Source organism: Maylandia zebra, linkage group LG14 (assembly GCF_041146795.1).
Source record: "Maylandia zebra isolate NMK-2024a linkage group LG14, Mzebra_GT3a, whole genome shotgun sequence".
Lineage (NCBI taxonomy): Eukaryota > Metazoa > Chordata > Actinopteri > Cichliformes > Cichlidae > Maylandia > Maylandia zebra.
Genome location: NC_135180.1, coordinates 36,596,627 through 36,871,556, shown reverse-complemented (window position 1 = coordinate 36,871,556; position 274,930 = coordinate 36,596,627). Strand labels below are relative to the sequence as shown.

The 274,930-nt window shown below is 41.5% G+C and overlaps 2 protein-coding genes and 3 non-coding genes across 8 annotated transcripts; all 5 read left to right on the top strand.

The window, feature by feature from the left end:
- Positions 1-1,750: 1,750 nt before the first annotated feature.
- LOC101471467 (SPARC-related modular calcium-binding protein 1) lies at positions 1,751-24,528 on the top strand. The gene is made up of 11 exons (XM_012915676.4): positions 1,751-2,115; positions 12,759-12,933; positions 13,394-13,618; positions 14,307-14,360; positions 15,271-15,318; positions 16,966-17,046; positions 17,239-17,431; positions 18,450-18,508; positions 18,743-18,836; positions 20,287-20,633; positions 23,828-24,528. Exons 1-10 carry the CDS (start codon positions 2,035-2,037, stop codon positions 20,615-20,617), a joined length of 1,341 nt encoding a protein of 446 aa, XP_012771130.1. The 5' UTR covers positions 1,751-2,034; the 3' UTR covers positions 20,618-20,633; positions 23,828-24,528.
- Positions 24,529-53,237: 28,709 nt separating this feature from the next.
- slc8a2b (solute carrier family 8 member 2b) lies at positions 53,238-261,673 on the top strand. 4 transcript variants are annotated; one of them, XM_076873474.1, is made up of 19 exons: positions 53,238-53,467; positions 103,178-103,268; positions 120,413-120,452; positions 168,819-168,844; positions 208,578-209,088; positions 218,197-218,334; positions 218,435-218,662; positions 219,174-219,569; positions 225,504-225,629; positions 225,823-226,018; positions 228,081-228,211; positions 235,064-235,437; positions 240,597-240,700; positions 242,661-242,678; positions 244,570-244,650; positions 248,559-248,683; positions 252,269-252,368; positions 255,955-256,233; positions 257,185-261,673. In XM_076873474.1, exons 5-19 carry the CDS (start codon positions 208,702-208,704, stop codon positions 257,559-257,561), a joined length of 3,060 nt encoding a protein of 1,019 aa, XP_076729589.1. In that variant the 5' UTR covers positions 53,238-53,467; positions 103,178-103,268; positions 120,413-120,452; positions 168,819-168,844; positions 208,578-208,701; the 3' UTR covers positions 257,562-261,673. The 4 variants fall into 4 exon arrangements, with proteins under 4 accessions (XP_076729589.1, XP_076729588.1, XP_076729590.1 ...); XM_076873473.1 differs by lacking the exon at positions 103,178-103,268; XM_076873475.1 differs by lacking the exons at positions 103,178-103,268; positions 120,413-120,452.
- Positions 261,674-265,247: 3,574 nt separating this feature from the next.
- Positions 265,248-265,438, top strand: LOC111501435 (U2 spliceosomal RNA). The gene has a single exon (XR_002721493.2). It is a non-coding gene; the product is annotated as a U2 spliceosomal RNA (small nuclear RNA).
- A 3,120-nt stretch (positions 265,439-268,558) lies between these two features.
- LOC112435983 (U1 spliceosomal RNA) lies at positions 268,559-268,722 on the top strand. Its single transcript, XR_003024850.2, has one exon. It is a non-coding gene; the product is annotated as a U1 spliceosomal RNA (small nuclear RNA).
- Positions 268,723-269,983: 1,261 nt separating this feature from the next.
- On the top strand, positions 269,984-270,147 carry LOC112435982 (U1 spliceosomal RNA). The gene has a single exon (XR_003024848.2). It is a non-coding gene; the product is annotated as a U1 spliceosomal RNA (small nuclear RNA).
- The last annotated feature ends 4,783 nt before the right edge of the window (positions 270,148-274,930 follow it).

Sequence of the window (274,930 nt, the reverse complement as noted above, 5' to 3'; positions counted from 1 at the left end):
GCATGCTGTGGTTACTGCAGCAGTTTTTGTTTGCTGACCAATCTGAAGGAAACATCATCATTCAGCACAATTGGGCTTATCCAGGTGACTTTCTTTAAGTCCACAGGAAATGTCCACTTAACCCTCAAAATGACCGTGATAAGTTAGCCAGTGGGATTGAGCGTTCATGAATTACTGAGAACCTGGAGTCAATGCAAAAGACTGCAGAGGTGGAACATTTAAATCACATTAAAGCTTGTAATTACAAAATAAACCCCGAATTTCACATGTACATTAACTTCCCATTATCCTCACCAAGAGGCCAATAAAAATACAAAGCTCTGAAAGTTGAAGACTAAAACATTCATGATAGTATACACGTCATAAAGCTCTCATAAATGCATTACTCTGCATGTGCTGACTCTGCAGAGAGAATATTTAACGAGAGATGATATGAAAGTAACAGAACGCCAGAGAGCCACACTGCTAGGTGGTGAGAATTACAATAAAATACAAATTATAGTCATGCGTGCAGTTTAGGACACGTGAAGTGCTATTACATGATTCCCAGCCAAGCAGCCAGTGAGGCTTTCTAATATAAATACGGAGTTGATACCATTTGAGTCATGCTCAGCCTGCACAGAGATTTTTGTGGGCTAAAGGAAATATTGGTACACTTCATCCTCTGTGCCAGTAGCACTCACTGAAGGGAGACAAATGAAAAGAAAAAGAAACCCACAGCACACAGGCATGGAGCTGCATTCTTCCAAAACACCAGTAACTTGGTGTTTTGGGTGCTGAGAGCACAATTTAACATGTCTGTGCGCAATCTATCGTAGGTGTTCAGACAGGTAAGAGAACAGATCATGGGATAAAGGAGATCACGCAGAAACTGATTTTATATAGTTGTTTCATGAAACAATCTTTGTTCTTCTTAAAGTTCAATGATCCATGATTGTGTTACTATTTTTAACATTTTCACTTAGGAAGTTTTTTTTTTTTCCCCTGCTTGTGATGTTTTTCCATTTAGTGAATTCCTCCAATTTCAAATTCATAACTATCTTTATACTTGATGTTAGAAGTGCAAATTTTTTTACTGCCTCCAAAAGATGAAAATCTGATCAAGTAAAAAAAAAAAGTAATAAAATCACTTAATTTAAAGTAGTACCGATCACAAGCTACTTGTTTATTTTAAATAAACGCATTCACGCAGCATCTCCATATTTGTCCCAATCAGTGCACTGAAACACGGGCGTGTGCGGAGGGGAAACGGGGCGACACCTTTCAATACTTTAAGCATATATATTGATGCTAAATCTTTTGTACCAGGAGGATATACAGGATTGTAAGTTAACTTGGGAAGAAATCTTTCTTTCACCGCTTTGTAGACCACTCTACCATTTCAATAATACATCTGTATGAGGGCACAGGGCTACACGGGAGCTTGAGAATCATACATAGCGCAAAAGTTTCTAATAAAATCTTTTAATCTAATTTAATTTTAATTTATTCATTTTAAATGCTGAAAATACCCCAGACCCCTTAACTTTAGAGGGGGCTTTGGGTTTTTCCTTTACTTTGTCTCTCCTTCGTGCACACAGATGTTCATGCAGTTGTAAAAATAAACACATTTTTCTTTTGTTTATTTGAGTCTAAATTGCTTTCTTGAGCTTTCAGAAGTGGCTCCAGGTGTTGTGAGAGAGACTGGACTGGATTTACAAGCGTGTAAGTTTGAGAGCTTTGTGCTTCACCCTTTGGATTGCGTTAGCGTTTTTGGCACGAGGAGAGCGGAAATGGGCAGTACACTTTGGGAAGCAGAGGGTCTCATGTGCGCGTGCTGAGCCACACTCCTCGGAGGAGCTCGCGACCACTTCGCAGCAGCATGAGGACGTGAGCAGGTCGGAAGGAGCGGCTCCTGAGTCCCGACGTGCCTCTTCTCTTCCTCCTCGATCACGCCAGCGCGCTCAAACTGTGGCCGGCCTCAGCTCTGAAACCTCTGCACACCAGAGAGCCAGCGGCGCGCGGCCGCTCCGCGTGTGCTCCTCCGTGGCAGCAATGATGCTCGCGCTCACCTTCACCTGCCGCGCGCTGCTCCTCTTCTTGCTCTCGGAGTCGGTTCAGACCGACAAGACGGCGGTAAGACCCGAACTCTCATTTCTCTGGCAGTTCTGTAACAGCAGCGGTGCAGGCGCAAACATGTCTGGAAAAATAAGGTTTCGCTTTATCGAAGCGCGTTCACGGGTCACTCTAACGTTCCTGATTGGACACAGCGGTTAATGCGTTACTGGACTAATGGACCTGACCACAGTTATAATAATGTGTTGTTCTGTTCTGCTTAGACTTTCCTGTACATTCGTGTCTGTCTTGTCTTCGATCCTCAAACTAGTAACTGTAACCTAGTTTAGAATAAGTGGGTTAGTTTACTTAACTTTGTTAAACTTTTACACATTTGGACAAAAACAGTTTCCCGTAAACAGAAACAAAATCTAAAGGTGTATTTTTTGAGAGTATTTTTTATTTTGAGTATTTTTGAGAAAAATTAACCAAAACTGCAGTAACGTTATGTCTGTCTAAGAGCTACCAAAGTGAGTTGTATCACATAAACAACACACGTTAAAGATGAAAAGTGAACAAAACTAGCCGCACGGCAGGATTTCATGTGATGTTATGATACAGTCAGATCCCGCAGATTTTAAATAGGATCTAAAGAGGAAAATGTATAAATTTATAATTGATGCACATTTAAGCAGATCACTTCCACCTTACAAGACTCACAAAGTAACCTTATATTAGACAGAATTATCTGCTCTTCACAGGTGAATGCAAAGGACAGAAAACAGATCAAGTGCAGTCATATAAATATCTTTCAATCATAATCAATGACATACTCAATTTTCATTAGAATTGCAAATCGGTCTGCAAAAAGGTCGCCGCGCCTTTACAGCCTCAGGAAACTCGATCATTTTCACACTGACTGAACAATTTGAATTTTCTTTTATCGTTCTTATATTCAGTCTGCTTTATCTTTTTGCTTGGTGGCATGGTTCGGTCAGACCTGAATCGGATAGTGAGATGCTCCAGTCGTCTGATAGGCGAGTCACAGCCCTGTTTAGCCTCCCTGTACTCTAAACGGGTACGACAGATGGCTTTATCAATTCTGAATAATGGTTCCCATCTTCTACGGGGTGAATTTTTCTTTTTAAATTAAAGAAAAAGTTTCTTTTATCTTTTATACTTACCAAATATGTGTCTATCAGGTTTAAATAGGTGTGTGTGTTAGTGAAGGGCTGCCAAATGCTATCATATATCAAGAAAATTTGCCTACGGGTATAAATAAAGTAACCTTGAAGGAGGGCAGGACAGCAGATCATGTCCATGATGCACACTTTATTAGCTACACCAGGCTAGTACTGGGTTTGGTCCATATTGACATGGCACAGTGAGCTTGTTGTCATGTTCAAGAAACCTGTGTTTTATGGCATGGTGTGTTATCCTTAAGTAGCTGTCAGAAGATTTTATCTGGTCGTAAATGGATGGAAATGGTCAGCAGCAACACTCAGGTAGCACTAAGGACCCTGAAGTGTGCCGTGAAAACATCCCCCACACCATTACACCTTTGCCACCAGCCTGAACTATTGATATGAAGCAGCTTTCCTTTTGTTTATTGTTGACCCTACCATCTGAATGTTGCAGTAGAAATTGAGACCCAACAGATCAGATGACATTTTCCAGTCTTCTGTTCTTCTGGAGAGTTTTCTGTTCTTAGCTGGCAGGAGTGACGTCTGCTGCTTTAAGGTCCGATGTACTGAGTCTTCAGAGCTGCTCTTCTGCACACCTTGATTGTAACGACTGGGTGACTTTGAGTTACTGTTGATCTGAGCTTCCTATCAGCTCAGATCGCTCTGATCATTCTCCTCAAACGTCTGTCTTCAAAAAAGTGCATCACTGGATGTTTTCTCTTTTTTGGATGATTCTTGTTCATGTTTGTTCCTTTTGTGAAAGGTCTGTGAAATTAATTCATCATCAGGTGGAAAAACAGTCATTATTTCAGATATGTTTGTAAGGTACCGGTAGTTACTCAGTATCTAACCCGGACTCTGGCCTAAAAACCTTTAAAGTCAAAAGTTTATCAAGGTAATAGGTACAAGCCATTTTTAAAAACGTGCATTTATGAGGCATTTAATAGGCCATTACATTTGATATGAAAGAGGATTGACTATATTCCATAAAAGTTGTTGGCGAGCTTCTTGGAAAATTGCAGGTCTTGGGTGGAACAATAGTATTAAAGACTTTAGTTTTATTGCTTTTGAACTACTAGCCTTGAGTTTTATTCACATTTGTATGTTTCATGCAGATACCAACAACCGTAAGATTTAGTTTGATTTGTTGGACTTTAACAGAAAATATCTGCATGTATACTCACAAATTAGCTGCTTTTGTGAAAGAGTATCATTCCTCTAAAGTGTAAAGGTTAGTTTTCTCAAAGAAAAGTAAACCAAAGTCGACCCCTTTACACCAAAATTCTACCCAAGCTTAAATCTTCCAGGAGGACCAAGTTAAAAAAACACAAACGGAGCTGCAGCGGCAACAGCGCTTTTAGTGTGGGTAAGAAAAAAAATCTTGCAGCTGCTAAATGTTAAAAAGTGTTTTATCTGTGTAATTGAGTATTACTGTTCAGGGACTGGCCACTAACAGTAATGCCACAGTGGGTCTAAACTGTCTGGTTTTATCATCTTCATAATCACTTTAGTCAAAGCGAGCAGTCGTGACACGGCCTCAGAGGAGCGTTTGTATTATTCTCTTTATTCTGGCCCACACGATGTTTATATTCAGCACAAAGACATTCATTAATCGGGTTGATTTAGTAGTTGTCCAGGGTTTGTGAGAGCTCCCTGGAGAGCAGGAGGGTAGGACCAGCCAGCAGGACCACAACACACACACACACACACACACACACACACACACACACACACACACACACACACACACACACACACACACACACACACACACACACACACACACACACATACACACACTGCACTGCGCTGCCAGGCAAATATTTAAGCTGCTACTCATGGGAGATAGACAGGTGTGTGTGTGAGAGAGAGAGAATGAAAGACAGCCCCAGTAATCCTGCCATATATTTTACAGTGTGCTAGACAAATATCAGCTATACACTGTGAGTGCGTGTATAAATATTATAGAACATGAAATATGGCACGCTGACTAAAGTCACTGCACACTGCCAGAGGCACTCTGAATAGAAATACTTCAGTGCTAACATGGGGGGGGGGTAAAAAAACAGAGCAACAGTGTTACGTTCTTAAAAACTACTATTTGGAATAAAGAAATAATGCAAGAGGCCAGCTGGAAGTTTACCTGAAAATACCATTTCAATGTTTCTGACTACTGGTATTCCTTTTCAGCTCAGTACAATTCAGTTTTACTTATATAGACTCACACACCAGTCATTTAATACACCAGTGTTGGAGAGAGAACCTCAGGAGATCTCCAGTGAGAAGCACTTTTCTATTTCAACTGGTTGAAAGTGGAGATAGAGAAGAAGTGCAGAGAGAGATTAAAAACAACAAACGGCTTCGTTTTCAGGAGTGAAATAAAAAACAGATTGGCACTGATGGCCTCTTTCCAGATGTGCAAACTGCCAATTCCATGCACGCCTTTTAAACCGAGCACTGATAACGAGCCACATGATCCCTCTTCTCTTTGGGCCAGAGGACACGGTGTCCATGTTTCAAAAGAAAACAAAAACCTGTTTGATTATTCTGAACAGTTTTCCACTTTGCCTGAGTCCATTTGAAATGAGCTTTGGTCCAGCAGTGTTTCTGGATCATGTGCACGTACGGCTTCTTTGCACGGCAGAGCGCTACCCTGCATGTGTGGATGGAGAGGTGCACTGCAGATGATAAACATTCAAGCCTTCATAGTTTTACATTGGGAAGCAATGTTTTGAAATTGTTCCTCAATTTTTAGATGTGTTTTTTGTCGACTGGTCAATCTCTGTCCATGTTTACGTCTGAGAAACCCTGCCTCTCTGTGATGCTCTTTTTATAACCACTAATTTTACTGATGGGGTCATAATTAACCTAATTAGTTATAAAATGTCTCAGTTTAAACATTTGATATGCTTTTTATTTTTAGTCATGTTTATGAGATTTGCAGATCATTACATTTACATTTTACAAAGCGTCCAAACTTTTTTTGGAATTGGGGGGCTTGGGTCCTGGTTGGTGTGTTGCCGGGGTTGTGGGCGGGTGGGTGTATGGGGCCCCAGCCCTGGCACAGGGTGCTGCCAGTGCATCGAGCCACATGGGGGGCTCTTCAACTGGTGGGGGAGGCTGTTACATCTTGCAGAAGCTTTCCTCTCTTCAGGAACTCTCTCTGCAGGAGGGGGGAGATACAGGAGAGGTGGAGGAAGATCTCAGCCTGGGCGTCTATTGTCTTGTGTAGTCTGGAAGATGAGTGAATGACGGGGTGGGTGCAGTTTTCTATGTGGTGGGGTCGGGTGGGCTGTCCCGGGCTCTGGGGCCGGGCAGCGCTGCTGAACTGGGCCCCGGTCCGGATGGGCCTGGGCCCCCTTTCCCTGGTGGGTTGCGGAGTATGGGGGTGTCACTTGCCCCTCCCTTCCTTCCCTCCCTCCCCATCTCCAGCTGCCTCCCTCTTCCTGCTGCACCACAATCACCCACACATGCAGGGCCTTGGGGTAAAGGTGTGTCACCAGGGTGCAGGGGAGGCATCCCCCCCTCTGTCCCCTTCTGGCTTCTTGTGCCTCAATTTTATCCCACAACTTAGACATTCACATTACTCACACTCTCATTACACATACATATAGGATCTTGGGGGTGGGCACGCTACACGGAATCCAAAAGACCATCAGGGTGTACACCCCACCCCTGGCGTGGTTGCCCACCTCTCAATTTTAAATACACGTAGACATTGAGGGCTAGCAGGAGGGACCATGCGCTTACCTGCTGCTCTCTGGCAGGTAGCTCCATGCCCTCCTGGGGTTTAAATGCACCTTAGAACACACATGCATCAACACTACATATGAGCAGGCGGAGGGAGGTTTGGAGTCTTCACACACCCCCGTTCTCTGCAGCCTGTTGGAGCGGGGGGGCTAGGAGGAGGAGTTGGCCGTCCGATTGGGGTCTGGAATGTGGGGCCTCCCTGCTGCTGCGGAGTCGGGGCGGTCTGCTTCTCTCCACACCAGGGAAAAGGGTAACACCACCTGGGTCTGGGTGCAGTTTGCCCCTTCAGGGGCAAGGGTACCTAGACCCGGTTTGTAGAGTACGCTTGGGGAGTGTGATTGTGTGTACAGCGTCTCTTTATGTCTGTCTCCACGTTGGTTGAGTGTGGAGTAAGTGCATATGAGAGCATGAGGGTGGGAATGGATGTTTGTATCTGTGTGTGTCTGTATGTCTGTGTCTATATGTCAGGTTGGGTATCAGACGCCACCTCTCTGGGGACACCTCAGGCCCTCCAAGGTTTGGAGTCCTATCTCCCCCCACCACTCCCCCTTCCAGTGGCGGACGCCCTCAGACATCGGTGCGTTGGTGGTTCTTTGTGTCCAGGGGTGGGCGTCCAGGTGCACACCGGCTCACTCCTGGTGGCTGCTTGTCGGGGCCTGGAGCCTGGGGCTCGCTTGGGCCCCTTCGGGGGTGGGGTGCCCTCGACGTCTCGGCCTGGGGCTCACGAGCACGTCACTGCAACCCCCCCCCTGGCTTCTGCTCCGCGGCTGCTGAGTGAGCCCTCATCTGGGACTCTCCTCAGCTCTTTCTGGGACAGTGGCGCGGCTGCCCCTCTGTTGGTCTTCCATGGTCTCTTGTGTTCTGGGGGCCTCTGGATGTCTGGAGTTTTGATCTCCTCCACACCTGCTTCATGTCCTGGAGGACGGGGCTGTGGCCCCCCCACACCCTCTAGTAGATCATTACATGAAGGAACCTTTTAAAAACAAGCGCGTTCATGCTCACAGGTGTACACACGGGTGATCACACCCACAAACTACACCCTTTTTGGCTCCTACCTCAAAGCACACTGTGTTCTGTTGATCTTATGTGCTGCACAATAATGTTTAATATTTAGATCATCGTGATGATGTTTATTATGTTTCTCTTTTTTTTCTTCTGCTTGTTTTCTCTTTTTTCTTTCTCAACAGGTGATCCAGGTGATTGATATATTTATTTTTTGTCTGCTTATTTTGTTGTTTTGTTTTTTGCCCTTTATCCCCGTTCCTCTTCTCTGCTGTTTTTCTTTCCCTCTTTCTTTTCCCCAGTCAAGTCTGTCCCGTATTTAGCAAGTGAAAATAAAATAAACAATAAAAGGTGAATCAAATAGACCATTATGGCAAGGCTGGGATGGTCCATGTGGTAAAGTAAATCCGTTGGGCATCTTTCTTCGCCTTTAGACAATAATTCTGATGCAAAAGAGCCAAACGGGACAGGCAAAAGAAGAAAAAAAAAAGGAATTGGGGTTGTGATGTCTCAAGAAATCAAAAATGTCTCTTCCAGTTATAAAGAATTAAAACTACATTGTTAATAATAGCATCAATAAAATAACTTTTAACATTGTATATTGTTTTAGGTTTCCCACTGTTGCCTGAATGCATCGTCATAATAGAGTTTTAAAAAATATCTCTGCATTTGTAAAGCTTCTGTCTTCTTTCTGCTCGCTGTTTCCTGCTGGACTGGATAGAAGACTGTACCATAAAAACCCTGACAGTGTTTGACAGCAGCCTGGCCTCTGAGTGAGCCCCTGGCATGCTGTAAAATCCTGACAGAGGCTGTAGTTGTAGTTGGTGAATGATGAATGATGACAAGAAGTAATGTCCCTGCAGCTCAGGCTGGAAGATGCTGAACTTGACCCACAACATCTCCTGTGGGAGTCCAGCTGTCCCGTACCTCCTTCTGTTTTTTGTTTTTTTTTTTTGTATTAGTGCTTTTTACGAGGGACATAATATCTTTATAAATAAGATCTCTATGTTGAGATAATGTGTTTGGATTTTACAGTATTAGGGCCATAACCAGATCCAAAAATTCACAAAGACATCAAAGGAAATTCGTACATAAACTAAACGGTCAAAGGTCTTTTACTTCTTAACGAGATGTCCTACACGATCACTGAACGAGAGTATGTGCAAGAAGAAAATTCTCCATTTTGGAATCAGTTTTATTAAAGTCTGCAGGGCGTCCTACTTGCAGAACTGTAATGAAAATGTAGTATGTTGCTTGACTAAACATAATAAAAGCTAAACCAGTTTATGTTAACTTTTCGTGGACCAGATTGTATGAGAAAGCTGTGTAGGGCATTTAAAGCCAATAAATGATACGAAGCTGGACGGTGATGTTAGTCTCATCTCCCCGTGCAGCTGTGAGTCTGGAAACTGTAAAATAGCGAATGAGAATTTGGCTGGTGCTACAAATTCAGAGGCGTGTGGATATTCCGGTGTCTGATTGCTTTAATTCCCCCACCAGAGTCAGTCATTCATGTCCTCTGCTCTCACTGGTAGTTGCTTTAGGCAACTATTCCTCCTCACTGAAAGCAGCCAGTTGAGGTGGTTTGGGCGTGCCTCCTGGATGCCTGGGGAGATTTTTCAGGCAACTCTAGTTGGGAGGAAATCCCAGGATGGACCCACGACACGCTGGAGGGATTACATCTCTAAACTGGCTCAGTGTCCAGCGAGAAGAGCTAGAGGAGGTGACAGGGGAGAAGGTGTCTCACCTGATAAACAGCAGAAACTGGATGTATGGTTTGAAATATACAAAAGAGCTGGTCTCCTCCAGTCGCACCATATGTATGTGTAGCAGTGTGATGGTATGCGTCTTCTCAGGGAATGCATGAAGAAAACAAGGTGATGTTTGTGCACACACATCTGCACCTGAGATGTAAACATGTCATCATCATTCATCTGTGTGTGTTTGCCCTTTAATGACCTGCTGCATAAATGAAATTCAGACTTTTAAAAAAAAATGCTAAGCGAGTGATTCCCCACGACACAGGCAGTTTGTTCTGACGCTAAATCCCAGCTCGGGGTGTTAACAGGCCTTTCGTCAGCATCAGCTGCTCTCTCACGCCAAACATCACACGGCAAAGCTCAGGAGATGAGTTTTTCTGTTTTCCTACAGCCGCCACTCTGAGGAATCTGGAAGGTGCGAGGCAGGAGGAGACAGTGGCAGCTTGTTCTCACTTTCTCTGCTGCTCGCACACACTCAGGCTCGAGTTTACAAGGCCAGATACATTGATGCGAATCATTTTAACACTGAGGAGTCGTTGGTGTAGTTGTGCCTGACAGACAGGAAAGCCAGTCTACCAGCTAGACTCCTGCTCCACCCTTCAATCCTCTTGCACCTCCTCTAGGCTGCTTTTCACTAATAAGTTTTTATTTTTTCTCTGTCCTCAAATTAATTTTTTTATTCCTTTCATAACTAAAAACATATTTTTTATTCATCATTTATTCCCTTGGCAGTGTTTTATTCATTTATTATTTTTTCTTAATTGCCTCTTTCTCTTCCAGGATGCATTCCTCTCATTCTTCCTTTTGTCCTCCGTGTAAAATCCACGACTCACTCTGACCTCTTCTGAATCAGCTGATTGAGTTCGTAGCGTTCAATTTTTCAATTTTTTACCTTCATTTCTGAGTCACCGGCTGTTGAATTACTCAGGGACAATGCAAACATCACAAAGTACATTGTGGGTAAATGTCCAAGGATCATATCAACATGTGGAATTGGTGGCTGGCCTAAACACGTCACAGCATAACGTGCGTGAACAAATACCCCACAAATCTCAATGAACTGAAGCAACACCAACGAAGTGTGGACCCCTAATACCTAAATTATTACATTTGCAAAGCCACGTCATAACAGTCTGCATAAAACCAGCAAATGATTGACATGTTTGCTCACTAAAATAACTTAATTGGTCGTGTTTGCTCTTGTGTCTGAGGAGAGAGCAGCAGCAAAGCTTTATTTGTTCGCTCTGTTTGTGTATCTTGATTTGTTCACATTAATCTCTACAGTCAATACATTAATTAATGTCCTGGCATTAAGGCACAGAGGCCTCATTCACCACTAAATTATGTCAGCAATGTTTGACACACCATAGCAAATTTACCCGTGTGTCTCAGAGTGTGTGTGAGGAGAGAGGGGAGGCCAGCTGACAAAGAGGCTCTGATGAAGAGCGAGAGGGTGGAGTTAGCAGCCAACTCTGTATGTATTGTATAGGCGTGAGCTGAGTGTGCACCACCTTGTATGTTTGGGGAGTTTTCGGTGAGTCTGCGAGGCGGTGTGAGGAATCTGTGTGTATTTAAATAGAGATGTGTGTGATTGTGACTTGAGAGTGGGCTTTCAGGCTCATGTGGGAGTAATTTAGGTCATCGCACTCACCAGATTCTCCATGAATCAATGCCTCTTCTCCTCCCTTTTCCTCTCTCTTTGTCACAAGTTTACATGTTGTGAATTCTCAGTATCTTTGGAAGAATTTGCTCTGAAGGTTTGTCTGTTATATCTGATCATGCACAACAAAATTCACAAGAATTTTTCTTCTGCGGCCTTTCTGATCCCCAGTGTCTCAAATGTACCTCTTCTGGTATGTTTGAGTGGTGCCCAGTAAAATGCAGTAGCAGTATTAGTCCTGTAAATTGTATTTTCATGGCAGTGTAAAAACGTCAGAATTATTTTGGAAGCAGTTTGGTGAATTGTGAAAGATTAGCATAAATTGTACGGCTCAGAAAAGAGGAAACTGTGGTGTGCAGTCTAAATAGCTTTTGGCCATGTTTCCACTGCCTTCTTAGAGCTTTTAATGAGAGTTCTTCCAAAATATTATGCTGCTTGTCACAGACTCATTTTTCATTCATTATATTTACCTTGAAAATTAAAAAAAAAAAAATCACTTAATGCACCTTAAAGTCTCCCCGTGAGGCACAGAGCCAATCACAGCTCCTAGAAGAAATGGAGACTGTGCAGGAAGAATCAGAAAGACTTTATTTATCCCCAAGGCGCAATTAACATACAACAGAGCAGTTAAAGATAAGAACAATAAGAACAGGCAATAAGACTGAGATAATAAATACACAGAATATACAGTTTTAAAATTACACAGTTTAAAATGAAAGTGACTGAAAGGTGAATAAATAACTATAAAAGTTGCCATTCTCCCTCAATTAATAAAGTTTATCCACTCAGTTTGCAAAGCTGGAGCCAGTTTACAGGTAAAACTGCAGGTGTGAGAAAGACACGCTCCGTAACGGCCTTTCCCGACACATTTGTGAGGCCGTTTATTCTCTTTTCTCTCACTCGTTTTCTTTTAAGCACTCTTTCAAGTCAGACAAAGTTCTGGTCATTTTATCCTTCACAGCTGTAGCGTGACGATCTGCCAAAAGGAGACAGCGACTATAAATACACAGAGAGAGGTGACACACTTGGAGGACACAGCTGAACTAAATCAGGATAAGATGACACAGAGAAGTAAAGCTAAAACATGCACCAGACACAGTCTATCAATAGAAAGTAGGATGTAACAAGACAGAAAAACACCAAGCACAGAGACTTTTAAATGAGATACAAGGACACGGGAGAGAGAAACTGAAAACTCATAGACGGATATGAACAAACTATAACCGTGAGCAGGATTCCACCACCACCTCTTCACAGACGGCTGACATGTTGAAGCTTTAAAACCTCTTTTTACTGTCTTTTCCCTTCATAGTGTGTTTATAACTGACATGACAATCAACGTACACTCTAAATGTTTCCTGTTTGCAGCCCTTCCTGATCACAGAGAACATGTGGCCTCGTGGTTGTGTGCTGGACTGCCAGAGGGGGCGCCACAGACCTGTGTGTGGCAGCAATGGCAGGCTGTATAAATCGCTGTGTGCCTTTCAGAGGGCACAGTGCATCAACACACAGCTCCGCCACGTCCCACGGGGACACTGTGCAGGTACAGGGCTTTACAGCGACATCATCACAAGCTGTTCTTAATGTTTCCCATGATGCTCTGGTGGTGAGTTTACTGGCTTAAAAAATCTGAACTGAAATAAACTTTTCTCATGTTTCTATCTGAATTTGAGCTGCTTTATATCACGAGTACAAAAAGACGCCTGTTATTAATCAGCTGTAGTTTCCTGCCACCTCTGCCTGCTCTTAATGACTGTTTTAATCTTAAACCGGGAGCATAAATAAACGGACACCACTGTGCTCCTGTCCTTCATTCAATCAGCTTAAAATGTTCTTCCCAAGTGAATCAACTCAGTCAATAGAAACATTCTTCTTAAATTAACAATGACTACTTTTTATTGGTCGGCAGAGCAACGGTATGCACATCTGTGTCATCAGGATTCATGATTTCCACTCTTCCCATCTATAGCAGCACACATGGATACTAATTTCCTCTGTTTTAGATCCGTTGCAGACTAAATGCCAGCTGGCCCGAGCTCAGGGCCTTGAGGCCAGAGCCCGCAGCCGTGGTAGTCCTGCAGCTGCAGTTTTTGTGCCTGCGTGCGGTCCCGAAGGTCACTTCATGCCCATACAGTGCCACAACCAGACCGGATATTGCTGGTGCTCCACGCCTGATGGCAAACCTGTCAGTGGTACCACGGCCCTCCATGTGATCCCCAACTGCACCGGTCAGTTATGTTTTATTCAAAGTATTACAGATTGTTGGCAAAAACCCCAAAACAAAACAACTTAACTGTGAAGGACTTTAAAATAGCATTTTTATGTATGTTAAAAAAATGCTATTCTAATGCATGTATTTGATGTATTTTGGTGAGCTCACATGTCACATATGGAAGCACTGATTTAATTTGCCTTATTTACTGTATTCAGGGTTTTCTTTGATGTCTTTTATTAAAACTGCTTTACTTTGTAATGAAACTCGAGTATTTTTGTTTGCATGGACTACTTTACCAGCATACATGTTGCTACCTGCAGCAGAGAATGAAGGAGTAATTTTCTTAAGCTCTTTTCATACATAAGTGACAGTTTCTCACATGTATCAGACAGCAGGAAATAGTCTACACTAATAGAGCACTAACAGTCTGTGCGTGGACTTGGTTGTGAAGTCTTCTGGTTTCATGCATTTCAGTAAAAGTAGCGATTGTTCGGTATTTATCAGCTCCAAGTGTAACAACAATGGCTCAGTTTCACTGTTGATGTCAGAGAAATACAGATACACCAGCACTCGAGGATACATGCAAACAACAGCCAAGGCTGTGTGTAGGCCTGAAAAGGTGGAAGTCCTCTAATTCTTCAGAACGAATGTTGAACTTTAGTCTGTTGTCCACTCTGAGCTGTGCCTGTTATTCTGAACAGATCACCTCACCAAGCTCGTTCAGATCACCGATACAGATGCAACTCCAGTCAAAGGTAAGAAGACGCTTTATTTAAATTGCACAAAGGCAGTTTTGTCCTTGCTTTAAAATAACTGTGGAGCACAGTGTGCACACACTCATATGTTTCATTCACTACAGGTTAGATGTGTGTCTGTATGTTTCTCATTTGTCCTTCGTTCTGCCTTTTCCTGGCATCACACGCTGCTTGTTTCTCTGCCAGACACATCTGCAGGGACTTAATAATTCACAGAGCACTTCACATGCCAAGACTCTAAAAATGCCTCTTTGTCTGATTTTTCCCTCTACTCTCATTCTTTTTTGGGTCCTTTTTTACTTCTTTACATTATAAAACATAAAAATAGTACCAAAAAACTCACCCAAGAGGAAAACAAACCTAATGCTCCATAACGTCTCCGAGATATTCCACTCCAAGTCAGAAAAGGTTGCCAGGTTTGGTCTGCTCTAATTTAAAGGTCATTTACTCTGACATTCAGATTTTCTAAAGCAGCAGTCCCCATCAGGTTTATGCTCTTGTCCAGTCTGGCATACATAACTCTACTACGTGCTGCTGCAAAATCTTATACTGGCAGCATAAGTGTAGTTTTCGTGAGCCTTTATGGGTTTATAAAAGTTTTGTCCCCTTACAGATGCAACTGAGGATTTTTGGTAAAGGTTTGTTGAGCTGCTCTGCAGTGTCATGTAGAAATGTAGCACCTCCTCTAAGTTTCTTGTTAAATTTAAAGTATTTATTGTATTGTGTTTGTGTTTTAAGTTTTTAGATTGTAACTAATATTTATGGACATCTTCGCTGTATAAATCTCAAGGTGGAACATACCCGATTTCATAATTTCCTTTCTCTGCTTTTTCACATGCTTTCCTCCACCTGTCCAAACTATCCCCCCATCTTCTTCTTCTTCCATTCACTCTGTTTTCTTTTATTTCAGATGGAGACGTTGGACCTGGACCTACGCTGGACCCTAGAAAACCTGCAGGTGAGAAAATAAAAACCTCTTCTACTAAAGATAGTTTAATGCATACGTGGGCAGAACATAGCTGCTATGATTAACCACTGTGAAGCTCACTACATGTCATTTATATACCAGCACGTCAGTTTCAATTAAAGATTAGCTGTAAGTGAGGAACAGAAAGCTAATTTTCATGTTTTGTAAAGTGGAAAAACTTGAAACATACATCACATACAGGACTCAGAAAATTACTTTTTTTAGGAACTGGGGTATATATTGAATCTTCTAACAAATGTAAAAAAATTAATTGATTATCATTTTACATGTATGGGTTTTAATTTGTTTCAAACAAAACCATATAACACACTGACGATACAGCAGAGGATCCCGGGTCAAGTCTTTTCTGTTTCAACCCTCCTTAACATTTTTAACTTTCCAAACTTTCCCTTTTTTAATAACAACTACAATGTGACAGTGCTGCTCATTGCTTTTTCACAGCATCAGATTTAACATAATATAATATATAATATGTAACATGGCACTGGTTCTTGAGAAAAAGGTCTTTAACCCTTTAAAGCCATCAGCGCGAACTGTCACATGTCCGCCATGTCCTGCCCGAAACCGGAAGTGACGTCATTTTGCGGAAATGTAGTTTTTTTACCATCAGGGCCTCATGAGCCTGTACTGGTGTTTTTAAAAGTTATGTTTGACTTTATGACTTTCTGTGTCATTTCTGGGATGCTTAGGACTCATATTGCACTGCTGGAAATAGTTTATTTTGATGCATATGCTGTTATTTTGCAAATCTTCATTATAATATTTATTTTCGTTTTTCCTGCAGTGTATAAAAATTGGTGTATTTCAAAAATAAAACTATGAAGATACTTAAAATAAATTTCCTGTGGTGGGAAACTATTTTGTGCAACTGTTTTGTATTTACAGTTTTGAGAGATAAGCCTCTTAAATTTCTCTAACTAGAAATATGTTAAAAAAACAAAAATGATTTTAAATTTTTTTGTAGTTTATTGCACTTTTTTGCAATTTATGTAATTACTATGCACTTAATGCATACATATTATTTACATTTGGGCTATAATGGTTGTATTGATGTATATCAACTTGAAATGCTCCCAAAAATGGCTCCACAGCATGTAAAAATATAATATAAGCTCTGGCAGACTTGGTTCTATGGTAGGTCTTAAAGAATTAAACAAACCCCACATAATATCACTCAGAAGCAAACAACATGGTGAAGATAAAAAGCACTGAGCAGCTACAGAGATAAGTCCTCATGAGTTTAGAGTAACACAGTGGATGTGTGTGTTTGTGGGATACAGAAAGCAAATGTCGACTTGTACACCGATGACCTGTCAGTGGCTGTTTGCAGCTTGTTCCCTTTTGTGGCCCAAAAATTCGCTTTCGGTTTACGTTAAGATATATTTGGGTCAGTCCTGGGTGTTAAACAGTGGGGATGTTTTGATAAAGGGAAAAGCTCTGTGTTCCTCCTAGTGTACTTGAAATATAATATAATATAAATATAACACATACGTATACTGGATGCAGTTTTTTTTCATGTCACGTTGTGTTATTGTAGCAGATATTCAGCTGAACGACCTCTAAGAAAAAGGGAAATACTCTGAAATCTTATTTGAAAGCTGTTTTATTCTCATTCAGAGCTGACGGCGCCTCCTTTCTGGGTGACCATCCTGATGAACTCTGAGTCACGAGGAAACCGCTCACTCAGACGACCTCCTGGTAAGAGTCGTATATGTTTATATATGTATATGTATTCTCATATATGTACTCTTCTTTTAACGCTTAAAGTTTCATTCCACATATTTTAAACAGCCTTTGTGTGTATTTTATGTAACTTTACAGAATTGTTTTGATATAGAATAAGTGTGTGTGTGTGTGTGTGTGTGTGTGTGTGTGTGTGTGTGTGCGCAGACAATCCTCAGACTTGTCAGCGTGAGCGAGCGTCTCTGCTCTCTCAGACTCGTCAAGCCCGGGAGGATGAGCGTTTCATCCCAGAATGCACTGCAGATGGGCGTTACAGCCCCGTGCAGTGCCACACTGCTACAGGTTACTGCTGGTGTGTCAGAGTGGACACTGGGAGGCCACGACCAGGCACCTCAGCACGGTAAGAAATCTGTTTGTTCGTTATTTAGCTCATTAGTGTGTTGGAAACTTGACTGTTATTCCTTTTAAAAACTTTCTCTTTTACTGTCTTTTCTTTTTTTTTCGCTCCTCTTATCCCCTGTCCTCCCTTCCAGTCGTCAGATTTGACTGGTTTTGCAGTCACAGAAGCATTTCATGTTAATCATATAATTTTACACCAATTACTGTCACTGCTCCCTAGGTGGATTTGCCTTAAAGGAAAGACACAGAGCAAATCAGAATAAATTATGGTCGGACTTTCCTGTTCTCGAGGGGCTTTATCAGCGTTGTTGCTGCACAGCTGCTTTCAAACTCCTGGGAGCGAACTGGTGGATGTTTTCTTGTGATGGTTTTGGTTCACTGATGTGAGAATAAACTCCCTTAGGCCTAATGCGTTTTTTAAAATTTTTCTATCTAATGTCTAAGCACTTTATGTGGTTGGACTTGTAATTCTGTAAATAGAAATCACTGTCAGCCAATTAAATCAAACAGCTGTTTCCCCCTTTAGCACACAAAACAAATCAAAGCATCAGATTTGTGTACATGAAAAGAAGTGCCAGTCATATTTTGCATTTATTAATTCAAATTCTACTGCTCAGTCCCTCTGTGACCTCAGTAAACCAGGAGTTTACAGTCTCAGCTGCTGGTTTCAGTCTGGTTTCAAAGGACCGAGATGACAGCGCTCACAATACTCAGCTGGGGCTTCGTCGCATTAATAAACAATAAAAAGCTAAAAATAAATCATGAAGTGAGATGAGCCATATAGAGTTTTTATTTTAATGTGTAGTTCCATGAAAATGTGATCAGTGATTCCACCCAAACCCTGTTTTTTACATTAAGTCCTTTTTGATGTTATTTTTTTCACATTTTCCAATTTGGTTGACTTTGTGTGTGTGTGTGTGTGTGTGTGTGTGTGTGTGTGTGTGTGTGTGTGTGTGTGTGTGTGTGTGTGTGTGTGTGTGTGTGTGTGTGTGTGTGTGTGTGTGTGTGTGTGTTCACAGGAATCAAATCCCGGACTGCACTAGGGCAGAGGCTGCCTCACTGGAGAAACCTCTGCCTGGTAAATATGAAAGTTTCTGATTGGTGGAAAAACAAAAATATACAGATTTAAAGCATCCTGTAAACATCTCACACATTTTCCATTTTCAGCCAAAATAACTGAAAAGCAGTTTGCCCAGATGTGAATTTCTCATCCTGTTTACTATATATAGGCCATTTGTTACGTGTCTGATGTCATGTGGAGGCCGATGATGTTCATATCATTCAGGTTACAGTCTTTACTCTGATCTCACAGGGTGTCCTGGAGCTCGTAAGAAGAAGTTCCTTCAGAGTCTGGTCAGAGCGCTGCAGGTGGAAGCACAGCATGCTGGGAGTCAGAGTCCCTACCAGTAAGTCTGGATACTGTAGACAGCAGGGGGGTGACGAGTGCAGCAGTGATTAATGATCTTCTGTGAAACTCACAGTAACATCTCAGGCTGTGTCTGAAATTGTTATTTACTCACTTTTTCATCATCTGCACGTACTCTCATGTCAGAATCTCTAAATAGAAATGAACAACATGTCTGTAGCAGGTCGAGTTTCTGAGAGTCCCAAAGTGTCTACATGTGGAAGTTTGTCTTAGTGCCTGAAATTTCAATATACCTCTCTGTAGAGAGAAAACTGACTAATGTGCAAGTATATTTGAGTAAGCAGGCACTGATTTAGGAAATATACGGTGGAAACAGTAGATGGCACAGTTATCTCAGATAAAAATCATTTCTCAATAAGCAGACATCCGTTTAGAAGACCCCTACGAACTAAGCAGGCTGTGTTTGTATTATTTAAATATGTTTTGATTTTGTGAAATGGAACAGGCTTCAGACTCGCACCATAAATTTGCATTACGTCCGCTCTGTGCCTGCGTGCTCGTACAACGTGAAACCTGTAGATCTGCTTTAAATCAAGAGAAATTCTTCCGTCTCAGGTGTGTAATGTGCCACCTGTTGCACAGCAGGAGCTGATAGTGATTCCTCCGGTGTGTTGCAGTGCTGAGATGGTACGCAGAATTGAAAATGAAAACCAGTTTCACACATCGGTGAACAGTGCAGATTTGATCAAGCACCTGATAACCTGCAGGAAGAACAGAACGGAATATTCCCATCTGTTTTCCTGCGTTTGCCAATCAGCACTTACCTCATTCTTTCCATCTGCTCCTCAGTCTCAGTTTACAAACATGTTGTTGGCTCACTTCTTCAGGTTCATGCTTTTCATGCATCTGTGTCCCATCCTTCACCCACTTTATTATTCTCCACCAAACATGCACAGATTTTCAGCTCCAGCATATTTCTTCACGATAACTTTGGCTTTGCCGTTTCATTCATTCCAGACTTGTTTGCGGTTTGTGTCTGACATAAATTTGAAGCTTCAGTTGCTCAGCTTGCTTTATAACTGATAAGAGGGAACTGAGAAATCCATCTGGTGATTCTGTTTGTCAGCAGGCTCCCTTGTCCTTGTGAAATGGGATGTTTATTGAGTTCTGCTGGAGCGTTGTGAATAGTGCTGCTGGGTTCTATACGATCAGTGTGTAAACATTGAGACACACTGTCAAATCTGAGTACAGATGTGTGAAGATGTCGGCTGCTCCTTCTCTTATTCCGTGCTCTCTGTGATGCTAACAGTGATTTTAAGGTTTGAGTGACTTTCAAATTTAAGTTTTTCACTATTTTGTCACACAGAACTGTTTCTTTAAATGTGTTTTCTGTGAAAAGTGATTTGAAAAAAGAACCTGAATGAGGTGGCGTCCTTTACACCAGCAAAGTGTCTCATCTCTTGGGTTTTTGTGCCGCTTCTTTCCATCAGAGACTCAAACACAGATACTTCCAGTGCTCCTTCGCCCACTTCAAACCCTCCACCCTCTGTGGCTCCTTCATCATCTTCCTCCTCTCTGGATAATGCCTCCGCTGATGCTGCAGAGTCTTCTAGGCCAGAGGTGGTGCTGCAGTGGCACTTTAGTCAGCTGGACGTGGACTCCGACGGGTGGCTCAGTGAGCGTGAGGCTCGACCCCTCCGTCAGTTCCTGCGGCGCAGACTGAAGCCACGACGCTGTGCTAAGAAGTTCGCCCAGTACTGCGACAGCGATCGAGACCGAAGCCTAACGTTAGAGGAGCTGAGGGTGTGCCTGGCTCTCTGAGGAGGCTTACCGTCAGGTATGCGACTGCAGTATAAACCCAGTGGTTAAGCTAATCATTTCTAATTTTTTCTAACTTGTACCTCTTGTTGGGAATGATTTGCATCACCCTTGCTTAACTTTCTGTGCTCTGTGAAAAAATAAGATAAATCTGAATATATCTAATACAGCTGGCCTTTTTACTCATTACATGTTTCTTGTTTGCCACAGATTTGAACTTGAACAGATTTTCCCTTTAAGATAATGACAGTGGGAAGAGAAGAAATTCAGGGAAAGGCTGGTAGACTATAGGAACGGCAGCTCTACGCGCCCTAACAACGTACTGCACATGCTTAACCTCCATCGAGCTGACGCTAACCTTCACACTGCTGCCCGTAAAAACAGAATATAATCAAAGTTCACTTAGACCATGACACAGTTCAATAAAACAGCAGCTCAGCTTGTTTCAAAATAACACGTTGAGCTCGCCGGTGCAGTCTAGCAGAGAGTAGAGCACACGCTGTGAATGCACCAATTCTTCGGAGCCGTTGAACCGATCGGCCTGATTAAGGACAGGTGCAACGACAGGGAGCAGAGTCTCTGTTCTCACTCCAGCTGCTGCTCAGTGCGAACCCGCTCATGCTGCATGAAGCTCATTTGATACGTTTCTCCAGCCAGGTTGATGAAGTGATCGTTTTCGGCTCATGCTCGTCATGTGCCATAGTTTAGAAACACAGTCACAGAGTGGGAATGTCTCCATGTTTCCTTTTGTCTTCAGGTTAGCACAATGTTTTGGAAGTGTTTTTTAAGTTGTATGGTTTGGATGGCAGCTAGTTTACAGCTCTGATCGTTGCTTTATAATTTAATATTTCCTCTTTTTTCTTATTTCCAGTCTCTTTTGTCTACTTCAGTCACCCCAACTGAAACTAAGCAGCTCGTGTTGGTCTGAGAGTTGATGAATGTCGAGCTAATACACAGATTATCAGAGCTATGAAAATAAGAAAACATGTCTGCGTGGGCAGAATATGAGCTGCGCATTAGAAAAGGAACAAACAGGATACAATTACATCTTATTAAATTCAGTTTCATTGTTTCCTCTGCTGATTGTTTCCTCTTGCAGCTTCTTATTACTGCTAAGAAGCTGCAACTTGTAGTTATTTTGGGAAAGCAAATCCATCCATGAAACAACCTACGCCTCTGCTGTGGCATAATCACAGTAGTATAACTCCAGTTTCAGTGGTACTGAGCAGTTAGTGGTAGCAGGATTTAGATAAGTAAAAGTAGAAGCAGCAGAATATACCTACCTAATATACCTGGTGATATTTCAGCAGCAGTGGGATAACGCAGAGTTGTTCTCGTCTCAGTTTTCACAGCTGTCTCTCTCTCTCACACGGCTGTTAACCAGCCTCCTCATTGGTCTGCTGGCTGAGGTAAAAGCGTCTTTTCTCTCCTTTTCAGGCTGTTGATCTAAGGGGAGCCGAGCAGTTTGGGCTGGCAGCGAGACAAATTACACCCACGATGTCTGAGTGTTTATGTACCTTCGTAAAACGAAAACAAACGGTGGTCGAGGTGAAAAGGCCCATTTGTCAGGGGGCTATCAGTCACAGCTCGGTGGTGACAGCGATTCACTAATCAGCCCACCGCAGACGGCAGTGACAGCTCGACCAGTGTGTGTGTTTTTCTTAGTTATAGCAACACGAGTCTGGGATTTATTATAAGTTTGTAAGGGTCATAAGCTCGATATTCCGTCTTTCTCTGCCTGGATTTTTCTGTCATTTCTGTTGATGTAAACAAAACATCTGGTTCATATGGAGATCTTAAATCATGTTGCTGATTCCACCGACAAGCATGAAAAACACGATTATACAGTGAAGGACGGATGACAGAGAACAGCAGCATTTTCTCACTGTATCTGCAAACATCCTGTAGATCATTTTATATATTTTGTGTAAACTGAAAACTTCAGTTTATTTTTCCAAGATTTCACTGGCAGAGTTATCAAAGTACCATATTATTTAGAAATAATGTTGAAAATACAAGATTAGAGCAGCTACAAGGATCCCATTTAAAGTCTAGACTGACATCGTCAGTGACACGTCAGCTGACCTGACCTGAGAGTTGGCAGTTCGTCTTGTGATCGCAAGGTTGCCGGTTCGAGCCCCGGCTCGGACAGTCTTGGTCGTTGTGTCCTTGGGCAAGACACTTCACCTACCGCCCACTGGTGAGGGGCCGATGGCGCGATATGGCAGCCTCGCTTCTGTCAGTCTGCAGCTGTGGCTACAACTGTAGCTGCCTCCACCAGCGTGTGAATGAATAGTGGAATTGTAAAGCGCTATATAAATGCAATCCATTGTTATCATTTGCAAACCTTCACCGATCTGTATGAAAGTGACGGCAGTCAGTCAGTCAGATTGGGCTTGTTTGGAGAAACGTTGCCTCACACCAGCTGATCTGTGCAGTCTCCTTGGAATTGAAAGTAGTTCCCCAGAGGCGGAGGTCGGTAACAACTGATTATCAATCAAAAATTGATAATTCTTAGTTGAGGTTGTTGTTGTATATTTACTCGAGCATGACTCAGCCATAATAGTTAGACTGAATGACACAAGTGTAATCTCATTTGAGGAACAGCAGTGAGAAAGACCTGTGGGCAGCCAATGAAGTGTGACTGTAGAGATTGTATAGCATTAGAAAGCAGCAGTGCCTGAAGAGATGCAAGAGCAGGAATATAGAGTGGATACGAGGAAACAGGCCTCGAGTCTGGATGACCTAAAAGTCTTGCTTTATGAACAGGAGGACACACTGGTGAAATTAGGTTCTGCACAAAGGCAACAACAGGGACGGGAAGGGCAGTAAGAATCACTGCAGAAACTATGAAAAGTGGAAGTCAGCAAGAGGACAAGCAGAGCAGCAAGGTGAAGTGCAAAGATAAGAACTGGCAGGTGGCAGACAGAGGCAAGTGGACTGAGGAGCAGCTGCTAATTCAGAGATGAAGAGAAAGACAGGATAAAGAGAGGCACATGGGGCATTGAACTAACATGTGTCTGGGAGAGATAGCAGTGACCTCCAGTAGTGATGGAGGAGCCGACTCCCCAGACACGCTGCCAGTGGACCCGTCACTCTGCTGAGCTCGGTAAAACAGGCTAGAGTTGAAAAATAGTTTCCATTGATGTGATTCTATTGTCTTTATTTTCCTACCCTTCATTTCTCTTTCCCATTTTTTTGGTTCTCTTTCAGAGTCAAAGCGACCGAGAGCAACGAGACAAATCAGCTGACATCAAAAGGCAGCTCGTTTTAGTGATTAAGTCATAGAAGCGCCATCGTTGGGGTTGGAAGATCTGTTCTGTCGCCCACTTGTTCCTACATGGTCGCAAATTCCTGACACTATCGCTGTGGGGTGGAGCAGGGGGAGGTTTTAATGTGCAACCTCCAGCTCGGATACAATTGGCACTCCAGACAACCACTACAGTAATCTGATCCATTCTCAGCCACTTGCAGCTCAGTGTCCTCTGCTGTTTCACACCCTGCAGAGCCATCCAGGGGTTCAGCTTTGATTCTTTTTGGCTGACTTTTGCTCGTGATTCCAGACCAATAACACCAAGAAACCTTAATTTATTCAGTTACTGCTTTCCTTTTTCTCTTTTCATTAATCTTATGTGTCTTTTACTTCCCGAGCCTGCATCTCTTCTTCTTTGTACATACTTTGTTACAACACATACTGACAGTATATATTAACACATGTATACATAAGTATATGTACTTTTGTAATTTGTTCATTAAGTTGTATTTTCAGACCACATCATCGACTCACAGCATTTTCTACTAAGTAATTGTGAGTTAAAAAAGGGAAAAACAGGTGTGATGGATGGATGTAACTTCAACCTTCATGTTTTTGCTGTTTGTAAATTTCAATAAATTTGTCATCTCATTTTTATTCATCTCAGCAGTCATACGTGTGAACGCTGTCTCGGCATCTCAGACTCGGTGGTTATCAATGGAGCCGCCGTGTCCTTCATTAGGTCTAACAGGAGGCCCGTTGGTTTCCACAGCAACAGCTGCCCGAGTTGTTGTCCCCTAATAAACTAATCAACAGATAAACAGGAAACAACAGAGGAATAGCATCTTTCATAACAGTCAAGTAAAACTTATTTCCCATCCTGCATTAGTGCCCGTCTCAGGTCATCACTGAGGCTAAATGTATTTCGACGGGAGATTAACAAGGTCCCGCGGCTTCCTAGCAGCCGGAGGAGATGATGTGCTTTCCTGTGCGACTTTGTGCCAGTTTCACAAACATACCTTAGACTGGAAATGCTGGAAATATGCAGCAGTGAGGACACCGTCCACCATTTTTGTTTAAGGATCTTATCCTGAAAGAAGTGCTGAGCCGTGCCACATCAAGACGACACAGCATGAAAGCTCTGTGCGATTGTTCTGCTCGAGGTCAAGGCATCGAGATGTCAATCTGAATTTATGTATCTGAGCCACATTCAAAGGTGACCTGACCTGACAAATAGTAATATCAGAGTTTGTGTGACTTTTTAATAATAAAGCTCACTTCAGTAGAGAAACTATTCACTGCAAGTTTTCAGTGCAGAGAAACCTTTTTTTAAATACACAAAATCTTATTCAGAGTAATCTAAAAGAACGACGGAGTGATGCTTTCTGCTTGAGAAATTGCTTGGTACATTGTAACTTTTCCTCTGAGGAACTAAAGGTACAGATAAAGTGAAGGTTTCACTGATTCAAATTAGACATCCTATAATATGAAGTACAATCCTTAAAGTAACAGCTTTGAATCCTTTCATAACACTGACAAAGCCTGAGGATGTGAACTATAATGTGTTTCACAAAAGGAATTATGTGATAAAAGTGGCTATATAAATAAAATTGAATTGAATAAAAGTCAGGATAATGTCATTTTGTAGTGCGGATTACAGCCTCGATTTTCTCTCTCATCCTTCATAAGATTAATCTGATGGTCCTCTGGCCCATCAGATTAATCTTATGATCTCTTGGAGGTGATCTGGCTTCCGTAATGGGAACCACAGCCTGGGGACACCTGGACAACTCTCAAAAGCTCTTATTAATCTTTCACTTCACATTTCGAATCCAGCTTCTGCAGACCACACCTCGGCCTCTTTCGCTTTGTTTATTTGACCAGCAGATGGCGCTCTGGCTCTAGGGCAGCTTTACGAGCAGCACCTCCGGCAGGAGAGGAAACCTCCTGCAGTCTTGCTCCAAAGACACACCCTGATAATCCCAGCCTCAGCAGAGCAGACAGGGAAACACTGCACGATTCCATAAAGACACAGGCATAGATTTTATCATAATACAAACTGCTCACGAGATGGAAACGAGCAGTGCCCCGGGCATCAGAGGCAGGACCTTGATATAGATTGTTTACATGACATGGTATTGATATGAATTATAGATGAGCTGCTGCATTTAAATGTATAGGGCTTTATTTGGTAGAGTGGGAGCTTGAAAAGGGTGTGTATGCTCCTCCCAAGGTTACACACTGAGAGCGGAGTGCTCCACCGAGCCCATGACTAACAACGAGAGCCTGCAGGTCACACACAGGCATCAATCTGCCAAGAAATTCAGCACACACAACACACACACACACAGCAGTGCCCTACATGTTTACATGCTGAGATCAATCTATAATTCATCCGACTAAAATCCATATCTACCACCTCATCAAAATTCAGTTCCTAATAATAAAAGACATGCTGACTCGAGCACTAACTGTTAAGACAAACACACTCATGCAATCAACTGCACATATATATTATTAGCTGAGGGAATCAAGTTGCATGGCTCTGATTTTTATGGAAGCTCAGTCGACTCATGATTGCAACTCTGACATGTGAAAAAAAATCCACACACAAATTTGCAGAAGGCAGACATTTGCACAGCAGTTAGGATGCAAAGAGTGACTGCTCATCTTAAAATGATTCAAAATGAGGAACTACAGAAGTCCAGCAACATCCCAGCAAATATTCAAATCATCCTTTTCTGTTGTAACCCTGGCGCCTGGTCTTTTGTGGACCCCCGTCTGCATCGTGTTCGCTGTATGGAGAGTTTGTTCTTTGTTTGTTTCCCATTTAATTTTCCAGTTTAGTTCCTCATGTGGAGTTTTTACTTTCGTCCTTTGTTCCCTCTGTTCTCGTCTAAATTGAGTTCACCTGTCTTTTGTTAGCCCTCTGCGTCGTGCGTATTGTCCTTAGTCTTTATCTGGTTCTCTAATAAAAAATTTACATAATCCACAAACAGGGATCCACCAGGCAAAAACAAGCAGGGAGACACAGGAACCAGAGTTGATCTCATTATGTCTTTGTACTGGGTGCACTTGTAAACATTTCGAGACAAGCAGGAGAATGTAAGCTCCCTCTGGATGTTCATTAACCATTTGTTGGAGTGCTGTGTCTCTGACTCATCCCTGATGAAAGCGTTCTTGCTCTCCTTGGACTGGTGTAAATGATTATCAGCAAAACTGCAGTGCAGCACGCCGCCCCGCCTCTGTGGTCAGACGGCTTGCCTCAGTTTGTAGCTGCAGTAATATATTTACAATCTTTTAATGCTGACCAAAAGTAATGGTAGTAAACTAATCAGCAAGTATTGGTATTCAGCATTTATGAGAAAATCAATAGCAGGAGAGTCACAAAGTACAAGAGCATCCTGAGAAAATATTGTGGGAATAATTGGCTACTTCAGTGCGCTGCTGTTTTCTCTGACCTCGGAAAGTTCCTGTGGGAATTGCTGTGGCTTCAGTATGAAGCACAGTCTTATTATGAATTGACTGAATCATGTTGTGACATGCCTGTGATTGATAGTGATTTGATGAGGAGATGAGGTTGACATCATTGTACGGAGGTCAGTAGACGAAACTAACAGACAGGAAGAAGCCGTCATCCCTAATTAGAGCTAGATCACGTTTTTATGGATCTGAAATGCTGCCTCCTTTCCATCCTCATACGCATATGCATTACTGCACTGGTGCCCAACTCCAGTGATGTCAGGCAAATCCAGGTGTGCTGTGGAATTTTGTGACAACCATACAGTATTATTGCAGTAATAATGATAACTGCGTTGCATAACTGCATGAGTGTTTACTATATCTGAAGTTGTATTTATTCCTCATAATAAAACTTCATCATATGTGCATTTGTTGACATCAGAGGCTGTGCCTGATGGTGACAAGGTTAGTCTGCCCGAGTGTCATCTTCATAAGAAGTTGGCTAGCACAGATCCAGACAAGCTAACCCAGAGGTACTTTGAGACCAAACATGTCTTCTGAGAAAAATGAGGCGTGCTTAAAATGAACACTGGATCAGAACCACAGGAAGCCAGAGCGCTGTGTGTTAAATGTCAAATGTTTTAAATGTGTTAAATGTTAAATGCGCTTAAATGTCTGATAAGGTGTCGGAGATGATTCTCTACACTGCTGTAAAAATGTGGGGATTTTTATGCTAGTTCCAGATGTTACAACTGGGCAGAGAAACAGAAGCTATAGACAAGCTGTCCGTAGCTCTTCATTCTGCTTTTGAGCCAATTTTTTTGAAAACAACTGCCTTCATGTAGATTTGGTGCTGGTGGGGTGATTCTCTGTAAGGTACTGCACTTGGGTATTCGTATGTTATTAATCTAGCTATATTGATCACACAGGTGTGACATCTCATTTTGATACCTACTGTCATGTTCAGCTGTGTAAACAGTAGATTGTGGATCCAAACTGCTGTTTTGTATAGAGAATCCAAACTTTCAGGCTCAACTAAGGAACAGATTCACAGAAACGGCACAGGCCACTAGGAGGAGAAACTCACAGCGAACATAAGACAAGAGCAGCGCGACAACAGCTGGGACGCACAGCTGGATCAGATCGACACAAAAGACGAGACAAGAACCGAAAGGAACACAAAAGAGAACTACTTAAATACTACATGAAAGTCACCTTTCAGTAACTAAAAGTAACTAAAACTAAGAACACAACACTGCAATAACATTTCATTTAGGCATGTCATGTTATTGACAATAAACCGGACTGGGTTAAAAGCACAGCTGCACTGCTCAGGAAGTGCCAGAGTCGTCTCTATTTTCTGAAGCGGCTGAGATTCTTTTACCATCTGTCAGACAAAGCTCAGGTTTTTTGACGAGTCTGTTGTGGCCAGTGCCATCCTCCATGCTGTTGCATGCTGGGGCAGCAGGCTGATGGTTCAGGATGCCAACAGACTCAACTCTGGAGCCGGACTCTCTGAAGTTGGTGTCGGAGAGGCAGATATTGTCTAAGATAAGGACAATACCTCCCAGTCATCACTAACGTGCTGGCCAGTCACAGGAGCACGCTCAGTGATGACTGAGATTACTCAAATGCACCATTGAATTACACAGAAACTCAATCTTGCCTTGATCTAAAGCACAGCTACTCACTGCAATAGTTCGTCACCTTCATCACCTTCACCTGGGTGTTTTGCTGCTTTTCTGTTATTTACATCACTACCACCTTCCCACGCTGTCAATCTCAATACTGACATCATTACTTTAGTCCAAACATCTCCTCGCTTGCTTTTTCTTTAAGCCACTCAGCCTCCACTTTGCACGGTTTAAATCTGTGCTCTCCATCATTCTCCTTTCAGACTAATCCCATCTCCACCTCAGACACCATCCAAGCCTCAGTCTTCATCTACACTACCTCATTCACATGGGATCTTGTTTTTTTCTAAGCTTATTACAACAACTCTCACAACCTCTCTGCACTGACTTCCACCATTTGGATGCAAATAAAGACTTGGGTCCACCTTTGCTATTTGCTCGCACAGCCGCAACATAACACGAGTAGAAAATAAACCATGAATAACCTATACAAAATATTAAAGATAAACAAACCTTGTAAACAAAAGGGAATAACAACAACTTAGTAAATAGAATATTAAATACTGACTAAGCAAGATACACAGAAACCCAATCCAGGGTTGGACTTTAAGGACTTTAGGATCGAAAATACAAACACTGGCCAATGAAAAGATCTAATAAATGACACCAAGAAAAATAAAACACTAAATTTGAACATAAATCGCTTCACAAACTCAGGGACTGTGACACCTTCGAACAAACCAGAGGACCTGGGAAAAGCAATGAGACCAAAAAAGCTTTTATTACATTAAAATCTGGAGAATTTATACAAATGCCAACTTCTTACTGCTCGGTAAAGCAGTTTATGTAGTTACCTTCAGGTACAATACAAAGATCTGAGGGTAACTTTATTGGCATATTATTCTCAGAATGTTTTAGTTCTTTATGATGACAGGAAGTCTTCCTGTTTCCTTTGAGCTCTGGACTGAAACAAATAGCTGGACGTGACCAAATGTACCAGGTGTGGGATGAAGCCTCTGTACAGACAGCAGTAATACAGAGTCCTCATGTGGAGCCAGTACCTTCATCTATCACTGGAGAGCTTTTATTATTTAATCCAACAGTATAATGATGTAACCAAACTTTGATGCCAATTAAGCAGTCTAGCAAACAAAGTCAATGTAATCTTTGGAGTCACGGAGGAGTGGAGTCTTTAATATTGTCTCAGTAAAACTGATTCATAAGGAGATCAGTGTTGTCTTACATTCAAATCAAAGAACAGGAAACAAAGAAGGAAACGGCGATGAGAGCATGAAATAAGCTTTGTAATGTACAGAAGGAACTAACGAATCCTGACTGACTACATTTGATTTCACCAGTGACATCACTGTTACCAAAACGTTTTTGACAGGCATGGAAATGCTGAGTCAGCATTTTTTACACACCAGCACAGAAATATCTGCCGGATTCAGGTTTCCTCCGGCAATTAAAAAAAACAGAGCTCCAGTTTAGTGACAGCATAAGTGAATATAAAGTCAATAAAAGGTGAGAATTACCTCCAGGCAGAGAAAATAAGAAATGAGTTAAAAATAAAAATCTGGGAAAATCCTGATGCTGTATTGCTCCAATTCACCGAGGTTAGTGAAAATGGGAGAGACTGAAGGAAAGCACGGGGAAAGAAAGCTTTAATATTGTATTCACACACACGATGCATTGCAGCTCAATCGAATCATTTATTAAAACTGCTGATCCAAATAAACGGATGCAAAACTTTCAAACTGCTTTAATGAGGATAACAGAGGTAAACACAAGCTAACTGTGCATGCTAATGTTTCACCCCCATGTTATTTATCAGCTCACTAACCCTGCCATGGGGAGGCCAAAAGCCCTGATCCTGGATAAATGGGCAAACCTGCATCAGGAAGGGGATCTGGTGTTAAGTCTGTGCCAAGTCAAACGTGGTTCACCAAAAATAAGATTTATGCATAGGTTCAGGCCGGTGTTAACACGGACCACCTCCAGTATTATTGGCCAACACGGTGCAGGTGGAATCTGCTACTGCTGGCTGAAGACAGGAAGAGGAGAAGGAGAAAGAAGCAAAGGCAGGAGTGTTTGGTGTATCTGGGATGGCAGCAAGAGTGGAAGAGAAGGAACGAGCGGGCGAGATGGTAGTGAGACCTCCTTATGATGGATGATTTGGAGATGGTGGCACGTGCAAAAAGACAGGTCAAGTTTAAGGTAGCAGAGCTGAAGACTGTCATTTGGAGTGAGCCGAATGGACAGGATTAGAAATGAGAACATCAGAGAGACGGCAGTTTGGAGACAGAGTTAGAAATGTGAGGCTGAGATGGTTTAGACATGTGCAGAGGAGAGATAGTAGGACAAAGGATGTTGAAGGTGGAGCTGGCAGGCAGGAGAAAAAGAGGACGGAGATGTGGTGTGGGGAAAGAAGGCAGTCAGAGGGTTGGTGTGAGAGAAGAGGATGCAAAGGAAAAGGGTGGTAGAAGAACGAGATAAAGAAAAAGAAGAATCCTGAATTTTCCTGCTTCAGCTTAATGGAAGCTAGAGTCTATTTTAATGGTTTCATATGAGATCTTTATATTTGTACATGTATGTATTCTGTTTTCATACCACAATAACTGCTGAAACTTTCCCCTGCTGTTCGGTCTCCCGGTCATATTTGGGTTTCAGGAGGGATGCATACAACTTAGGAAACTCACATGTAAGGCTAATTGGCAGTCCCAACCATTGCACTGTCATCTGAGCAAAGCAAAAACACCTGGACTCAATTACCTGCTTCAGGTGGGAAAAGGCATTACCTGGAAAATGACATGAGAGAGAAGCAGCACAAGCTTTCTTAACAGCGATAGAAATGCCATACAGTCCCTTTATAGGATGACAGAGTGTCCCACCTCACTGTTTTAAGTTTCACTTGATCTAGAAAATGCAGATTTTTCTTTTATAAAAATCAGTTTATGCGGGAAAACGAGTATCCATGGTTTAGACAACCTGTGTCTAAGCTTCGATACACATATTAAAGAAAAGGTTGCCTAATTTAAGTTCACTTAACACTCTTTCGTTGGTATTTAATCTTGCACATCTGGATCAGATGTTGGAACAGAACATCATTTGTATGAGATATACTTAAAGTATCCACAAAATGACATTGCACTGGCTGATTGGCTTCAGCTGTTTGTGAAACACTTGACAGTGACAGGTGCATCCACAGCTGTGACAGATGACATCCTGACACTTCGAGCAGGTGTGCAGATATTATAACCTGCCATGGTTACTTCCCTCTTTACACTCATGCTGACAGTTTATTGGTGCGTCTGACCTGACTCTGTCTCACTGAGCTTGTCTTTTGTGCTGATTTGATTGAGGAGTAAATAATGTGCACACAGTCTGTCAGCTGGATGTCAAACAGGCAGAGGTTCAAAAGCAAGGAGAGCAGAGGTCTATTCATTAAATTCAGAATGATGAAGTGTGAGGTTTGCTGTCGGACGCTGTTGGATGTGTGCTTGTTTTGGGTGGGTACAGGTTGTGTTAACGAGGCTGTGCTGTTACTGGATGTCACTTCACTCACTTTTTTTATTGTCACATCACATGTGCAGGCACACTGGCACAGCACATGCGAGTGAAATTCTTGTGTGCGAGCCCCACAAGCAACAGAGATGTGCAAACACAACAACACAAACGAGCAAAATACAAGAATGGCCAACCTGAAACTAATAAATATATGTACAATATATAATAGTGTATGCATTTCTGGATGTGTATACTAAATATTTTCCTACGTGTGTGTGTGTGTGTGTGTGTGTGTGTGTGTGTGTGTGTGTGTATACACATTTTTACAAATTAAATAGTAAAAAAAAAAAATAATAATAATAATAATAATAAAATATATAAAATATACAGAGTTGAATATGTGCAAAACAAGTGGCATTTATATACAGTATGGAGTGCATAATGTTGAAGTTCCAGTAGTGAAGCTGAGGTGTCTATGACGTGTTCAGCAGTCTGATGGCCTGATGGAAGAAGCTGTCTCTCAGTCTGCTGGTACGGGACCGGATGCTGCAGAACCTCCTTCCTGATGGAAGCAGTCTGAACAGTTTATGGCTGGGGTGACTGGAGTCCTTGATGATCCTCCCCGCTTTCCTCAGGCAGCGCTTCCTGTAGATGTCTTGGAGGGAGGGAAGCTCACCTCCAATTATCCGTTCAGAGCACCGCACTACTCGCTGGAGAGCTTTGCAGTTGTAGGCGGTGCTGTTGCCATACCAGGTGGTGATGCATCCAGTGAGGATGCTCTCAATGGCACAGTGATAGAAGGTCCTGAGGATGCGGGGGCTCATGCCGAATCTTTTCAGTCTCCTGAGAAAGAAGAGGCGCTGCTGCGCCTTCTTCACTGTTTTGTTTGTGTGTACTGACCACGTAAGATCCTCAGCCAGGTGTACGCCAAGGAACCGGAAGCTGCTCACTCTCTCCACAGCAGCGCCGTTGATGGTGATGGGGGTGTGTACTTCTCTGCACCTCCGGAAGTCCACTATCAACTCCTTTGTCTTTGCGACGTTGAGGGTGAGATGGTTGTCTTGACACCAGTGGGTCAGGGCGCTGACCTCCTCCCTGTAAGCCGTCTCATCACCGTTGGTGATAAGACCCACCACTGTAGTGTCGTCCGCAAACTTCACAATGATGTTGGAGCTGTTAGTGGCTGTGCAGTCGTAGGTGTAGAGTGAGTACAGGAGAGGGCTCAGTACACACCCCTGTGGAGCACCAGTGTTCAGTGTGATGGGGGATGAGGTGATGCTGCCCAGTCTGACCACCTGGCGTCTGTCAGACAGGAAGCTAAGGATCCAGCTGCAGAAGGAGCTGCTCAGTCCTAGATCCTGCAGTTTCCTGTCCAGCTTCGAGGGAACGATGGTATTGAAATGTTGATCTTCACTGCTGTGATTCTGCGGGTAGACTTGTTGGCACTGCACACTTTAAGATGATGATGTTGTCCCTGCTTCTGGCTGCTCGTTTTTGATGTCTGCTGGCAATTCTCTTTGCATTCATGAAAAACTTTATTTGTAGTGTGTGTGTGTGTGTGTATGCATCCATGAGGTGGCTTTGCTTTATCACTACCACAAAAGTCTTTGGTTGTCTAAAAACAGTGTATTTTACTCAAACTTGGTCTATTGTTCACATTGTAATTGAATCGATATCTGAGCTCCTGCGAGTCGCTAACTACAGGCCATCTGTTCATATTTGTTACACAAAAGCATGTGTGGTGTTGTTAAAGCTGATTTTAGCAGAATCCTCATCACTTCTTCCATTCTTTAAGCGCTCTCTCAGTGAGCAGAACTCATTCTACTAAATCTAAATGCCAGCTCACTTTCTTAAAGTGGTCTCTTCATTGAGGTGAGTGTCTCTAATGTGCAGGTCAAGAAGGTAAATCTGGGCTGTGAAAGTGTTGCAAAAGGACGCTGGAGCAGGGTCAATGACAGCTGATGAACCTGAGAGTCCGTCGAACACGAGAATAGAAGAACATCCTCCTTTTAATCCAAAGTGTGCTGAGATTGACACGTTATACCTGGAGACTCAAAACAAAGCCAGTGACAAGAACTAAGATGACCAATATGTGCAATCTTGTTCATGTTTACACTTTGTTTTTCTGTTTTACCTGCAGTGTAACTAAAAGAGAAACAGCAAAGCTTCATGAGAGTGAGCGCCACAAACCCCATCACTTTAGTTCATTTATGATGGAGCGTGGTGAGGCATTAACTGTTCTGCCGTCTGATCAGCTCTTTTTGGAAATCTCCAGGTGAGCAGGTAAAGGTCAAGAGGGAGGATCTGTTATCAGTATACAGTGGGTGGATTAGAGAACGTGGGCTGAGTAACTTGCACATGTGGTGAGTGATATCAGCAGGTTAGGAACACAAAACCTGCTGATATTACTCGCACAATAGTTTTCTACCTGAATGTGTTTGTTCTTTACAAACAAAGGCCTAATTGTTTTACAAAATTTTAAATGAATAGTATTCATGATGATATTATTACCATATGATCTTATCTTTCATTAAAAAGGAATTGTCATTGCTTTATATCATCACTTGGAGGTTTTTTTTGTTTTTTTTTTTTTTTTTTTTGCACTACCACACAGATGCTGCAAAAATCTTTTGTCTCCTGCTGAGCTGACAGATCAAATTTTCCTCTCCCTGTTTGTTCTTTTTCTTGTTGCCTGTTACTCTTGTTCATATGAGCTTTGGTGTTTAAACTGTAGAAGCAATTCCTGTAGAAAGCTGTGCTTCCTTTGTTTCAGTCAGACTTTCTCCTGCTGTCCTGCTTCAGCGGTGCAGGCTTCTCTCCTGCAACATCGTCCCCACCTGGAGGAAAACGTGTTTCCTTATACAGAGAAATGGGGGCGTGGCAGGATGCAGATTGCACAAGCCTGTTTGTGCCAAATGATACAGAGTTATTAACATATACACATTGGTTAGATCAACACAGCCTTGTGAGCTTCATGTTTCATAAATCCAACAGTAACTTAGATTTATTTATTTATTTATTTATTTTTGGAGCAAACTAACAAGGTTTCCACGCACATGCTAGTAAGCTGCTCCTCCATAAACGGCAGTAAATTAGCCTATTTTACTGTACACACCTGCTTCTAGACAAAATGAGACAAGAACAAAATCAGTATGTCGATATAAAATAAAGTAACACCTGTGTGCTTGGTTTGTTCTTAAAGGTAGATGCGTTTGTCTATGAAACGCATGCATCAGCTGATTGTCTGCACAGCTACATGCTGCTTCATTGCTGTGTAGCTAAGGAGACTCCCTAACTGATACAAATGTAGCAGGAGTCCAGATCACTTCGCACTCACACTGTGCCTTTAGCTTGGCATCATGTAAGCAACTAAAAGTTTGTGCATATTTGTGACACATTCACGATGTCGTTGTGCTGTCTTTGGTTATATTTAGTGTGGCTAATCAATGCCTTGACCTCACCTATCAGCTCTTCTTCATTTCTATTTGAAACCTGCTGCTGCTGGAGCTGCAGTGTGAATTATACTCGTATCCTCTCCCTCATCCTTCATCTTCTCCTTACTCGCAAACAGCCCTGATGTTTATTTCAGGTCGCCTCTCGGCATTTCTCATTCGCCTGCTGGCATTTCTCCTCTTCCTCCTCCGGCCCTCATTTCCATCTGTGTTGCTCTCTTCTTTGTTCTCGTCCTTCCTTATTTCCATTTTTAGCCTGCTGGAGCTCAGCTGCAAACTTTACGTGTTGGTGTGACAATACGGCGCTGTGAAATCTCTCTCTCACACACACACACACACACTCACATTCACTCTTTTCTCGTTACAGTAGAAAACTTTCAGTCTGTGCTGTGTCAGTGCAGAGGGTGATGATGTGCCGTACGGCTTTGAAGATGGACCAATGCCTTCATTGTCGCACTGATGCAGTCATTGCCCCCCTGTATTTCCAGCATCACCACCCAATTTCAGATCCATTTCCCTTTGCTCTGGACTTCCTGTAACACATTCTTCCTATTACAGCTGTGTTATTGTAATGATCTCTCTCTGCAGTTTCTCCAAACCCATTTTCTTCACTCTCACTACCTTTTCAATTTTCACACTTACTCACATTTTTGCCTTTTTCCGAGGTCTTCCTCAGATTCCATCATCTCAAGCTTTTGCCCTGTCCATCTCATTTTCATAATGCTTCACACCTGTCATGACTGCTCACTTTCTCTGCTGATCCTCAGAAATTTCGATTAATCCACCCAAACTGGAACTTGCTGTATCTGCCATAACTGAACCGACTGGAGTCACGGCAACTTTTAAGTCCAAAGAAGACTGAAGCAATCAATAAACCACTCTCCTGTTGTAAATTGGCAGTACCAGTATTCATCACACACACACACTTCCACACTCATCCCTAAATATAACAGACACCATTGTCTTAAAGCTGTAAGGTTTCAATTCAATAAAAGCAGCAAACTAGGTGGACAAATCAATAAGCACACCCTTAAAAGCAGAGAGATAAGCAGAGCATACCTCCCTGAGCCTATTTATAAGCTGCTCTGGGTTAATGGGGAATTTGTGTCACCTTCATCACTGATTTCAGGATGTTTTAGCACTAAAGTGAAGACTTATCATAACGTGCATATATCTGAGTTGACAGCAGCTCAGCTAGAATATTTTTGCCTTTCATTTTATTGGAAGGAGTTAAAAGCAAGTATGCAAAAGGTTTTTATTATATTATTTTTGCCTGTTTATTTTCAGAATGACACCACGACAATCACCTAACAGAGACAGCTTAACCTGTTTTATCAAGTTTACCCACATATACAACTGACAGCTGAGTCTAAATGATTTTATCTGGATAAAAATGTCAGATTTTATTCTATAAAAGGATTTTTAGGGGTTTGTTTTTAGCTAGCATTTTGAAAGTTTTCTCTGTTTGCAAATTATTATAATGGGTCTACTGCATCTACAACAGTTTTCTGTATATTTCACCCGTCAGAAGGAATGGTGCTGGTCACAGTACTGATGAGGTGTTAGAATAGCTTTTGCCCCAGTGTTTTGAATTTTATTTTATTAAACTTTAGATTCTCACCTAGCTTTGGTCTGAGTTTTGCTCATGTTGTATCCCTGCCTGTCCCTCCGGTCGTTCCCTCATGTCTTCTGTCCTAGTCTCACCTTTGTGTCCTCTGTAAGAATCAGTCTTGTCTCCATGCTTCTTTATTTTTCTGTTCCCGTGTGGTCCAGTCTCTGTGTTCAGTCTGTCCGGTCTCAGTGTTCGTTTTCCTCTTCCCTGGTTTAAGTTGGTATGTCTTCGTCTGGGCCTATTGTCTGTGAGCTAGTCCTGTTTTATTTTCACAGTCCTGCGTCTTGTGTATATGCTCTGCTTTGCTTCCTTTCTCTCATCAGTTAGATTCCTTCAGCTGTGTTCCCCAGGTGTGTCCTCTCTGCCCTGATTCCCTTCTGTTCTTATTTACTCTGCGTGTTTGTCTGGTCTTTGTCACGTTGTTGTCATTCTCTCTTCATGTATGCTCTCTGTTCGTTTTGCAACCACTAAGTCTGCGACTCCTGTTTGTTTTGTCCCCTGAACTTGAGTAATAAAGCTGTTCTGAGCTCAGTCCTGTCTCCGCGTCTGCTCTATCAGCCAGTCATTCATACGTTGGAGTATTAGGGTCACAGTGTTCAAAACATATCAATCACTTCGAGAATAAAAACAAATTGTTGGAAAATTGTTGCTTCAAGACAAACTGTCATGATACTCTCTACAAAGCCCCTTACGGAGATGACTTGGTGAAATCATAATTCAGAATCAGTTTTAGTCGCAATCAAGGAAATGATTTCTCTTTTAGCTCATAAACACAGCGCGGTGATGAGTACAAGAACGTTGAAAAGATGGTGTAAGAAGCTGCATCTGGTCAACCTCATGCAAGAAAGTGAAAACCTGTTTTACCACAAGGCTACACACGACTCACCAACTCATCTACACAAAGCAGATGAGTTGGTGCTATACAGAGGGCGGTTTGTCTTGAAACAGCTGTAATCTCCACATTTTAATTTTTTTTTCAAAATAGAATTTTGACTTTAAACAAATGATTGAAGTCAGAAATAAGCTGAGCGCATTCAACTGTTATGCTAGTAGACAGAATTAACAAGGAGGCACCATAACAGTTCGACTCTTCCAGTGAATGATTTATATATTTGTCTGCACAGCTGCCAAACTGTAAAAGGTCTTGCATGGGATTGAATCTGTTAGCTCCCCTCAGGTTGTTGAAAAAGGGGCATGAATGTGGATTTCCTCCAGGAGGAATTCCACATCCACTTGGACCTGACTATATCATTTCATTTTTGAGTTGTCAAACTATAATAGCAGTAAAATAATAACAGGATTGTAATAATGCAGTATTTAGCTCCTTTTTCTTTTTTCTTTCTTAAATATCAGAGCATGAGTCTTCAGACTAGTCTTTACCATTTATAGGCCTTTACTGCAGATCTGAGGTCCAGCAGCCCTGTAGCTAAATATAAGGCTGAGATTTCCTGCTGATAAAGCCCAGAAGGACGAACCACCTCCACCCAGCCACAGCAGGAGGATCAATCAGCTGATTTCCTTTAAGACTTAGTAATAATTTCTCTGCCATTAACTTCCACTTAGTTTTTACCACATTTTACAATTAGCATTTTAAACAAAGCCCTTTGTTTTTCTCTGTTCGCCTTTATTTCATCTCTTCCTCTCTTGTCCTACTTGTCCTCCACTCAATTTTCTGATTTGTAGACAGAACTCCAGCCAGTTTCATCTTCCCCGTATTCACAGGCGCCGGCTGTCAAGGCCATTTTTACTTTATTATTTTTCCCAAAGAAGTGTATGTTTTTGTGCGTGACACAGAAAGAAAGGAAAATGTGATTTTCTAAAGCCCAAGGTCACTGTACAAAGCATAAGAGACAATAAACAGTACAGTACAAGGATAAAAGCAGCATTTGTTTAAAGAGTGAGTCAGTTTGAACAGATGGATTTGACTTGAATAGGGGAAGGGAGCCAGCATCCCTGATATCAGGAGGAAGTGAATTCCGGTGAGCAGAGCAGCTAAAAGCTCTGTTCCCATAGTGGTGAGACGGGCAGAGGGAACAAGAGGTGACTGCCGAATGAAGACCTAAGGGAGCAGCAGTGTGGAGTAAATCAGACATGTAGGCAGGGGCCAGGTTATTATAAAGGTGAGAAACAATGATTCTAGTGAGTCTACGGGCAGCCAGTGAAGCTGCTGGAGAACATTGGTGATGTGCGAGTTATGATCCAGGCTGCAGGATTCTGGAGGACTTGGAGTTTATGAAGAGACTTATTAGTGAGACAGAAGAGAATTACAATAATCAGTCAGAGAAGTGACAAGGCTATGGATCACAGCACCATGGAGGGTGGGAAAAGGGAAAAGATGGTTGATGTTGCGTAAGTGGAAGTAAGCGGACGGGATGAAGTGATAATATGAGACTGAAATGGTAAAGTGCTGGTGAAGACGTTACCCAGACTATTAACCTGAGGGGAGACAACTAGAAAGAAAATCAAAAGCCTATACTGGGAGGCTAAACATGAAACCTGAAACATACTAGAAAACCTGAGACCTGGAGAAACGTGGGGTACACCAGCAGAGGAAACGCTGGGAATGACAAACAGAGGGATCCAACAAGGAACAGAGGGATGCACACACTATATATACACGGGATAACGAGGAAATGGCACACAGGCAGTGAACATAGCTGAGCGGATCATGACACCTTTAGTGTTTGTCATGCTGTTTTTTTGTTATTGTTTATTTTTATTTGCCAATAAATGTGTGTATTGGTGGGAGGTTTGTGCGTATTTGGGTCTCTATGACTGAAAACGAGCGGGACACGTGGCAACCTCGTTAAGACTGACGGCACTACAACGCTGCACGACACCTTTTATTCTCATTATTCTTATAATTTCATCTTGAAGCAAGTCAGGAACATGACTTAATGCTGTGTTCCACTTCAAACACATCTCTGCTCATCCACCTGTGAACGGCAGTCTCTGCAGACCTGTCTCTGCAACAATACATATGTGTGAATGCACGTCAGGTCTACTCATAAGGTGCTGAATTTGTGAATCTTTGCAGGTGCATGTGAGGGCGCACGCTATCTCACATCAGTGTCTTTCTTATTGTGTGTCACTGTGCTAGCGTGTGTGTGTGTGTGTGGTGGTGGTGGTGGGGGGGGAGGTCTGAGCATGTGTGTGCTGACATTTCAGTCACTCTGCTGTATTTAATTGTGTGTTTATGTTCCCAGAAGTTTGGATGTGTCAGGTGTGCTGCTGATATGTGCATATTTTTGTGTTTGTGTGAGTGTTTGCACTCAGTTTTAGTGCTTTCCCCACTCAGACCTCCTCCCTGTTCAGTCAGCTGAAAGACAAACAAGTGAAGAAAGGAGGAAAGAAAATGTTAAAAGACAATTTGAATGATTCATGCAAACCATTTAATATAAATCATGCTGGCAGAATAACAAAACAAGTTTATTATCCAGCACAAAGCAAGAGTTGAATCCGTTTGTCTCTGTGACTTTTAGGGAACGGTTAATGCGGTTCATCTGACTTTTGGTAATGTGTGTTCATATTACAGAGCTACAGTATATTTCTTGAGTTGATTTTATATTTTTAAGTGACACAGAAATTGTGCAACATAAACGATCATTCGTTGATGGAATCTTCAACCGCTGAAGGATTATTAAGCTCCCCATAGTTAGCACAGAAACCTGCATACAGCAGCCTCAGGGTAAAGCTACCTGTTGCTCCCCTGCCACAAAGCATCTCCAGTTTTTATACTGGATGCTTTTCCTGAAGTAATTTCTGTTTCTGGCTGGAATCAAACCATCGACATTTCTGGTGTTGTGTACAAGAGGACAAAAAGTTTTAGCAGCATATGGTTATCCAACAGTCCTAACAAGGTTACAGTATATGTGATTACAGTCAGTACTAGCAACCTGAGAAATATCGCAGCAGACACAGATCATAACCACAAGCCTTAAAGAGGGACTCAGGCCTGAGTGCTGGTAATAAGTAAACATAAGGGTCCTGTTCTTGTCTAATTCCTGCAAGTTTTGGTTGTCTTTGGACTCTCTTGCCTGGCCCCTGTTCTCATTAGTTTGCTACATGAACCGTCTTCCTGTGTTTGAACAATCCTCTATTGTATAAATCAACACAATTGCCCCACAATCATTTATTGTATTGTTTTTGTTGTTGGCATTTGACCGATCCTCATTAGTCTCTGTTAATGAGGTTCAGTGCATTAATGCTGGTCCCAACGTTTTGATTCGTATTGCTACATGATATGTGGATACCATCATAATGCTGCTTTCAGGTAACTGAACACTGCTCTGCTCTGGACTTTCACTTGCAGGGAGCAATGTGTGGATGAATGCACAGAGGAGATGGGGAAGCAAGGAAGACACAGGAATGGCACAGAGCAACTGATTAATTTTCAAAATAAAATACTGTGTATAATAACAAATGTACTGCTTCTATAAAGCTCTGTGTGCTGGATAAACCACACTTGTTGTATTCTCATCCTGAACATATGGAGGTGTCAAATGAGGTAACATAAGGTGAGGACCATATTACCAGGTGTACGACTACTCTACAGGCAGCAGGCAGAGATGACAGATCTTCACCTGAATGACGATTTCATACAGATGGGTTCCTCCCATCATTACCATCTGCAAGGAGAATAAAAACACCTATTAATCTCAACCATTTATGCTGAAACAACAAAAAGTGGTATTTCTGCTCCAAAGAACAGAAACAAGAAATGCTTTTTTCACAGAGGACAATTTGACACGTCCCAGTTGGGAAGCACAGGAGCAAACAGTGAGATTAATCATTTAGATTTGGTTTGCTGAGAGTGTGCACGCAGGCCCCCGGTGACAGCTCGCTGACACATTTGAATAGAAATGAGCCACTGTCTCTTTTTTTGTGGCGTTTTGCTCCTTCCTGCCACAAAAATCTAAATGTTTGCTGTGGAAAGGGGATGTAGAACAAGTACACAGTCCTCATATTTCTCTGGAAATGGAGGAACTATACTGTACAGCAACTGTACAGTAAATTTGTGTTAGAGACATAATGTGAAAGCACGTCTGTATGTTGAGTCATATACGTGCATGTTGTTCTACTCTATAAAAACTTCCAGCATAGCATCCAACAGTGTTATTACCTTAAACATCAGCTAAAGTCAGTTCACATCAAATCCAGTCATCATTTGCATCTGATGCTTTAAGTAAACGAGCACTGAGTAGACGTGACTTCTTCTCTGTGTCTGTGCTCGTAGTCGCTCATCCACCGCCTTGATATCATTTAATGATAAACGTGTTATTTATAGAGAAATCTTCAGCGTGCGCTCATTTACATATTCACCACAATAGCTTGATTTCCCAGCACGCACATGCTAGAACTCATTTATCAGCATGGAGGCAGAGTAACTGCTGCTGCGGGCAAACCCTGTCCTGACCATTTGTGTATGTATAATTTAGCTCACCTTGTTGTGCGTGTGTGTGTGTGTGTGCGTGTGTGTGTGTGTATTAAGAGCCAGTTCTTGTAGTAAGATTAATAATGGAGCACAGATGTCAATCTGGGGTCATCTAACCAATACCTTCTCTCTTCTTCTACGTGTTTTATGGTCGTTTCTAACAGCTCCGGGTCAGCCTTCATTGACATAATTAATGTGAAACATGCTGCATTTGTCCTCTTATGCTTTAAGCTGACTCTACATGCTATCAGCCCGGTTATGAATAGATGTGGATGATAGGACCTCAGTTGGTGTCAGGAAAGGAAACAGAGATGAAAACCAATGTGGTCACTTCCTGACAGAGAGATTAGTGTGGCAGAATTTTTATGGGGTCTTCCATAATTGTTCCTCACATTCAGAGTTTAACAACATTGGGGTTCACTCACCGTGAACAGCTGTAAGCATATCAAAGCAAAGGAGAAATGATGCTGGAGTAGCTCAGTAGACATGCTCTTTATTTTAGCCAAGGATTGTTACGCAGACGTATGAGCTGCTAACGTAAAGAAGTTTGAAGTGCTAAAGTAAAATGACTTTACAGATTTAGATTTTATCATTCAATATAAAAGTAAGATTTGTAAGACAGCTTTTTAAAAAAAATAATGTATGTAATAATGCTTTGATGACACAGACGTCCTCGTCTGCTGATCTGCCCTGTTGCCCAGCCTTACTAACAGGAAATGAAGGCACATTGTAAAACATGACCTGTGAAACTGAAATGCAAATTTAATGGAACAAACACAGAGCAGCCCACTATGACAGCGTGCTAACCCTCACAAGGTTAAAGTGAACTTCCTTGTCACATCCATTCATAAATACTGGTAACTGCAGACAAACACGTGTTTCTGTTGTGTATTTCTGCAGGGCATTTTCCTTATTTCCTGTATTTGGAAACTATATGTAAAGTAGGGGGAAATTTTCTCACCTGTGGCTCCCCCCACTTAATAGATAGAAAAGCATGCTGCAAACGCAGGCTGGTTTGTTTGCGTTATCTCCCTCCGTCATCTGTGTTGTGTCCCTGCGGCATCCTGCATCATTTTCTGTTGTCTCTTCCTGCATCTCTGTTTCATGTTTCAAGGTTTCAGTTACAGCCAAACCTGGAAACAGGCTAACAGGCTAGCGTTAGCTTTCCAACAGAGGAGCCTTGACCTGCTACAGTAAGACTCCACCTCCTCGCACCCAAGAGTACAGCAGGGTAACATGTGGCAAGAAAACTAACAGGGAAAAAAAGGATCTCATCTCACACGATTACTTTGGGGAGCCACTAGGCCCAGGATCCTCCAGCATCCACCAGGCCCAGGATCCTCCAGCAGCCTCTAGGCCCAGGATCCACCATCAGGCACCAGGCCCAGGATCCACCAGAGCTTTCTACTATTTCCAAACAACAGAAATTGATTTTGGATATGATGGGACAGATTAAAGAACTGCAAAAACTAAATGAAGAAAAGGACAAAAAATAGCCCTACTTGAGTCCCAAGTGGCAGATCTAGAGTTCACCCGCATGAATGACTTATTGTAAGTGGATTGGAGACCAAACACAGAACGTATGTAGTGGCAGAGGAAGGCAGGGAGCCCACTGAAGCTGACATCGACTCTTTGGAGCAACAAATTCTCAATTTCTTTAGTGGCAAGGGAATTACCATTAATAGTAAAGATATTGAAGCTTGCCATCCTCTGCCTCGAAAAAATAATAGTGGAAAACCATCTATAATAATACGATTTGTGAACAGAAAATCAAAAAAGGAGCTACTAAGACAAGCTAAGAAGCTGAGAGGAACCAATGTCTACATAAATGAGCATCTGACAAAGAAAAATAATGACATAGCACGACAAGCACGAATACTAAGAAGACAAAACAAGATTCATTCAACATGGACTGCAAACTGCAAGGTCTACATCAAACTCAAAGCAACACCAGAAGAACCAAAAATTGTGGTCATTAAAGAACTTTCAGAACTGGATAAATACTAGAAATGTTAAAAACCGAGACACTAACTATAGAAATAAATCATATATCATGACAAAACTGTGCTAAATAATCACTTTTCTTAGTAAGGTGAAAATGAACCTTACCCATATATGAACATTGTATATAAGGACTTGGGACTAAAACCCTTTGAGTATACTGATAACAGACTATGGGACTTGGAAAATGATATAGACCCTGAAAACAATTTCTATACCCATAAGCATGATCAAAAATGTGAGTATTATACAAATGAGCAGTTCAATCAAAATATAATAATGGATAATGTAATATCAGTCATGCATGTTAATAGTAGAAGGCTCAATTCAAACCATTCAAAAATCCTGGACTGTCTGGCACAGTTTTCTAAGAAATTCACTGTCATTGCAGTTTCAGAGACTTGGTTAGATGGGGATCAAAACTTAGTGAAGATTGATGGCTATGACATGTATTACATTAATAGAAATAAAAAAGGGGAGAGGCTGTTGCCTTGTATACTGATAATAATTACAAATGTAGAATCCTCAGTGAACTGTCTCTAGCACTGGATAACATAATGGAGTCCATAATTATTGAAATAGAAGGTGAAAAGTCAAAGAATCTGCAAATCAGCTGTATCCACAGGACGCCTGGATCATGTATAAAAATGTTCACAGAGGAAATGTTGAAGATGTACAATCCGATTAACAACTAGAAAATGACATTTATATGTGGTGATTTCAATATAGATTTGTTGAATCCAACTGTGAACAGTGCCATCACTGATTTTGTCCATACATAAAAAAAACAGCATTAGTCTTTATCCCTTAATCTGCCGTCCAACTAGAATAACCTCACATAGTGCTACACTTATCGATAGGGATGGGTATTGAAAACCGGTTCTTGTTGAGAACCGGTTCCCACTGTTTCAATTCCTTGGAATTGTTTGCCATTTTTGCAAAAGATTCCCTTATCGATTCCAGTCGCCCCGAATGATGTCACCGCGTTGCGGAGCGTCATTTACCTGGCAGGAAACACGGCGCCTAAGCGGCTCAAACGCTCAAAAGTTTGGTTATACTTTACGAGAACGGATGACAACAGGGCAACTTGCAATACTTGCAAAGTGGATATTTCATTTAAGGGAGGAAACACTGCGAATATGCAAAAGCATTTGCTCACAAAACACGTGATAACTTTAAATGAATGTCGTGTTTTTAATTCCGCTCGACTCGTGACTCTCAACCCAGCAGCAGCGGTAACGTTTGCACGTCCTCTCCCGTTAATGCGGCAGGTAAATAATCAACTAACAGTGCATATTATGTTAGCGCGATCTGCCTTATTACAAACCTGCCATTACTGTGCATTTAGGTGACCATGATGAGACAGACAGAGTCTGGCTCAGATGCTGGCAGTTCTCGCTGCAGTCTACCGGTAGCGTCTCCTTTCAGGCCAGGATAGACGAATGTCACCGAGCAGTGACTCAGTTTGTGGTCAAAGGCTTGCACCCATTTGCCACAGCAGATGCCCCCGATTTTCGGTAAGTGAATGTGTTTAATTGTAGGCAGGGACATTACTGGATATTCTTGTGTAATTGCTACAGAATTATTTATGTTATACTTTGTTATTGCTACAGAAGAATATTTATTTTATTATTTTACATTTACAATTTTTTTCCTGGGGATCCTGTGACACCCATTGAAGAGCCGTAGGCTGGATCTCTTAAGATCTCACTGTTGGGTTTGTAAGGCCATGTTACTCTTAAATTTCTATCTTGTTCAAAGAGAAGATATAAAACAAAGTTCTAAGCTAATCGACCTTAGTGTTCTCCTCTTTTAAAAAGAATCGATAAGAGAATCGATAAAGAATCGAATAGTTAAACAGAATCGAAAATGGAATCGGAATCGTGAAAATCTTATCAATACCCATCCCTACTTATTGATAATATTTTCACTAATGTTGTTGACAGGAATGTTGAAAGTGGATTAATAATAAATGACTTAAGTGACCATCTACCAGGTTTTGCAACAGTACAGAGCTACGCCAGGATTAACAGACGTGAACCTAATAAGAAATTAATTAGACATAAAACACAATTAGCACAATGAGATGAGATGAGATAACCTTTATTTGTCAGTTGCAGGTCTTTTGCCCACAACTGAGATGACAGACCTTGCCGACCGTACATACAATACACAAACATCACATTGGGGAGACAGGTCAGGCCAGGTAGCGAGGAAAAAAAAACATCGAAATGTGTAACGCAAAAAAGATAATACAGGAATGCACAGATATCAACACACCATAGCACAATAAACACAGACAGTGACATGGGAAAGAGTTCCAGTGTGTACATCTGATCTGGGACCGCTGCAATCTTCGATTGCGCCTCCAGCTGATCCGGTGTCCACATTAGAGGGGAGGTATGAAATGAAAATTGCAAAGGTAGTTCCAATATATAAAGCTGGAGATAAACATCTTCTCACAAACTATCGGCCCATCTCTCTACTACTGCAGTTCTCTAAGATACTGGAAAAAATATTTTACAATAGACTAAATGACTTTATCATAAAAAACAATGTACTATATGAACAGCAGTATGGATTTAGACCCAAAAGGACCACAACGCATGCCTTAATGGAGTTTATAGATACAGTAACAACTGCTATTGAAAACAAAAAATATGCTGTCAGAGTTTTTTTAGATTTAAAGAAAGCATTCGATACAGACAAACCATGTACATATGGGGTCAGAGGGGTGGCCTTATCGTGGGTTAACAGTTACCTTAAAAACCATAAACAATTTACCCAAATAAATGCCATGAAGTCAGAACTGAAACCTGTTGTGTGTGGGGTTCCCCAAGGATCAGTTTTGGGGCCGCTGCTTTTCATATTGTATATTAATGAGATTTCAAAGTCTTCGAAAATAATATTATTTGCGGATGATACAAACTTACTGTGCTGTGGAAGTAACTTGGAACAACTTCTGAAAGAACTAGAAAATGAATGAAATAATCTGAAGACCTGGTTTGACCTCAATAAATTAACATTGAACCTGAGCAAAACAAAATTCATAATATTTGGGAATCGCACATATTCTACTAACAGTAAACTGACATTAATAACACTGAATTAGAGTATCTGAAATAAAATTCCTTGGTGTGATAATACATCACAAACTATCCTGGATTCCCCACATTACTCATATCAAAGGCAAAATATCGAAGTCTCTGGCAATTCTCTATAAGGTTTTAATGCCTTCGGTATAAGACATAATAAAATACCAAAGAATCTAAAACATATGTCATGTGGAGCCAAGGAATAAGTTGCAAGAAATCACTAGAATAACCTCAGAGCCACAGAACAAGGTTACACACAGCCATGAAGAACAACTCAACAAAGGACAAGGAGAGCCTGAGATAATATGTGTATAGAAAGTTGATTTTGGCAGAATGAAGACACCTGGGAGAGAAAGCTGAAGTAAATAAGACACAGGGAAGTAACACCTAACACCAGGCACACAAGACAAGGCACTACCAAAATAAAATAGGAAGTGACATAGCATGATACCAAATATAGACGGAGACTTGATAACCTGACCTGAGGAACACCGTGGAACACATTAGAAACTGAACTAAAAACACAAAGGCTGAAAACACAAAGCTGAAAAATGAAGTAATAAAAAAAACACCCTGAGGATTATTAGGGAACCGAAGAGACCGAAAAACACCAAACACTGGGTCAGCGTCTCAGGACTGTAGCTGAAAATAAGATGTGGGACATCTTGAATCCACGATAATAATTTATCTTCAGTGGAGCGAGTATCACGTTTACACCCCTCATGCTGTAAAGACATTATAGATCAGAAAGACTGATCAGGAAGTGACATTTAATGACTCTAAGCATATTATGTGCATCTAAGGAGAGTGTTTTTACTGACAGAGTATTATGTATGGTGCACAAACAAAGACTGCACAGTTGTGACGCTGCACAGGAGAGTCAAGCTGAATGGAGCATCATGTAGGAACAGAGAGAGCTGCAGATTCCCTCCAACCAGCGTCGCGGTCAGGGCAGGTTTGGGTGGTGTTTTTTTTCTCTCTTTTGTTGAGCCACAGGTGGAGTGCTGCAGCTGGAGTGCTGCTCTTGGGTCGTCCTTCTCACACCTGCTACTCGTAAACTCATCTACCTGTAAGATGACTTAACGAGGGCTGGATGGTGCAGCAGATCCTTGCTAGATCATTAGCTACCATGGTGATCATTAGGTTTTCTCCCTGTGTGAATGTTTCCTGTCCACTAGTTCAGAGTTCTCTTGCCGAAGAAGCCTGTTTGCCGCTGTATGGCCTCCTCTGGCATGACTTATGCTCACCAACAGCCATCACGCGGAAAACCTGCCTGTTCTCCTCGGATTCGTCCAAAGCTTTTGTTCTGGAATCTCTCTGGTAAGGTATCAAGATCTATCCTCACAACACAGATAACTCGCAGACTTCCTGGTTCAGTTCTCAGAGACAATGTTGCCACACTAATCTGCTGTTTGTTCTCTGTAAAATAATCTTAGTTCGTAAATCCTTTAAACTTGCTCCTGGTGTGCTGAATCTGAATTTAGAGTCCAATTTGTGCCAAAATGTGACAGCAGCAGGTCAGAACCAGCGAGTTCAGCAGTGCTGACCACTGCACCATCGGGCCATGACTGAAATTACTGTTATCAAACTAGTGGCAACACTCTGGGGGAAGCTATGAAAATAAGATGCACAATGATGACGGGAGAGAGCAGGTCGGATTGAAACACACACACATTAACCAGAACTCACAGCCACAGTGAAACAAGCTAAAGCAGCAATGAACAGGTCGCATATGCAGTACAAGATGCTATGATGAGCCTCTGACTGGCTCACAGCTCTCTTGTGTGAGCTCTACTTTGATCTCTTGTTGATGTAAGCATGAAAATAAATCAATAACTTTGTCATCTCTTACACTGTTGAGTGGCTCAACAGGTACAATGGATGTAGCCGTAAAAATACAGAGACCGTAACAAAATGTTTTTAACCCTTCTCCCTCCAGTGGTCCCTGAACCAGGACAGAAAATTAGTTAACTACTGTTGTGCCTAATTTCTGTCACATAAAACCTGAGAGTCATAAGTTTAGTAGCAAGTCACTGACTTTTTGTTATAGATTTTTGACTCTGGCTGAACGGTGAAGGGTAGGATACAAAGTATTTTAAAAATTCTCCCAATTAACTCAAGGATGTTCCTTTTAACCTGTGGAGCTGTTACTGAATTTGGGGATGCTTTAAAGATGGAGATGCATATTCAGTTAATGAGAAGTCCTGAGTTAAATAAAGGTTGTTAAGTTCCTGCTGTGGAAAAGAGATTTAAATTTGCTTACAGCGGACTGATTATGCCTTTCATTAATCTCTGAGAGAGAGATACAGATACTGTGGTGGCTGCTTGTAGACAAATCTGTGTAATGTGGACAAAGGCTTAAGACGGCACTGAACACTGTATGATGTCAGTGAGCGTGGGAGGGGCAGCTAATCAGAAGAAAGTTAAATAATAATAATAATGATGGATTGCATTTATATAGCGCTTTTCGGGGCCCTCAGAGCGCTTTACAATTCCACTATTCATTGACATTCACACACTGGTGGAGGCAGCTACAGTTGTAGCCACAGCTGCCCTGGGGCAGACTGACAGAAGCAAGGCTGCCATATCGCGCCATCGGCCCCTCTGGCCAACACCAGCAGGTGGCAGGTGAAGTGTCTTGCCCAAGGACACAACGACCGAGACGCTTAAAGAGGTGAGGAGCTAACGGAGCTGTTTCAGACAGTGGATGCACCGAGGCCCAGTATGAGATAAACGGGTCATTTTGATTTATTCATGCAATGACACTCGAATAGATAAAATATGATGCTGGAAATGGTGGTGACCTTGTAACCACGCACAGAGATGGGACGATGTCACGGCAACGTTCTCGTAATGATGGCGAGTTTTGTTTCCTCTTATATTTTTCTTCATCCTAATTTTACACCACTTTTTGTTTGTATACTGGAGTTTGTGTTTCTGTTTTTATTGTGTGAAACTCCCGATTCTTGAGCTCTTTATTCTTCTAAAATTAAGCTTGTTATGATATTCTCTGATTTTTGTTTTCCCACATGATTTTCTTAATAAGAAGCTTTTGTTTGATGATCCTGTGTTTTGGGTCATCATTTTATTATCATAGTATGTTGACTTCTAGTCTTAGCTCTGATCCTGTTTAGTTTTCATGGAGCTCTTTATGAGAAGCTGTGGACTCTCGGTGTATATTAAGCTCCAGTTTTTAGTTTTGTTATTTCTCAGGTGGTTTAGTTCCCACAGTGTTTTTCTAATTGTTTCTTCCTCTTGTCTCATCTTTCTGTGTTCTCCCATGAGTTGATCCATTCATGTTTTAGTGTCTGCTTGTCTCTGTAAAGGTTGTTGACTGTTGCTGACCCTGAAAATGAGTGAGCAGTCATTAAAAAAACCACTGGGCCAGCTGACGGGGGCTGTTAGTTTGGATGGTACAACCTCAAAGTGTGGTTGCCTGTGCATTTAAAATAAGAAGGACAGTTAAGATGATTGGAGAGGCCGACTGTTCCTGCTATATACACAGGAACCTGGCAATGTAGGTTTTCATATGTTTTTAAAATTGATTTTGAATTTCACTGGAAGCTGATAAAGGACAGCAAGCATACGGGTGATGTGTGTAAGCAGCCTGGTGGGCTGAATTAACGACAGGTTGAGGACGACTGAGGGATGTGTGTGTGTGTGTGTGTGTGTGTGGGGGGGGAAGACTTACAATAATCTAGGTGGGAGGAAATTAAAGCTCTAAATCACTGGGCTTTTTTTTTTTTTTAGGGTTTTCTTAGATGAAGAAACACGACTGGACAAGCTTTGAATGTGTGAGATTCAAACTTCAAATTCAGGTCAGAATAACACCAAGTTTCTTAACAGATTTGATATTAATGCTGAGCAGGCCGAGGCAATGACCGACCTCCTTAGAGAATCTGTCGAGGCCAAACACAACGTCGGTTTTGCCAAGCTAGAGGTGAAGGACATCAAATCCTTAAAAGCAGTGAAGCATTCACGGAGGCTGAGGTTGTTTGGCTCAACAGAAAAGTACATCTGTGTATCATCAACACAAGCTGACAAGTAGATGTTCCAGGGGCAACGTATATAATGAAAACTGAGCACTGGCCATTTCACTCTGTTTATTAAGACTTCTGCACAGGTTTGTGAATGCCTGCAGGTGTGTGAAAGGGAACTTAAATGGTAAACCAAGACGTAGATATTGGTAATATTAGAAATGACTATGAAGATAATAATAAATTATACAATTAAAAGAAAGAAAAGCAAGAAGAAAAGCAGGCTTGTACAGTGCGTCTCTGTCATCGACTCAGTCTGGCAGGATTTAGTACAGCATGTTGTTATACAGACTCACTGATTGACTGCGTTTCCTGCCTGCTTGGTCAGCAGGCCTGTGCCGTCAGAGCGGAGCCTGAAACATCACACACTGGCTAAGTAATTGTCCCTGCTCGATACCTTGAGAAATGCCCCTGCAGCTCATCTCTCCCCTGCAGGCTCTCCAAAAACACCCCACGTCACCCCCCTCTAGGTCGACTGAGGAAACGTCAAGCTGTGGGCGCCTGATAGTATCCAGATTTAGCAAATACATTCTGATTCCTGACAATGTATAAAATTAGTATATTTATATTAGAAACCAGTGTGAAGGCTGTGAGGATATGAGCCAAGTGGGCTGCAGAACATCCTGTTATATTCCTGGTTAATCAATTTTCAATTTGCTCTGTTTTGTCTCTTCTGCTCGCTGTTCTTTCTCCTCTGTATTTCTTCTTTTCCTTTCACTGAAATCCTCCGATTTGTTTCCTTGCATTCCTTTCTTCTCCTCCTTTAGTTCAAGCACTCTTACCCCTCCCTCATCATTTCCATTACTTACTTTGCCCTCCCCCGCGTAATCCGTTTCTTTAATTTCCAAAATGAACCTGTTAATTTAGTCTCCATCTCCTTTATTTCCTTTTCACTCTTTTTCTTTTATCCTCCAACTCTCAATATCAAAACTCACAAGTGTCTCCCTTAATCAATCCCTCCTTTCTCCTCCATCATTTTTGTTAATTCTTTCTTTCTTCTTTTCTTTTTCTGTTTCTAATTTTTTGTTTGTTTTTTCATCTTCGCGTCCTTCATCTCTTTTAATCCCCCTCTCTCCTGTCAGGCACTCTCTCCACAGCTATCCGCGCCCCCGAGGAGAAAACGCGCACCTCGGCACCCCGCCCCGCCGCGCGCCTTCTGTGTGCGTGAGTGAGAGTGAGGGACCGCGGGGAGGGGGAGTGCCAGCTTGTTTGTGCAGTTTGAGTGTGCCGGGGTGAGAGAGGAAGGCAGAGAGCCGACAGTAGGGACGGAGCGCAGAAGCGAGCGCAGTTTTCTCTCCCAGGCTTTCGCACAAACCTCACATAGTATGCGTAAAGATTCGAGTGCGGACCAGCACTAGACCAGAAGGTAAGAGAAATGCTTCACACTTGTGCTCTGTCTGCGCGCAGTGTGTGTTTGCTGCGGTCGTTTGCCGTGTGCACTTGCTCATGTGCCCCATGTGGGCATCACTGGCTGCCGATTCCGACCATGTGGAGCTGCCTGGCGGTGCCAAAAACTAGTCTCGCAGTGACAGAGGACGTCTACGTGGAAGTGCTGTTAGTGCGTCAAAGCCTGTAAATTGGTTAGGAACCTCCGTCTTTTGTTATAAGTCAATAATCCTGATTTGAGAGAGCTGATTCTCGTTGTGAAGATATTTAAAATAAATTAATCATTGCAAGCTTTCCTCGCTGCTGAAGCATCTCAGCATTGACTTTAAGTTTTTAGGAACGTGAGTGAAATGCTGAGCACTTCGCAGGGATTTCAGTGTGTGAGACGAACACGAGCATGCTGACTCGCTCCTCTGAAGTGTCTCCTAGTTTAACGAGCGCTGCTGCCCAGTGTGGCCCCGGAGGGAACCTGGGAGCGCGTGTTGTGCTCGGGCGCAAGACTCACATGAGACACTGACATTTTGGCTGAAACTGCTTTCATTACAGAGAAAACGAGTAGCAAACGCTCCCGTGATTAAATAATGTGCGACACGAATGTGCGCAGTTTGGCGCTGCTGTGTGATTGCACACGCCGCATGAAGCTGGTGTAGTAATTCTGACATTGCGCCTCTCGGCTGCAGAGACTGGTGTCAAACGAGCTCAAAGAAAAATGCAACTTCTGGTTGAGGTTTCAAAATAAAAGACGCTGCAGAGCAGACTGTGGGGAATTGCATCCCTACAGCCCGACTCCAGATAAACTCTTCAGGGTTGCGCGATAAGCTTGTTGTCATGTGTGAACATCTCCACCAGATAACCAGAATTTACGAGCTCTAATGAACGACGAGTCCAGTTTATCTTGAGAACTGAAGCATCGGTGTTCCGGTTTATTCCGCTCTCTCTCTGTCCATCCACCCTGTCCGAGCAGCGGTTGGGGGTGGTTGTAGCCTGATAGTAATTCATCAAAAGCATTCCCCATTGTGCTCCAGACGCTGTAATATTTCAGCGTTTTGAACGATCAGGTCTGAAATGCTGCTTTTTTTTTTTTTAGCGTCTTGGAATGCAGGTGCCGTTCACTGATGTTGCGTAACGGGCGCCCAGATGAGTTAAAACCGTCAATCTTATTTTGGAAACATGTATAACATGCGGAAATATAAAAGGAGAAATTAGATTTTCCTATACAGTTCAATGTGTTAATATTGGATGTGTATACGTATGAAATATTTTTAAATTAATGAAAATCTCATCCAGGAGTTGTTTCTAAAATTACAGGTTACAATCGCACTGGAACAAACTGGTGTTTGTTTCCACACACTGGGCTTTGTGTGTGTCTTCATCACCATTTCGTTTTCTGCTCAAGTGGTTTCTGCTCTGGAAGGTGGAGGCACAGAGAGCAGTGATGATGAATGTAGGATAGTTTTGCATTCACTTTGAAGCCCGGCTGTAGTTTTAATGAGGGACTCCTTTGTAGCAGCCCGACTGCAGCATGCAGGCTGTGGAGACGGGGATCCTCCTCCTGTTCAGCTGCAGCGGGGCTTCCCTGGGCTTTTCCTCTCTCTCTGTCTCTGCAGTTTTCCTGGGGCTTCCCTTTTTTCCCCTGCACCAGGCTTCAGCTGATCCCTCCCTCAAATCCATCTCTCTGTCTGTGGGGCTGTATAATTTCCCCGCTTCTCCCTCCCTCTGCCTTCCCTGGAGGAAAAAAGGCTGCAGCAAGCAACGTGCTGTAGATCCTACATGATAAGAAACACTAAACGGACGTAATGGAAGTGCAATACGACCATATCAGATACATGAGCTATTTAAACGTGATTGGATGTTTTTAATTATAATTAAAGTCATATTTCATGATTTACCTAACCCAGGGTGAAGATTTTCTGCGATCTTCTCGCCTTTCTGCCCTCTGTAGTCGGATATTTGCTTGCACAGCCCGCTGCGTGACTCCACCAACATATTTAGCTGCTTCTAAAAAAACATATCCAAGTGCTGTTTTAGTTTTTATAATAGCTAATGGATTATTAATCACCCCTTCTTCCCCTCTGTCTTCATCTTTCTCCCTCCCATCCATTATCTCCCCCCTCTGTTCTTTACTTTCACTTCTTCCCATCTTCCCTTCCTCCTCTCCAGCGTGCTTCCTCCCGTTCTCTCATCGTTTGCATCTTTTCTTTGAATTACATCTCACAACTATCGGGCGTTTGGCAGTTTCTCTTATCCAGAGGCGCTTACACACAAAGAGACTTTTGTTCCCCTGTTTTCTGCATCTTTTAACCTTTATTTACCCTGGGGGTGTTGTGCTTCTTTCATCACCGCCCCACTTCACTCTTGTTCATTTACAAATCACACTTGGGAAAAGCTGAGGCGTAACCACAGCCCTATACTGCTGTCTGCTGAGCACGGGGCTGTTACACAACTTTGTGCTTTCCAGCTCGCCTGTTAAAGTGATAATCTGAAACATAGGGTTGAATAAAATATTTGTTTTTAGCAGACAGCCGCATCAGGGAAGCTTTCCCAGTTGATGCCCCCACCTGACATGATAAACTGATGTATTTGTTTTTTGCTTTTGTTTTATACACACAACCAGAAATGTAAGGTTTCCATGGACACAGTCATGAACAGCACAGACAGGAAAGATAAAACAAACAAACAAGAGCTTTATTAAAATGTTTATGAGTAACACTTTGTAAAGTTGGCATGAAAATAAACTGAAAAACTTTAAAGTCTAACAAGAACCTGACTGGCTGTTTGGTTGATGACTTATAAAAAGTCAGAAATATGATGTTAAACACTTCAGAGCTGCAATGAATAATCAATTTATCGATTCCACCATGGATTAACTAATTGTATTTTCAGACGCAAATACCAACATTCGAGAACTTTGTTCTTTAATGTGAGAATTTGCTACGAGTCTTGGTCTTATTTTATAAGAAACTGAACTTGAGTATCTGAAAAGGTTTTTTGTTCACTTAATTTAGAGAAAGGATCTTCCTTTTGAAACATTATTTGGCTTTAATTTCAAGAGCTTAATGTGAGGTTCAGTCTGATATGGGCCAAATGTGGAGAATGGAAGAGACTGGCTGAGGTCTGGAATGACGGAGGTTGTGAATGATAGCTATTAACAGACAAAATAAGAACAATGGCACATCTGGGACATCTTATGACGCTCCGACAGAAACACTAGCAGGTCAGATTGTTTTTGTTTTATTCTTCCATAATGATTCCCTTATCTCTGCAAGGGTTGACAAATGTCAGTGTTATAGACTCATTTGAATTTCTTTCCTGGAAATCACTGCTTAGCACCTCATTTTCGAGGGCATCATGAACCTAAAGACAACAGGCATCTCTGATTGGTTCGTTCTCTGTCTCGGGTGTGGAAAATGCTCTTTTATGACTCAATAATCTCCCAGTCTTATACAATGACCTTTGTAACGGACACAAATATCAACATTACAAAGATAAAACCTGATTCTGCACCAGAAAACTCCTAAAGCGAGCGGAAAAAAACCACCGCCTCTGTGGTGGCTGCAAACAGAATCTGCTTATTCCTCCAAGCGGAACATTGCCCTCGAGGGATTTGTAATCAACACACTAAACAGAATAAATCACACAGAGCCATGAACCAACCAGTCCAGGAACATTTATGTCACAGGCTGGGTCTCTGACCCAGCGCTCTGAGTTCATGTTTGTATTTGTCTCATTTTGTTATGTGATTTAGTTTGTGTTATTTCCTATCTGCCTTTAGTTTAGGCAGTTATTGTTCCTGGGTTTTCTATGTTTTGGGGTTTTGTATTTATTCATCACATATTAGGTCTGTTAAGTTGTGTTGTCATGTTTTAGTTTTAGTATTTCCTGTTTTATTCTGACAATGTCATGTGTTCTTTGTTTATTGTATTTAGCTTTCCTCTCCTGGTCCTGTCATTAGGTTTATGTCTGTCAGCTGTTTCCCCCATGTGTCTCCACTTCCCCTGATCACCTCATGTATGTATTTAAGCCCTTTGTTTTCTGCATGCCATTGTGAGGTCGTCTGCTCATCCATGTCTCATCTCCAGGTACCCATGTCAGTTCACTATGGTTAAGGTTTTTCATGTTTTGTTATTAGTTCACCCAGTTTAGGTTATTGTTTAGTTTTCACCGATGCCCTATTATTTTGTACCCTCGTTGCTAACCTCAATAAACGGCTTGTTTTGTTAATCCACACCACGTTTTGGTCTGCGTTTGAGTCCTCCTCTGCAACACATACGGTCTGCCCCAGCCAGACCGTGACAATTTATCTCCTATATCGACGCTATCTTTCTATCGCCTAATTATCCATCTTCCTCCTGACTCTCGGATCCTCCTCCTCCTCAGTCTGATTGCTCTCATGGGAAATGTACAGGGCTGTTTTTGTGCTTTCCCCGCTCGCTCTTTCCACAGCTTGTAATCACACAAATGATTTTAGTCGATTGCTTAAAGTTACCATTAAAAGGGGTAGGACAGAAAACCTGAAAGTTATGAATACCATCAACGGTTATTAACAATATGTTCATGCCTGTTCCTTCAAACCCCAAGAGTCCAGAAGAGGTTCTGGTTGATTTGGTAACATGCTGGTTGCTGGTTCCTCAAATATATTTCTCTCCTACGGCTCCCAGAGATGACGGGGTCCATTTGTGGTGCAGTTAATTAAAGTGCAGCTTGAGAGAATTCATCAACTCCTGATGTTTTAATAAACCAAAGGATTCATCAATTCCATCATGCAAATGCAATCTTGAGGACTTGTTTATCAAAATAAGAGCGCCTTCTGAAATAAGCTCTTAATTAGCACTTCCTCATACTTTGGAATACATTTTTAATTTTCTTATATCAAGTCTGACCCGTAGAGAATGGCAGACATGCACACTGGCCAGTTCATTAGGTATACCTGCTAATACAAATATCTAATTGGGCACTGACTGAAGTTTGGTGTATTTTTTTTATTTTTTGTCAGAGATGATCAAGACGACCTGCTGCAGTTCAAACTGAGCATCAGAATGGGGAAAGAAATTAGTGTCTTTGAACATGGCGTGGTTGTTGGTGTGGTTGGTCTGATTATTTAAGAAACATAATCATCTCCAGCTTTTACAGAAGAGTATCCAAAAACAGAAAATATCCAGTGAGCGTCAGTTCTCAAGGAGAAAATGCCTTGTTGATGTGAGAGAGAGGGGACCAGAGTGCCTGGGCTTCAGTCTTGGATGATGTGATGAAGGGATGGTGGGGTCAGAATCTGACTAACAGCATGCTTTGAGGATGCCCTGTTTCAGCCCTTCAGATTGGTGACTGTGTGATGGTGTGCGGGATGTTTTCTTTCACACTTCGATTCCCAACTAAACATCATTTAAACACCACATTGTATTGAGTATTGTTGTAGATCTTGTGCATCCCTTTATGACCAGAATGTAACCATTGTTTGCTTGTGTTGTCCTTTCACAGTATGCTGTGAAATATGAGGCAATATCTCATTTTTGGATCTTTTCTTCATGTCTATGATTTTTATGAATGCCATAATGAAGCTTTAACTTTTCATTGGTTAAAAGTTAATTACAAGAAGGTGTTTGGCATGGATGTGTTGACTGAATATTACTTTGTAGTGAATGAACTTATTTTCTTATTATAAGAGAGGAGGAAAAAGCAGACCCTGTTTTATCCACTGAGCAGAAACAACCAATCTATACCACATGCACACGCAGCCACAGCAGATTCAGCTGCAGTCATAGAGGCTCAAGTATAATCTTTGTTCTTCATTCATTGCTGAGCAGTGCCTCAATTTAGCAGTGTGTCATAGCACCAACATAATACGCATTTCCTCTGGGATGAACAACATATCCTGATACTGTCTGTATGCAGCCGTGCAACGTGAAATTAACTCAAATGTTTAAAAAATGCAAAAGTCTAAACTTATCAGCTCACAGAAAAGACTGTTGTTTTGCAGATGCACTTTAGAGTGTGTGTGTGTGTGTGTGTGTGTGTGTGTGTGTGTGTCTCTTGGGACGTGAGTGCTGCTGCAGAGACTGCCTGCTGAGAGGCAGCTCCTCAGTTCCTCTGCACTCTCTTATTATCAAATGTGTGTGTGTGGAGGCAGTGAACATACACACTCTTTGTGTGTTGTATTCTTGTCAGTTTTTACATCACTGATGCATTACGGGCCTGAGCTGAGCTGCACTGTGAGCCTGCGTGTTGGGTGTCTTGGAGAATTTCGCTTTTAGTGCTGCTCGGTTACATAACCACCACCGTAACTTTGGCACGTCTTCGCTGATATTCGATTCCTCTGTCTGTCTGTCTTTAATCTGATTTGAATTAATTCCATCACCCTCTCGTTTACCCTTTCCTCCACTTTATCACTTATATATGCAGCCTCACTCTTCCACTCTGTTCCTCCTATCTGCTTTTAAAGCCCGAGTTGCATTAATATGAATGAGGATTATGGTGTCAGCTGCATGGATGCAGCTGTTTCATTCTGTCATAGATGTAGCCGCAACCTGTTTGACACAGAATGTTCCAAGTTCTCTGATGCTAACCACCATTAGCATCAATGCCTGTGTTTTCACACATTTCAATTAAAATGTGTAATTTGTTTCATAAATCGACATATTGTTAATGTATGAGGAGAGCTGAATACAGAGCAATGTGCCATGGATCTTTTCTTTGGCTTAACCCCGTATTTAATTATGGATCACCATATGTGGAGCCTTCAGAGGATTACAATGATCTTTGTGATGGTGCTGTGTGTTTTGGCTCTATGGTGGATCACAAGGACGGCCCAGCCGCATGTAGACGTGTCGTCTGTCCTTATCTGCAGAGCTGATGTGGAACTTTGGAGCTGAGCTTGCCTGCATTAAAGTTCCACGACACCACTCTGCTGTATATTTGTCCTGATGGCTTTAATTAAACAGTTTATGATGATATGAAATATTTTTAAGCTTTGATGATTTAAATCTTTTTCTCTCTTCTGATTTTTTTTTTTAATCATAAAGTGTTCACCTGTACTGTTGGGCTATCGTATGGATGTAATAAAATTATTAGCGCTGCAGCATGATCTCTGGGTACCACTTTACAATAAGGCTCCCCTTATAGATGCTAATAAATAGTTTATAGCTATATTATTAATTAATTTGTAAATGCTTTATAAACCATTATTAATGGTTTATTATGCATTAGTTAAGGGTGAGAAAGAGGAAAAAAACTGACCGGTTTCTTGCCAAATAGTGAGCCAAATGTGTTCACCTATATATTTCATCTAGAGTTGCTATATTAAACATTTCAGACTAAGTTACTATCCTGTAAGCACAATCAGCATTTGTAAACATATTTTTTATCATATAAAATTGTACTTCAGAAATGCATTATAAATATCCACAACTATCAATCGGAGCTTTGTTGTAAAGTGTAAAGCATAAAACCATTTATTAATGAATAATAAATATTTATAAATGGCAAATGGGAGCCTTATTGTAAAGTGTAAAGCATGACACCATTTATTTATGACTAATAAACATTTATAAATGCCAAATGGGAGCCTTATTGTAAAGTGTAAAGCATAACACCATTTATTAATCACTAATAAACATTTATAAATGACAAAAGATAGCTTTGTCATAAAGTTTAAAACATGTCAACATTTATTAATCACTAATAAACATTTATAATTGCCAAAAGTGAGTCTTAAATGTATAATGTCACCATTTATAACACTTAGACCTAAATTACAATCAGTGCTTGAAATAACATTTAACTACTGTCAAAAATGGCAATGTATTGTAAGAGTAACACATGTAACATTAAATGTGTTTTTTTAAAACACCAAACAGTCACCCACTCCAAAAAAAGTTCATGCCAGACTGGTTCAAACTGGAAATATTTTTTGTATGTCCTTAAATAAGCGTCCCAGTGGTCCATCAGGGTGTCGCGGTCCAGTTCCTCCTTAAGAAAAGTCAGTTTCTCTCGCTCCTTGTTAAGAAGGGCAGTTGCAGTAGGGGCAGGATTAGAAGAAGAATCTAAAGAACAAACAATTATTAAATTACAATACTAAAATAATTTATAATCTAAACTTGGGAAACTCAAATAAAATATTGATTAAAAACGGTTACAACTTGAATTTATAAAAAGCCACTTTGTAAAAATTATGTTATATACACATGTGGTGGTTCAGACATTTCTAAAACAAGGCAAATAATTCTTATGTGTACTGCCTTACCAGGGTGTTTAATATAAATTTAATGATGCACATAAACAAAACTAAAAATATACAACTAAGTGATATCAATCGTTTGGAATAACCAATAGTAATAGAGCTATTCACATGTTATGTGATGTTAGTTAGCCACTGTAGCTAGCAGCCAAATGGCTCGGTAGCTAGCTAGCTAGCATTATACTCACCTTCATGTCTAACTGCTGACGTCGTTGGCTTAGTGCAATCTAGATCATCCAGTCTCTGCTTTTTGTATCTCTTCGAACGTGTGCTAACTGTGTAAGTCGCAGACGCACACAAATTTTTATCTTCTGCTCCATCCATGGCGCAGCAACTTGAACGAGCGCCTTCAGTGTGTCTGTTCGTGCCCCTTTGGCTTGACCTTCCAGAGCGCTCCACTGCCTGTCGCGCTCTGAGAGGAGGGGCTTTCCTTAATAAAGTTAACTGTGATTGGATGGTTGTATAAGCTCCTCTGCGTTTAAATTAAATTTGTTTTCCCTCCCTTTGGCAGCAGAATATATTTTTTTAGCATGAATCCAGCGGGTTAGATCTACATAACAAAGTCGGAGATACATTATAACAGGTGAGACAATCCTCTTTTTTGCGTGGGACTATTTTTGATTATAGGGCTTGTTTTATATAGCATGTGAAGTTCTTTAACTCTGAACCGATTTGCACTAGACTCCCATAGAGTATTTTACGGTGTTTCGAGGTGATAATAAAATAAATTACTCATTTTTTTTCCACCACAATGTCTTTGGGAATGAGATTGCGCGCCAGAATAGAAGGAAAACAAACTAAATATAAGGCACTAAGGCTCATTAAATGGCTGCAGAAGAAACACCTGCTAAAAAAGAAGCTTAGATGTCCTGTTTGTCACCATAAGATGAAAATGATTTCCGTGGTGAAGAAAGACCAATATATGTGGTATGTATAATGCATGATAATGTAGTGCATGTAGTAAATATAACAAAATATTTCGGTTATCAATGCAAGAGGGAGCATTAACCTCTTTTCATTATTATTTTCTTCATACTTAATTTTGTGATTATCTTTTCAATTAATGCTCTTGTTTAAGGGTCCATTTCTTTACTTAACTCATTGATATGTTCTCAGGTGTTGCAAAAGAGCAAGTCATAGAGTTTCCAGAACAATTAGAACTGGCTCCCTCTTTGAGAAATCAAAAACATCTCTTTTCAGTTGGATGAAGTTCATTTACAGGTATATGTAGATGTAGACATTAATAGCAATGCACCTTTCATAATTGAACACCAATACGAGACTTGTGAAATAAAATTAGGGCCTCAGTAAGTAATAATTGCCTCAATTTCTATCACAGATTTTCACAAGGGCTCAGGCTCAGACAAGTAGATATGATCGATGATCAGAATCAGAATCAGAATACTTTATTGATCCCTGGAGGAAATTATTTTTTGTTACAGTGCTCAGATGAAGTGGCTGGCAGCTCCAGAACACTAAGTAGCATGGCAAGACACATTCGACATGTTTGTATACGTGCAATTAAAAGATACAGAATAAACAATGGACACCGTCTTGGTGGTGACAGAGAATTTGTGGTTATAGATGAAAGCTGTCTCCGTCATCAGCGAAAGGTTGGTAAACTCTCAGACAGGTTTGTTAGAATCAATGCAGATCTGACTGTGTCCTCTAAACATGGAAACCTTTACCATAAGTAAAAAAAAATTAGTAGAAGCAACCATCTTTTTGAATGTTTCTTTGTAGATATTTAATTTTATTCTTTTTCATTTTAATTCTGTTTAATTTTATTCTTTTTGTTTTCAGTATGCACGTAGACGCTTTGGAAATGCATGGAAAAGGAAGAAATGGGTATTTGGAATGATGGGAATTAAAGACAAAAGGCGAAGGCTCGTGTTAAAACTTGTTGAAAAACGATCAAGGCGCCACCTTGTTCCTCTGATCAGACAGCATGTTAAGTTGGGTAGTGCCATTATCAGTGATGAGTGGAGAGCCTAGAAAAATGTTTTGACAAACATAGGGTACAGACATTACACTGTAAATCACAGCAGGTGGTTTGTAGATCCTCAATCTGGCAGTCATACACAGCATATCGAAAGGGCTTGGATGACCATCAAAGGACATGTCCATAGACTAAGAGGAAATCGCACTGAGAAGTTGCTGGAGGAACACCTGATGGTTCTTGAGTGGTCATCTTGGCTTGGTTCGCGACACCCTGATGGACCACTGGGACGCTTATTTAAGGACATACAAAAAATATTTCCAGTTTGAACCAGTCTGGCATGAACTTTTTTTGGAGTGGGTGACTGTTTGGTGTTTTAAAAAACACATTTAATGTTACATGTGTTACTCTTACAATACATTGCCATTTTTTTTTTTCTTTTTTTTTTTTTCTAAATGACATCAGAAACAGCAGTATGCGACATTACGTGATGGCAGAGCTTCAGTTCATCCTTTGTCATTTTTTTTTTTTTTTTTTTTTTTAATAAATAGGACGGGGGAATGAATGAGAGAGAGAGGGGGAGAGAAAGAAAGAAAACCAAAGGGGAGAAGAGACGGTGAGAAGGGGGGGGAAGAGAGACAAAAAAAAAAAAAAAAAAAAAAAAAAAAAAAACTCCTGGGTCACCTGTATGGAGAAAAAAAAACAAACAAACAAACAAAAACAAACAGAGGAGACAGCAAACAACAAAGAGCAACATAATAATAGAGAAAACAAAGCACCATACCATCACAATAAACTAGCTAGTCATAGATATCAGTATTTACTAAGTAATAAACGATATTGTGCAGCACGCAAGATAGACAGCGCACAGTGTGCTTTGAGGCAGCAGCCAAGAAAGCTTTAGTCCGCATCTGTGAATACCCATGTGTGCATACCTGTGTGGATCAGCATGCTTGCATTCCAAAGGTTTCTCCATGTAATGATCTGCTAGGGAGTGTGGGGGGGCCACAGCCCCGTCCTCCAGGGTGTGAAGCGGGTATGGAGGAGATCAAAACTCCAGACATCCAGAGGCCCCCAGAACACAAGAGACCATGGAAGACCAACAGAGGGGCAGCCGCGCCACTGTCCCAGTAAGAGCTGAGGAGAGTCCCAGATGAGGGCTCGCCCAGCAGCCGCGGAGCAGAAGTCAGGGGGAGTTGCAGTGACGCGCCCGTGAGCTCCGCCGGCCCCCAGCTGCGCCTGAGTGACCGAGCCCTAGGCCGAGAGGCCGGGGGCACCCCACCTCCAAAGGGGCCCGAGCGAGCCCCAGGCCCCAGGCCCCGACAAGCGGCCGCCAAGGAGTGAGCCGGTGTGTACCCGGACGCCCACCCCCAGACACAAAGAACCACCAACACACCGACACCTGAGGGAGTCCGCCACCGGCAGGGGAAGTGGTGGTGGGTGGAGATAGGCCTCCAAACCTTGGAGGGCCTGAGGTGTCCCCAGAGAGGTGGCGTCTGATACCCAACCTGACATATAGACACAGACATACAGGCACACACAGACACAAACATCCATTCCCACCCTCATGCTCTCATATGCACTCACTCCACACTCAACCAACGTGGAGACAGACATAAAGAGACGCTGTACACACAATCACACTCCCCAAGCGTACTCTACAAACCGGGTCTAGGTACCCTTGCCCCTGGAGGGGGGAATTGCACCCAGACCCAGGTGGTGTTACCCTTTTCCCTGCGGTGGGGAGAGGCAGACCACCCCGACTCCGCAGCAGCAGGGAGGCCCCACACCCCAGACCGCAGTCGGACGGCCAACTCCTCCTACTAGCCCTCCCGCTCCAGCAGGCCGCAGAGAATGGGGGTGGGAGAAGACTCCAAACCTCCCTCCACCCGCTCATTGTAGTGTTGATGCATATGTGTTCTAAGGTGCAATTAAAACCCAGGAGGGCATGGAGCTACCTGCCAAGGAGCAGCAGGTAAGCGCATAGTTCCTCCTGCTAACCCTCAATGACTAAGTGTATTTAAAATTGAGAGGTGGGCAACGACGTCAGGGGTGAGGTATACACCCTGATGGTGATTTGGACTCCGTGATTGTGCCCACCCCCAAGATCCTATATGTATGTGTAATGAGAGTGTGAATAATGTGAATGTCTAAGTTGTGGGATAAAATTGAGGCAGAGGCAGCCAGAAGGGGACAGGGGGGGGGGGGTAGCCTCCTCTGCACCCTGGTGACATACCCCCACTCCAAGGCCCTGCATGTGTGGGTGGTTGTGGAGGAGCGGGAAGAGGGAGGCAGCTGGAGATGGGGAGGGAAGGAAGGGAGGGGCAGGTAACCCCTCCCTGGGGCCAGCTCCCCCGCTGACCCCAGTAGGCACTCCCACCCTCCGCGACCCGCCAGGGAAGGGGGGCCCAGGCCCATCAGACCGGGGCCCAGTGCAGTAGCGCCCTCCGGCTCCACAGAGCCCTGGACAGTCCACCCAACCCCACCACAGAGAAAACTGCACCCACCCCACCAACCACACATCTTCCAGACTACATAAGACGGTAAACGCCCAGGCTGAGATCTTCCTCCACCTCTCCTGTATCTCCCCCTCCTGCAGAGAGTTCCTGAGAGAAGAAAGCTCCTGCAAGATGTGACCATCCCCCCCACCAGTTGAAGAGCCCCCCAGGCGGCTCGATGCACCGGCGGCACCCTGCTCCAGGGCCGGGCCCCCATGCACCCACCCGCCCACAACCCCGGCAACACACCAACCAGGACCCGAGCCCCCGAGGCCCGGCCCGGGCCCCAGCCCAGAGACGGAGCGCCCCCAGAACCTCACGCCCATCCCGGACCCACCCAGGGGCAGCCAGGTTGCCAGGTCAGTAACCCGCGTCCGTCAGCACAGACCCTCCCCTAGCCCCGCTGCACGCAGCCGCGAGGAAACAGTCACCTGAGAGCCAACAGAGCCCTCAACCGGACGTGACCGCTACCCCGGGTTGAGCCCCCACATTGCCATTTTTGACAGTAGTTAAATGTTATTTCAAGCACTGATTGTAATTTAGGTCTAAGTGTTATAAATGGTGACATTATACATTTAAGACTCACTTTTGGCAATTATAAATGTTTATTAGTGATTAATAAATGTTGACATGTTTTAAACTTTACAACAAAACTCTCTTTTGTCATTTATGTTTAGTAGTCATTAATAAATGGTGTTATGCTTTACACTTTACAATAAGGCTCCCATTTGGCATTTATAAATGTTTATTAGTCATAAATAAATTGTGTCATGCTTTACACTTTACAATAAGGCTCCCATTTGGCATTTATAAATATTTATTATTCATTAATAAATGGTTTTACGCTTTACACTTTACAACAAAGCTCCGATTGATAGTTGTGGATATTTATAATGCATTTCTGAAGTACAATTTTATATGATAAAAAATATGTTTACAAATGCTGATTGTGCTTACAGGATAGTAACTTAGTCTGAAATGTTTAATATAGCAACTCTAGATGAAATATATAGGTGAACACATTTGGCTCACTATTTGGCAAGAAACCGGTCAGTTTTTTTCCTCTTTCTCACCCTTAACTAATGCATAATAAACCATTAATAATGGTTTATAAAGCATTTACAAATTAATTAATAATATAGCTATAAACTATTTATTAGCATCTATAAGGGGAGCCTTATTGTAAAGTGGTACCGATCTCTGTGTTCAAATCAAGCTCTTTAGGCCCAGTTTTATTGCACTTCAAACAACATGTAAATAACAAAGAAATCGTGCAGTGGCACTGACAGCATCTGCTTCGTCTAAACAGTCGTTCCTGCTCAAAGGTCTTGCATTTACCTTTTTTTAAGGGTCTTTGAGGGTTTAAAAGGTTGCTAAATCTTCTTTATGTCATCCATTTCTTTCCCTCTCATCTCCTTCAATGACACCTTATGCATTTATCTTTTTTTTTTTTTTCATTCTCTGTTGGCTCTCGTGAAGTTTCACTTTTGTCCCATTTGCCAAATTTTTCTCCTCATCGTTGTCTTTTAATCTTGCATTCTCACCCACGTTCATCTTTTATCCGGCCCACTCTCCTGTGTGTTCTCATTTTTGTCATTCCTCTTCTTTTTCTCTTGACTGATTTCTTGACTTTCATTCATTTCTCATAATATTATTTTGTTCTTTTACTGTTTTGCATGGCTGTGGTAATTTTTTTACCTTTTCCTTCAGCTTTCAGAGATTTCCTCTCTTCTTCATGCTGCATTCTTCACCTCTGTCTCTTTTGCCCTGCCGCCTTTTATACTTATTTTTTCCCAATATGCTGTGATTTATTTTATTACTTTCATTTCTTTAATTTGTTTAATCTCTTTGCCCCTTAAACGCTGTTCTTGGCTCATGTGCCTATTGCTGCTTTCAGTCATCTGTAATCAGGTGTTGGTGCAGTGTAGAGGATGCTGTGCAGGGCTCTCGTGTGGGCAGGTGTAAGTTGGATCATCCCTGAGCCTGTTGTAGATTTGAACATCAGCAATTTTTGGGACTCTGTGCCTCTTAGTAGTTTTATGGTGTTAATTTAATGGCACACCAGAGATAAAAGCTGCCCGCTCAGTGACTCTATCCTTTCTTACTCCCTCTGGTCTTCTTTCTCCAACTTCTGAGCCAGAGGTTTAACAAACTTCCAAAGTCTGAAATCCCATCAGTGCAATAAACTAATAGTGGAGTGAGCTGGTGCACCTTCTAACATGCTCATGTTAAGAATAACTTTAGAGGTAATTGAGACAAACAAGAAAGCTGAAGCCAAAATGTCACAGCTCAGAAAGTAGACCTGAATCCACAGCACGGACATGAAAAGGTAAAAACGTCCATTTGTAATGTGCTTGAATCAAGTGCAGTTACAAGTAGGGCTGTTCGATATAACGATATATATCGGATAACGATATAAAAACGTCTGTTTCATTTTATGCTGTTTGTTTCGTGGTGTCGCAAAATAAACTGTTTACGGCAATATTTTTTTCATGGTTTTGGTGGTCACTGTAGTGGCTATATTAATTTCTTAAAGTTCTCTCTTTCTCTTATATTTAATATAACCACACTACAGACGGACAAGTGCCTGTTTTTATGGGTTGTCATTAGCAACAACGACGGTAAAACCATCACATGTCCGCTTAAACCTTTCACAATAAAGCTTACCACCTACTCCAGATTCACAGAATTTACAGAAAATATTAAATTTTTTGTGATTTATATCGTTATCGGACGATAGATGTTTTATATCGGGATATGAGATTTTGGTCATATCGCACAGCCCTAGTTACAAGGCAGGTGAACAAGTCTGAAGAGATCAAGATGAAATTAAGCTCCAGGTTAGCAGGTAAGAACAAAACAAGAAGGTAAGAGGAAGAAAAGCTCAAGCACAGAACACAAAGACACATTAGCAAAGAATGAAGGATCGCTTATAGACTGTTGTATACTGAGGGAAATGATAAATGAAGTGGACTAGCAAGATGGACTGGCAGGTAGGGGTGGCTGATCAGAAACAATGAGAGTTAGCCTCGTAAAAAACAGCAACAGGAACATTTCTTTGTTGAGATACGACTGCTCTTCGACAGGAAATGAACAAACTGTCCAAAAAAAGGGATGGAATTTCCCACGTGTTCTCATCCTGGGGATAAATAAAATGCCTTTTTGTCGCATGTCACCTGCATCTGATCTAGATGTCGAAAGCACAGTTTCCAAATGTTTTCGAGAGCGTTTTCAAAACGCTGCGTTTTCCTTCGGGGAAAACAGCGTCTCAGTGTGAACAGGAGGCCAAAACGGAGAGAAAACGATGCTTTTTCAAACGAAAACGCATTAGTGTGGACGTAGCCTCAGGTTAGCTATGTGTTGTCACTGCTCTTTTTTTTTTCAGACTTCCTGTTTGTTTGTTCTTTTTCCTTTTTGCTTTCACTCACTGGGTCGACTCAGGCAGTAAAAACTACTTAAGTTTTGAAGAGCTCTGCTGCCAAAGATCAGCGTGTAGGTAAATAAGCTGCACCATTACCTTTGAAAAAACTGGATTATTTGATTTCCTTGGTAATGAGAAAGGGCTGAAACGGCCCTGCCAAAGACTGGTAACCTGTGTGCACACTGCTTCTCGCCTTGTGGATGGAGAGCTGGATGGATGGTAGGTAATGAGAAAGGGCTGAAATAATCTGGTGGTGTGAAGTAGAAAACCTATTATACCCCAGTCCTATTCTACCTCCCCAACTAGTGAAATAGAATTTAGCTAGGTAAACAAATAAATACACCCTCTCCAGAGATGAAGGCATGATGTCCAGCAACAGTTCTCACCAAGCTGATTTATTAATCATGAAGTGAAAGGAAGGAGAACAAAGGAAAAGTGCTAACCTATATCCAACGTGTGACTTAAATTAGGGATGAATACAACACAATCAAACCAAAATAAGAAGGAAAAATAATCTCTAAATGTCCTTTTATCAGACTGGACTTTAATAAATGAGACTGCTGAGTGCTCGTTACATGAAACTGCTTGATCGTCGGTGTCACTGTTTCTCTATTTTAATAAACCTGAATGAAGGATTATTTTTGCATAAACCAAACAGGTGAAAACAAACTCCACTCTGATAACTCTGTTGCACAAACAAACATTTCTAATGTGCAGATTACAGCACACCAGACAGGATCTTATAGATGTATTAAAATATTTTCTTTAAATCTCTGAATAGGAAAAGACTTATCAACAAAAATCCTGATCCTTTTTTTTTAAGACTTGGTGTGTTTCATCCTCCCTTTTAAATATTCATCAGACTATTTTCAGCCTCTGCTGAAGGCAGTCATCCAAAATGTAAATGTCATCTTGGGATAAAAACCATTACTTATCATGCTCTGATGAAAGACCCTCCCACTCTTTTGCTCTCTCCTCTTTGTGATTGATAGATTCTGTGCAGTTATTTTTTGGGCCTCCTCTTCCTCCACTGCCCTTCTTTTCCCTCGCCCCTTCCTTCTCACATCATCCACCCTCAAGTTACTCTGGTCTGAACTCCCTCACACCCTCACTTTGCCTCTTTATGCGATCGACAGGGAATAAAAGTGTCCGCTTGTGCATTTCTTTCTCCCGAGGGATCGGCAGAACAAGAAAGAGAGTCATTAGTGGTTAGTGATGTCACACGTTAGCATGCAGCCCTCATCCCTGCTTTCAGCAGGCTGATGTTCGCTCTGCAGCTGCAGACATCTGAGTATCATTTAATGTGGATGTTAAAGGGTTTCTGTTTCCACCATTTCAGTCAAGTAGATTTTAGCCCGTATGCCATTTGTGTGCGCCGAATGACTCGATACACAAACACTAACTTTGCACGAACATCTGGTGCGATACACGGTCCTGTCAGTGGTATCACATCACATGGTAGTAACACACCAAGACAGCCAAGGATGCTGCAGGTTAGGCAGTAAAGAAAAAAACACGACTTCCTGTAAACAACCTAACAAATCGCAGTGATTGGAATATGAGGAAACACACAATGGTCTTCAAAATGAACACTGCTACAACTATTATTGCCTTTTTAATATTACGTACAGACTTCCAAAACACCACAAATCCCAAAACGCTCAGGATTCAAATGAAAACTAAAGATGAAAGGTGTCGGCTTTATCCTTCTATCACTTCTACCATTGCATTGACACTGGACACCATGACTTACAGTCTCATTTCTTGGCCTATTTCACAGACCTTGGAGAATCTGGATGTTGTTGTTGTATTGCTTCTAGCTTGTGCTGGACTGACTGATCATGTGCTCCGTGTCCTCCATCTGCTTTCTGCTTTTTCCTGTAGTTTTTCTGCCTGAGTGACAAACACGATCTTAGGGTTAGACTTTCCTCTCCTGCTTTAGCAGTGCAGGCTTCTCACATGTTTCCTTACATAGAGAAATGCCAGTGTGCGCTAGTATGCAAGTTGTGTGCAGATTACGCATCTTTTGGTTCAGAATGATTCTGTGAGAACAGAATCATCCGACAAATAGATATAGTAACATGAGATGTCATTCATATTGAATGATTTTTATTTTTACCATCCTGACTGAATATCTGAGATCTCTTCAAACTCTAAAGAATCTTGACGAGTGTTTAAACTAGAACAGGAATTATATGGTTTGTTTAAGCAGGATTTAAGATGCTAATGTTTTATGATACTTGGTTTATTTTCCCTGTTTTAATAAACTGGAGTATATCTCATGCTGTCGTATTCTGATACTTCAAAGCTCTTCAACAAGTAGATGATTTAATTAAATGATGAAGTGTCAGTGACTGTTTTAAAAGTATTAAACATATAGCTCAACAGTGAAGTGCCATAAAGATTACGGGTGATTCGCAGCGTGTCCCTGGATGTACTGATGCATTTTTACACTCTTTGCTGTAACTGTGGGATACAAACAACAAACTTTTTAAAACTTTAAAGCCCGCAGATATTATTTGATCTTTTCTAAAGGATCTCTGTGGGTGTTCTTTTGGAGAAGACTCCGACTTTGTTCTTTTTGTTTGCGCTCTGCCAGCATGAGAGTGAACATGCATTAACTCTGCTGCTAGAGTTGAGTACTTATGAGACAGTTCTGCAAAATAAGGTTTTTGTTTTTACCTCTACTGGCAACATTTTCACGGCTCTCTTTCTATAAATATACACTCACCAGCCACTTCATTAGGTACACCTGTCGAGCTGCTTGTTATAGGAAACATCTATCGGCCAGTCGGCAGCTCAGTGCATTTGGGTATGGAGACATGGTGAAGATGACCTGCTGAATTGAAAATATCAGTGAGCAGGGGGAAAATGCCTTCCTGATGTCACAGGAGAATGGCGAGGGGGCCTTGAACTGGTTACAAATAATCACTCGTTACAACCAAGCCTCGTTCTTTTGGGATTTTCTTCCTGTTAAAAGTGAATTCTTCCTCCCAGTTGTTGCCAGGTAGGAGATTGTCTGTCTGATCTTTGGAGTTTTCACTTCAATGCTGTGAGATCTTTACCTGTGGGATAACTGTTGATACAAACCGGTGCTTTATAAATAAAAAGGAACTGAATTAACCTCACAGTGAGCGAGCTGTTGCTATTTGAAGCTACAAGCTATGAATGTTTGATGATTCAAAGAGTTTTTCTGCAACTTTTTTGTTTCATTTGTTATGAATGAAGCTCAACTGATTCATTTGATCTGACCTGTCATTGTTTTTATTAATAGATGTGCAAAATGAATATATTTGATAAAACATACAGACACATCGTTCCTATTCAACAGATTGCTGTGTTCGCTTTTAACATATGGGAGAAACTGAGCCTGCTGAGATGAGCAGTGTACCCTGCAACAGCGCCAAGCAAGCACATGCACATGCACACATGCACACACACCTCTCTACCTTACTGGTCCACCCACCTAAACTCATTGGTCCAAGCCCAGGAACTGTTGCACCAGCTGGCGTCATGTTGGCTGCTGTCCTTATGTAACAGGGGTGTGCTCACGTAATCTTTTTCGATTGTTTTCCGTTTCGTCACAAATCCACATCCTGACTTGAGTTGAGACTCTGAGAACTGAGCCTTTGATGACGTAGACACACAAAGGCTTTCAAGAAGAAGGAACAAAACAAACAGCATAGTAAATCAGAACACTTTTCAAGAAAATTCACTCAATTTCTGTTAAAAAACGATGTCCATCTTCTTTGTCTTTCATTAAGTTGTATTTCATTAATTATTCATCACGTAGTCCCTCCTGGCTATGTAACGTGTAGTTGTACATATATACAGTTTTTCTTGTGAGAAATTGAACTGAAACTGGTCATCCAAAAGCTTTTTGTTGCTTCTTTCATGAATCTCTCAGGGTCTCAGTATTGAGCTGTTACGCTGTCTGAAGTACAAGCAGCTTTTTTTATCTTTCTTGTGAATTAAGCTTTGATGTTAATGTTTTTTTAAGATAAAATATGCAAATATGCAATTCTTGGCATATGTGCAAGACTGGGCAATAGGTGGGGGAAACATGCTTATGCTGCTGTCTCACTGGAGTTTGACGATGCTGCTGTGGTGGTGGAGACGTTTGTAAGTGTGCTGGTGGGAGAGGCGATGGGGGGATGCAGTATCGGGATGCAATAGGCCCTTTTATTTATGGAATTCATGCATTATGTTCTGTGTGGTGTCTGAAGTACATATTTGTATCAAGTGTTCAGAGAGCTGCTTGTGGTACTATGGCTGTAATGGAACTGTACATGCATGAAGCTACATTTTCCCAAGGGCGGCAATAACGGCTAATCTCATCTGGGTCAAAACGTATTTCATGAATTTGTTCTCCTGCTTTTCCCCTTACATTTCCCTTTTAGATGTCTTCTTCCAGTAACTCTGTGTTATATCTAGGGGCGGGAGTCACCAGTCATGCCATGATATTATCACAATACTTCATACTGTTTGATCACCTTTTTTCAAAGTCACATTTTCACACTAAGGAAAAATTAGCTTGCTTCAGTTTTTTTCTTTTAGCTATAAAATGTAATCGTCAAGGACACCAACGCTCGCACACACAACCTACCATAAAGTGGCCAGATGGAGTCAGACTGCTATCAGTCTGATATCAGTGTGTGATTGAAAGGGGTCAAACTGCCAATTAGATGCAATCTGTTTCTCATAATGTAACAATTAACTGTGATAAATTGTTGAAAATCATATATCTGTTTCTGCCTGCAAATTCACAACGTAACAAATTAACTGTTACGTTTGCACTCAGTAACCTTCCTGCTCGATAGCGATATAACCAAAATACAAACAACCAGTCAGGTCGAGTCTCCTCGAGTTGTGCTCATTGACAAAGACTCCGACATTCATGAATCAGACAGCATTATTTGCGAGCCAGATCCTTTGTGTAAAATATGGACCAGTTCAAAAAGGAAAGTGATGTTTGTTCTGTGACAGTTTGAGGTGACATGGCACAGAGCAGGTGGATGGAGTAGACTGGGAAGTAACAGTGGAAGCTGCCTGGACATGTTGGGAAGACGAGAACAAATAGAGAATGTTTGATCATACTTTGTAGAACTGCAACTCAATAGAAAGCAACATTTGAGCACTGGCTCATGATTTTTATGCAAGAATAACAAGAGTGCACGTTCAGGCTTGAATGGGAGACCAAGAGTAATGGAAAGTATTCATAATTGAAAGGACCTTTTCACAGATTGATTGGTGGCTTGTATCTGATTTGTTTAAACGACTTGCAAATATAGCTTTTCTTGAGCAGAAATCTTTATTCATCAAGTATGATCAACGATGTCTGCCATTAAAAACAAAAAAGAATTAGCTCACGTAGTTGCATTAAACCCAACAATCGGCTCCTTAGTGCTGGAATATTCTGTTTCCTCATCTTCCTCCTACTCTGCACTGATCATTATAATTAGATTGAAGTCCTTTTCAACCACAATCTCATCGAATCTTCACACAAACACACGCACGCTGCAGCTGGTTATTGCTTTTTAAAGTCCGTCCTCCTCCGCACATCCACACACTGTGACTCATCGTGGATACACTGTGACCACATCAAATCCTGTCAATGACCTCTTTAAACCCGTAAACCAGCTGAGTGTATGTGTGTGTGTTTATATGTGCGTCATTTGCGTTGTCAGTATATTCATACTCCACAGTCGGAAGCTTTCTTCATTCTGCCCTCTCTGCCTCCAGCAGTTATATTTTTAATTAACTGAAAAATCACATATTGGCTCCGGCAGATGCTGCAAATTGAGTTTTCGAAATCAGAATCTGGCTAAAACAATTTTTTCCACCAGACTTTGTTTTAGCATCACTTTTCTGTTACACAACAACAGCAGCGTGTCCTCTCTCGCTGTAGAGAGGACACGCTGCACATTTTTCCAGACTCTAATTAAAACCCTGCTTACATTAGATAATTATACTTTCTTAAAATAAAACGATGCATCTCTGCAATTACAGATAATCAGACTTTGTGAAGAATATAACACAGAGTGATAATCGGCTGCCTTTCCAGAGAGCCTTTCTGCCTATTCCACCATCTTGGACTGCAGCTAGTGCTCGGTAATCTCATTGTAATGGTACATGAACCAAGTCTCCACCTTCTCCTGGTTCTGTTGCATGCGGCCCTCCAGCTCAGTGCAGAGCTCCAGCTACGGTCCAAGATGGTGGAGGGTGAATCAGCCACAGGACAAGCAAGTCTCTGCAGAGCCACAGCAGTGACTGGTCAGCCTGCCAGTAAAAGGCAGCGCAACTGAACTTTCAGAGTATGAGTGAGGGAATGTCTGGTAGTTAACTGATTCGGGATGGCAACGTCCTCCCTCACTGATACCAGTACCCGCCCAGGAAAAGACTAAATGTTGGGAAAAACCGTGGTTATCGTCTAATGCTTGTACTGGTTTGGCACAACTGAGGTCAAATGCGACCCCCCGGGTCTAACTGTGTTATGAGAAACAAGCTTACCTCTGTGAGCAGCTTCTATTGAACGCTGTAAAGCTTTCATGTGTGCTGATTGTGTTTCTGTGTGTTTTGTGCTGCTGTTTCATGTCAGCTGTGTGCATTCGGTAATCCCATGTAATCCTCCATCATCTGATGCGTGTGTGCTTGCTTCAGTTTGTAGCCATATGGCCATAAGTACAGTCCTTTTGTAATCATGACTATAAGTGTGTTACATAAGATATAAACATTCACACTGTCATGCAGAGTACAGTCATGTGACACATCAGGCTCTTTAATTTGCCAGCTGTGATGGTGATGATGCATTCATGCTTGTTTTAGCACTTTTTATCCAAGGAAGGCTTTGCGCAGCACTTTCTTCCTGTTAGAGTAATTTCTCATTCTGCAGTAATAGTAGATGTGAGTGAATGACATCATTTCTGATCTGATGACGACTGCACAAATCTGCAAGCCTCGGCAACAATAATATCTGTGAGTCACTCTGCTTGTCGTATGTCAGATTAATATCAAGTGCAAAGCAGCATCCCAGAGTTTCCTGCTCCAGCAAACATTTTGTTATGGAACACCTCAAACTGGCTGTGGATGCATCCTTCAGAGGCCTCTGGCTCGAATTATGCAACTCCGAGCTCACTGTTGATCCTGTTAAAATGTGGTACAGTTAGTTTGGCTTGTTAGGAAAAAACCCAGCTCCTTTAACAACACTCGGATCTTGAAGAAGACAGACTGCGTTCTGTTCGTACAGATGTTCATATCAATGATAAAATATTAGGGAAGTGGAGCTGTAGATGTATGTCCAAACATGTTATAAGTATCTGTTTGCAGACACAAACACATGTAAATTTTAAAATGCTTGCATGGATTCTTTTTCTTTGTAAACTGATGATTAAATAAAGTCAGTCATTCAGGCCAAATCTCCTACTAATGTGTTGAAACAGATGGAAATGCTCCAGTAAGAGAAACTGAAGACACTCATAGGTTTTGTCCAAGTTCTGAAAGCAAGAAAATGAAATTGAAAACCTATCCTGAGGGAGTCCAAGTGTCTTGGTGTGAAAAGTTGATCTGTGTTTGTTTGCAGTGAATATTTCCACGGGGTGTGTTTAACTCATTTTCTGCTGCTTCATTTCTGTTTATCTGAAAAGCTTTAGAAAATTATTTCTCTGGAGAAGTTGTGCTTTTGCGTTCTGTGTCGTTAGAAATTAATCAAGAATTATCCAAATCCTAAATAAGCTGGTTGAGAGAGAGAGAGCGAGAATGACGTGACAGACTAATTTTATTAGCTCTTGGACGTTTTTCCTCTTCCGTGTTTCGCCCTTTTTATTTTACACTGAGTCAGAGCCGGGGTGAGTCGTGGTGGCCGTCAGGGCCGCTGCTATTGTTACAGCAGGATAACTGGAACGTGGCTTTGGATACTGCTGTTTTAGCACACAGCTCAACTCGCAGCATCCAAACACACTCGCACAAATTACACACATTTCTGAGTTGGTATGAAACTGTTCTTCGTGACTCTCTTTCTCCATCATCCCGGCAGGGTGATGTGGTTAATAACGTAAACATGGCACCCACATAAGTTCATCAGATGCTTCTCTTACGCCGGCGCACGCTGGCTCTGTGGGTTTCTCCCCCTGTGTGTCAGCAGGAGCGATTGTTTTTGTTCTGCTGGTAGCATTGTGTTCAGGGTTTGCCCCTCTTGTCTGGCTGCCTGCATGCACCAGTGTCTGGCTGCTCGGCCTGATAACTCTTTTTTTGTTCTGCTCTTTTAGCATCACAGTCACATCTACAGCAGAGTCAACTTTCAGCGAACACTGCTGCGAGTCTGTTTCTTTGTAGATCAGTTCTGAACAGAAGGTGGGAAGATGATCAGGAATGCTGAACATTTGCTGGTTACAGCGTCTCAGGAGTATTTTCTCTGTGTAAGTCCAGCGTGATTGACATTATTATTTAAAGGCATGCTTTTATGCTTTAATATAATTTACATTGGAGTAAGCACATATTGACACATGTACAACCTACCCCCCTGAGTCAGCGGATATGCCAGGACCCTTAGAATTGAAGTAAAATGAGTTGTTTCAAACAGAGGAAGAGCTGAGGGCTGTACCAAAGCCCAGTATAAGATTCACAAGGATTACTTTGAACTTTCAGGCAAAGCTACTCTAGTAGAAACAAAGCATGAAATCACAGAGCTGGAAACGAGCATGGCTCCAAGGTAGAGTGTGTAGAGGTCATGGAAGAGTCATTACTTTGATAAGTAATTACAATTTCTATTAAATTGAGAGATGTTGTCTTAAATAATATGATGTCTTTTGAACATCTTGGTTTTCTCCTTGAGGAGCTGGATGAAGTCGTCACATCATTCATTCATTCATTCATTCATTCATTTATTCATTCATTTTCAGGCACAACAAATACCTATATTGAACATAAAATACACAAAACAAAAAACAAAACTTGCCTGAAAAAGGAGTGGGACGAAGAAAACTTATTAAATCCCACCCCTATACTCACTCATCAACAAAAAAAAACAATAAACTTCCCGCAGCTACGCCCATCATTGCATACAGACCCATCAACAGCCCCGGGCAGATACAAGCATCTAAGCGGCAGCTCGCAACCAACAATTAGAGCCTTCATAACTGAATACAGAATATATAAATTATAAATTGCATTACCACAGGTAACAGGCAGTAATAACTACAAGTAACAGACACACATACATATACATACATATATATCTACACACACAAGTACATATATGTACATACATACGCACACTTTATTTTTTATTTTTTATTTTGGAATCCATACCAGCAATGGTAAGAGGACAGACATTACAGAGCACACTAAAACCCATCATTGAGTATACTGTGACCAGACCAACTGTTTGTAGAGAAATTTAAATCTATGAATATTTTTGCATTGTTTCAATTGTAAACTCAGACTGTTCCAGATTTTCACACCACATACAGACACACAAAAGCCTTTACGGGTTGTTCGAGTTCTGGGTAATTTGAATTCTCCAAAGCCTCTCACATTATAAACCTTTTCTCGAATTTCAAATCTAGTTTGTAAATTTGCCGGTAAAAGTTTAGTAAAAGCTTTATACAAAATTATGGATGTATTGTAATTAACCAGATCCTGGAATTTAAGTAACTTTGCCTTTGCCTTTGCCTGCTTAGACTGTTTGACTGAAAATGGATGGCTGGTTTTATTCACTATAGTCATAGTAGTGAAAGTTTTAATTACACCTCCACAGCAGGATTATACTAAACATCACCAGATTGTTATTGTGTTTATATCTAGTCTTACAGTTGCTACAAGTTTGATCTTTTGCCTCTGGCTGAAAGCATTTATCTCCAAAACATTAGCTGTTCTTGGATTATAAAGAGAATCTCTTTTTTGAAGCTGGCCTTCAAGGATGTTTTGCCAAGTTTAAATGGGCTTCATGGTTGCCACAACATATAAAGAGTAGGTGGACCGTTCAAGGACAATAAATGAAGATGCAGGCAGGTGAGAGCAGCTTTACGTCAGTCCCTGAAATGAAAATGGTCTGGGTGGTTCGGTGGTGGGAGGAAAGGGAGAAAATGAAAAAACATGGGAGAGTAAAACGAGTGCATGAGAAGGCGAGCAGCATAGGACCACTGATTACAGGAGACTCAAAGTGCTGTTGTGTCCTTGCAGTCCTGAAGCCACGGTGAGGAGCTGGAGACTGACAGCTCTGTTTCACAGGGTCAGCTGGTGTGTGAGGACACAGGGAGAGACATTATCACTTAACAACGGAGGAACTTCCACAAGGAAGCATTAAAAGCCGTACTGGAACATGTCCATGTCTTCCACTAGAGGAGTTCCCAAGCACACTGTGGCTCATTCATATACATCTTCTCAGTTTCAGTTCATTTTTACAAAAATCTGTTCGTATGAAATATGAGATCTGAGATATGACATCTCATGATAGGTATGGGTGGGGTTCTTATGCATCTACTGTCTTTGTTTTCAGCAAAACAGAACCAACAGAGTCTTTCTGACAGTCTTAAGTTCTTTTTCTCCAGTTCTGCCCCAGTCTTTGCACCCTAAGTGCTTTTTAACAGGCATCCATTCACACTGGGGGCAGTCTGTGGTTCAAGCATACTTGTAGTTTGATGCCCATCACCTTTCAGTTCATGAGTCAAACTGTCCAATTAATAGACAGCCTGCTCTCTCTGAACCACAGCTGTAGTCGTTTATAATACTTTCAGTAATACACTCCTGTGGAGTGGAGCTGACATGGGACAATTTAAGCGAAATAATATTAATCATGTTGATGACAGCACTTTATGTCTCTGTAATAACACAATAAAAGCTTCCCAACAGCTGTTACACTGAACATAATGAGAGTGAGAGAGAGTGAGGGGGAGTGAAGCCAGCAGAGACCGGAGCGTTGTCGAGCTCGAGGCGTGTCACCTTATTGACCACAGTTTAGCAGTTAAGTCAAAAACTGTCAAACGGATATAAAAACTGTGTTTTTGTGTGAAATCTGATCAACTTTTTGTGTTAGCTTCCTCTGTGGTATGTTAGCGCCCTCACTAGCTGCTGCGATGGCGTAGCAGGGAACTCGGGTTACAGATCTGCTAAATTTCCAAAGATCCAGCTTTTTTTGAGTCGGAGTATGTGATCCAAATGTCCAGTGCATTCTTCTTCATTATAATGAAGGCCACAGATTATTGCTCTCTCCACGTCCCCTCCTGACTGATGTTTCTCTGGTTTGCTTCATGTCCCTTGTGGCATGAGGCTTGTTCAAGGTTCACAGGTAATCCAGCTCTTCTAGCAGGTTCATGTTCATATCCATATGTGCTGGTGCAAGGCTTGCTGTGCTTCCCAGCAGTCTCAAAAGTGTGGAGGAGATGCCACACAAGGAGAGCCGGACAGGGCTGTAGAAGATCATCAACCCAGCCACAAAACCAGAGCTTCTCCTTTATGTGAGGAAGAAATGAAAGCGCACGCTGCAGCAGACTCCTCATGTAAGTGTTTCTGACTCCCTTTAGTGAGACCTGTGCTGACAGCAGAGTGCAGCTTATTTGACATTCCCCATACCCACTGCCACACCAGTCACTCTGGATGGTGTGTCAGGCAGCATAACGCATAAACTCTGTCATGTGCTCAGTGTCAACCTGCTCACATCTTTAATGAGAAAGGAGCACCAGTGCTGGAGTTCTCTGGTGAATGTCAATCTAGCTGTTAGCCATGGTTCACTGCAGAACATGATTAGTGATTAAAAGTGGAACGTTACAATAAAAACGATGACTATGATGTTTTATTAAAAAACACAAATTTTATAGAAGAGCTCCCAAAAATTTCCCATCACTCTTATCATTAAAAAAGCCAATTCCTGTGAACGCAGCCAAATCGATGGTAGGAAACACTTTCACATTACAAAAATCACATTTTAATATAGCGCAACCAACTTTAGCTGTGGAAATGGTGTCATGCTTACTGGGATGTTTTAAACAGCTACGTTTTACTAAAAGATTTATTGTACTGAATGAATTTTTAACACACAAGCTGCATGATAATATTACAGCAGCCTGCTGTGCAAAGAGGTGTTGCAGATCACACCATCCATCCTACTTAAAACTAACATGGTTTAAACGCGAGCTTCCTTTGAAATGCCATGAATATGATTTATGATGAAGCTACACACTGAAATATCATTCAGACGACAGTTTTAACATCACATTATCAATCTGCAGAAATCTAATAACCAAAAATCACAACTGTTCAGAAAGTAAAAGGGCAGCAGCAAATTTCCAAAGCACCTAAAGCAAAACCAAGCAGCAGCAGCAGTAAATGAATCAGATCATCACCCACCTTTCAAAGGTCAGTACCGGGGACACAGAGCACATGTAGGTCAAAACTGCTGGGGTTTTTTTTAGTAGCAGGTAATCTGATAGATACTGTGACGAAAGTGGAATAACCAGATGTTTCTCTTTTGATTCTGTGTTGAAATCTTTGATTAATAAAATCTTTAAGTTTAGTATTTTTGGGTTTAAGTGAAATGCTAAGCAGTACAGGATGTCTCGTAGCCGGATGTGCAGTGATTAAAATCCATTTTTTTGTTCAGCGGGAACAGATGTGATGGACAGGTGTGCAGAGCCTGACAGACAGAACATGGTCCAATGGCCTTCAGCTAGACCTCATCAGTCAGAGCTGGAGAGAAAAAAGGCGAGCGATGTGTGAGGAGACTGACAAGACTGACGGAGAGGGATGAGAAGGAAGTCAAGCGGTGCATGCAAAGAAGGAGAAGAAATTCCTTTTTGAATCTCAGATAACCTCTGTAGATTTGGGTATCGCTCTTACAAGATCGGGTCATAAGTCATTCGTTTTTGTTGATACAGAGATGCAAAGGATGGACAGAAAAGGTGAAGCACTGCTTGACAAACCAGCAGTAACAGCTCTCCATCTCTTTCATCAAAACCACTGAGTGAAAAATGTTGCTTCTTTATGCACATTGTCAGCATCGCTCTTTCAAGCAGGAGTGATTTCACTTGACATCCAATATCCCTGCATCACAGCACCGATGCCAAAGGACACCTTAGGCTCAGAGGGAACAGCAGCTTCTGACAAACGGACTACGGCAGTATTTAATCCCCCGACTATGAGCAGGCGTTTTTTTTTATTTCAAGATGGTTTGGTAAAACGCTCCTTTTAAGCTTATCAAATGCTTCTTGTTGATTAATTTATGTGATTGTGAGATTAAGGGAGTCGGGAATACTGAAGGGCACGATCTCCGATAAAAGACGGGGTGATTAAATTCAGTCATAGAGGACATTTAGTCTGAAATTAGCGCTAGTGCCCTAATGGAAAAGCGGTGAGCTGAGGTCGCGTCCTTCTTAAGAAAGCTGGTTTGAGTACTGTGGGAACACTCGGGGCATTTTATATTTTAAGATTTCAAAACCCAAGCACATAATCAGTGACAAGAATGACTTGTGAAACAGATGGTATGATCCTCAAAGATCCCTGATCTCAACTTTGTGAAATCAGTCAGCAATTACATGAGGAGCCGGGAGGCAGCGAGACTTAATTAATCCACAAAACAACTGTGAGATGGTCCCGAATGAATGGACCTACTTTACTGTGATGAACTCTTTTTATTTGGAAATGTTCATGTTTTTTATAGAGGGGGGGTCAGGTTTTAGCACAATTCTGATTGTAGTAAAATCCTTTTGTGTAAGTGGGACATCGCAGCACAATAAGACACTTTGCAGAATCCACCATATTGATTTCAAGCATGAAGCAGAGAGTTTAGAGAATCAGAATCAGAAAGGGGTTTATTGCCAAATGTTGAGCAGGTTTACAACATTAGGAAATTGCTGCGGTGCTTCAGTGCAAACATAGTGTCATAAATAGCACTTAAATAGACATGAAAAAAAATAAAAGTAGGGATAAGAATTAAAAGTGCTACGTAGAAAGATATGTGCATGAGATATACATGGGATATATACATGAGAATAAGAATTAAGAGTGCTACGTTGAAAGATATATACATGAGTGCAGGTGGTGATCAGTGCCAAACATGGAATGATGCAGTGAACACAGCGTAGGGTCATGTGTTAGTGGCGGGGACAGTCATATGGTTATTGTTCATGTGTCCAACAGCAGAGGGGAAGAAACTGTTCTTATGGCGAGAGGTTCTGGTGCGAATGGACCGGAGCCTCCTGCCTGAGGGGAGCAGGTCAAACAGACTGTGTCCAGGGTGAGAAGGGTCAGCTGAGATCCAAGCTGCACGCCGCAATGTCCTGGAGGTGTACAGGTCCTGCAAAGATGGGAGTCTGCAGCCAATCACCTTCTCAGCAGAGCGCACAACACGCTGCAGTCTCTGTTTGTCCCTGATAGTGGCTCCAGCGTACCACACGGTGATGGAGGAGGTGAGGATGGACTCGATGATTGCAGTGTAGAACTGCATCATCGTCCGTGTTGGCAGGTTGAATTTCTTCAGCTGCCTCAGGAAGTACATCCTCTGCTGGGCTTTCTTAATGACGGAGGTGATGGTGGGCTCCCACTTCAGGTCCTGGGTGATGGTGGTACCCAGGAAGCGGAATGAGTCCACAGAGGTGATGGGGGTGTCAGTCAGGATGATGGGGGGGAGTGGGGCTGTGTGCTTCCTGAAGTCCACAATAATCTCCACTGTCTTCTGGGCATTCAGCACCAGGTTGTTGTGGCTGCACCAGGACACCAGACGTTCAACCTCCCTCCTGTAGGCAGACTCATCCCCGTCCGAGATGAGCCCAATAACGGTGGTGTCATCTGCAAACTTGATTAGCTTGACAGACTGGTGGGTGGAGGTGCAGCAGTTGGTGTACAGGGAGAAGAGCAGAGGAGAAAGAACACAGCCCTGAGGGGAGCCGGTGCTGATGGTCCGGGAGTCCGAGACATTCTTTCCCAGCCTCACATGCTGCTTCCTGTCCGTCAGGAAGTCAGTGATCCACCGGCAGATGGGATCAGGCACATTCATCTGGGAAAGCTTGTCTCGGAGATGGTCTGGAAGGATGGTGTTGAAGGCAGAGCTGAAGTCCACAAACAGGATCCTGGCGTAGGTTCCTGGGGAGTCCAGATGCTGCAGGATGAAGTGTAGGGCCATGTTGATGGCGTCGTCTACAGACCTGTTGGCTCTATATGCAAACTGCAGGGGGTCCAGGAGGGGAGCCGTGAGGGTCCTGAGATGGGAGAGAACTAGGTGCTCAAAAGACTTCATGACCACAGATGTCAGAGCCACGGGTCTGTAGTCATTTAGTCCAGTGATCCTAGGTTTCTTGGGGACAGGGATTATGGTAGAGGACTTGAAGCAGGCAGGCACATGACATGCCTGCAGTGAGGAGTTGAAAATGCCAGAAAACACTTTTATAGCTTTATAGCTGCTTGTTGTTGTGGTTCAACTTTGCTTCTGATGTCTAGTTATTGTTTGTAAACTGGTGCCAGTGAGGGGAAATCCCAAATAACGCCTAGTTTTATGGGCGAATTCCAAAAGTTGAGCTGTTTTCTAAACACAGCCAGTTCATTTCAATATCAAGCCAAAAGTATAATTTATTCCCATTTTGTGTGTGTGTGTTAAATATCGGCCTTGCAAATGCCAGTAAATCAGTTTGTGTGCTTGATTGTAATTTTCTCCATCCTACATTTTATACCCTGAGAAAGAAGCTCCCAGAAATAGACATGCTATAGGGTAAGGTGCAAAAATCCAGAGCTCCCAGTCTTGTTACTGTGCTCCTTTTCTAAACACTGCCTGTATTTGTTTTTACGCCAAAATTCAGCTTGCATATGCACAGCGCCTTAGTAAATGTGAGGGTTTGTCTTGTTGAGAAGCTGCTAGAATTATTTTAGCTCCATTCACACACCGAGGACTATCCTGTGAGTGTTTCATGCTGCACCCCGAGCTGAATTGCAAACAAATTCTGCACAGTTGAATTAACAGGATCTGAAACTGCTCTGAATATGCTAAGATCTCGGAAAAGTCCTCCCTGGAAAAGCTCCAAAAGACTTGGTGCTGTTTAAAGGAAAAAGGTGTACACATCCAATAAATATTGATGTAATTTAGGTTAAAGTGCCTGAAGCAGTATGTCTTCTGCTTCAGTACTCTGGAAAGTGCCAGCACTCTACTCTGAGGAGGCTACTTTTTGACTGTGTACTGACAGAAACAAAGAAAAATAGAGAAAAACCAGCAAAAAAAAAAAGTTTGTTAGGGGGAAAAAAAGACTCGTCATTGTTTTTCTTTTGTTTAGTTTCTTACGCAGTTGTTCACAAATGCCACACAGACCAGCAGTTCTTGTGTATATGTGCGATAGCGCTGCCTGTGTGTGTGTGTGTTCCCCTCTCGTTACGCAGCAGCTCTCTTTCACATCCCTGTCTGCCCCCTCCGGCCCTCTCAGTCTCTCACTTGTTTTCTCTGTCACTTGGTCATCCCATCATCCCTCGCTTCCTTTCAGCCCATCACACACAGCTCTAAAGGCTTTGTTTTAGAGCGCTGCAGCCTGACACTGAATGGCACTCTCTCTCTATCTCCCTCTCTCAGCATGTGCGTTTCATCTTGGAAGCTTGCTTCCACAGAGCCACGAAAACTCCCACACTGGTACATTTAAAAAATGTATTTTGATTAGATAATATCCCCAGCTGTTTAAATGTTAAAAATACCCAACAAACGAGTGCCTCTGTAAAAGGTCATGACCTCACCCCAACCTTCACCTCAGCCTAGACACAGTTCCTGCCTGAAAATGAGAGTCGGAAAGTAAAAAAATGTTCTCACTCTCAAGCTTTGAGCCTCATGACAGTCCCCAGACTTTATTTTTATTTTCAGGAGCAAGAAACAGGAAAACATGACTCCATGATATCTCAGAATTGAGTCCAAAAAATAAGAACCTCAAAAGAAGGTTTTATTGTGTGTGTATTTGACACTATGGCTCACTCTGACATCTTCCATTTAACACAAAGACATTTCCAAAAAATTGACATTGTGTGTAAAAGAAAAATTGAGATAAGAAAGAAACTCCAAGGCTGTCAAAGGGAACCTGGGAAACTTCATTTAAGAGCCTGTAGCAGCAGCTACCTCCATCAAGTAGACAGAAATATGCCGAAGGAAATTAAATTTTTTTCACTTTAATAGTGCGCAAAAACAAAAACTATTCGGCTCAATTTTCTGGTCCCTCTGTGGCTTTATGACTGTCAGTAATTATCATATTACAGACAGTTATCATTCATGAGGTGTTAATTAATGCTCCAGGATTAAAGCTGGCCACATTTATGCACAAGGTGTCCTTTGGTGCTGCAGAAGTTAAACTACGGCGAGTGAAAGTAAGAAGCACATAAAAGGTGCTGGCAGGTGAAAAAAGTCAGGTAAAGTTCAAAACACAAAGTTCTCTGAAATGAGACTATTTTCCATTTCTGTTGATAACAAATGCAGCTGAAGCTGGTGCACTGAAGATCGCTGCCTGCAGGTACATGTGCATAACAGGATAGGATTAAATGACACATTGGGAGATCGAGTTCCACATGATTTAGGACTGCAGAGTAATCAGTTTGTAGTTGTAGTTTTGATGAAGTTGGCCAGCAGTGCTCAGTGTGACAGCAAGTTTGAATTTATTTTTAGTCATGATTTACAAATCCATGTTCGTGGTTATAGTTTTAGTTGACTAAATATCATAACATTATGTAGACCATAACTAGCTGTAGTATAGTAGTCTCTTCAGAATATATTCATCTTATTTTTTATTCGTTAACAAAAGTATTGATACATTTCATCGCAGTTTTTGACCTTGTGCATTAGTTTTTATTTCGTTATAATCTTGTTTTAGTCTGTAATTAACACTGTTGGCCAGTTAACCTTTATTAAACCTGACTCAGTGAGACAGCAGTGTATGCCTAAAATAAACTTGTCTGCAAGCTCACAAGAAAAAATAATATTTGTGATGGAGAAAGTTGTTCTTCAAAGTTGCAAGACAACAGATTTCAGTTTTACTTTTTCTAAATTGATACAATAAATATTAAGCATGATGTTAGAAAAAAGCTCTTCTATCATTTGAAAAGTAGTTGTCTTGTTGGTATAAACAGTTATAATTAAGCGATATCTCTTTTGACCTTGGAAGGTTTAAAGCTGCATTAAGTTATTCTGGGACAGAGCTGAAGCTCCACATTCACCAGTGAAAGTAGCACACACAAACTTGCACACAAATTTTGCAGACACTTTGCCAAAAACCGAGCTGGGGTTTGATATAACTGTAAGCTTTAAAAGAAAAGGACAAAAAGTCAGTTTGATAAAGTGACACGCAGAGAGCAAAGGAGTAAAGTGACTTCTTGTCCTTTTGTTTCAGAGCTTTCAGTTCTTCTAAATCCCAGCTGTGCCCTCTGCAAAAACTGTAAGTGTATGAAGTGAGATTTGTGTGCTCGTTGTACAAGGAATATCAAGTGAAGCAAAGTGTAAAAAGTTAGGCAAAGTGAGAGAGGAACTTTAACAAGATGTGGATGAGGTGAGACGAAGTGTGATGGAGGAACTCGCCAGAGTGCTTCAGCTCCTCTCACCGCAGTTTCAGCTTCACCTCTGTGATTGACAGCCGGGGGAGCAGGGACTGAAGCAGAGCTCATTGAAGCCGTTATTTTTAACTTTATTTACTTTTTTTATTCACCCAGGAAGCAGCATGGTGGGCACAATGCTCTGTTCTTTTCTTAGTGCTGTCACTCTGAATTCTCAGTTGGAAGCTGTCCTGTAGAACTGCACAATTTAAGCTACTCGGTTAAGAAAAATCCTCAAGTGAGAATTTTTAATATTTTAAACCTTCCTAAGATCATTACTTTTTCTTTTGTTTGTTTAAATTAATAATCGATTTTCTTTCCTGCAGTAAGTTTGTTTATGTACAAGCTCCACATGTTGGGTTTGGTAGATGTTATACACCAGATGCCCCTTCTGACAGCAAGTACCTACTTATTTAGTCACACAGTGCCACAGTGGGTCTAGTTGCCAGTTAAAACCTTTGGTTGCAGAATTTAATGAAACTGTTGTGAATTTTTGGCACATCATCCAGCGGACCAGGACCAGCCTGCTTGTAGTTGTGTTTCTTGCTGTTTTCAAGCTCACAAACCCACTTTAGTGCCACTTCTATTCCAGGTTGTGGCAACAGTGAGACAAATAGATGCTTGTCTGGGAGCTCTTGGTATCCCACTGAAACACTCATTTTTCAACATGTGCAAAGACGTAAGGGTTCAACTGCTGGTGTGACCTGCATCTAACTGAATTTTGCTTGTTATTTCCTACATAGCAAACAGGTCTGGCCCGGATCTGGTACCAAGCCGGCACTGCTGGTTCACTTCTGGCATGATAAGAAATATGTCATCCAGATATCGGCCAGGTCTGGTAATGACGCCACTGTTTATGCCATGGTATGCCGCATCTGGCCCGATTGTGGTTTGGTGTATGTGGCCCAGGCCCATAGAAAACAGGTCTTCCCTGGATCCGGCATCAAACTGGCAATTCTGACTGACTGGTGTCATTGGCAGGCTGTATGCCAACTAGATGTAGGCCAGGTCTGGTAATGATGGCACTATTTATCTTCCTATTTTCCTGTTTCAGTCAGAAGACCCAAATGCCATGTTGCAATACTGCAATACTACAGCCAACGTTTCAAATGCAAAAACCTAGTGACGGTTTACTCATCTTTGCCAGTAGGTGGTTGTAGCTCAGGAGGTAGAGCAGGTTACCAACTGATCGGAAGGTTCGTGGTTCGATCCCTGGCTCCTCCAGTCTGCAGGTCTGTGTATGAAAATAGTCAGGAAACACTCAGTCTAGAGAAAGTGTTTTGACCAATCAGGGTTGACTGTCTGGCTAAAAAAATGCCAGGGGCGATTTAAATTTTTTTAATTTAATGTCATTTATTCTTTTTGTCCCAGTCCAGATCTGTCTCAGGGTGTGACACCAGAGTACATCCACTGGGTATCTCTGTTCAATCTAATAGACCAGCAAGATTTGAAGATCTGGGATGAGAATGGGTTTTTTAGGAAGAACCCCAAGAAACAGAAAAAATAAACCAAAATTCTTAATTTTCCTTCTTGGTGTTAACAAGAATTTCCACATCACTGTGATGCATCCACATTGCTCTGGTATCATCCCTCTGTCAGGCTCGTGTTCAGTTAGATCTGCAGTACTGCCTTGTGATAGCAGTTAGGATGCTGATTTTAATGATGTGATTCAAGCCACTCTGGGGCAGTGACTTGTAACAACTAAAATATGATTAAAAATAATGCCAGCCTTAAATAGCTCTGGCATTTAAAGCAGTGACAGTTTGTAAATTAGGTCAAACATGATGAAACAGCATCACGCATGCAGTGAATGCCGAGGCTTGTGTTTTTACATAAGACAGGAATTAATTAAGTTCTTTTCAGATTAAGTGCGTTTCTTTGACACAGACAATGTTCTCATTAATATGCTCAATAACCACTGCAGTGGGCCAACAGTGAAACCCACTTCTCTTTGGGAGTAGCTCTAGTAATGCAGCTACCCTTTATTAAAACTAAGTGAGCACAGGGATTAAAGGGTGCAGGCGCCGGAAGGTTTGGTCTGTATTTGTATAGCGCTTTACTTGGTCCTAAGGACTCCAAACCTTCCGATTATAAGACGAACGCCCAACTCTTGAGCCACGATCTCCCCGTTTAATGCATCGTTTAATGCTGAAGCAGAAGCTGAGATGTAATGGAGAACAAGTAAACTACCTGATGGACACCAAACAGTTTAAAGTAATAGTTTGAGTATGACACCACTGTGCAGCTCATCAGTTCATCTTCTGTATGGAACAAGCCAGTTTAGTGTTCAGTCCCCCTTTAATCCAACTCCTCCTGCCCCTCTTACACTGAAGGTTTGACCAACTGTGTCACGGTGCCGTGTACCTGAGATACGGAGCATTCAGAGCATCCTCAAGTCTCCAGTCTGAGCTTTTGCCTGAGCAAATTCTGAGAAATACGTTTGTGTAATACGTTTTGTCATAAATAAAACAAATTGTAATGAAAAAAAGTAAGGGGCATTTTATCCAGGAGCTTGGAATTGTTTGAAATCAGTAAAACCATATTCAAAGCCTGTCTGCTCACCCTGCCGATGTCGTTTCTGCTTCTGTGCTCATCAGGGTCCCTCTTAACTCGAAACTGCCAGCCCGTGCAGGTTTCTACTGAGACATCCATAATTTATAGACAGAGGGTTCAAACAAGCGTGTGTGTGTGTGTGTGTGTGTGTGTGTGTGTGTGTGTGTGTGTGTGTGTGTGTGTGTGTGTGTGTGTGTGTGTGTGTGTGTGTGTGTGTGTGTGTGTGTGTGTGTGAGAAGCTTTGTTTTTTTATGTGGCACTAGAATGCTTCTGATTTGCGTGACCTCACAGATTCTGCATACGTGGGTTTAGAGGCATAAAGCACTATACCTCTGAAAGCATATATTTTTTATTTTACAATAAATTTTTCTTACGTTGAGAAAAAAAAATGTTTGTGATGATTTGCTACCATAATATAACTAAGTCTATCTACATGTATAAACCAAAACTGCTTCCTTATGTTGGCGGGGTTATTGTCTCCCAGGGGAAAGTCACCCATTTAAAACTACGAGCAGGAAAACTGGGAACACTCTCCTCCAGTTACTTCACACAGGACTGGGACTCAGGTCGGTGTGGTCCTGTTTTGGAGCCAAACCTTGGACAGAGGATTGATCCATAAAATGAAAAACGACATGACCACCCACCAACTGTCAGAGAGGCCCATCAGCACGATGTGGATCACAGGTGAAGACCTTACAGTAGCTGTCCAATCAGCGGCTGCCAAAAAAGGCTTTATAGTGAACTGTCGAGTGAGCTTGTGAGTGCAATACTTCGGGTGCTTGTTTAAAATTGACAAGCAGAGTTGTGCAGAATCTGAAGTGATACAGACTTTGTACCAGTCTATTTTAGTGACGCGAGTGCTGAGCCTGTTGGAAAATATGGATTTAGATTTCTACCTTCATCTTTGGCCACAAACTAGTGTGATAACAGATTAAGGAACTGACCTCCCAGCCCATTGTTCCTTCAGTGGGCTGGTTTCAGTCATTATGCAAATGTACTGTTTATAGGATTGGGGAAACCTGCAGTCAGCTGAGACTGAAGAAGTCACCTGGACGAGTGACCAAACGTTTGTCCTACTGAAAACGCTACGTCCAGATGAACGGAATCAACTTTTGGAGATTTACTTAGCTGGATGATTGAGCATCCATCAAGACGTGATAATGGATACGAGCGGCAGGATGAGTTTCCTCTAAAGGGTGTTTGGGCTCAGCCTTAGAGGGTGAATCACTCAGTCATTCGGGAGAAGCAGAGCTGCTGCTACCCTGCAGTGATGTGAGTCCGTCTGAGCATCTTTCTGCGTTGCCTCCAGCTTTCCTCCCGGGTGAGATGTTTCAGGCATGTCTAATCAGGAGGAGACGGCAGGGCAAACCCGGGACACTGGAGAGATTATGTCTTTCAGTAACTCTTCCCCTAGGAAGAGTTGAATATCCGTGGCTGGGGAGAGAGAGCTCTGGGCATTTCTGTGTAGACTGCTGCTGAATGTTTTTCTTTTGTGACAAATACAAATGGAAGAAATCGTATCACAGTGTTGGTTTATTCAATGCCATATTGATGTGCAGTTACTCCAGCTTTTTTAAAATCTGTTTCAAAGAAAAATGTGCGTTATTTTGGTAATGACCTTGTTGTATTTAGCAATTAAATTTCATTCAGCCACCTCATCAGTGGCCTCAAAAGAGCTCCGCTTGTTCAATTCAGACACCCAAAGTCCTTGTTGGCATTGTGCTAAAGGAGTTTTCTAAGCAGGAGATCAAAAGAGACTCTCCTCGTCTCCTATGCAGTGTTATTGGCTCTTCTGTCACTTGTTCCTAGCAGCGCTTTAAATATTTTCTGCATTTGCAATCCTGAAGTTTTGGTCTAAAAGCCAAAAAGCAGATGCCTCGTACAGCCAAGAGCTTATTGTTAAATCTGTTGGTGTTAATCCCGTCATTAGCCTGATTTACTAACGGTTCATCACTTGTTCCTTCTTTCCTAGAATGGAGGAAACCTCTGGCTCGTGTTATAGCGTCTCATTAAATTAATAACGGCTGTGTTTGTGTCTGTGTGAGCTAGATTCTCCCTGTGAGACTGTGCTGAGCTCGAGCGAATCATTGTGCTGTTCTAAAAGGTCTCATCGGTGTGTGTGTGTGTGTGTGTGTGTGTGTGTGTGTGTGTGTGCGCGTGCGATTTTTGCCCATCAATTTTGGCTGTTTTCACTACGTAGCGCCTGTAGGCCTTCTTCTGCCTCTCTCTATGCATTTGCTCAGTGGGTGTTTTTGCATTATGTAACAGCTGGAATTACATTAATAATAACTCTCATTTGCATGTCAGACCCTACAATGTAGAAAAGCAAACACCCATTTTAAAGCATAGCTTCTGCACAGAAATTGTAAATAAATCTATTTTTAATGAATCCCTAATCCACTTTAAATATGTGGCAATCTTTGTGTGAAAATGTTGATTTTCATATTTACCAGTTAATGAAACTGTTTATATAACTGAACACAGGGGAGCTACTCACACTCTGTTAGAAGTGCAGAGGGAAGGTTTCGCCTATCACAGCTGTCCCAGGGTGAGAGGTGGGTAAAACCTTGATACCCAGTGCATCACAGGGCCAACATAGGGAATCAACTTTTCGCTACTATGATAGTCAGTCTGTGTCAGTGTTGCTGTCATATGTGCAACTTATTCAGTGATTATCTACTGTACACATCAGTGTACATCAGTGTCTCTGCCTGATTTCTAGGGTGATATGACCAAAATCTCGCCCGATATCAGGCATTTCTCATCCTGATAACGATGTATATCACAAAACGGTGCATTTTCAGGGAATTCTGTGAATCTTGGGCAGCTCGACTTGTGTGAAGTGTTTTCAGCTGGGCGTCGTGTGGAGCCGATGCATGAAACTATATATTTTTAGATATAAGTTTGTAATGGCCGCTATTTTCTTTGTGAGTGTTTATTACACGGCGTGCTGCGGGGAAAAGCCTGTTCTAACGTTTGAGTCTAAGGTTTATTTTGAGCACCTGATGGCTCTTTGTTGCTTCTCATCCTTGAACTCTCTCCATACTCTTTCACGTGATTCTTGCGTAGGTGGTAGAAGATGTTTGCGGTGTTTGATTCTGAGATGGGGACCAGTTTGCACCATAATTTGCATTTTCCATAACCAAACCATTTCCATGCTGCAGAGGTTGCCCCTTATTTAGGGATAAGGTTCTCGATTTGTTTTGACTGGTCCTTCTGTTTGGAGCTACCTGGTTCTGCCTCATCTTGACTGGCCATGCTGGTAATCTCTGTGTCCCGATGAAATAACAGTTTTGCGACACCACGAAACAAACAAAAGCGTATAATTTGAAACAATAGATGTTTTCATTCTGTTATCCAATATATTGCGTCATATCGCACAGCCCTACTGACTTCTGTGTTATCCTGCTACGTATTGTAATTCTAACTTGCTATTATGAAATTACATCTATTTGCATTTAAAAATGGGTAAAATAGTTCTTGTAGTTTGTTTCATACACATGGTTATAATCTAACCTACTAAGACACCTTTTTTCATAGTGATAGTGAAAGCATGGCCTCAGATATCTTGCAGACTCACGGGGCTTTTATTTACCGGTAGTCTCAATCCAAGTGCTGGTCTTTCTATCACCACGTCGCCTCAGCCCATACAGGTGTGATATTTGAAGGCTTAGTATTTATAGATGTGACGGGATTTTGAGTAGAATTGATATTTAAATAAAGCTTTTTACATTTTAAAATGTTGTGCTTGAGTAGACGCAGTTGCAGTGATTAAGCGAAGCAGAAAACAGACTCAGTCATGATTTTGTAGTTGCTCTAAATTAGTTGGCAGAGACCTTTAAACGTCTTTGCTGTCCTTCACAAACGCCAGATTAAGTTGAATATTTGTGCTGTTTATGTATTCATTTCACAGGAATCACAGAGTTTTTCAAATGTTAGATAAAACCATTTGTAGCCTGCAGCTGTTCTGGACTGATTGCTGAAACGGTTAATTCTCCCTCTGATTGAAAGTGTTCTTAATGAAATTCAAAGACCATCACAAACCCTTTTTTCATTGACTTGTCTACTTACCACCAGGATCTTCCAATCCAGGTTAATTGATTCTTCCCAACCTAGCTGTCACTCTGTCTTCATCCATTCATCACTTACTTGCCGGTCTGCACTGCACTCTCTTATTCAGCTCTAAGTGCAGATTTGGATCATGTTCTCGGGGCCCGGCTGAAAAGAAACTGTACTGTCAACTATATTTGCTCTGCATCAGAGCCAGCAGGCTGCTGTGGAGCACGAGGAGGGTTCATGGCTTAATTTTGCTGTCTCTGAGATAAGGGAGGTTTATTTAGTGAAGGGGAATACAATGAAAATGAGATCGCTTAAACTTAAGGATTTAACTGCAGCTGTCAACAGGAGGAGAGGTGCAGAGATGGTAGGTTATTTTAGAACCAGAGGTGTGGCGACGTGAGATAAGACTACCTGCTGACTCAGACCTGTATGGTCTGATGGTTACAGATTCTTTTTCTTCTTCTTCTTCGCTTATTCTGCAGTGACTGTCCATCCACACATCCATCGCTTCATTCACTCTGCGGTAAAAGCCTATCTGGTAATTTTATCACCCCATTTATTCTGATTCTCTACTCACTGACTGCAGCCAAGTTGGTTGGCTTGCACAGCTGTGCTTCATCAGCAGCAGACCATCTGTAACACCTTTGCTCTGGAGAAAGAATTCTGCATCTTTTCTCTGAAACAGATACGAGTGATGTCATTTCAAGTCTGATTACAGCTTTTTTTTTTTAAATTTCAGTCCAGCTTTGAAAAGTAAATAATTTCATTTGTCTGATACATATTCTTCAGCTCGAGGATGCTCTCGAAAATCAAGTCTTGTTCTCAGCTGCGTTTCATGTAGCAGAGAGTATTGAAGTGCTTTATGCAGCAGCGGTAATTCTTCTTTGCTTCAAATGTCATGTTTATTTCTGCTGATCTGGCACCTGCAGTCGCCTTTGTGATTACGGGCTCGTCAACTGTGGAACATGCTTTATTTTTTATCACCCCACCGTTAAACCTTTGTATTAGTACCTGGCAAATATAGCATTTATGCTAAACCCTGTGCTGTTTTAATTGCTTCTCACCATAAAGGATTTTGTAATGTTTAATTATGTGAAATTCACCAACACCAGTGTTCTGAATATGAGTCATTGCAAACTTTTCTGTTTTATATTTAGATGATGCAGAATGAGTTCATTGTATCCATTCAAAACAAATGAGAGGAGCAGAAAGCCGTTGAGTCATCTAAGCAAAGAATGGCCAAAATAAAGTGTGAGGAGCTGTGAAACATTTGAAATGTTCTTTTCTTTAAAAAGAACACGTTTATATGTAGTGTGGGTGTCAGTGTTCAGGTACATGTGCATATGTCTGATTGCATGCATGGGTGTGTGTGTGATATCGATCTCATGCTGCGAGCGCCTGCAGGTGTTGCTGGGAGTGTCTCATTAGCTGCTGGGAGACTGTTGTGAAAGACCGGGACAAGCAGCTGGCTGCTTGTTAGAGAACAACAGGAACACAGACAGACATTTTCCCATTATTTCACATGACATTTAAGTGACTTGAATGTAATTTCTAAAGACACAGCCACATCGTCACCATTAACCATAGACTAACCTTAAACATTTAAAGATTGTCTTTAAAGATGATGCTGGCTAAACAGTTTTGTGGTCCCGCAATATAATTATTACAACCCATGAACATGCACGGAGATACAAATATGGAAAACATCTGCAACAAAGACGTTCACTGGGCACGCACGCACACACACACACACACGCACACACACACACACACACACACACACACACACACACACACACACACACACACACACACACACAGCACTAGATAATCAGAGTCCGAATAATTAACATGGATCACTTATTGAGCTTTTAAATTCACTCTTTAATCCCGCTGCCTGATGGCAAAGACAGTAGCTGACATCCGTGTGTGTGTGTGTGTGTGTGTGTGTGTGTGTGTGTGTAATTGGGAAATTGAATTCGACTCATACATCAAAGCGGCGACCATCTGTCTGGCAGGGACTGTTTGTTTTTAAATGGAGTTTATTAGAGTTTTATTGTTTTAATTTGGAAGCTGTTAAAGAGGCACTCCCAGATGTTTTCAGGTCCACATTATGTGAATGTTTGGAAATGTGTTAGCCTGCTTCCTTATACTCGTTTCTCAAAGATGGAGCAGAGTGTTAGTCACATTCAGTCACCATCCCAGCAGATCAGCTGATCTTAATCCCAACTCACATCAGCTGATCCCTCAAAGCACAGACACCCTTCTATGGCCAGTCTAAAGTATGGCATGCTTTTAAAGCCACTTTAGTCCGCCTACAGTTGCACATCTGCACGTTGCTTTACAAACCACCTCCACCTCAGACCGTCCTTTTCATGCTGCGTCTGTCTGTTCTGTGCTGCTCTCCATCAGCCAAATATAAGTTACTGCAGACGATTATTGCACAGCTCTTTTCACCACGGTGGTCCTGAATGAATAACAGTAGAGGTACAGCGGCCACCTGTCAATGAGAAGCTGTCGAAATTAATTTTCAAATGTTAAACTCAAATGTGGCTGGGCAGCTCCACCACCCACACCAAAGTGCAGAGTACTCACGACTCTAAAGCTCTGCTCCTCATCAGCTGCTCACAGTATTAAATTAAGCTCTGTTCCAGTTTTCAATTTTGTCCAGTTTTTGTGGTGTGAAACATTTGTTAATTTTGTAAATATTCAGACTGAATCAGCATGAAACTGGAACACAGAGTTACTGTGAACGTCCTCACAACGGAGCAACAAGTGCCAGGCGGAGCTTCTTCACTGTCCACAGCTTCTGTATGAACTCCACACGTCCTTCCAGGCGGCTCTCCTTCTGCACCGTCTCTGCCTGTGCTCGCTGCAGGAGGCAGTAAGGAAACACTTTTTTTAAGTTTGCAGAGACACTTTCAAAGAAGCTCTTCTCAGGGTTGTTACTGAGTCACTGCTCTCTGGTCTTTGATGAAGTCCGGTGTGGGCTGCAGTGCGTAGGTTGCTTGCCCTAATTATGTTTCAATCACAGGTTTAAGAGCCTTGGTAACACACTTTTCAAATACTTATGATTTTTTTTTTAAAGGTTTTCTGTAGGAAAGCATGAGAGCATTTTAAAGTGGAGGCTGCTCTCCTTTCTGAATGCTGTTTGTTTTTAGTATCTCAGTGCACAGCAGCATCTCTTTTATCTATTCAAGCTCTTCTGAAGTGCTCGCAGAATTGCCACCCATGCATGTTTTTAAATGAAATACCACAAACTGGGTAGACTTGAACCTCTTTCTGTAACAACGTAGCAGGCATGCTTATCAGAATCAGTGCAATCAGTTCAGCTGTGCCTTAAACAGTCAACATGTTTTTCTTTTACGGCTCTGCTGTAGAGGATCTTTCACTCTTTCAAAAAAGTGTTTGGGCTGCATCTGGATAATATCGTAAGATCACCATGCTGTGTGTGCTGGCTCAGGCTGTGTAACACTGGAAACATGAGTTGCATCATGCAACATCCTTGCCGGTGTTGTTGCTGAGACGACACTGAGAAGTGTCTCACTAATGCCACTCAGGCTGAGGACACTGAGAGAACTCTGCATGTTAATAGCAGAGACAACAAACAGATGCAGTCTCTGTTGTTCACTGCTACAACACAGCCTGCTGATGCTTTGTCTCCCTTCATTGGCACCACATTAGGGAGCATGAATCACTGATATGAATCACTGAGCTCTAATCAGGCCAGTCAGTGTGACAGTTAATCCCAGCTGAGTCAGCGTAGCCTGAGGTAAAAGGATGGACGTTTGATTTCCAACTGATTTATTTGTGGCAGTGATTCGCAGAACCCCCGGGTTGCTCACTCTGCTGGTCTTATGAGCAGTCCTGACAAGCAACAAAATCTTTGAACTGCTGGTTAAGATTTAAAATGACTTTCTTAAGTTTAAAGTTGCATGCAGGGCTGCTACCTCAGTGTTTGATTTGATTACCAGTTGGAGGAAACTAGAGCTGACTGTAAGTGCCATTATACAGCGAATGCACTGCGAGAAATCAACAAGAAGTTCTGAATTTTTCGTACCCCCCCCAACTTGACATAAAGCCCTGATGAGCTGGCCCCAATGTGTCTAAACAAGGAAAGGAAGAAACTGAATTCTGGATCGGTCCAGTTCTCAAGACAAGGCAGCAGCAGGGAAAATTTCATGGTTTGAACCTGGAGCTGAAGTTGCATCATGAACACTTTCGTACATATTTCTGGAAATGTGTGGCAGCTCTCACTGGGACCACATCTGAGGAGGCAGAAAAATCATTTCAGAGAGCCGATGGTCACAGAGCAGTGCAGCTGTGTGTCTGAGGTAAAATAACAATATTTGACTGTTTCCTTATAATTATTCATTACTAGTGCGCATTTTGAGCTTCGAATGCACTTGTTGCCAAATGCAGTAATCCCATTGGTCAGATCTGTTTATTCATCTAAAAAACTGACGTTGGTTTGAAAACAAAATGCTGACAACAGCTATACTGAGAACAGATGAGTCCAAAAAATATTTTTAATGCACGAAATAATTATACAATTTTTACGTGTCTGGTGGATAAAGGCCTTAATGCTTGTGTCAGTTTATACTTTAATAAAATCTGCTTTTCTAACTCGATATGGTGAGGCAGCTTTACGAATGGTTGCAGACCTATCTCACTCTACCGTCGAGCTCACTGAAACCTCATATTGTCATCTTTCAGTACAGCTCCTTGTCAGCAACAAACTAGCAACAACTTAGCAGCTTTGCAACAATGTTGCCAGATTGTTGCGTCAGTATTTCGGCTCTCTGACGTGGCTACCATTGTTCAAGCCACCTGAGCGTGTCCCCCATGAACAGCTATCAGCAGTGCTTTGCGTTGAGTCTCGTGGCTTAATGCTTTGGCTTCATGTGAAGTTGGATAAAATCAATAAAACAATATCTGTTTGCTGTTTCTGTGCCGCCAGTGGGACATCAAACAGCCGCCCACATACTAATAAAAATGGTCTTTAGGCAAAAAATGTCAACCTTCTGTGGATGCAGCTGGTGACCAAATTTCATTGTAATGACTGAGGCATCATCTGGGATCGCTGCAGTCAGGTGCCTGAGCTAGGCTGTCGCTATTTGTACTCTCATATCTCACAGACAAAAGTGTTTGGACCTTTATTGTTTTTAAAAGTTAGTCATTACACTTTTAAAATCTATGTAAAATATTAAACATCTGCTCTCATTGTACTCATATTAAAACCTGCATTAGCATATCTGTTCATTCTGACTTGCAACAACCTCATATGTTCAGTGCTGCTCCTGCACCTGAGCAGATGCAGGTCTTCATGCATGCACGCATTTCCATTTTCCATTCCCATTATTAGCTTTATCTTTTTCTCCTTCCTCATCTTCATTGGCTATTGTAGTGCTGTAGCTTCTTCTACAATAGCATGTTTTAGCTCAGGGGCACTCCAGCAGTGTTCATGATTACACTACTGCAACTGAAGCATAACATTGAATGCAAGAATGATAACCACCTATTGCTGCTACTGTTGCACAAACAGTGGCGACAGAGACACATCCACATGAGCAGCCCAGGGCCAGTGTGATCGTCATACAACCTAAAAACCTCTAGTGCATGCACATATACAGAGAAATCACAAACAAGGAGAAAAGGAGAGTAAATAGATGTATTGTTCATACTGCAATTACTTTATCTTCAAAATAATGCAGAGTCATTTAGTAACCAGTGAGAAATGAAAATAATAAACAGGGATGCTCCAGCTCTGAGGAGGAAGAATGTTTTGTTCCTATTGGTTGTTATATTTTACTGTTTTTTCTTCATTAAACATACTAAAAAATTTTAATTCAGCCGCTACACTAATTATATACAGAAGCCTCTCGCATAATATTAAAGGCTTTGAGGCAAAAATTAAAATGCTGATTATGTGAGGGAAGTTTGAATACATGAAAAATCAGCTGAGGAAGGATGTTTCGTGTGTGTTTGTGTGTGTGGTGGTGGCGGGGTGTTCTTCCTGCCAGAGTTGTGTGGGTGTGTTTTTCTGTCTGGATGTGTGTGTGTGTGTGGTGACCCGTAAGTGTGAGGGTGAGCGGTGCATGGAGCTACAACATCCTGATGAACACAGCACCAGCTGAGAGACCACCTGGATTATACAAACCTACCTGACCCCTTGCGTGCACACACACACACACACACACACACACACACACACACACACACACACACACACACACACACACACACACACAGAGAGTGTTTCTCTCAGGTGAATGGAGGAAGTAAGGAAGGATTAAAAAACAGGTCCTGGACAGGTGGTGAAGGGTGTTGGTTTGAGAGGAAAAAGGATAATAAGAAAACTTTCTGAATTTGTGCTCACATTCAGCTCTTAATGTTTCAGAATGATCTCTTATATCCTTCAGAACTTTCAGTTTTATTTTTATCAGTGTAGTTTTAAAGCATTTTTCATTACCTGTTATTAGAAGTTCTGGTAATATGAATTGTAGCTGACACCAAACTGATGGTCAGATTGTCTAAGATGACTGAGAGGCTGTTTTATGTCATTGCAAATTGTCGTTTTTTTTTGTTTTGTTTGTTTTTTGTAGAAATGAGCCAGTTGACACAGCTTCTCAATGTGACTTTTGGAAAGTGATGGCGGCATTTTTCACTAATTGAAAAACAAATTAATGAGAACTTAAACTTCCACATTAGGATTAGGGTTTCCAAACTACATGAGAACAGAAGCCTACATGACTAGACAGAGTCAGTGTGTTTATTTTTATTTTATTATTCATGGGTCTGTGGATGTTGCAGACTGCGTGCTGTTAAAGGTGGACTGAGAGCAAGCCATGTATTGATTGATGGCGAATGATCCAAAAAAGACAAAACATAAGGTTCAAAAAGGGAAACTAAACTCTATAAACTACTGAAAACCAAAACTTGGAACCACAGAGACTAAAAACAACAAAAACACCTACATATATACTGCACACACCTGTACATGGGTATATGTATACATAAAGACCCATTTACAAATAGCTGAACACAATCCATATACCCTGTGCACACCGCAGCACAGTCATAGTTATTTGCGCACAATTTGATACTTTGTGTTTTAATCTCTTATCACCAAACATTATAGTAAGAAAACAGCTTTAATGACTAGTTAACAGAGATCCACTTTACCTTAAATGCTAAACTGTTTGTTTCTGTCGACTATGCAAGTTATAGAAAACAGTGTAGGATTCATCTTCTTTTTACCTAATTTACATAAAGCTTTACAGACTCAGATTGGTTGTGAGGAAATCAGGGTAGCCTGGTTTTGTATTTGATGATTAAAGTTATTTGCAGTGTTTTGTTTGTTTGTTTTTACTTTACTGATTTATTTAATTTTTAAGATGTAGTTAACTGGTAATTGTTAGAGGCTAGTTTTCTAGCCTCTACAATTTCTTGTAATGCAGGAAATTGTATCCTTGTTAGCGGAATAAGAAATGACATGCATGGTGCTGGAGCATGAGCAGACAGCACATCTGTACTGCATTGTGAAAGGCCAACTCTGCAGTGTTTTCTCCCCGCTCCTCAGAATGAATCTCTTCCTCTCACAGTTTATTGTGTTGTTTTCTCTTTTTCACACCAGTGCTCAACAAATTTCATTTAATTTATTTCCACAGCCGTGGTGTTTTCTCATCCTCTTCCTCTAATATTACATGCCATTTCCCTAGAGCACCTTTTTTATTTTTCTGCCTGCACTTGGAAAATGCATTTCACTTGTTCTTCTGTTTTACCACTCCTCATCAGTGTCTCGCACAGGCCTTTAAAATCATTTATCCTGACATATACCCGTCGGTTTTTCTTTGACACATGCATATAGTTGTTCCTGCATTATTATTTTGGTATGCATCATGATAGTTGACAGCATACTTTCCCATTTCTCACTTTGAGTCTTGAACCTTTTGATCTCTTGCCTACCATCTGTTTAAGCATGAAGGCCTAAATAATGCATTCATTAAAAAAAGGAAAAGGCTGCTGCCATTGGTCAGTGGAGGTGGTCAGAGCTGAGAGGATGTAACAAGAACAGGTCCATCAATTCTCTTATTATTGGTGGTTTTCCTGCAATTTTCAGCCTCTACTGGGAAAGCAGTAATAGCCAGATTAAATAGGTAATTCCATTGTTTTGCTTCCCTGCTTTACAATAACAATAAAGCGAACCAATCAATCAAGCCTGGAGGGGCCCAGAGATGACGCAGCATTGTCATTCAGGTTCAGGTTAACAGCTGCAATTCAAAATGAGAACACCTATCATTGTCATAAATGGCTGCTTTGCCTTGGGTAGTGATTGCATATATGAAACTGAATTTGTGGGCTCCACTTGAGGCAGATTTTCTGAGCTTTTTTTTCCATCTTTTTCCAACATGCTGCAACAATCACTTTCAACTGAAATCAATTCCTTCACTCTGGAGCTACCTCCATCTTGCCTGCAGTGTGGTGCAGTTTTCCATGACAATCCTGGGAGGGCGATAAAAGAGAACACACTGAAAAACCACGCCAGAGGTATTTTTTCAGTCACTGCTTCACGCTTTATAACCTTCACCTTAACCTGTTACCTCACTGTCAGACTCTGCTGTGTGTGTGTGTGTGTGTGTGTGTGTGTGTGTGTGTGTGTGTGTGTGTGTGTGAGCACTTTTTAACAGACAGTATACCACTCTGAACGGTAATATTACCTTTAAATAAACAAGCTTTTTCTTTGCCCTTTCAATTGAAATTGAATTTAAACATGGTGGTTAGAAAGCAGACACATTACTTGGTAAATGCTAAATCACCCATGACTCATTAAATCACTTAGGCTACGTTCACACTGCAGGCGAAAGCGCATCAAATCCGATTTTTTTTTTTAAATTTTTTTTTACCCTATGCGACCCATATCCGATCATGGTCTGACAGTGTGAACGGCACAAATCCGATATTTTCAAACCCGATCTGGGTCACTTTTGTATGTGGTCCTGAATCCGATACATATCTGATGTTTTAGAAAGCGACTGCTATTTGAACGGTCGTGTCGCATTAAATCCGTCTTTTACGTCACTGACACAAGACAGACGCTAATTATCAGCGCCCAAGAAGACATCGTGAACGCTTCCTGGCCATCCAGTGTAGATGTTAATGAAGCTGTTGGGAAGACAACGTGAACATTTTATTTGTACTGTATAATCTGCAGATTCTGACAGAAATCTGCAGCTATCCTTTGAAGCACCGCTCCTCTAAAACAGCAATAAGGATCATTATTAGGTTATTTACATTATTATGTCAATAACAAAATAACTTAAAGCAAAAATTGGGAAACGTAAAGTCCAAAGTCTTTATATTAACGGCCATCTGTCAAACAATACTGTTTGGTCTAGGTCTAAACAGAGCCCGTTGTGTGTGGCGTCTTCTTTTGCGCATGCGGGCCGCTTTGAGCGTTCACACTGAACGCTTTTGCTGTCGCATTTTATTTGTAGTGTGAACAAGCAGACAAAAAATCGGATTTGATCAAAAAATCAGAATTGAGCATTAAGACCTGCAGTGTGAACATAGCCATAATGGCACCAGCAGGCACACACACACCTTGCTTGGAGCCAGAATATTGTAAAATCAATGTTAATTCTCAGCTAAAGTCAGTCCATGAGCTGCATGTGTCAGCACTCATTGTGGAGATATTCAGTCATTAAACACACATCCTTGCGAAGGTCCGTAAAAAACCTATTAAACTCATTTTCTTGTTGTGCCATGAGGCAACAACAGCAGGGAAGATAACAATGAACCTTTGCCAGTGTGTAAGTTTTCAGATAAAAGGCTTATCCAGGTCTTACACTACCAGCATCAACACCTTGTGTTTCTCATTTTGGAAAGTGTCCTCTACAAACAGGACTTTGTCACATTAGGTTTTCATAGTTACACACTAGATGTCCTTTGGCCAAAACCAGGCATGGCAGGCTCTATTGATCTCTGAGCAATAATGGACCCAGTGTATCATCCAGGAGACTGTGGTATTGTGTTTTTCAAACAGCTTCAATATTTTTCCCCTTTCTTCTATTTCGGCTTTCACTTGCTTTAGAATTAAGCACCTGGTTAGGAAAAGATCAGAGTTTATTTGCCCCTTTATGGATCTCACCCAATTCCCTAATCAACCCAGTATCACAGCAAAACATGTATTAAACACATTTGATGCTTTGCCTCTGCAAAACGTGGAAGCGACGCACAAAAGGACATGTAATGCATAACTGAGACACAATGCATTGTGACTGCAAGAGCAATTAAAAAATTCAGAGACTCTGTAAAAGTGGCTGATTTCCTCTTGAAGATGATCTTCTCCCAACTCGTCGTGAACACAACAGCTGGCTCCACGGCTACAGCCCTACATTTGGGATGAAGCTCTAAAAGTGGACTGTCAGGTCAGGAGTATAATAACTAGGAGCATGCACAACATTCCTGTAGAGGTTAAACTGGCAGTATGGAGTTCCACTGTGATGTGTCTGAGGGAGAAAATTTTGAGAAACCAACATTAATTTGTGCCAATTTGCCAAAAGAGAAAGTGAGAGAGATTTTCCTTCCAGGAACTTTGTCAAGCCATCCAGTGTGCTTCACAGGTGGGAGAGTACATAAGAACAGACACGCATTTCAATGATGCATTCTCAAAATGGTGTTCTGTAAACTGACCAGAGGTGCACAAGAAAATTATCTTGAGGGGGCGATCTGCTAAAGTTCAACAGTTTCTTTTAAATAATCACACCTCATAAGATAAGATAACCTTTATTAGTCCCAAATTTGGGACTAATAAAGGGAAATTTGTTGGGTTAAGGCTGCCGACCTTTGCCTGCGCCATCTTACCCTTCCGACCATACACACATTACAGCATCACATGGGGAAGACAGGTCAGAGAGGTATAACAATGGAAAATGCACAAATTGAGGAAAGACGAGGAGAAAAAAGAACTCCCCCCAGACTGAGCTCCAACAGGGAGATCAGTTTGAGAACAGACAAAAAAACACCTCAGCACATGAATCAGCACATCTCACTACATAGAAGACATAAGCTTCGAAGGCATTTGGAGGGTGTGTGTGTGTGTGTGTGTGTGTGTGTGTGTGTGTGTGTGTGTGTGAGGGTGTGTGTGTGTGTGTGTTCCGTGTTCAGCCGAGAGAAAGTGTCCCTTCGCCCAGTTAGGCAAAAGTCAACAATCTTCGGTCGACGCGACCTTGACTGATGAGGGAGAGAGTCACAACACAGTCTTATAATCTAAAGAATAAAGAATTGTTGTTCTGTCATCTTTGATTTGATGAAGTAATTTCAGGGTTGATTAATTGGTTCCCTCTAGAAAGAGACAAAGAATGTCAAGTAAGAAGAACATGGAATCAGGATCAAAGAGAAGGAAGAGACAAATGAGAAAATAATGAGTTAAGAAGTGTCTTATTGTGAACGCACCTCAAGTTTCTGCTTGTGTAAGCACATTAGAGTCAAGATGTTCCTCAGTGAGGTGTTAAATGTACCTAGCTGAGTGGTGAAGTGCCTGCTATCAGCATGATAAATGTGCTTCTGACATGATAGAGCTATCTGTTCCTTCTCCCAGGACATTTACCTGCAATGTTCCAGTGACTCACTCACACACAACCTGGGGATATTTCTGTGCACATTTGATATTGAAATTAAATCTACGTGCCCTGAGTGGTCCATCAGAGAGTATTAAGCATGTAAATTAAAACAAAATGACTTTCAGACTCATCTAATGTTATAACCAAGTTGGAAAATGATCATGAAATAGCTATTACTGACCTCTGTAGATGTGGACTATGTGTGTGACTTCGCCCTGCACCGTCTGCTTTAAGTTGCCTTTTTATAAATGTATGAACAAATATGACGATGTTGCACTATCAGTGTGAATCTGCCCCCTTTCATCCCCTTAAATGCTACTCAAATCTGCCGTGTGACTGTATGAAGACAAATCGGGAATATTTCCGTTTCTGTGCTCACTTGCATTTTATTCATCTCTAAGTACCCCTTGTCTCCAGAGTTTTTTGGGACACCAAACATCAGAGAGAATCCATGACAGCACTGTTGAAGCTAATTGGATTTATCCAAATGTAATTCAGTCATCGTGCCAAAATGTGTCTATAGGCTTTTAGCCGATGATGGGATGAAGCAGATGGTCATATTTCACTTGCCTCTAAACTTCTTTGTTTTTTTCTTTGTGTTTTAAAATTAGATTTTACCTCTAATCTTTTGATTACAAATACGGGGAGCAGAAAAGGTCCTTTTGTATTTTTTAGATTCTGTTAAACCTTTTCTGTATATCAGATATACAACTAAGAAGTTGGGAAGAAGTCAGTCTGGTAAAGCAGCCTGTTTCTGACGTCAGAGCAGCGTCTGACGGACCTGTAACTGTGACAAAATTAATGAAGGCCTGTCAATATTATCTCATTCATTAGACCTTTTAGTGGCCCTGATAAGCTCATTTCCAGCTCCATTTTCTTTAGTCTTACACTCCAATAGCTTTGCATACGTCACAGTTCAAAAATATCCCTTATTCACCTCATTCTGAACCTTGTACTATAGCGCTTCTCCCTTTAAAACATACTTTTTCTAATTAGCGACCACTCGCAAAGGGATAAGCTGGTGGTGGGTGTGGCTTCATTCTCAGAGCCTCAAATTTGCTTTCTTTCTAATAGACAGCAGGGGGCAGTTTTTTAAGTAGGTAACCAATGGATGACATCACAGTGGGTCCATGTTTTACATACAACATTTCAGTGAAATCCTGACCAACAGTTGAGATGACAAAGAGTAGAAGAAAATATCAGAACCAGAGAATTTAGAGCCTTTGGAAGTCAAAACTCTTATGTCAGAAATTACTTTCACATCTGCTGATCTCATTGTTTGGCCATGTGTAATATGACCATCCACCTATGTAAGGGGCTAAACTTGACAGGAATAAAGAAAAAGCATGACCGCTCTGCAGTGTAAAGGTGAAAGAAAACGCAGTGAGGAGGTCGGGAGGTTCCTCTGCTGTTAGAATCAGCATAACTAACCTTCACAGAGTCAGTCGTCATTCTTCAGTTTGAATCTTTTTCAGAGATTTCACTCTGTATGCAGGGAATAAAAATTTCTGGTGCCATAAGACGGTACACTCAACAAAAATATAAACGCAACACCTTTGTTACTGCTCCCTTTCCCCATGGGATGGACGTAGAGACCTAAAATTCATTCCAGATACACAATATAACCATCCCTCCCAAACAGTGGTCACAAATCAGTCCAAATGTGTGGTAGTGGGCACATCTGCTATATTGAGATAATCCATCCCACCTCACAGGTGTCCCACATCAGGATGCTGATCTGACATCATGAGTAGTGCACAGGTGTACCTCAGACTGCCCACAACAAAAGGCCACCCTGGAATGTGCAGTTTTTTGCGCTATTGGGGGTCTGGGGTCCCAGAACCGGTCAGTATCTGGTGTGACCACCATTTGCCTCATGCAGTGCAACACATCGTCGCATGGAGTCTATCAGATTGTCAATTGTGGCCTGTGGAATGTTGGTCCACTCCACCTCAATGGCTGTGCGAGGTTGTTGGATATTCGTGGGAACTGGTACACGCTGTCGTATACGCCGGTCAAGCACATCCCGAACATGCTCAATGGGTGACATGTCCGGTGAGTATGCTGGCCATGCAAGAACTGGGACATTCTCAGCTGCCGTCTGCCCTGAACAATGTGAACCATGATTCATCCGTGAAGCGCACACCTCTCCAACGTGCCAGACGCCATCGAATGTGAGCATTTGCCCACACAAGTCTGTTACGGCGACGAGCTGGAGTCAGGTCAAGACCCCGATGAGGACGACGGGCATGCAGTTGAGCGTTCCTGAGACGGTTTCTGACAGTTTGTGCAGAAACTGTTTGGTTGTGCAAACCAATTGTTCCAGCAGCTGTCTGGGTGGCTGGTCTCAGACGATCTTGGAGGTGAACCTGCTGGATGTGGAGGTCCTGGGCTGGTGTGGTTACACGAGGTCTGCGGTTGTGAGGCCGGTTGGATGTGCTGCCATATTCTCTGAAACGCCTGTGGAGACGGCTTATGGTTGAGAAATGAACATTCAATGCACGGGCGACAGATCTGGTTGACATTCCTGCTGTCAGCATGCCAGTTGCACGCTCCCTCATTGCTTGTGGCATCTGTGGCATTTTGCTGTGAGACAAAACTGCACATTCCAGGGTGGCCTTTTGTTGTGGGCAGTCTGAGGTACACCTGTGCACTACTCATGATGTCAGATCAGCATCCTGATGTGGCACACCTGTGAGGTGGGATGGATTATCTCAATATAGCAGATGTGCCCACTACCACACATTTGGACTGATTTGTGACCACTGTTTGGGAGGGATGGTTATATTGTGTATCTGGAATGAATTTTAGGTCTCTACGTCCATCCCATGGGGAATGGGAGCAGTAACAAAGGTGTTGCGTTTATATTTTTGTTGAGTGTAGTTGGTTGTGAAAATGGCCTCATAACCACTAAATGAATATGTTCTCTTCAAATGGGAAAATGTTGTTGCATGCTGCAGCGAGCTGGTATTTGACTGCTCTGGTTTGGTTGTATAATTGACATCAGCGGGACGCTGTCAGCTGTTTGGAACCGGCATAAAGGCAAAACAATGCGATACGATACGACCCTGCTTCTCATTAAGACTCACATTAAACTTGTGTTTCTGTAATTATTAACCTCAGCATTGAATGGGCAGCATCAGCAATGAAAATAAAACATTATTTCCACTAATGTAAATGAAATAAAAGTCTCAATTTATATTAACAATTTGATCTTTTTCATCCTTCCATCACTCCTGACCTTCCTTGTTGAGCGAGCTCTGCTGTGAGCAGCTCTGTGCACCGTTTCAGCCTGTTGAGATTTCAGGTCTGGCCCTTAATCTGGAAAGCTCTTCGTTAGGGAACTGCAGCAGCACAGGTAACAGATCATTTGCGAAAACCAAAGATTTGCTCTTCACACTGAGTAATGAGGCGAACATGCACACAAATAGATCAAGTACCCAGAGTATCGTCTGGCTGCCAGCGACCTAACCCTGACAACAAGCCAGATTTATAAGAATAATGATGTTTATGTGAAGACATGGGAGCCCATTAGCTATGAAGCTGTCATCGCAAGCTAATATCCTCCTGTTTACCATGTGTGAGGATGTAGTAACTAGTTTATAGACTAATTTTTATACATTGCGTTTTCTGGGTTCACTGACCGTTCAAAGTGATTTTTTTTTAATTACTTTTTATCTACATACTGTGGATTATCTCTCCATTGTCACCCCTTAAGTAGCTTTTTCATTTAATTATATTTGTGGTGATTAGCCCAAAATCACAATTAATAACGCACGGCACTCCATTTCGATCTAATGTGAGATTCTTACCAATTTCTGACAGCGAGGATTTGATTTGCCTAAACCAATCAGTAAAGATCAAAGCACCAGCCCTAGTGTAACATAACTTTATGTCCGCAGTGATGCAAAGTTATTCCAACATTCATTTAACCAGGAAGTGAAACCCTCGACATTAAGGATATATTTTGCGAGTGGTGAGTGCATCAAGCAGCCAACAGTGCTTTGTACACATTGCTGTAATCTGACTGGCTTGGTGCTCGTGAGCTGGGAGGTTACAAACAAGCTAATGCTGAACACTTGTGTTCTCACTTGCACCTATCAGGTGATGTCTGGAGAAGCTTTGTTTTCACATAATAGCAGCTTTTCTATTTGCAAGATCATATATCTGCCATATGTACTTTGCAACATGAAAGGAGTGTAAAATTAAAAAAAAAAAAAAGCAGGAAGTGTGTGCACATGTGAGAAGACTCCAATTAAACAAAGCAAAATAACCTATTAAAAGTAATCAGAATTAGCACTTCCATAGTGTAGTGGCTTACCTAAACAACTCTGGTTCAATCTCTGGTGTTAAAAAACATGTGGCGCTATCTGCTGTGATGACCTTTGTAAATAAGGGAGCTGCTGAAAGTAGCTTCACCTTTCACTTGTAATTATCACTTTGCCTGCTTTACTTTGAATCCGTTAACATTTAAATTGCAATCTGGGCTCTGACTGTCCACAGATGTTCTCACATCCTTACAAACTGGGAATGATTCTCTGTCCTTCAGCCTCTTTCATCACAGTATTTCTTGTCTGGTGCCTGCTGCGACTTTCCAGACCTCCCCACCACCCACTGATCAACACATGCTGTTAAAGGGATTACTTGTCATCTTGAATTCTGGTCTTTTCTTTTTGCCTTAAGATTGTTATTGAATCAGAAATGTCTCTGTAGTTATTCTTAATTTGGTATATCCCTTAAAAGTCCAACAACCCCTTTAATTAGGAACTTCTAAGAAGACAGTGATGGAGAAAACATCAGTCTCCCTTAGACTAAAATCTGCTGTCTCTCTCCATCACATCAGGTATACAGCCATCCAACCAGCTCTACTTCAGTTTACTCATTACTGTTTGTTTAACAGCAGTGTGAGTCTGGACCTGTAGGTTTGGTGCTAATAGGTTTCTGAATGACAAGAGTAGCAATATGTTCTAATGAGCCAAAATCCCAGAGTGATAATATTCACCAACCATTAGCGTTCCGAGTTGAACCTGTTATCTGCTCTTTACCTCTTCTTCTTTTGTCTTCTGCAAAGAATAACCCAGTGACAGAAGGTGAAGCAGACACAAATGTGGGCATCATGCTGAAATAATTCGTCTGACATTTTAATATCCGGTCTGCTGTAATGTGACATGTGTGCTGTGACTGGTTCAGTAGAGAGAAAAATGTTTGTAGAATGAGACGCTGTTGAATTGTTGAACTGAAGTTTCCTGCTGGTAGAAAAACAACATTTTTCACTTTAGAAAAGAAAGGAAGGCACAAACTGTAATTACAAATTAGCTCGTTTAGGTTGTAAACAACAAGGCCGATCTGCCTGCGAGTGACTCCAGAGACGTTTCATAGTAATAATTTCAGCAGCAGGGTGAATTTAGTCCCTGACTGGATTAGTTTGTGTCATTTTTGTGATGAGTTTGAGATGAATTTGTGAAGATGTAAAAATCTGAAGCATAAGGTCCAGTTTTCTCTGATCTCACTACAGTAAAGAATCCATCCAACATTCATGAATCCAGATCTGATTAAATTCCCTTTCTTGGTGGACTGACCTCTGGTCCCATTTTTTTTTTCAACCAAATCCATCCATGACTGTTGAATTAATTCTACCAAAAAATAATTTAATTGCTGTCTTTTCCATACAGTATACAGCACCTTGAGGTGACTGTTGGCAGTAAAAAACTGGAGATAAATTATCTGGATTTCAGGAGTGTGACCACACTTCCAAACACGCACCTTCTGGGTATTATGTATAGCCCCCCCTGCAAACTTCTTCACTTTTTATTAGTACATGAGGATCTGCCAGGCCCGGGAGCTGCCACCAGTCCCCATTGAGGCCTTCCCCAAACCGCAGCTCATGTCTTGATTAACTGAGAGCCATACTAGGCTCAGGGAGACTCTACTGACCGTCTGTCCCGTGGTCATGCAGGGACTTCATCAAGCTTGGTTGTCTGTTCTTTGTGTGTTTTGATTAAAGAATGTTAGCTACCGCTCGTCTGCAGGCTTTATTTAAATGGAAAACTTCCACAACAAAATGGCGATGAGGATGGGATGGTCCTACCAGCTTTTGAAGCGAAGGAATTGGAGGAGTCACAGAACCGTGTGTTTCAGTCACCACCGAGACCATCAACTTTGAGGGAACTCCTGCAGATGGGTGAGTTGTAGCTAACTTTGTATACAGTCATGAGGAGTTTTTTGTCTTGCCGAGTCGTGAAGTGCTTGCTGAGTTCGAGTCTCTGGGAGGAGAATCCTGGGGTTCGAGTCCCCAGGCTTGTGTTCGGTTCTGGTGTTGTGCAAAGAAAAGCAATCGTCTGCTAGAAAGTAATTGCAAAAACACCGGTCCATCACAGGGAACGGTGGTTCAAGTCCACTGTTGATAATCACGTCTGCACAATACAGTGTGCGGAGTGACGGTATATTAGCACTTTATAAAACTCAATATTTGACTGTATGGTAAGAAATGCGAGTACAAGTATGTTATGAGATGAAAGAGAATGGTTGTGTGGAAAAAGTTGATGTGTGTGTAAAAACAGTGAAAAATGGGGTTAAAAATGTTGAAAATTGGGAACAAAAACAAGAAAAGAAAAAAAAAGAGAGGAGTGTAGAAATGTGTGTAAAAGTTGCTTCCAACTAGCGGGAGAAGGTGGTACACCAGCTCCCCTAGGGTGGACACACACACACACAAAATTAGCAGAATTGTTGATGAAAATAAGCAATAAAATAGGAAGAGGGTTTGGTGTTCTTCAATGTAGGGCAACTATAATCTCTCTGGGTTTTTAAGAAAGGCGAGTTCAGAACCAGAGAGGGGAGATGTATTGTTTTAAGCGATTCGCCTTTATCTCCTAAAAATATTAGCAAATCTAAAATGAGGACGTGGGCCCAGCTAATGAAATAAAACTGAATTGAAAGGCTTAACTTTTTGGAAGTCTTTTTGTAAAACATCGGTGCTGCAAAGATCAAACAAAGTTCCAGGACACAGGAAATGGATAAAAAATGTGTTTCCAAAAAAGATTAACATGGCTCATGGGCTAACCAGAACAAATATGGCAAAGTGAAAGTTATGGAATGTGTAGAAAATCTAACATACATCTAGTTTTCAGCACCAATCAGTTTACCTTCTCTGGAATAGGGCTGTAAATCCTGGAGCCATTGCTTCTGCAGCTAAATTCCTGCATTTTTGGTTCTTAGTGTGTTACATTGGGATTGTTGCACAAACATGATGGTGGTTTCTTTAGAGAGCAGCAGAAAGAATCTGTGTTAGCTGCTTGAAGTGGCCTGTGAACCAGCATCTCATATTCGTGAAGGTGTCAGCCATGCTTCTCTTTATCGATTGCTGAAACGCGGCTCTGTTATTGCCCGGGATGCTACAATGTTTGTTTACTGCGGCGCTCCAGCTATTTTATCTGCCCTGTGACAGGAAGTGTGTGTTTTGTGTGTGTAGTTTGTGTCCTTATATAGGTTTATACCTGCCTCTTTTGTTTACTTTTGCACTCCATGGCATTATTATTTGTCCTAGAAGTGTGTGTGTGTGTGTGTGTGTGTGTGTGTGTGTGTGTGTGTGTGTGTGTGTGTGTGTGTGTGTGTGTGTGTGTGTGTGTGTGTGTGTGCGTGGGTGTGGGTGTGTTTGTGTATGTGTGTTTGGCACACTTATGCTGGCAGCATAATAACAAGACAGCGAAGACAAAATATGGCTGACAGATAAAGAAAGAAACAAGACCACAACACATCAGATGCACTAACTGCATCACCTTCCTGCTAGTTGACTTTTCTTTTTCATTTGCCTGACTTACCACACACACACACACACACACACACACACACACACGCACACGCTCACGCTCACTCTCTCTCTTGACCTTTGTAGAGCTGCCTTTCTAAATCAGCACACAATCAGAGTAGATTACTTCGAACAGTGAGGGCCATTAAGAAGTTTTTTTGTTTTGGTTAATTTGACTTGAACCAAAAGTGATGAATTCCAACAAAGAATAAACTCAGGAGTGTTGTAACATTGAAAAATTAGGAATCCTAAAAATCTTTTAGTATAATTTGACCTGAATCACTTAAAAATATAATAGTGCATTCTCTGTTTGTCAGCTGGGTGGCATTGTGCTACATGGTAGCGCTGTGATAAGTTTACTGCTGTTAGTGAATAGCAGAAGTTGCTGGAACATTGGCAATGAAACAGAAGCATTTAGTGAGTTTAAGAGGAGCATATTTTGTTTTCTAAAAGCAGGAGTGGACTCACACTGTTCATATTTCATATTTAAGTAAAAGCTTCATTACAGTGGCTTTTAAACCAGAGCGTCACATCAAAATCAATAATTACTGCTTCTGCATTTGGGCATCAGGTGGTAAGAAGCCTAAAAAACACTGAAATGTTGTAAAGATCTTTAGCACTTGACCCACTTGAGATGGTCAGAGGAGAGCGAGGAGGCTCTTAAGGACTGTTTTGAGTCGACTGTGTGGGAGGTGATCTGTGACGACCATGGAGAGGACATCGACAGCCTTACTACATGCATTACTGACTATATTAATTTCTGTGTGGATAACACCGTACCTACCAAGACTGTACGGTGTTTCTCCAACAACAAACCTTGGATTACCCCAGAAATTAAAGCTGTCCTCAAGCAGAAGAGGAGGGCCTTCAAATCCAAAGACAAAGAGGAGTTGAAAAGGGTGCAGAGAGAGTTGAGGGGACTGATAAGGAATGGGAAGGACAGCTACAGGCAGAAGATGGAGAACCAGCTTCAGCAAAACAACGTTGGTGAAGTCTGGAGAGGCCTCAGAACCATCTCAGGCCACAAACAGCAGAACTCTCTGCCTGGGAGGGATGTGAGATGGGCAAATGAACTGAATCATTTCTTCAACAGATTTGATTCAGCCATGAGACAGTCTACAACATCGGCTGCAGACTCACCCACCCCCACTGCTGCTGTTCCACCTCAGACACTTCACACCTCCTCTATTCACCCTGCTCACTCCCCCCCACCCCCAACAACAGCATCCAATACACACTCAACACAAGGCTCCAGCCTGTCTCTCTCAACCACCCAGGTTAGGAGGGAACTGAGGAGGATTAATGGCAAGAAGGCAGCGGGCCCAGATGGCATCAGCTCGAGGGTCGTCAGGTCCTGCGCGGACCAACTGTGTGGGGTGATGGAGCACCTCTTCAACCTGAGCCTGAGGTTGGGAAGAGTCCCACAGCTCTGGAAAACCTCCTGTGTTGTACCAGTGCCAAAGACTTCACGCCCCAAGGACCTCAACAGCTACAGGCCGGTGGCTCTGACATCCCACCTGATGAAGACCCTGGAGCGGTTGGTCCTGGCTCAGCTTCGGCGCCTAACAAGCTCATCACTGGACCCACTTCAGTTTGCCTACCAGCCTGGCATTGGAGCGGATGATGCCGTCATTCACCTCCTACATCGTTCCCTCGCTCACCTGGAGACCGCTGGAAGCACTGTGAGAATCATGTTCTTTGATTTCTCCAGTGCCTTCAACACTATTCTTCCCTCGGTTCTGAAGGACAAGCTGGTGAACTCTGGAGTGGACCATCACCTCACTACCTGGATCCTGGACTACCTCACCGACCGACCACAGTATGTGAGGACTCAGGGCTGTGTGTCGGACAGGGTCGTCTGCAGTACGGGGGCCCCACAGGGAACGGTTCTGGCTCCGTTCCTCTTCACCATCTACACTGCAGACTTCTCCCACAATTCCACCCAGTGCTTCCTGCAGAAGTTCTCTGATGACTCTGCAATAGTCGGCCTCATCACTGATGGGGACGACAAGGAGTACAGAGGACTGACTCAAGACTTTGTGGACTGGTGCCAGCTGAACTACCTCCAGATCAACGCCAGTAAAACCAAGGAACTGGTGGTAGACTTCCGCAGGCACAAGCATTCTCCACTGCAACCACTGAACATCCAGGGTATGGACATTGAGGCTGTGGACAGCTACAGGTACCTTGGTGTTCATCTGAACAACAGACTGGACTGGACTCATAACTCAGACGCCCTCTACAGGAAAGGGCAGAGCAGGCTGTACCTGCTGCGGAGACTCAGGTCGTTTGGAGTGGAGGGCCCACTCCTGAAGAAATTCTATGACTCTGTTGTGGCTTCTGCTATCTTTTATGGTGTGGTCTGCTGGGGCGGCAGCATCTCTGCTGGGGACAGGAAGAGACTGAACAGGGTGATCCGAAGGGCCAGCTCTGTTCTAGGATGCCCTCTGGACCCAGTGGAGGTGGTGAGTGACAGGAGAATGGCGGCTAAGCTGTCATCCCTGATGGACAACATCTCCCACCCCATGCAGCAGACTGTGACAGCACTGAGCAGCTCCTTCAGTGGGAGACTGCGGCACCCACGGTGTGGGACGGAGAGATTTCGCAGGTCTTTCCTCCCCACTGCTGTCAGACTCCACAACAAAGACTTTAACTGAACAAACACACACATCCACACATGTGCAATAACACTAAGTGCAATAATCTTTTCTGGCATCGTTGTATTTTTACTCAGTTGTATATAGCATTCGTATTCTATTTTTATCTTATTGTATATTTTTATTCTATTTTATTCTACTGTATATAGTATATTATTTTATTCTATTCTGTACAGCTGTGTACTGTATTTATTCTTACTGTATTCTAATTTTTGCGTCATAACTTTTGCACTGTCCACTTCCTGCTGTGACAAAACAAATTTCCCACGTGTGGGACTAATAAAGGTTATCTTATCTTATCTTATCTTATCTTATCTTACTGAATGAATCATTATTAAAATAACTTTAAAAAATCGGTAACAATCATCTGTGTAGGTTTTCAGTCATCCGGGTCATGGTCATCTAAGAAATCTAAGAGGTCCAGAAACTTACGCTGGATCCAGATAAGAGAAGACAGATGGTTTGAAAGAGGAGTGAAAGAAGCATCTATGTCTACTGTGAACGTCTATCTTTGAACAGAGGCGTTGATTTACGACACCAACTGTCTGCCATCTATAATCCAGTTTTGAGATCCTTCCCAGCCTCCTTAATGCCCACTCACACTTTGCGTCAGTTGATCTCATGATAGGGTGGGGGCAAGCTCTCACAGTGGCTTCACTCGAAACCTCTATTGATAATCACCCACAGCCTTTTTCACACCCCGACTCGTGTGATGAGGCACATCACCAGTAGTGGGTCAATGATTCTCTTAAGGGACACCCCCACTAGAGAGTACCTGGGACTCTCCATCATTTGGTCTTAGAACCTCGCTGATGAGAGGTGAAAAAACTTAAAGAAGTCCAGTCGCTTCTCTTTCCAAGCTCCTTAGAGTTTTTAACAATCATGTCACTTTTTAATTGTTTTGGTGCATTTTTGGCTCCAGGCAACAGGTGAGCTGCTGTATTGAGTATTAAGTAATTGAGCAATTTTAAGCAGCAGGTGCTTTTGTCTAGCTTTGGGATCCTTTGCATGCCAGCAATCTTCCTTTGGGGAAACACCAATTGAGTGTTGAAAGTCTGGCAGCCATCCACGGTCGGACATCGAAGCAGGGAAGGTTTCCCTGGCGTGGCAAGCAGCCAGATACAGTAGCTGTTTTCAATTTACTATCCAACCAGAGAACACAATTATATCCTCAAATATTTAAAGGAGATTTGATTTTTTTTAAAGATGGGTACACACAAAATTGTTACAGTCAAACAGACAGGACAGCAAATTTGTTGGCAAAAACAAGCAGCAGATTTGTCTTTGACTGTTGAACCGGCTCACAGGAGATGGACAACTTTGCTTTCATTTCATCTGTCACCTTCGGATCATCATCAGCAGCCTTTAGGTAGTTTATTTCTGGTCATGTTGGCTCCACTCAGGGACTCGCACATTTTTCAGTTTGTTACACCTTGATGTTGCAGCAAGTCTGTCGGCACTGATCACTCCTACCAACTTTCATTGACTACCAGCTCATCACACTCTGATGCTTGGCCCTTAAGTGTCACATAATAACACACTGAGTAAGCACTTTCCCTTTTTTCCCTTGGTGCACAAATGGACTGCAAAAGAGCTCGCTCTCTGCTGACATAATCACCATTGGAGCAAAAATGAACTCTGCAGGTGTTTCCAGTTAGGGTGGAAGACATTTGGCTTGTAGGTGTGATGAAATGTATCAATACAAAACTCTTTTCTAGGGTTTAATCACATAATTGCCTAAAATTAACAAAACTGCAACAGAAAAGTAAAAAAAGAAAAAAAAAGAAAAGCTAAATGAAAGTGGAAATCCAATTTGCTAGTATGTAATCTGTCATTAATGCAGCACTGCTCTTTGAAAGAATAGTATTGGAATCTCACAAACTCACATCACGAGGGAGAAATGAGTGATGTGAAAATGCAAAAAGTTATTTTGGAATTGCTGAGTGATGAATCGAGACGCAATGGACAGAAAATTATGTCATTAAATAATGAAATTAAATTAAGAAAGTCAGGCCAAAATGACACTAGTCTGTTGTCGTCCACAGGGCACAATGGCATAGATACATGTATGTATCAAACAGTGACGTCAGTGTAATCTCTTTGAAAGTTCAGATAGTTTTTTTTCTGACTTATTATTATAATGATGTCAATGAAAAGCACATTATTTGTGATTACTGAATCAGCTTGTTTATGACAAGGGATGAAGCTGGAAATGAGCATCTTAGTCATCTTTAACCAGACATCCTTACTCCTTGCCTGTAACTGACTTCTGATCAAATCTGTGAGCAAAGATTGTTCCCATCGAATAAAACCTATGTTCTCAGTTACGCTATACTCCTACATAACAGTAAAGTACTGTAAGGTAAAAAACATTGAAACAGTAAAAAAAACCAAAAAACATCCTAATCATCCGATAATCCTTTATGAGCAATAGTTGGTGACAGTGAGGAGGAAGAACTCTCCTTTGTAAAGGAAGAGACGCTAGACTCAGGGATGGGACAGCCATCTAACACGACTGCTTGGGGGGATTGAGGGCAAAAGGCAAACTGCAGAGAGAGACGACACTGAGTTGGGAGTGACAAACACGTCTGCCTAACCTGCCGTAACCAGGAGCATCAGGGCGCAGACACTGAAGGGCACCTTGTGTGTAAATGCCAGCAGCTTTGACAGAACGAGAACAGCCTGATGCATCTTTAAAAAAAACACTGTGTGGCATAACACTCACCTCTCTCCGTCATTATGGAGCTTGCTTTCATCTACCAGCTGGCTGCTTTGGCTTTCTGAACCGTTCTCTCTTCCCTCCTTCCTGTTTCTCTCTCTCTCCCTCTCTCTCACATACACTTCCTTTTCTCTTCCTTTTGTGCACACCGATCAATAATCCAATCTATACACCCTTTACCTTGGAGAGAGGAATCCTCATCACTACCTCAGGAAAGACACGCAGGCTGCTGAAGTCTTGGCAAGCCGTCGCTTCATCAGCCCACGCAGCCACTGAGACGTTTAAATTCCCATACTTTTAAAAGCTGTATGTTCTCCGTCTTAACATTTAATTTACCCTGGCAGCTCCTTTAAACTCTTTGTTATTTACCAAGACACTTGGAAGAGTAAAGAACGCACAATTACAGGGGCTGGAATACCACATATGAGGTACTAAAATCTGAAAGGATTAAAGTAGCCAGTGATAAAACCTATCAGAGCACAAAATGATATTCTGTGCTTGTGTGCTGAAGGAACAAGCACTAAAGGCACATCAGTAGAAACCTGTAGAGTGTGCCAGGTTCTCAATAGAAATATTAGCCGCTGATTCTCTCAGTGGTTTTCTATAGGTGCAGTGGAGACAAATCCTTTACAGCCAAACAGTGAAACAAAGCAATTTCTTTTCATTGATCTGTTTACTTTGGTTAAGTGTCTCAGGACATTAAGGTAGAAGAGAAGCTGGCTCAGTAAAGGAGGATGCCGCACTGTGAGAAACCACTTTCTGAGCTTATGATTGAAAGGTGCATTTTAGAGAGTCTGTCCCAAGGATGTGTTCAAGATGCTAATATTGTTTTAATGTGTGTAATTTTCTGTTCAGGCCGTCTCCTCATCACATTTTCTTGATTGTTGCAGGGCAGCTGAACTCCTCCACGACCCCATGAGTTTGGTTTGGGTAAGTAAAATGGCTTTGTGCGTTTGTGCGTGAGTAAGCTGTGTTGTCACGCATATGCTCGTAGAAGCGCCGTCTACAGTACGCAAAGTTTTAATGTGCAGTCGCTTTATGCATGAACAAATGCTTTATGAGGAGAGATCCTGCCACACACACACACACACACACACACACACACACACACACACACACACACACGAGTCCCAGTGAGCGAGTCACAAAGAGGCTGCTTTGTTACTGAAGCCAGCTCGCCCTGTTCACTGGTTTTATTCCTTCACTCTGAATACTGAACATCTCACTGCCGTCATCCAAGCCAGGAAACCCAGGACTGCTGTGTGTGTGTGTGTGTGTGTGTGTGTGTGACAGTTGGTTTTTTTGAACAAATAGAAAATGTGTGCGAGTCATCCCTCCAGGCTGTGTGTGATGTAGCAGCATGCATCAGGAGAACAGGGACTTGTTGCCAACAATCAACAGGCTGTTTCCTCCATGTTTGTGCCATTTTTCTCTTTTTTAAATGCTTCATTCAGTAAACCTTACCACATGACTTCATGTTTGCAGTACTGACCCAGTGGAAATAAGTAAAAGTGTTTGGAGAAAGTGACAGCTGTATGTTCTTTTGCCTTTAAGTTTTCCTTATAAAACTGCCAACAGCCAAATGTCACCTGAACAAAGAAGGTGACACCATGATGCTCTTCTCTAATTCAGTCCCTTTTAATGCAGGCAGATGTTGGATGATGCTAGATTGCAACGTAAAAACAAAAAGATCAAAGCAAATCTAGAAAACACAGTGAAAATACGAAACAGCAAAAAGGAGGGATTTGTTGTTACTGGTTTCTGCATCTAGTTGTGTTGTATCTGCAGTGTTGTTGAATTGAAGAAGTTTTTTCAATTTGCTTTCGATCACTGTAGTGATCAAATTTGAGTTCTGAATAAGATTCCTTTAATGTGGCAACAGTTATGAATGGTCACAAATCAACCATTTCCAGCCACGACTGTCAACTACAAGTAGTGAAGTGTCATCACAAACCCAGGACACTCTTGCTGTGAGGTAGCAGTGCTAACCACGGCACTGCTGTGCTGTAATAGCTGTAATCTGCATTGATCCCTAAACTTTCAAACACAGCAAACTGGTGTTTGAGTTAGAGATGCGCTGATTAGAGCTATCAGACGGTACTGTGGTGCAGTGGCTGGCACTGTTGCCCTGCAGCCAGAAGGTTTCTCGTTTCAGCATCCTGATTGGTTCAGGCCTTTCTGGGTGGAGTCTGCAGGTTCTTCCTGCGCTTGTGTGGATTTCTTCTGGATACTCTGCTTCCTCCAACAGTCCAAAAACAAGCCTGTTAGATTAAATGTGGAGACAGTTAGGTAAAGTGTTTAAAGTTCATAGAATGTGTTAAGCGTACTGTATTAATCTAAATAATAATTGTAAAATGTTTGAGCTGTCAGTAACAGAGAAGTGATATAAATGCTTGTCCATTTTCATTTTTTCTCCCATTTCTGATTATCTTCCTAAAAAATGAGATTTCATGATATACATGATTCATCTTCTTTAAATCTACGAGACATTGGCCATTCAGTTAAAATGTATACAGTATTCTCCCAAATTATTTTGTAAATGTTTGCATCATACTATCATACTAAGCTGTGTTTAGCTTCTTTTAGTATTTCATCTAAACCAGCTGCAACAGCAGAGCTGAGCTGATTGTGTTGAAGATGAATCCATTTAATGCTGAACAATAATTACTTTTATGGGAATCACTGCAGCACAAAAAAAGACTTCCTAATGCAAAGCTATTGGATCGATGAAACGGCAGATGGCTGCAGTGCAATCAGAATTATAATTAAAACAGAAACAGTCACAGCCCAGCGCATGTTCCATTTTGTTTCAGAGAAAAGAAGATACACTGGGTTTACATTAATCAAGGTGTTTACCCAGCGAGTGAATCAGCTGACAGCGCATCAGTGCATCTCTAAATTTAATCAATCTCTAACCTCTTATTAAAAAAGCAACATCAAGGAAGCCTTTTCTCACAGAATTCGTGTTTTCTTTCTTTATCATTTTACATCATCCTTTCGTTCATTTTTTTCATCATCCTTGTCTTCTTGGTCTCTCTGGCCTATACCGCCTCTGTTTTTCACCGTTTCTCTTTCTGGTTCCAGAACACTTGCTGTTATTTCAAAAAAGTAGTCAACCTCGTGCACTTTACATCCGTGATTATACTTCTCTGTCCTTCCTCCTTCTTTTCCGCCATCCCTGAAATGTAATGGAGACAGTGATTAGGGACAGCTCAAAGTATGAGATATATTTTTGACTGGGGAATCACCTCTAACGATGTGGGCAGCGGTCCAGTAGGATGAGATGCCAGTGAAAGTGGCCATTTCCTCTCCATTGTCGCACACATTGATTATTTTTATGCCCGGTTGAATTATCTCATCCTCATTAATACTTTATTACTTTCATTTGATCACATTTTATTACACCTCTGAGCAACATTTCTTCCTTCAGTCGATATGTCTGTTCTGGGTGTTTGCGTCCAAGCTTGTGCCCTGTGTGAGAGGTCTGTTTGAAATATAAATTAAATTTATCTGTGACTATCACTTCATTAACCCCATAAAGGTAAAATAGATGAAGTCTCTTTGAGTTAAAAGTGTGGTTTCTGTCCTTCTCCCTGTTTTGCAGTAGGTTGTAGAATGTTTGGATACTTTATACCACTTTGTACTTGATACCATAGGGGAAATTACTCTTGCAGCAGTAGCAGAACAATACAAACGGTATAATTTACAACAAAAATAAATTTTTTATAAGTAGAAGTACTATATGGCCTAAGTGAAGGCCTAATAATTTTTATATATGAGAGTGAGCATGTGCTGATGAGGGATAATGGATATATTGAACCATGGATGTCAAAGACGGTGCTGGCAGAAGGAAAAGACCTCCGAGAAGATTCATGGATGTAGTGAAGGAGGACATGCAGATGGTTGGTGTGATGCCAGTGATTGGGTGAGATGGAAAGAATAAGAACAAGACCAAATTAAATAACAAAAAATAATAAGGTCCAACTGTGTAATATGGAATTCTAACAAGTAGTAGTGCAAATGACATTAAGAAATCTGTATATTATAAAGCAACATCAGCAAAAGGTTTAACACAGACAATTTTTACTTTTTAAAAATTTAAAGTGTTTTTAAAAAAATATGATCTGATTACTGATTCAATACATCCCAGTGAGCGCGGAGCGTGACTTTGAGACTGGCTCTAGAGCAACAGCATCAGCACACTAATATGTGTCCCACCTACACCAATATCTTTGGACTACAACAATATTCATTTCACAGCACAAAGCACCACTGCATGAGCATGTGGATATGTAACTTCATGCATTTACTCAACTGAAGCTCGCTTTAATGTTATTATACTCCAGGTATTTTTATTTCTTCTACTCTACCACCTTCCTGCATGTAAGGCCACATAGTTTAAAGCTTGGTTTCTTCTTCTGTTGCAGATTTTAACATTTGGATTTACTCATGCAAGCTGCACTATTATTAAAGATAAAACTACCCAGTACTATACAAGTACTTAAAATCATCTCCAGCTGCAACATTAAAGAGAGATACACATAAATAAATAATTATGACCCGGTTGTATAATATTAATTTACGTGTTCCTGCATAATACTGAAGTACTATAGGGGTAAAGACACTGAATACTGCTTGCATTTCTTTGTAAAACATTTGTTGAACACGAAACCATGCTAGACTCTTGTTTATGCAGGTTACAGTAATACATCTGTATCGAGGCTTCGCCTGAAAATCGTACTTTTCGTTCCTACACTGGATTTCTATCTAAGCAGTTGTTCTGTTTTGCCGAGTGCCCCCTACTTTAAGTTTGAATGTGCCGCTCACTGACAAAATCCTGGGAATGGCTGAGACTATCACAAAATGTTTGTTTTAATCAAACACACGCCCACATTAACAAGGTTTTTATTAACTATGCAACATGAAACCTGATCCATCATGACTTCTGCTTTTTTTGGGGCCTCCTTGTAAACCCGTACCTCAAAGGCTGCCATTATATTGTGAGCCTTGAATCTCCACTGACTGCTTTCCTCTACAAAATGATTAAGATACATTCTAAGATTGTCCTTCGGTGTCCCTGCATCAGCCACCCCCCACGTGCAGCTTCCTTTAATCACGTACACATTGTTTGCCAGAGGTTTCATATTTCCATTGGCTTCCTGTCTGCCTGTTTGTAGAATGTAGATGGCAGCACCCGCGGGATTTGAACCTGTAACCTTGTTACCTCCAGGGACTAAATCCTGCCTCTGAGCCTGAATGTTATTACCCGACAATCCAATCCATTACTTTCACTGAACAACACAGACTGTTGCACACCAGTAGCTTCGGGATGCTGGGTGAAGATGATTGAAGCATAATCAATATTTTATTAGAAAGGCTGACACCCCCTCTGTGTGAAAAAGACACAAAATCAATAAGGCTAGATTTGTGGCATGTTGGTCACAGGTCTTTGTTTGGATTCAGTCTTGGCAAAATCCTCCAATTCGTCCCATTAAAAATGTGAAAAATAAAATAATGTAACCTGTGAAACCAACTATTTACTATTTTAGTGTTTATTAACAGTACAGCAGTGTGACAAAAGAGTCATTTGCCAAGTCATATAAAAAATTTAATGCAATAGTTGTAATATTTTAAAGACCATTTTGATGATTTGTTGAAGAATAATTTGGTTTTCTAGTGAACCATGTTATGTATACAGCAGCGATTTTTTTTTGAGGCACAGGGTTATTTTAATATTTGTGCCTCATTATTTTATAATAATGAGGTATATTTAATGGTGTTGCATGCATTAGAAAGAGCGTGCATGGAATGAAAAGATAAACGGACAGCAATTTTTCTCCTGCTCCTCGTGTAAACATTGCTCGAAGCAAAGAAGTGAGTATTTTTCTGTAGCAGAGGCACAAAAACATCTCTTTGGTCGTTCCCAAACAAGCACAAATGTTACGAATAGACTTGAACTGGAGCCTCACATGAGCACAGTTGGTTGGCTCTCTGGAAGTTACTGCAGTCGAGACATATTTTCCATTTTATGTCTTTTACCAGGACAGACAATTTTATTTTACTCTAATGCCAAAACCTCTCCTCCTACCAGCATCAATTTGGCCATACTTTAATAGTTTGGGGAATATGTCTCCCAGCGAAGTGATAAGAAGAGACCAAAACAATCTGAATGTGGAGCTTACTGATCCCACAGTGAGAGGAAATCCTTCCCCACCTTTAATCTTGCTATTTTATATTATGAAAGAGAACAGGGAACGGATATTGTATTAAATGTGCTCAGAGTAAAAAAGCTCTATATACTGTACATAGCACTCCAGTCATGTATGCACAAGAATTCTCTTATGCAATTTAGTGCATGTATGTGTTGAGAGAAGATGTCGCTCATACTGCATACCTCTGCATTCTGCACATGTGAGCAGACTACAGAAAAGCGAGTTTAGAGGCTTCACGATGTGATTAGATGATAAATGAAAAGTATGTCTGTAGCTACAGTAGTCGATCGTTTTAAATGCCTTTAAGGAAATTCAACTATAAATGTATTTGCAGTCTCACTCTGACTGAAAGTGACGCATATGTCAGAGCTGTGGGCACTGGTAAAGCGATATTTCTGTAGTAGTGACTGTATCTTGCCTTTCTTCTGTAAACATTGCTTTTTGATTAATGTGTAGGTCAGTTCTGTTTGATTAGTCATTTTTAAAGCCAGGGCCGATTCTTTGTGTGATTTTTAAATCGTTTCAGCTGACACTTTCATTCTGTCACTCAGTCGACTGCAGAGTGACTTTTTTGTGCATCGCTGCAGATTATTTAAACTTTATTAGCGCTCAGTTTGACCAACTTCCTGTCACATTCCAAGCGAATATAACAGTCGAGCAGCAGATACCAGCATGTGTTTCCCACCATGCTGAGCCAACACACAGTGTGTGTGACATGAATAGTCCTGTGTCCATAAATGGTTCAGTGTTCCTGCTGTGTGTGGTCTCTAATGGCTTCTGCCTGGATACAGCGGTGGGTGGATGCTAAGGCAGAGGGGAGGAGTGTGTGGGTGGGTGGAAGGTGGTGAATAATAATTGGCTTTATATAAGTGGACCAAAGGAGAGTTGAAGATCCCGGCGTGTGCGTGTTGGAGAGACGGTGATGCATTACAAGTATATAAATGCTGATGACTTTAAAAGGACTTCGTCTGCACGTGTTTGTTTAGTAATGTCCATGTCACCCTCCAGTCCTGTGTCCCGTCTCACCCATTATGTTCTAAGTTTACCTGAATGAACTCCTTTGGTTCATTTGGTTTACTTGGTCTGAGGCACCAACACACACTGAGTGGTGTGTTGCTTGTAAGCTTACAGTTGAAGGTGGTAATTGGATGAAATTATGATCTTCAAGGTAAAATAATACATTCTGTTTGTTTTTCATTCTGTTATATTTCCCTTCTATCTTTCACTTCATGATAAATTGCTTTCTTTCCTCACCATCATATTTCCAACTGTTCCAGACTTTTCAGCCCACTGAATAGCTCTTATCATTTGATACACAATCACACCCACACCTCAGTCACCTGCTGGTCTGCATTCATGCTGCGTTTAACTTTCCAGCCACCAGAAGCCTTCTGTTTGTAACTGTTTCCCCATGTTTGACTCCAATGCTCTTATTTTTACTTTTCCTGAACATCTCAGGCTCTCTCTTTCTTTCTTGTTTACTCGTGATCACACACGATTTTTAAAAAGCACTCTGTGGAGCACAGTGGGGTTCATGATTTCATGTGTTCTGCAGCCTAATTGGAGTCTTCACACCATCCTTTCACACGGCTTGATTGACAGATTTATTATTTACTTAACAGATTCACAGTGACAGCTGTCATTGAGGAAGCCTTGGAAATCTTTGCTTAGACAAAAATGAACATGTTTAGGGCTCAAGAAAAAACAGTGTTTGGGACTCAGTGCCTTCTTTTACAGCAGTCACCAGATTATAGCATCATTTCATAGATGATAAGGGCACATTTATTCAGAGGTCTTAGTGCATCATCAGGATGGCTGATAATTCCTCCTTGTTGTCCCTTTTATTTTCTCAGTTTTTCTGCCACAAGCCTGATATCAAACTTTTCTCCTCTCCCCCCTCATTTCACATATTCCTCTATTCCTCCTTCCTTCACTCTGTTTGGTGACCATCACTTCCTCCTCCTTCTGTTTTTTTTCTTGTTCTTGCAGCTTATGATTTCACTCTTCTCTCCAAACTACAGCCTCCTCTGCAGAGCAGCTTTATCAGCCCACACCCAAAATCTTTTCCTCATCCTCTTCCATCCCTTCATCACTCCAGCTGCACAGTCCTAATGATGCTGGTGGGTATTAATCAGTCATTGTAAAGATGATGTAAACCAGTGTCAATAAAAAAATCAGGTTGAGCTCCAGACTGATATGCCTTTCTGAGAATGAACCTACTTTGTTATAAATGAAAAACACAGGAAATGAGCATGATTAATGTTTAGCATAAAAAACTGCTCCCATGAAGCTTCGACATGTCAATAAGACAAATGTGATATTTCCCAACAGCAACATTCCCCCTGTGTCAAAACCTCATGTGAGCCCTATGTGCTGGACACTAACACACATATATTTACGTGTGTAATTAAACTGAAAAATATTCTCAAAACTGTATCGTGATTTGTCAAGAAAAATTATGACGCAGCAGCGTTTATAACTGTAAATAAACGAAGGACATTTTTCCATCCTTGTTTTCTGAGCTACTGTCACTGATGACACACTTCTTACTAGGGATGGGTATCGTTTAGGTTTTATCCGATACCGGTGCCAAATCGGTACTTTTGAAACGGTGCCGGTGCTTAAACGGTGCTCGAACCGGTGCTTAAAGAATGGAGAACACAAACTTTGTCCAAAAACCTCTCATGTTCAGCTGTTTTTTTGTTTGTTTTTTTGTAAAAAGATAACAATGTTAGCCTTTTCTGCAGCTATGGGGCATATATGGTATCACTCTTGGCTGGAAGCAGTGCTTAAACAATGGAAAAAACACAAACTTTGTCCTAAACCTCTCATGTTTAACTGTTTTCCACTTTTTCTTTGGTCATTTTAGCCTTTTTGGCCAGGGTGAAGGGAGTATCTGCCATCAAACAAGAGGACAGCCGCATGTAGCTATGATGATGTTTGCTAGTTCACCTTACGTGCATTAATGTAATAACGTGGTTAGCCTACTCAATGTAAATTACACTCGAACAACATTAAGCGACTCACGCAGAGAAGAACGGCTGCTGCTGCATCAATATCCTCATTATTTCTGCTACACTGGCAGGGCTAGGGGCCAGGACTCTATTCTTCGGGTTTTTGGGGGATGTTGCTCCGGGTCCGATAATTGGCAACCCACCCAACGTGCACAGTGTGAGGTCTCGCAGCAAGCTATCAAATACGGCACATTTCTCGGCTTTTAAAAAAAACGCTATGCGTCGCCAGGTGTTTCATCGGATTCTTGGTGTTACCTCCTTTGACAGTATCACAGTATCAGCTTAAAGCACTTGTTGCTGCTGAGTTTGCATATTTTGCTGTGAAGTACAGCCAGACTTTTGACCGCTTCGCCTTGGACATTTTTAATCTGTAGCTCTGCTCTAACTGAACGTACGTACCTGGCCCCGCCTACTATCCTGGGAAACGTAAAATGATTGGCTAGAAGTGTATCACAGCTCAGGAAAAAAAAGCACCGAAATAAAGCACCGAAATGTGCGCTGCTTTTCGGTCTGGTTACTACCGTTTATGTCAGAACCGGTGCCATCATGGCACCGGACACCGGTACCCATCCCTACTTCTTACTATGAATTATAGCTTTATGGTCCAATAGTAGTGTCAAAGCATAAATCAAATGTAAGCACAGAAGTAGCCCAGGTAGTATTTTTCCCTGTAAAAGTACAACATTGAAGACTCGACACCTTCATTCACCTTTTGCTCTTCCTGTCATGAAGTAAAGCCAGTGAGTGCTCAGTGCAAACAAGTCCTTTGTTTGCATATTGGTTTATTTTTGCCTCGAGAGGTGAAACACGTTTCTTGTTTCCACATTTAACGGACTCATCACTGGAGGCTGATACACAGCTCTTTCTCTCAGACATGCCCAGGGCTTCTGCACGCACTAGAAAACATACACACGGCGTTGCTATGGAAATGATATCGTGATTTGACATTTTAATAATTTTGTTATAACAATTTTATTATACTGTCCGGTGTTATTATGAACAATATGATATGGGGCAGTCATAGTCCTATTAAATATATAGTCATGTAAATTTAGGTATCCGTCTATTCTTCTGTTCACATAAAGGTTTACCTGTGCTTACCTGGTGCTTTCATGGGTTCTCTGGCTATTTCAGCTTCCTCCTGCAGTACAAACACGGGCTCATTAGGTTACTTGTTGTTTCTAAATTGGCTGCGGATGTGAAAGTGAGCATAAATGTTAGCTTCTGTTAGCCCTGTGGCAGGCTGGGGACTCTTGGATTTGCATTTAAAAACATAGATGGATGCTCATAAATTGTATGCATTTGAAGTTTGAGCTGCTGAGAAACTGAAACAATCTGTGTTGCTCTTCCTCAGGCTGTAGGAAAATGTGACTGATTCTTCATGTTTTCTTCACTTTGTGTAATTGCTGATTTCATAAACTCATTTAAGGAAAAAACAGGCTGCTCATTCAATGGGGAAAATAATTTTACCACATATGTGGCTTTTGTCATTGCAGTGCTGCCAACCAATGAGCCGCAGCACATTTCACAAGTGTCCTAGAAGTGTCTCTCTGCTGCGTGTCCATCACAGCTGCACAGAGTGTGTGAGGAAGGCAGGAAGGCAGAGAGGAACAGCATAGGGAATGCTGTCAATTCTCAAAATAAAAGACCCTGTGCAGGCTGAAGGCTCTGCTTCTGAAGTGCTCCCAGTGTGATTTGAAGCCATGTGAAGTACGGAACAAACAGACGTCACAGGCACACACCAAGTGTATTTCAAGAATTAGGATGTTAATTCTTAGCTCTTATGTCAGATTACCTTGGTAATCACCAAATGAAGGCTGACTTTGGTGCTCAAGCCAGGCACCCCAGTACAATTCATTCAGTGAAGCAAAAAACCCGTTTAGCCTGATTCATGTGTGTCTCTGTTTGTGTGTGCACATCCCGAGCTTCTTGTTTCAGATCTGAAAAGGTGACAGCTGATGTAGACTGCGATTACCAAGGAGCGGAGGTGGTGGTATTTTGGTATTTGATAAGCACACACACACAAACAAACACATACACAATGTAATGAGGAGAGCATTAGCTGGCATGGAGGGAAGGCAGAGCCACTGTAATTATAGAGCGGCCAGGGACGGGAGATGGATGGCTCTCAGTGAGACACACAAACACACAATGAACTTTGTTAAGAGAAAAAGCGCGAGAGAGGCAGCGTCGCGAGAATAAAAAGGATGAGGAGAGGGGAGAGAGGAGAACTTTGCTCTTTTTTCCCCTGAGTATCCACCATATTCCTTTATTGTATGCATGAGTGAGATTTTCTTATCTTTTTTCAGCGTATCGGTACAATGACAGAGTAAAGAGCATGCTTTATGTTTCTGGTTAGGCACACTGTGCAGTCACGCAGCTCATTTCCTTTCTGTCACTAAGGTCTGATGTGCCAGCTGCTGTTTTGAGGCTGAGCGAATTAAATAAATTACAACAAATATGATTGTCAACGATTCTTTTGGGATTTGATCCCACTTTATAGTTAAGCTGTTAATGTGAGTTAAGCGAACTGATGTAAAATTCAGTCTTTACAAATTGCCCAGTGATCACATGGTGCCCGAATAAGCTCATCTGTCTGAACAAAAGAGAAACAGAAAATGTTTCTTTTTCTCATAGAACAGCAAGAATCTTTAGAAAAGACTAAGACGACTGAAATATAGTGCTTTTATGGTTTTAACAGCTCTGTGCTGTTACAGGGGATCTGTGAAGCTCATTTCTAGCTTTATATTATTCTTGGACTGTAGTCTTGGAGTAGGACAGCTTTGTATATTTTACAGTTAAAAAAAATGACAATCTAATACTGTGAAATCTTCAAGATGCAGTGTTAATCCAGCTTTCCTTTGATTATCTGTCTCTCATCAACAGAAAGTTTGAGCAGGTTGATAGCACTTCTGTGCTCACAGCCAAAGATGACTATATTAGGAACATCCTCTCCTGCTGAAATTAGTGAGAGCCAAGAGTAGAAAATACCACGTGAAACCGAGTGTTTGAAACAGTCTGAAGGCTGAGCCTTTGGCTCATTACATTGGGCCGATTCTCTGAAATTGTGTCCTGCTTTAATATGAACATTTGCCACTGGAAAAGAATAGAACTAAAAATAAGGAAAATACACCAATAACTTTAAAATGTCATCATGAAATGGGCAAATATTGATAAGTAAATGCAGTGGATAAATGCAGCCTCTCTTGTGGTCATTCCACAAACTTTTACCTGTATTTACCCAAAACCCTGTTCAAAGATGACAAGTCTGTCAAACAGAAACCAGAAGCCTTTGTTACCAAAAATCTTTCCCTTCCTCTTAAAGATTACTTTAGTGCATTTATCCAATATTAGAAATTTACATTTTATTAATGCTGTTTTAGATACGTTACCACTTATGATAGTGGCATACCCTTTATCAGTATTTCTATTAGGAACCTTTATAGTTACAGTAACTGCATAAACACACAAAGTGCTCGCGCCTCACTGAGATGGCAAACAGACCAAAACATATTTGTTAGATCTGCTGAATACTTACTGTCTCTTATACGTGGTTGGTACACAAAAATCCAGCCTCATTTGTTAAGTTCAGTGAGTCAATAAATGTGCACACATAGTTCAGACACTACAAAATATGTAACACGCCAGATGTAAGAAGGCATTTGTTATGTGTGTCAGAACAGAAAGTTGCTGAATGTCGACAGCAGGAAGATGATGGAATGGTCTCAGCCTGGTGCACCAACGTTAAAAGTCTTTAAACTTTGACTCATAAGTCATCCACCGCATGGCGGAGGGAGTGACCTGGCAGCAGAGCTGGCGGAGAGGAAGAACATCCCTTTGCATTTTCAGCTGCAGACAAAGGTGTGAAAAAAGTGGTACATCAAAAAATATCTGGAGAAGCAAATATCTGATCTTTTTTATCCTAGTGTAGGTAAAGGCAAAAAATGGTCTTAATCATTTCTGAAGCATGTCTGCAGTAGACGTTAACTCTGCTACTCTCATATTACTCTCATATTTGTGAGATACAACTTACTTACTTGGTTGTCTTCGGCAAAGACGTGCAGAAATGGCCACTCATCTTTAATACAGCATTACAATTGGAGCATCACAGAATGTTTTGTATTTCTGTAGATCTTATGACAAACCAAGTATCAAATTACAGCATGTCCTCTGCACCCATCCTGTCACTGGTAGATATTGTTGCTCTATAGAAAGCTAATAATAATATAATAGAACACAGTGTGATAAACATGAATTACAATATCTTTGTGAAATAATTTTAGAAGCACATTTTTTTAATATATTAAAGCTGTTTGCTTCAAGTTGGAACTCGCTGCATTGATACTATTTTAAGTTCTAGGCCTACAAAATAAAAAATCTCAAGTTATATATTATTAACAGTAAATTCTCCATTTTAACCATGAACAGCTAGGAGTGTGTTTTGGGAGAGCTTTTCTTGTCCCTTGTTATTAATTTATTTGGCATTATTTTGTTCCCAAAGCCCATCTTTAAATTAACCGTGTTTCTTCTGTCTGAATATTTTTCTTCATTTTCTGATTCCTACTATTTCAATTCACGTAATGTGTCTGATGTGTTATATTACTGCTATATGTATAAATATGCCTCAGAGCTAGGCTGTGTGTAGTGTTTATTGGTTCACATATTAAAAAATGAGAATATTCCTTCTCAGCTCTACAAAATAATAGCTGATATGTTAATACCCTTAAAAATGGTCACACCTCAAGCTGAGAGTCAGTTTAATGAGGTTGGGTATGCACAGCTACACAGACGTCACATTCGTAACAGAGTCGCAGAGAAGGGCCCTATAAATAAAAAATGTAAAAAAACATTTTTAATATACAGGCGTCCATTCTAAAATGACCTGAATTGCCTTCATTGTCATTGTTAATACATAAAATGAAATCAAAATGCTTCTCTACAGTGCCACTGAAGACACATGATGTTGATTGGAACATGGATAACTAAAGCATACAATAGAATCTATGATAGATAAAGATGTGAAAACCCTGTATGTATGTTAACAAAGTACAGGAGCATGGCAGGAAGATGGGTGGCAATTTAGTGTTTTTTCTTATTTAGCATGTTTATTGCATGGGGGAAGCAACTGTTACTTAATCTGGATGTGTGTACTCTGGTTGAACTGCAACATCTGCCAGAGGTTTAACAGTTCAAAGAGATGATGGCTAGGGTGGGTGAAGTCCTTAATGATGTTGGCAGCATGAGATGACAGTCAACTCCAGAGGATGTTGTGGGCAGTCAGTGATTTTCTGCAGTCTTCCTTATCCGCAGCCGAGCAGCGTGCATACCACACAGACATGCTAGTAGCCCTGTTAGCATGTTAGCTAATGGCCACCCAGTAGAAGACCACCAGAAGCTTTCCCTCTCTGTGTTGCGTCTCCTGGGCATACTCAGGAACTGAGCGTGCTATTGATAATTCGAGTAGTGCTGGCTGACCACGAGAGGTCCTCAGACACGACAACCCCCGAGACCTTGGATGCCTGCACCCTCTCCACACATCTCCCCATGGAGAAAAGGGCCAGAACAGTGACTTATTTCCTCCTATAATCCAGTACTGACACTGACAGTCTTTTTAATCCCATCCCTCTGGGCTGACTCATCTCCTCCTGTGATCAACCCAATGACAGTTGTATTGTCAGCCAATTTAATTATGATGTTGGACAAGTGGACCGGTATGCAGTCATGAATGTACAAGAAATAGAGGGCTGGACTCAGCACACAGCCTTGGTGTCCACTAGTGCTTAGTATGATGGAGGAGGAGAGGTGGGGTCTTTTTATGACTCTCAATGGGCGGTTAGTGAAGAAGTCTTTGATCCAGGGGCACATGGAGGGGTCTAAGATGTCACTGATCATGATACAGATTATGATTATGATACTAATTCCAGTCCTATACTCACATAGCTTTGTGTTCTAGGTGGTTTAGTTGCCATGGATTACTATAGCAGCAGCATCTTCTGTGGGTCGGTTAGCTCTGTAAGCACACTATGTGGGTCAAATGTGGGACAGTGGTTGGTTTTAATGTGATGCAGGACTATTTCCTCAGAGTACTTCATGATCATTGGCACAAGTACAATGGGTCTATAATCAATTAAGTCCACAGATTGTGGCTTTTGGTGAACAGGGATTACGATGGCTGGTTAGCGCATGTCAGGGGCCTTTGCTAGGATTTGACTGACCTTAGCATACACATCATATCCTGTTCCTGCAGTGTGTCTGTCTGTTTGTGTGTGTTAATGTCTTGAAGGCAGCCAAGTCATGAAATTGGAGCATCTATTAGCCTCAAATCAAGCAGAGAAGTTATTTGGCTCTGCCCTGTATACCACACTTTATACTCCACCCTTTATAGGTGGTTATATCCTGTGCCCCTGCCTAACCCTCATGTGTGAGGTGGTCTTCAATCCTGCTTTTCTAGGCCCTCTTTGCCTCCTTTATGCCTCTCTTTGGGTCAGCTCTCGGTCTGCTGTCGAGGGTTTTATCACCTAACCTGAAGACAATATTGTGGTTTTTGTGCGCTTTGCAACACAAGAACAGCACTTCCCAATCAAAAGCCTTGTATTGCTCATCCTAGCCATCTGCTGTACTGTACAAGGAGTTCCCTTTCCTTAAAAAGAGACACAAGAACACCGCCACTGGTTTATCAGCAGACACTGAATCAATTCAATTCAAATCAACATAAATTATATTCCCACAGAGAACACATAACAATAAAAACTTGAAAAACTTGACTTGAAACTTTAATTAAACTGAAATGCAATGTATATCAAAATATTATTTTACCAATCAAATTAAGAGCAATAAAAGTATAAACTATGAGTCATGAGTGAAAGAATAAAAAGATCAACCTCAAACACTCAATAGTTGAAATGCAGAATGATTGAATGAATTAAAATAAATATAAAATAAATGACCGCTAATATGATTAGAAAGACACAGAAGCTTGATGATAACACTGGTATCAAAAAGAAGGTAAAAAGAGGCCATTTTTCTTAAAATAACCCAGGTGCATTCCTTATGTTTGCATGAAGAACACAAACAAAAAGTGAGCCCAACTGATTGACAGGGTGCAGGATTTTTTGCGTGACGTCTTTAAAGTGCAACATAAACACATAAAACATCTACTCCAGCTGCTGCTTCACCATGGACATGGAAGTTATAAAATAAACTGATTTTACAGCTCATCACCCCACCATCAGGGGTAGAGACACATGGAACCTAAAAAAGAAGAAGTCAAGCTATTTTAAAAGGATGCATTATCTCCCCAGGGGATACAGATGGTTGATCACAGTCAAGCTTCTTGGATTCATATTAGAAACCATTTCACCTTATGATGGTCCCGTGTGTTTTCATGCATGATGCAGTTTGGTCAGCCCACCGGAGGCAGACAGCAGCAAAGATTTTATTATCGGTTTTGGACGACACAGTTATGGTAAAAACAACAAGTGGCATGTCAACAGTAAAACCATTCGGCCCTGCAGGGATTCAAAAGTATGGGGTCAGAGTCATTGGGTAAATTCTGCTTTTCCTTCTCTTTGCTTTCAGTATTCACAGAATGATCTAAAGAGACAGAAAGCTCATCAACCTGCTGAAGATGAATTGAATCTTGTAACTGTGAGGAGACCATGATAACCACAGCATCTCCACTGGTATATGTGTTGTGTTGTTGTTGAGGGAAGGCAATGATGCAGAAACTGTTCAATCCAGGTTCCTGTACTAAGTGTCTCTACAGGGAATGAACACTAGCATTTTATACATATAATTATGTTCCCAACTCATTCTGGAAACATCGCAGTGTGATTAGAACAGCTTCCTGTCCAGGGTCCTGCCTTTTATTCAGTGTCAGCTGGGTTGTTCTGCTGAGTAGCAGTTAAAAGGACGATTAATGTCTCTGAAAATCAGGCTTTCCAAACAGTACTGTCATACCTTTGGATGAAACTCAAGGTTGACTAAATGACAACAACAAAATAATGACACATGATTTCATCTCTGACAACAATTCTTACTTAACTCAACTGTGTCCTTGTGAAATCTAAGGGGAAATCAGTGAAAGTGAAGCATCTGTTTGGGCTGCACAGCTGGAGCGTGTCGATGACGGTTTTTAATATGCTCAAAAAGTCTATTTTTAAACCGCTTCCATGTGTTTGTGTCAGGAATCGCCGTGCGGCAGGCAGGAGTAGGACCCAAAATGCAGGACTCACAGGCACGAGGGGATGAACTCAAAACTCAGCTTTATTTGCCGGCAGAACCAAATATACAAACTTAAACTAAACTGGGAAACCAAACTAAGAACTCACAGAGAGACACAGGGAGATCCACACACGGCATGAGGGACGACGTCACACTGAACAGAGGGAGACGCAGACAGAAATACACAGAGGGTTAACGAGGGAAGTGGGAACACACGGGGAACACAGGTGACACTGATAATCATAACGAGACAGGGCGGGGTGAACTGAACACTGACGGGAGAGGTGAAACAGGAAGTACAGGAGGAGAGAGAGCACGAGTAGAACCCCAACGTAACAGGCAGGGGAGACATGGAATAAACACGAAAGGGGACGAGGGCTCATAAATACATAGAGGGTACACAGGGGGAAGAGAGAGCACGGGGAGAACTTAGACATAATGGGCAGGGGAAGCATGGAATAAAATACAAACATACAAGGAAACTAAGAACGCTGGGCCAACATGGCCCAGGACCATGACAGTACCCCCCCCTCAAGGGCTGGCTCCAGACAGCCCAAACACAGAAAAACAAAACCAAACAGAAAACAACCCAGGGCGGGCGGCGGGGGCCCAGGACGGAGGGCCCGGAACAGAAAACAAAAGAGGAGCACAGCAAACACCGGAGCCCAAGAAAACAACCCAAACACAGAGCAGTTCAGGGGGCCGACCATGCGGAAGGCAACGGCGGAGACGCGGAACCAGTTCAGGGGGCCGACCGTGCGGAAGGCAACGGCGGCGACGCGGAAACAGTTCAGGAGGCCGGCCGTGCGCAAGGCAACGGCGGCGATGCGGAAACAGTACAGGAGGCCGGCCGTGCGCAAGGCAACGGCGGCGACGCGGAAACAGTTCAGGAGGCCGGCCGTGCGCAAGGCAACGGCGGCGGCGAAGGAGACGACGGAGCAGTTCAGGAGGCCGACCGCGCGGAAGGCAGCGGTGGCGGCGAAGGAGACGACGGAGCAGTTCAGGAGGCCGACCGCGCGGAAGGCAGCGGCGGCGGCGAAGGAGACGACGGAGCAGTTCAGGAGGCCGACCGCGCGGAAGGCAGCGGCGGCGGCGAAGGAGACGACGGAGCAGTTCAGGGGGCCGACCGCGCGGAAGGCAGCGGCGGCCCTCCAGTCTCAGGCGTGCTGGCCATGGCCTGGTGGGCACAGGGCCAGACGAGGCGGAAGCTGGACCAGACGAGGCGGAAGCTGGACCAGACGAAGCAGCTGATGAGGAGGCTGGACCAGACGAAGCAGCTGATGAGGAGGCTGGACCAGACGAAGCAGCTGATGAGGAGGCTGGACCAGACGAAGCAGCTGATGAGGAGGCTGGACCAGACGAAGCAGCTGATGAGGATGCTGGACCAGACGAAGCAGCTGATGAGGATGCTGGACCAGACGAAGCAGCTGATGAGGATGCTGGACCAGACGAAGCAGCTGATGAGGATGCTGGACCAGACGAAGGCTCTGAGGAGGCCGCAGCAGACGAAGGCTCTGAGGAGGCCGCAGCAGACGAAGGCTCTGAGGAGGCCGCAGCAGACGAAGGCTCTGAGGAGGCCGCAGCGGACGAGGACGAAGACTCGGAGGCCGGACCAGACGAGGACGAAGACTCGGAGGCCGGACCAGACGAGGACGAAGACTCGGAGGCCGGACCAGGCGAGGACGCAGAGGCTGAGGCCGGGCCAGGCGAGGACGCAGAGGCTGAGGCCGGGCCAGGCGAGGACGCAGAGGCTGAGGCCGGGCCAGGCGGAGCAGAAGCACAGGCGGATGTAACCGGGCCAGGCGATGACGAGGCGGTCGCAGATGGCGGCTGGACAGGCTCCTCGGGCCCTCCAGCTGATGCGGCGTGAGGCTGAACGGGCCCCTCGGACCCTCCAGCGGAGACAGGAGGCTGAACGGGCCCCTCGGACCCTCCAGCGGAGACAGGAGGCTGAACGGGCCCCTCGGACCCTCCAGCGGAGACAGGAGGCTGAACGGGCCCCTCGGACCCTCCAGCTGATGCGGCGTGAGGCTGAACGGGCCCCTCGGACCCTCCAGCGGAGACAGGAGGCTGAACGGGCCCCTCGGACCCTCCAGCGGAGACAGGAGGCTGAACGGGCCCCTCGGACCCTCCAGCGGAGACAGGAGGCTGAACGGGCCCCTCGGACCCTCCAGCGGAGACAGGGAGGTGCTGGCCGGGCTCACTGGAACCCCCAGCGGACGAGGTAGATGGCGGCGTGGGAGCCACGGAGTCCTGGATGAGCTCATCCGAGCTTCCAGCAAGAGCTGATGTAGAGCCAGAGAGAATTGGGACCCCGGGCTCAACGTTAAGCTGGCTAGAAAACCGCACTGCTACGGGGAACAGGGCCAAGGGTTCAGGTGGGACCTGAGCTGCTGGACACACGGAGACCTGAGCTGCTGGACACACGGAGACCTGAGCTGCTGTCTGTAGTAACGGTGGTGGTGAGAGTGGAGTAGGTAGTGGAGTTAATGACTTCACAGGGGAACGAACTAGAGGTAGTGACGGTTGTGGTGCTGGTGGTTGAGTGGGTGACTGTGCTAAAGGAGGCTGCACTGGGGACACTGGAGACTGTACTGGGGACACTGGAGACTGCACTGGGGACACTGGAGACTGCACTGGGGACACTGGAGACTGCACTGGGGACACTGGAGACTGCACTGGGGACACTGGAGACTGCAGTGATGGTTGTAGTGGAGGTGTAACGGGTGAAGGAGTGGCTGAAGTGGCTGTGGGTCGGGCGGCTAGTGGCTCAGCTACAGGGTATGGTAACGGCAGGGCTATGGGTTGAATGACTGACTGAGTGGCTGGGTGTAGCGACGGTTGTGGTGAAAGAGAAACAGGTGGTAGTGTGGATGACGGAACTAAGGGCGACTGAGTGGCAGACCGAACTGATGACTGAAGCGATGGTAGAGGTGAAAATGGAGCGTGTGGTGGAGTTAATGGCTGAGCTAGCGGGGACACAGGAGACTGAACTGAGGGGGACACAGGAGACTGAACTGAGGGTGGCTGCGAGGGAGCTAACTGAGCTGAGGGTCGAGCTATCACAGGAACATTTACAGTCTTGGATTTTACTGTTTTACCATCTAAGGGGGCAGGTAGTAAAGCCCCAGGGGTGAGCTCAACTGCAAAACAATCATCCTCAGCTGACACACAGGTAAAGGGCACAGAGACAGGTGTCTCTAACTCAGGAAATGCTGACTTCGAGTTTTTAGACCTAGGAAACACTAGCGAAGGATGATCTTTCTCGAATATGAGTCCAAACGTAGGAGAAACTGTCTCTGAGTTGACCCTCCGGGCAGTACAATGGTTCATAAGAAGTTCGGGTTCCGATTCAACGTTTACAGACCGTGAGCCTTTAGCGTCTACGGCAAGAGTCACAGAGTTTGCATTCCTGCATTCAGAGTAGTGAGAACCAGCCTCAGAGCGAACAGAGAAAGTGTCTTTGTCACTCACCCCAGCCGGCTGCCCAGTAGTCCCGGAATCCGACTGAGGAGAGGACCGGCGACGGCGTCTCCTCCTTAATGAGGGAACGGAGGCGACGGGGAAAACCGGTGATGATGCGGGGGTGACGGTCTCCTCTTCATCATCCGACCACATCGCTGCTAGGAGAGCAGCGGGAGAGCGACGGTCAGAGCTGAGAGGGGATGGAGAAGGGCTCTGCGGCAGCGGCGCCAAAAAAACACTCTCGTTTTAGCAGCTGCTGTTGCGACACCGAGAGCCCCGTCTGCTGCTGCGGTACCGTCGCGGCGAGCTTAGTTTGCTGCTGCTGCGGCGGCTGATGGGCGGAGACCTCCGTCTGCAGTCGCTGTGGCGTGGAATCCCGGGAACGGACATTGTCTGCCAGCTCACGGGCTTGTAATGCCTCCTTAGCCCGGCTCAATTCGTCGATAAAGCCTTCATAGCAGGTGAGCTGCTGAAGGAAAGGGTTTCCCTCGATTATTGCCTTTATGGCGTTAAGTCCGACGGAAATTGTCCGTGAGTCCGAGGCGTGGGTTATTCGTTGCACCAGACTCTGTACACGGAGAATATCTCCCTCACGGGCGGAGCCTGCTGGGTCCATTTCGTGGTGACGTCGTACTGTCAGGAATCGCCGTGCGGCAGGCAGGAGTAGGACCCAAAATGCAGGACTCACAGGCACGAGGGGATGAACTCAAAACTCAGCTTTATTTGCCGGCAGAACCAAATATACAAACTTAAACTAAACTGGGAAACCAAACTAAGAACTCACAGAGAGACACAGGGAGATCCACACACGGCATGAGGGACGACGTCACACTGAACAGAGGGAGACGCAGACAGAAATACACAGAGGGTTAACGAGGGAAGTGGGAACACACGGGGAACACAGGTGACACTGATAATCATAACGAGACAGGGCGGGGTGAACTGAACACTGACGGGAGAGGTGAAACAGGAAGTACAGGAGGAGAGAGAGCACGAGTAGAACCCCAACGTAACAGGCAGGGGAGACATGGAATAAACACGAAAGGGGACGAGGGCTCATAAATACATAGAGGGTACACAGGGGGAAGAGAGAGCACGGGGAGAACTTAGACATAATGGGCAGGGGAAGCATGGAATAAAATACAAACATACAAGGAAACTAAGAACGCTGGGCCAACATGGCCCAGGACCATGACAGTTTGCTCTGTGCAGTCGCTGTGAACACACTGAAGTTGAAGTCAGATGTTTGTCCTTGAATCTCATTGCCATCAAATCATCCGGCAGCTAATCCGTCGTGTACTGAGGTTTGATGGCCCAGTCACTGTGTTTCAGTCTATCTGCCACACTCAAAGTGTGTTCTCTTAATAAAGTTAATAATACGTGTTAAACAATGGCAGGTCATTAAAAGTCAAACAGTGATAACTGCAGCAAATTACCGAGATGCACATAAACATGAACTTGAGGACGGATCCCTCCAGGTTCCTTCCATTTGTTTTCCAATTAAAATTTTTTTTCAATTTTATTCAACTGTAATGTTTATACATTGTAAAACCCCTCAAGGAACATTTAATTCATCATATTAGCGCCTATAAAACTGGCTGAGCTTAACTGCTGCCCTGATTTTAGTTATAAACCTCAGCACGGTCACCTTCTGTTTCAGCATGAACGCTTCCTCGTGTTTTCCCGCTGGCTTATGTTTGAAGCAAACATTTATCTGTTTACAGTCACTGAGAAAAGCAAATGTGTACTTATTCCGACACTGTAGCTTAACAAACAGCAGTAAACAAACTCGATTATTATTTAATCACAGAGCTTTTTGTGATTTTGTTTTTTTCCTTTGAGTATTTTTCAGTGTAAATGTTAATAAATTCCTTTCACATTGTTAAGCTTTCCATTGTATACAATACAAATGGCCTCCCTTAGAAAATTAAAGTACATGTGGCACGTCATGGCTTCCACTGTTAAAACAAATGTGGTAACAGATAATATGGAAACAAGAATGTAATCACTCCTGCAAAATCCAGATTTTTATTTCCCTTCATAGGTCTTGTGTGCATCAGAGTTTGTTTACCTATCTACGAGATCTTGTACATGCAAGTAGCACAGCAGTCGACCTATATTATTTAATATTTAAATAGTTTTCTGGTCCCAGATTTTCAGTTTTAGCAAATAGTAATATAAGATGTGTAATTTGCATTTTGCAGCCCTCGTCCTGGTTATTACATTATAACATTAATTACACCATTATAATACACCAATTACACTCAACTGATATTTTCCTATTATTATGAAGTTCCTACAATAATTCAGTGTATTATAACTTTGATGCACAGATATTATCATTTTATTGTTAACAGGTTATCATTTTCAACCCAAATATTGCTGTAATGTTCCTAATTATTAATTATTGTTGATACAAAATCATTAAAAAATATTACTTACATTTTACTGTGGTAATCAAGTGGTAATTACATGCTGTTTCTTCATTGTTACCTTCATTACCACATTATTTCTGAGCTATAACAGAAAGTGGTGCCAGAAAATGAAGGTGTTGATAGAAGCTGTGGGGCAAAATGTTTCTTGGTTGTGTTATCAAAGCTGCAGAAGAGATGGAAAGATATGAGCACACAGAGGGAGGGGACGCTCTGGGCGTGTAAGTAAAAGTGTTATTTTTAGTTTTGTCCTATATCTTTCTCTGGAGTTGATTTCATGTTTACAGTTGTAAGAAAATTTTACTGAACACAAGATACAAGAGGAGGAGCTGAAGGGAAAGAAAAGCAAAGCAAAAGAGATTTTAAATTAATTGGATAACATTCCAGGTATAAACGAGCCTTACTGAAAAAAGCCACTGATTCATTGACTAGTAACAGTGATTCAGGTAGATCACTTTGAACCCTGGGCAGGTCTCAGGTCTGTTGCAGGGCCCTCTATACCTTTGGATAATCTCAGTGTGCTCTGAAGCAACTGAGAAGGATGATTGTCACTTTAAATTTGTCTTTTATAACATTTTTAATACAACCTGATGTTCAAGTGTTACATATTCACATATTCCAGCTATGTGAAGCAGGAAACTCGTGTTCCCGTGAATACAGCTGAACAGCTTGCTGTTAACACCACACAGACACACATTAACAGCATGATTGTCAAACTGCAGGAAGTCACAGCAAATGTGACACGAAAGAGCAGGTAGAAAAATATTAAATGAAGCTAATTTTATTTTGGTTAAATGAATCAACTTTGCTCGACTCTGTTAGGTTGACATTAAAATTCTGTCCACATGCACGCAGGTAGTTTGGTAATTGTCATTTCCCCCAACATTTTGGCTTTTCATCCGCACATTGTGGAGTGGCTGTAGTTGTGGTTCGATCCCTGGCTACTCCATGCCACGAGATAACCTTGGGCTAGAAACTCAACCCCAAGTTGCTCTCTTCTTCTACTCAATTAGAGTAGAAAAGCGCCATATAAGAACCAGTCCATAAGAACTCATTACATAAATGGCATTTTAAATCAGGGAGTCAAAGATTCAGTGTTTTAAAGATGTGCCTGTTTTATCTCCCTTTTTTTAATCTCAGATGCCAGTGCGCTATGTCAGTGTTTGTAGGCTCTCAGCAGACGAACGCATAAGAAAGGGAAATTTGATTAGGAAATGCCCAGCAGCTGTGCCGGTCAGCTGCTGCTGCTCGCTGAGCCAGTCGACTCCATGTTTCTCCCTGCAGCTAAGAGCAATCTCACACTGCTTCTGCATCCATGCAGTTCTTTAGCAACTCTACCTTAACGTTACAGGTTGCTCAGATAGGCTTTGTGTTTGCAGCCGTGTAAGCTGCTAATTAAAGCTTAATTAGCTCCAGGGGACTTGTGAGCTGTGCAATAATGAGCATGCAGAGGTTTGTTGGTCTGTATGTCTGTAAATATTTTTGTAGTCCTGTCTATCATGGTTTGCATATGTGCTGCATGCTTGCACAACAGCTTGGATATGAAATTGTGACTTCATTCACTGGTTTTAGAATTTGGATCCAGAATTCTTTTGAGATGTTAGTGCCTTGGCTGCTGCCATGTTTGTGTTTTAAAGCCAGACATGAGCATAATTAGACAAGAGGGTGGAGTGTTGACTAATCAGCTAATGCCCTTTAGCTTCGTTAGTAAGGCACATCCATGACCTGTAATGCAACACAACATAAAACCTAAGGTTTTTAAGTGAAGTCAAAGTCACGTGTTATAACATTTTGCTTTCTCGCTTTCGTAGTTATAAATCTCTTGAGGAAATTAAAGGTTAATGGCTGTTTGCGCAAAACGTGACCTTTATTTGCAGGCCTATAATAGTATTGCATAGAGTAATGAATGACCTATACTACTTGTAAGTGCAACTTCAGTATGGACACTTTTAGAGCATAAATGCTACCCCGTATACCTGCACATGGACTCTCAGTACCATAAATCAAGTCAGTGAGTTAAAGATCACTTTGGGCACGTATGGTGTAAAAAGTAAGTGTCTCGTAATAATTTACCCAGTTTGTGTTGACAAGAGATCCACCCAGTATTTGCAAGCAGCTGCTCACTGCAGTCTCTAGACTGAGTGCAACATATTCAGTTAATAAATCCTATAAGGTAAGGGAGTGTATCCTTTTTGCTAATGAAGCCTGCTTACCACAAGCCTCCTGCTCTGTCTCCTTGTAATCACTTGATTTCTCAAAATACATCTACAGAAGTATAAGTGCAAAGATCAATCCCACAAAACAAGAAAAATCAATATCGAACCCTTAAAAAAAGATTGCAACTGATCAGAAAAAACCTTTCTTCTCAAATCTCCAGTTTCTTACTTGACTTCAGGGTGAAATAAAACGTTCTCCCCAAGAGGGACAATGGACCCCTTATTGATCCTCTACCTAATCACACAAGCCAAGGTGTGTAGGTGTAGGTCAAATTAGGCAAGGTTTCGGGTGAGCTCTTCCCTGTCCAACATGTGAACATTGGCTTCCTCAAAAGACTGACCTTTGTCCTTTAGTTGCAGACGAACAGCCGAGTCTTGTCCTGTGGAGGTGGCTCTTCTGTGTTGTGCCATGCGTTTGTGAAGTGGCTGTTTGGTCTCTCCAATGCAGAGGCCTGAGCATTCCTCGCTACACTGTACAGCAAACACTACGTTGTTCAGTTTGTGTTTTGGAGTTTTGTCCTTCGGATGAACCACTTTTTGTCTGAGTGTGTGGTTGGGTCTGAAGTACACTGGGATGTCGTACTTGGAGAAGACTCTCCTGAGTTTCTCTGATACACAGGCTACATAGGGGATGACAATGTTGTTGTGTTTGTCTTTCTGATCCTCCCTAGTTGGTGTCGGATCTTCTTTTCTGTGCATCTTTGCTGACTTGATGAAAGCCCAATTAGGATAACTGCATGTTTTAAGGGCTTTCTTTACATGTGTGTTCCCTCTTTTTCCCTTCTGGCTTAGAGGGAACATTTTCTGCCCGGTGTTGTAGGGTCCTGATTGCTCCCAGTTAAAGAAGTCCAGACGCTTTTCTTTCCAAGCTCCTTAGAATACGATGACCTGGATGACTGAGAGCCTTCACAGACAAAAGGTTCAGTGCTTCACTTGTATTTTATTTTACATTGGTACATTTAACATTATGGCCAAATACTTAATACTGGCTGTCTGCCACAGTAAACAACATAACATTTCTGACTTTACATTCTGTAGTTTTGTTTAATTTTGTGACCTTAAATGTGAAGGAGCCTTCTTAGAGATGCATGTTGCATGTAAAAACATTGAAGAGCCACAGCAGAAAAATGATCCTTTCACAAAAAATGCAGCAAATATTTTTTTTTCTTTTGGAAATAGAGAAATTTAGTATTAAATGCTCACCCACCTATACCCTGATCAATGGCCTGAATCAGTTCCTGAATTGCCTTTTATTTTTACACCTACTGGAAATTCAAGTCTTGTTCCCTGTAACAGGATGGGGCTTACACGATGATACTTGAACATTCAATAGGAAACACTTCATTTTCTCTGATTATAGCTGTTAGCGAGATATGAAATGAAATCCTTTGGTGGGATGTAGCTCAGTAGTCGAGGGACCAGCCGGGCATTATTACACCTCCCGTTCTCCTGCACCACAGCAGCCTATGTGTTTTTCACCTAATGCAGTGTGTGTTCATATGGAGTTCATGTGAAATGAACTGACATGGTCACAAACCTATATGTTGCTGGGAACACATTTTCTTCCCCACCAGCCTGTTTTCAAAGGGATTTCCAGTAAAGTTGGTCTTACTGTACATCATATTCCCAACAGAATATGCAGTATAAGGTTCCCACTCAGCATTGTCATCCTAATCCATGTTCATAGTACTGGAAATCTTTTCCAGGAAGTGATGAGAGAAAATGGAACAAAGGGGAGGGCGGACGTAAAATCAACCAGGATGCAAGAACACCAAGAATTACCAAATTAGGCACTAAGTGACAGAAGCCCAAACTCCCACAGGTCACGACTTCTCCAACAAAAAGCATTTATTGCTCCTTATGAATGTTTGGCCTCAGGGTTATATTATCTTCTATTCAGCAGCTTTCTGTCATTTATTATACATTATCTGTTTGAGGTGTGATGAAAAGGACTCTACCTTTGAAAATGTACTTGAATTAAATTTGATTAGTATCTCCTCAAAGTAGACTCCCTGTGCAGAAATCGACCTCTCCCACTCCCACACCTTAGGCGTCCTGTTCTTTAAGAACATCAAGGACCATTGACCATTTTAAAATCATTCGAACTCCTCCACTGTGCCAAAAAGGCATCTTTTCATCATCTTTTCGTCATCTTGAATTGAGTTTTCAGAAAGAAAATGAAGTCAAACACAGACATATCTGGCAAATAGGACAGATAAAGGGTACCAATGGTTTTCAACAAGCAGACACGTTGTGATGGAGCACCCATTGTGCCACTGGATTGCTCTTTTCTTCCTTAACCACTCACAACCACTAGCACTTTATATAGCCTCTGTAGAAACTATCTACACCCTCACTTATCTTAACTGCACTACTGTATAGCTCTGTGTAAATAATCATTCTGTACATTCGATAATTTTTAATCCTACAACTGTTTACAACTTGCATAGTTCCCATTTCTGTATAGCTGTATATCCCAGATTCTGTAAAGTTATTTATTTCATATTCTGTATAGTTTTTCATATTTATATTCATATCCTGTACATAGCTTGTACTCACTACAGCCTGTACATACTTATAGTTATAGAATATTCACAACATACTTCATACAGTGTACATTATAACATACCATAATAGACCCATTTCTGTAATATACTCACATATCTATATTATTGCTAATATATATTGTAATATATCTATATCACTAAAGCACTTCTGGATGGATGCAAACTGCATTTCGTTGCCCTGTACCTGTGCATGTGCAATGACAATAAAGTTGAATTCTATTCTATTCTATTCTATTCTTAAATGCTTTGAGGATGTTATGGTGAAATTTACATTGACAGGGAGACTCTGGGAAAGACTCTCAGCCTCTTGAAGGACAAAGAAAAAGACCAGCATGGTCCCAGCCATGGTTCTGACTGCTGAACAATGCTTTTTGGCCAACTCTCTCACCAGCAGTCATTCTCGGCATGAAGGTTGGCTCCTCCCAGATCTGTTGACACAGACTGATGGTCCTTGTTGTATGAACATGCCTTGCATAACAGGGACAGAATCAGCTCATATGTCTTGTAAATGTCAGTTGTTAAGTGCTAATGTTGTTTTATTATTGCATCAGTGTGCACTATCATGAGGTCAAAACATTCCACAAGTAATGTACATGTATGCCTTTCAGATTAAGAATGAACAGCAGAGGAAATTACCCAAAGACCGCACAGATCAATAATGAGAACACAGTTTAAGTCATGCAGATGAATAATGTTAATTATTGCAATTTTCTTTTCTCTTGCTTGGCCGCTTCTTGTTCCTGTTTTATAGTGAAAGTGCCGTGATTAGAGAAATGTGGGACGGTAATTTGAGAAACCTGCTTCGCTGTGTGACGAGTAAATCTTGTCTGAATAAGATATTGGCATGAAATCTGCAGGATGAGATGAGACTCATTCTGATATGGTTCAGTATGCTTTCTAAATGGTTTTGCAATTTCTTTGGTACATCAGGTAAGTCACTGCTGTGGCTTTACGCCTCAGTTCAGCTGGTATTGTTCATGTCAGAAACACATGAGCAAGTGCAGTTACAGTCCCAGCACATTTACCCCAGTGTCAAACTGTGCAGTGCTCAGAGAAAATGCAAGAAACCCCAAGAGCTGCATCTAAGACTCTCCAGGCCCCAGTTTTGTTAAATGTTAAACTTCATAACAGTACAATTAGAAAAAATGTGTCTCATTCGAAAGGATTTCCAGGAGAAAGTCTCTTCTCTCTACAAAGAACATGGCAGCAGGTTTGCAAAGCTGCATTTAAACAAACAACAAGGCTTCTGGACGGACAAGACCCGGGCGGGGATGTTGGGCAGTGCACAACACCGCATTTGGTGAAAATCAAAAACAGCATACACAAACACTTTACACTAACTGTCCAACATGGGAGTGGAAAGGTTAGGATTTGGTATAACTTTCAGGTTATTGGAGCTAAAGTTGGGTCTACAAGCTACTGAATCATGAGGTTTACTTAGTTTTTCACAGGACTGAGCCCAGAGTCCTGTTTGTACGTGTGAGGCTCTGTTCTGAAAATACATCTAGAAATAATTATTTTCATTCTAAAAATACCACCTGGTGTGATTGAAGTGATTGTTAATCAGAGGGGATACATGTAAAGATGACAGAAGAAAAATGTCTGATGTAGATGAGTTGAGTGTACAGTACAACTGTAACTATTCGTATGTGAGTTTAAAATAGATCCGGAAATACGATACAGCAGGGGTATCGAACTCCAGTCCTTTTTCATGCGCCCCTGTTGCAACACACCTTAATACAATTAGTAGGTCATTAGCAAGGTTCTATAGATTTGACTGCATGCTGAGGTGGCAACTCAGCCATTTGATTCATGTTACAGCAGCTCATGAGTGAATGAACATGGTGCAATAAAAGTACTTTTAGAAGTATTTTTCCAAACACTTAGATTTACCTAAAGTTACTTGAGTAGGGTTAGGTGTTGTCATCTCAGCATGCAGTCAAGTTCTGCAGAGCCTTGCTAATGACCTACTAATTTTATTCAGGTGTGTTGCAACAGGGACACATGGAAAAGTTTCAGGACACCGACCCTCGAGGACTGGAGTTCGAGAGCCCTGCAATACAGACTCGTTCAGTTGTACAAGCAGTGACAAAATTTAACAAGGACATTTATGCACAGCACAATATCAGACCTCTTTTATTAAAATAACATTACCGTGCATGTTCTTTTATTTATGCCAGAAGTCATGACCGTGGTTTATTGTATTTGTGACATGTGACATAAATATCAGGCTACCCCCATATATCCAAACTCCATTCCAAAAACACTTTAAGGTGAATGTATTTTCGTCTTGAATCAGTTTGGGTGATTCATCAAGTGGTTTTAAAATCACCTCAGTCTCCTGGATAAAAGTGCAAGATTTGATTTACACCACCACCACACCAGCCTCCTCCCAGTGCAGACTGTGAGCTTTAAACTACGACCCACTGCTGCTAACTGAGAACAGAAATGGGACTTTAATTATAAGAGTAATGGAGAGTATTTGTTGTGCACAAAAACATTTAGGGAACAATAAATCCCTCTGATTAAATCAGGGAAAACTTTATATGGTGATGTAGAAACTAAAGATACAAAACAGTGATGCATTTCTACTGATTCCAGTAGCTTCCATCTCACCTCAGAGGGACTGCAGGAAGTCTGTTATTAGGTCAGCCTGAGATGCTGTTGCTGCATCTGTATACCACTTTGTAAACACAAGAAAATCACATTTTATTAATGTACACTTTACCAACAATGAATCCATGCAGTCACCTGTTAGAGCCAGTCTAACATTCTCCTTGAGGTCTATCCAAAAACAGCACATTCACATTAGCATAAATCAGGAGACTTAACATGTTTCTGTTGAGAAGAAGGGCGAGATGTGATATTTTGTTGAGCGAGCGAGAGAAGCGATGGATTACAGGATCAGAGCTCAAGGAGCTTTTTGTTCTTTCATAATCCAAACTGTTGTCATACTGTGCTGATCTGGCTCAAAGCTGTACTTATTCTGAGCCTTTCCTCGCCTTTTTAACATTTAACCTTTTTGTTTTACATAATCCCTGCGTTCTAATTGCCTAATGTGAGAGCCACCGTTTGGTTTCCTCTGGAAAATTGCTGTCAACAGGAATATATTAAACAAGCGAAACAAGCTACCTCGCATAAATATCCTAATTCCATCATTCAGTATTATTTCAGTAGCCATAAAGTCACTTCATCTTGAACTTTATTGAATTCCATGAGCATTTTGCAAAAGGCAAAAAAATCGAAATCACATTTGTCTTTTGCAAACTGCTGGAATTATAACGTGATAAGGGACAGGTGTGTGGTTTTATTCAGTTTGTCTTTTTTCCATCTCTGTTTCTGCTGCTAGTAGCATTTATAATGATTGTACTACACAACAGCGGTATTTTAGGGATTTTAATCTGAGAATATAAACTGCAGCGAATCATCAGCCCTTTTCATCTTCCACTCTTGTTTCAGCACTCCCAGTTTTACGATGTTTTCCTCTGCTTTTCCTGGTGAGAATGAAAGTGCTGATGTAACAAATCTGCCCAGCAAACCAGCTCCTGCTAAATCCCTTTTCTCTCTTCCATAACAATCCTGATCTTTCCACATCCTCAGCAGCTTTCCTTCAGATTTCCCAAGCTGTCACTTCCTTTTATCACCTCTAGCAAAAAACGAATCCCGTAGTCTCATCGGAGATCATTAATGAACACAAAGTTCATTTACTAATTCGTCTTTTAAATCAAATTGTAGGTTACCCACCATGTTTCTTTTTTCTTTGTACTGCAACAACTTCCTTTAAAACAGTTTTTTTTTCTAAATTTGTGTAATGATTGCTTGTTAACTTAAAGCTTTTTAATTCCATTTAATCACACACAGATGCTCTAATCAGCTGATCATTTTTCCTTCTGCCAGAAGTTTTTCCTTCCACAATACAGCAATGAGATACAATGTATAATACACAGAAAACAACTGAAATAGTGTCATAGTGCTGTCGTATCTTAGAGGTGAACCAAACACGCTGGTACACGGGCCTGAAACACTCTTTTGGAGGAATAAACAGTCTGACAGAGATTTGCAGATTCAATATTTGCCAAAAAATATTGTCTGAAGGCCAAAAAAATGCCAAAAAGATTTATTTTCGTTACTAACATACTGGTCCACTTGATTGTCGTCCACTTGGCCATTTAAAATAAACCCACTTTTGCACTGGCTTCACGTTTCAAACTCAAAAGCGACCTCCATCATTTTAGTATGTACAACTAGAGAATTTGTTGCTGTTGCTTATTCTGGGGTGTGTTTGATTTGTGCACCTAATGACGTCAGTGTCAGAATTGTCAGCTGGAAGTGTTGAAGTTAACATTTTTGACTGTTTTTTTTATGAGGTGTGACTCGAATCTCACGTTCTGCTGTCACAGGAGGAATTACATCTATTAATCTGCCTAAACTGTCACGCCTGTCACTTTCCCGAGCACACCGCACTACTTCCAGTATATTAAATCATTAACATAAAGCAGGAGGAGGAGCAGTGAGTCTTAACAGCTTCTCACTTTAGCCAGCTACTTTCACATCAGTGTGGCACATTATGCAGCTCTGCTGAGTTTTCTGTCATCCTGTCAACCAATCCCACTTCTTTGATTCAAACAAAGACTTTTGCAGCATTTAAAAAACCCACAAAGTTATTTGCACAACTCAGTACATTTTTCTTCCATCTGCCTCTGGGCTGTGTCGCCGTAGGTCATCATTGTACCCACCATTAAGACGCTCAGACAGTCAATAAAAACTCATCCTCCATCTCGTTTGTGTCTAATCCCTTTTAAATGAGACATTTTCTCCTCTCAGTCATGACCACGGGCCCTGACTGAAGCCCTAAAAAGCCCCACGCCCTGCACCCAAATTATAGTTTTCTAAATTATCTTTCAGATATTAAAAAATACTTCTTTGAATAGTTTGTGCTTCACTTTTTAGTGGAGTTGAAGACCTTACTGTTACAGTAATGCCTGACTGTTAATGCATACCTACCAAGGCTAAAGCAGTCAAATGCAAGAGTTCTGCAATGCCTTCCTGTTACGTGTAGGCTGTAAAACTTAAAGCCATGATTGTTTTACAACTTTTGTTTGTGGTGCTTGTCAACATTGCAGAGTCACACAGAGTTGGTTCATCGATTGCAGGTCAAAGGATCCAGACGCTCAGGAGGCAGAGTCCTAGATCATGCATAAGAGATACAGATATCAGCCCGCTGTGATTGGTTCTGGGCCCTTTATAGTCAAGGGTTACCATTTTAGCTAAGACTAGCAAGCTTGTTAGCAAGATACATACATAGACAGTCCATATATGTTATTGGTACAGGCGCAGATACCTGCTAATAAATGCAAGTAAAAGCTGCCACAGACTTTTTCGACAGTTAACTGCACAGTCGGCCATATTAGTTGTTAGATAATTGCATTAAAATGTTACAGAAGGTACCAACTGCACAAACACTGTCAAACGGCACAGATAAGCTGAGGTGAAGCAGGCAGGAACCCAAACTTTGGCCACCTCAGTTATCATTCATGACTTCTAGGTTTACAACACATACACAAAGGGTGGATAAACAGACATTTCTTGGTTTATTAGTTATTATGACTTGAATCTTTAAACAAATGGAGCTGGCAAATGTTTTCCAGTTTTGCAACTGAACTTTAGTGATTAATCAAAGTGGAGATGAATTTTCTGTGGCTCAGATTGGGCACTCATTTATGTGAAAATATTACAGCAGCTCATGCTGCAGTCGCCACTGTAAGAAAAGCCGCTGTGCCCAGCAGGACTCGGGGAGAGTTTTCCTTCACTTTCCTTCACTCCAACAACTCGGTGTTGTTCATCACGCTGCTGTGGTTTGAGTCCTGAGCAGAAGTGGGTGGCTTTCTACAGAGCTGAGCTACTTGTAAGTTAAAACGCTGTTGTCTGTGTGTGTCTGTGTGTGTCTGTGTTTGTGTGCGCCTGCTCGGAGAGCCTGCTGCTGCACAAACCCGTAAACAAAACCACAGACCACACAGACCACACAGACCTACACACCACGCTCACACTGATGCAGTTTAACTCACAAACACATACATCCACAAATCATGTAGACACGGGCCACAGAGACGCAGAGGAGGCGACAGATTAGTGTGGGAGAGGAGGTAGTGGGTGTGAATTATTCAGGAGAGTGTTTGTGTGTTTAGATGGAGAAAGGAAAGACAGACTGAAGGCAGATACACCAGCTACACTACTTCTGCGTTTCCTTTGGAAACATAAGAGGAATAACAAGGGCAGCTCGAGGTGCAGGATCTCAACATTTCAAATAATTTATTTGTTCATTACCTGTGTCGGTTCATACTTTGTTCCGCACACCTCTAATTTGTTTTGATCCTGAAATGTTTGGCTGTTGATGCATTTTCTTAATATTGGCTCTGTGTGCCACCACAAATTATTAAATCTAAAACAGCTGACAAAACCCCAGAGTGTCAGTGGGGTTGAACAAAACTATTGCATGAACTTTTCAGCAATAATAGCTTTTTTTTTATACACGATTTGCCATTTGTGTCCACCTACCTATTGGTGCATCATTTTATGTGTTCATTCATTATTCCATCAATGAGACTGCATCAGATCAGCAAACCTCTGTCCATAACCATTATCACCTAACTTATGCTTCTTTCAGTTTTTCAATAACAATAGCGATTCATCAGATTTAATGCTAATGTGTCACTAATGTGACTAATGTGTGGCATTCATCACACCCAGACTGAACTACTGCAACTCCGTCTACTTGGGCCTCCAACACTCTTCTCTTTACCAGCTTCAGTTAGTTCAGAATGCAGCTGCGCCTCTCTGAACAGGTACTAGAATCTCACTCCAATTTTAGCCAACTTACATTGGCTCCTTGTTAAATATCATATAGATTTTAAAATTCTTTTGTTCACTTTTAAAATTCTGAATAATTTAGCGCCCAGCTATCTTTCCGAACTCCTCCATCTGTACAATCTCAATAGAGCACTTAGATCGTCCAATCAGATGCTCCTAGCACAACCTCGGAGGTGACTGGGCCTTTGCAACCGTAGCACCTAGACTCTGGAATAACCTCCCTGTTCATATTCGTACCGCCGAGTCTATCCAGTCTTTTAAATCACGTCTTAAAATCTTTTTACTTTGGCTTTTAATTCTAACTAGTTGGCTGTTATCTGGCTTGTTGTGTTGTCACGTATTGTTTCCTGCCCTGTTTTCTTATTGTTTTCTTTTAATTGTCTCATGCTTTTACTGACTGTGAAGCACTATGATCAACTTTGTTGTTTTTAATATGTGCTATATAAATAAATTTTGATTTGATTTGACTAACTGACTCTGATTCACAACTTGATCACTTTCTATTTAAACATCATCTCGTTGTTTGTTAATCTCCCATTTCATCCCATCTCTACTTGTTTATCATATCGTGCAGTCACTTTTCAATCTGCAGGGATTAGACTGTTCAACTATGGCTCGTTATCAGTTAAGTCATCAAGTGTTTAATGTTTCGTTTAGTTTCACCTGCTGTGAGTCATCTGAATTAGATTTAACCAAGAAGGTCCTGAAGATGCACAGTGATATACCAAACAGTCCAATTAGAGTCTATACAACTTCGTATTTCACCAACTTGATTAGTTTGTAAAGAAAAAATAAGTAATTTTATTGTTTTTTTTATCATATTTTTCTCTGTTTCTTCCTCCTAATGTCTAACACACCTCCTAATGTTACAATTTACTGCCAGAAGTAAAGTAAAATGTTTCAGAGGGAGGCCAATAAACCTGTGGAAATGACATCAAAAGGAATCCCTGAAGAAATCTGAATGTAAAAGTCTTCCTGGACAGGACTGATCGAATATTTTTCCCAGTTCATTTCGAGGGTTTATTAAAGTTTTGATTAAAGTAGCAGAAATGAAGAATTTGATGCTTCCCAGCTGAACCTTTCATAATCCACTGATCTTTTTACTACAGTAAATTTATCGTGCTTAATGAAGGGATGCAAACTTTTAGAAACAACACAAATTAGAGGAAGAGAACAAACTAAGAAGATCAAGGGACAAGAGTTTGAGTAGTTTCGAGCTGAACAGTGAAAGAAGAAGAAAGCATCAGTACAAAGTCACACCCGCAGCGTGTAATTATGGGCAACAGAGAGGTCAAGCAAAAATAATAAATAACTGGACCATAATCAGGACAGAGGGACAGGAGGTCATTGTGTCTCCAACTATGATGTCAAAACAGAGAGCGTAAAAAGCAAACACATCGTATGAATACATAAACACCAAATAATTAGACGAGAGCATGAAAGAGGCTGATTAAAGCTGAGCACAATAAGGAGGAAATGAGGGAGAGGAAGAGTGTGGGAGTGTTTGGATGCAATAATGTGAAAAGGAAGAAATTAGTCTCCAGAGCAGAAAGGTTCTTGCTCGTTGCTTGGAATCAAAAATGTGGGTTTACGCTCTCATCCCGCCCTGAGTGAATTCATCGTAGCGCGACGTTTGCCTCCAGCTCTTCACTCCTCAACGTCACGACTAACGAGTGATTTAGCACGCAGTAATTCCTGCGTAGTGAAGGAGAAGGACGTGAAGATTAAATTGTATAATTTAAGATTGGGAGGAATTATTGTAGACAGCTGAGGAGTGAGCAGCTTTGCATTGTTATATGATGATGTTGCATAACAAAAAGCAAACAGCTACAATGATATTCAAATGTTTGCAGTAGTTTCAGACGACCTCTTAAAGGCTTAAAAAGTGTGTTTTCCTCTAACTCTAATAATGCTGTTGGCATTTACTCTGCAGATTATGTGACATTAGTCACATTAAGGGGCTGAAAGCTCTTCCATTCTTTATGTTTTGTGTTTGCTAAAGTCAAAGTTTACATCAGGGCTTGTTTTTCCTACTCCTCATGTTTCAGTTACATCAGTTAAAGATGGAGAAGATGTGAGTGTGAGAACATGAAGAGTGAGAGCACATAGTAACTTAAAGTCAGTGAAGTGAGCACGCTGACTCGACTAACACTGGGATGTTTAGAAAAGTGGTTCTCAAAGGGTGGTTTTGGGACCTCCTGGGGTCCAAAAGCTGTAGCTTAAGTGATCTGCAAAATAACATAAAATAAACTCTAAGCTTTAATGTCAAGTGCATGTCTACAGATAGAATATACATAAAATGTACACAAACAAAAACCATGTTGTGTAATTTCTTTCCACTCTCTTAGTCGTTCTCATAGTCGTGGTATTTTTGTCTTTGCAGTTTCCTTAATTTCCCGTGCCTACTCTCTACCCCTGTCTCCATTAGTTTCCATGGTTTTTTGTGTAGTTCTATATTGTGTATTTTGTTGTACAGTTATTTTATTTTCAACTTTAATTTATATATTTTCTTATTCTTTCCCAGTTAAATTTACCCTTCATTCTAATTTGTGTTGTACAGTTATTTCATTTTTAACCTTAATTTATATTTTATTCCTCCCTAGTTAAATTTACCCTTTTTAATTTTTCATATTTATTTCCTATCTTATTCATAGCCTTTTCCTTTTTTTTTCTTTAGGTCACGAGCAGTTGTCCAAGCATTTCACTACATATCGTACTGTGTATGACTGTGTACGTGACAAATAAAATTTGAATTTGAATTTGAATTTTACTTCTTATTTTACTTCAGCGTGTGAAAGAAGTGTTTACGATGCATCAAAACTCGTCCTTGTGTTATTTCTCTTCACTTCTGCTCTTATCCATTTCTGTGTCCCCTGTGTATATACTGTCCCCCTTGTCTTTGTCAGGTTGCCTGTTGTGCAGCTTATGTTCACCGGGCTTTGTTCCCGTGTGTTCATACTATAACACTACCTGTGTCCTACATTTGGATCCTCACTCCTGAAATGCTACAGAAACTCACATGTGTGCCATAAAAGCCGAGTGACTTTTAAGTACAAATCAGTGTCTCCTTTGATAAGGATCAGGATTAAAAGGTCGTACTGTTGATTAATTGCTGAGCTCTTTGTTTTTCCACCTCGAGCTTTCAGAACAGCTTCAGTGCTCGTTTCTATGCATTCTCCAAGTCTGTCACATTACTATAAAATCTCCCATAGGTGTTAAATTTCACAGGGTATGATTTACACCATTCTCAGCTGCACCATAGTTGAGCCAAGCCAGCACCTTGAGCGTGTTGTGGAGTCTGCAGAGAGCTGCCATCACCTCTTCAGTGTGTTGGCTGCTTAAGCTCCTTCAATCAGGCAAGATCTATATGTCAATCTGCTCGCACACAAATAGACTGAAACTGCTTTAAAGTCCACATAGAGGTTCTGTATTATTTGTACCTCTCCACTTACTGATTTTTAAAGCACAGAAAAGCTGTGCTGATATAGTCTGTGCCCTCACCTCTTTCACTCCAACGAACAGTTTTTGTTACAAGTTTGTTCGTTTAGTGTCTACAGAGGCACTGATTTGGAAAATTGGCTTCCTGCTTAACAGGAAATTAGAGCTCTTAGAGATGAAAGAGAGGCTTTTTTGTAGTCCCAAGAAGGATGCAGACAGGAACCAAGTTTTTTGAAACCAAAAATGTAAACATACAAATTTAAATCTTAAGATTGAAGGTTTTAAAAAAATCATTTAATAAACTAACAAGTAAAGGTTTAGTCACAAGTCAATCATGTGGTGACTGTGCTTGAGGAGTTTAGAAAAGACTATAAATAGGAGGCTAAATAAACTTTACTACAATATATTATTAGAAATTGAGAGCATTAGGAGTACACGGAGAGTGGATGCTTCTGGAGTTTAGTTGGAGTATTATTTTTTTTAATCCAAAAACTATTGCCTACCTGATTTTATTTTGAAAGGAAGAACTCTTTCCCTTTTTTAAAGCTCCATTTTCCATGCATTGTTGGAATGCTTCCGGTTTGCACTGTGCATGTTGTATGTTGATGTAAGTGTTTGTGTGGTGCGTAGATAAGACTAATGGGAGTTGAAGTTTGTGTCATTTCTAATCGGCTTCTTACAGACGGCTGTCCTAAAGTGTAGTGCAGTACAACTGCAGAGGTTACAGAGGTTTTTGGACATTGAAGGGCTTTTCTGTTTCACATCCAATAATAATGTTGGATTGCATTTGACAGAAGCACTTATCAGTCATTCTTCACTGGGGAACGTTAGCAGACATGGGGCTTTGAGCCAGTTTGTGAAATGAGGAGAGAGAATTTGGCAGAAGAGAGTTGTTGTTGTTTTTAATGTGAAAATGCGAAATTAGTTTTTACTGATGGTTGGATACAGAAAGTGGCAACATCGAGAGCTGAGTCTCAGATGAAGGTAGGAGATAGTAAGCAAATGCAAGGAGTGCAGATGCTGGCGTTGGTGCAACAGAGGAGGCAGGTGGCTGATGGACATTTTTGAGACTTACTGGAAAATCTGGTGGAGGCTGAGAGGAGGGACGCATGAGAGACTCCTGAAGTGCTGGGCAACATATTCAGCTCAAGGAAGAACAAATAACGTATTATTATCCCATTATGAGAGACCAGAGAGCTTCTTAAATTGTAGAAAGTTGTAAATTAGGTCTGAGGCTTACACACCAGGCTGTTGCACTCTGAAACTTCCAAACTTGATTATTAGGAACAGCAATGCTAAATACGCAGCCTCAGGTCTCGGTGTCATTAACAAAATCTTGGAAACATTCCTGTGAGATTTTGCTCCTGTTGACCTGATTGATGATGATGTCACCGCTGAAGATTTGTCATCTCCACTATCAGTATCACTATCAGATGACAGCTATCAGTCTCGACGTGGTTCAGATCGTTGTTTTTTTTTTACTGCAAAGAGGTTTTTGCTGAAGCCAAATTAGTAAAATGAAAAGTTTAAATCCTCTCCAGATGTGTTTCATAGCAGCTGTACCAAACACCTGTTGCATATCACTATATTAAATACCACAACGTTGGGCATGTTCTACAGCTGTTGGATTCCCTATAGTCCACAAGTGCAGCAGTAAGCACACCCATTAAAAACATCCCAAGTTTCCTCTTTTTTAGTTTAATGAAGTTCAAGTATTCTCTGAATGAATGATGAGCAGTGGGGTTTTAAAAAGAGCTCTGTTGCACTTAAGCTGTGGTAAAGTCAGAGAAGTAAAATTTTCCGACTTAAAACATTCAAATCAAACAATCAAACAATCAAGGCTTTATTCGCCACGTGCAGGTTGCCCTGCAGTGAAATAGGACCCCCCCCCGACCTTACACACACAACACAGACATCACATGGGGATACAGGTCGGAGATCGGTAGCGTTACAGAAAAAAAACCACTGAAATATACACTACAATGGGAAAGTACAAGAGGAAAAAAAAGAGACCTCTACTCATGCTGGGCTCCTGGGAGGACAGCAAACAGTCTTCCAGCCAACCCAGGTGGCCTTGCATGGAGTGGGAAGAACAGTCTAAACACAGTCGTTATCAGGGTGTTGTTGTTCGGCTCCAGCATTGCGACCACAGCTGGCGCCCAAAGGGTATCCGCATGAAGTGATGGTGCTTTTTACTTTAGTGCGAACAGCTCATATGAATTTCAAAGCAGTTCTACAGTCCAACACTGGTCTCTCAATCTCCCGTTGGCGAGCTGTGAGCTTTGCCATACTTGCGTTCTGTGATGTTGTCATTCTTGTGCTCAAAGAGCCGATTCTGAGAACTCACGATAGTGTGCCTCCCCGAGATGTCATCCAATTTGCGCTCAGAGATGTTATTCCGAGCGAGCCCTTCCAAGATGTAATCCAGTCTGCACTCAGAGGTCTTATTCTGAATATTCACCGCAGCCGTAGCCTCTCCAGGATCTTATCCGTGCTGCACTCAATTAGCCCGTTTTGAGAAACTCACGCCTCTTCCCATCGTTTCAATCCCAGCGGGCAGCCTTGTGGGGGTTTGAACAGCCGGTTCCGCTTCCTTAATTCTTCGATAATTCAGGGCCAAGCCAGCTCCGATCAGCCAGAACCCTGTTACCATGGTTTTGAATAGGTAGATATCTTCAGCACTCAGGCTCACCCGAACCCAAACTTCTCGTTGAAAAAGGGGTGTCAATTGCATTTAGAGACCAGTTGATCCAATCCATAATTCCTCTTTTAGGTTTTAGAGAACAGACTGTGAGAGAGTGTTCCAGGGAAAAGTAATACAAAAAACATGAGACTAGACAAGGACATAAGAGGCTAAGCAGGGAAGCTAAGGGAGAGGAGGAGGAGAAAAGTGCGACCGCCTTCGTCAAGAGCAAGAGCAGAGAGGGCAGGGTAACAACAAAGCTCCAGTCTTTTTCAGTAATTTCTTTCATTGTTGAATTTGGGGGAAAATCAAATATTTAAGACACTCTTTTCTTCTCCTGGTGTTTCACTCGTGTTGGCAATTCAAGAATTATAAAGATCCTTCTTCAGAATCTGGTGTCAAGGATTTTAAATGGGTCTTTAAATGGGTGCAGCTTATTTTCAGCACCAGTGGCAGCATTTCTCTGAGGATAGCAATGTCAGGTCACTCTGTCTTTCTAACACTTTGGTCCAGACTTAAATATCTCAGCAGCTATTATAGGAACCCTGGTACAAATTGGAACTTGAAATTCAAGCTTCATGGTCTCATACTTTGGGGTATTACCTTATATCCTTAGTGATCTCCTAACTTTTCACAACTACAAGGACAAGTTTTCTTTTTTTTTCCAGGAAGTATCTCAAAATCTACATGGATGAACGTGGTCCAAATTAATTTAACTCAATTCAGTTTGATTTTATTTATATAGTGCCAAATCAGCTTAATACTGTAAGGTAAAAACCCTACAATAATACAGAGGAAACCCAAACAATCAGATGACCCTCAGTGACCAAGCAGTTTGCTGACAGTGGGAAGGAAAAAAAAACCTTTTACCAGGAAGAAAGAGTGTTTTTTTATTTTATTTTAAGAGACATTTGTGGCCGTCTTGGGAGGAATTCTAATAAAGTTGGTGATTTAAATCATTTTTTGTTTTTACTGAATGCAGTTCTCAGGCTCTCAGTAGCGTTTCCATCATTACAGGAAAATCTGCACTCTTTAGATGTGTTCACTGACCGTGGCGATTCCTTGTGTTGAATGGACTGGTTTTGACAGGATAAATCCTGGTGGATCTGAATGTTTAGTTTCCTGCAGGTTTTTTCTGCACACAATGAGAGAATTTTTCTCCCTCACTGTCGTCCCACCTCATCAGCAAGACAACACTTGTAATTCTGTCCATAATCACAACAGATCCTGATTTTGTTAAAATCAGGATCTGTTGTTTATGCATGACCATCTGGACTGCTTAACTGTGGTAAGTCTTTCAGTATAGAGCAGAAAGCTGCCAGCTTGATTCACCAGACTGGTGGAGAATATCCACGCTGTGAATGTGTAACTCTCACTCAGATGTGCAGTTTGTTCCTCTGTGGGTTTGCCTTTTGAGCTTTGGTAAGTTTGTCTTTATTCGTGGCTGCTCACTGTCCCTGGAGTTTTGTTTTGGCGTTTTTCTGATATGTTTTGCTCTGCTGGTGATTGATGGACCAAAAGTGTGTCTGAACTCATCTCTGAAGGCTTCCACTCACTTTGAACTCACTCTCAGCACTTCGTGTCAACCAGAGTCATTGCTGTTGACATTTAGCACCCACGGGCCAAACCGGGGTCATTGTGACTGATGCAGGGCGAGCAAATTCATAAAGAGACTCAGCCAATGGACTTGTCAGAATAGAAGAAATGAGAAGCCTCAGAGCTGCAGCGCTGCGTCGTCTGTGCAGGACCATAACAGCGAGAGCAGCCTTCATTTCTCTGCAGCACTCCGTGCTTTACCCTGCAGCCTGAAGGTTTTCAAATAAATTGTGTCAAGAGCTCTTTGGTGCTTTCACGGAGATACTTTATCCATTTAACGGTTGCATTATGACAATTTACAGTATGTATGCATACATATCCTGCCATGAGCTGAAATTCTTTAAGCTCTTTAACAGGTGTGCATAACGCTTTTATACATCCATCTACGTCTTTGCTGCAACTATTTGCATTGAAATGAAGGCACCAATTTAAAAGTTGGATTAGGATGCAGGAAATGTTTGATTCGTTCTCATTGACGCGTCACCTGGACATACCATTTTAGAACTGAAAGCAGATATCTGTGCTTCTAAAGCTGTTCTCTATCCTCTTGAATACAGGAAAGAACAAATAAAACAAAGCTTTTGCAGATTTTACATTTGTATTGGATATTTTTCCTCTCTTCAAGTTTTATTTCTCATTAATTTTTTATATCTCCCCCAAGTAAACAACTGTATTTATTCTCTGGGTTTTTTTTTTAATTCACTTATTTAAATTTCATTCAAATTACTTAGAACCAAAAATATCTTTGAAGACTCAGCAGGTCTCTGTACGCTTTCAGTTTTGCACTGTCATTATAGTTTCGGAGGCTTCAGCCATGCCACAGTACTAGTATATTGATGGATTACCCCTCACTGGAAGACTTAATGTTCTTTATTCAGCTGCCAACGTTTCATAAATGTGAAAGCGGATCATCTCTCCTCAAAACTACAGAGACTGCAGCTGTTTCTAATCAGTAAATCAGTGACCTGGCTCCCTGTAAATGTGCTGATGAGAGCTTTGGCTTCCTCCCCCGAGGAAAAAACAGTCTCCTGAATAAAATCTCCAGGAGACTGTTTTTTCCAACTTCTTAGATTGTGGCAATAAAATGTTTAGGTGAAAGGCGGACATTTATATAGAAAGATAAATTGCATATTTAGAGAATAAAGTGAATTCTCATTAAGGTTTGATGGTTTCTTGCTTGCTAATATAGATGAAGGTTAACAATTATGACTGCATGCAAGAGCAGCATGATTTAATTTTTTAAAACAGTTCATGTAATAATTGTGTTTCGGTTATAAAGCTGAATGTTTCCGCTAAGAAAAGTTTTTTGGGATTGATGCACTTTTTGACTCTCTTGTGGAGAGTTGGATTAGAAGATTGATGCTGCTGCTGCCAGCAGTTGGCTAACCAAGCTTGGCATTGGGAATGAAACGAGGAAGCAGCTAGCCTGGCGCTTTTCAAAAGTACAGTCGTGAGTGTAAATTATGACTCTATTAGTGCCTGACAGCTATATCAAACACAGGTCCACACTGCCTCTTGTAAAACGTCAGCATTTATTTTTTACATTTCCATTTATGAAAAAAAAAAAGATATAAGGATTGCTGAGCTTCAGAGCTGCTAGACTGAAATATGCTAAGTGGTTTTCCCAGTTAGCATTGTTGCTAACCCTCACTGAGAGACTCCAGAGTTTAAAATTTGGTTAAAAAATATGCCAAGCTAGGTCTCAATATAACCGACCTGGTTGAGCAATTAATCCAAATGTTGACGACTACTTCAGAGGACTAAGTTTGCATTCATACTGTCCACTCACAGCCTTTCTTAGATGGTGTACTATATAATAAAGACTTAACAAAGTTCATTCTCATCTTGCAATGTTCTTTACTGATGCATAATAAAGTTTGTGCCCAATGGCATCAACTTTGGCACGCTGATGGCAATAAATATGTTAAATATCAAACTGCATTTGAAACAAAGTAAGTCAAAACAGTTCAGAAATGTTGATCTTTACCTTTAAATACATGAAATATGAAACGTACTTTCTTTCCCTTCATTAAATCTGCATTCATAATGCATACATGTCATACATGTTCCTCATGTTTGCACAGCACATTCATGATATCTCTGCTTCGTGTAAAGTCTGTTTGTTAAGCTGATATTACAGATGCAAAGACTGGAGACTGTGAGACACTAAAAAATACTACTGGTTACCAGTGCTACTCCTCAGCCTTCTAGTAGATAAACCTATGGTATCAATTTAGAAATCCTGCATCACCTTGGCTTGATGCATGCTCAATCATCCAGGTAAATAAACCCCAAAAGGTTGATTCTGTTTATCTGGATGTAGTGTTCTCCCACTGAAAACGCTACAACCAGATGAACAGAATCAACCATTTGGGACCTACATCACATTATTCTCACGTTCTAGTATTCACAAGATTGTCAGAAAACTTGACCTCTGATCTTAAAGGTCAATGTCTTGGATTCAAATTCGTCCAAAATCTTTCGTATACCTTTGGTATCAATTTGAACCTCCTGCGTCGCCTGGTTCTTGAGTTATCATATTCACAAACTTGGATTTCCAAGCTGCCTGCCCGCCTCACGGCCTTTTACATCAGAGGGATAAAGAGTGTATCCACTTAGGCAGGTCAAGGCTAAGTGGATATGTTTATATACATGGCCATCAAACTCAAAGTGTTGGTCCGGGGATGTTATATCCCATTTTATAGAGAACAGTCTCTCTGCTGGTTTGGAAAGTCTGAAGCTCCAGTATTTAAAGCAGCCACAATTAAGGAAATGCCTGCACCTTTTATCTCTGAGACAGTGTGAGCAGTGAGTAAACCGCAGTTTTACTGGTTGGACTTTCACCAAAATTAAGGGTCTGACCAAGACATCTGTCCATTTTTAAAACTTTTTTGTGAGGAGATTGCTCACAGTTGAATTGTGGCACAAAATACTTGAGAAAATTACTTTATTTTTTCTGATACTCCTCATCCCCTGTGTCATGCTCTCTGCAGTAACACAAAAACAAAACACTTGAGTCTGTTTGAAGCTGCTTCAGCCTATCGTCACTTTATTAAGGGACACCCTGAAACAAAGGGTTCTCATTGCCATGACAGTCAAATAGGTACGGACTGGCCTTATTATCCCCATTGTGGAAAAACCTGACTGGAGAAAATGAATTGTTCTGTACACTTTAAAGGCTTTTTCATTTTCAACATGTTTGACTCAACCTTTAGAAATGCTGTCAGATGGGTCAGCAGCTAAGAGCGGTGATGTGCTGCATAACTGCACTTTACCTCATGTAACAAGGGAAAAAAGAGAGCCATGCTGGTTTAAAGAGCACTGTGATTAGAGAGACAGCTCCGAAGATCTTTTGGAGTGGTGAACTATGGCATCTTTTCTCCTGATGAAATGCATCAGTAACGAAAGTGTTGGCAGTCAACCTTTAGCTGAGACCTTTACATCAGCTGTTCTCTGAGCAGAGAGCGAGGAGAAAATCAAATTTTTATGAGTGTCACATGCAAGGTTACCGCTCCTTTATTACACCTACAAAACACACCTGAGGACTGTGGAGAGCTTAGCTTTATCAAAGCAACAACTTCAACACCTTTACAGGTTGTACAAACCATTTTATATGCACCATGTAAACATGTCATGGTCCAAGGGTTGTTTTTAAGTTTTGGATTCAGATCTTTTTCTCCTTTTGTCTGCTCCCTTTAGATATCGCCACCACAGATCATCTGCCACTATCTCACCCTATTGTTTGAATCATCGTCATCTGTCACACTAACTCCCTCCATGAATCATCTCTCTGGCTTTTCTTCTTTCCTGTTCCCTGTTAGTTATTGGTTGTTTGTTCCCTTCCGGTTTTGCTTTGGTGGTTGGTTTGCGTGATGTCTTGTTTGTGTCATGTAATATGAAGTTTAAATTAGTTTTCAAGCACAATCAAGTGTTTTGATTGTACATTCAAACCTGGTCAAACTCAGGAAAGAGGTGTGATTTTCAGCGTGTAGTCTGTCCTCTCGGTCTGCTGAGTTACATCACATGTGTTGACTTGCAGAGCAGTTAGTCGTCTCCTTCTTTCCATCTCAGACCGGCCGCCCCTCTCAGCAGATAGACAGCTATTGATAGAGTAAAGAAAAAGCTCCATCTGCCTCTTAATACAGGATAAGACTGTGGGAGGAAGGATGTGGGGCTTAATCTCTCTGTCTTTAATTGTGTCCCAAATCAGACAGATCCTCAGATTTTTAGACCGGCTACAACAAAAAAAAGCCTAAAAAGATCTCTTTTCTCAAATATTAAGATATTTGATCAATAAGACCCTCGGTATGTTATATTTTATCCTCTCATCATCAGTCAGTTATGCAGTGTTAAGTTGATACATCACATAAGTACAGAGAATTTGAATTTAGGTTTAAAAAAACACTATGAGAAGCAAATATTAAAGATTTTTTATTCCCTCTCAGTGGAAAAAGGATGCAGCACATTTTGTTTTAAATATGCACGTCTACAAAAGAAATCAAATTTAATTCAGAAAGCCCACAATCTTGATACAAAAACAAGCTTTACTTAGAGTATAAAGTTACCAGAACCATAGAGGCAAACAAACAGAGCAGGCAGAAAGAGTCTGAGAGAACTAAAAGCACAAAGTCAGCCTGGCAAAGAGGGAGTGGTGAGAGGTTTCAGTGGAATCAGGTGAGCAAAGGGTGATGCAGCAGGTGCAAAGGAGGTACAGGTGGGGGTGACTGCCACGAAGAGACATGACAGTAGATTAGAAGAAGATAAAAACAGACTTAACAGATGTCTGAAAGACAAAAGAAACTAGTGTTTCTGAGTAAACACTGTCAATCCAGTTTTAAAGGGTTTACATGGTATAATTCATTGTGGTTTGAAGCTGTGTTTAATTTTATTCAGAAAGGCAAAATAATTATGTGAATATAATCTATAGCATCAGAATTTTCACCAGCAGAATTGTGGTCAGGCTACTTAATCCATATATCCATTTATTTATCCATTTATATATTTTATACATTTAGCCATGTATTAAATCTGTTATTATGAAATGCGATTCTAGAATTTATCTATTGGAAAATGTGTCAGCCAAACCAGGGTTTATGGTTTTGGACCCTCTGGGGATCCACCGGGAGTGCTACAGGGGTGCAGGGTATCTGGTCTGTTGTCATGAGCCATTCGGTCCCTGCACAGTTATAGTGAGACCTGGTCCTTCATCCCATCAACACGTCGGACACATTCCAGATTTTTGTGGATAGAATTTCTATGCATAGCCAAGTATGCAAGGTCACCCCTCTGCTTTCAGTAGATGATGTGCTTCGGCTGACTTTATCAGCTGGTAACCTTCAGCTCCCACTGAAGTGGTTCACAGCTCAGTGTGAAATGTGGGAATTAGAATTAGTGTGACAGAAATTAGTTTCCTCTAAAAGGTGTCTGGGCTCTCCTGTAGTGATTCAGCCATAAAGGAGGAAGTCACAGTAGAGCCGTGACTCCTCCACATCAAAGGGAGTCAGTTGAGGAGGTTCGGGCATCTGACTAGGATTCCTCCTGAATGTCTCCTGGATGAGGTATGTGTCCTACAGGGAGGCAGACCCAGGACTCGCTGTAAGGATCTGTCTCTCAGCTGGACTAAGAATCACTCAGTGTTCCCGTCGAGGAGGTGGCTGGGGTGAAGGAGATTTGAGCTTCTCTGCTTAGAAGGCTGCCTCTGCAAACAGGAAGTGACAGAAGATGGATGGATAGATAAGGAGAGATTATCTGCATGACATTTTAAGGACTTTTTGTTGTAACCATGGCAACACTTTTATGAGTGACTTGGTGATTTAAAAGGTTAGACTATGTTTTTCCTGGTAAAACTCACACTGTTGAGCATGAGTCCTATCCTATCTTACCAGCATGAGGAAAATCCAACCATAACTTAAGGGTGGAGACACCTGTTTGTTTGCCACTGTGGGACAGTAAAACTCTCTTAAAACCAGAATGTTATCACAAGTTAAAAATGATTTCTTCACCCCAGTCAGCAAGCAATCTCTTTTTTAATCTGCAGTGGAGGACTCAGATTTACCAAAACTGAAAATATATGAAAAATCAACCTAATGTATCAGTTCAGGGATACATCTGTCTCAGCCTGCGTCTCTTCATTGGTCCCTCTGCTCCTGTAACATCTGCTGCTGTGGCAGAAAAACACTGCACACACATACCACACACAGAAGTGTGTGCGTATTAAAGTTTATGCTCATAATCCATGAAGATGATAATGCACCTAATTAACTGACACCTATACACATGAGATGTCATGACTGACCTATATTACTACTTGCCTATTTCTTAAACACTCTCTATGCCCCCTTTATTTTTCCCTCCATCTGTCTCTCGTGGTAAATCCCTCTCCCTCCTCCTGTCCTTGAGCTGATGTGGGATGCTGCACTCCGTATTCATGCTTTTGTGTTTTTGGTGCGCGCCTGTGGGAGTGTGCAGAGTTGTTAAGATGCTTTTAGCCATCGATGTTTAGGTCTTTGCTGCAAAATGTTCACGAAAACATCAAAAGTGAACGCAAACTCATCTGCTTTTCTTTCTCTCTCGTTCTCTGCAGCCTGCCAGGACCACCTGAGACTAGTGGTGAGTTTGCTCTCCTTCCCACCTTTTCTTCCCCTTTCTCCTGGGAATTGCAGTGATGGGGACAGACATTTGATGCTGGTCCACCTCATCTATACCATGTCGCAGAGTTACAGAGTTTTATGGTTGAGAAATACTCGCTGTTTTCAAGACATTGTTGAGACCGTTTGCTTTATTGCCTTGTGAATAATAGTCTGATGCACCACACATAAGGTTAGACCAGATCTACAATAACGATGTTGGTCTTAATTCATTCTTTTTTCTTGCAAGTCGGTGGTGTGTACAGTAATCTGTAGGCAAAGGTCAAGAGTTTTTTCACCAGTTGTTGTTTGTAGTCTGAGTAACTACAAGTCCTTGTTATTGTTTTTTTTAAATCTGCATTCATAGTTAGATTATAAGAGGACAATTATCAGTTATCTATATGCACTAAAGGCTCCAGAACAGTGGCTTTTACCCCCAGAGGCTTAAACGGAGTATACACAGGAAGGCTTTAGCAGGATTGTGCTGATAACTGACCATCTCAATGAAATCTCATAGACTTGCAGTGATTACAAGCAAAACAAGCCTGGATTGACCACTATAGCGATCCACTGTCAGCTACAAAGGGATGGGAGCAGCAGTGGAGCTTTCAGCTTCTAACGGCAGCTTTTCCAGATCAGTTTGCTTGTGCCTAACTTAGAACTAATTTAGCTCTTATATATTTTGCTGTGAGACTGGATCTTATTCTCATCATTTTAATAGTTTATCACAAACTGTATGATGTAGCCTAACAGACACCTCTCTGTTAACTGCACATCTGTTGTGAATGTCCTGTTCAGTACCATTGATTCTGCCTTTGCATTTGCATGTTCCAGTTTAACCGGTTTTCATACTAACTGGTTGTGTTTGTCACCGTTTCAACTCGGTGTAGCAAACTCCAGATATTTCCACTCACAGACTTTAGAAGTGAAAATTGAAGGCTGAAAATATGTGTTTACGTTTTCCCCTCAGTTTTTGAATGGATCGATAAGCAAATAATAAATATCGCCTCAGTGTAAAAAAATAATTATCAAAGCCTCAAAATGAGGACTCGCAGATGTCAACAAATCCCTACAGGAAAATTGAAAAACCTATTGGAATGGGTGCGAAAGAAAGAGCAAGCTTGAGGGACAGAAGTAATCTGCATGTAAAACACCAGGACACAACCATAATGTAAAGCACAGAGATGAACGCTGGCAACGGCTTCGACCACTTAGGCTCAAGCAGAAATCAGCCATGAGACACAAAAGACGCATAAAAATCTGCAGCTCTGTGAGATATTCAGTGACTCCACACTTACATTTTTTTTATTGATTTATACTCTGTTTAAATTTTACCATTCATTGTATAGAAAACGCACACACACCATACACAAACAGCAGTGAGTGACTTGTTGCACTTTTTGCACAAAAGCACTCAGTTCCACGCGTGTCAATGAATGGCCAAATAGCGTGAAGCCTTGAAGGGCTAATGCAATGCATTCTGGGTAACAGCCACTATGATGCCTCATTAGTTGTATCCCGCAGCGACCCAACCAAGTGATGAATGGGTGCTGTGTGGGGGTCATTACTGTGCTTGTATGCATGTGTGTGTCTTTGGATCACGTTGCTCTTGTTGTGTGTGTGTGTGTGTGTGTGTGTGTGTGTGTGTGTGTGTGTGTGTGTGTGTAAGACAATCTTTTACTCTGCTCTTTGTATGTGCGTGGGTGTTGGGTGTAATTGAAATATCTGCCACACACATTTACTGCATGTCTGTATTAATGGAGATCATCTCGTTCAGAATTTGCTGATGGAGCTCTGAGCTCAGGTCAAGGTGACAGGAACCCAGAGGGAAACTGCAGAACACTCAATTAAGGTGTCCAAATGAACCACCACCCTGAGCGCGTGCGCACACACCCACAGACACACACCCACACACCATGGTAACCCTGACTCTGCCAATATACGTATCATTTTTTTCCATTATTGCCATATTAGATAGTGCACTCCTCTCCCTGTCTCACTCTTTAATGTCTCTGCTCTCATCTTTTGTTTCTCTACTTCCCCCTCTCATTTCTTCATCTTTTCTGCCACCCAGACTCGTCATGTCTCTTTATTTACCCCTGTCAAGTTAAAGAGTATCCTTATACATTATTTATTTGTGTGCGTGTGTATATGAGTTGCTCGATTGAATATCTTCATTCCGATGTTGAATTCAGGTTACGCAATGTTCAAATTCAAAGACTTTCACTTTCAGACATGCTTGGACAGCAGAAGTTACAAACACTGGAGCTGTGCACAGATTATCCACTAAAATGTATTGTTACATAATTACACCAGATAACATGCTGCATAAACAGATGCTGGAACATCTGCATCATATTTGTGGCCATAAACAGCAGCGTTGCCATAGCAGCTTATCACCTACAACATACTTTACTGCGACATTAAAAATGAGTAACTGTTTTTTTAAAGCAGTGGTAATTTAATCAGTCCACATTTATCGTGCAGCACTTTTCCTGCAGGTGAGTTTAAAGTGCAGTGCTTATTGTTCAGACTGAACAATAAGACTGAACAATTGTATCCAAAATGAGCGATTAAATATAAATGAAATGAAATAAATGTAAACAAAAACAACATAGATTGTATGAGTGTAACGTGAGGGTTCGTTGTGTGGTTCTGAATCTCACAGAACTATTAGAAACAGCAAGATGGAGATGGATAACTTACTCTCTGCACACCTTCTTGTGTACAGCCCTCGTGATACTTCACTGGCCGCTCAGAAGCCAGGAAATCCTACACTCAGATAAATGCAGGAAAACCAACTAGGTAGATTCAACACATACTTATTACTGCTTTGAAAGTGCATGTGTAAACATTCAGACATTCAGATACATATAAATATCAAAACGGTTAACCACCGAATGGGTACATAACTTGCTTCTACACTTTACATCTGTATGCACAGCTACTGGTTATCCCTAGCACATTTATACTTTAGGCTGAGCAACTACAATCTGAAATATGGCTCCAATATGTGTTTTAATAATAATTTTTATGATCATCTGTGTCAGCTTAACAGTTCTCATCAGAAACCCTAATAAAGTCAGCCATGTGCATGGAAAATGAAACAAAAGCCAAAGCAGTGAAACATATTCCATATTCCTATAGAAGAGAAGACATTACTTCCCTTTCTCTCACGAGAATTATGTCTTATTCCAACCTGAGCTCTTACTGCTTAAGGACACAGAAACACCAGAGTCTAAAGAATTGGTTAAAATTTTGTCTCTTTTGAAAGTTAATCATCTTTGATAATGTTACCATAACAAATGGAAACAAAAGAATTCATAGAGTTCAAGAACTCAGAAATGTGATGGATGGTAGAAAAGAAGGCGTTAGGTGAAACAGACGAGCCTGTCCTGAAACATAACCTCTGCCCTTTGTGAACTTCAGGACAGGAGAGGAAGCAATGGTGCAGAGAAGGAAGAAGAGAGGAGCTGAAAGCATGTAATGTCTTTGTAAGCCAGTTTTTTTTCCTTTTCTTTTGTTTTTTCCAAAGCTAACCGCTAATCAAGGACCTCAACAAAAGAATGTACAGTGAAATAAAATAAAAACGATTTCCTTCCTTCTCCTGTCATCTCTTGTTAGTCGTCAGGAACAACTGCACATTAAAATTCTGGAAACGTCATTATTCCCTTTAGCTGGTATTAACTGTGGAGTCTATCCAGTAGAGTTGTGTATCTAAATTATTCATGCGGCTTTGCTTGTACAGGTGTTAAGACTCAAAACAAAACGTCTCTCTGGATACGATGCAGAATAATTTTTCAGACTGCAAAGCTGTTATATTGTATTGGGATTCCCTCCTTCTACCATTTTGGTTGTAAAATAATTTATGAGGTGAAGCTTCTTCATACAGTCTGAACAATGCAGGGCACCATGGGGAGGGTGTGTGTGGGGTTGTGTCTTTCAGTTGGTATAATTAATCCCTTTCTGATCTCGTGTGATTCTGTTAGTAAAAAGTGAGCAAAGTGGACAGATTCAACATCGCTGAAAGAAATCGACAGTAAGAACTAAATTCCTCTGGCAGATTTTAATGATACACACCACCTATGATCAAAGAAAATAAGTTTTAAATTTCAATTCATTGTTCATAAAACTGTGCAGGGTGTGAAATAATTTTATAACACTTGAATTTGGAAGTGCGTGCGTGTCTCCTGTGAGCTGGGTGGAGTCGTTTTTTGGTGGGTTTTTTTCTGCTAATTAGCAATAATTAGCAGATAATGATATACAGTGGGGCAAAAAAGTATTTAGTCAGCCACCGATTGTGCAAGTTCCCCCACCTAAAATGATGACAGAGGTCAGTAATTTGCACCAGAGGTACACTTCAACTGTGAGAGACAGAATGTGAAAAAAAAAATCCATGAATCCACATGGTAGGATTTGTAAAGAATTTATTCGTAAATCAGGGTGGAAAATAAGTATTTGGTCAATAACAAAAATACAACTCAATACTTTGTAACATAACCTTTGTTGGCAATAACAGAGGTCAAACGTTTACTATAGGTCTTTACCAGGTTTGCACACACAGTAGCTGGTATTTTGGCCCATTCCTCCATGCAGATCTTCTCGAGAGCAGTGATGTTTTGGGGCTGTCGCCGAGCAACACGGACTTTCAACTCCCGCCACAGATTTTCTATGGGGTTGAGGTCTGGAGACTGGCTAGGCCACTCCAGGACTTTCAAATGCTTCTTACGGAGCCACTCCTTTGTTGCCCGGGCGGTGTGTTTTGGATCATTGTCATGTTGGAAGACCCAGCCTCGTTTCATCTTCAAAGTTCTCACTGATGGAAGGAGGTTTTGGCTCAAAATCTCACGATACATGGCCCCATTCATTCTGTCCTTAACACGGATCAGTCGTCCTGTCCCCTTGGCAGAAAAACAGCCCCATAGCATGATGTTTCCACCCCCATGCTTCACAGTAGGTATGGTGTTCTTGGGATGCATCTCAGTATTCTTCGTCCTCCAAACACGACGAGTTGAGTTTATACCAAAAAGTTCTACTTTGGTTTCATCTGACCACATGACATTCTCCCAATCCTCTGCTGTATCATCCATGTGCTCTCTGGCAAACTTCAGACGGGCCTGGACATGCACTGGCTTCAGCAGCGGAACACGTCTGGCACTGCGGGATTTGATTCCCTGCCGTTGTAGTGTGTTACTGATGGTGACCTTTGTTACTTTGGTCCCAGCTCTCTGCAGGTCATTCACCAGGTCCCCCCGTGTGGTTCTGGGATCTTTGCTCACCGTTCTCATGATCATTTTGACCCCACGGGATGAGATCTTGCGTGGAGCCCCAGATCGTGGGAGATTATCAGTGGTCTTGTATGTCTTCCATTTTCTGATGATTGCTCCCACAGTTGATTTTTTCACACCAAGCTGCTTGCCTATTGTAGATTCACTCTTCCCAGTCTGGTGCAGGTCTACAATACTTTTCCTGGTGTCCTTCGAAAGCTCTTTGGTCTTGGCCATGGCGGAGTTTGGAGTCTGACTGTTTGAGGCTGTGGACAGGTGTCTTTTATACAGATGATGAGTTCAAACAGGTGCCATTCATACAGGTAACGAGTGGGGGACAGAAAAGCTTCTTACAGAAGACGTTACAGGTCTGTGAGAGCCAGAGATTTTCCTTGTTTGAGGTGACCAAATACTTATTTTCCACCCTGATTTACGAATAAATTCTTTACAAATCCTACCATGTGGATTCATGGATTTTTTTTTCACATTCTGTCTCTCACAGTTGAAGTGTACCTCTGGTGCAAATTACTGACCTCTGTCATCATTTTAGGTGGGGGAACTTGCACAATCGGTGGCTGACTAAATACTTTTTTGCCCCACTGTAGGTACTGCACTGTTAGAGTCCAGCTTTGCAGCCAGTTTTCTAACTGATGATTTAGCATTCAACCCTCTGGTCTAAATACACCTCTGGTTCCAAAAAACAAGAACAGCAACAACAGCAGACAAGATGCTAACACACAACTGTCAGAACCCAGAGTGAGACTGATATGAAGAAAATGTACTTTATTGGTCCCCGCGGGGAAAATCCCTCTCTGCATTTAACCCATTCACTCAGTGAAGCAGTGGGCAGCCACTGGGCACCCGGGGAGCAGTGTGTAGGAACGGTACCTTGCTCAGGGGTACCTCAGGGTAGCTGTTCAGGGGAATCGAACCCCCGACCTTCCGATCATGGGGCCACCACTCTACCTACTGAGCTATCCCTGCCCTTATCCCTGAGTGCTTATCTGTTAACAAACTTTATTTCAGAACGATACTTTTACTGCGCATTCACACAGTTCTCTGGACATGTTCAGTGAAAAATGGATAGTGCTATAAGCTTTAGATGTCTGAAAATATCTGATGGAGGTAAATCCAAAGCTTGGACTTTGAGCTTCTGGGTCTAGGTCGAGACTGCTGAGACAAATGAAATGGTTCTGATGAAAGCCAAGGTGGAATTGACTCACATAGAGGTTCGCAGGCACAATAAACAGCTGCTGAGGTGAATCCGGGTGTAAATTGAGGTCTGTGATTAATTTGACCTGTGGGCTTTAGTCAGCACGAACAGACACACGTTATATGGACAGGATGCCTCTAGAGACAAGTAAGAGACGAGTTTAAAAGAAGAGAGGATCGATATTTAGATGCTTCTCACGTCTCTATTATTGTGACCAGCAGGCATCTTTTAGAGCTGAGGAGCTGCAGCTGTTTGGCCTCTGCCGCTCTGCTGGTAAGTCTCCATCAGTCATGTTCACAGGTATAATTATAGCTCTTTGGTTTGTGATCGGCAGGCTGGGCAGCAAATCAGTCGCAACCCCAGAATGTTATATTACTTTTAGGGCTTTTTCAAAACTTTTAGTTTTCGTCCAATAAACCCCAATTTTGACATTTTGTGTCACTAAACAGTTTTCAGTGTACTGGTCTTACTATTATCCCTGCAGTGGAACCGGATAGCCTGTCTAAGAGTGGATGAATCACAGGGAAATTATGTGCTGAAATTTTTATCTCATTGATGCCAGTTAGTCTTTTATCACTGTGGACTATGTTCACACAGCATCGGAGGGTCTCAGGAGGTTAAGTGGCCGTTGAAGCAAACAGTTTATCAGACTGCTTCTTCACATTCAAGTGCTCAGCTAGAAAAAGTAAGGTGGCTTTTAATGTAAAGCAAGAGTTTGTAACAGTGCGTGGAGCCAGCTGCAGTCTGTTATTAGAAAAGCAACTAATGCCGAGGATTTTTCAGCACTCTAACATTTTTTCATCTTTTGCAGTTCCTACGAACTTTTAGATAAAGAGCTGCAGGCTGAACACCTCCAGCTCTTCAGGAAGGTCACAAACTTTTTAACTGTGCTTTGCGTTTTTTTAAAAATGCATCAGATCAGATCAGCTGCTCATATTGTGACACCAAACCAGACTGTTAACCTGCTGTTTGCCTCTGCTACCTGCTGTAATCGCTATGCATTTAATTCTTGAAGAGTTCAGCTGTTCATTTTGAATCAGCTTTATTGAGGAGCAGCAGAGATTTCTTAAACCCTTTTAGACTGTGGATTTATTTCTGAAAGGAAATCAGAGGATTAACATTACCTGTGCTGGTCAGTGATTTAAATGCAATCTAGTGAGTGCATGTGGGTCATTATTCACCCTCATCACAAGACTAATTACACTCACAATTAGCCTCCATTTCTCTGTGAACCTCGTGGCCCTATTGTAATTTAAATCTAGAGGGATACCCTTTTTTTCCATCACAGGAGAGCTGCCTCTTCTGTCCCTTCTTTAATCAGCATTGTGTTAAATTACATTTTTGCTTTTTTGCCAGAGGAAAACAGTGATTTGGGCAGCACACCAGAATAAAAAATAAGTCATCTGGAGAGAAATCATCAGCTCACCAACTGCTGTCACGTAAATTGTCTTTTAGTCTTGCAGAATGATTGTCACATTTTATCGAAATCACTATGGTTAAAATGTTGCATATATATGTAAAGAAGCCCCGTGTTTCATATGTCCTGCTCAATAACTGAGAGACCAACATATTTACTGTGGGCCTGAGTTACAACAAAGCTGACTTAGACATGATGAAGCAACAACTTGACTAATACACATTGTCTCATAATTAGTAGTTAACAATATGAACCTTAAGCTACAGTCCCACACACCAACGCAGATCTCTGTCCTAATGGGGACACACATACGATCTTCTGTTTTTGGCTATTAATGAACAAAATAAAGTTGGAAACCAGTTCAAAGACACTTCAAAGTGATCACCTCTGAAACATGAGCAGGTAGATGTAGAGACTTCTGCCTGACTGCTCATCAGTTTGTTACCTGTTGAAGTTCAGGCTCTGCTGAGCTGTGGTCAGCACTGACTCATCGCGCTTCATCATCACTCTGGGTTGTTGGCTAGTTTTGTGTTAGCATGCTGTCCGTGCAGATGCTCACAAAGAGCTGGAGTTGTGTTAGCAGTGTTTCTGTGCTGCATGCAGTTGCACTTTATCATCACGCTCTTGTTTTTTTCAGCAATAAAAATAAAAGTAATGTTTATATCGCCGCTCCTCAAAATCTGTATCGCCCTACTGCTCCACCATTTTCCTCCTCCTTCACATGAACTGAAATCTTTCTGCCTGTGCAGAAAACTGAAGAGCCTCTGAGCGTCCTGTCAGGCAGGATACTTTAATCTGGGGCAGTAGAACAGATGTAGCCTCAAATCCATATTTACTGTCTTTTTGTCATTGTTGTTGTTTTATTGGGGCGTTTTTTGGGGGAAGATTTTTCTCTGTGGACTGAACTCCATTCATACCGAGTTGCTGCAGGCTTTGTGCTCAGTGACCATTTAAGGCAGGATTATAACAGAAACTGCTCTCAGAAACTGTCAGCTGCAGCAGCTCAGTGGAGCTGGAGCACGTTTCACTGCAAATGGCTGCCTGCAGTACATTTTTAAAAAGAACAGCTTTGACATTTAAATGGTCATAAATCTTTTATTCTCTATAGTTTCTAACGTGGCATATATTCTGAACTGGCACATGTGCACAACTACCTGGAAAGCAAATAAGGAGTTGAGCTGGAAACTTGGGAAATGTGAGACATAAAAGGAGCAGAGAAAGAGGAAGGGAAAGCTTTATGCCCTGTAGCCGCCAACTACAGTATAACCCTGCAGATGCACACAGAGAAACAAATGTACTCACAACCAACACACACACACACACACACACACTCACAGTTGTAATCCTCCGACTGTGGAGCTGCTTGTCCACACCCTCAGGACTAAAACTGTCTTTTAAATACAATAAAGTATAATCCTGTGAGCAGACATGCACACCAAGCAGCATTTTTTCTGCTCTTCTTTCACTGTTTTTAATTCTTATTTTATTTTCAGGCCTCAGTTTATCCATTGATCTGCTTTTACACTGTATTCATGCAGCTGCTGCTCTTGTTTTGAATGACCTGCTGTGCACTGAAAATGAGTTTATACATCTCAAGCAGATGGCTTGCTGTCTTAGTTCGAAGCTTTTGAGGAGAACTGAACAAATCATGGGCTGAAGAACTAAATGATCGATTTTATCAGTGTTACAAACGGTGAGCTTAATTTCTGTGATGCTGGAAACAAAGTAAACAGTTAAAACAGCAAATAATTATCTCACAAAGGACATAATGAAGAGCCGGACGTGCATATCCCCCTTTTAAAAAATTCAGTACTTCAGGTTTGACAGACAGATGGACCTCAGATGCTGCTGGAGGTGAAAATCAGTCTGTTGTGTTTTACTGCATTCTGCATGGGAAACCTTCACTTCGTACGACACTTTCACGATGAGATCACAATGTAAACAAAAGGGAAAGTGCAATGATTTGAAACAAATTATGGTGTCCAAGAGTGTTACTGTTTTTTCTTACGTAAACTTACATTTGTTACATGTTTTCTGCGGTGTTCCTGCTTAATACCAGATTTTTGCTGATGAATAATTCTGGCTTTCCTCGACCATATTTTTGTTTTTTAACGTATTTAATGTCAAACTGATGACTGAAGTGCAGCACTTGGATTCTCACTGTGGAGACAAGCTCGTGGGTTATGTACAAAATGTGGTTTGGCATTATCTTGCCAAAATAATAAATGCCTTGTTAGCAGTGTATGTTACTCCAGAACCTTTAAATATTCAGTATTAATAGAGCCTTCAGAGTTAGTTACCCATTCCATACTCACTAATGTATCTCCACATTGTCCTCATCTGTGGCTTTTGAACTGCTCGGGGAAACTGTGGTTTTCCACACTTTTTTTTTTTTTACATCTTAGAACTAAATACAGTGTAAATGCACAACAGAGTGTTTTACACAGTAACAAGACATTAATATAAAAAGAAACAGGAGATAAAAAACTGAACACTGAAGCACTAAAAATAGCAAAGATAAAGAGCGATATAGGATTGGGATGTATCTATTTTTATTATAAGAGCACTGACGCGACACGTGAGCAACAGAAAGACTTTAAAGTAGTCGAAGTAAACATAACAAATTTCGGGCTCCCGTCTTTATAGAGCTGTTTTTTCCTCTGTGTGCTGTCAGTGGATTCTGAAGCTTTGGCCTATCAAACATTTCTTTATTGGGATTTTCAGTCACGCTCTCGCCAAAGTCTTGAAGCTGTTTTAGAGCCACAAACACTTTTTTTTTGTATTTTAAAGTCTGTGTTTTTTTTTAAGGGGGGGGCTTTGGATTTGATGACATTCACCTTTTGTGTATCTCTGTAATGTGAGATGACACTGATTGTCTCCTTCTAGCCAACAAGCCTCAGCAGACATAGAGAAAATGATTGTTGAGAGACCAATTTGCTGTGTTATTCAGCCTCAGTCGCAGCTAATAAGAGTTTCTGTGTGTGAAGAAGAGGGAGAGATTGGAAAAGAGAGCACGTTTGTGAGGCTCTCTTTGTTATTTGTCCCTCACTGTGTGTTGCTCTGTCCCAGAGGACAATGGGTCAGATTTTATAGCGACAGCGAGGTGCTCGTGCTGTAGAATCACTCCCGATTCATGCAAACGGCTGTACAACAATCTGAATCTAAGGTGAGACAATGTTTTTTCCTTCAGTGTAAGTTTGACTGAATTAGCAGCTACAAAACTGAAGCAGAATCAGGGTCAGAATCAGATTTGCATCTCGGAAGCCAATTTCACACCTGAAATGTGTGTGAACCTGCATTTCCAACCTGCCATTATTATTTATTTAGTATTTAGTATTTATTTATTTATTGTCATTGTCAAGAACAATGAAATTGCGTTTGGGGCTTCCATACAACCCAAAAAAAAGAAGAAAATAATAAATAAATACCCCTTAAAACCCAAGTGTACATATTTAACCCAGTGTGACTCCAATGCAATAAGACAATCCTTAGCAATAATGTTCGTAGAAATTCAGACAAAGACCTGAGAAACATGACAAAATACAACAATGCAACCCATTCAATATTATTGTACTGTGAGATATGATATCAGATATGATAGTTATCTATTTAAGAAAGAGGGGGGGGGGCAGGAGGGGGAAGAGAATAAAGATATGATGCACCAATGCAGACCAGTTCATTGCTATTAAGAAGTTGGATATGGTTATTGTCCGTGAGAGGGGGGCAGAGAGTTCAGGAGCCTCACAGCCTGTGGATACAGGCTGTTGGCCAGTCTGGATGTTCTGGCCTGTATAGACCTGTACCTTCTCCCTGAGGGCAGCAGATGGAAAAGGTGGCGCGCAGGGTGATGTTGGTCCCGCAGGATACTGTGCACCCTCCTCAGACAGCGAGTGGGGAAGATATTACTGATCTCTGGCAGACTTGTTCCAATAATTCTGCCAGCTTCTTTCACCACCCGCTGGAGTGCTTGCTGATCGGCCTTGGTGCAGCTGGGGAACCACACTAGAAATCCATACGTCAGAACGCTGCTGATGGCACAGTTGTAGAAGTTCAACATCAGAGATCTGGGAATGTGTGCGCTCCGCAGTCTCCTCAGGTAGTAGAGGCGCTGTTGGGCCTTCCGTACAACTGAGGTGATATGGTTGCCCCAGGACAGGTCCTCGGTCACAGTTACCCCCAAGAATTTAAAACTGCTCACCCTCTCCACCGCCTCACTGCCAATGAAGAGAGGCAGATGGTTGTTATGACCCCTCTTCCGGAAATCTACAATGATCTCCTTGGTCTTTTTGGTGTTTAAGACCAAGTTATTGTCGTGGCACCATGACTCTAGTTGTTGCACCTCTGTCCTATAGTTTGTCTCATCGTTGTTGGATATAAGTCCGAGCACTGTAGTGTCATCTGCAAACTTAACAATGAGATTGGACGCGCAGGAGGAAATACAGTCATGGGTGAAGAGAGTGTATAGCAGAGGGCTCAGAACACACCCCTGAGGGGCACCGGTGTTGACCACAAGGGTGGAAGAGGTATTATGAAGTCTGTGTGATGTTAGCATGTGTCCTTTGGATTCACAGCTAGCGAGTGGGCGTGGTGTTTGGTGCATGCCCCATCCAGGCAGCCCATTCAGCTCAAGGTCACAGAATAGTTCCAGTTGCACAGATGCATTTGAAGTAGAGGATATCCTGCCATGTGCTGCACATGAGGGAGGAAAAATATGAAAACGACTTTTCCTGCATTACACCTGGGGACATTGCAGTGTTTACACTTTTCTGCTGAGTTTTTGTGTTCAGTAACATCACAAATATCGTTTAAACAAAAAACAAGGAGACCAAGAAAACATCTATTTTGTCTTTATGGAAGTTTTATAGGGTTGACTAGACCCTGCTGGTGTGCAGAGACAGATCGCAAATGCAATGAACTCTTCTGAATCCTCGAGGAACGTTTGACTGCAGTGTCCCATTATTTTAATAACTAAAGATAAGGAAAATTAATTTATTATAGTGAGATATTTTAATGATTAATGTCTTCATTATGTCAGCGTGCTTCAAAATGCAACTGAGTGAGACAATGAACAATAACTAACATCTAACAATGGTGAATATTGCTTTCTTCTTCAGTACTGGGCACAGGTCCTTCATAAAAGCTAAAAAATGTCCAGAGTTTATAAAATATATTTTTCCATTCTGGTCACAGATGCCATCTCTGGGCACCACAACACTGCCATCAAAGTAGTCATAGTTATACTATCAAATTTTCTATAAAGAAATCTAATTATTAAAAGTAGAAACACCACCAAGCAGTTGGTCGTGTCTGATCCTAATGAGGCTAAAATCCAGTCATATCAAATGCAAACGCAATGACTATCATCCACATGCACGTCACATTTATCATCTGTAAACGAGCTGCTCGCGATGAACAGAGTAGGACGGAGCTGCGCAGTAATAAGGTGGCAAGAAACGATGTGAAGATAAGGTCATGAAGTGCTGCAGGTCAATACCTCTGTGTGTTTAGACTGAATTTAATTACAAGTAGACATGTGCCGAGATTTAAACAAACTCAAAAGCTTCATGCTTCTGTGACTTTTACCAAACACCTAGACTGAATATGTGTGTTGAATTACAAGCAAATTACCTGAGAAAGATCAGATTGCGGTTCAGTTTTAAACAAACGGCCTCATTTGTTTAAATCGATGCAACCCTCAGCGTTATTACCCAGAAGTGTCACTGGCTCTTTTTTCTGGAGCACTAGATTAATGAACACTTAACCCTATCAAAACGAATAGCTCGCATGCATACTGTCTGGGCCAGCAGCAGGTAAAGAATGAGAGGAAGAGTGTGGATACTGGATTCGATCATTATTTTGGTTTCAACGTTCGCATTTTTAACAGCTCAATGCACAGTGGTACTTTTCACCTGAGCCATATTTCCCCTCTTTGGGGGTTTAAATTATAAATGCAAACAGAAATATCCATTTTTAAGAATGATTGCTACAAACTGTGAAATGGCTGCAGTGGACTCAGCAGTGGCCTGTGTCACAGTTCTTGCTCAGATTGTTGTGTGACTGAGCGTAGAAACAAACGATCTGCCCGGCACACATCATGATTCTCCACTGAGGACACTTGTTGGTAGCTAAACTAATCACTGCTCATGCTGCTTATTTTATAGACGCTGACTTTCAGGAAACTTTGCAGTTGCATGCAGTGGTGAATCACCCAAAGGACTAATATGGAGGGAAAAAAGGCATTTCAGTTTGATGGTCGGGTATATTTATTTGAACTTGGGCACTTTCCAAAAACCAATCCAAATAATAGAGGATGAGTCACAAAGGATGGAGGCAGAGATGAAGAGACAGCTGGTGTTTCTGCACTGATTGCAGACTAAAAAGAAAAAGTTTTGGTCCAAATATTGAATTTCCAGTTTGATGGGCACTGCAGTCCTGCAGATTGTTTTTAACTTCTCTACTCAGCTCTCTACGGGTCGGATTGTGCAAACTGGGTTTTGGCATAAAAGTACTGACCAGATTCTTGTAGTGAACTCGAAGATTTTTGCGGTGATCTGAACCAATTCAGAGAGATATGGAGGGGAGAGGAGATGAACTGCCTTAAATGTATACAAAAGTATTTTAAAATTGATGTGATATTTGACCGGGAGCCAGTGAAGCTGCTGCAGGACAGGGGTCCTGGTGATAATACGTACAGCAGAGTTCTGGACACGTTGAAGCTTATGGATCGATTTCTGAGTAAGACCAAAGAAGCGTGAATTGCAGTAGTCAATCTGAGAAGTAACTAGGCTATGAACAAGAATGGCAGTGGCATGTGGTGTGCCATGTCTATATTTGGCATAATGGACAACGACGTGACAAATGCTCGCAGATTACCAAGCCGCCTAATTCAAAATCTGATCTCACAGATGACCTGGAACCAAAACCAGTGAAACTAATCTGACCTTGGATGGATTTCAGTCTGATCAATGGATTTATGCTAATAAATGTTAAAACATTTTTTCACTTTATAAAGTTTCTTTGTGGTGAAGCAAACTGGAAAATATTAAATTCATTAAACGGATGTTATTTCAGGACCATGGACAGTGCACAAGGTTGCCACGGCGATCTCAGCCGTGTTGTTCTAACTAAACAAATCCAGAACAAAAAAACTGTAGTGAGACTGTTAACAGAAACAAACTTTTGTCATTCATGCATTTCTGGTTTATCCCTAAAGTGATATAAGCTGACTTAGTGTCAAAGTATTTCTGAAGCCTGTTTCCAACATACTCCGACTCTGTCAGGCTGCCACCATACGTCTACATTTAGTTGTGTAAATGTGGGTAAAATGTAGATAAATAAAATTGTATAAATGTATAAGTGTACTTGTATCCTTTTCTGATCACAGTTGACGGGCTGTGCCTGCCCACTCAGTAAATTTCCTGCAGCTGAATGACTTCTCTTTTGCGACCCTGCTCTAAGTTGTGCAGCTGTTGGCAAAATTAAAATGAACTTTTGTAAATCACCCGTGAAACGAACCACAACCTTCAGCACTATTTGCACTCAAATCATTTTCTCCCTTTTATTTAGTTAATCTTGTCCTGTGTGATCAGTAAAACCTGATGGTAGGAATCTTAACAAATACATACTTTATTACTTCCCACCAGTAACTCCAGTATTCCCTGTCCCAGTAATGAAGTATACATATTTTGTAGCTGAATTTTGAAGTATCCAGTACCTACCATACATATATTTTTCTACATTTACTCCCTACAGTTTTACAGATATTCCCACTTTCTACTCCTACATCACTTTGGGTTTAATGATTGACGGGAGTTAATATTTCCTGTTATTCTTGTCTTCCAGATGCCAAACCAATTTGAGACTAAATGGAGAAAACAATAATACTTAAAAAACTGTCCTGCTGGCATATCCATCACTGAGAGATGAAAACGTTTATGCATCAGTTAGAGCATTAGACTCAACCTGGAACTGCATATTTGGTCCAGATGTCCATAAATTGTCCATCGAGCTGAAGTATAAGGGGAGTAACATTTTTCTAAGTGACAGGTAATTTCAAATGCAACATCTCTAACAGATCAACAAATATAATCAAACACATACTGTTTCATTTCTGTTAGTCACACAGTGTGTCTGTCAGCTAAAGGCACTGAAAAGACTAACAGATAACTTCACTCAGAGACAGAGAAAGATGTAAGAAAGAAAGGGTTGTTTTAAAGGTAGGGCTTCATCAATAAAACCTAAAATCTGCAAATTTAAAGCTCACATGGAATGTCCTCATTCCTATTATCTAGAACTACACTAGTTATGTTCACTTCAGTCACTTCAGTAGTTTCTCTGCCATTTTAAATTAATCTATTATTGTTTTAATAACGATATTCAGTTAGCTTTGGAAGAAATGGCCTGTGGGTGGAAACATCCACCAAAGAGCTTCTTTTTACTTTGAGTACATTTCAGAACCTGTACTTTAAAGTGAAAAAGTAGATCCTCATCGGTGAATCTGTGCTGTGTAGCATATTTCTGTGCTTCTGTGACATAATAGCTCAAGTCTGCACTTTTACTTTAACATGGATCAGTGGCCTGAGGGATTATTTGAAGCTGCTTCATGGTTGTTCGTCACCACATTCGCACTCTAGAGAGGGCTGTGATATCAGCAAAAGTCCCCCAGCCAGGGGTCACCTCATAGATATAGTGGTGATGGCTTTGCACCTAAACCAGCGGTCCCCAACCCCCGGGCCTCGGACCGGTACCGGTCCGTGAGTCGTTTGGTACCGGGCCGCGAGAGTTGAGGCTCAGGTCTGAAATGTATGTTTTTCAGGGTTTTTATCGGTTTTCAGCGTTATTTTGTTATCGTTTTTATCGTTAACTCGGTTTTCCTGGGTCTTTTCACGTGTGTTATGAATAAATCTTATTTTTTTCTGTACCGGTACTAGTTTTATTTTGTTGTATTTATTTAAAGGCCGGTCTGTGAAAATATTGTCGGGCATAAACCGGTCCGTGGCGCAAAAAAGGTTGGGGACCGCTGGCCTAAACCATTATATTATTTTTATTATTTGTTACAACATTTAAAGTCCCTTCACACAGAAAAGACGTTCACAGGTACGTCTCTCTCTTACTCTCTGTTTCTGTCTCTCTCCCTCTGCTAATGCATTTCTGTCTTCTGCTTTGCACTGAAAGCCTCACACTGGCAGCAGGATGGCTTTTATTGAGGAGACGCCACAGAAAATGAAATGCATTTGCAGCAAAGGAAGGACTTTCGGTGTGCTTTCGATCCCTAACTATGTGTTTACCAAACAAAATAACAGTAATTTTAGAATCTTCCAGACATCTTTAGAGGAGCGGGATGAGACAGAACCGCTAATATGAGCTGCCAACCGCAGTCACACATCCAGACACAAACAGCAGAAGCTGAGAAAGTTACTAATCTGAGAGCTGTTGTAGTAAAACTGAGGATTATTAGCAGGATTTTTGAAGGAATTTTGAAGCCAAACTTTATCATTTGATTTGATTTGATATACCTTTATTAGTCCCACAAGGGGAAATTTCATTTAAAGCTTTACTGCACAGACAGACATGTTTTCTATAGCTTATTGAATGTAGCACATAATTTAAGCTGAAGGGGAACTATAATGACAAAGTGGCTGAGGTTTTAAGTAATGAGAACAGTGTATCTCTGCAAGTAATCCCTGCCATGGGACTGCCTTAGACTAGTGTAAGTGTTCAGTTTTACACAGACAAGAAAGGAGAGAGAGCTGCCTTCAAGGGGAACAGAGCTAAAACTGTTTGTCTGAGACTGCAGGTGAAATAAGCTTCACCGACGCCCAGTACCAGATAAATTATGAATATACTTCTTTAGTGAAGTCCAAGAAAAAGAAAACATGGAGCTGAAAATGAGAAGAATAGCTTCCTCTAGCTTTATTTATTTTGGGGCAGCTCCCTCTGTACCAGCTTTATTTAGTTGACATGGGAATATTCTGAGCTGTGGAGAATTAGATTTCCCACAGAAATGCTGAATATGTTAGCTCTGTTGACTCATATTACTTTGAAAACTTCAAGCTGTTCTCAAGTCACGGGATTGCAATAGGATTCTTCTCATTTTGTTAAATGGAAGCAGCGAATGAAAACACAAAACAGGAAATATTTAAGAAAAAAGACGCGCTTAGCAGATTCAACAGAAAAATAAAAACTAGAAAGATTGAATTCTGTCAGCTTTTACAAAGAAAGTACTTGACTCTTAAATCCACCGACTACACACTCTCTCTTTACACTAAATAATTCACAGACATTGAAAAGCTTTGTCCAAGTTCAGGAACAGCCTTGTACCTGTTGTTTAATCCTCCTCCAGTTTATTGACTGACTGTAATGGAGGTCATCTGCAATTTTTCGCTGACTGTAGTTGATTGGTGCACTTAGCTGAAATTCTGTGAAAACCTTTTCATGAATGACTGAAACAAATAAAGTTTAATGTAGGCCTTGTATTTAGTTTGAACTTGTAAAAGACTGAAACGCTGTGAAAAAGCATTTCTCTTAGATTTTTATTTAGTTCCCAGTGCTCTTCCCAGCCTAATGGCTGGTTGGTTGCGCTATTCATGCTCCATTCAGTGTGTGTGTGTCTGTGCACACAGCTACTGAGTGTTGCTAAGTCTTGCTTTTCAAAGTGCTGTTTGTCGTCTACTCACTAAAAATTCCCACAAGAGACGGCGAGTTTGGGGACCGTCATTCCACTGTAGAAACAGATGGAGATATATCAGGTTATATGCTTGACTGTGCATATCTGTTTCATTCTTTATTATAAATAAAGCTTTGTCTGTCTTTGAGGCTGTGTTTGCTGCAATAACAATAACTTTCATGTAATGTACATAAGTTACATGGAAACATAAGATTAATTATTTATTATATGGTGATTATTTTTCATCAAACAAATAATTTATAGAAGTAAAACAGATAAGAACTTAATTGTGTGACTTGTAACAGTCTTGGAATAGTTATGTGTTACATTATTAATGTATGCAGAAAGGTAATGTGATTACAGTAAGACTGCAGGCCACAGAGGAAGTTTGACATTGAAGTAGCAGATTTCTGAGTTTGAAAAGGTCCAAGAACATTTTACACATGTGAGGTGAAAAACTGCATTGAAGTAATAAATGAGAACTCTGCAGTATAAAGTGGGGCACAGCAAAGAGTGCAGTAAAATGTTCACGTAGGTCACTTTACTAACAGGAATGCAACACCAGGTCTACAAAAATAAGCCTTTTAGGTTAGAACATAGATATCTGGTGTATTTGGGGAGATATCAACTCACATCTAATTGACTGGACTGAAATGCCAAAAATGAGCAACTCCAAATTTAGTTTAGTAACTTTTCCAAACACCTATGAGGTCTAAAATCTGTTTGGCAGAAGGCGCCCACGGGTGCACTGCTGCATCTATTCTCTCTTCTACTACAGCAATGACTCACAAAGCCACTCTACCGCTGATTGATTGCAGAGTTTTCTCACTGAAAGCAGCCCAGCATTGAAATAAAGCATGAGGCCACATTGGTGGGGAAGTGCTTTTAGGAACCAGGGAGGCAAGGAAACACCATCCAAGAATCCAGTCGGAGTAGCAGATTAATGTTTTTAAAGGCATATCAGGTGCCCAGACGTGAGATGGAAAACTGAGGGTGAACGCAGTGTGAACAGCAACATTTCAGCAGGATGATGTTTCTTTGGGAAGCTGAGAAATCTGTGTATAACATTTTTTATTTTTCCAGAAGACCTTGCAGTGCATTCCTAAAGCCCTTCTGCTTCTTACTTCCTTACTTTTGCTGTGATGGGGGGGTTCACACAAGGCTCCATTAGGGTTTACAATTTTCTGGAGCCTGTTAATATTGCTTATTACTGTAGTTTTCTCTTCAGTGTTAAAATATTCAACAATATGGTGCTGTGTTAAATCTTCACGAAGGTCATGTAGATGTTTTTTCGCAACATATCACCCACCTCGATATTGTTGCAAACCAAGCATCCCCTCAGAGGTCCTCTGTGGAAACACGCAGCATTACACTGGTGGTTCCCTTCATTGTTCCCTACAACACTTGGCTGCCTGAGTATATTTTGCAATTTATTTATATTTTTTACTTGCAGTCTCCCCACTCTTCCGTTCTGCGTGTCACTCGATTAATTCTGCCCTTTCATTCCCCACTTGGTCAAACTCCAAGTCAAACGTCTTGTTCTGCATCTGGCAACAGCGTTCTTGTTTGTTCCACAGCTGGTGGAGAGCTGGCAGCTTTATGCTGAGCTCACGAAGGCTGCAGAGCAAAAAGAGGATCAGTCCAAGACCAGCTGGAGTTCATCCACAGGATGGGGAACTTACTGGGGAGGCAGATATGTTTTGTGTTTCTGTCTTCTTTTTTTTAAAGTGTGGGTGCATCTCCTTTTCTGTGCCCTTCACTAACTCCAGCTCTATGAGAAACATGTATATCAAGCAATCATATAAACCCCCAAATTTTGGAAATTTTTAAATGATTAGACAGAAAAATGATTCTGAAAATCTGCAGGTGAAACACTGAAACACACGCACACATTCATCAGCTGAGGTTTCCCAGCAATCCCATGATCCTCTGAGGGATAGTGTCTAGAGGGAAATGCAGTACATTGTTGTAACTGATAAAACTGAGAGAGCGATGAGATAAGAGGAATGAGACAAGAAGAGAGAGAAAAGTTTGATGTACATGCACGAGTAATGCGTTCATCCCCTTCTTCTCCAGTCAGGTCATTAATCACAGTGCTGATTGTCTCATTCCGGTCATTGTTCAGATACAGGCTAAAAACACTATTTATTGGTGATTGAAGACTGGGACATAAAATGGATTCACAGTGTTGTGTGTGCATATGTGTAATGAAAAAATGGATTTATAGATCACGTGTGACAAATCGGGCACAATATCTGTGTGTAGCTGTGTACGGATTGCCCACTCATGAAACATGCGCATGTTTGGTGGATGAATATCAAAAGAGCTCACAGTTTCCCTGCTTTTAGTGGTTTATTACTTTTGCTGCTTAACACATTAGAAATGCTCTGTTCCTTTTCTCAGACAAGAGAAGGAGAGGGAGGGTGAGAACCTGATGAAAAGTAGAAATGTGTGGGTACACTTGTGTGTGCTCAGGTCCTGCTGGTTCACAGATGTCTCAATTTGTGCTTTTGCCAGTCACTGATGACATCACCTCCCGAAAAGGAGCCACACCCACACACAGGAAAGATAACACTGCCAACAATAGGCAAATTTGTGGTAGAAAGATCAATTCTGAATGTCAGTGTTTTAAAATTCCCATTATCCTTCTTGTCAGTACATACAGCATGGTTAAGGTTATGGAAAGACTTTTACAGCTAGCGTCCCTCCAGATTTCCAGCCTTCACACATTTACTTTCCACTTCATTTCTTAGAGGACACCTTTTATTCTGCAGTGGCAGCAATAAAAATGGCACAGCATGCAAACCATGAACTGCAGAAGTGTTCAATATGTGTGCAGTTCCTTTATATATGGGGCTTCACATACAAATTAAAAAGTGTCTGCATCATTCAGTCAGCCCAGTATAATGCATTGTAATGAAGATCTAGTATTCTTTTTCTTATGTCATAAACTCATATTTCTTTGAGTGAGTGGATGTCTTACTGAGCTTAAATGCACTACCAGACGCTATCAGCTGTTCAGACCTTCTGTTTGTGACGGGCAACCAATCAGAATAAAGTTGTCTTAAAAGCAGAGAAGCTAAAATATGTCTTGTCAAACAGAACGTGGACAAACTCCTCTGTAACATAACGAATACTTATTAACTGTGAATGAAGCAAATCTACTCTTCATTTAATCCAAAAATAAGAAATATGCGTACATGATGTTAACATTTAAAAAAAACTGACAGCTAAGTCTTCGGCTTTCACAGTTGATAGAAGACATTCACTGTGCTTCATATCTTTCTGATGTTCCTCCTTTGATGAGGTAGTGATAGTGCTAACATCACACACGCAGACACACAAAATAATGTTTTTCTCCGTTTGCACATTCAGGCTGAACCATTAGTAAACATGCCTGGCTGCAGGTTTTGCTGCTGATTTTCTTCAGAGGAACACTTTATAATCATTCCTTCCTAAAAATTAGTGTCACCAAAATTTACAGCAGCAAAATGTTTTCTGTGAGCCTCAGCCAGCTGGCTCCGTCTGATATTTCGGAGTAACCTGACAAAGGGAAATCACTCATCAAATTTCCTTTGACTTGGTAAATGGGATGAAAAAGTGGCACAGAAGGAGGACGTGGCATGTGAAAGAAAATAGAGTAAATTGATCTACTTGTGCCCTGGGCAGTTTTTTCATCACTCAGTTTCAGTGACACAAAGAAAGGTAAAAAAATCTTCAACCTGAAACTGAAACAAAACCGAATCTCTTCAGATTTCAGTGACAGTTTGAGGATAATCACTATGCATGACTACGTGGGGACCAGGGGACCCACAGACGCCGTGTTGTTTGTTCTGAAGGTGTGACAGCACTGTGTGCACGAAGCTGGTTGTCTCCCTGTGAGCTGTGCTTTGATTAATTAGCCCTCTGGTGCATGCTGGGAAAGGCTCCAGCTAGTAGCTGGGAAGAAATTAAGAGGAATTTGATTTCTGTCCTGATGGTGTCATACTAACATTTTATAGTAATAGTGTTCAAAACCTATTGATGTTTAGTAAGCAAAGCCCACATCATGCAACAAAGGTTTGGGGTTTTTTGGAGGGGTGGTGGTGGTTAGCACTGTTGGCTCACAGCAAGGTCCTGAGTTCAATTCCACCATCAGGCCGGGGTCTTTCTGTGTGGAGTTTGCGTGTTCTCCCCATGTTTGCGTGGGTTCTCTTTGGGTACTCTGGCGTCCTCCCACAGTCCGAAGACATGCAGTTAGTGGTGATGGGTTCACTGGAAACTCTAAATTGCACATAGCTGTGAATGTGAGTGTAATAATTAATCAATTATTTATGTATGAATGGAATATCTCAGAGGCAAGATTTGGGGAAATCAGTACAGGTATTACCATAGAAATGCACTTTTTCACAGCGGTTGACTCACAGTCTTGTAGACATCCAACATCTCAATATGCACATCTATCAATGCCTCTTAAGATAAATTTTGATTTAAAAAGAATTAATAAACATTAAAAATTAGATAATATTTTCTCTGTATTTTATTTATTTTAGTTAATTTTTCAAGTTTACAAAATATTTTCAGTTGGTTTAAATTGTTTACGTGGGTCTAATTTTATGTTATAAAGTACAAAGGTTATTATAACTGTACAGGTCCAATCCAACAACACACATATCATGCAGGCCATCAATCTCATAATTCAAATGGAAATTGAACCAAAGGAAGATCTAATTCAGGTTCAGTTCAGTGGCTCTGATCCGTGTCTACGAGGGCTAGCAGACAGCTGTTTCACAGCATCTGTCAATGAGATTGGAGTTTTAAATAAATTACCCACTTAGAGTTATGAAGGGAAGTCACAGAGCCTAAAACTGTATTTGTACCCAGTTGTTTGTTTATTTGTGCTATAAAGTTGGGCATTTTAGAGTTTGTGTGGATTCACACACAAATGTTAGTGTTTCACACGTCCATTAGTGCAAGTCATCATGATATGTTAGATATTACCAGGCCATTTATCCAGCTTTAGAATTTAGAGCCAAGTGAGATGACCGAGCACATGAGGGCTGACCCAAATACAAAACAGATACATTTAATGAAAGCTAATCATTAGTTAATTACTATGAAGATTACTTAATTGTCCTTCCCAAGCCAAAAGGTGTAAATTAAGTATCATTTTATCATTTAATCATGCTTTTGAAAGCACAATGTGGAACAGCTGTGCTGACATCAGTACAGATATCATATATTTATACTGACTTGCTCCAGTCTTTGTAGCATGTCACTGTTGAACAGCCTCAAGATTGTGTTTAATGTCTTTGTGTCAAAATGACAAGCCTCTGGATTAAACCTAACATTTGATCAACAAGTTAACAAACTCAAAAGAGACCAAAAATTTTAACTAATGGGTGAGTGGAAAAGATAAAAACTTAAACACAACGGTCCAAGTCTGTAGAGAAAAATTGTCACCTGGCATATAAACTCCAAACTCCTTACCCTTTAGTTTTCTTATTTCCTGCTAACTAATACTGCCACAGCACCATCACCAAAAGATCCCATATATGTAAGGAAACCATCAGGGTTTCTGTCACCTGATGGACTTCAGCTACAAAAGAAATAATGCCTTGTTTTTATTAATTAACTTACAAGTCAGCATATGTGTGCAGAAATCGACACACTCCACAAATGACAGAACAACAAAAGTGAAAACTGAGGGAATACAAAAGCTTTAAATACACAAAAGGTAATTAGGAAAATGGGAAACGCTGGGATACACAGCTGAAACTAATCAGGAAAAACAAGTCAAGGGAAGCAACATTGAATACAGCATACAGACTGACTCCCCGGCACCGCCCCTTTGATCTCACTGCACCACCCCTCCCCTGCAGCTGAGCCAGGGACCACACCTCCGCCACAATGAACTGAATGAAGAATAAATTATGCCAACAACATGCAATAAAAAAACATCAAAGTCAAACACTTGGCAGAAGATTCATCTCAAGATTAAAAGCTGAAAATACAAATAGTTATTTTGTGTAAGCTATGACATGTGATTGGTTACTGTTTAACTATGCTTGTCAAAATTAAAAAGCTTTCTCCCTACAGTTACTAAGAACTAGAAACCAAATCAGAAAATATTTGATCATGACATACCAGACACCAGTGTGCGTGTGTGATACAGAGCAACATTTTGGGGCTGCTGATGAAGGACCAAACATATAAGTCCTTTTTGTAAACTCTTGACCTCATTAGACAAAGTGGTTTCTTCCTCTGAGTTTCAGATTAAAGCTTCAAACACTTCTAAACTAATCTAGATCAGATCACTAGATCTGGCGCTGGCGAAGAGATCGAAATAGTCCTTCAAATAAAGAGGAGTCTTATTAGGAAAAAGGGGCTTTGTTGTGAGGCGAGTGTTTGGGAGAGCATCAGGTGGTTTGTTTATTTGCTGACTGAAAGACACTTTTCTAATTCACGGATTGTATCCTGCTGCGTCTCGCCATCTCCGTCTTTTCGTCATCCACTCACCATTCAAAGTTTGGATGAGGATTTCTGTGGTGACAGTAAAATAACAGCCAGCCATCTAAAGGACAGTTACTCTGAAAAATGATTGTGTTTGTGTACCAGAAAATGAACATTGAGAGAGAAAGACAGAACTGAGAGAGAAAGCGATGGGCTGAGAGGCAGAGAGAGGGTAGAAATAGATGGAGAAAAGCACCAGGGACCATAAAGCCTCTCCCCTCTGGAAGTGTATTGCTGCGACAGCTAATACAGTCTGCTTTAAAAGACCAGAGACAAGTCTGTTAGACTGCTGGCTATTTTCAAAGTACCCAGGAGTGGCATCTGTCCTTGAGTTAGCGCTCTCTAAGCCTTTACCAAATGTCTCACAAATTTTAGCTTTTAGCATGGCTTTAACCCAGCAGACCTGCAGGTGTTCCACATCATCTGGTTTTTGGTGTTAAACACACTGTTGCAAGCTTACATTGTGTTAAGAGAAAATGCACCGTTTGAAGACTCACATTTTGTTGAAAAATAGCTCAAAATAAAATAACTTTGAGTCCTGCTTATTTCCTGCCAGCCATCCAAATATATGGTTGAATTCCTATACGTGGGTTTATTAGCAATCCGTTTTTCTTAGCAGACAGCAGTTTCTGTGTCTTTGTCTTCCTCTGTCTATGTGAGGGTTACATTGTTCCATGTCAGATCGCATACTTCCACACATATCTACATTTCTTCATGTGCATTATGAATACCCACGTGGTGTGCACGGTAACATGCTTCAAACACGCTTCAAACTCAGCTTCACTGTCTATGCTCGCTAGTGTAAGGAAAGCAACCACCAGTCGATTTTATCCAGCAGCATGAAGATAAAACATCTTTTGTCAAAGCTGGGAAGGCGCCAAAAGAAAGCTGCAGCCGATCCAGGAGAGAAGGACAACCGCTGCCCAAGCGAAAACCTGCAGTGATCCCGTACATGTCAGGAGCATCGGAGCAGTTGAGACGCATTTTTTCTAAACACCGGGTCTCTGCGGCTTTTAAACCCCAAGGATCGGGTCCCCCGACACAAACAGAGTAACACAGTGTACGCTGTTAAGTGCAGGAGGATTGCCAGGATTTATACATCGGGGAAACCAAACAACCTCTGGCGAAGCGGATGGCACAACGCAGAAGAGCCACCTCGTCAGGCCAGCACTCTGCAGTCTATTTACACCTACAGGCCAGTGGACACTCTTTCAATGATGAGGATGTAACATCCTGGACAGGGAGGAACGCTGGTTTGAGGGCGGAGTCAAGGAGGACATTTACGTGAAAAGGGAAAGACCATCTCTGAATCGAGGAGGGGGCCTAAGGGTACATCTGTCACCATCTTACAATGCTGTGATTGCAGCCATTCCCCAACTCTCTGTGAATGGTACTCATGGCCATTGATCAGTGGTTGTTGATCAATGTCATGAGAATTTACATAATTAAGATTAAGGAACTGACCTCCCAGCCCATTGTTCCTTCAGTGGGCTGGTTTCAGTCATTATGCAAATTTACTGTTTATAAGATTGAAACCTGCAGTCAGCTGAGTCTGAAGACGTCACCTGGATGAGTGACGAAACGTTTCTCCCACAAAACGCTACGTCCAGATGAACACAATCAACTTTTGGAGATTTTCTTTCCAAGCTCCTCAGACCTTTGTTAGAAGGCTTTTCTTTTCTCTAATGTGTGCTTCATCGTCTGCTCTGTCCCCCTTCCTCCTGTCTGTAAACAGGAAATTAATCTCAGTACGCTGTGCTGAAGGATTCACTTTTAATTGTGGATGCACAGGTGTACCCTTTGCAGAAGTGTTTTTACCTTCGGTGTAAAAAGGAGGTGTACAAACGAGGGTTGATGGATGAATGGATAGGTGGGTGGATGGCAGAAGGACGAGTCCTTAAACAACAATTTCTTTGTTTTCATGAAATGTTTGAGCTATTTAAGATGATTGACTTTGTGAAGAAACTCGTCACTTCTACACTTTACTGTTTATGTTCTGTTGATGATACATTAGCTTGTAAATGTAAGTAAAGTAGCCTTAAATATAAATCTGTGATCATAAAATCTGTCATCATAAAACACAACAGCAGTCGTAATACAAGCTTCATGATGCACTTCTGCCACACCTTATATTTAATTGAAATTGCTTTAAAATGAGGCTTCTTGGAGGATGTCTCACTTTTTTGTTAAATGCCTCTCGGCTTGTGCCGCTTCCTCACCACCTCCTGTCACATTTGGTGGCAGGAACTGAGAAGCACAGAGAGGCTTCAAGGAGAGGAATCGAGTGCTTGAAGCACTCAAGCTTGCATTGATCTGTATGATAGAGAATCTAGAGAGACAGACTCTATTATTTAGTTCATCTGTGCCTTATTATATTTTGTCAGATTGTGCAGTTTTTGTCTGTGTGCGTTTGCACACACTCTATGTGAGGCCTCTCAGTTTGGTGACCATAATAAGGACTGTTATTCTTGTTTCTGTGCTTCACATTAAAAACAATTATAATTAAACTGAGAATATTGTGATAAATTGTTGAATTATTATCTCTATAGAACTACACGATGAAACAGTTCAAAAAGAGACCTGGCTTTGAAGCGTCTCTAAAAAGAGCAATTCAGGATGATCCTGTCTACATTTATTTTGTTCCTGAGGCTCAACTAACAAACACAAAAGCCCCAAAGTGACAATTTGGGAGTGCAAAACTTTGAAGTAGTGGAAGGATGGAGGCATGGTTGAATGCACTGGTGTTATTTCGACTGTAGTTAAAAAATGCCCAGGTTTTGTTCTTTGAGCAGCAGCATGTGGTGTGACAGGCTGCCTCTCACCCTGTTTCACCTGCATGACCCGAAAAAAAAGTCAAAGGACCCTTTTTACATGAACTGTTTGCTTTTCAGAAGCCATATGAAGTTAGAGTCATAGTCATGTTCCTTCACCACACTGGTAGTTCACTGGCTGCTGCCACAGTAAAATCTGTGCAGCTTTTGTCAGTTTAAGTAGTTTCAAGGTTGATTTACTTGGAAAATCTGGCAGCTGCTCCAAAACTAAACGGGAAAAATGGTGTACAAAATACAAAATACGATAAATCAGCTTTTTTGTTTGTTTGTTTGTTTGTTTTGTTTAATGTCCTCGTGTGTGCTTTCTCCTGAAAAGTCACATAGTGTTTGTTGCTGTGAAACCTGTATGGCTGAAATAAAATCCTCATCCTGCCCTGTCATTTTCAGCACAAATTACTTATTGATATGAAACATTGATTTGTCATTTACTGCTGTTATTTGCTCAGGGGAGAATAGAGCAAGAGAGGGAGAGAGGACTGAGTCGCCTTTAAAAGATAGAAAAAGCTTGCCAGCAGGGTTTCATACATCATCCAGGAGATGAAGGTTTTCATTCGTCAGTCTCACATTCGTCTGCTGGAGCAGACGTTCAGGCTGTAATTAATCCAGCCGTCTAAACTCTACAACAGTTTGTGTTTTACTCGTGTTACATGTCTAGAAACACATGAGCTAGATTCCTGATATTTATTAGCCCTCTCAGGCTCAAATTAAGTTTTTGTTGCTAATGCACAAAAGAATACCTGCAGTGGTACTTCTGAGTAAAAAAAAACTCATAGAAGATGTATGTGGGGTAATCAGGTTGTTAGCTTTTAACTGTTGCAAATCTGCAACGCCTGCCTTGAGAGGGTTAATGAACCGAAATGCACACAATGTTTTGGCCTGTGCTGACATTTCTTTATGCAGCATGCAGTTTTTGAGTTGCTGACATATTCTTTTTTTTTTTTCCCGCCTGTCCCGTTTGGTTCTTTTTCATCAGAATTGTTGTCTAAAGGCGAAGAAAGATGCCCAACGGATTTACTTTACCAAATGGACCATCCCAGCCTTGCCGTATTGGTCTATTTGATTCACCTTTGTTTTTATTGTTTATTTTATTTTATTTTCACTTGCTACACACGGGACAGACATGACTGGGGGAAAGAAAACAGCAGGGAAGAGGGACGGTCAAAAACAAAAACCAACAAAACAAACAGACAAAAAATACATACATCAATCACCTGGATCACCTGTTGAGAAAGAAAAAAGAGAAAACAAGCAAAACAAGAGAGCAATATAATAAACAACGTCATCACGATGATCTAGGTGAATATGACAGTAAATACTAAATATTAAACATTATTGTGCAGCACGTGAGATCGACAGCGCACAGTGTGCTTTGAGGTAGGAGCCAAAAAGGGTGTAGTTTGTGTGTGTGAGCACCCGTGTGTACACCTGTGAGCATGGACGCGCTTGTATTTAAAAGGTTCCTTCATGTAACGATCTGCTAGAGGGTGTGGGGGGGCCACAGCCCCGTCCTCCAGGGCATGAAGCAGGTATGGAGGAGATCAAGACTCCAGACATCCAGAGGCCCTCAGAACACAAGAGACCAAGGAAGACCAACAGAGGGGCAGCCGCGCCACTGTCCCAGAAAGAGCTGAGGAGAGTCCCAGATGAGGGCTCACTCAGCAGCAGCCAGGGGGAGTTGCAGTGACGTGCCTGTGAGCTCCGCCGGCAGCCAGCTGTGCCTGAGTGACCGAGCCCCAGGCTCCAGGCCCCGACAAGCAGCCACCAGGAGTGAGCTGGTGTGTACCTGGACGCCCACCCCCAGACACCAAGAACCACCAAGGGAAGGAAGGGACATATTCTTGATTTCCATCAAGCAGCAGCCTGTCAAGCTGAAAAACCAGTGTGGAAACGGTAAAAACTGCAGTTTCTGTAATGGCCACTTGAGTGAGTCAATAGTCCTGAAATAAAATATGAATGAATGATAAAATGATACACAATGAATATAACATGTGGAAATAATCCATGGTTTTGGGAAGATCAAGTATGGTTTTCTTGTCTGTTGTAATATCCAATGTTAGTCTTTAATAGCAGGGTCTAAATGTGATAAATATACTGATGTCTAAGTTATTAGCAACTTTTAAAAACTGAGATATATGAAATTTAAAGTTTATCAGAATCTTCACAAAAACTCTAACTTATTCAGTCCTTTATACTTTCATATCAACTTGAAATTTGGTGTTTCATTTTGAGCCACGTACCCATGGTTCTGTGATTCTTCGATGGAAAGGTAATTTGTGGTGAAGACAGGCAGCGAACAGCTTCAGTGTAGATTACTCTGTCTCCGGATGCTTAATGTGCAACCACAGAAACCGCAGGAGCAGCCACTTCACTCCTGTGTTGATTCTTAGTGGGTAATTAATAGCGCAGTGTCAGACTATCAGTGTAGCTGTGATTAGTTTAAAGAGGAAGCTGCATGTGTCTAATCAGTGCAGACAGAAAACCCATCAATCTTGCTCCTGTTTGATGTTTCATTGACCAGAACTGCAGATGTAAGTCAAGCAGCTCATCAGTAGATGACAGTTGCATCAAGCTGTTCAAAGAAGTGATACAATGATGAGAAGATGCTACTAGATCCAACTGGTGTTACTAAAATTATTTGCATCATAAAGTGCTCTAAAACTTTTCAATTTGAACATGTTATTGTTTAGCCCACTTACATGTCCAATTTTAATTTGTATTTCCTGGTGTGTTTGCACTCCTGTCAGTTTCACTTCCTGTCTTTGACAGTTTTCTCTGTTTTTTATTGTTTGCGCCAACCAGATTCAGATTCACCTACTTTCAGTCTTCATTGTATATTATCCCCTGTTCTCTCTTGTCAGTTACCAGATTGTCTTCCAGGGCGATCGTGGCTCAAGAGTTGGCAGTTCATCTTGTAATTGGAAGGTTGCCGGTTCGAGCCCCGGCTCGGACAGTCTCGGTCGTTGTGTCCTTGGGCAAGACACTTCACCTACCGCCTGCTGGTGATGGCCAGAGGGGCCGATAGCGCAATATGGCAGCCTCGCTTCTGTCAGTCTGCCCCAGGGCAGCTGCCTCCACCAGTGTGTGAATGTGAGAGTGAATGAATAGTGGTATTGTAAAGTGCTTTGAGAGGTCCTGAAAAGTGCTATATAAATGCAATCCATTATTATTATGTGTTGCTTTCAATTGATTTACTTTCCCTTTTCGGGCTGTTTTTTGGCTTTGCCTTTTGCTGCCTGGGTTTGGTTTCGCTCTGTACGACCACTTTACGATGATTAAAGTTGTGAATTTTGGGAAAGATTTTACTTTTCCTCTTCCTCTTCTTATGTGTTGGGTTTCTCACTTCTATTACCAGTGGTTTCATTTAATGATTGGTCACATTTTGGTCACATGACTGTTGTCACTCTAATGAACATATTCAAAGAAATCATTTAGTGGCAACACAACAGAAAGCTAATTAATGGTGAGACCGAGCGCTGAGCTCTTTTTCTGATCATTTAATCTAAAGTAACATATTTAATAATAATAATAAGCAGCCTGTCATTCATGTCTGTGAGATCAGATTCTGGTTGTTTCTGCGGTTTCCACATTGTTTTTCATGTTGCACACATTGGGGTCAAACATGTGGACTGCTGTGCACCCCAGCAATCATGGTTAATCATCATTTGTTGTAAATGGCTATTTCATGAGTAGAAGATTACAGTCGGAGGGTAATGACAGTACTTACCATAACATGCATGATGGGAGACGGCTGTTTAGGTACGCAGAGTGAGCAAAAGGAGAAATGAGAACGCTGGACTGAAACAGTGGAAGCAGAGGCGTGTGTGCATCATCAGATGTCATAATTGTGTGTGTGTGCAAGCATGACTAAAGACAGTGTAATGTAGTGTAATATTGCAGATGCAGATTGCTAATCTAGTGTAGGATGACTCTGCTCTGAACTGCAGCATCTCTTTGGATAATCATAATACTCACAGGGTTTGTGAGCCATTATGCAAGATTATATTTCTTAATAATTTCTAAATGTTATGAAGAATTTTTCTGGAAGCAGCTGTTACATGTTTCCCATCACTGTGGACCTGCAATGTGAACAAAGAACTCAGTGAGAGGAATAACACATGAGGTTTATTTTTAAAAAGACAAAGCTGATACAGTCTTTAGAAAATGTCAAGAAAGTTCAAACTAAAAACAAGCCAAGGAGACAGGAATAGGGGACACAGACATGGTTCTGGGTCATTTTGACCCAGTGCTTTTGAGTTCCTGTGTTTTGGTGTTAATTCCTATGGTGGTTTATGTTTTATGTATCATAGCAGTCTTAAGTTAGTCTGTTTTAAGTTCTTTATATTCCCAGTTTGGTTTCTTTCCCTTTTAGGTTCCCCTTGTGTTTTTGTCCTTTGTGTCCCTCTCAGTGTGTCTGTGTTGATGTGTGTTTGTGTGAGTCCTCCTCCTTGTGTGTCATTCTTTTGTTTAGTTCTTTCCCTGTTTAGGTTTAGCCCTTGGTTTTGTTTCCCTGTTTTTGTATCTTCATGTTTCAGCATGAATAAACGGCTCGTCTTTTGTTTAACCAAGTTCGTTTCTCCTCGTGTTGTCTGCTTCTGGGTCAGTTTAAATAACATCAGATCTGCCTCCGCAGCCCTTTGAGAGATTGGAAAACAAGACAGGGATGAACAGTTAATGCAAGGTAGACAATGGGGAAAGAACGGAAATGCAGCCAGTGAGACGGATAAGAAGACTAACCTTAAAAGTAAAACTGGAAGTAGAAAAATAAGAGAGTTAAATAGAAATAGAAAGAGCAGACAGGGAAATGTAGAAGACATGGCAAACAGCACGGGCTAAATAAAACCAACAGAAATCAGCAGAAAACAGCGGCAGTGACAGGTGGCACACTTCCACCCAGTCGATGGAGCACTGTTTATTTCTGTTTCATCAGATTTGGTGATGTTGTAGTCAAAAGTTTTGGAGCAGGAGGTTGAGGATTGGGAGTGGTTTTGACTCTGGCTCCTTGGGGAAGTCAAATTAGCAAAAAAGTGCATCAGTCAGTGTGTGTGACGGATAAAATCCTGCATGAAGGTGTGTATGAACAGCTGAAGATGACTTTCACGGTTGTCTAGAAAATCTCTGCATAAATATTCTTGTGTCTATTTAGAGTCTACTGACTCATTGCTGCAAGGCTTTTATGTCTCCTGTTACTTGCTGTTTTGATTTAGCAAAAGGAAAACTGTCACCAGTGCACTCCTGGTGTTGAGAACACCGGAACTTTATTTGTCGTAGAATGGATGTTTGTTCACTTTGGCCTCTCATTTGTGTAGCTGTTACTGACCTGATCCTTAGAAACAAAGGCCTGCATGTAAATAGTTGGAAAGACTTTTAGCGCAGGTGTGTTTCTGGCTTTTCTTTGCAGTCTGGGGGAATGGAGCCCCCCAGTTGCATGTCACTGGACGACAGTCAGACTATATCCTGGCTACACATAAAAACAGCAAACATGACGTATGGTTATCACAAAAATAAATAATCATGGAATTTCGATTTGCTGTCAGTTACTTGAGTATAAACTATTTACAGTGACTTACAGCAAAGGCTGTCTCTTGAACGGAATCTTTACAGGGTTTCTCTCGTGTTTAAGTATCAGAATGTTTCAAACTGTGTGTGTGTGTGTGTGTGTGTGTGTGTGTGTGTGTGTGTGTGTGTGTGTGTGTGTGTGTGTGTGTGTGTGTGTGTGTGTGTGCGCTTCTTTGTTTGATGTTGCCTCGGCCTCTCTGCTGAGCCAGCTCAGTCTCATCTCCTGATGAATGAATGCTTTCTCACTTTCTAGCCTCTCGCTCAGTCTCTCTCACCTTAACCAACACACATTCAACTGTACACTGATTACAAACCATATACATGTTGAGGACCTGAACTCACATCAGTCTTGCATCTTTATTTTTCATCCTCTCCTCCCTCTGCCTCCCTTCCTCCTGAGCATTATTTTTATTTGGTGTTTTATTACCTCTCATATCTTTAATCCTCTTTTTCCTACCCTCCACCTGTGGTTTCCTCATCTTTGATCATTCCCCAGCATTCCCTTTGTAGAGGGCTGTCCACGCAGGAAGAGCCTAACAGAGACCATGGTGGTGACCACATGCAAAATAAGTAATCCTGAGAGGAAACGTGTCATTCATGAGGTTGTTCCTGAGGTCCCTACAGGTTCCTATGTAGCTGTTTACTCTCAGCAGAGGGGAGCGTCATAGAGAACCAGTTTGTGAGCTACTCTGTTCATGTCTGTGCTGTGTTCAGCTTTTTAGTTTAACTCCTGCAGAGAAGACAATCGTCAGAGTAGACTTCTTGAAGTTAAATGTGTCTGCTACAGCCAGGTTCTGTGCTTTTCATGCTGCTTTTTTAAAACTCTACCTCTTCACAGCATCATCAACACCAAGCTACATAGTATTGTTGTGTTGCTGTTAGCAACATGTCTGCATTGGCTGCATACCCAAAATCCTTTGTGTCACCAAATAATTGCTCAAATGGACACAAATGGAGTACCGTTGTAGATATACAAAGAGATGCATGATGTGTTTGATTGTTTACCAAAGAGTCCTGGGTATTACTGTGATACCACTACTACTGATTCCTTCCTCTGTTTATTCACTACCCGCTGTCCTTATGCACCTCCCATCACTCATGTTGTACTCTTCCTTCCTCAACTTATTGGCTTTTTATCTCTGATTCGCCCCTCTGTCACTCCTCATCTGTACTTCGCATCAGTCTGTTAATTTTTGCTTCTTCATTCCTCCTTTAAATCCATCCTCCTCACTCTTTCCCTCCCTCTTTGATCTCTCTTCATCTCCTGTCTTTAACTCCTCCTTTCCTGCTGGCCCCATTTTTTTTATCTCTAATTTCCCATTTGGGTTTCACACAACTCTTCTCCTCTTTCTTTTATTCATGGGTACATCCTTCTCTTTTCCCACCCATCTCTCACTTTTTCCAGTTCTCAATAAATGACCTTCATCCATCTTTATATTATCAACTTTTCACTAAACAACCCATCTGTCTGTGCATAAATACTGACTCATAAAGCATGCTCTTTGGTGTTTTGGCTTATTCTGTAGACGTTGCTCATTTGTGTTTTTACAATAAACCATAAAATCTTCTGTAGATCATTTTCTTCTTTAAACTCCTTCAAATTGCATTTTTAAGCAGGGAGTAAATGCTGCAGCAGTCTAGGTGAGTCAGTCAAAAGATACTGAAGCTAATCTAATTCTGCTGAATCACACTGGAGTCTGTTAAGCATTTCAATCTGGAGGTGCTCGCATAAGCTGATTAATGAAATACCTCAGTGTAATTATTATCATTAGTTTACCCACATAAGCACATTTAAAAACACAGAATTGTCTTTAGAAATGCACTGAGTGGTTTTATGGTTGATATGCACAATAAAAAACTAATTTCTGCTCATATTTGTGAAAGGCTCAGTAAAAAAATAACCTCAGCAGTAATATTTATGTTAAAGTGTTCATTATACTGAAAGGCATGCATACATCAGAGCACATTTTAATCCTCAGTCTCTCCTTCCTCTCTCTTACCTGTGTTTTAGTCACCGGGTTACAGGGGCTGGGTTATGGCTCTTTCTGAATCTAAATGTTTCAACCCAACAACAAAATGATTCTCATGAGCCTCAACGTCTAATTTTCTACATTTATTTCTGGTCAGACATCCTGGAAATGTTTGTGTCTTATGAGCAGTTTAGTCAACACCATAATCAAAGTAAGTCAGTCATTTTTATCACTTTTGAAAGTCTCTAGTCAGCAGTGATTTCTGTCCGACAGCAAAAACTGCACCGAGGTTTGGAAGTGTTCAGCCTGATGTTTTCCACATACACGTACACATGTCTTCTAGTCAGATCTTCTATTAACATAAAGTATAACATTATTAACATAAGGTATAATATCAGCTGACTGTTGATTTCTCATGTTTTAAAGTCAGGCAAAATGAGACCGTCCAGATGCATCTGGAATCCAGAAAATTAACCCATTAATGACTGTAAATATTATTCATACAAACTTTGTTATTACCATGATCATTAAATATTAGTCTTTACAGACTTTACATCAAAAGTGCCGTATTCTTTTCTAAAAATCTTCACTAAAATCACTTTTTAGTTTCGGTTATATTTCTTAAGAGCTGGTTCGCAGCAGCCTCTGTTAAGCTTCTCAGCTGATAACTGAAGTCTAATATGAAACAGTCCAACAGGACAGCCTGGAGCTACTCATATAAATTTATTTTGTTTTCTTTTGAGAACAAGCACACTTTCCTAGGCAGACAATGGAAAGCACATTTTATCCTGACAGCCTGATTTTGTGTTCTGCAGTCCTTCAGCCTCGTTTATAAAACAATATGTAGGATCCATACTGTAATCTGGTTTATAAAACCTTACTCGCAGCCGGTGTTTCCTTTATGAACCGCAGTCCTTGTGGAAGTGTGCACACATGAATCAGCTTCAGATTCTGCCCTCTGAATGGCTCGTAAATACAAAGCACCTCATGAGTGCTGGTGCATAGAAACGAACCTACTAATCAACGGCTGCTTCTTTCACACAGCCGTGCCAGTGCATCCATCATGCAGCATTATGGAGCTGTGCTACCAAAGTATTTATATGTTTACAGCAATCAGACTGATGATTCATGGCTTAAAAACTTTGGTGCAGCATGATGCCGCCAAAGGACAACTTGTGTGTACCAGCTACGCGAGCGACTGCAGACAGAACAGCAGTTTTTGACACACTTTTGCTTTTGTCCTGTTGGGCTCAGGCTGCAGTAGATACACAGGAGCAAATATGGAGACTAAACATGTCTTCTTATACAAACACAAGCTGAAACCACACAGAATCTAATCGTCTAACTAATCGTGCATGATGTTTGTAAAGGTGGCATCTAATATTTGAATTGGCTGACCTTTGTGTGTGTGACTGCTGGGAAGTGTGATTCTTTCTTTGCTGTTATGTAAATGTAAAACTGGATCCTGGCCTAAAAAGAGCTCTGGTCGTCTTTTTCAGTGATCTGATGGCTTCAGAAGTCCTGCTTCTGATGGAATAACTAAACCTGTGTTCTCCAAAAAAAAAACAAAAGAAAGATAAACAGCAGGATTATAGAAGTTATCTTTTTTTTTTATATGAGCATAATTTTCATATTTTCATCAACCAAATTAATATGAGAGCAGATTAGGTGTGTAATGTTGTAAAACAGAAGGTGTTAGCAGGTGCTTCCCTCCTCACTAATGGACGGATGGAGAGAGATGAAGCGTGAGAGGGAGAGCGAGGTGGAAGATTAGGCACTGCTGCACAAACTGCAGGAAACACTGTTCGGTCCATCTGTCCATCCTTTGGTTTCACGCTGAGGTCTAAATTTCACCAGTTGGCAGAAGTGACGTTGCATGCTCACGCACACACAAACTTACCTCAGACAAGCGTTAGCATTGTTAGTGTGTTGGTATCTCAAATTAAAAGGAAAAGAGCAGAAAGACATTTGGTGAGCAGTTCTGGGTTTGCATGACTCAAACAAAAACAAGCCTCTTTTTCTGGAGGCCATCATGGCGACTCGTCCTCCCTGCTGTCTCGGCTTCTTTGTACCGTCTTTCTATCTTTTGACTCTCTTCCTCCCATCCCTCTCTTCTTCTGTCTCTCATGTTTTCACTCAGAGTTTTTTGCATTTGTTTGTCCTTTTTCCGTTTGTTCTCACCCTCGCTCCGGGTTTCTGCCTCACTTGTTTTTCTTTCCATCTGAAGTTCAAGGTAAACAATAGAGAAAATGCTGCTTTTAAGACGTTTATGCGACACGAGGTAACACTAAACCGAACTAAAAGTCACACACTACTATATTCATCCATTATTCATTCTTTTCTGTCTGCATTTGTCATCCTTTCTTCCACTTAGCCTTCTGCTCCAGCTTTTTCTATTGAGCCTTGATAATATAGAGATAAAATAATTATTTTTCTGTGTTCTGGTGACTCACCTCAATGTTTCATTCAAGAGTGAATCCACCCTTTTATACCTGCCAGCGTTCACTTACAACTTCCTTTGTCTATATTTACGGGGAAATCTTTACATAATTCACAATCCAGTTATTTTCTGCTTTCATATGAAAAACAAGAGCTACAGTATGAATGCAAGGTCAAAAACATCATACATAAAACGCACTGCAAAATAATATCAAGGGGACAACAAAGTAAGGTTACTTTGAGTGGGAACAAAAGCCAGTGTGAAAAGGTTGATTTTCCTAAATTGCTCTGGAGTTTCTATTCCTTGAATGAGGAGCGGGAGAGAACTCCAAAGCACCGAAGCCCCATCACAAACAGCTCTGTGCCACAGGATCAGCAATGTAGAGAGGGGATAAACAGCTCTCCTGTATCAGAGGGGGAATGAATACTGCAATGAACACTGTGAAGGGACTTTTTAGGAGGAGAATCTTATTTAATACACTAGTGTAGGTGGCTGAGAGTAGGCATTATGTCCTGCCAGCAAAGCCTGGCAGTCGAGTTTTGGAAATCCTGTCGCCTATCCAGGACTTTGCTAGGCATTCTAGATTAAATGCCATTACAGGGAGAAGGCAACGAACGCATGGGTGAGAGATGCAGCACGGTGAAAATGAAAAATGAAAGCTAAAGTCAAGAGGTGTGATTTTGTGACAAATTTGACATTTTCCTCAAAAGATAAGGGTCAGTGAAGTCATCATCTAAAGGGTGATGACTTCATCATCGTATAAATAAGGCAAAACTGTTTCTGGTGAAACTCTTTAAAAAGAGAAAGAAATCGATATTCTGACGTATATCTATCTACAAATATTCAAAAAAGTATTTCTTGGGTGCAGAGCAAGCCAAGTGCAGGGCTGGAATTTTAATTTGATGAAATAAATTTTGGAAAGCAACTGCTATTGCTGCCACTGAGTGTGTAATGAGGAACATGTTGTAAACTTCTTAGTTAAAACATCCATCCATTCATTTTCTTAACTGATAATCCAGTTTAAGGTCGCGGGGAAATAGAGCCTACGTCAGCTGTGATGTGGAGAGTTGAGGTACACCCTGGAAAGGTTGTAAGTCTATCACAGCGCTGCTGGGCTGAAACAGTAAGATTACAGAGCCAGATATAACTGCATCATCATTATTCTCTGAGCTGCATTTTCTTGCTGGAACTAGACAGCAGTGTGGATATTGAGTGGTACCCAGTTTCCACCAATGGAGTGCCAGTTAATGAATATTGTATCTATGCTCATTAATTCCTTTGGGTGGGTGGATGCATGTATAGATCAGTGCTTAGTGGTTCCATACCTTTATAATATCAAAGACGGGTGGTGACTATGGGAGGGGCTGCAGTGAGAATTTCACTATTGCATTGAAGGTGTAGAGATCATACAGATGACGACCTCTGTGTTATTATCCTCTGAAGGGTTTCACACCTTTTCCTACAAAAGCTGTGTAAGAATCGTTTCTGAAACCTGTCGAAATGTTGGCTGGCTCTCAAGGCTCCACCACAGAACTGGCTTCACACCAACACTGACACATTTTGCTGGGAAGGGTGTAAATTTGTGTAACTTTGGTAAAACCACAGATGCAACTGTAAAAAGTTTGTGTGCTTTTTAAAACCTAGCGTAGCCAGAACTCTTCTCTCCTTTCTATTCTTCCCTCAGTGTTTTCATTAAAAAGTGTCTGACAGCATAGAAGACACTTCTTTTAGTGTTTGCTTAATGTTGCATAAGCTTCAAATGCACTCTTTGTTTGGTCTTCGGTACAGCTTTTAAAGCCTTTTCTTCTCTTTATTCATGAACTAATCCTGATTTTCCTTCTCGTTCTCTCTCCCCCCTCTGCAGGTGAGCTAGTCGCAGCACCCTCGGCTGTACCCAGCATCTCCCGTTCCCGTCTTCTTCTTCCTCTGCCTATTCCCATCATCTTCTGCCTCGTCTTTCCTGCTTCTCGTGGGAATCAAACGTCGTGATGTCTCTCTCCGCCTCTCCTGCCCCCTTCCTCCTCTTCTTCCTCTTCCTCCTTCCACTGCCACCCTGCCAGCCAGAGTCCCAGCGCAGTGACCCCAGCATGAACCCTGACCCAAGAACAGCCTTGCCCTCCATATTTCCCTCCTCCTCCGTCCTGCCTTCCTTATCTAATGATAATAGTACATCACCCAGCATTGGGGATAAGTGTGATGAGGTGACCGTGTGCAAGCCGGGCATCCTGTTACCTGTCTGGTACCCCGAAAACCCTGGAGTCGGTTACCAGGTGGCCAGAGCTGTGGTCTACTTCCTGTCACTCATGTACATGTTCCTGGGAGTGTCCATCATTGCTGACCGCTTCATGGCATCCATAGAGGTCATCACATCTCAGGTAGGATGACAAAAGTCATTTAACTATTTATAAAAGCAAAAATTACATCTTACAAGCTTGAACATGACATATACCTTGAGTCAGGCAAATGCACTCAATCCACGGGTGGTATAGTTGATATAAATGGTTTTTGTTTGGATCTCAGTTTGCATGAGGGGGGATGTTTAGCTTCCAAGGCCTGTTGACCTCACCGCTGAAGCTTTCAGACGGGTCGTTTTTGCAAACTTCTCAACTTTGAGAGCTGCTAGTTTTTCATCTTTTATTTCTTCAGGTTACAGATAGACTGCAGTGAGGATAAGTTGTGGTATGCTCCAAAAACAAAACACACGGTGGTCATAAATGTCAGCATACCTGGATTTGCCTCAGCACACCATTTTGGAACCAATGATGTAGGAATTACAAACTCATAGATTGTACAAATCTAGCAGGGTGTCGACCATCTTCCAGGCCAAATTACTCTACGAGTTATTTAAACTTTTGTCAGGTGACCACCACAGAGATCTGGAAAAAGGATGTACTACCCAGAAACATGGAATCAAAACTCAAGCACACCTTTCACATCAGTGCAGTCTCATGGTCAATCAGGAAATAGTGATGAATATGATCTGTTTCTTTACAAACACAGGATTGCCCTCATTTTCTTTGTGTCGCTCAGCGCAGGTTTAAAAGTAATGCTGGCGTCGTGTGTCTTTACACGACAGGCAACCTAATAAATCAGTTTTCAGTTACCAGGTGAACATACTTTAAACAGAACCATGAAATATTCATTAATGTAGTAAGAATGCTTCAGCAGCAAGTGAAGCTGAACATCAACAACAGCTGAACCTACAATTTGTAGTGCACAAAGATATCGATCAATCCAAGTTACAAGCGGCCTTCCCTTTATTTATTTTGAGTCGTAATAACAAAGAAATTAACGAGGCTGTCCCCACAGCGGATAGCTTTGTGTATTTGATTTGGACGATTTTACACCGGATGTCCTTCCTGATGCAACCCCCAAAGGATTTGTGTCTTCTCCTGGGGAACCTCTGGTTGTTAGGCAAATGTGTGAACCACTACACTATGGAGCTGCAAGTAATCTGAAGCAAGGTGTGGGATTCAAATGGTAGTGTATCAGAAAGTTATGATCTTCCACTTCCTAATTTGGCCTTTGTTGCTCTTTTAGCCTGGAGGTACATGACTTATGTCCATGAACATGAACTATTACACCGACCACGATGCTCTACCATCAGACTGTGTGCCGGAATAATTTGGGACCATTTCATGAAACTGCAGTGAAAATTGCTGTTCATACATCTTTGATGGAAAAGTTTTTTTGATTAACCTTCATTTTCACAGAATGTATTTACAATAGGTGTTCCAATGTGCTTTGTAAGGTTAAAAACGCCATTATTAGAGAAAACCAACAGACTATCCCCTGTGAGCAGCACTGTTTCCGAGTGCTGCTCACAGGGGCCAGTATCTGCAGATGGCTGCCCCTCCCTGAGGAAAAAAAGGAGAATAAAAAAGGAAAGAAAGAGAGAACATGAGCAACAAACAGGAAAAATGCAAACTACAGGAGAGAGGAAAGTTAAATGTAATGACATGTGGTGGTGGAAAAGTGAAAAGAGGGGAGTGAAGGAGGAGTGCTCTGTGCATGATGGGAAGTCCCCCAGCAGCCTGAGTCTATAAGGATGGTTCAGCGTCACCTGATCCAGCTCTTACTACAAGCTTTATCCAAAAGGAAAGGAAAGATAAAGCTTCCACCTGTCGAGTGTTTTCACTCAGCTATAGTGCAGACTGTTTGCTGACCGTGCACCAAACACTTCAAAATAGACCTACTTCATGTTAATGCATTAATAAAGTTGTGTTCCCGTCTTCAATGAAGCCATAAATGATTTGCTGGAACCTGTGAAGTGAATTTGTGCGCTTCATCATTCAGTCGTCTCCTTCCTGTAAAGCAGTTCCTTTAATGGCAATTTCATAGATTCCCCTCCTCTCTCCATTTCCACTGCAAACTGTAACAGTGCAAATGACCCTCAGCTGTTTTCAGAGTCAGCAGGCAGAGTTGTTATTTGTCAAAGTTGTCGTGATGTTTTTGCAGGAGTACAGCTCACAGGGTGTGTGTGTTTGTGTCCCAGGTGGCTTTTAATGGATCGGGTCTTGAGGTTATGCAGTGTATGCAGTGTTTTTTAACAAAAGACGATTGCGCCTGAGTTTTGAGGCTTCAGTGGACCCTGAGGTCCAGTTTGAAAGGAGGATGAGGAGACATGAAGGTCAGCTGGAGTGAGAAACGAGGACATTGAGACGCTGTTCCCAGTATCAAAGCTGTTTTCTGGTTTTAAAAAAAAGATGCTAACATCTACAGAGTATAAGATTTTGTCTTACACGATACTCTCCATATGATTCCTTTTCTGTTGTGGGTAGAACAGCAAAAAAACAAAGTATTAAAGTTTGAGTACAGAACATTTCTGAGTTTATTTCAGCTCCCAAGGAGTAATTTTACACATTCAGAGTAAAATGTTGCTCAGTGCTGGAGTTGTCTGACAGGACTTATAACATCAGTGTTAGCTCAACTCCTTGGAGATGCAATTACACTCCACCCACACATTTCATTTCTCCGGTTGCAGCAGCAGGAAAGAGTCAGTCTCCTCACTTCTATCATGTAAGCTGCATATAGACAGATGGCCAATGACTGCTTGTATTCTGCAGAGAGAGGCAAGTAGGGCAAGAATACCTTTATTACCAGAGGCTTAGAGGTCAATAAGAAACAGGAGTTAGCTTCTTTATTTTGAGTGTGCAGCACTTAAAGAGGGTATGTTACATGATTTTGATTAATTTACATTTTATAATGAATCAACCCAGATTTTGTTATTATAGATTGCTTACTTCATTCAGAAAGTTAAGACTTAATGTTAGTTAAAAGATTTTGTCACATTTCTGTGCCCCATACACCGCACTCTTACAGGCTTTATTATTATTTTATTTATATTTTCCAAACATCCCTGAACATGAATAGTGACCACGTGTCATTTTGAGGTTAAAGTTTTGAACTTTTGTTTTGTTTTTTGGGGGGTTTTGGCTGTGATGACTTTACCATTCTGCTAATACTATACTTTAGTTTTATCATTTAAGTTCGATTTCACATGTTCAGTTATCAGTTCCTTGTTTATTATTATTATTTCTTATATTTTGGGTTTGTTATTGATGTCAGTGTTTCTCTTCCTTCATCTGTGTGTTTATAACTTTGTTCTCGGATGTTCTTTCTGGTTCTTCTGGTTCCACCATGTTTTGCTTTGAAGCTTAATTTTCTTTCATGTCATGTGATAATTTTATTTTCTTGTCTTCCCTTGACTGGCTGATTAAGTGTTTCCAAATTCAGGGGCTGCATCCTTTGAAGGTTGCATTTGGAGGTCAGACTGACAGTCTGAGGGAAGCAGTCACTGCATTTAAATGTATATCGCTCTATAACATTGAATTTGGCTTCATACAAGTTACATGGCATTAGGGATTTTGTCCTCCATCTCTCTCCAACACCTCTCTAGCTGCCAGTTTCATGGTTGCTAGGCAACAGAGGCAGCGCTGATAGGCTACACTTCCGGTTTCTGAAGTTTTTGTGGCCTGTGAAGGTGTGCCCTATGTAGGCCACGTCCTTCGAAACATGCAGCCTCCAGATTTGGACACAGTTTCACCTGCGTCTGGTCCCCATCCTGTTTCTCATTCCCCGATCCGTTCCCGGTGTATTTATAGTCTTACCTTCTCTTTGCCTTTTGTGCATTTTCTGCGTGGCAAGCTCAGAGTTATTTCCCAGTGACCTCCTGTGTTCTGCTAGGCCTCTTGTGTCTCTGGATTTATGTTTGTTTCAATTTTTTTTTTGCATGTCTTTACTTTGTAGAGGTTGTTTATTTTGGACTTTAGTTGAGACCTGTTTTTGCATTTTAATGCAGGAGTCTGACTCCTTTTACACCTTTACACTTTTCTCTGCCACACAAGCACTAGAAACCATATCCACAAGTAACCACCACAGCATATCGCATTAAGATGTTGAAAGCATATATTAACAGTCTTTGTGCTTGCCACTGCAGAAGTGTTAAACACTTGGAAACATTTATTAAAAGTTATTCATTGAAACAACCATGGATAGCTATGCTCCTCAGCAGAGATGGGCAATAACGCGTTACAAGTAACGCATTACTGTAATCCGATTACTTTTTTCAAGTAACCAGTAAAGTAAGGGATTACTACTGCAAAAAAGGTAATTAGATTACTGTTACTTCCCCGTAAGCACGCTGTGTTACTGCGTTACTAAAACCGTGATTTTTTGACGAGTGTCTCATGACAGTGACGTAAGCGAGTGCGATGTTCGTGGCAACAGCTGTGTGCAGATCAACAATGAATAATATATCGAGTGCGGGAGAGAGTATGAGCGTGCAGCGTTTAAAGCGTGGAAGTACTGACCTTACTTTGAGTTTGATTCCATAAAAAGTGACAAAAACATTTAGTCCACTGTTCACTGCGTGGGAAGAAAACTTCTTTTTACAGCGAAAAACCCCCTAAACTTCTGAGCAAGCACCGACAGTACGCTGCCACGGGAATGTGAAACTCCCAGATCCTTCCACTGACCGCTACAACACACCTGCACCAGGGTAAACCTCCGCCTGCCCCACTCCTTCTAAACAGGTGAAAATAGAGCAACAGGACCGCTGAGTCTTTGATTTTATTTATTTTCTGCTGTGGTTTACTCACATCTATTAGAAAGAGTGAGTGTAAACACAAACAACTATTTTATTTTATGTGCTGGAATGTGCAGAAAATAGGTTTAAATGTTCAACAAATTTCTTCCAGTCAGAGAATGTTGCATATCATTTAATGTTTGCTTGATGCATAAAGTTAAAAGATTAAAACTAACAAAACAAGTTTTAGAAAGAGACTTTTCCATTTGATTACATTTTATATGATGGATTATGCAAAAAAAGTAGAATTGGGCTAAAAGATCTATCGCTTTATTACCTATTCATGTTGTAAATCGTGTTTTTAAAAAGTAACTAAGTAACTAATTACTTTTGAAAATAAGCAAGTGCATTTATTTACTCTGGAAAATTTAAGCAGGCATCCAGCCTGAAAACAGCTGTGGAGGCAAACAACCACCATCTAGTTTAAAGTACCAGTCACACGGTCAAATGCAGTCCAGGTTAATTTGGTTCCGGTGACAGCTTAGTAAATCATTTTTAGTGGAGCCTCTTGACCGCAACTCATCTTTCCACAGGAGCTGTCCAACTCCATTCAGGTCATTCCCTGAGCCTAACAGATACATATACAGGGATCCAGAGGAATTACACTGAGATTGAATGTAATGAGAAATCTGTCAGATAAGGGGCTCTTAACGGGAAAGACAACAAAGTAATAGGCATGGTGGTAGAAGCCACAGGAAACATTAGCTCATCCATCCCCTTCATGGTCAGTGTACACGGATATCTGAGTGTGTACCCCACAATCCATCACCGTGGCAGGCACAGCACCACCTCTGCACCATCTACCGGTCAGGGCTCCGGTCAGTCTGTGTGCTGGTGTGTCTGTACACTGCAGGAGTATGTGGGAGTGCTGACCCTACATGTTCTACACCAGCGGTCCCCAACCCCCGGACCTCGGACCGGTACCAGTCCGTGAGTCGTTTGGTACTGGGCCGCGAGAGTTGAGGCTCAGCTGTGAAATGTATGGTTTTCAGGGTTTTTATCGGTTTTCAGCGTTATTTTGTTATCGTTTTTATCGTTAACTCGGTTTTCCTGGGTCTTTTCACGTGTGTTATGAATAACTTTTCAGTACTGGTACTAGTTTTATTTAGTTGTATTTATCCGCGACACCTTAAAGGCCGGTCTGTGAAAATATTGTCGGGCATAAACCGGTCCGTGGCGCAAAAAAGGTTGGGGACCGCTGTTCTACACTTCACTTCCTGTGTGAGCTCCTGTTATGAGGATTTATGAATGCAAAGGAAACAGAGTAAATGTAGTAACGACTATGTCAGCGAATAAACTGCTAATGGTGATGAATACAGCAGAAGCAGAGAGATAAATCTGTCTCTTTGTCTCTATGTAGATAAATACGACAAGAGAGCCACGACTCAGAAAAATTACATTCCCACTCACATAAACTGAATTCTGATTTAGAGGGAAATGTGTTTTGTTTTTTTCGTGGATTCTTTTTTCAACAGACACCTTTATTATCAACGTGGCTTTTCTGTTTATTTTCTTTCTTTGTGGTCATAGATTGTACGCGTGATCAAGAAAGAAATGAGGAACGGGAGTAAAAGCAAACTTGCTGGCTGCATATATAAAAATTCCCTTTCAAAGCCAGTAATAAATGTTGACTTTAGATAGGAAGCACATTTTCAACCTTCAGGTTTTTAACTGAGTTTTAAACTTTTTTTTTTGTTAACTTAACCGTTTTGGGAGAAGTTAATGAAAAATAGTGTAAGTCATGTTCACGGATCCAAATGTTTAAACTGTGAAAATATTTGACTTTTAGTTTTTTATTTTATTTTTTTTAGTTCTGTTAATGTTTTCAGGCTTATGCTGCAGAAAATGGAGCTCAAGCCTCTAATGTGGTTAACATTATGAACATTTGTATTTGAATCCAAACCTTTCCCTCAATGAAAACTTGATAGTTTTGGTGCCTACAACACAACAACACGGAGTATGAAAATTACATTTGAAAGAAAATCTAATCTGAAAATAAGTGAGTGAGTAGCTGGAAGTCAAACTCTACTTGGCTGGATGACACTGCCTATCTTGTTAAATGTAAGGTATTAAAACTGCAAAACTGCTTTCCTGAGATGTAATTAAAAATGCTGTTTAGTGGAATGGGAAGGTCGTTTTTAAAACACAGGACTGGATGAGAACATGGAAGATTTGTTCTCACTGCAAATTCTCAGCAGGTAGAGATATTGAACTTCTTCTTGTTAACAAGAAGAAAAATTGTCCCCCTTCATCTAAGTTGGGATGCAAACTGAAAGGACCACTGTCGTTGTGAGGTAACGGTACTACCCAGGCTGTATCCCAATTCAGGGTCTGCAGCCTTAAAGTACGCAGCCTTAACGGTCCACAAGGGCCGCGTACTCAAAGACCGCTAAGGCCGGAAGTGCGAGGCTTGTGAAATGGGACGGTTTAGCCTCCTTCGTGCTGCCCAGGTTGCCTAGCAACCATGATACTAACAGCTGGAAACTTTTCAGCTTTGTTTGACAGAAATGAAGGAGAAAATCTTTTGTTCATTTGTTTGTTTGTTTCTACATGAGCTTTGATCATTCTCTGTAAGATTAAGCTCAGCTATTGAATGGCGTATATTTTAAAGTAAAGGCTTTAAAACCAAGTTAGTACAAACGTCACTAATGTCACATAACTTTGCCGACAGTAATATTTTAATGTTCTTCGTTATTAAACATTTGCACATAAAGAAGTGACATAATATTAAGTACTTACTTTTAAAAGTTTACTCTTCCGCCGTTTTTTTTCGGCAAAATTATCCACACCCACCGCCGCGCTATGCATTCTGGGATATGTTGGGCCACGAAGTCTACGCCGCCACATCCTTAAAATTCAGGGAAATGAAGGACGCATTTGAGGGACGCATTTCGAGCAGCCTGCGAATTGGGACAGCCTTCGTCGCGTCGCTGTGACGTAATCGGCCTTAAAATGCGGCCTTTAAGGCTGCAGAGCCTGAATTGGGATACAGCCCCACTGCATTATCTGCAGCCCCAGCATGTGAGAACAGTGACTTTTTACTGTCCAGAGGCTCATACAGATCACCATGGAAAACGTATTAGCAAAAAAGAAAATCCTTCTTGGTTTTTCATTCTTGAAACAACAGGGAGGTGTGGACTGGCTGCTACTTAGATTCCTATTTTTCTATGCCGAGTGCTCTGTCAACCAATAACACATTTAAACAACTATTATGTTCCTTTAAGGACCTTGCCTAACATACTAACAATCTTATATATCTTGACCAGAAATACTTCAACATGCAAACTGAATTAGTAGACATTATGTCGTTATGTTCATGTGTGTCAGCCATTTCCCCATGTGTTCCCACTTCCCTCATTATCCTCCTGTGTGTATTTAGTCCAAGTGTTTTCAGTCACTCCTTGCCGGATCGGCTGCGTTTTTCCCATGCCATGTCGTGCTTTCAGATTTCCATATCACTTTGCCATGTTTAGAGTTTTTCTTGTTTGTTTTCTGTTCCCCAAGATTTTTCTTGGTTCTTGTTTCTTTTCTAGTTTACCCAGTGTAGGTCATTGTTTAGTTTTATGTTGTTTTCGTCCTTTTATTTTGTACTGTTTTGTCTGCCTAAATAAACCGCTCATCATCAGTTATGTTTGAGTTTTAGTATGTCCAGACCTGGGTCCACTCTTTGCACTCCATGCAGTTTGCCTGAGCAGACTGTGACAAGGAGAGCAAGTTAAAAAAGATTTTTTCTTTCTCTCCATGACTGTTGGAAACTCATGAATGAAAGCACATGATGGCATTCCTCTGAAACAAATGGCTGTAGTTCAAAAAGTATGCATGTGTGGGCTTTGAGGCATGGCTTTTTGAAAAGCAAACAAGCGTAGCTACGTTTTGCAGGTAAAATGATGGCTGTAGGTTAAAAATTGTGGTCACAGCGGCAGATTAAATACCAAAATTTCAGACGAGATTTTCTGCATGTCTCACTCTAACCTCACTTTAGCTTCCCAGTGTACATGAACGGGGAGAGATTTGAGAGATTTCTCTGGACAGTTTTGACCAAAACTGAAAAACTGTAAGAGGTACCGTGAAAATGTGCCTAAAGGAAGAGGAGTGACAGCAGAGAAGAAAACGAGTCTCTCCATTCAGTGTCTAATTTAAAAAATCTGAATAGAAGCGAACAGTGCATGAACGAGCCGCTTCTTTTGAGGTATGAACAGCGTATCTATGACTACTTGGTGGATGAAGAAGAAGAAATAATCTGATAAGGATGTGGAGGTTTACACAGACCGTGGACTGGCATCTTCCTAACTCTCTGTTCAGCCTAGGGTGGGGCAGGTTACATCTTCATCCTTCTACGTAGTCCAGACTTTTTACATCAAGCACGCTAACACAAATTGTGTGTTTGGGCCAACAGGAGAAGGAGGTGACCATCACTATGCCTAACGGGGAAACGTCAGTGATGACGGTTCGAATCTGGAATGAAACAGTGTCCAATCTGACGCTCATGGCTCTGGGCTCCAGCGCTCCAGAGATACTGCTCTCTGTTATAGAGGTACACACACACACACACACAGTAACTCTGTGTATCGTTTATTGAGATGCAGATGGTAAGTAGACTTGTCTTTCCTCTCCCTGTTACAAACTTTTTGCAGGTGTGTGGTCACGAATTCAAGGCTGGCCAGTTGGGTCCAGGAACCATCGTCGGCAGTGCTGCCTTCAACATGTTTGTGATCATCGGGATCTGCGTGTGGGTGATCCCCAACGGCCAGAGCCGGAAGATCAAACATCTGCGGGTGTTCTTCATCACCGCGTTCTGGAGCATCTTCGCCTACATCTGGCTCTACCTTATCCTGTCTATCATATCACCGGGTGTCGTGGAGGTGAGGCAGACTCAGTGTGAGAGGATGAAAGAATCAGTGAGCTCAGAGGTGCAGTGGCAACATACCAGATATTTATTCATCTTTTTGGTAAATTGGTAAGTTCTCAAATGAACCCTCTAACATGAAGACGTGAAGCGAAGTGATCAGGAAATAGTTTTGACACGGAGCAGTTTTTGTCTTTTATTTGTTTTAGAGGTTGGGGAATATGTGGAGGGAGACATGTCAATATCGTCTTCTTCCTGCTTGCTGATGGACAAACTTCTAAGCAAAGATATCTCTTATTCTTTTTTACCACACAAGTAGTGATGTTAACTTGTGAATCCAAATGTGACCACATACTGTTGTTTCCTTATGGGCCAGGTCGCCTCACAGCAAGCAGATCCCGGGTTCAGAGCTCCTCCTTCAGAGTTACTTCAGCTGTTAAGAAGATGGATAGATGAATGGATGGATGGATGACTGATCTTTAACGACTATAATAGTTCTAACTTTATAATCTCCATGTGTGTTTCAGGTGTGGGAGGCCCTGGTCACCCTGCTCTTCTTCCCTGTCTGCGTCATCCTGGCTTGGATCGCTGATCGGCGCCTGCTCTTCTACAAATACATGGGCAAGCGTTACCGAGCCGACAAGCGCCATGGCATCGTTGTCGAGACTGAAGGGGATTTGACACCCAACAAAGGCGGCATGGAGATGATCATAGATGGCAAGTTCCCAGCGCGAGGGGGCGCTGTGGTTCCTGCTGAAAACTGTGGGGGCGGCACTCAGGACGGGACCACAGGCGCCACAGCCAACAACATTGGAGCGGCAGCAGGAGCCGTGGGAACAGGAGGGGGAGCCAATCTGCCCCACTCCACCAGCGCTACAGTCAATGTGGAAAGCAGCAAGGAGCTGGATGAGAGCCGCAAGGAGGTGAGACAGAGACGGGAAGAATCTTCAGAGAGCAGCATAGGAGAGCATCTGATCACAAGCACAACATCAGAATCAAACATTAGACTGTTAGTTTGAGAGATTCAGTTACACGCCAGATGATGTGTTACATAAAACTGTGTGAAAGGTCTTCCTATAAAACAGGTGAACTTCAACCATCAGATCAGCAAACCAGAGAGTCAAAACATAAATAAAAATATTTCTGAAGACAGACAGGAAAACAACAAAAACCTATGGAGCACTTGTTACTGCACATTTTAACACTGTCACTATGCAAACAAAGTTTTTCTTTCTATTCCTCAGATGCATTTCTGGTTTGTGCAGAACATCTTAGTGCTATGTGTGGAAAATCTGTGTTCAAAGTGAGGAAATGAAGAAACAAGTGTTTCATTTTCATGTAATCTTTAGAATGTAAATCCATTTGGACTCTGGGGTCATTGCATATGTGGCTTACCATATATTCATTTCATAATTGGATTTCCCACATTTTTATGTTGGTGAAAAATCTAAACTTGCACTTTCTGCTTTTTTAGGACAGAATTGTAGTTCTCCAGAAGCTGATTGTGTTCATCTGGACGTAGCGTTTTTGTGGGAGAAACGTTTCGTCACTCATCCAGGTGACTTCTTCAGTCTCAGCTGACTGCAGGTTTCCCCAAACCTATAAACAGTACATTTGCATAATGACTGAAACCAGCCCAGTGAAGCTATACCCAGGGGAATCTACACCAAGTCTGTATGGTTTACTGAAAATACATAAACAGGGTGCACCTTTAAGACCGATTGTCTGTATGATCAACTCTGTCACCTATAACATCTCCAAGTTTCTGGCTTCCATCCTGAACCCGCTGGTGGGCAGCTCTGAACACCACATCCAGAACACCCTGGATTTTGTTGAGAAGGTGAGAGATGTCATTATGGAGGCAGATGAAACCATGGTCTCGTACGACGTTACATCTTTCTTCACTTGCATCCCAGTCACAGAAGCGTTGGAGGTAGTTCGTAAGAGATTACAGGATGACACCAACCTCAGCAACAGGACCACTCTCAGCATCGACCAAGTGTATTTGAACTGTGCCTTCATTCCACCTACTTCACATACAAGGGTCAGTTCTACAGGCAGAAACATGGGTGTGCCATGGGCTCCCCAGTTTCACCCATCGTGGCCAATTTGTACATGGAAGAAGTGGAAAAGAGGGCTTTGCTGTCCTACCCTGGAACACCACCAAGCCATTGGTTCAGCTATGTGGATGACACCTGGGTGAAAATCAAATCTCAGGATGTACCACAATTCACGGATCACATAAACTCGGTGGACCAACACATCAAATTCACCAGGGAGGATATGAAAAGTGGCAGGTTAGCCTTCTTAGACTGTGAGATTTCCATCAGGAATGGGGGACATCTAAAAGCTGACGTGTTCCATAAACCTACACATACAGATCAGTATTTAAGGTTTGACTCTCATCATCCACTGGAGCACAAACTGGGTGTCATCAGGACGCTACAACACAGAGCGAACACCATCCCCACAGACACAGCAGCCAGAGAGGCAGAAGAACAGCACATCAAGAAGGCCCTGAGTAAATGTGGTTATCCCAGCTGGACTTTTGTCAAAGCTGGGAAGGCACCTAAAGAAAGCTCCAGCCGATCCAGGAGAGAAGGACAACCGCTGCCCAAGCGAAAACCTGTAGTGATCCCATACGTGTCAGGAGTATCGGAGCAGTTGAGACGCATTTTTTCTAAACACCAGGTCTCTGCGGCTTTTAAACCCCAAAACATGCGCCAAAAATTGGTCCACCCCAAGGATCGGGTCCCCCGACACAAACAGAGTAACATAGTGTACACTGTTAAGTGCAGGAGGATTGCCAGGATTTATACATCGGGAAATCAAACAACCTCTGGCGAAGCAGATGGCACAACACAGAAGAGCCACCTCGTCAGGACTCTGCAGTCTATTTACACCTACAGGCCAGTGGACACTCTTTCAATGATGAGGATGTAACATCCTGGACAGGGAGGAACGCTGGTTTGAGGGCGGAGTCAAGGAGGCCGTTTACGTGAAAAGGGAAAGACCATCTCTGAATCGAGGAGGGGGCCTAAGGGTACATCTGTCACCATCTTACAATGCTGTGATTGCAGCCATTCCCCAACTCTCTGTGAATGGTACTCATGGTTATTGATCAGTGGTTGTTGATCAATGACCATGAGAATTTACATAACTGTGATTAAGGAACTGACCTCCCAGCCCATTGTTCCTTCAGTGGGCTGGTTTCAGTCATTATGCAAATTTACTGTTTATAAGATTGAAACCTGCAGTCAGCTGAGACTGAAGACGTCACCTGGATGAGTGACGAAACGTTTCTCCCACAAAACGCTACGTCCAGATGAACACAATCAACTTTTGGAGATTTACTTACCTGGATGATGGAGCGTGCATCAAGACGACAGAATTGCGAAAAATAATGGATTATTTCTCAGCAGGAGACAGAAAGATAGAGTGCTCAGTACATTTCAAACACCACCCAGTGTAAGGTTTCTGCCACAGGCCCACGCTCCTTAGTCTAAATTATATTTTTCATACTAAAATATAATTATTAAATTTACAAATGTACTGTGTTACAAAAAAGCAGAACAGAAGATTTAATTTAAGTATTTGAATATGTGCTTCATTATTTTCTGGCTCAGAACACATGTAAAAAGTTTGTTATTTTGCCTCATAAATAAAAACATAACTTTTAGTTTTTTGAACAAGTTTTTAACAGATTTCTAAAGTACTTGTGTTTTCTTGTTTTTATGAAATCTCGTCTGATAAATTTGTTAAGCGCCTCAAATGCAGATAAATGTGTCTCCAGTTTAAATTTCCTCGAGTGAAGCATGCATGCTTTGTTCTGCACTTTATAATCTCATTTTGTTAACAATCGCTGCTTTGCACCTGTCTGGAATGCAGATGACAATAAGCCCATTTACATCTGCTGTGAAAAGATTAACGGCTCTTACTTTTGAGGAGTAGAACGAACTTTTTTCTTATCTGAACTGAAAATCTATCAACAGTACAAATCATAAAACCCCCTGAGGAGACCTTGTAATACTTGGCTCTATAAATATAATTTACTTGATTTAGAACTGAGGATGGAAAATGAGAAAAGCAGAGAAATGAGACTCTTGGGAAGAAACTTTATTAAAATAAAAGCTAGACAGACAGTAAGAACTGAGAGACAAACAGGTCCTCATCCACATCATTTTTCTGGCCCAATTAAACCAGGCTTTAAAATATCATTCTGATATTTTAAGCTAAAATATGCTCCAAAGTGGACTTTTTTAAAGTTGCCTTTCACAGGTATTTTCACAGTTTACCTTGGACTTGGGTGACAAGTTTGAAGACGCTGCCCATACTTACATAATTGGAGTTTTAGAAATGTAATTACATTTTGCTTTTTTACTCCTAATTTTGCTGTATGTGCGGTTCATGCTCAGATATCACAAGCTGTACCGAAATGTACAGTACTGTATTTAGTACCAGAGAAAAAGTAGCCTTAAAGTTGAGGGTTAAACGTTATTCTGCTGATAATATTGTGCTAAATGGCCTTTTAGGTAGGTTCGCACCCTGAAAGCCAGCTGAAAGTGTCGAGTGCACTCCACCCCTGCAGTTTTGCTATTTGAGTTCGCTGTGTGGGCAGAAACTTGATGTAAATGTGTGCAGAGGCAGAACGCAGCCTCAGGCTGTGGGCTTCACTTCCTCTCACTGAGGTGACCCCTTCAGGACCACTCACTCCTTTATTGATACTGAGCTATCACTTACTGTGAAACCTGGCTCCATGCATATGCAGCACATACAGGTTACACTGAAAAGGGTTATTTCTTTTTTTGCTAACAGTCGCTCTTAGAGGGAAGATAGACCAAAGCAGACCACATATGGCCCGAGTCCCTGGATCCAGCAGGACTATTTTAATCCACATTACAAAGAATCCTTCACAAAAGTTCTGGATTCAGATCCAAAGAAATTCTAAAAGTTAATCACGCCACACCGAGTCTTGCAAATACATCCATAACTGAAAAAATAACACATTAACAAGGAAACACGCTGTTCACTCTTGTTTGTCTACAAGGTTTTTTGTTATCTGTTTTTTGTGACTCAGTTTCATTACTTCCGTCCAGGTTCTCTCGCTGGTGTTGTGCACAGCATTTTGTTCTCTTTTTTATTTATAAAACAAATAAAGTTCCTCTTTGCATCTCTTTGAGATTCCTGATAGGCATTTGGATCCTCTCTCTACACCCGGTAGCACAGGCCAAAGGTGCTTATCAAAATCTGCAAGACTGACTTAGTCTTGTTTGTCTAATAAACTGCTGTTGGACAGACAGACTTATTTCCCATACTCAGCATCAATGTTTTTGTCTCTTTCAGTCCTTGTAAACAAGACAAGACAAAGAACAGCCCATCAGGGGAGTCAGACCTGCACATTTTTACATATTTTAAGAGCAGGTTCACAGCTCCTGTTAAAATGCCAGAAACAACCTGTGTTTCATGTTGTGTAGAGAAAATGAAAGAAATGGTTTAAGTATTACCATATTTGTGTTTGCTTAATGGTCTATTTGTAAATCTGCAGAGTACCTGGTACAGACTGAGAGTGGGTTATGTTATATCTTTTTCAAAGTGACATGCAAAAATATATCCTAACACCAGATCAGCTTCACCTATTCTAATACAGTATGTGGTTATATTGTGAAGGCGATTAGTAGGAAGCAGGATAATAACTGCTGATTAAAACTGTAAATCATATTGTATCTGGTGGAAGTGAAACATCACCTGACTGGATATCGTTATGGAGAAAAGGCGTTATGTTAGTTTTGTTTAGTTTTGATTTTTTTTGCTGACCATTTCAAGTAGCACAAATGTGGGATGTTTTCTGCACCAACTCATGTGATCAAATGTAATTAGACATCAGGCCTCTTTGTGTGACTGTCTTTGGACAGCAAAGGGGTAATTTATTCCTTTAACTGATGACATTTTCTCTTTTAATGCTTGAAAGTTGTTGGAGGTTATTATTTCAAAATGTCATCCTTTTGATAGCTCGAGCTTTTAGAGAAAAGATGCAGTGATTCTGTTATTATGAAACTGAAAAAGTATATAAGATATTTCTGTGTTAGCCTTTTTTGTATTTTATATCTCTAAGACTTGATGCAATCTTGTAAAAAACTAAATGTACCTGTACTGTATCCAAAGGGGGGGGGGGGAGAGAGAGAGTAAAGAGCAGCCAGACACTGCTAACAAACTGCACTTGATTAGTTGATCTTCAACAAGTGTGATGAGCTCTGTGAAAGCAGAAGTTTTGACAGTTTGCTGGTCTGGAGCATTAGTTGTGTGTTAACACAATTCCTCAGTCTTCCCAGGAATTCTAAAAAAGACAGAACAGCTTAAGTTTGCAAAATTATGTCTGAGCAAAGCCCAAAATTTCTGGAACGATGTCCTTCAAACAGACGAGACCAATGTTTGGTCACGATGCACAGCAGTTCATACCAGTTGCATACCAACTATTACACGGGGTGGAGGAGTGATGATTTGGGCAGCCACAGGACCCGGAGTCGACCAGAAACTCCTCTGCATAGCAAAGTACTCTGGAGTCACAACCATCTGTCACAGCAGCAAACCTGCAACAGAATGGCTGAAAAAGAAAAGTATCAAAGTGTTGCATTGATCCAATCAAAGTCCTAAAAAAGCTGTGCATATATCTGAGACGTGTAATTTAAAAAAAAGCCTGAAAACATATAAAATATTTAGTCTTGGAGGCAGTGAGAAATTCTTTTCTTTTACGTGAGTGGAAACGTGTCTGCAGAAACTGTACGTGATGAGAATGTCTCGCTCTTCTGTCGTGTCGATTCCATCTTAAGCATATTTGTGTCCTCTCATCTTTCCTCCAGGTGATTCGTATCTTGAAGGAGTTGAAGCAGAAATATCCTGATAAAGAGCTGGACCAGCTGGTGGAGCTGGCCAACTACTACGCCTTGCTGCACCAGCAGAAGAGCCGAGCTTTTTACCGCATTCAGGTAACACACACACACACACACACACACACACACACACACACACACACACTGTCTCTCTCTCTTAGGCCCTGAGGTAAACACACAAGGTTGTCCAGAACTGTGGGAACTCATAAAGTAGTTCAAGGGCTTCTAAAAATGATTCTGTACTCTTTGTTTCCTTTAACCCCTCATCCTCCTCTTCCTCTCCCTGAAGGCGACTCGTATGATGATCGGAGCTGGAAACGTCCTGAAGAAGCATGCAGCGGACCACGCGCGGCGCACAGCCGTAGCTGATGAGGAGGCCCCAGAAGACGACGACATGGCTGTGTGCAGCCGCATCTCATTTGAGAGTCCTCACAGTCAGTGCATGGAGAACTGCGGCGTCCTGATGCTGGCTGTGGCGTGTCAAGGTAGCGAAATGAATTACGCATAAGCTTATAATGAGTCCACATAAATAAGACAAGAGGCTGAGAGCTGCTGTGGTAATAAAGCATAAAATCTTTCTGTTCTACAAATCAGTGCAACATTTGATCTAAACTTTTTCTGTCTTTGATCCGACCTGTGGTCAGTTTCCTCCACTGAACCTAAAGGAAGACATTTAATTACTTGTAAAAGTACTTATGGAAGAAGCACTTTAAAGAGAGCCTGCAGTAACCCGTGCTTAAACAGAATTTCTTTTTTTAACACAGCAGTTTGAAAAAAATTCACGTAGCTTGTTTTGAGGAATCCCAAGAAAAGGTTTTTGGGGGTTTTTGGAGTAATTGTCAATGACCAGCTACCACATTTTGACCCATCCATCTGGTCACAGTACGAAAGCAATTTTTTCACACAGCTTTATTAAGTATGTCAGAGTTTCTGATATATATGCCTGATTCTAAGGCACCTAGATGGGAGGCACTGATTGATGGACAGCTATACATAATACAGCTGAATAGGATTCCCCCCTCCCACACACACACACACACACACACACACACACACACACACACACACACACACACACACACACACACATATTCTGGTGTCAAAAATCCAGATGCATACATTTCAGCCTGTAGATTCATGACTATTTCCTTCAAATTCTTAAATTCGTTTGCTCATGTTTCCATCCATCCATCCATTTTCATCCGCTTTATCCGAGGCCGGGTCGCGGGGGCAGCAGCCTAAGCAAAGAAGCCCAGACCTCCCTCTCCCCAGCCACCTCCTCCAGCTTATCCGGGGGAACACCAAGGCGTTCCCAGGCAAGCCGAGAGATATAATCTCTCCAGCGTGTCCTGGGTCTGCCCCGGGGCCTCCTCCCGGTGGGACATGCCTGGAACACCTCACCCAGGAGGCGCCCAGGGGGCATCCTTGTCAGATGCCCGAACCACCTCAGCTGGCTCCTTTCGATGTGGAGCAGCAGCTGCTCTACTCTGAGCCCCTCCCGGATGGCCGAACTTCTCACCCTATCTCTAAGGGAGAGGCCAGCCACCCTTCGGAGGGAGCTCATTTCTGCCGCTTGTATCCGCGATCTCGTTCTTTCGGTCACTACCCACAGCTCGTGGCCATAGGTGAGGGTAGGGACGTAGATCGACCGGTAAATTGAGAGCTTCGCTTTTACACTCAGCTCCCTCTTCACCACGACGGACCGGTGCAGCGTCCGCATTACTGCAGCTGCAGCCCCAATCCGTCTGTCGATCTCCGGCTCCCTTCTCCCATCACTCGCGAACAAGACCCCGAGATACTTGAACTCCTCCACTTGGGGCAGGAACTCATCCCCGACCCGGAGTGGGCACTCCACCCTTTTCCGGCTGAGAACCATGGCCTCAGATTTGGAGGTGCTGATCCTCATTCCCGCTGCTTCACACTCGGCTGCGAACCGCTCCAGTGCGAGCTGGAGCTTGTTGCACTTTTAATTTATCTGCATTTCAATTCCCAGATCTGCTAATATTAAAAAGAACAAAATGTTCCTTCTATCTTTATCGTTTCTTTTCTTGTTGCGAGCTTGTTCATGTTTCCTTTTTAAAAATCTCACTCATTAGACCTTTGTGCACCTTATGTACAAAGGTCTGGTTTCCACCTCCAGTTTTAGTCATGAATAGATTTAGACACTCCAAGACAATCACTAGCATGTAAAAGGAAGTCTAAATTAATCCAAATTTAAAATAGAGTCCCTCTTTAGATATGTTGAATAAATGTATTTCAGTTAAATTCAGTTCAGTTTTATTCATATGTATTTATTTATTTATATCGCTCCAAATCTCAACAACAGTTGGCTCAAAGCGCTTTGGCTTCAGTTCTGAAATCATAAGGAAAACAAAATCTGCTGGTGAAAAACACGAGCAACATAAATGCAAAAGTAACTGAGAGTCAGCTTATCTTCCTATATAGGTTTTGTAAGAGTGTGAACATCACAGTACAGATAGATACAGCTCACAGAAATAATATTGTGTAATATATCCAGTGTAACTGTGTTTTATTTCTGTTGTTTAGGTGGTCTGGGAGAGAATACTTTCTATGTGGACTACAGAACAGAAGATGGTTCAGCCAACGCTGGATCAGATTACGAATACACCGAAGGAACGCTGGTGTTCAAGCCTGGAGAGACTTGCAAAGAGATCAAGGTGAGTTCAGGGAAGACTGCGAAGAGAAGATAACCTGCCATTTAAAAAACATCCTTTTATTAAAAACAAAGAAACACAAGGTTAACCGTATACAAAAAATCACAGGAACACAACAACAGTGACTCAGGTGGGGCTTATACTTTGTTGGGGACATGGACAGCTGCTGACAGTACGGATGAGTAGCTGTTCCTTTTATATAAGCTCAGGCCAGTTTACACAATCACAAAATACTACAGGGAGTCTTGTCCTCACCATCTGATGTTAAAAGTTACATCACTCAGACCCCAGCTGACCCTGGCATGGATCTTATGGATGCAGAAACTGTAGCAGGCCTTTCAGCGGTTATCAGTGTTGCTCGCAGCATTAGTGTCGCTGGGTTTGAAGTCAGGCTGAGCATTTCCATGTGGAGTTTGCATGTTCTCCCTGTACAGGTTTTGGTATGTTAATGTTGGCCATTTGGATCCAAGACGCTCAAGAGTTTTGCTTTCTTAGAGGCAGAAATACAAGTACAGGGAAACAAGACACGGCTGAAGCTTGAACGTGGAAGCAGTCTTATAAATCTTAAACTCTGAAAGGGACAAAGCAAAAACTTCATAATAAAACAGGAAGTAAAAAGAGCGAGTGAACACAGACAGAGGGAGGCTCAGACACTGATGCACAGAAGAAACAGTGAAAAGTGTTAGAAGCACAAAGGAGGAACAAAAAGAGAAGTGAGGACACAGCAGTGACCACGACACAGACACAGTTTAAGAGTACTCTCTTCCTTCATCGTGGCAGATGGAAGATGAGTTTGACAATAAGGGAACTTCAGTGTTAAAGATTTATTGAAGGGTTTTTTGGAGACAAGTTGAATCTTTAATGATCCCTGTGGGAAACTGTATAGCTGATTATATGAATTATGAAATATACCTGTCAGTTCATCCCAAAAGCTTTGAGCTCCAAGTTGGTGAAGAGATTTCTAATTCAGCTGATTTTCTAATTAGGACCTACACACGGTAAGTCACCAGCTTTGGTGCAGGAGGAGCTCTGGACTGAGAGTTTTACTTTATAAAAATGCACAAACACTCTGCGGGCTTCCTCCACAGTGACTGTGAAATCTGGGAAGATTTCCAAGGAGATCAAAGTGAGGAGAAAGAGGTGGGAGAGGGATGAGGAGATACATAATGAGAGTCCCGGGAGGAGAGACAGACAAAGGCTCTGGAAAAACAGAAGCCCGGGTTCGCGGCTGGGAGGGAAAAATACTGTTACTTCCAGTCAGACTACTACTGCTCATTCTGCTGCTTCTACATGTGGGTTATGTTTGTTCCCACTAACATGAATGTAAAGCAGAAAGTCACGGGTTTGCTGAGAATCTATGAGCAGCTGAAATTATAAACATAAAATTAAAGTATTAGAAAAAAGAGAGATGATATTGAAACCTGTGGCAATTCTGTAATCCCAAAGATGGCAGTTATCACTCACCTCTCACGTAAACCAGTCGTGTTGGTTCACTGCTAAGTTATCTATTAACTAAGACTAGCAAGTTTGTTTAACAAGCTGCTTCTGGACATTTTAAAGCTCCGTCACAACGACACAGATGCCTTTTAATTAGTGCTAATCTAAATAAAATACTTTGACTCTCAGAACCCGATACAGAGACTTCTCTGATTGACTCTTTCTCACTGCACGGCATATTATTTGTTAGCACATTTCACCGATGCACAAAGAGCACAAACACGATGGAGACGTCCAATTCAGCCCCTCAAATTAGTGGAAGTGAAGCCAAGCAGGCAGTAATGAGCTGATACTGCCTGTGTCGGTCTGAGCACTCATGTTCCCCTAACCTAAAGCTTTAAAAAATCCAGATGTTTGAGTTATGTGTAAAAAAACGTCACACTTAAGTGAGGAGGAACTGTGGGATTTTGGTGCTTCTACGCTGGATCACCATTTTCAGCCCAACCTTTAAAACTTCTGAAGAAAAGTCGACAAGCAGATGTCAGACACAGTTTCTGTATCTTGGTAACCACTGAAATTAAAATGTCAGTCAGTCTCTTCCTGTTCATTTAATCAAGGGCTCAAAATAACTTACAGAGCTTGCTGCTTCTTGCTTTTACTCACATTTAGAGATGAAACCCTTTTTCAAGCTTGGTTTTTGTGTTTTTCTAACTCATTACTTTTTCATTAAAGATCTGCGTTTTATTTTAAGATTCCAGTACCTTTGTGATTAAGTGAACGTGTTTGTACTGCCTCCTTCTCAACCTTCAAAAACTGCCTGCTGCTTCCAATAATTCAGCACTATTACTGTAAAAAACTGTTTTTAGTTTAGTTTTCGATGATCAGTGAAGTGAAGTGCTTCAGAGTTCCCCATCTTTTACTACAAATATCAAAACCTTTGAATTTGGGATCAAATAACACAATAAAGATGTTTTTCTTAATGTGAAACCAAGAATATTATCTCTAAAGTGCTGCATGCTGTCTGCATTAAAAGGAGACATGGTAAGCCGGCTAATCCGTGCTTGGATTCAAAATGTGATGGGAGATCAGAAGGAAGTGGGGATGAGTGGAGGGGTGGTACAATAGCCTAAAGAGCCACATTAAATAAGAAGAAGTGTGGACATCTGAAAAACTGGCAGCATAAATTGGCCCCTCCACCACGAGTGAGCGGATGGCCAGATGTGGAGTAACTATATTACAAAGGTCGGTGTCATCCTTTTCACCAGCACCGATTTCATCGAACGCCGTTCCAGTTAGAAACGAGCAGCAGGGAAACCAATTAAACTTGAATACTTCAGCTCTCTGCCAGAGCTCCACTTTCTCTGTCGCATTAGTTCCACTGTGTGACGGTCACCGCAGCCTTCACAGGCTCTGACTATACGAGAGAGATCAATCTGACAGAGCCAATAACAGGTCTCATTGTCAGCACTCTTTGTTGTAATGAAGAGTCATAATTGTTGTGTCAAAAAAAAAGGAGACAATTAGCAGTTCTGAAAACGTGTCTCCTCTTCTCAGCACAGTTTATTCCAGTCAAATAAATGCAGCTGATCATTACTTTGTCTGATTACTTAAGGCACAAAATTTCATTTGATCAATTTTTAATCTGCATTATTTGCAGACCAGGCGCTATGCTTGTGGCCTCACACAGAGCCACGCACAAAGTTTCCTTCTTCAGCATAATGAAGATTAAATTAACTGTCACTTCATGTTTGCTGATTGAATGAAGGTCTGTGCTGTATCTGAAGTAGGCAAATCAGCCCCATTAGTAACAGAGATGAGACATTCAATTATAAAACACAGCTTTGTATTAGAAACGACACAGGAGAGTTACTGTTGTCTGAATCCAATAAACACTCTGGGTAGTCTTTCATTGGTGACTGAGTTGTAGTTTAATGATAATGATCGTCATCATTTCTTTGCACTTTTGTTGGTAATAAATACGATTTTCAAGAACTTTGGTTTTCTGGTGTTTAGCAGTTAGCACAGGAAACACTCAAGACAAGAGACAGCAATGCCTGTGCTATAAGCGATGGTTATTCTAGGAAACTAAATCTAAACCAAAACTAAAACATCAAATAATATTGTAAGAGTGCTGAGAGCTATAGAGCAGAGTTTAACTCCACCCCAGACCATTCACCCGCTCTCCATCCTCGTTTCCTGTCTGCTCTGCTGTTCTGTAATGAAAATAATAAAAGCCCAAATAAATCTTTAAAAAAATATATTGTTTGTTCTCTAAACTAACTAAAATCAGATAAAAATGTGTTAGTTTTAGTCTTTGACAGACTGATTACATTGTTATCAGAGCCAGCCTGATGAGGTTTTGCTACTTTTATCATTTTAGAGTTAAACAACCAAAAAACTTAACATGAACTCACAAAGGAAACTCACTGAAACTGAAATAGATTGAAAATACAAAACCAAGATTTAAAAAATTAAAAAAAATTTGACTGTAACAATACAAATACACATTGATATGATTTCTCATATTTTGTTGTCTTGTTCAGCCGATGGGCCTAAATATGGTCGGAAGGGGTCCTTTCTTTGTGCGCATGCGCCAACCAGCATGCAGCCTGCTGTAACCCATAATTTCCTTTGGGATTAATAAGGTATTCTGATTCTGACATTCATTTAATGAATCAGTGTGTAAAACTCCCTGAAGCTGATGTCTTCAGATATTTAATTTTGTCCAAACTGTCTAAAAACAACATGAAAGGATTATTTAAGTTGAAGACTAGTTTAACAAATGCCTTAAAAACAATGTTTTTGTAAGTCCACGCTCTACAGATTTACAGTTTATTATGTAATTTGTCAGCACATAAAAAGTGTACTGGTTGTACTCTTGGCGCTATGAGGGAACAGTATAAAAACAACTGTCACAACAAAGAGAAATCCATTTAAAATCAGACTAATTGAATTCTTATTACTTTAATGCAATTCAGTTTTATTTATATAGCATCAAAAAAACCACAATAGTTGCCTGATGGTGCTTTATATTGTGAAGTAAAGACCCTACAATAATATAAAGAAAACAGAGAAGACCCCAACATGGTTCTTGGGTCTCTGACATCATGTTTCAAACCTCAGGTAAAGAATTTGATTTGTATGTTTTTGATTCTTGTCTTAAATTTAGACTTTTAAGTAAATTGGTGATGTATAGGATCAATTATAAAAACATTATTTCTCATACAAGTACTTGCAGGGGTTTAATCCACGTTACCTATCAGATCCATGCTTCTCTCTCGGGTCCATTGATCAGCAGTTTTCAGCTATTCTTAATTCCCAGTTGGCTCTTACAGCCGAATGGTTGTTCTCAGTTAATGTTCCAGAACTCTGCAATAGCCTCCCACGTCAGATTAGGTCAATTAACTCACTAACTTCACCTCTTCTCACAGACCTCTTCACTTTCAGACTAGCTTTAATTCACAGTGCCATTTTCCCCCACTGCTTGATGGTTTTACTGGTTGTACAGTACGTTGGCCAACATTTATTGTGTTTTAATGGGTTATAGAAACAAACGGACTTTGCTGGTTGGGCAATAGATCCTAAAATTTATACAATATTTCAAAAAAATTGACGGTGTCAACATTGCTGATATTTTATTGACGCTTCCAGGCATCAGTAAATGAATTATACATCCTTATTTTCTAATGAACTATACAACACTGCACAGTACTGTCACATAATACAATTGAAAGATACTTTCTACCTATGCAGGAGTTTAAGTTACTTAAACTGCTTTTTACTTTTGCTGCTTGTATCTCCTCCTCGTTCTACTCAGTGGTGTGTTTTTGCTTCAAGTGGTGAAACACCTTTGTAGTTTCCAGCTTTAGCAGGAAGAAATGCATAATTTGAAAAGTACTGGGCTTTGTTGGAGCTTGTTGAAGTAACTCTTTCTTCAGGCACTAAATTGTCATCAGACGTGACTCTCTCTCTCTCTCCCTTGTCTCCTTATTGTGTGCACTATGGGATGTAAAAACAACAAATCATGAGTGATGCCGTATGACAGAGTGCAATAAAAGATAAGATAACTCTTTATTGTCATTGCACAGTCATACATAGTACAGTAGTACAATGAAATTGGAAAACTGTCCTACGTCGGCACTACATATAACACAACACGACACGATACGACACATCGCAACGCAACACAAACAACACAACACAGTATAATAACTTAGTAATAAAAAAGAAGAACAAGTGTATTTGTATTGCACACTGTTATTATTGCACATTAATTATTGTTGCACCTTGTTATAAATATAAATATTATTATTAGTACTGTTTTTACCATTGTTAACCCCCCCCAAAAAAAGTCCAGGGAGGTAGTCAGTCAGGTCAGCTATTTGCATTGATCAGGGCTATTGCCCTGTTGTAAAACTGTCCTTGAGTCTGTTTGAGTCTGTTTGACGTTGGCGTCGTGGGGCTGCACGACGCCAACGCGTTAGTGCGGTTAGCTCGTTAACACGTTAGCGTCGTACAGCACCACGCACAGGGGCGATCTGCGTTAACTCACCAACGGAGATTTGCCGCGTTAATGCGGTCATAGCGTTAACGTGATTTTAGCGAAATTAACGCTGACAGCACTAGTTTTTTGTATTTTGTCTAAACAGTGGCATGAATCAAATTTAATAGGGATTTTTTTTATCTACATTTTTGCAAAAGCAGTGCTGACAGAGAGGGGATATAATAATATAAACAGAACTCTTTATGGGTTATAGTGAAGCTCCACGTCTCCCGGATATTTCGTATTTTTTAAGTGTTTATTTCTCTTGCAAGAAAAAGTCACATTTATACACTTCCATCTGTGGCAGGCTTGGCTGGACACGCAGACCTGATCTGATTTGGGAATCCCCACCTGCCACCTGCTAATGTGCAGTGACATGATTGGATAGAGTTGACTACAGAACCAGCAACTGAGGGAAAAGACTGGCTCTTGATATTCACCTCAGCCATCCAGATACAACAACACTGCGCTTAAGCATCCTGAGCAGGGTTCAGTTTAAATTCAGCGCATGTAGCATGACTGCATTCCACATAATACTGGGATTGTTGTTGAAGTGGCCTTCTAGGATAGAGACATTTTCACTCTTTGACCATATAATTCCACCTCAGAGCTCTCCGAAGCTTCTTATTATTCACTAATAGGATTCTGCTCAGGAATCACATGTTATGTCCAAATTTGAATAATTAATAATTACACATGAAGGACACTGAACAGAGATGTTTCTTTTATTCTGTCTTCTGGTCTCACTGAGCTTTGCTCTAAAATCCAAAACACAAAAACTGACCAGGAATTATTAATCACTACAGGAATCTCACTCACACTCACCTGTTTGGAGCTAAAGTTTCACGCTGTTCTCTGGTATCTTCTGTTTCTAGATTGGCATAATCGATGATGACATATTTGAAGAGGACGAGCACTTCTTTGTCCGCCTGTTGAATTTGCGTGTTGGTGATGCAGAGGGGATGTTTGAAAGCGACGAAGTGGGTGCCGCACCCAAAGCTCGCTTAGTTGAGCCCCTGGTGGCCACGGTGACTATCCTGGATGACGACCATGCTGGCATCTTCACGTTTAGCGAACGAATGGTACGGGTGAGTGAGAGCGTGGGCACAATGGAGTTGACGGTGGTGCGCAACTCAGGCGCCCGTGGCACAGTCATCCTGCCGTACCACACCGAGTCAGGCACCGCCAAGGCTGGAGAAGACTTCGAGGAAGCCCGAGGAGAGCTGGAGTTCACCAACGACCAGACCAGGTGAGTCAGGATGACATCATGCTGCTCTTCTTCTGGTTCTTGACATGTAAGTAATAGGGAGGAGAAAGCTTTTCACAATTTGTATAGGAACATTTGAGTGGACACATCTAACACGACCAATGAAACTCTTATGCTTTTATTTTGAAAATCAACCATCTTGTGACCAAGACTCTGACCAGGACACTGTTGTGCTGATCTTCAGTATCACTCAGCAGCTTTCGACCATCATCTTTTAGACTCTAATGTCATCATCTTGGACTCCAGCTGGTAATGATAGTCCTTGTCCTGCTGCTGGGCAGCTCTGACCACACAAGAAGCAGGTGAGGAACCGCTTCATGTGGCGCTACGCAGAGCAGAACAAGGACTACCAGCTCCAGAAGTTCATCCAGGCTACAAGAAACATACTAAACCAGCAGCTGATTAGGCTGCTGTCATTAACTTTCCACAACCTCCTCGTCAATGAAGATGCAGATGAAAATCTTAAACGCTGTATTGTTCATTGTTTGTCCCTTTATCCATGTGACTGCATGCACTCATCCATCCCCAGTACCACTAACATCCCAATCAGAATTAGAATATGTGGGGGAAACTAAGTTTCTATAGAACATGACACAGAATATTGTGTTACCTCTGTCCTGGTTCATTTACATTTTATTTCACTAGCTGGGCCCACGTCCCCATTTTAGGTTTGACAGCATTTGTTAGGCGATAAAGGCGAATGGCTTAATCAAGAATTGAGCTGTGGTTTGGGAAGGCCTCGATGGGGACTGGTGGTGGCAGATGGTCCTACTCCTGAAAGTCAGATAATTCATCTCCAAACTAAAGGGCTGAGTAAACCTCAGCTAATGTTTTAAAATGGAATTTGCTGAAGATGAAACATATTTTTTTAAAACTACAATGATTTAGTGTCAGGGTAGGTTTCTTCAGTTAGAGACCCACAAAAACAAAGGAAATTGATTTCAGAACAAACAGGAAGACACACCAAGTAGCGCTCACTGATGACGGTATTGATGCTGTTAATGATTAGCAATATTTCAGAGCAGTGACTGATGAGTACCTGTGAAACTGGGTACTCAAAGACCAGTGTCATTAACAAGAAAGCATTACAACAATTACACTTCATGCCAAATCTGTGACAGTTGATGTGGATAGATGCACATCGCTTCTTTCTAGTTCTTTCTGTTTTTTGCTTCTTTTTCTTCCTCCTGTAGTTAATAAGAACAGAAACATCTGTAAACAAAGTTGTAAATATGTCCAGTAGGATTGCATGTCAACAAGAACACAGACCTGTATGAAACTGTGCTAACATACCAACAATAACAATTGTATGAAAAGATCGTATCTGGGCTGATAAAATGTGCTACTGCAGATTTTATCAAATAAATCTGCTCATTCTGGGACCTGAAGCTTTTGTTCCAATCGAAGATCTTTTTTGCGTTAATGTCAGCAAGCAAAGAAAGAAAGAAGATTTAAAATCTGACCAATTACATTAATTTAGGATGGTATTGGGTCGGGTGATGTATGTCCTGTTCATTTGAAATGCTGAGTATTTCAGAGCCCTCTGGCCTCCTGCTGCAGTTAATTAGTGAAAATGCATTAAAACAAATAATCTTTCACTTTCAGACTTTGCTGCTCTGCGTGTTTATGCCCACAAAAGAGGATAAGGATCTTTGAATGGTGAATAATTCAGGGGATGGAGTAAAGAGAGTGTATGATTTTCAAAATAAGTTGTTATTGATTAGAAATTTATGCTTTCACCTCTTCACTCCAGCTAAATGTATATTTTATTGAACTTTTCTATAACAGTAAGAGGAATGGGCAGAGGGAGGTTTCAGCTGCTGCGTGCTTCGTGGTGATGTTTGCTCGTCTCCATCCTCTGCTTGTTTCACTTCCTCCTCTTTCCTCTTGTTTATTCGCATGTCTTCTCTTACCATTATTCTCTCTTCACCTCTTTCAGCGCTCCCCACACTGTCTTTGGTTCACCTTTGTGCCTGCCAGACGACAGTCCTATCCATTATTCATCACAGCTGACCTGACGGCAGGCTCAGCATGCTCATGCTGGATCTTTTCTGAGTTTGTGTCACATTATACTGCACGGTAGTGTTGGAGTGAATCGACCAGAACCTAACGAGTAACGTCAGGTCATATTTGGTTGTATTTATAAGTGTAGCAGCTCTTTTTTGTGTAGCCGGGTCGCACCACCAGATGGCACTGTGCAGCGTGTCGGGGTCTCCTTAGAGCCGGCGGGGGTGCTTTGAGCTTCCGATAGGATGCGTCTTCACATCCAGCTCTAACTGTCTACAGTAACAAACCTCACAGGCAACGTTTTTGACACCGGAGCCTTTCTCCTTTTCAGAACTGTGTAGCACTTATGACAAGTTTGAACGACTCGTGCTTGTGTGATATTGATTCCAGGAGCTCCACATTGATGTAAACAGGTTCACTGACTGGCAGGACAGTGAATTTAGTGAGACAGGTCTGGTGATGGGAGATCTCAGCATGTTTCTGTGAAGCAGCACTTTGGCTCTGCTCCTGAGGAGGGATTTATTCCTGTTTGCTGTTCCACTGGTTAATCATGGCCCAGTCAGCGTGTCTGAACACGTCAGCTTTCACTCAAAGCTCCCACCTTGTGCCTTTTGTGCCCCTTGTGACCTTATTAAGTTTCTGTGTGGCTACATTTAGTTGCATGATGACCGACGATGCAGTTCCTAGAGATAGAGTTCCTAGAGTGGGCAACAATTCTCTGAGTGCAGCTCCAGAGTTATTCATGCCTCTGCAGTCGTTTCATTTCTGTGAGAGGACTCCAGCTCTCAAGGGTGTAGTTTTGTTCTTGGACATAACATGTCACCAGCTTTCTGCTAAAATCAGGACTTGGTGTTTCACATCTTTTTAGGCTTTTTTGCAGCTCCACACTGCTCTGGCTCTAGCGTGTGCTGACCGCTACTGCTTGACCACAGCTGGCACTGTTTGCACATCTGAAAACAGAATTTGAACAAATCCTTGCATGCTTAAAATTACTGAAAAGGAACCTTTAGTGGGTCTGTTTAATTAATAAAGAAATGTCTGAACATTGTTTGACTTGCGTGCAAATTAGAGTGGCCATACCTATTTTGTTGTTTACAGAAATTTGCTCATTATGAGTGTGAAATCCAAAATAAATAAAATAAATAGCAAAGATGACAAAGTTGTCAAGAGGAGGGGTTGAGTGAATAGGTATACTTCAATATTTAAAGGTTTTACTGGGTAGTAAAATACTTCTTAAAGGTATTTACTATTTGAATTTCACATCATATAAATGGTGGCAGAGAATGATAACAGCATCACATTCAACAATCAGCTGCTTGACATTTTGAATGGAAGCAGATTAAAGTAATTATTTTAGCTTTTGTTTTGTTTTTTTGTGCCCTCTATTTTTTTATGTAAAATGATTTTTAGGAAGTGAGAAGACTTTCTGCAGACTCGCAGCTATCAGGTTAAAATGCCAAAGTTGACAATCTGCAGTAAAATAAAGTAACAGCAACATCGGGGTGAAGACACGTCAGTGTCGCCCCCTACAGGTGAAGTAGCTGGTCTGGTTTTATTAGTTATTCTTGGAGGGAATGAGTGTCAAAGCTGCATTTTGCTAGTAAATCTACATTTGTTAACCTGTAATTATTATATGACTATTTAATGACTACTAAATCAAAACTAAGAGTAAATAACTACTAACAACTGTTAGCAGTTGGATATTTAGAAGAAGTTAATAAGTCACGTTGATTTATGAGTGAGATAGGAAGGAAGTTTCGAGCTGTCAGCGGCATCAGCGGCGCCGTAGCTCTCCTGCTGGACTGTTTTATGATCGTTCTTTCTGCTCATCATCACCTCATCTAATCGCCTCGCTCCTTCATTCTGTCATTTTCACGCCACATTGCTTACCTGTCAGGATGACTTGACTGTTGATTGCATCGGCCCAGTTCCTTTCCTTTTTTTCTCCCTCGTTGACTCTCACAAAGCCCTTTGGGGTTTTTGAAGCCGGTGTAAAAAGCTGCAAAATCAAACATGTGGCGCTACACGTGGCGGTGACCCCTTGTGAATGAGGGAGTGCTTTGTTGTCTTTTCATGGCTCCTTCTTTAATGAATACATACTTTTGTATTCCATCCATTCGTGCTCATATCTCGATCTCCTTACACTAAACACTTTTATTGTTCATCTTTCTTCCCTCTCCTTTTCGCTCTTTTTTCCACACCTGTCCTGTCTTCCTTCAGTTTCATTCTCTCCTCCTCCATCTCTTCCTCTGTGTTGTCACAGTAGATTTTCTTCTACCTTCAGTAGGTCGCTCTCTGTGGTGACATTTCAGTCCGGCAGTCCTCAGAGACCTTAACGGGGCTTGTCATCATCACTTCACCTTCACTTCTTCTCTTCTAAAATAAACCCATCATTTCTAATACCGCTCAAACGCTCACTGTCATTATGGTGTTAAAGCTGCTCTGCCTCACTATTGCTTGATTCTTTCCTATTCTTAGTGTCTGGCTTCTTTTCTCCTCAGTGCAAAGTTAATTTCTCTTGGTATGGATTCTGAAAACCAGTCAGCCATGTTGGAGAAGTCATAAATATTCAGCTGAAATCTCCATATGCTATGTGAGCAGATACACTCCAAGTGAGAGTCCCATTATTTAACATTAATGCAGTCTTTGATATTTAAAATGTGGTATTTTAGAAATAGATAATTGCATAATCATCCATGACATCAATCCTTATTCATTATATTTCTCTGACTACTAATAGTTTCCCTCTGTGAGTCTTTTTAATCTGTCTTGCAGTTTTCTCCCCTAGCTCCCACCTTTAACTCACTTATTGAACTTGTGTCCTTTCTATGCATTTGGTTTCCTCCTGCTCTGATTTACACAGCAGCAGGTCCTGAACAGACACAGCAGGGCAGACCTCTGCAGTGTGTGTGTGTGTGTGTGTGTGTGTGTGTGTGTGTTAGTTCACAGGCCTTGAGATTTGCAATGGCAACACGTCGTTAACAAGGACGACCTGTGGTGAAGGCGCCCCGAGTGCTAAAATCACCTATTGATGAAGTGCTTAACTTCATTATGTGTTTGCAACTGACAGTTTTCTGTGTGTGTTTGTGTGTGTGTGTGTGTGTGTGTGTGCGTGTGTGTGTGCGTGTGTGCAGTCAGACTCTCCAGGTGAGGATAATTGATGATGAAGAATATGAAAAACATGAAAACTTCTTCATCGTGCTGGAGGAGCCGCGCTGGCTGAAGAGAGGAATCTCAGGTACGTGACTGTAACATGTTTCCCTTTGTTTGATGGATTTACTTTAACCTTTTGATCGACCGTCACCAGCAAACATGCATCAAACCCTGACGTCATCTCCCTGCTCGACTGTCGGTTACAAAGTGAGAAGTATAAATGAATTCAAAGAGAATATGCTCCACATACACAGACTCGTATTATCAGAGGGTCTTTTTATATGCAAATAATATTTACGTCTAAATTTTGTCTCATTAGTTGCTCCGTGATGCACAAGTTTGAGAGTGAGTCATGTGTTTTGAGACTCAACTTTCTTTCTAGAGTTGTTTTTTTAACCGTGACATTTGAAAGAAGCGCTAGTTGACGGTTATTCAGTGTAGAAATGTTTGCTTTGTATTTACAAGACATCATAGACGGGGCTGAGTACTGAACCTTGGCGTGTTTGATACTCGTTAAAACGCAGCTGCAGAGGTATCAAAGTACTGCAAATGTTTGCTTTCACAAAGCTGGCGCTGAATTTCTCTTCTGACTTTAAACATTTAAAGCAGTTTCACAGCTTTGCATTCATGAAGCTTGTTTAAGAGTTTGCCTTAAACAAGCTTGTATAAAAATGAAATGTATACATTTTTACATTCAGATTTAAAAAAAAATATGCAGCACCCTGAAACAGAGGATTGTATTGTTGGGTCTGTTCCGCAGCGATGAGTCTTCATACTCCTATCCATACCTTCTTACAGTTTTCAGCATAGCTGCTATTTTTAGATCTCTCCTTAGAAGTCTCACCAGGTCCACTTGTACATATTCTTTTAGGCAGAGTCTTCTATGAGTGTCAAAGAGATCATCCATCAACCTTTTCTATTTTGTTCCATTTTTGGGAGGTGTTGCATGTTGGTATTGCAAAATGTGTATATATATATTATTTATTTATTTATTTATTTTAGCGCGCTCTGAGCCACTCAGGTGTTCTGCTGAACGCTGTCACACAAATGCCACAGGATGTTCATGTTGACAGTCTCACCCTGGGGGATGAATTCATGGTTCACAACGCTCTGATTGTCAAAAATGACGAGCAGGCTCCTGGTCTTCCTGTCACCAGGATCACAAACTGGACTCTTCTTGTGAAATCTGCAGAAAAGTGCTCTAATGCGGAGGCACAAAAACAGAATTGAATGTTTGCTTTCTGTCTAAGGTTGAGGTGTGTGATGAAATGACAGAGCGCACAGTGTGCATGGTCTGAAGGGAGCGTGGTAAATAGCAGCTACTGAGCTGAATGAATGAAGGAGTCTGAATACAATCTCAAAGATGACCATGACTTTAAAACAGCTGTTATGTTTCTTGCATTTCAAAGCTTTCAGCCTTTCAGTCACAAAACTAAGTTACACCTCTTCAGTAAATTCACAGAAGAGGCTTTACAGCAGCTCAGACTGCAGCTGGGCTTTATTTGTCCCAGATGAACAGGTGGACAGCGGCACATTATTTGTGTATATTTTGTTGCCTTTTCTTTTCCTTTTTTTCTTGTCTTTTACTTGTTTGTTTGTTTTGTTTGACCCACTCTCCTCACAAGGATCGATAAAATTTCATCTTATCTTAGGAACACAGAGACACACATCTTCAGGGAGACAGCCATTCATCTTTCATCCATCGACACACAAACCCTGCTTTTCTCTGTGTAACGTGGAGACGGGACATTTCCTTTAAACTTCAGATGATTTTTTAGACTGTCCTTTGTGTTATTAACTTGGACAAAACACTAACAGCTGAAAGACAGACGAGTAAGAAAAGAGATCGTTGCTGAAGGCACTCGAGTTTTATTGTAAAGACAAAAAGGTTTTACTGAACTGTTAATATTGACTCACTTGTGAGATCAGGTTTGCGCTTTCATTGTGGAGTTTTGTTTTGATTGTGCTTTCCCTCCTGAATGTTCGCTGGTACTTACTGCTCTTCTTTTCTTGTCCACACGCCCTCCTCTCTGTTTTCTTCACAGCTCTGCTGCTCAACCAAGGTAAGACCATCTGATTAGTTCCTCTGCTTCAAACTGTCAGGACGTCTGAGTCGAGCCACAGTTTTTCAGTCAATATGTTGATTATTTTGTGGAATAATGAATGAAGTGAAGTGAAGCAATTATAGATATATATAATTTTTCTAAAGCCTTTTAAAGGTTTTTTAATGGGGAAAAAGAGAAAGAACATTGATCTTTTAATAACAACTGGTAAAGGTATTCAATTATCAGAGTCACTGATGATTCACTTTTACGTCAGCTCTCCAGCAAAGGTTGACATTTAAAAATGGTATTTTAACCCACACTGAGGCATGAACATATTTGGAGCGAGACGATAATAAATTCGGTCTGACTCAGCGCTCCATCATTCTGTTTGCTCTTCTGGCTTCCTGCTGATTCTGCCTCAAGGAGGAAGGAGAAAAATAACCTAATATCAAATGCCTCACTTCTGCACTGCTGTCAGCAGCTTAACATGCACATATAAAACTCATCCATGTTGACACATAGACTGTTTGTGACACTGTTTCTGAAGTTTTTAATCAGTAAAGTTTGAAAACATCACTGAATTTCTATATATCCACAGAGCAGAGCCAGAGGATTTGTAGAGTAGTCTGGACACTGGAGTTATGGGGCTGGCCACCCTGACAAGCATCACTTTGCTGTCTGCTAAGTCTCACTTCTGCTAACTGAAATCACTAACATGGATTTTTGACTTCTACCTTGGAGGAAACACAACTTAACTGATGATTGTAGACATGTCCTCGAAACCAACAGAGGAAGGTTAAGCAGCACTCAAGCAGGAGATAAAGGGATAAAGGCTGCATTTGCTGTCTTCTTCTTTCAGTTACCCCCTTTTAGGGTCGCCACGAGCATCATCTCACTCTATCCCTAGCATGCTCCTCTGTCACACCAAGCCTCTGCATGAATCTTCTTTGTCGTCTTCTTCTTTTCCTCCTGCTCGGCAGCTCCATCTTTAAAATCCTTTGCCCAATATATCCACTGTCCCCAAAAGTTGATTCTGTTCATCTGGTCGTAGCGTTTTCAGTGGGAGAAATGTTTCGTTACTCCTCTGCACATGTCCAAATCATCTCAGCCCTTCCTCTCCAACTTTGCTAACTTTTCTGATCTTGTCCATTCTGCTCACTGCCAATCAAAACCTTATGGTCTTCGTCTGTGCCACCTCCACCTCCTGTCTTTTTGTTACCGCCACCATCTCCAAACCATCATTTCCTTACACACTTACTACTATCCTTGCCCCCTGGACACTCGTCTCCACACTCTTCATCCTGTCTCCATTCTCTTTTTCACATCTCTTGCTTTGTATGGTTGACTCCAGGTATTTAAGCCCATCTCCCTTCACTGGCACTGCTCCTTGCATGTTTAATTTTCCATCTGCCTCCCTCTTATTCGAACACATATATCTTGTTTTGCTTCTGCTGATTTTTATTCCCCTTCTCTCCAGAGCATACCTCCACATCTCCAGGCTCGCTTCCACATGCTTCTTGCTCTCCCTACAGATCACAATGTCGTTTCCAACCATCATAATCCACAGAGACTCTCGTCAGTCACCATGTTCTTTACCACTGCAGACAAGAAGGAGCTCGGAGCCATAGTACCACAGTTTCTCTCTCAGCACCCTATCATAGGCATTCTGTAGATCCACAAAGACACAGTGAAGCTCCTTCTGACCTTCTCTATACTTCTCCATCCGCTCTCTCCAACCAAATATTGCCTCTATAGATCTCTTTCTCAGTATCAAGCCATTCTGCTCACTGATCTCCACTTTTCTTCTTAACCTAGCTTCAACGGCTCTTTGCCATAGCTTCATGCTTATCACCATTATCCCTCTGTAGTTACTCCACCTCTTCTCCAACACTTGTTCTCCATTCTGCAGGCATGTCACTCTCCAAGATTGTGTTAAACAATCTGGTTAAGTCCACTGCTCTCTCACCTAGACATCTCCATACCTCTAAAGGTATGTCACCTTAACCAGTGCTCATTGCACACTTCCACATCCTCTCCATAGCTGCTCTCACTTCCTGCGTGCTAATCCTCTACACTTCCTGATCCACTAACTGTCCTTCATCCGTCCTTCTCTCTCTCATTTTCTTTACTTATCAGCTACTCAGAGTACTCCTTCCACACTCGTCACTCATTACTACATTTCCATCTCTTTCCTTAATCTCCCCAACCAGCTGCACATCCTTTCCAGCTTAATCTCTCTGCCTGGCTAATCAATACAAGTCCCTTTCTCCTTCCTTAGCCTTACATATAACTCACTGTAAGTCTTTTTCTTTGCCAGCTAGGCCCTCGGTACTCCTGTCTATTTTCTCCATCCTGACTATCCAACTTCTTCCTTTGAATGTTGTCCTATACTTCCTTGTTTCGCCACCAAGTCTTCCTACCCTCTTTCCTTTATCCAAAGGATAAACCAAATACCAAATCTTGGGACTTTTCCTACAGCTGTGCTTTCTCAGTTATCTACTGACTCTTCCTACCACTCAGTCTGCCTCAACTCTCCCTGAACTCTGTGCAACATTCTTCCTTCTTCAGCTTCCACCATTCATCATCTCCTTAATTTCCAAAGTCATCCTACAGACTGCCAAGCTGCATTCTCCTCTGACACCAGCTTGCATCCACCTATGTGCACCTTCTCCGCCATTATGCCACCCTGCGCTCCTGCCTCTTCTTGAAGTCGGTGTTCACCACAGTCCTTTTGTCCTGGTAGCAACCATATATCTGTTCTTCCACATTTCTCCTTACAACAAATCTACCCAACACCTCTTCATCACTTCAGTTCAATTCACCTACATGTCCATTCTGCTCCTCGCCCTGAGGACACTCACTTCCACTCCACAGTTTAGCATATCCACCCAACATCACCCCTTTGATTTCCAGCTTCAAACCCATGATCCCATCTGAAATTTTAATTTAAAGCGTTTCCAATTTTTAATTTAACAATTTTAATCACTCATAGATGCAATAATTATTCCAGATGATTTTTATATTCTAGATACAGCAAAGTTGTTATAGCCACCTGTTTGCATCTGGACCACAGCAGAGCTGTGAGCAGCTTGTGAATAAAGACTCACAAAAAAATCAACACTTGGTGGTTTGTACAGATTTGTCAGAGTGTTTGTGGCCTTTCTAAGTCAAGAATATTATGAATATTAATACTATATTATATACACAGCTTATTGTTCTGGAGTTTCACGTGTGGAAAGCTTAAAAAAGCAAAACTGTTTATATTAAAATAAAATGCTGTCTTACATGATATCCATAATGCTAAAGGAAAGGAAAGAAGATGAGGTGAGATATACTTTTGTTAAATCCCATCTTGGGAAGTATAATAACATAGAACAGCTCAAAAAGCTCAATAACGTAAAAAGAAAACAGTCTAACAAGTACAAAAAAATAAAGCAACATAAAATCACGTAGCTCAGTAAGTAAAAATCTATATAAGCGTTTTATTAAAAGAAATAGCTCCACAAAAAGAGCTTACCCAGTTACCAATAAATGTCAGATCACATTTAATTAAATATATGTCAAATCAAAATCGCAGTCCTCCCACATTTTCATTTCAGGAGCTCTTTTAAGTTTATGATCAACACAGACAGTTAAAAATCAAAAATCAATGCTCAGCTCTGCCAGCAGTAAACAAACAGGCAGCCATAACATTTTTCCATTAACTAAACCTTCCAGAGTTTAGAGTATACTTCCTGTCAAACTTGCTATCAAAGCAACTGAGCAGCTTTAACCTCAAATGACCGACCATTAGAGGCAGAAAAAGCATGAATGAGATGCTCATAGACTGAGGAAAAGTGCGCTGAGTGCAGGAAGCTCTCCAGTAGAAGTGGTTTACAATGACACTTGTTGACCTGAAGGTAATTTCTCATTCAACTCCATCGACTGTCACACTGGGGGAGGCAGAGCTCCTTCCCTGAGGTAAATATGTTTGTGCTCAGAGAAGTACCTTAAAGCTAAGAGAAGTCACACAAGCCGAGTGTGTGTGTGTGTGTGTGTGTGCGTCGGTGTTTATGACAGCTTGAAATAGTGCCAGTGAATACTGCCATATGCTGCTTTGCGCTCTCAGCCTTTTTGGAATTAGATGTATACACCATAAAGTGGAGAGGGGAGGTCTAATCCTCGTCTCTTTCCTTTCTTCTTTTCTCTGAGCAGAAAGGCCACGCGAGTAAATCCCGCTCGAAACACAATGAGCCTTAAACTCAAGCTCTCTGTGAACCCCCAGACAGCTACTACCTGTCTCTAGTGTAAGGAAAATATTGTTGGCTGTAATACAAACCCTGATTGGCTCTCGGTTATTTCTCCAAGATGAACTCTGGTTGGTGTAGCTGCCGTTGCCACTCTGTTGATCAGTAAACCAAACTGAGCCATATGTCAGCGTAAATGAACTCTTTCTGCAAGCTCTTTAGTGTTTTCTCTCTCAGACTGAAGCAGGTGTGTATATAAAGCACACGGTTTAGCTTATTAGCATTTTGCATTGTTTCAGCCAGCTGAATTTATGCCATAGAAAAATGTTAGAGTTGTTTTGGCTTAAAGTTGACCGTTTATGCTCATTTTCAGCTGCTTAGTTTTATTATCAGACTCCACTGGAGAAGCTTTTCATGAGTCAACATTCATGATGATCCTTAAACTGAAGGGCTATACTGCAGCCTCGGCTTAGCCACAGTCTCAAACAAGCTGCTTTAGCTCCTCCCCTCATAAGTCATAAGCAACAATGTTGCTTGGTTAAGAGGAAGGCCTCACATAACTAATTTTCCATTTGTTAACACTGATTTATTTTTTTTAATAACAAAGGCACAGTGAGTCGATTTGTGCAGTTATAAATTTTATTTGTTATTTGTTTAAGTCATTTATTATGCAAAATTAATTTATTTTTTTTGCTCTGGGTCACAGGAAAATAAATCTTTGAGTCCAAAACTGTTGGTTTAAGTTTCAATATGTGGGTTTCATGGGTCAATTTTATTTTTTCAGAAATATAGTTTACATAAGCAACACTGTTTTCCACAAAGAGTGTCATTAACTTAAATTTCATAAGAAAAAATGTACAGTAAACTCCTCCAGGACGGAAATGGATTCACTAACAAATCAGTGATTTCAACACATTTCAGTGTGTTCCATTCTGTTTATTGCCTGCCACTTAAACCAAGTCAACCTGTTTGTGGTATCAACATTTTAAAACTGACTTGAATTACTGACTTTAAGCCGTACAAGCCCCACCCGAAACATACCCTAACCTGTTTGAAAAACATTTATGCCCCAGTTGGTCTGGTTTTAATGCTGGTAGAAAATTTGAGTTAACCAGGTTGTTTATTTATTGTAAGTAAAATTGGAAACACTGCAGCTTAAATCACCATATCTATGATGGTGAAGATGATCATTTTGATTATGATAATAATGAAACTAAAACTGACAAAAGTGAAATCTTTTGGGGTTTTCAGTTTTTAAAAAAATCCACTCTGATCAAATATGAATTGAATGACTCTTATGTAAATCCCTTAGACTGACTCACATAATGTGACATGCTTATGCCTTAAATTATTTTTTTATTTTAGTATTTCTCTGAACATATGGTACAAATATTCTGCCACCCACCCTTTGTCTCCATGGAGCGACACACACACACACACACACACACACACACACACACACACACACACACACACACACACACACACACACACACACACGCAGGTATCTGTCACGGACACATAAAAACTCGTATTTCAGGCTCATGGTGATGCGCACAAGTGCTCCTTAAAATAAAACACTTCATTGTGGAAGTACCATTACAAGTTTCTTAGTTTCAGGCCAGTCTCACTGTGCTGTCCCTTCTCTTTCCTTCACATCCATCTTCCACAGAGGGGACAGAGGGCCAGATGACTGCTGAGGAGGAGGAGGCTCGGAGGATAGCAGAGATGGGGAAGCCCATCCTGGGAGAGCACAGCCGTCTGGAGGTGGTCATTGAAGAGTCGTATGAGTTCAAGGTGATGATTCATCTTCTCTTCTTCCTCTGTCACACCGTTGTCCTCTCTGTGCAGTAAAAATAAATTTATTGCTGCATGTCTTTTTTTTATTGAAGTTATTGAATGTGTTAAAATTTAACACATTGATGACTTATTGATTATTGCCCCACAGCAGCTTTAACGTTTATCACTCCACTTGATTTATTTATTGCAGTTAAAAAAAAAGGAAAGGAGAAGAAGCAGCATAGAAACTCCATTTGGGATAAAGCAGAGCTCAGCACGTTGTTTGAGGGAGCTGCAGAGGACAGAGTGTGATAGGATGTGGGCTTGTTTTGTAACACTAGATTTGTAGTGTTATTAGAAGAAACGCAACAAACCTAAGCTGACTTGCAACAAGTTTAAATGCACACCTCAGTGTTTCCAAGAAAGGGCTTTTCCTCCTGTGGCCTCAATACAAACTCCAACAGTCTTTCATAGCAGTTGGGTTGTAGTTCCTAAATGAGGGCAGTGATCGTTTGATCATACTTTATTCATCCCGAGGGAAATTGGGTTAAGGCTGCCAGCCGTGCCAGCGTATGTAGTGAGTGTATGTATGACCCTTTGCATGGTTTTAACTTTGAAAAGCCTCAAAGGGAACGCTACAAACTTGCAGCTCGCCCTACAGCTCCTCTGACTGGGTTGTGTTTAGTGGCTTAGGACTAAGAATTGGTTTAGGCAGGAGGAGTGAGTCAGAGCCACCACAGGTCCAGAGCCAGCGAGTAAATAACATTTTATTTTGTGCTATTTTAATTTCAAGTGAACTAATAATGTCTGTATTTTATTACTTTGATGAATTTCACTTTTTTATACACACACCTCATGCCATGCACATATTCCATATAAGCATGGCAACTGTTTATTTATAAGGACAGGTGGCTCAGTGCTTTTCTATTACCACCTTTAGCATCTGCTGGACCTTTTATTTATGAAAGAAACGAAGATAATTCTATCCCACCATGTAAATGTTAATTATGGTGATCCATCCATTCATTTTCTTAACCAGTTCTTACCAGTTCAGAGTCTCTCGGGTGCTGGAGCTGTTGTAGGCCCAGTAGCAGGGTACACTATGGAAGTTATCAGTCTACTGCTGCACTAACACAGAGAGAGAGAGACACAACCATTCATGCCTACGACCAATTTACAATCACCCAATATTCACGTTATTCATCTGTGGAAGGAAGCTGGAGGACATGCAGACACAGGGAGAGCATGCACGCATGAGTCACAATCTTCAGGGTGTTATCAACCCAGCAGGCATCTACGGTCACATCACGAAGAAGCCTTTAGAGTAGAGAGGTTGCATTTTCTGTGCACTGAGACTCTCTTTTCCCTCACATCTTTCTTTGACCTCATGATATTTCCATTGCACTGCAGACAGAGGTTAATTTACTGATTTCTGAGGGCAAAAACAAATGCTAAATAGAAGGAACTGTGCTCTCCTGGCAGAGTTATGCAATCCACCTTTACACTCTTTCTCACATTGTTAAACCTCGGTCTTAACCCTCTCTCAGTGTGCCGGTCTAAAGTGGGTTTAAATTATTGAAAATGCATGAGTTGCCCTCAATATAGCAGCTCTGTCGAGGCGCACGGAGGATGCAGACTCTCTCAGAGTTTGCAAAGCATCCTCCGTGTGCTTCTTTCTTCTGCAAGCTGTCCAGATATTTGCATGGTGCTTTGGGCTGAGCTCAGGTTGTATTTTAAGCAAATAAAAGCAGCCACCACCTCCACATAAGCCCTCTGCCTCCTGCATGCTCCAAGCAATAACATTAGATTAGTTTACTGGTGACAAACATGCAGAAGGACCATTTGGATGGATGATAATCCGTCATTTTTAATTACACTTCACGAACGTTTAATTAAGGAATCGTATCAGGTCACTCATGTGAAAGGACCATTTTCTGTTTTGCTAGGAGGTTTTTATTGTATTACAGGTCTGAGTCTGTGTGAAATACACAAAATTAAATAATTTAACCATCAACAAGTTCTCTTAATTCCTGTTATCATCAGCTCTTATGTAAGCAGTGGGTGTTTCACAGGTTTTAAATCATGAAAATCCTTCTTAAATGCAGTGAATAACACAAGTGCTGTCACAATAAGCAGTCGCTGAAATACACCTTGTTTGCTTTTATGCTTTCCTCTGAATGATCTGAAATCTAATTAACACAAAATGTGTCAAAGCAGATAAGGTCAGCTCAACGAAGGACACGAACAACTCAAACACCAGTCTCACTCTAAGCCAATTAAACGCGAGCAGAAGCTTGGATTTGTTTGAGGATTAATTACACGAGGAACGAGCGCTGAACAAACATCAACAACGCCGACGGAGGAGAGCCATCATTCCATCATCACATCAAACACCGTCCACTGAGACACCAGATCGTCATCCTCCGCTTGATTAAACCAACCCCTTGTGATCAAATAAAATTGTACTTGTCGCTCATCATTAGTGGATAGTGTGAGTGACCTTGAGGAATAACGCAGTCACTGTGAAGTATGTAAAACAGTGGGAGAGGTGTGCATGTTTGCACTGTATCATCTGCTCCTTCTTGTGTTTGCTGGTTAAATTGCTGAAGTGAGTTTCACAGCTCCAAACTCGACCGAGCACACTGAGCTTTTACCTCATGTGTTTGTGCAGCTGCAGACAAACTGCACGTACTTCAATCATACAGAGACGATTTTATCATCGATGCCCAGATGTTGACGTTTTGGCTTCGAGGTCTACACACAGCTCCTCTAACTGAATCGAACTGATGATGGGTGTGTCATTATATGGAAAATTAAATAATCTGAAAAGAAAAAGAAAAAAATGTGTAACACATGCAGCAGTGAGTGAAATATCTGATGTGGTGTCTTTGTCGGCCTCACTTCATATATGACAGATGTCATGAAAGCTTACGCAACTCGTAACTAAATACAGTGTCATTTAATTTAGGTGGTCGTGGTTAACACGATCACCTAATATGCAAAAGGTCCCGAGATTCTTTGCAAGTAAGAAATCACAAAGACAAACAAAGCTCGTCTTTATGATATGCATCTGTTCAGCTTCTGTGAGAGTTTGCAGGTAAACCGTCAGCTGGATCTGGTTGGTTGTCCTTATGGTCAGCACTGTTAGTATGAAAATCAGAGTGCAGAGCTTTTCCCCTTAATAAATGAAATGAAACTGCATTTTGCATTTACTCAGGTTTCCTTTGCCTAGCTTTATGTTACATTGTGTTTGATGATCTGAAATACAAACGAGCGGGCAAATCCTTTTTTCATACACTGTAACTGTCAAAACTGAATCAAATGCCCAGAAATAGTCTTCCTCCTAACACTTCCTATAACGCAGCGCAGGAGCATCTTTTATTAGAGCCGTCCCACCTGCCGGCTGCACTTTTAAGCCAAAACCGTCCTCCTGACAGGTAAACTCATATGTGTGAGTTTTTGAAGGCCCCCTAAACTTTTCTCCTCTTCCCTTCAGCTGCACAAAGCATGACTAACAAGCTCTATCTCACCTGAGTGACTCTTGTCACCTATCCTTGGATTTAATTGCTTGCTAATGAAGTGTGTTGTGCTTGTGATTGGCAGAGCACTGTTGACAAGCTCATTAAGAAGACCAACTTGGCGCTGGTTATCGGCACACACTCCTGGAGGGAACAGTTTGTGGAGGCGGTCACTGTCAGTGCAGGTGAGCTCTGTTTGTGAGAGTCTGTCAGTGGACGCATTACTAGAGTGAACAAACAGCTGTCACATGGACGCTCTCCCCCCTTTAACGACACAGTCAGCCAGTCTAAGCAGAAGCTGTGAGTGTGACCGAGGATCATCTGAAGTTTAGGATTGTTACGCCTCCTCGAGGGCAGGAGGGGGTAACACAACAACTCCAGATACTCGGTACAAGTTTTATAAACAGAAACAAGTTTAATGGCAGCTTTCTCACAAAAACAATAACCAAAATTCACACAACAAATATGGGGGAGAAAGGGACAGTTAGGTTGGGCCAAAAAAAAACATGGATGACACCAACCTACTTATCTAGTGTTTCTAACAGAAAGGACTCCATGTGAGTAGGTGTATGGGGTCCCCAGACTTAGCTACTCCTCTTTACTCAAACCACAACCTTCAAACAAATGAAATACACCAGCAGCACTCTACACATGTGCCAAACAATTCTAAGCAAGGAAGATAGATCTGCCCCCAGCCACAGGTGAGTCTCCTTATCAAGGTGTGCACTCCTGGTTTGTCCAATCAAAGCCTCCTTCCTCTAATTAGCTGGAAATCCCCAAATTGACACCAGCCTGCAGTCTGTGTACCTGAGAAAATGGCAAACAAAAGGAGAGGGAAAGAAAACATGCAGCCTGCAGACACGTAACAATGATTTTGATTTTGGCCATCTGTAAAAGTGCCATTAAAGAGTCTACTGTGCTTTAAAAATTGATCCACACCCTCACGCAGACTGCTGTGACACATCGACTTGATTCATAATGAATTAAATTGACGTTTTAGCATTTTGTAAACGAATGAAACTCAAAGAAAAGCTGTTGATCCCTTTTTTTACACTAAAGCCCCAACATTTGCACTTCAGTCACATCTTGATTATGTTTTAAAATCCACCATTAGGTGTACAGGGACACAATTACAAAACCGTGTCATTACCCAATTAGTCCACTACTACTAGGTTCAAGTAAGAGATAGGAGTGCTACTGTAATGTTGCTTCATGCTGGTGTAATTCATGTAGACTGTCTGGCCTAATGTGTGTATAGCTATAAGACAGCACAGGATTAGGATAGAAGGAGGCTGCTGAATGAGTGAGCTTTCACCCAGCCAGCAGACTGGTATTAATGTTACGCCAGCCTGAACAAAGCCTTGTTAGCTACCGACACCTGATTGTTTGCATCGTCGTCTTTTTTTTATTAAAGATTCTTCAGGAAGACAGTTTTGGTAACTCAGATTTGTATGCACAAGTTTTCATTTGATGACTAGAATTTAGCCAAGTTACAGTCTCTTGGTAGGATACACAGAAAATCACTCCTCCCAGTTAAGATGCTCAGTGGTTACCAGTCTGGTCAGTAATAGTAAGATTTAATATAGATAGATAGGAGGGGAAGTTCCCTCCCTGGGCTCCCGCTTACAGGGATGTTTAACACAGCTATAGTTCAACAGCTGTTCAGACTTGAGCACCATCAGCTGTAATACAGCTTCCTGTCTGTGTTCACTGGCAAGTTAACTATCTCCACATTAAGCCAGAACTCATGTTAAAAAATGTCCAATCACCTTTTAATGTGCTCAAAACAGTGAACTCAAAATCACTCAGGCAACATGAAGTCTGCCCTCTTTGTGTTTTGTTTTAATAATGAGATGCAGAGTTTTCCCAGCTTTGCTTTAGAAGATACTGACATTGGCTGTTTAAAAGCTGCCAGATGAATTTCACTGAAGGAGAAGACTGATCAAATGTTGTGGGTAAAAGGGGGATTTTACCAAGGCGGGGCCTTATACCAGGATCACAGATTGTATATAAAAGATATACTGTGACGTCACCGTTGTGGCATCATCAGCTAAGGGAGGGGTGGATCGGAGTTAGAATCAAAGTGACACTGTGTCTTCATATGTGGGTGACTTGTAAATCCCTTGATGAAGCATACCTTGCTTTATCCTCTATCCTCAAATGCTACAAAATGACCTTCATGTTCTTTGTGTTGTCATCTAAAATTACCAATTAAGAGCATAAACGCATCAGGAAGGTGAGGGAGCTCATGTACAAGTCTCCTTTCTTCAACCTCAAGAGTTCCCAGCTTTCTGGTGATTTAAAAGAATTTCATTTAAAAGAAAGGCTTTATTTTCCAGACCTGGTTGCTACATCTATTTTTACACACAGTATGTACTCAGCGTGCATTTGTTACATTGTATCTTCGCCCCAAAAATTAGTCAGATAAAAAAGAAAAGATTCATTCCTCTTCTCAAGCACATAAACAGCTGATTCATCACAGAGACGTTGCCCTTAGCGAGAGAGAGCAGGGTAGCAGCAGAGCTGTGGGAACACCTTACCCAGGGTCGCTGAGGTGTTTAATCATCATTATTGTCTAGTCCTACACCCACCTCTACCGGTCCCTGTAGCCCAGTGTGTGCCGTTTCCTCTTCTTGGATTCAGACAGCATCTCCAGCATGTCACATGTACAAAAACATGCTAGCTTGTAATGTTGTTGTTTTATTGTGTCACTTCCAAAGGCATTGATCTGTAAATGTTGTATAGAAAAAACACATTGAAGAAAACAGAGTCATCTGTTCTTATGGAAACACCAATCTCTCTGTCTGTCATTGAATTCTGTGTGACAGTGTGATTTAACTGAAATGTAAAACCGTAACAACATCGCAGGTAAATTATGCTAAATGAGAAAAAGATGCTTGAATTAGACATAATTCAATCCCTAAAAACAAAGCACCAAATGTTGCTGTAAACTGCTCCTCTAATCAGTAAAATATATTAGCATGCTTCTAGTCTGTAGTGTAAGAAAAATAATAAGTCTAATATTTTAAATAGCTGCCTTTTTCAGGCACGAAGGGTCGGTGGAGGTCAGATTTGTAAGTGAAGGCCACCATCTAGTGGAAGTAACAGATCTCTGCAGACAGTCAGCTAACTGTATTCCTTGAAGCATATTTCTATGTGTAGCTGTGAAATTTCTATTATAAAAATGTTTCCTATATCATTAATTTGTCTAATTCTACAACTTTTCATAGCTTTTTACAGGAATTAGCCCCTGTTATGGAGTGGATAATGAAAAATGTGTTTTTACCGTGATGGGTTTTGTTTTCATTGTATTTTGTTATGTTAAATATAAGATTTTTTTTTTTTTAATCTGGTTTGTATGAAGTAAGAGATGATGACTGTTCAAATAAGCTTATTTCTTTAACATTTCAACATTTAAGAAATATATAATAGATAAAGGACCCAGTAAAAGTATGATAAAGATTTTTTAAAGTGTTCCTGTACAAAAGTCAAAGGCCGCTCTGTCCTTTAAGGTGCTAAGATAGTTTGGTCACTTCAGGGTTAGAGAGCTACGACTGCAACAGCACATTTATGGGATTAATATCCTGCCACGCCATGAAACTGGCAGGACATGAATCCCACACATCACCTACAGAATCAAAAAGACCTTCCTCGTGACAGCGTAAACCCAGGTCACGTACTGGGTCCAAACCCCCTGAGTACTCTGAGTAGTATGATCTCCATGCTGTTCGTAACCTGTAAAAAATATCACTGTGTGTTTGGCTCTTCCAGGTGATGGCGATGATGACGAGGAGGAAGGTCGTGAGGAGCGCCTTCCATCTTGTTATGACTACGTCATGCATTTCCTCACTGTCTTCTGGAAGGTTCTGTTCGCCTGCGTCCCGCCAACAGAGTACTGGAACGGCTGGGCCTGCTTCTTCGTGTCCATCAGCGTCATCGGCCTCCTCACCGCCATCATCGGGGATTTGGCATCACATTTCGGCTGCACTGTGGGGCTGCGGGACACCGTGACCGCCGTGGTGTTTGTGGCGCTGGGAACTTCCATTCCAGGTGAGTAAATGTCCCGTTTCACTGTGTGAGAGAAAGAAAAGGCAGAAAGGAGTTTTTGATGGATTATGGGAGAATACCCAGATTTATGAGTGCATGTAGTGTCACTTTGTAACTTGTAACTCTTTGTAGTTGTTTTGTGTCTTTCAGCCATTTTGCTTTTTTGCATCTGTTTATAATCATTTATTTGTATCTTTTGTTTTGTAAGATAAGATAAGAAGAACTTTATTTATCCCGAGGTAAATTCTTTTGTCATACACATGCTCAATGCAGCAAGAGAGACAGGGAACAGAGGAATATGATATACAATATATACAATAAGAATAGTGGTGATTTGTTTGTCTTTCTGGCCATTTTGTGTCTATTTGTCAGTTTGCATCTTTTTAGTTGTTTTTAGTCACTTTTTTGTCATTTTTGTGTCTCTAAATTATTTTATATCTTATTGGACACAAGCTTTGAGCCTCATTAAAGTAATTTTGGATCTCTCTGTAGTTGCTTTGAGTTTCTGTCAATCATTTTGTACCTTTGCAGTTGTTTTTTTTTCTTTTTTTTTGTATCTTTTTGGTCATTGTTTGTCTCTTTGGAATCATCTAATTGCTTTCTATTAAAAACATTACTCCGGCTTCCTCCCACAGTCCAAAGACATGCAGTTTGTGGGGATAGGTTAATTGTTTAATCTAAATTGTCCACAGGTGTGAATGCGGGAGTGAAGCTGAGTGCGAATGGTTGTCTGTCTCTGTGTGACCTGTCCAGGGTGTACCCTGCCTCTCGCCCTATGACAGCTGGGATAGGCTCCAGCGCCCCCCGTGACCCTGAAAAGGAGAAGTGGAAGCGAATAGATGGATGGATGGATAAGAAACATTTTCTGGGAGGGCGATTGTCTTTCTGTCTGTGTGTTTGTTTGTGTGTGCTTGAAGGTGTATGACCCACATTTTCCACTTTTTCCTCCCCCAGACACCTTTGCTAGCAAAGTGGCTGCCATACAGGACCAGCATGCGGACGCATCGGTTGGAAATGTCACTGGCAGCAACGCAGTTAACGTGTTCCTGGGGATCGGAGTGGCGTGGTCAGTGGCTGCCGTGTACTGGAGAATCAAAGGAAAGGAGTTCCAGGTGGATCCTGGATCACTGGCGTTCTCCGTCACGCTCTTCACCATCTTCGCGTTCATCTGCATGTCCGTGCTATTGTTCAGACGCCGGCCCTCCATCGGCGGAGAGCTCGGCGGCCCGAAGGGGTCCCGCCTCCTGACCACCCTCCTGTTCCTGGGTCTGTGGTTCCTCTACATCCTCTTCTCCAGCCTGGAGGCCTACTGTCACATCAACGGCTTTTAAAGAGGAGATGAAGAATGTTCCAGAAGAATTTTGCACAGCAGCACACACAAAATCTTTGACTGTCAGTCCATTCGGTCCACGGTTTAACACGAAACAAGTGTAAGATTCATCTGGTTAATAGGGCTTCAGATACATGTTCACAAACACACAAACACTACATTTAAGCATGTGTAAACAGCGCATTTCAAACACACTCATTGTTACTTGAAAGATGAGGGTTAAGAGGAAGTATTTTTGGAGGGTGAGAGCGTGAAAACGAAAGGTTACTGCAGATAGTTAACGGGGAGCAGACGGAGAGTGACAGAGAATGACTGTGACGGGAGATTCAGAGGTAAAAAGAAGGTCAGGTCAGTCAGAGGATGCTTTATTCACGTTAAAGCCAGGTGTGTATTTATTTATTTTTGAGTTGAGTTGAGTTGAGGAGCTCACTTGCAGGATCAGACCACTGAGATGGATCACAATCCTGTGAGCATAGAAGGAAAAATACTTTTGTTTTCCTTTAGTCTCTCATTCAGTCCACCAACTCTGCAGCTTCATGTTTCTTCACTGAGGAAGTGGAGGAGCACTGCATCAAATAAGGAGTCAAATGTTTACAACAACATTACATTTGTTTACTACAAGAGATTCTTATATAGTGGTGATGCTTGTCTAATACACAGTATAGCTGAAGGTGGCTCTCCACACGCGCTGTAAATAGTACAAATATAGAGTGCAGTAATTTCACAGGGCAGGCTGCCACACAAAAGGATGCAGAGGCAGAAACGCAGGTTTCTACTGTCGTTGTCAGCAAAGCTTAGATGATTTTCGAATTCATGCACAGACTGGAACACTGGTAGTTGCAAAGATTACAAATGTCAGCGGTTTTAGTTTTAGCGACATGCTAAGTGGAAAATAAAAGTTTTAGCAACCAAAACAAGCAAATAGGAAGCTGCATAAGTGTAACACTGACTAAAAGAACATCCGTGTACCACTCGCTTTACCAGACCACAGCCCCTCTGACAGGGGCTTGCATATAAAGCTGAAGGATTATTTTTTGCATGTATAGCCATGTACAGAGCATCTTCACATTATATGTCATGTACATGCTATGAAAAAGGGAATAACCAGCCTGATTATCCACCTGTAAATTACATCCCTGTGTTTTTGTGTCGACTCGGTGAACAGAAACTGTCAGCTAGTCCTTGATGTTAAATCTTCCTGTATAAAACAGAAGAAGCCGTTTGGTCCAGGAGGAACAAAAAGGACATTTTCATCTCCTGAAGGACCAAATATGCGCTCTCACACTCCCGATGTGTGCAGTGTCATTTAAAAACTTTGTCTGAGGCAGTCAGATGGGCTGATGAGCTGCAGTCAGCCATCACTGTGTTACTGTTAGTGGCAGACTCGTCCATTCCTTTATCGTAAGCAACAGCAGCATGGGCAGACAACAGGACTCAACAGTGTTAGTTTACTCTCAAAAATAAAGTCTCTAAAGTTGCTGACTGCGATCATCAACATCCGGTCTGCAGCATTTGTTAGGAAAAAGCTAATAATCTACACATTAATTAGGCTGCAGGACTGTAGTCTACAGCACACTGATGCTTTAAGATAGCAAACAAAAAATGCCTTAAGGGAAGCTCAAGTAAAAAAATCTAGTATTCAAGATTTCTGCTGTACAAACTGCCCAGGCTGCACTTTATTTAACATAACTAAAACACTGTGTTGTGCTTATCTTTTCCTCCATCATTCTATAAGTGGTTACTGTGCAATATACGAAGGGAGAACTGTCTCGAGTTTCCACTGGTTCGGCTAACACCAGATCCAGGTGGACCCATCGTGTTGTCCCGTGCAATGTAATTCATCGCCTCTCCTTCACCAGAGGGTCTACTTCAAATGAGGATGTCTACACGGGAGTGGCATAGTGCCACAGCAGAGACTGGTTTCTATGGGAAATGCTTTAGGAAACACGGCTCTGCAAGGCATGCATGTGTTGCTCAGTATTGCATGGCAGACTTGGAACAAATGTTCACAAGCTACTGAAGAAATTGGCTGCTAAATACACCATAAAACACTGGACGGTGTGCGAACACGCTCTGATTTGTTTCGACATTTCCACGCTGGCATTTCAGAGCTACTATGTTCAGCACTGAGATGCATGAAGCAAGAAAGCCAGCATGTGAAAAATGTCACAACAAACAGCAGTAAGATTGTCTTATAATAATAATAATGACTAAAAGCTTCAATTATTATTATTATTAGTATTGTAACTGCCTAATTTCAGTCCTATTAAATATATTTCTTTGAGGACATTGCATTTTAAACCTCTCACCCACAGATGATAAGTGCTATACAAGTGGAACTCTTCATTATTGTTGTTAAACATGACAATTTGAAAAGGATTCGATTGGTTAACCCTGACTAACTTTGTAAACTTTCTAAAATCCAGTTTTGTATCTTTTTCCTTGCAGATGTAGCCAAGGTAGATTTTTTTGTATTTCTAAACGACATTTAGGATAGTTTCAGTGTATAAAGCTGGTATGTAGACTACATGGTGTCTGAATTTAGTGGATTAGACTTTGATATATTTTCCACAGAGAGGAATCTCCCCTTTAACGGTGTAGTAGTGCATCATAACCAAACTTTAAAGCATCTAATTTACTGAAATACACGGTCCGCTAACTCATTTGTGTCTTTGTTTTTCATGTATAGTAGATAATTTATATATTTATTTATTTATAGAAGATTATTTCTCTAAGCATAAGATGTGCTGCAGGTCCTTGAGGAGAACAGTTTGGAGTTTATTCATGGAATTAAGTTTCAATGTGCAATACGAGAAAAGGTTCAGCTGCAGCTTACTTTGTTCGAGCTCGGTCCGTGTCTTTTTTTCCTGCCGCAGTGTTTGTTGTAACCCTCCGCCAGTGTACACTTCTTCATGTTGTCCTTGTGACGGAGGAACTTTGAGTGTAAGTAGCATGTTTACATAAAGAAACAGTGTGGAACATTGCCAGTATAATTGTCAGTCTCAGGCTGTTGTGAGCTAAAGTTTTGTAGATATTAGCTGTGGCTGTGAGGCAGGTTTGTTGTGTGTGAGGTTCAAACAATCCCCTGAACAGTACTCACTCAAACCACCAGGTGGGACCAACATTAGATATGAAACACACACACGCACACATGCAGAGGTCTGCTGAACTCTTGTGTAATGACCAGCACCAGCAGGAACAGAGCGAATCACCTCCACAATGTGTGCATTTGTGACCTCGGTGTGGCCCAGGAGCCAAAAACAGAACTGTCTACAATGTCCGGACAATGTTCCATGTTTCCACAAACTTCTGTACTAACTGTCGGCCTTTGGTCTTCGCTGTTCTGTAGCTAGATGTAATGCCCCCACCCCCGGCTCTTATCAGCCTCCCCTCCTTACCTGCCCCTCCCCAGTGTGCATCCATGTTTACATCCCCTCCTGTGTTCCCCTGCACATGCATGACGAAGAAGCCCGGTGTACGTGCGTTATAGCAGCATGGTCTACTGTGATGGATGCCTGTCGGTCATTCTGTCAGATCGATTCCCCTTGTGAAATAAAGTGAGCAAGTGTGACACGCACAACCACTGCTCGGTTCAGACAGACTGAACAGAAACACAAACAAGCACCATTCCTGGAGTCAGAGTCTCCTCCTCACCTGTTTCTGTAGAAGCTGTGAAAAGAGATCCTGCTGTGCTGGGTCCAGGCTACATCCCAGGTCATCTTTTTGTTTGTTGCTGTATGATATTTCAGTGTCTGTGTTCGTGTTCAGCCTCCTCTCCTCCCCTCCCGGGTCTTGCTCTCTTCAGTGTGTCTCTCTGTGAAGTCGTTTCCTGTGATGATGAAAATTTCTCTCTGCCTGAATCTTTGTAGGGAAATAATGACTGAAATTATTACGATGTCATGTGATAGACATAAACATTTATTCGATACTGTAATAAATTAACTAAAGATGATATTTAAGTTTTTTTATGAAATGCAACAAAAAAAATCGTAGAAAAAAACTCGGTTTTGAATCATGGCATGAGGTGTAACGTGTTCCTGAAAGAAAACGAAGGTCTTTAATCAAGTGAAGTTGACCTTATTTAAATATAGTTTATTTATTTTCAAGGTTCAACGTGTCTGAGTCTTTTTTTATAACTGAACCAATATAACAATCAAAGTCAGTGATTCGTAGAGTCATCCAGCTATCAAACACTTGCTGTAATCTGAAACGTAAAGGACATTTTTCATGTCTCGACTCATAAATACAGTGAAATGTTTTGCAGATTAATAAGTAGTGGTGGTCACCTCACAGTAAGAGGGTCCTGGATTTGAATCGGTGGGCTGGGGGCTTTCCCATGTGTACCCACATGAGTATCCTTTATGCATGTTAGGTTAACTGGTGACGCTAAATTAGCTTAATGAATGGATGCCTGTGTCTCTGTTTCGACAGACCGGTCACCAGGTAAAAACAAATGTAATTAATTTAATTCTTAGCTATAAAGGCAAAGGTTTGTTTGGTTGGTTTTTTTTTTTTTTGGGGGGGGGGGGGGGGGGGGGGGGGCAGTAATACAGTTTTTGTATCTCTGTACAGTGTCACAGTGGATTTTAACTCAAACGCTGAAGACATGATTGAATTTCTTTAAACTTAAAGCTTTAATTCAAGGGGGTTGGATTAGCTGAGGATTTATTATTTTAATATATTTTAAAAGACTCAAAAGTACCATATGCACTTTCTTGGCCATGTGAGGCCCGTTCCCTCATTATCACAATAAAAGCGGATAAACAACTGGGATTGATTTGAGGGCTGAACTTCCGTTTCATAGCTTTTCACTGACACGCTTAGTAAAAAGTTGAAAGAAATGTTGAAAGTGAAGGAGGACATCAGGTTTCGTCTCCTGTCCAAGCGCCTTCGTTAGTTTGAGAACAGTTGTGGAGACACACAGATCCCTATAACGTAAGTACTTGTCACGTCGGTGCTGCCCACAACTCCTGATTGACCTGCTCTGCTTCTGTTCTAGTCCTCCTGTGCATTTCCAGGTTATTTCCTTTTTGCCCCAGTTTTTGAATTTATCAATAACAAAATAACAATCTTCATCTAAATACAAGGAATAATAATAATAATAATAATAATACAAGGACTTAGAAATATCAGCAAATTATTGGAGGAAGATCGCTGAAACTAAAGGAATGGACATGTGGGAATGCACAAAGAAGTGGAAAAACTGGAGGGATCAATATGTTTGTCCCTGGAACAAAAAAAAACATACCACAAATTCTATCAGTGAACACAACCACGCGGTAATTAACACATATTACACTAGAACAAGGATAAATAATGGCATCATTGTCAGTCATCACAGTTCAGTGAGACAGCTATCACAATTGGCACTAAAATATAGCAACCATAGCTTCTTTAAGTGTTCATTTTTGGTTTTAAAAGGGTCTATCTATCTAATGGTTCTCAGCTTAATCTGAGTGTTTCTTAGTTTTTGACTACTTGGTTAGTTTAACTTTTTCTTTCTTTTTACCTCAACTAAGAATCACCCTCCTCTGCACATCTCAACCCTCTCCCACTTTTTCTCCAAACTGCTCAACTCAACACCGCCTACAGACTATTTGAACTTGATGGGCATGTCATGCTTTCAAACTAGCTGCACAAGCACACATGAATGACCTCTTTTTAAGTTTCAAAGACACATGAAAGGTACTTCAGTGTCTGGTGTGTGCAGTCTTATCTGCTCAGTGTCCTCTGTCACGCTGGTTAGCAGGATTGCTGCTGAAGCACTAAACTGCTGTGAACTAAATAGTTACACTGAACTCACACTGCAGCCATGCAGCAGTTGAATTTTATTTCAATTCAGTTGTATTTAATATAGCACCAAATCTAAGCAGCAAAATTAAGGGAAGATGCAGGGTCAACTGATCCAACCCTATATGCTCTATCAAAAAGGAAAATTTGAAGCCTAATCTTAAAGTAGCTCCCAAATTTGTCTCCTGAATCTGGTTTGGATTAGTATAAGTTATTGTGGAACTGTATCAGCTGAGAGGGCAAAGTGACTTTACTTGGTGGGCCGGACCCCCGATGCCCATCCATACGCTGACACTAGCTCAAACTGAGCTGTCTTTCTGATGTACTCATTTCTAACCTTTTCCATCCTGCTCACTCCCAACGAAAATCTTAGCATCTTCAACTCTGCCACCTGCCTTTCTGTCAGTGCTACCGTCTCCAAACATACATGACAGCAGGCGTCATTACCAGCTTGTAAAGCTCCTCTTTCGCTCTTGTTGTTATCCTTCTATCACAAATCACCACCGACAATCATCTCCTCCCACTCAACCCCACCTGTACTCTTCTTCACTGCGTGTTGTTTTGGATGGCTGACCACAGGTATTTAAAATCATAAACCTTCACCCTCTCTACTCCTTGCATCTTTACTTTTCTACCTGTTGCCCTCTCCTTCACACACATGTATTCTGTCTTTGTTTCTACTGACTTCTCTCTTGAGCATAACTTCACCTCTCCAGGCTCGCTACAGAAACGTTAAGCCCAAAATCCACCACTTTAAACTTTAATACAAGCACTTAAGAGACGTTCATTTCACTTGAATAGGGACTTCAACACTGTACCCTTGGGTTAACGGTTTGATACTCTACCATCTAAGCTATCCAGGGTCTGTAGCAGTTGCCTCTACCTTGTTCATCCTGGTGTTTCAAACCTAAACCAAAGATCATAGGCTAATTCAAGCAGGGGGAGGATATTTGTAAAAATAAATCAATAAATAAAATACAAAAAAGGAGATTTGTTTTTATTAAATTTTGTTAAGTGGCACAGTCCATCAGTAGTGAGTCCTTAGTGAAAGTCTTAAAAATGAAAATAAAAGTTAAATAAAAATAACTAAATACAGAATAAATGCTATATTTGTATAAAAACTCCAACATAATTATTTGTGAAAAGGCTACATTAAGCTTCCGATAAAAAAAAACAACATTTATATGATGGCAAACTATTTCACGAAGTAACAATAAAACTGTTGGTACTTAATAGAGGGTTCAAGTTAGTGGGTCAAACTCACCACCACTGCGCATGCTCAGATCTAGTTCGACGCCACCTGAGCATCAATTAGCAGGTTGACGGAGACTTTTAGTAAGTCAGTTTCTATGGAACTCCAAAGTGTTCAAAATTAAATAAATAAATAGGTCAAGATGAAATAAATAACTATGTGAATAAATAAGACACAGATATGTAATGTGAGAATGATATTGTGAAATAATGGAACACATTTTGAAAACAATGCTCATTATTGTGAAACATATTACATTCTCGAGCCAGAACAAAAAGGATTTTCGTTAATATTTACAATTTGTTCATGGAGTTGACTGTTGTAAATACCCTAGAGTGTAACTTAAAGAGTGCAGTTAGCCCTCCGCGCCACCAGAGACCGCTAGTGAAGTTCGTTTTTTCTTAACTAGAAACGTAAAAACATTAACTCTTTCTGCTAAATTAAATCTCTGTTTCGTTAGTGAAAATAGCACTTGTATTTAACGTAATGGGCGTGAGTTTTATAACATTAATATTGTTAAATTAAGTGTACTACTTGTTTTTTGCTTTTCTGCTTCCTATTGGACGGAAGAGGACCACGTTTCCGAACCGTCAGTGAGGTAGACGGTGCGGGGAGTGACTCCGTCTGCTCCGACGTATTCCCGGTATCGCTTCTCGGCCTTTTGGCTAAGATCAAGTGTAGTATCTGTTCTTATCAGTTTAATATCTGATACGTCCCCTACCCGGGGACCATATATTAAATTGATTTTTGGAACAGGGAGATGGACTAGGGGCTTGCTCCGTCCACTCCACGCATCGACCTGGTATTGCAGTATCTCCAGGAACGGTGCACCCCCTTAAACATGTGGAAAAATATTGAACGCTTGGCCAGGTGTTCACAGCACCAGAATAACTGACACCCCTTATGGTTTCTTGTTGCTGATTACCAATTTGGAATGTTAGATTCCAAATTATTATATTAAGTTGCAACACAACAATGATGCAAACACATAGTTGCTGCAGACAAAGCAGCACACAAAAAAATTGTATCTTGGTAGATTTTAAAAAAATGTATTTAATGAGATTTTCCAATGCCTGACTAAAGCTGGCAAGGAAACAAATTGTCTGCAGTTCGTGGAAAATTGTTTATTTATCCATCTACAGTGTGAAACAAAACCACATCTACATTTATTGTCTTTAAGTCTTCTATTGATCATTTTCCAATATCCTTTTCTATATATTGGCACATTTATTTCAGTAGAAACAGAAAGCAGCTTGTGATTTAGAGCTATTTCTCATATTTTGTAGGCTTTGTAATATATTATATTATTTAATTAGTTCAGTCTGTTACTGTTATCCTCCTGGAGCAACTGTAACCCACACAATTTCCTTAAGGATTATTAAAGTATTCTGATTAGAGAAGAAAAAGGTGCAGTGCTGGTGGATAATATTTTTATTTTGCTTGCAGTAAATATTTTTAATTTATTTAACCTTCATTTATACAGCTAGTTCCAGTGAGACTAAATGTCTTATTTACAGTAGTCCAGTCTGCTTCTTAACCATCTATTATTTTCTCAAGTAGAACCTGGGTCGTCTTTATGTGTTTCACTGAATGTGCCTGAGAGAGAAAATGTTAGACCCTAGTACGTGTCTGCCTGTGTCCAGTGACGTATAACAATCTCTTGCTATGAAAACTGTTCTGTTGTTCATGAAATAAGTGGCTGTGTCACCCAGCAGCTCTCTGTGGGCTGTGGGTTTGGTCTTTATGTATATGTTTATTATTCAAAGCGCTTTTCTCTTAAAGTTGGCTCATTCCTTGGTAATCTGACTATGACTATATCAGCTGCATCTATTGGGTTATTTTGGTAATAGATTGATCTGTTGATGTTTTTTTTTTTTTTACCCATCATCTGTTTCATTTTTCTAAAAAGACCCCCAAACCTTTTGTATTTACGTGACATCTGAAATTGTAATTTTTTAAAGAAAATATTTTCTTAGCTGCCAAAATATATAAATGCGCTCAAGTAAAGTCAAAGCCAAATAAAGTAAGATAAATATGCAATCTAAAATAAGATATAAAAAATGAATCTTTACTGTCTTCGTGGAAGGCTTTGTGATTTTTGTTCATGCGTCTGCTTGTTTAAGTGTGCAGTGAATTTCTGTCTGTAAGCCTTTAAAGGAGAATGTGGTGCCTGCAATGCAGCGATGCGAGTATATCAGCAGTCTGAAGTTTGCCTTTGATGCAAAGTTTTTATGCTGCTGCAAACAAGATGTTATGATGGTGTAGACATTAATTAATATTAATAATAATTTAGTGTCCAACGTAACGTCACTGTTGCTGTGGTGATGTCAGTGCTTCTTTTCAAAACTGGGCCCTGTGTTTGCTTAATATTGTCAGACTTTTTATTCACACGCTGCTCCTAAATCCCTTTGTATCGCAGGTCTGCTTTTAGTCGCAAATGCATGTGAAATGCACGCGTTTACATCCTTGAACACATCGGCAGGCTACAGAGCTGGGCATTAAATGAAGCAGCGAAGCAAAGACTGTGTTGAGGATTGTTTATAATCCAATTTTTCAAAATACTTGATGAATCGCTGCAGCCCTATTTCGCTGTAAGAAGTGTAATTCTTGCAAAATGCATGCATTGAAGTAACATTTAAAGTAAGAAAAGGCTTCGGCTCTTCTGTAATAGGTTTTGTATTTGATTTTGGATCTGGACAGTTACTGAGGGTCGCCTGTGAGACGAGGGAGAATAGTAGGAAATATTGATCCAGCTATCACCCCCTCATCGTCTTGTTTCCTGTCACTGCAAAAGTGGACAGGAATGCTGCTCTGCAGAATGTCCGATGTAGTTCCAGATATCTGGCTGATAGCAGCATCTCATCTTGACCATTTGGTGCCATTTGTTTTTCTCTGCAGCTGTCGTGTATTTCACCAAGCATGACATTTATATTTGTTAGTTCAGGTGTACCACATACTTCTCTTCCACTGGCTGGGATGTCCTCTCTAAGAAGGAGAAGCATACTTCTGCAGTCATGGCAGTCCAGGCTTTGTTATGTGCAGAAGGGCCTAAACTCAACTCCAGCTGCAGCATTTGTTCTTGGTCCCTGTGAGCTGCAGGGAGCTCATGCGGTGGACTCGTCCTTAATCTGTGTTTTCTGATAGGTCAGTCGATCTTGTCTTTCTCACTGTTATCACTGGTCAAGGTGAACATTCAGGGTACGGCAAACTTACAACCAGAGAGGAAATGCCCAAAGTATGTGACTGGCTGCAGACTTTTAAAAATGGAATCGCATTGAGTAATCAGATGGCAAGAGCGAGCGTCAGCCAAGAGCAATTAGAAATTGAATGCAGACAGATGTGAATGAATCTCCAATAAAAGCAGTGACAGGTTCAAATACTTTCGTTTGACCTATTGAGTCAAACAATGAGAGTCAAATATTGAGAGGAGTCTGAAGCTGCAGAATGTAGTTTGAAATCATTAAAGTGAGTGTTCCTACTCCGGGACAGTAGGGGGCAGCAGCAGGAGCAGAGTGAACTGTTCAGCAGCAGAGAGCAAAGGAACAGGAAGTGGTTGTGCTGTTAGCAGAAAACGTGTGCGCTTTATGCGTTTTTTCCTTTTTTCTAAACATCAGACGTGAATCAAACAGTTTTCAGCTGCAGTTTGATTCAACTTGGAGTTACTTGAACTTCCTGTTGGTTTGTTGGTGGATTTAAGGAGGTTAAATGGATGAAAAAAGGTGATCTTTCAGTTAGCTTTTGTTGTGCAGATGCAGCAATGCATGATGGGAAAGACTCCCCGTATATTTTAAACTCAACCTGATGTGGCTCTGTTGGAAGCTCCTTCCTGTGTATATAAATAGTGTGTAGTCCCAGCCTCCTGCAGGCTGTGTTTGTGTTGATTGTGAGATTGTGAGCACCGTGAGTGTGCAGGGTTTGTGTGTGAAAGAGTCCCCCATGTGTGAGGCGAACAACTCATACTTACCTGGCAGGGGAGATACCATGATCAAGAAGGTGGTTCACCCAGGGCGAGGCTCAGCCATTGCACTCCGGTTGTGCTGACCCCTGCGAATTCCCCAAATGTGGGAATCTCGACTGCATAGTTTCTGGTAGTGGGGGACTGCGTTCGCGCTCTCCCCTGATCACATGTTCAAAGAAAACAGAGGAAGCAGATACTGCGGCAGTGTTCTGCGTTTATTAAGGCTCAGAAATCTCCGTTGTTGTGTTATTTGAGGAAGATGTTAGTGAAAGCTTTGTGCTGCACAGTCTTTTCACTGAAGTCCTTTGTGCACTGTGGAGCACACTGTCACCTCCCGAGTGTTCATCCACTTAACAAACAGCAGCTTCTTTTCTAATCCAGGGCAGCTCGTCCCTCTCAGTCGTGTTAGGAAAGTCATTTTTGTCCATGTGCAGAAAGACAGCCTGTTTTTTCCCTTTTCTTTCCTCTAATGGTTCCACAGCAGCCAGCATGTGTGTTATGCAGATTGTGGAAGAGGGCAGGGCTGGTAGAACAGTTAGCCAAAGTGTAGCCACCACCGAGCAAAGAAAATGGTTTAAAGATCTATGACAGACGAGCAGCTCAGACCATAACTTATGTTGACCTCACTCTTTCCTGTGTACACAAAAAACTGTCACGTGTGAGCCGGTGCCCAATCAGCTCGAACAAACCGTTTGTATTCACACTTTGTGGGCTTGTCCCTCATATACGACTTCATGCCACTGGTAGCCTTACATGCCACCATCCTCTAATCTGTGCAGATGTTTCTACAAGGCTGAAATGAGCTTTGCAGGTAGTGTAATGTGATCATAGAGTGGATGTTCAGTCTGATCATGACAGAAACTCATCTTATTCCTTCTTTGCTGTCGTTTACACACAAGGAAGCTCTTAGAATATGTGTGTGCAATAAACAGTGTTGTTCCTGCTCCGGGACAGTAGGGGGCAGCAGCAGGAGGAGAGTGAACTGTTCAGCAGCACATAACAAAGGAACAGGAAGTGGTTGTGCTGTTAGCAGAAAACGTGTGCGCTTTATGCGTTTTTTCCTTTTTTCTAAACATCAGACGTGAATCAAACAGTTTTCAGCTGCAGTTTGATTCAACTTGGAGTTACTTGAACTTCCTGTTGGTTTGTTGGTGGATTTAAGGAGGTTAAATGGATGAAAAAAGTGATCTTTCAGTTAGCTTTTGTTGTGCAGATGCAGCAATGCATGATGGGAAAGACTCCCCGTATAGTTTAAACTCAATAACCTGATGTGGCTCTGTTGGAAGCTCCTTCCTGTGTATATAAATAGTGTGTAGTCCCAGCCTCCTGCAGGCTGTGTTTGTGTTGATTGTGAGATTGTGAGCACCGTGAGTGTGCAGGGTTTGTGTGTGAAAGAGTCCCCCATGTGTGAGGTGAACAACTCATACTTACCTGGCAGGGGAGATACCATGATCAAGAAGGTGGTTCACCCAGGGCGAGGCTCAGCCATTGCACTCCGGTTGTGCTGACCCCTGCGAATTCCCCAAATGTGGGAATCTCGACTGCATAATTTCTGGTAGTGGGGGACTGCGTTCGCGCTCTCCCCTGATCACATGTTCAAAGGAAATAGAAGAAACAAAAACAGATGGTGTTTATCAAGTCTCTGAAAGCTTACTTACAGTATACTTACCTGGCAGGGGAGATACCATGATCACGACGGTGGTTCACCGAGACCCACCATGGCGACATCGACTGCTAATATGACAGGTTCCAGGAGGAATGCTGTGCGTTTTGAGATAAGATAAGATAAGATAACCTTTATTAGTCCCACACGTGGGAAATTTGTTTTGTCACAGCAGGAAGTGGACAGTGCAAAAGTTATGAGGCAAAAATTAGAATACAATAAGAATAAATACAGTACACAACTGTACAGAATAGAATAAAATAAAATACTATATACAGTAGAATAAAATAAAATAAATATACAATAAGATAAAAATAGAATACAAATACTATATACAACTGAGTAAAAATACAACGATGACAGAAAGGATTATTGCACTTAGTATTATTGCATATGTATGGATGTGTGTGCTTGATCAGTTAAAGTCTTTATTATGGAGTAATAATAAATGCAGCATCTAAATAATAGATGCAGTTCAGCAGGATTGTCATCCAGAAGGAATTGGGATTTTCTCCAACGGAGATCAACTACATTTTCGGCTTGCCTTGAAAGAAAAGTTATGAGGTGATGTTTGCCACCAATACGTTCTTTGAATCATGTATTGACAAGTTTAATAGACTTAAACAATCAAGACCTCAGCTGGAGAATATTAAGATGACACCGTTATCAGGCAGAGAACCCAAAGCTGTGACAGTGATCATGCATTCGGAATATGTGAGAGTGGAAGATATTAAGACCTGGTTGTCCTTTAAATGTGCGGTGACGAGAGGTTTGGACTTAAAAGACGAAGATGGTATCCGAACCGGAGCATATCGTTTCTATGTTCACCTGCATAGAGATGAGAACTCACCTCCCCCAATTAGGGGCAATCAGAGGATATGTTTTCTACCCCAGGCAACCCAAGACATGTCGTAAATGTGGCAGCAACGACCATCTAGCCGCAGAGTGCGACAGTGTGGTTTGTAAAAACTGTAACAGTGACGAGCACATTGCAAGGGAATGCCCCTTCCCAAGGAAATGTAACCTTTGCAGGGGAGAAGGACATACCTTTAGGGCATGTCCCCAATCCTATGCAAACAGGGTGAAAAGACCACAGCTGCAGCAATTAGAGGAGATACCAATGCTAACTGGAGGAGGTCCGCAAGTTGATGAAGATGTAAGTAACGACCAAGCCAACGAGCTCCAGCAGGAAGTGGTTGAGGGCCAAACGACCTACAGCTGGGGTGGGGAATGAGTAGATGACCAGCCCTCTCAAGTAACTACACACGAGGATTCAACGACAGTGGTGACAGGGAAGACCACAGGGTTAACGGACGGGAATGAACAACTATTAAAGACGCAAAGAGTGCCTACGACTAATCCTGACGTGCATGTATCTCAATTAGAAATGGAAACCAAGATTCAGGAGGGAATGGCATCTCTCTAAGGCACCCAAATTCTTACGCGGCCGTCAACATCCAAAGAGTGCAGAGACCTGCTTGATCTCATGTTCCCTGATCTTTCAACGGTTCAGTCCAAACACATTATCACCCTAGAAGAGGGAGGTTTTTCGTTACCTCCTTGTGACATCGAAGATAACACAACTACCCCCTCTGAATTGTCGCTACAAGTAGGCCTTTGTGCAGCGCCGACCTCACATAAACGACAGATAAATACCTCAACAGAGTCTTCTACTGGAAACCTTGATTTGGAAATTCAGGGCTATACAGACCCCTCGCCAATACCCCCGCTTGAAGAACAAGTCCCGACACCTACCCAGGGAGCTGCTCAGGAAAACAGGAGGAAAGCAACGATGAGAGAGCACCGACTTCGGTGTGGTTTCCACGGAAGAAGAAAAAGAAGGTAAAGCTATAGTAGAACTCTCAATAATAAAGTTTTTCAGAGTACAATGACCACCCCCCTTTAGAACCAACATAAATACATTTCACGGATCTACGATTAATACAAGAGGGTTGAATGATGCAGTGAAATGCCAATCTGTTTTTAGTGTATTACATGAAACGGGTGGGGACATTTGTCTTCTCCAAGAATGTGCCCTACCCTTTATGGACAATTACGCGAAGTTCGCAAAACGATGGACATATGGACAATCCTTTTGGTCAGGGGATAACCAAAATCGAATGTCTGGTGTGGGGTTTTTGTTTAATAATAAAACCATCAACATAGAAAATGTGGAAGTTGTGGTGGATGGGAGAGCTTTACTTATTGACGTAGAGAAAAACGGGAGTAAATTTAGGATTATTAATGTTTATGGACATACAGATATGAAAGAACGGACTGCATTATTTCAAACATTACAACCCTTTCTTTGTAATAGACGACAGATAGTAATGGGCGGGGATTTTAACTGTACACCGGAAACGAGTGCAAGCCAGGGGGCGAGTTCAACAGTTAAGAAAGACTCAAGTACTTGTGCATTAGAAAATTTGATCAATGATGGTAATCTGAAAGATGTGTTTAGATCTCTTAACCCTACAGACCCAGGACACACCTGGTCCAATAAGAAGACCGCTTCACGGATTTTTTGTTTGCCAGCAAAGGCGTAACGCCTCTGTCATGTAAGGTGGAACCAGTACCCTTTTCCGATCACCATAAGGTAACGTGTAGATTTAGCATTCAAACTCCCTTTCAACCGTGTCCGGGGCCATGGAAATTAAACCTGAATTTATTAATGGAAGGGAAAGTGGTGGGAAGATATAAACTCAAATTGCAACAATGGGCCTCTTTACAACCGCTATACGATTCGGTAGGTGAGTGGTGGGAGAGTATAAAGACTAGGACTCCAGTATTTTTCAGTTTAGAAGGAACAAAGCGGGCAAAGACGAGTAGACAATGGCTATTAAGAAAGCAGGGAAAATTACAAAGGTATTACAACCTCCTTAATCTAGGTTTTGATGTAAGTGAGGAGATTATGAACCTGAAAAAGGAAATGATGGTAGTGTTAAATGAGAAAAGCAAAGGAGTATTAATAAGGAGTAGGGTTAAACATATGGAAGAAAATGAAAATTGCACAAGATATTTTTTTAGGAAATTGTACAAATCTAAACCCGTTATGGACTGCCTGATTAATGGGGGAGGGAAAGAAGTGGAAAGCACCCAAGAAATTCTAGAGGCAACACACTCCTTTTACGCCAATTTGTACAAAGAGCAAAGTATTGATGAAGTGATTGTGGAATCCTTTATCTCCAAGTTAACACAAAGATTAGATTCAGATGACAGAACAGTGTTAGATGAAGATATAATGCTAGATGAAATCACAAGAGCTATGATAAGTATGCAAGATAACAAGACGCCAGGTTTGGATGGCTTTCCTAAGGAATATTATCAGGCCTTTTGGGAACAACTCAGTCCTTCGTTGTGCTCTGTCTATAAAGAAGTGTGGGATAAAGGCGTATGGTCGGTGTCCATGAATACAGGGGTGATTTCCTTGTTGTGGAAAAAGGGCTCTAAAAAAGATTTAAGAAATTGGAGACCCCTGACATTGTTAGGTGTAGACATCAAGATTTTAGCTAAAGCCCTTTTTTTTTTTTTTTCCGGTTGCAGGCAGTAGTGCCTAAGTTAATTGGAGTGGAACAAACATGCGGGATACAAGGGCGTAGGATGACAGATAGTTTAGCGGTTATAAGGGACAGTTACCTTTATAGCCTAGAGTGGAATATCCCCCTTTGTGTGTTAGGCCTGGATTTAGAAAAGGCCTTTGACAACGTCAGTCACGTCTTTCTGATGAAAGTTCTTGATAGTTTAGGATTTGGGGAAGGTTTTAGGAGATGGATCCGGGTGTTATATACTGGTTGTAGTAGTGTTGTGGTTGTGAATGGGGCACAGACCGCTACGGTCCCAGTGAAATCTGGAGTAAGGCAGGGATGTCCCTTGTCCCCTATTTTGTTTATATTGGTGATGGAGCCACTGGCATGCGCATTAAGATTAAATGAGTCAATTAAAGGGCTGACCCCACCAGGTAGTGGGGGGTTGGAAGTTAAATTTTCTATGTACATGGATGACATGACTTTATTGCTTACGGATAACAAGTCAATAGATGTAAACCTGGCAGTTTGTGAAGCCTTTACGGCAGCTTCAGGGATGAGAATCAATAAGGGTAAGAGTGAGGTGATTCATTTTAAGTGGCGGGAGATTAAGGAGAATTGGGGATTGAAAGAAAAATTTGAAACGCTGAAAATTTTAGGGGTGGAAATAGGAGAAAATATGCAAACTAAGAATTGGAATTCAAAACTACAGAAAATACAAGGGAAGCTGTTGAATTGGAAAGACAGGGAGCTTTCCTTTATAGGTATGGTTTTGGTGTTAAAGGCTGAAGTAATTGCGTCTATAGCGTTCCTGGCAACTACACTACCAATCCCGTACAAAATATTAACCTCACTGAGGAAGGCTATGTTTCATTTCCTTTGGGGAGGCCAACATGAGAGATTGAAGAGAGAAACTATGTACAGACCGGTAGAAAAAGGGGGGAGAGCAGTCCCAGAAATTGCGTCTAAGCTTAATGCGATGTTTATCGCTCCAGTGCTTAAGGCATGCTTCAGTGACCCTAAAGATAAGATTTGGCCATATTTTACAAGGTTTTGGGTGGGTTGGAGAGTGTTGCAGGCATGGGGTGTGCGCCTCCCCCTTAGTGTGCCCTTCTCTGAACAATACCCCGCAGTTTATGATGTGGTGATTCAATCGTTGAAACAGTTCTCGACTCAGATTACA

Bases quoted from the DNA above. Each gene is read 5' to 3' on its own strand.
- LOC101471467 (XM_012915676.4), top strand. From the start codon at position 2,035: ATGATGCTCGCGCTCACCTTCACCTGCCGCGCGCTGCTCCTCTTCTTG. The intron at 17,047-17,238 runs GTAAGAGTCGTA...GTGTGTGCGCAG, and splicing joins CTCACTCAGACGACCTCCTG to ACAATCCTCAGACTTGTCAG. The intron at 18,509-18,742 runs GTAAATATGAAA...CTGATCTCACAG, and splicing joins ACTGGAGAAACCTCTGCCTG to GGTGTCCTGGAGCTCGTAAG.
- slc8a2b (XM_076873475.1), top strand. From the start codon at position 208,702: ATGTCTCTCTCCGCCTCTCCTGCCCCCTTCCTCCTCTTCTTCCTCTTC. The intron at 218,663-219,173 runs GTGAGGCAGACT...TGTGTGTTTCAG, and splicing joins TATCACCGGGTGTCGTGGAG to GTGTGGGAGGCCCTGGTCAC. The intron at 235,438-240,596 runs GTGAGTCAGGAT...GCGTGTGTGCAG, and splicing joins TTCACCAACGACCAGACCAG to TCAGACTCTCCAGGTGAGGA.